At 41.0% G+C, this 284,630-nt stretch overlaps 19 protein-coding genes and 1 long non-coding RNA gene across 32 annotated transcripts in view; 7 read left to right on the forward strand and 13 right to left on the reverse strand.

The window, feature by feature from the left end:
- LOC147225959 (cortexin-1-like) overlaps positions 1–1,731 on the reverse strand; it is a 36,135-nt gene extending 34,404 nt beyond the window's left edge. For both annotated transcript variants that reach the window (XR_015107272.1, XM_086161676.1), the window contains exons 1-2: positions 1,687–1,731; positions 461–1,075 (exon numbers count right to left, since the gene is read on the reverse strand). The gene's annotated coding sequence lies outside the window, so the exon portion shown is untranslated. The remainder of the gene's footprint in view (positions 1–460; positions 1,076–1,686) is intronic.
- Positions 1,732–3,319: 1,588 nt separating this feature from the next.
- timm44 (translocase of inner mitochondrial membrane 44 homolog (yeast)) lies at positions 3,320–10,502 on the reverse strand. Its single transcript, XM_086162187.1, has 13 exons — positions 10,465–10,502; positions 9,992–10,096; positions 9,369–9,572; positions 9,175–9,255; positions 8,926–9,075; positions 8,372–8,508; positions 7,451–7,536; positions 6,712–6,804; positions 6,067–6,191; positions 5,814–5,864; positions 5,546–5,635; positions 5,095–5,205; positions 3,320–4,064 (listed from the first exon to the last, which is right to left on the reverse strand). The coding sequence occupies exons 1-13, from the start codon at positions 10,492–10,494 to the stop codon at positions 3,945–3,947; spliced, it is 1,383 nt and encodes a 460-aa protein (XP_086018313.1). The 5' UTR covers positions 10,495–10,502; the 3' UTR covers positions 3,320–3,944.
- A 259-nt stretch (positions 10,503–10,761) lies between these two features.
- Positions 10,762–14,488, reverse strand: LOC147225961 (heterogeneous nuclear ribonucleoprotein M-like). 2 transcript variants are annotated; one of them, XM_086161685.1, is made up of 13 exons: positions 14,349–14,488; positions 14,132–14,225; positions 13,791–14,039; positions 13,450–13,603; positions 13,285–13,334; positions 13,146–13,203; positions 12,786–12,890; positions 12,667–12,714; positions 12,324–12,392; positions 12,124–12,225; positions 11,436–12,019; positions 11,293–11,344; positions 10,762–11,195 (listed from the first exon to the last, which is right to left on the reverse strand). In XM_086161685.1, exons 2-13 carry the CDS (start codon positions 14,195–14,197, stop codon positions 11,032–11,034), a joined length of 1,701 nt encoding a protein of 566 aa, XP_086017811.1. In that variant the 5' UTR covers positions 14,198–14,225; positions 14,349–14,488; the 3' UTR covers positions 10,762–11,031. The 2 variants fall into 2 exon arrangements, with proteins under 2 accessions (XP_086017811.1, XP_086017812.1); XM_086161686.1 differs by lacking the exon at positions 12,124–12,225.
- Positions 14,489–14,869: 381 nt separating this feature from the next.
- LOC147225962 (heterogeneous nuclear ribonucleoprotein M-like) lies at positions 14,870–17,833 on the reverse strand. Of its 2 annotated transcripts, none has more exons than XM_086161688.1 (3): positions 17,617–17,833; positions 16,659–16,840; positions 14,870–15,088 (listed from the first exon to the last, which is right to left on the reverse strand). In XM_086161688.1, exons 1-3 carry the CDS (start codon positions 17,679–17,681, stop codon positions 15,012–15,014), a joined length of 324 nt encoding a protein of 107 aa, XP_086017814.1. In that variant the 5' UTR covers positions 17,682–17,833; the 3' UTR covers positions 14,870–15,011. The 2 variants fall into 2 exon arrangements, with proteins under 2 accessions (XP_086017814.1, XP_086017813.1); XM_086161687.1 differs by lacking the exon at positions 14,870–15,088 and adding an exon at positions 15,584–15,897 and having other exon boundaries at positions 17,617–17,823.
- Positions 17,834–19,121: 1,288 nt separating this feature from the next.
- dmap1 (DNA methyltransferase 1 associated protein 1) lies at positions 19,122–26,662 on the forward strand. The gene is made up of 10 exons (XM_086161568.1): positions 19,122–19,505; positions 19,710–19,801; positions 20,490–20,685; positions 20,945–21,103; positions 21,230–21,397; positions 21,608–21,793; positions 22,076–22,147; positions 23,059–23,131; positions 23,382–23,719; positions 25,929–26,662. The coding sequence occupies exons 1-10, from the start codon at positions 19,410–19,412 to the stop codon at positions 25,986–25,988; spliced, it is 1,440 nt and encodes a 479-aa protein (XP_086017694.1). The 5' UTR covers positions 19,122–19,409; the 3' UTR covers positions 25,989–26,662.
- Positions 26,663–44,869: 18,207 nt separating this feature from the next.
- Positions 44,870–74,656, forward strand: rnf220b (ring finger protein 220b). The gene is made up of 16 exons (XM_086161748.1): positions 44,870–45,177; positions 46,119–46,727; positions 64,127–64,253; positions 65,107–65,149; positions 65,252–65,344; positions 66,454–66,496; positions 66,793–66,882; positions 68,852–68,895; positions 69,228–69,315; positions 69,850–69,946; positions 70,173–70,232; positions 70,345–70,436; positions 70,602–70,686; positions 72,105–72,213; positions 73,169–73,243; positions 74,540–74,656. Exons 2-16 carry the CDS (start codon positions 46,139–46,141, stop codon positions 74,609–74,611), a joined length of 1,707 nt encoding a protein of 568 aa, XP_086017874.1. The 5' UTR covers positions 44,870–45,177; positions 46,119–46,138; the 3' UTR covers positions 74,612–74,656.
- Positions 74,657–75,942: 1,286 nt separating this feature from the next.
- Positions 75,943–81,208, forward strand: guk1b (guanylate kinase 1b). 2 transcript variants are annotated; one of them, XM_086161752.1, is made up of 9 exons: positions 75,943–76,102; positions 77,372–77,487; positions 77,612–77,653; positions 77,912–78,037; positions 79,401–79,497; positions 80,049–80,187; positions 80,323–80,407; positions 80,478–80,563; positions 80,670–81,208. In XM_086161752.1, the coding sequence occupies exons 2-9, from the start codon at positions 77,376–77,378 to the stop codon at positions 80,700–80,702; spliced, it is 720 nt and encodes a 239-aa protein (XP_086017878.1). In that variant the 5' UTR covers positions 75,943–76,102; positions 77,372–77,375; the 3' UTR covers positions 80,703–81,208. The 2 variants fall into 2 exon arrangements, with proteins under 2 accessions (XP_086017878.1, XP_086017879.1); XM_086161753.1 differs by lacking the exon at positions 77,912–78,037.
- A 120-nt stretch (positions 81,209–81,328) lies between these two features.
- On the reverse strand, positions 81,329–120,599 carry obscna (obscurin, cytoskeletal calmodulin and titin-interacting RhoGEF a). The gene is made up of 79 exons (XM_086161754.1): positions 120,445–120,599; positions 119,535–119,620; positions 119,172–119,438; positions 118,826–118,987; positions 118,606–118,710; positions 118,219–118,485; positions 116,593–116,862; positions 116,167–116,433; positions 115,817–116,080; positions 115,456–115,722; positions 115,083–115,352; positions 114,664–114,930; positions 114,283–114,549; positions 113,722–113,994; positions 113,370–113,633; positions 112,973–113,239; positions 112,089–112,355; positions 111,699–111,968; positions 111,116–111,382; positions 110,669–110,944; positions 110,167–110,433; positions 109,141–109,407; positions 108,129–108,395; positions 107,770–108,036; positions 107,325–107,591; positions 106,969–107,235; positions 106,601–106,867; positions 105,802–106,071; positions 105,371–105,649; positions 105,010–105,267; positions 104,635–104,901; positions 104,170–104,436; positions 103,567–103,833; positions 103,171–103,437; positions 102,273–102,539; positions 101,406–101,672; positions 101,010–101,276; positions 100,626–100,892; positions 100,145–100,411; positions 99,764–100,030; positions 97,593–99,641; positions 97,445–97,517; positions 97,254–97,348; positions 97,056–97,168; positions 96,767–96,967; positions 96,580–96,662; positions 96,246–96,419; positions 95,950–96,109; positions 95,770–95,871; positions 95,340–95,504; positions 95,042–95,200; positions 94,692–94,869; positions 94,477–94,590; positions 94,136–94,303; positions 93,675–93,777; positions 93,462–93,591; positions 93,263–93,368; positions 91,616–91,721; positions 91,367–91,500; positions 91,172–91,284; positions 90,519–90,687; positions 90,292–90,379; positions 90,002–90,202; positions 89,859–89,919; positions 89,381–89,458; positions 89,116–89,288; positions 88,598–88,624; positions 88,331–88,483; positions 87,957–88,002; positions 87,773–87,850; positions 85,809–87,663; positions 85,590–85,712; positions 84,679–84,846; positions 84,472–84,577; positions 83,614–83,853; positions 83,138–83,361; positions 82,771–82,867; positions 82,062–82,199; positions 81,329–81,968 (listed from the first exon to the last, which is right to left on the reverse strand). Exons 2-79 carry the CDS (start codon positions 119,572–119,574, stop codon positions 81,788–81,790), a joined length of 18,675 nt encoding a protein of 6,224 aa, XP_086017880.1. The 5' UTR covers positions 119,575–119,620; positions 120,445–120,599; the 3' UTR covers positions 81,329–81,787.
- Positions 120,600–122,661: 2,062 nt separating this feature from the next.
- Positions 122,662–130,121, reverse strand: LOC147225967 (dynein regulatory complex subunit 11). Its single transcript, XM_086161881.1, has 19 exons — positions 130,102–130,121; positions 127,914–128,241; positions 127,675–127,794; positions 127,359–127,541; positions 127,205–127,276; positions 126,503–126,708; positions 126,323–126,407; positions 126,117–126,239; positions 125,885–125,963; positions 125,564–125,670; positions 125,365–125,448; positions 125,189–125,250; positions 124,980–125,062; positions 124,615–124,722; positions 124,320–124,519; positions 123,524–123,610; positions 123,250–123,427; positions 122,936–123,174; positions 122,662–122,838 (listed from the first exon to the last, which is right to left on the reverse strand). Exons 1-19 carry the CDS (start codon positions 130,110–130,112, stop codon positions 122,728–122,730), a joined length of 2,466 nt encoding a protein of 821 aa, XP_086018007.1. The 5' UTR covers positions 130,113–130,121; the 3' UTR covers positions 122,662–122,727.
- Positions 130,122–135,653: 5,532 nt separating this feature from the next.
- alkal1 (ALK and LTK ligand 1) lies at positions 135,654–146,973 on the forward strand. 2 transcript variants are annotated; one of them, XM_086162368.1, is made up of 6 exons: positions 135,654–136,493; positions 136,829–137,111; positions 141,358–141,411; positions 142,040–142,123; positions 143,248–143,321; positions 146,452–146,973. In XM_086162368.1, exons 2-5 carry the CDS (start codon positions 136,841–136,843, stop codon positions 143,310–143,312), a joined length of 474 nt encoding a protein of 157 aa, XP_086018494.1. In that variant the 5' UTR covers positions 135,654–136,493; positions 136,829–136,840; the 3' UTR covers positions 143,313–143,321; positions 146,452–146,973. The 2 variants fall into 2 exon arrangements, with proteins under 2 accessions (XP_086018494.1, XP_086018495.1); XM_086162369.1 differs by having other exon boundaries at positions 135,657–136,493; positions 142,043–142,123.
- A 6,477-nt stretch (positions 146,974–153,450) lies between these two features.
- On the reverse strand, positions 153,451–161,409 carry mindy4 (MINDY lysine 48 deubiquitinase 4). Of its 2 annotated transcripts, none has more exons than XM_086161301.1 (18): positions 161,195–161,409; positions 160,683–160,802; positions 160,407–160,609; positions 160,069–160,333; positions 159,726–159,979; positions 159,565–159,614; positions 159,365–159,465; positions 159,155–159,271; positions 158,976–159,067; positions 158,680–158,781; positions 158,390–158,453; positions 157,919–157,984; positions 156,583–156,650; positions 156,409–156,472; positions 155,845–156,006; positions 154,409–154,589; positions 154,059–154,134; positions 153,451–153,579 (listed from the first exon to the last, which is right to left on the reverse strand). In XM_086161301.1, the coding sequence occupies exons 1-18, from the start codon at positions 161,252–161,254 to the stop codon at positions 153,531–153,533; spliced, it is 2,094 nt and encodes a 697-aa protein (XP_086017427.1). In that variant the 5' UTR covers positions 161,255–161,409; the 3' UTR covers positions 153,451–153,530. The 2 variants fall into 2 exon arrangements, with proteins under 2 accessions (XP_086017427.1, XP_086017429.1); XM_086161303.1 differs by having other exon boundaries at positions 154,409–154,505; positions 161,195–161,391.
- A 776-nt stretch (positions 161,410–162,185) lies between these two features.
- nexn (nexilin (F actin binding protein)) lies at positions 162,186–175,582 on the reverse strand. Of its 4 annotated transcripts, XM_086161886.1 has the most exons (15): positions 175,413–175,582; positions 173,614–174,030; positions 173,272–173,469; positions 172,262–172,343; positions 172,020–172,168; positions 170,294–170,494; positions 169,961–170,128; positions 168,234–168,422; positions 167,273–167,464; positions 166,778–166,822; positions 166,012–166,206; positions 164,628–164,849; positions 164,327–164,515; positions 163,842–164,205; positions 162,186–163,696 (listed from the first exon to the last, which is right to left on the reverse strand). In XM_086161886.1, the coding sequence occupies exons 2-15, from the start codon at positions 173,983–173,985 to the stop codon at positions 163,683–163,685; spliced, it is 2,580 nt and encodes an 859-aa protein (XP_086018012.1). In that variant the 5' UTR covers positions 173,986–174,030; positions 175,413–175,582; the 3' UTR covers positions 162,186–163,682. The 4 variants fall into 4 exon arrangements, with proteins under 4 accessions (XP_086018012.1, XP_086018014.1, XP_086018011.1 ...); XM_086161888.1 differs by lacking the exon at positions 166,778–166,822; XM_086161885.1 differs by lacking the exon at positions 162,186–163,696 and having other exon boundaries at positions 163,822–164,205.
- Positions 175,583–181,407: 5,825 nt separating this feature from the next.
- Positions 181,408–191,265, forward strand: tab3 (TGF-beta activated kinase 1 (MAP3K7) binding protein 3). Its single transcript, XM_086162103.1, has 7 exons — positions 181,408–181,631; positions 182,335–182,506; positions 183,462–184,710; positions 186,611–186,771; positions 186,915–187,008; positions 189,138–189,221; positions 189,589–191,265. Exons 2-7 carry the CDS (start codon positions 182,405–182,407, stop codon positions 189,732–189,734), a joined length of 1,836 nt encoding a protein of 611 aa, XP_086018229.1. The 5' UTR covers positions 181,408–181,631; positions 182,335–182,404; the 3' UTR covers positions 189,735–191,265.
- A 358-nt stretch (positions 191,266–191,623) lies between these two features.
- Positions 191,624–198,056, reverse strand: tmem47 (transmembrane protein 47). Its single transcript, XM_086161828.1, has 3 exons — positions 197,620–198,056; positions 193,313–193,453; positions 191,624–193,100 (listed from the first exon to the last, which is right to left on the reverse strand). The coding sequence occupies exons 1-3, from the start codon at positions 197,843–197,845 to the stop codon at positions 192,922–192,924; spliced, it is 546 nt and encodes a 181-aa protein (XP_086017954.1). The 5' UTR covers positions 197,846–198,056; the 3' UTR covers positions 191,624–192,921.
- A 5,606-nt stretch (positions 198,057–203,662) lies between these two features.
- On the forward strand, positions 203,663–209,525 carry prrg1 (proline rich Gla (G-carboxyglutamic acid) 1). Its single transcript, XM_086161772.1, has 4 exons — positions 203,663–203,734; positions 204,624–204,664; positions 205,480–205,640; positions 206,776–209,525. The coding sequence occupies exons 2-4, from the start codon at positions 204,655–204,657 to the stop codon at positions 207,238–207,240; spliced, it is 636 nt and encodes a 211-aa protein (XP_086017898.1). The 5' UTR covers positions 203,663–203,734; positions 204,624–204,654; the 3' UTR covers positions 207,241–209,525.
- A 787-nt stretch (positions 209,526–210,312) lies between these two features.
- On the reverse strand, positions 210,313–214,204 carry cpox (coproporphyrinogen oxidase). The gene is made up of 7 exons (XM_086161720.1): positions 213,574–214,204; positions 213,300–213,443; positions 213,016–213,126; positions 212,772–212,913; positions 211,956–212,174; positions 210,863–210,967; positions 210,313–210,765 (listed from the first exon to the last, which is right to left on the reverse strand). Exons 1-7 carry the CDS (start codon positions 214,100–214,102, stop codon positions 210,681–210,683), a joined length of 1,335 nt encoding a protein of 444 aa, XP_086017846.1. The 5' UTR covers positions 214,103–214,204; the 3' UTR covers positions 210,313–210,680.
- Positions 214,205–215,043: 839 nt separating this feature from the next.
- ccdc181 (coiled-coil domain containing 181) lies at positions 215,044–223,210 on the forward strand. Of its 4 annotated transcripts, XM_086161607.1 has the most exons (8): positions 215,044–215,161; positions 216,418–216,546; positions 216,648–216,764; positions 217,887–217,997; positions 219,499–220,500; positions 220,660–220,806; positions 221,593–221,750; positions 222,721–223,210. In XM_086161607.1, the coding sequence occupies exons 4-8, from the start codon at positions 217,896–217,898 to the stop codon at positions 222,890–222,892; spliced, it is 1,581 nt and encodes a 526-aa protein (XP_086017733.1). In that variant the 5' UTR covers positions 215,044–215,161; positions 216,418–216,546; positions 216,648–216,764; positions 217,887–217,895; the 3' UTR covers positions 222,893–223,210. The 4 variants fall into 4 exon arrangements, with proteins under 4 accessions (XP_086017733.1, XP_086017731.1, XP_086017734.1 ...); XM_086161605.1 differs by having other exon boundaries at positions 216,418–216,764; XM_086161608.1 differs by lacking the exon at positions 216,418–216,546 and having other exon boundaries at positions 215,075–215,161.
- Positions 223,211–223,383: 173 nt separating this feature from the next.
- Positions 223,384–276,492, reverse strand: p3h2 (prolyl 3-hydroxylase 2). Its single transcript, XM_086161604.1, has 15 exons — positions 275,655–276,492; positions 240,303–240,455; positions 239,530–239,719; positions 234,074–234,205; positions 231,331–231,458; positions 229,372–229,461; positions 229,018–229,058; positions 228,752–228,843; positions 228,494–228,621; positions 228,109–228,204; positions 227,848–227,998; positions 226,915–227,032; positions 226,702–226,777; positions 225,763–225,903; positions 223,384–225,449 (listed from the first exon to the last, which is right to left on the reverse strand). The coding sequence occupies exons 1-15, from the start codon at positions 276,078–276,080 to the stop codon at positions 225,357–225,359; spliced, it is 2,055 nt and encodes a 684-aa protein (XP_086017730.1). The 5' UTR covers positions 276,081–276,492; the 3' UTR covers positions 223,384–225,356.
- A 3,192-nt stretch (positions 276,493–279,684) lies between these two features.
- On the reverse strand, positions 279,685–281,610 carry LOC147225977 (claudin-1). The gene is made up of 4 exons (XM_086161330.1): positions 281,247–281,610; positions 280,878–281,042; positions 280,521–280,599; positions 279,685–280,398 (listed from the first exon to the last, which is right to left on the reverse strand). Exons 1-4 carry the CDS (start codon positions 281,446–281,448, stop codon positions 280,242–280,244), a joined length of 603 nt encoding a protein of 200 aa, XP_086017456.1. The 5' UTR covers positions 281,449–281,610; the 3' UTR covers positions 279,685–280,241.
- A 1,746-nt stretch (positions 281,611–283,356) lies between these two features.
- LOC147225978 (uncharacterized) overlaps positions 283,357–284,630 on the reverse strand; it is a 3,359-nt gene continuing 2,085 nt past the window's right edge. Inside the window, exon 3 of the long non-coding RNA XR_015107248.1 lies at positions 283,357–283,409. This is a non-coding gene — a long non-coding RNA (uncharacterized LOC147225978). The remainder of the gene's footprint in view (positions 283,410–284,630) is intronic.

Consider the following 284,630-nt stretch of genomic DNA (forward strand, 5'->3'; position numbering starts at 1 on the left):
GAGACCCTCTTGACCTTCACTTACTCTGTTTCCTGACTGGCTGCACGAATGTCAGTGTGTATGTGTATATATGTGTGTGTTTGTGTGTGTGCACATGGAATGACGTTTGGCACAGTGCCTCCTTGCACTGTTGAATTTGGGTCAGAGAGACACAAAACGCCCCTCACTGAAGCTCTCCCCAAAAGACTTTACGTGAATTGAGCACATCGACGGAATCGTTGTGACAGCTGGTGTTCAAACTCCGCATGGTGTCAGAGTGATGTCATGTTGTATTAAATATATCCAAAATATGTGATGGAATATATGCAGATTGGATCTCGCCCTTGGCGGCCACCAGTCAGAGCTGCTGGGTTATATTTTGTGTGATTGTGTTAATCTTTCAAAAACAACTGAAATTTTAAAATATATTCTCTGATCATAAAAAAGATAAGGTCATTTGGACAGACAGAGTAGGACTCACAAGAAGGACAACGCTGGTGAAACTGTCTTTCGGGTGACGAGGTGCCACAGGAACTCAAGGACAGCGAAGGTAATGGGGCGTCACATGGATGAAAGAGAAGAATAGGCAATGTGGACACGATTAAATAACAGGAGAATTGAACAGTGTGAGAGGTTATACTTTGGAGACATACATGAATGGACATAAAAATGTAATATAAAGGACAGTAAGAATAACATGCAAACAATAAGGTCCCCTCAACCTTTGTGTGAAGTGATGCTTTTTGCTGCATTTCAATGACACCCCGCTAAAAACTTGCAAGCTGCGTTTACACCAATCTCAATGCGTGGCCTTTTTGCGAGGGATTTTAATTCTCCCGATCTTGTCACTCACCTTGTTAGTCCTGCCGCAGCTGCCAACCTGGATCCCAGGCCGCAGCACCATGTCAGCACTCAGACGTCAAATGAAAGAGCCTATGTGACACTTCTGCCCTACTGCCATGGGACGCGACCCGGCGCCACCTCGGCGCGTGTCCGGGGAAAGACATAAGCATGGCCCCGGGTTTATCAGCTGCACCGCTTTTACTGATTTGTCTCTCACACAGTGACGCTCGAGTGTCTCGGAGAAGAAACATCCCTGCAAGATTCAATTAAGAGATATACAGCAATGTTCAAACAGGCGCCGCTTGAAGTGTGTGAGTGAGTGTTATGTGCTGACAAAATGTCAACACGAGGAATCCGGTGATACAGAATTTGTAAGAATTGAGATATGGGTGTCTTATGAAGGTATACAATAATTCCAATGTAAACAACACTGAAAAGTACAAACACTGAGGTGTCGTATTTCTTTCTTTTTACACATCGCTACACCTCTGTCTGATAGAGGTCTTGGTGTTCATGTGACCCTTCTAAAGGAAACAGTAACTTTATGTCAGCATTGTGTGTACTTTAACTTGTATTTATGGCAAAGTTTACTGTTGTTGCAGTTGAAAATCACATTCACAGCCTTCAGAGTGAAATTTACTGCTGAGGCAGTAAAGTGTGAGAGAAACACTCGAATCTATACAGGGGAGTCTTATAGAGACAATTCCTCAGTTGCTTTTGAACAACTGAATTTGGATTTAACTTAGAGCTTGTCTGTTAAATACATAAAGAAGTGGCCACGGTGTTTGTTACTATATTATAATTCATACATGATTAGACTGACATTATTTGTATTTTTTTCAACACTTTATTTCATACACGTACCTGAGTGTGAGTGTGTACCTTGCCCTAGGGGCACCTCTTGTTTCTGTAAAGAAAAAACATAATTATCTGGAAATACCAAAACCTAGATAGTGATTTTCAATAAGTTGGAATATCACAAATAACCGCCTTTAAATTTCCTACATGGTATTAATGATGCACCGTGGAACCTCTGTGCATAAAAAAAAAGAAGTAATAAATGTTGCAGTGAATTGACGCGTGTACGGACGTCATGGATATAGCATCCTGCGGACTAAGCTTCATTTATATAACCCTGTTTCCCACAGATGAACGATTGAGATCATTGCCACTTTTTGCCATTTCCAACTGGATGGTTAGACTCCTCCACGTAGCCGTGTGAACTGATTGATGTCCCCCACAACACCAGAAATACTTATATTCCGTAGAGATCTGGCAAAGCCCCCCTGGTGCATTCCCTGCAGGGCCTCCTCTGAATACCAGTGTGTGGAGACAAGTGGCTTGTTTGTGGGGGTGAATTCTGAACGATGAGCTCTACGTGGGGAGATGCAACCTCAGCACAGCTAAGCAACAGTGAGGATTCATCATCCCGGACAACCCCGGTGGAGGTGCGGGTCCACGTGTAGTCGTCATCACGCTTGAACTCCCTCTCTCATACACACATACACCATCACAGCATGCTGGTCTGTTTATAAACCATCCGGAAAAATTTTCATCCAAGGCTGCAGTTATCAATCCTGCCGAATGGGAGCAGGCTGGTGTCAATGGATGCAACGCAGCATGCTGCTCTGTAATCCCCCCATATGTACTGCGCTGTCACGCTGCCACAATGAAGTACCGGGGAGTGATCACACTTGTTCGTTGGCATAATACACCTGAATTCATCAGCGCTGTGTATTCCAAGTACTTGGCCTGAATGTAGAGCAGAGTTGGGATTTAATGGCTGACACAGGCGCCGAGGCAACAAAAGCAAGTTTTAAAGATGTGCAACTGGCATAAAACCCTTAAGCGTTCTTTGCTTATCCTTATGATTAAATTTGTATCCCTATTCGGAGAGTAGGTTCGTACACACATTAGGAGCATGAGATCCAATTGGAAATAGCCTTGAGTGGTAGTGTCTGCTGTTAGAAGGTTAAGAAGAAGAAGAAAAAAAAGAGCTGAGCTGGTGACATTATACACATTGAAAATAAGCAAAATACTGAAAAACAGCCCGGAGCTATAAACTTCCTTTGCAAACCGCATTCACTGACCTTTCATGAACTGTTCTCTGCCGCAAAAGCAGAAGACAAACAGCAAAAAAAAAAAAAAAAAACACAAACAAAATGGTCGTGCATCAACTTGTGCTTAAAGTTGTATTTTCAATAGAATTGAAAGAATGTCATTGAGTTTTGATTAAATTCATTTTGCCTGTACCAAAATGCATACAAGTACTCGTGACTTAAAAGTTTACCCTGCTCTCTATTTTTGGTCATGGGATGTGTCTGAATCCAATGCTGAAAGCAAATTAAATGTTTCAAGTCAACACTAAACAGGAAAGTCACAAAATCAAATTCCTTTGAGATATGAAGGTAGGCCTGACCCCCTGCAGGGAATATTTTAAAAATGCTCCTACAATGGTCAATTTTTTTGTTTTATTTTCAAAAAATGTCTCCTGATGTGCAAATGGGTCATCTTTATTTTTCATAATAAATATAGGGTCTCTCAAGTTCAACAATTTGTGTGGAAGATGATTATGCAAACAAGGATCCTAGACAAAAATGGATGACAACGTCTCAAGGGGTGGGGGCATGGGAGACTGAAAAAAAAAAAGGTTGAAGAGTGAAAAATTAATTTTCTATGTGATCTTTCGTTCATTAAAAGACCTGTACTAAGAGTAATTTCATTCATCCACTAAATAGCCAAAAAGTGGGTGTAATGTGCCATAAAGATATAATAAATGAACAACCACATGGCCATGACAGTCAGGAAAGTGGATGAGTTGCTGGTACTCTACTGCCCCCTGAAGTGAATCACGTGACATAACTGCTAGGCATCTGAGGGAAATGGGGCGATGTCAAATAATGCAAAGCCACTGAAGCAAGTACCATTTAGCGAAAAGCCTCCACAACATTTCTGCGGTGACTTGCAACACTCGGCGTCCCCCTTATCGACCCCGCTCGTGACGCTTCTTCGATCTTCCAAACAAGCTGGAGCGGCTGGTCGGGCGTGAGAAGTTCTCTCCCTGGTTGGTGTGTGTGTGTGTGTGTGTGTGTGTGTGTGTGTGCTGTTTGCGCCTCAGACCCTCAGAGGATCTGTTCAGTGCTAGAGGCAGAAATGTCCAGTAGTCTCCAGGCAGCATAGGGGTTGAGTTCCTCCTGGTCTCGGCAGAGAGCCCAGACATACATCATCCTCAGAACTTTGTCCTGGAGGAAGAAACCAAAAGGGTCTGAGTACTACTAGGTTCACAATCCATTGATTAAAACTGGTAAAAATGCTCTATCTATATAGACGTTACACTTTGAGGCAATTTGTGGGCATTCAGTTATGAACAATGATTCTTTACTTCGATGGCACAGTTCAGGGTCTTAACATCAAATGGGTCGACCGACACAAGACATGGAAAAATATTGGTCCAAGCATAAGAAAAATTATCATGCAACAGAAAAGAATGGCTATTCATCTAAAATTTTTATCAACACAGACTCAGATTCATCAGACTTCCAATCTATTGTAATCTTTAAACCATTTAGCTGCTAAATGGTACATTTAAAACTCAAACTTAAAATGAAACCCTTAGTATAAGAAAACCTACCTTTCTCAGTTTCAGCTTAAAAGGGGAAAAAGCTGTGTAAGATTCAGACCCGCACGGCAGGACAAAAGAGCAGCATGTTATTTGCTGCCTGAGATGTCAGGATTGAGTTGGTAAACGCTGAAAAACAGCATATCTGACATCAAGAAACTAATGGTAACCTTGGTTACCCTGATTTCCTGAGATTCCTGATCGAGCTACATTTGTGGTCATACAGTCTCCTGGATATACCAAAATATACCATTTATAGCCCTTTTATACTGATCTTAAATTTTTTTTTTAAATATAATAATAATTTGATAATTTATCCTTTATTTAATACCTCGTGGGGAAATTTGTTCTCTGCAATTAACCCATGATGGATGAACCATGAGCAGTGGGATGCTGTCCACCAGCGCCAGGGGAGCAGTTAGGGGTTCAGTGTCTTGCTCATCATCGCTTCGACACACCAGGAGGAGCAAGGAATCAAACCAGGAATGTTCGGTTCCAAAGACAATTGCTCTTCCTCCAGCGCCACACCGCCCCCAGATCTTACTTATACTGATCTTACTATCAATTTATAAGCATACATAAGCTATTTATAAGCAATAAAAAAAAGTCCTGAATGCCACTGTATTACAACTTATTGCTTATGTGTCACTTACAGGGTCGCCCTCTACCACCACTCCTTTGGTGTTTCGGATTACCATAACCAGCTGAGCCTGGAAGGTAATAATGAGCACAGGGCCCTGGTCCATCATCTTCCCCATGGCCAACTACAGAAGAGAAGAGATGAGACTGAATTGACATTTTCAATAGCCTTCAAAAACTGTCTTGAAACATGCACAACGTTTAAAGGGTTTGATTATCTGTGACCTTCGACACTAACGCAGATGCTGATATTTTTACGTCTCCATAATCTTTTTAATTGTGCACATTTGCACACCGACTGACAACATGTGCTCTGTTTGAAACTAAAACAGTTGCCAGGTATCAGAAAGTTGCAGCCTAGGATGGTGCTACATTTGTCATTCTGTAGAAAATCACAGTTTTTCACGATGATATCAGGAAATTCTTGAACAATAACCGTGTGTGTTCTAACACCATGTAACTTACGTCGATGCTGTCGATGTCCAGAATTTTAGAGTGGAACTGAAGTCCCATGGATTTGGCTTGTTGGATTGGGTGTGCCAGTTGACTGTATGTCTGGAGTCACAAAATGTAGAAAATAGAAGTGACTTGTTGGAACAAGTTGTTTTATGCAGAGCTCAACATCCAAGGCCTTCCAACTACTTTAATACTAGCAGCAATACCAAAGATAGCCTATGCTATTTCTCTTTTCATGATTTAAGCGTCAGTAGAGTGTGTGGGCAAAAGGTTGTACCGCTTCATAACACCAGTCCTTCAGTATCTCCAGGTCCCCTCTGATCATTGCCTGCATGGAGACAAAAGAGGTGACTTCCGAAACATTTTAACTTCACTCTCTGCAACCGAGTCTTGCATTAGGCAATTTGCAGGGGTGGATGAACTGCCTTAAGTACTTGTGCGGAGTTACTTTCAATTTTTGGGGGATCATTTGATGAAAATTGTTCCACGGCCACAGCAGGTATCTGGGTTTTTTTGACAACCAAACGTACCTCAAGTATATTGGGGATTATATCTCGTTCACACTGCTTGAGGAAAGAATCTTTGTCGAACGATGGGTCCACCTTCAAAATTTCTGTCAGCACCTCAGACATCTCAGTCTTTGAGAACAAGCCGCCTTCATAGTTAGACGAAAGACAAACGAAAAGACCAAAAGTGAAATGGTTAAAATGTTGCAACAAAACTGAAAAATGAAAAGGAGTTTTAATATACGTCATGTAACTGAGCTGTTGAATTGTCTGCATACAGCCCGCACCTACATTTTGTGAGTGTGCTCATTTAAAGCTGTATTCGACTTTAACTTGAACATCTTGCAAATATTTTTGACATTTTTTAATAGTGTTTACATTCCTGTGTGCAGTTTCCCTGCAGTGTTAATTATTTTTGTATTTATCTTCAGCTACCTGTTTTCACTGCTAATGGCAAAATAACAATGTCATTATACAGGGAAACATGTTTCCAGACTGTGCACATGACAATAAACATTTTGAATCTTGGAATATGAATATGTTACAGAAACAGTACATCTTTTATTATGCATTACATAACGTGGTGCAAACTGGTCCACAAAATGTATTGAACAGCTTTAATTAAGCTTTATGTTAAAGATACAAAAAATTGGACTTAAGGGCCCTTACCTATGACGTCAGTCATTTTGTCAGTGACAGCACGAGATGCTCGGATGAAAACATTGTCGCTCTCATCATACTTCATTTTCATTTCAAAGAACCCTGCAAAGGACACAGGGATAGAGATTTTTGTCCTTGGTTTTTGTGAGAATGAAAATACTAAAACCCTAAAGCTAACACTGAGCCAAAAGTCTTCCCCTTTCTAGGGACCATCAAACACAAGCACACATTAATTTGTAGTTTTAAATCAAGCGGAAAATATTTCCCTCTCACCGCATACAATGCTGCACTAAGAAATAGCAATTAGTCTGGCTGCAAGTATCCCACTGCATTCTGCAGCTACACAATTTAAATATACCACTGCAATAAAAGACCTTAGAAGCCATTATGTAAATCATATGGTTGAAAACTACAAGCATAAAAAAGGCTGCACTTTTGTCCCTTACAGCTTTGAACAAAAATGTTACATGCACAGAGTCACTTATTCATTACTTCGCATGGAGCAACAGACAACAATAACATACATCACACCAAACACATTTAGGTACAGAATTCTAACCATAAAATCATTTCTGTCTTTAATAATCTAATCATTCTTTATCAAAAACATTAATTCTCGAACGCTGTAAGCACAAAACCCTGAATGTAGTGAAACTGAACTGTAACCATTTATTTACAATATGAAAAAACTCATATTTAATGCTTCCCCAGCCCAGACAGAAAGACAAAGAGCTCATTCAATCCTTACTGTTGAAGACCACGTTGTTATCTTTGAAGTCCTTCCACTGCTGGTACCATTTTGAATCCTTGTGGAGCACTACACCAATTGCCTCCCTATACCATGCATGAGAGCAGGCACGCACGCATACACACACACACACACACACACACACACACACACACACACACACACACACACACACACACACACACACACACACACAAGGAAAAATCTTAAAAACCACAGCCTGAGGGGGAAAAGGGCATCACATATCAGGGGGGCAGCGAGGCTAGCCATTATGGGGAGGGAAAAAAATTCTGTCATATTACAGAGAGAATGCGTAATTGAAATATTGCTCCAGGGTTCTGTTGTGACAAGTATTTACAGCAAAGTTTCTCTAAAAGTATTTAGAGTACAGTTTGGTTGGAGGCAATAAAATATATGTGGCTTTAGAAAATGCTCAGGTCATACAAAATTTTCTGCTCTCAGGATGCTTCATCTGAATATTATGAGAGGTGGGGACTAAGGCTGGAACTTGCCAAAAATGTAAAACACTATTTTGAAGACACCAGTGTTGATTGTCTGTAAATACAATATGTTCTCCTCTTGACATAAAACACTTTAGAGTGTTGCCCCTCTGCACTCATATTATTACACATATGCATACACAAGTGTGGAAGTGAATTGCAAGCTGCTCATTGGGCATTATTTGGTGGCCTGTCAATTTATTACTCATGGACAATCAGAAACAAGTCTCGGAATCAGGACGGTTCAACGTTCTGAGAACTAAAAATTCACTCCAACAATTCAGCTTATATTGTATAAATGTTTCCAGACAGGCGGGATATATGGTGTGAGGGGTGAGAGGGGCTACTGTATAGAGATTCTCCCCCACGGAGCAGATGTGCCCCATTCACAATCGCTGAAAAAGCAGAACGGCTCACTTACTCGTTGGCCTCAAAGACCTTGCCATCAGACATTGCTCCTTTGGAGGAGAACTCACTCCTCTTCCTGAGTCTAGCAGGAGGTCGGTAGGGCCCGGTGTGGCCCAGATCATCGATCTCTTTCTTTACACTCTCCATTCCCTGAGAACAGGTAAAAAAAAAAAAAAACACCACCATATAGCTACGATCAAATGTAGAATGTTCAGTAGAAGCTTTTTAAACAGGGAGATCGTGATGACAAACCTGCCATATTAATAAGAGAATTTCTCCCCAGTAACTCTGCAATATTTTAGTATATCTTAGTAATGTCATAATTTTTGCATTTTGTTGACACTACTGTGCACACTGCTAATGTGGAAATATCATTGACTATTTCATTTGACAGAATCGTGCGAAATAAGCAATATATAACAAAGAATCATTTTGTTGTATTTCTCAAGAACAAAATAACTGAAATATTTTTTCTTTCGAACCACTTTTGTGTTTAACAACACTTGCTTGTATTCAATGGCTCCATGACAAAAAATAATACCAATAACCAATGCAACAAGACTGTACCTGTGATATTGCTCTGAATGCACCAGTCTTTCCCAGCATCTCTCCGCTCTTTGAGACAGTCTCTGCAGAAGTCTTGGCTGTTTTGGCTGCCTCCTCCATTCCTTCCTTGATTTTCTTCCCAATTTCTGTACGACTGACCTCTTCAAGGCCCTACCCGCATGAGAGGGCACATGTACATTTGAGTGAGGGCATTAGAAGCACATCTATTGTATGATTTTTAAAGGAATGATTTGGTAATGACAGATTTACCTCCTTTACTGTCTCCGAGAAGCTCCCTAATTTCTTCTTGAGAACCTCTGAGGTCTTTACTGTTTCCGATTCAATTGTTTTCTGGCACAAGAAAAGGCAAAGGAATCGCGGGTAAAAATGCATTTGAAATAGCCTTTCATCCAAAATCACATTTGTCAAGATATGTGCTACAGAACAATTGGCCAAATACTAACATATTTCCTCCGAGCTTGTCTCAGCGCGTCTGATTCTTCCAGTTTTTTGGCCTCTTCCCGGAATTTCTTGATGTTTTCCTTCATTTCCTTGTTCTTGTTTAGCTCCTGCTTCAAGTTGTCCAAAAATTCACCAAGAAAACCTTTTCTCCCACCACCTCTCTCTCCAGACAGGAGTCTCACCTGCAGATGGGGTGACTGTTGTACCTTGATGGCATGGATAAGACACCACACAAAATCAGTTTAGAGCCTGAGGATGTTATTCGTCATTTTATAGCTTCAATTATACAGCCAGGATGAGAAACCCACTGAAAAAGAAAGCCAAATATGACATAAAAAGCACGATTTGTATGAAAACCACACAGCACTCATCGGTTAGCTACTTCTGTAGTCAGTGTAAGTGCCATCTTAAGTCATAATTCGTTCCAAACATCTGCTATTCTTTATTTGTCATATTTTTGCAGTGTTCTTTCGAAACAAAAGTTTTCGAAAGAGTGTGTGTGGGTGCAAAATGCAACTAACAACAATCATCGGCACTAAACCTGGCTGTTACTGCCGCCTAGCTAACAAAGTTCAGTATGCGAATGTCCAGGGAGACGTGACAGTGGCTTTCTGGTGTTTCATACCATTGCAGAGCTTTTGAGAAACCCTCGTATTCTGAAGACATTTGGTCTGTTGTGCAGAAGCAAGTATGAGGAGGGGAACGCTACCAAGCCTCTTCTTAGGCATATCTGACGAAAGAAACACAAAGTTAATCTCATTTCTGTAAACTACCCAATAAAGGCGGGTAACTTGTTACGATCGACATGAAAATACCCTACGTCACTGGTGCGGTTAGGTTAAAATGTGAGTTAACAATAATCATTTGTTTTCTAAAAGACGTGGTAAGTCATGATGCAACCAGTTGACATTTAGAATTGAGCCCAAACACCGGCTCGACTTCTGATTGAGCAAGCGTCAATTTAGCTAACCGAAACTAAATTTGTAGCACGACCAAGAAAGTCATTGTAAGTCGGGAGTGATAAAACAAATATTTACTCTGACTCAACATGCCTTGTTTAAACGTAGATATTTAACCCAAAAGCTAAGAAGCACTCACCTGGTAGCATTGACACACGGGGGCCGCCATCTTGTAAATTGAACATGTGACCTTCTTCCGGGGACGACCTTCCATGTTGTCAGAGGAGGAGCTTCACTGGCTATTGGATCAACGATTATCCGCTTAATGTTACGCCTCACTCAAGCCGTAAGTGTGAGACCATGCATGGCCTAAACTTTATCTCTATTTTGAAAAATCCCCTCTGAAACCATTCAGATGGCAAACGCTCCGCAGCATCGAGTCACCGGTGAACATACGTATAGATAAGACAGCATGTACAAATAAAAAAAACAAGGATTTCAGTTGAGATTTATTATCAAAACACCTTGTCAAACAAAAGGCAAGACAAGAGAAGCACGGTGATAAGAATGAAAATTTGGTCTCTAAAAAAGTAAAATGTAACTAAAAATCGCTTCCACTGACAAGTTACAAACTAAAAATCATTCACTGTTACAACTATCTAACAAACCAAGAAAAGTTGAATATAATATGAATACGATGAGGGGCAATTTAGATGATACAGAGTGTATGGGCATTAGGGACTGAGTGACAAGTGCAAAGGGCTACTTATGCATTTCTATCAATCCTAACATCAATCTCTCTTCCACTCAGACGATAGCCATTCATGGTCCTGCAGGCACGCTCAGCGGTTTCGGGGTTGTCAAAACGAACGACACCGCAGCCTTTGGACTTGCCGTTCTCCATCTTAATATCAGCATACTGAACCACACCTGTAGATGATGTACAAGTAAAAATGTTGAATTCTTACATTTGAATGGCCTGAATGCATTTGCACAAGTTCCAGGACAACATCTTCGATAGTCTTACCACATGTATTGAAGGTATCCTTCAACATCTTCCAAGTGAAGTCAAATGGCAGCTGCAAAACAAAATCAATTTCAGTTATTAAAACTGTTCATAAAGTATTTCTTTAACGAATACCTACTCTATGTAAACAAAAAGAAACTTACATTTCGGACAAAGATCTGGCATCCTTTTCTCACATTGCCTCCACCCGTTCCAGGCCCCCCAGCTCCTCCAAATGAATTCCCGCCAAATCCACGATCCATATCAGCAGAACGATCGAACTGACCTCCGATTCCTCCAGATCCCATCCGGTCCATTCCAGAGCCCATGCGGTCGAGACCACCGGACTGGAAGCGGTCGAGACCGCCAGTGGAGCCCATGCGGTCAAAGTTGCTGGTCATCCTGTCGAGCCCAGTGTTGCCCATTCGATCCATTCCCATTGGTGAGCCAAAGTCCAGACTAGCACCCATGCGATCCAAACCAGACGGACCCAAGCGATCAAACCCAGCTTGGCCAAGGCGATCCATACTGGAGCTCATGCGGTCAAGGCCGGGTCCAAGCCTGTCCATACTGGGCCCGAGACGGTCCATTCCTGAGCCCATCCGGTCAAATCCAGAACCAAGCCGGTCCAGGTCAGACACACGGTCCATCCTATCCATACTCATCCGGTCCATTCCCCCCATGCGATCCATGCTGACTCCCAGGCGATCCATGCCAGAACCCATGCGATCCATACCCATGGAGTTTCCTGTAAATAAAAAACAAACCGTTAGACTAACCCTCTTATGAAATCTATTTCCCAAAACAGCTCAACGGAGGGAGAGGGATTAACCAAATCCAAAGAATACTAACCCATTCCTCTTTCAAAAGAGTCTCCAAAATTATTGCGAGACATGCCCATTTCATTTCGACCAAACTCCCTGTCAAAACCACCACCAATCCCACGGTCCATCTCTGAATATGCAAGAGATTAAACCATTAGAAACACCCAGCAAAACGTGAAATCTGTTCCACGTTTGCTTTGGAATGATAAACATGCTGAAATTACTCACCATTCATTCTGCCCATTCCAGATGAGCCAAAACGATCCATGTTGTTCATGCCTCCGAAATTGTCCATTCCTAGAAATTTTACAGAAAAGTCTAATCAAACACAGAGTGCAATCATAGAAGGAAGAAATTGCAATTTGGGTGTGCTTTAGAAGTATACTAAAATCAGTTCACACTTCATGCCTGTTGTGGGATAATTTAAGCTAATACAATGAAATATTCTTTTTACAGATTGCTTAGAATTCTAACTATCGTACTGTAACAACTGGAACTTTCAAAGTGATGCATTCCAATTCTTTCCTTCTTAGGTGCATTTAATTCTGTTGGATCAAATAGTCCTACATACCTCCTCCCATACGGCCGCCCATGCTTCCAAAGTTCATCCCATCCATACCTACACAAGAAATGAGTAACATTAAGCAGCCACTTTAAGAGGTCACATGTTACTAAAGTGTAGCTTCTCACCTCCAGGGCCCATATTTCCCATTCCTCCACCTCCTCTGTTAAGTTGGGTGGCATCAATGGGTTGACCACCAGGTCCCAAACCCAGACCAACACCACTCAGGCCCCCTGAGAAGAAAAGTTGGTACTTTAATGTCAGCTACAAAGGAAATTTTCTGCATTCAAAGAACACGATAAATAGGGTGCAAGTTGGCTACCAGCAGGGTTTGTGTGCCGTAATACAAAGAAATGTGACTGGAATGAGCCACACACAAAAGCCTTGTACACCAGCGGCCCTACAACTACCTGTTTTTTAAAATATGTAGTTCCAATCCAACAGCATGTTTTAAGCATTTTTGTTCATGCGAGATTGTTCAAACTTACGGGGAAGGGCAGCAGCTCTGTCAGGGGGCCCAAAATCTTTTGGCAAGGACTTCTCATCCTGAAAGTGGCATATAAAACCATGAGGGTGAGAACTGTGACTCCAAATGATCCCCTTACGCAATTAATTAGGTGAACTTACCAATTTCACATGCATGACCCTGTTAAATAAGAGCTGCCCATTGAACATGGCTGAGAGAGGGTGGGGTCAAAGAAACTAACGAGACATTGATGAATCCTTCATCTGAAGCTTTTTTTTTAAAAAAACAAAAACAAAACAAAACTGAACCATTTTCAAAAAGGATACAAACAGCTTGGACAGCTTCAATGGGCATGTCAAATGTTACTGTGCCCATGCCTCTGCTCTTTCCATCCTTGTCTTCCAGAATGTCAGTGCGCACCACCATGCCTGCCATGCTAAACACCTCTTTCAGCTTCTTCCAGCCCACTTTGTAATCAAGCTGTGGGTATAAATCCAAATAATGAGATTCCATTCACTCTTTAAACATACATTAAGACATCTGATTTAATCACACATTTAATATTTTCTTGTTGGAAAAAAAAAAATTGAAGATCCAAGTAATAGTGTTCATTTAAGAATATAGTGACTCTTTTGTATCTAATTAAATATGGAAAATAAAGCCTCACATTAGCAACAAAGACAGTGTTGCCAATTCTTCCAGCCTGTAGGCCATGGATAATCTCATTGGGGATGTTGGGGTTATTCATCAGGCTGGGAGGGATATTGACCATGGGGCCATTTGGTCCAGGGCCCATTCTATCCATGTTCATGCGATCCATTCCAACCATGCCACCCATTCCCCCATGGCCCCCTGGAGGGCCTCCGACTCCTTGGGTCTTATTGATTTCTCTTTGGGCAATCACACCATCAGGATCCTGATAAGAAAATAAGAATTATTCAGGTGATAAAGAGCACGTATATTAATCTATTAACAAAACCCAATAAACCTTGGTTTGATGTGCCCTACCTCTTTCACTTTCAGTGGTCGCCCACTGAGGTTGTGCTTGTTAACTTTCTCCACTGCTTTCTTCATAAGCTCCTCAGTTCTAAACTCAACAACACTGAACATATCCAGTGAAAATTAGTCAATCATATTTAAAATTTCAAAGTCATAGGAGAGTTGGAACATTCTGATTCTCCAAAGAAGGAATGGATCAGATAATTGATGAAATAAAGTTACTTACGCACAACCCTTTGTTGATTGCAGACAAAACAGGCCAGACAAGAGGAAAAAAAGGAAGTGAAATTAGTAAGATATACAATTCAATAAAAAAAAGAAAATTTTGAATGATAGAATATTAGACTTTCATGCACAATCCAAAATATCAACATCACAAGATTGCCACGACAACAACTGTGACTCTCCTTGTCAATAATTATATTAAGATATCACATAACTAACAAGATGCAGGCAGAAAACTAATATTTTCCAACATCCGAAAGGAAGAAAATCCACAGTGAAAAAGGATTTCCCACTAAGATATTGGAACTAGCTATAACAGTAAAGGCATTAACATCGAAGGTTTTAAATTTAACAACCATCTTCAACAACCTCTTGCGGACTACACCCTAGTACATGAGGAGAGAATCCAGCAACCAAAAGAGGACATTATAGGCTACAGCAATCCCACAGGATTGACTACAGAGAAAACTGAAGTCCTTTAATGAGCATCAACCCGCGAATGACCAAGTCAAGGCCACAGGCGACACCAAATAGGACACGCCTCCAGCGTGTAACCATCTCACACACACACACACACCTACAGGTTTCTGAATCTGAACAAATGCCCAACAATAGAAAAAGAAACCGAAGCTGACAAACACAGGTTTGTCTAGGATTATTCGTTTTATTTGTATGTATTTGCACTTACCCTCGATTTGCCTTCTGCGTCCATTAAGTGTTCCACGTACGTTACCTCACCCACTACAAATCAGATTCCAGACGACACACACCAAGGGGAGAGAAGCCGAGAGAACAATGGGGGTTTAGAGCAGAAACAAGTAGGGTGGCCGATGACAGTGAGCTCAGACTGTCAGTCCTGAGCCTTCCTTCAGCACCTCCGCAGCAGCACAATTTGGTACAGGTCTACAAAAAGCAAACTTGTCTTTGAACAAAAAAGATTGTACACTTCTTACCCTGTCCTTGTTGGAATTCTCCCAAAACACCAAAACCAATTGACTGAGGACAACAACTTTTCAAATGGCCATGTACCTTTCATGTACCCGTTTGAAAATAATGCAATCCAAACCACATACGTGAAGATAATTGACAAGATTAATTCAAATCGGTAAAGCCTGTTCAACGCCTCAGCCCATTGCATTGAAAACCTATGCTTACTTTTATGCCATTTAATACCTCAGGCTAATGCATCAATACATCGCCCATCAGCTGATCTTTAATGGAAACATACACCTTGGACACTACCCATAGCCTTAATTATAGTAGATGCTGGAGGACAAACAGTTCTCCATCTACAATAACTTGTTCAAAAAAGTGGACCTGTTTCAAAGATGCACAATATCAGAATTTGGTTTCAGTTTCAACCATGCCTACTTTCTCAATGATGTCTGTTCAGGGAATGGACATCAGCGACCACACCACTAGAAACAAGGACAGTGCATAAGAAGTTGCTTCATTTTGTAGACCTGTACCCCAAAGAAATCCCAATGCACATCTGTGTTTGGCATAAAATGGAGATCTGCTGAGAAAACTTTTGCTTGTCAAGGTCACACCTAAAAAAGAAAATGCAATTTAACTCCACAGTCAGTTGTCATAGAACGGATTCCAGGCAGCCCTTATGTAAATGGGCTGTATCCCTCTAAACACATGCTTTTACAAAAACCAAAGTAGTATATTACCGATGATAGACCTAAAAGAAATTCCAAAATCCCCTAAACAACTATCTTCACTGTAAAGTCACATTAAAACCTATGTTGTGTATTGGAGTGGGAACATTAGGCTAATACCTGCTGAATCACAAAATTTTCTTTGACATTCACAAAACAAATATGATGGATACCAAAAATGCTCAGGTTTTGCCTTAAATTGCATACCGCAACTTAGAAACCCATTGACTACAGTAACAACCTGTAAATAGTCTTTCATGCATCTCTTAGGGTGGAAAGGATCGGATTTATGCGCACATTATCCAAAACCATAGATTTTTTCACATTTGTGATCCAGCTTTGCACATATACAGCATCCACTTCACAAGAAACACGAAGGGTTTAGTAATCTCAAATAAGAATAAATGTTCTAACGCCCAGGTTCACAGCGCTTATGCAAATCGGCAAAGTTGACAAGACATAGGAGCCCTCTTCCCAACCTGTACTTCCAAATAATTCCGACAGAAGATCTCACGCAGCATTGGTCACCTTAATTCCAGAGCAAGCTGCAGAAAGCTTTTAAAAGCTTCAGCGGTCACTCAAAATGACCCTGGATGGTTGCATTTTAGGTCAGGCTGACAAGGTCCATCTCTTTCCAGACACCTTACCTTTTTCTTTCATCAGGTCTTTGAGGGCTTGCCATTTCACATCATATGGGATGTTGCTGACAAACACCCGATATCTTTTGTTCACATTTCCATAGGGTTCAAAACGCCCGCCTCCACCTCTCTTCTGCGGCCTCTCCTTTCTGCTGGAGTTGGGCTCATGTTTGGGCTTCCCATTCACCTCCCTACACAAAAACAGTTAAAATGGAACATATTTGGAAACAGTATATTAAAAGGAAATACTCAGCAGCAGAATGTACGCGGATATAAAACGAATCACTCAACAATACTGTGCTGAACTACAGTTACAGTATTCGGAAATAACACTGACTTTTGGTCTGATCCCAAGCATGTTACATGGCGTCGCGATTAGGGCCACTGTCAATACAAAATGGCATTGAATAAAGACGATCGACAAGCTCCAGGCCCGTTATTTTTTTCCCAGACACTTTCACGGCAAAATGGTAATGGGTCTTCTTGTTCTGCTTTCAAACTAATCGTCATTTTAATAAGCAGATACAAATAGCACCTGCGTTTAGTTATGCTACACGACTGCAATGAAGAAGCATGGCAAGGCCGCTTTGACGGACAAAATGCGCCAAAACAACTTACATTACATTAAATGTTGCTGACAGCTGTAACATATAAATGTTCCATCGCTACGCGAACAAATATGGAAGTTGGGACATTATTACAATCAGGGGTTGTCGGTTGATCGCTGTTGCTTTGAAACATAAAATGGCTGCCCAGCACGTTAGGTTTCTCGGTTTCATATAAAGTCAAAAACACGGTTGAATAAAAAGTACGATTGAATAGACAATTCCTCGCACAAATTCCACGCCTAATGCATCATGATAGTTAAACGCAGATTATTAGAAAACCCGAGATGTTGTTACTTGTCTGGCTAGCTGACGACAGCTAACGCTAACAAAGGAGCCTTGATGAATGAAGTTCTCGTTACCCTTGCTGCTGAGGCAGCTGCTGGCCTGTCTTCTCGGCGGTATTTTCTACTTGCTCGGTAGACATGTTCAAAACCGCTTTGCTGTCGATTCACTTGGAATTTACTGCAAAGCTGAAACCTTTAAAATAAGCTACCTAAATGGACACGTTTCAACTGACGAAGCCCTGCTCACGCTCAAGTAAAGTGCGTAAGCACAGAAAAAAAATGGCGATTGATCGGCACTGAGGTAACCGGATGTGGCTTTAAAAAATAACCATGTATCTATATCCGGTTCGCCCCTTTCAAGGTAAAAGTGGATTGTACAATATTAGGTATGGTTTTATGTGTGGAAGCATATTAGTTATGAGCCCTGGCAAAACGACATAGACTGTTTATTTAAACGGAGTTATAAATTGTCGAAAAAATCTCAAAACTAATTCAAATGAATTTGCAAGGTAGTGTGTGGCTGTAATGTCACAATAAAATATTCTTTAATAGGAAATTTAAAAAAAAACACTCTTCGAATTGATGAGATTCTCAATCTATCTGATATAACTTTTTAAATTAAAACAACGGAGCAACTATAAATGGCTTCCAATTGTAACGAGTCTGCAGTACTGTTTGGAGGAATGTCTGGCTACTGCCTTCTGGTTGTGAATGTTTTGGGACGTGTGAGTGACGGGGTGGGGTGTGGAAAAAAGAGAGCGAGTGAAGCGCAGGTTAAGTTGAACCGCCGCTGTTAAACGGTGGCATGATTGTTCTAATTAAAATAAGGTTCGTTATCCAGCAACTCGTCATCGTTGGGCACTCGGACATTATAGTATGTATTTCTTTATTCATAATAAACGGGGACATTCCATGTTAGTTTCAAACATCAGCATTAAATTAAGTAAATGGGTACGATTAAGAAGTGACAGTGGTTGCAAAGTAGCTTTGGGAAGAGACCTGTATAAATAGAATATGTCTTTTTTCTTCTCCTTCTTTTATAATGCAGCAGCAAGTTAGGCTATGCAGTGTGTGTGTGTCTATGTGTGTTTACGTTTGTGTGTCTGTCAAAAAAAAACCAAAAAAAACCTCACCAACCCAAGCTTACTGTTCTGTATATTTCCTGTGCATCGTGTATTTGCAAGTGTATTTGCATTCCCTATGTCCTCTATTGTAAGTCGCTTTGGATAAAAGCGTCTGCCAAATGCAATGTAATGTAATGTAATAATGTTTTTTTTTTAATTTTTTTTATGAAGCTATGTCATATGTATTTATCCCTGTATTATCCAGCTCATTTATCCCTGTCAAATGCACCCCAAAATAAATTTTTTATAAATTGTTTTTTGCACTTGAAAGTAGGGAGTTACAATTCCGCTAGATTAATGTTAACCTTTATTTTTCAAAATGCTCTGCGGCTACAACTTGCTTCAACGTTTGTTCGACACCCCACTCCAGAAGGCGGCGCTAATGATCCATTACGTAGATCAACTTCCGGCAAAAATGTTCTACCAACGGAAGTAATAACAGTCTTTCTGGCTAACGATTTCTCCCGGTTTCAACAATAGAAGAATAGAGCGTTTCTTGTAAGATTTTCCTGTTATGCCATTACACAGTAAAAGCCTACGCGTTAATATTACGAAAAAATCACGAAGGCGCTTCTTGTTCGTTTATGACTCTTGACTAAGGCGCTTAAAATTATTACGTTAGCCTTAGCTGTTAGCAAGGGAGCCACGGCTCATTGGACGGCAAGGGGCAGTGGCCCTTCTTGAGTGAATGTACTGTACTTACATGTTTTTATAATCTTCGGTTACCACGTTACAACCAGAGTCATGGCTACTGGTGCTGATGTGAGGGACATTTTAGAATTGACAGGAGGGGAAAATGACGGTCCCATCAGCAAAAAAGACCTCATCAACTCAGACAAGGTGAGATTTGTTTCACGTATTACACACATTGTAGCTTGTTTTTAACTATATGCAGCACCACTATCAAGTTGAATGTGTCAAAAAAGTTTCATATATACTTGGACAGAAGAACCACGATTTTGCCACAGAAGACTGTCTTTACTTATATCTACATATTTGAGTTTGGCCCAAATTATTTAAAATACCCTAATTAATCTCTTTCAGAAAAAAAGCAAGAAGGCCACAGAAACGCTGACCTTCAAGAGACCAGAGGGGATGCACCGGGAGGTCTATGCTCTCTTGTATTCAGACAAGAAGTAAGGAAATGGTCTTCACCATAATGCGCTTCATCATTATTTAAATACATTTTGGGTTGCGAACCAGTAATTTGTTTTGAATGTAGTTTTTTTTTTCCTGAAACTTGAAATTTAGGATCATAGCAAAAATGAAAGAGCTCTATATGCCTTTGTTAAGAATATTTATTACACAGTTTCTACAGTCTAGTAGTCCTATACAGACAACATTTTTCGGCTGTATATTCTTGAAGTTCTCAGGTAATGGATGAAACATTGTGAAGGGAAGAAAATCAAGTCCAGTTGCTATGAGAAGAAGGTTTTGACAAAGAATTGAACAGGACCTGGTTGACGGAGAACCTCCACAGACATGTTCTTGAAGTGTTTAGAGTAGATTAGACAAGATCCAACTTTATTGTCATTACACATGTAAAGAATCAGACTAACGAAATGTATTTAGCATCTAATCAAAGCAGAAGTGCATATGTACAGAATGTGCAGTATTTATAAGCGCAGTCTTAAAGAATAAATGCAATTTCCTTGTTTTTTAATTTTATTTTTTTATACAGTTAGTGAGAGTACAGGTGGTTCGTCAGAAATGAAAATTGACTGTACAGGCAGTGGTTCACGCATATTATAAATTCATGTATGTGTTTAAAATGATGAGCATTGTTGTTCAATTCATTTTGAAATTATTTTCTTTAATCTGTAGAGATGCACCCCCTTTGCTGCCAAGCGATACCACTCAGGGCTACAGGACAGTCAAAGCAAAGCTGGGCTGTAAAAAAGTGCGCCCCTGGAAATGGATGCCTTTCACAAATCCTGCTCGCAGGGATGGTGCCATATTTCATCACTGGCGACGTGCGGCAGAGGAGGGCAAGGACTATCCTTTTGCCCGCTTTAACAAGGCAAGAAAGTCCGCTCTTTCTTTTGAGTGCACGACACTGAACCCCCTAACCGCTCCCCAGGAGCTGCTCCTTTGGTGCCTTCTGCTCATTGTTCATCCATAATGGGTTAAGCGCAGTGGTTTTTGCTGATGTTGTGCTCTATGTATAACTGAATTTGACAATAATGGTCTTTCTTCTTCTAAATGTTATTCCCTCTCAAAGTGTTTGCTCAGAGACAAAAACATTCAATTTTGAAAAATTTTCTCTTCTTTCATTTTAGACAGTACAGGTACCGGTGTACTCAGAGCAAGAGTATCAGATGCATCTTCACGACGATGGGTGGACTAAAGCAGAGACAGACCACCTGTTTGATCTGTGCAAGCGCTTTGACCTTCGCTTCGTAGTAGTCCATGACCGTTATGACCACCAGCAATACAGGGTAATTACTGAGACACTAACTTCCAGATTTATCTCTGAAAGGATTGCTAAAATCATTAAAATGTATTTTTATAAGAGAGTTTTGGAGGTTGATTTTATTACCATGTTTTTCTACTTATGCTTTCAGAAACGTTCAGTTGAAGACCTGAAAGAACGTTATTACAATATTTGTGGAAAGCTGACTAAAGTTCGTGCAGCTTCAGGGACGGAGCCTAAGATCTATATCTTTGATGCTGGCCATGAAAGGCGCCGTAAAGAGCAACTAGAAAAGCTATTCAATCGCACACCTGAACAGGTGACATTTTCATTTCAGTATGATGTTTGTAGCAAAGTTCTAGAAACACAAATATTGTTTCGCCAGTCGCAATTGAAGCAGTATGAAAAACAATAAGAAACTATGAGACACTTACTTCAGAAACAAATGTAATCGGCAGTAATTCAAGCAAGTCCAGGCCCTCCTGTGTGATGTGATACAAGGGTTGCACTTCTATTGCTTTTCCTATAGGTGGCAGAAGAGGAATATCTAATTCAAGAGCTGAGAAAGATTGAGACCAGGAAGAAAGAGCGAGAAAAGAAGGCTCAGGACCTGCAGAAACTCATTAAAGCTGCAGACACAACCACAGAGCTGAGGCGAGCTGAGAAGAGGGTTTCCAAGAAGAAGCTGCCACAAAAGAGAGAAACAGAAAAACCGGTAAGTGCTCAAGAAACGAAATGTTCAAATGGAGTCCTCTTGAATTTGTTAAGTTAATGTTAGCATCATGGCAGTATTTATTTATAGTAATACTCATATAAAGAAGGAAAATTCGGCCCCGCTTCAATTTATGTATTTCAAATGTTTTTTCTCCTTATCTTTGACTGAAAGAGAGCCTCAAAGAAAATCAGCTTTGATCCTTTAATATGTATCCCATATGTATTGCTGAACGCTTTGGCTTGTTAGGATTTTGTGTCTCTCATCGGTAATTTATTTCTTCAGGCTGTTCCAGAGACAGCTGGCATCAAATTCCCTGATTTCAAATCATCTGGAGTCACACTGCGTAGTCAGAGGGTGAGTATTGCCAATACTATTTAGCTACTTAGGGTATTATCCAAATTTTTCCAGTATGAAACCTCAACTAAGTAATCATCCCAATGGGGATGCTATCTCATCCAAGAATTGTCACATGACTTTCAATCATAGGTCTCTTAATAGAGATTTATCAGTTTAACAGACAAATATTACTTATATTCAAATAAACACAATTATATTTATTCTTCCTCTACCTTGTCTGTAAAAAAATGTAATTTATAGATAAACAACAGCAGCCGATTATATTTACAATATGCTATATTGTAATATTGCAAATGAATGCTTACATGATTTTGCGGGGAGTAGAGCAAAGGTCGAGCTAGGACCAAACGTGGTCGCACAGCAACATATTAAAGTGAGTTTTAAATCCTTTGGTGGAGTGCGAGAAATATATGCTGTCGAGTTTGAGTGCCACTGAGAAAGTCCTACCATTAAACCCAGCTTGCTGTTCACATTTTAGGAAGTCTGATAAATTTTTGTTAAAGTACTGAAAATGTAGGGAAAAAATGGGGATATCAGTTGATGTATCTGAGCAAGCAATGTGTTCAACTGGAGTTTCCCATCTCTCATTAGCAATGTAATGATTTAATCTGTCAGTGACTTGGTAATATTTGTAAAATCCAGCGTGGGTGGGTGGGTTTATTCATCTCCAAGAGTGATGGGGAAGTGCCACTCTATGGAAAACGCATTAGCATGGCTGGAGAGGGGAGTTCCCCCTTTGATCAGTCAGACAGAGCTCAGTGAATAAAGACATTTGGATCTGGTATGCCAAAGTGCATTTCATATGGATTTAAAGCCCAGTAGTGTATCTTTCAATTTCGTATCTCCTATACCTTAAATCGTATCCCTGTGTGTTGGTGTGTTTGCCCCTGTCTTTGCATGTGATTTAGATGAAACTGCCAAGCTCAGTGGGCCAGAAGAAGATCAAGGCCATTGAGCAGATTCTGATAGAGCAAGAAGTCGGTGAGTGTGAAAGACATCAATATGCTAACATTCAGATTTTTTTTACTCCTGTGCTACAGACATAACAAGATCCTAAACCTTTCCAACCTAATACGATTTAAGAGAGAACTTAAAAGTACCATAGTGTTATATATAAAGTGTACTTTCAAGGTGGTTTAAAGAAGTTTTTTTCAATTCCAGTTTTTGTTATTTATCTCAATGAAACTCACATTTTTATCCTTTTTTTTTTTGTGTCCATCTGTGGATGCAGATCTCAACCCGATGCCAACAGAAGAAATTGTACAAATTTTCAATGAGCTGCGGAGTGACCTGGTGTTGCTGTATGAGCTGAAGCAGGCCCATAGCAACTGCGAGTACGAGCAACAGATGCTGCGTCACCGCTACGAGGCCCTTCTGAAGGCTGGAAGCGCTGTTGGATGTGGTGGAATGGCAAGTTCAGCTGCGTTGCAGCAGGGTATGGAAGCCAACAACGCCACAGCAGCCACACCTGGGGGTGAGGCCTCGGTATGGGCTGGTGCAGACGATATCAAGGTTGAAGCCAAGGAGCAGATCATTGACGTGGTCGGAGCACCGCTAACCCCCAACTCTGTGAGTCTGCTCTCTGACTACCATCCTGGTCCATAGCCATTTTCTTAAAATTTAGGGTTCTTGATAATGTTCCAGTGATCCCAACCCTGATGAGGCAGTAGCTGCATTAGGCATGCCCAGTTGACATAACTACCTTGCTTCATCAAGTATGCAAATAATCTCATTATTTGCAGATGTCATTTATCATTTAAATGGGAACAATTATTAGTAGAACACAAATAGACAAATAGAAGTTCTAAACACAGGTCAAAATCTTATTTCCCTCTGTGTCTTCGTCTTGCCAACAGCAGCGTCAGTTTGTTTCATTTAAACTCATCTACAACAATACGATATACAGTTAAGTCTTAATTTAGCAGATCAAGTGTATCGTGAGTTTCTTTTTAATACTTGCATTTAATGGAGGCTGTGTCTGCTCAGCATTTCCATTTTCCACCTATGTTCCTTTCCAAGTATGCATCCACCTTTCTAATGCCACAGGAACAGTAGCACAAGCGACTTCTGATGGAGTATTAAAAAACAGTTGTGTAAATATAAACTTAAGCAAAAACTTAGGAAAAGGTTGAGAGGAAAAGGAAATAAGAAGACTGCTTGGAAATTAGTGCTTTGAACAGTTCAATCCTTTTGTACACTTGTTCTCCATATGGATATCCCTCCCCATCTATTTTTATGACAGGCAGGAAGAGAGGCAAAGATGTGAAAATGTGTTCTTTTTAGGCTACAGCAAATTTATACTCAAGATCATGTACATGCATCAACATGACACTGTTTTCAGTGACCTTGAGGAAATTTACAATTGATGAGGATCTCACAAATATAAGCAGGCTCATAATAACTGCTGCAGGCTGGAGCTATAAAGATGGTGTGAATTATATTGAACAAACATTGTGACAGCAAACTCATAGTTTGAGTCATTCATAGTTTAGAAAGACTTGTGCTTGAGATTTATTTTTAAGCATAGTCTACACCTAGAAATAAAAGATTTTTCTTTTGAGGTCTTAATGCACAAATAGGTCCTTGTTATAGCACCGGTCTCATTGAGGGACAAGTTTAAACCCAGGTCAAATGGCAGAGAGAAACAACAAAAAACAATAAGTTTCCTTTTGAAATCTCCAAATCTATAGTGGGACTTGGCGCTAACAAGAACATCGGTGCACAGCGGAGTGAGAAGAAGAGGAAATACACAAATTAATGCACTTGTCAAGAGATAGTCCACTGCACATCTCCCCTCTTGCCTCGTCAACCATGGGGAGTCTGTCAAACATTGAAAACATTTACTTCCTGGCCAACTCACTCAGCAGTCAGACAGGCGTGCTCTAGAAATACATCTCAAAGTGATTGTGGAAACATAATTTTTAGTGGAAAATCATTTTCAGTTGCAACTCAGTTTTCAGTGACCAAAACCTGCAGGCATGTAAAATTGTATCTCATCAACTTTAAATCCACATCAAGGACAATATTTTTTCATGTATTTATTTTTCATGTCAGCTACAGCTGGTCTACGCCTTACTTTTTTGGATTCAGTAAATCTCATTATGCTTTGGTCTACGTCTGTAGGTAATATGTCCGTTGCCCTAAAGCTCAAAATGCAAACAAGAGTCTGTGGAAAGTTTAAATGATAATTTTGGCAAAAACTTTACCTATAGAAACAAGCAGATGAGATGATTTGCATTCTTGACAGCCTTTTAAGAGGAAGAAGAACAAGAAGGATTTTTGACAAAGGAAACAGGAAAAGAAGCATGTAAACATGGACTGGGCTCCTTGTATGCCACGAATGTTAGTGCCAAATTCTGATAAATTCCTTGGATCTTTTTTTTTGGCTACTTCAAGTGTGTAAACAGTTCACACTCCCAAAGAAATTGCATACACATTCAAACAGTAGTTGCACATTCATAGAGTTTCACAGATTCACCAGAGAACTGCATGAGGTTTTTGGGGCTGACTCACACTGAACATAGTTGTGGACACATAACAGACCCAATCTGTATTTCATTTCGAACAACATGTGGAAGTTTCTTTAAAACAAGAGTTCAAAAGATAATGGTCCCTGTGTTTTGATTTTTGAGCCTAAGAAATCAGATTTTGACCACTTTGACTTTCAAATCTAGCGTAGCCTTTAGTGTGTGTAATGTGCATTCCTCTCATGAACACACACACACACAAACAATGCCAGACCATGTTGACACTTTATTTTCCTTTATTCACTTTACAGAGAAAACGGAGAGAATCGGCATCCAGCTCCTCATCAGTGAAGAAGGTGAAGAAGCCCTGATGTGGACAGGAGCAGTTGATAATCTGCAGGGGACAACAGTGGCTCACTGGAAATACCCACAGGTTTTCTGTTGTGCATCAGACACACAAGGGAGTGGAGAAACATATTGTTGTCATTTAAGTAGCAGGGCCACTCGCCACACATCTCAGCTACTAAAGGGAGCTCTCTCCACCTGACCTGCTTACCATTGTTGTGACAGAGGCAACAATTGACTGACATTTCATTCCATTACTTCAACTCTCCTCCCTCTCACCAGTGCTCAGTCTTAGATGAGGCAAGATAAACTGTAAATTGCCAGGCTGAGCTAATCGGGACATGGGAAAGAAGGCAGGAATCACCAGGTAATTGAAATGAATTGGAATGAAAGGAAGAAAAAAAACAACTCTGGCACAGGGAGGACCTTGAGCCGCAACGCTCATTCGACCCACATGAGGTTTCTGGTGGCCTAATCATGCTGTAGTGTTTACTGGAAATCTGTTTTCGTGTTGACCCGCTGTTCCAGCTCTCACTCTCTCTCACCCTGAGTGATCCTTCCTCTCTTGTGGATACTGCCTCCATCTCTTGACATGTTCTCTGTGGACTAGCAGGGCTGATGTGTGTTGTTTATCCTCAGGTGACCTTGAAGATGATTCAATAAATCTTTTTTTTTTTTTCTCCCCTCTTTTCCTCTCTCACCAAGTGTCCGGTATGTTTATTCCACAGTGGTTTCTTCTACATTTCAAGCATCTGTCACTCTGTCAGATGAGACTATAAATTGTGGAGATTAGTTTTGAATACACATTTGCCAGGGAGATTGTAGGATCATGACTTTCTCGCCTTACATGTCATTTAAGTTAAGTGACAACTAAAGACTTCATTAATATGATAATTTAACTGTGATCATTGTTAGGTTGGCACAGCCATAGAAATATCATTAGTTTGCCCCCGATAATATTGCTAATTGCATGTTGATTATGTAGTTTAGCCCAAGTTGACATTAATTTCTATGCAAATTTTGACTATTTGCCCCTGAACAGGGCAGCATCCTGGGGCATACTCTGCGTGCGTGCGTGCGTGCGTGCGTGCGTGCGTGCGTGCGTGCGTGCGTGCGTGCGTGCGTGCGTGCGTGCGTGCGTGCGTGCGTGCGTGCGTGCGTGCGTGTGTGTGTGTGTGTGTGTGTGTGTGTGTGTGTGTGTGTGTGTGTGTGTGTGTGTGTGTGTGTGTACACTGTTGCCTTCTTAAAATAATCTCTGAAGTTATTTTTTCGAGTTTCTCCAAAACAAAAAAAAATGAGCCATAGGTTGAATGAGTTGATGATTTAGGAAAAAAAAAAAAAAGTCAAAATATTAGGCCAAGTTTTTTGTTATGTCATTTGTAAAAATTGTGCAGAAAATAATCTCAATAAGTTTCTTTCTAGTTGTTTGGTTGAGGGATAGGTCTAATTTTTAACTGACTTTGTAATCAGTAATCACAAGTGTACAGATAGTCTTCCCTGGGAAAATCTCGGGGATTCCAGGCATAGGAGCAAATGCTTTATGTTCCATCTTCACAATCCCAGCCGTATGCATTTTAAGGTCGGAAAAGAGGCGCGAAGATTTCAGGAGCGAACCCGTCCGTGTGCTGTGGGCCAGTTGATGGAGAGAGAGAAACAAAAAGAGTGAGAGAAGGCAAGTAAACATGGGTAAAATGGATTCCTGTGTCTATATTTCATGTTGAAAATTGGCTCATAAATCCAGTGGTTTGATCTATGGTGCCCGTCGTTGCTTGAAAAAACCTCTGTAAATGTGTAATTTCTCCCTTGACAGAACACAGCCGAAAGGCTATCTTTCTTTTGCTTCCTCCTCCCCTCTCTCTCCCCTTTTTTCTCTGTCTTCCACCAGGGCTCCCTCTCTCTGGCGCTGGATTAATTCTCTGCTCTCTTCCCCTCTCTCTTTTCATGCTCCTCTGATATCTTCTTTTCATCGCCGCTCATCCATTTATCAAAACTGGGCTTTCTCTCTCCCTCAATATTTGAACCCGTCTTAAGTTATATGGCAGCTATCTTGTTGGATGGGCTACAAGAAGGTGGAGATTATTAATAAATGCTGGTCTAAATTGAAAATAGGTGTGTGGGGGATGCATCACCGGCCGCGTGTGGATGATAAAGACCCCCCAGAAGCCTCCGTCTTGGGGTCTGCCACGAGCTCCATCTGGGCTCCGGTGTAGCTTCTGCAACACTGATGCGAAAAGCATGAGGCAGAACAGCACAGAGTGTCTTATAATGTGTTTGTGATGGCATTGAGATGGGATCTCTTTATCAAGACCAGGCCGAGGCTTTAATCACAGCCTAAGAGGTGGGCTGGCTATTTATCATAATTGAACTGTATCCAGACTAATCGCTGGCATACGTCACTGTCGGGGGGTCACTCGGCCGCACTGGCAGGCGATGTCGCTGCCGGTGATTGAACACACAGTTAAGAGAAAAGATGTGTACTGAGAGACATAAGGCAGGAAGAGGCAGGTAATAGCAGATGTGATAGAACCCCGTTCAAATGCATCACGCCTTGAGCTAATCGTTGATGTGACAATGATTAGATTGTCAATGCCTCCTTGTAGTGGCACAGTGCTTTATACTTATCATGTCACACACAATCATTGATTGCTACAAGGGACAGAAGCTGAAATGCTGCAATAGGAAGGTAAAGGATGTCTGGATGATGTCCTTCCTCAGCTCAGATTGAGTACTTCCCATATTGGCTATTACATATGTTGAAACAATTTGACCTCCTCGCCCCTCTCTCATCAACATGACTCCCACTTTGACTTTCACCCCGTCTACGATTTGGGTCACCTTGAGAGAGGAAACTTTTAATCATCGTTCCATATCGCGTTCACCTATGCCCTCTGGGATGTAGCGCTGCAACAAAGAGGAGGGACGTTGAAACTGCGGGTTGGAAAATCTCAAGAGCCCACAGGGCTGGATAGTAGAAGTCATTTCCACTGGATTTTTTTGCTAGTGGGGGAAGGCCTGTTCGAACACAATCCCAATCACTGGCGCTGAGCAGTGCTTACAGCGAGGCATTAACCCCACTGTCCACTCTCCACATTCAAGCCCCAGGGAGGCAGAGGAGGAGAGCAATAGAGTGAAGAGACTCAACTAAATCTAGACTTCCTATTCCCTAGCACTGTTCGGCTCGTAGAAATCTCTTCAGTCAGGTGTTGTTGTCGTTTATGTTATCCTACTTTGGCAGTAAAGAACACAGGTTTGATTGTGCAGACAAATATCCTCAACTGTTGTTGTGTAGTTGAAACCATTATTCCCGAACCTTGAGGCGGTCCTTACTTTAGCTTTATTCCTTGTGTACATTGAACAAGAGATGCAATACTTGCATTCATTCATATTACAGTTTTTCTCTTACAACTCTGGGGTGAAATAACGTCGGCTGCGTAATTCTATTCTTTGTTCGACGACAACCTACAAATACAAATCACAATACAAATTATTCATGGCAGCATTTAAGTGTCTTTAAACTGAAAACTATGAGACAGTGATACGCTTGCTAAATCACATTTTAGAGATGAATTTTTTTATCATTTATCATTCTTTCATTGATTTTTTTTTAAACAGTGTAAGTGTTATTGAATAAAATATACCAGGTATGACACATCACTCACTTCGATTTATCTTTGTATGAGACACAGTGATACACAGTGATTCTTCATAACTAAGAGAGAGGCATATTGTAAAAGTATTGAACTCTCCACTATGATATAAAAAGATATATCATTCTGGTTTCTTGTTCTTTAAGTGAAGTAAAAGTATGGTTTCATTCCGTCAATTACGTTTTTTTCTTTGCCTTATTTCACACTGGACTCCTTCCCTGAATTCTTTGTGGGCCGAAAAGCAAAGCCATGCAGTAACCTGTAAAGTGTGCAAACATTTATAATTTTCAGCTTTTTTGTTTTTTGCTTTTCTTTCAAACTGGCTATCAGGCTCTATAGCCCAACTGTGCTCTACCATCAACCCTTACAAACCGACTTGTTTCCTATAATCTGTCAGCGGGAGACTGAGAGGCGTCTGAAGGATGTGTGACAGAGTTACTACAGCAAGCCCGATATCTCCCTCCCTCTCAATGCAAACAAAGAAAAAAAAATCCATTTAACCATGTGAATCCGCTGCTATCAAAGCAGGGGACTTATACATTACCCATAACTCACTGAGAGTGCTGAACAGGTCAGTGAGCAGCAGGGCTGGAAACATCACTCTAGGGTGCAATAACAAAGGATTTTAACCTCTGACTCCTTCACTCAGACTGCTGGCAGAAATCTTCAGCAGCGGCGGCAGCTGTCACAAAGCCGGTGAACAATCTGTTGTCGAGCTGATGACTCAACTTAACTTTGCACACCTTGCGACTTACTGCAAGCACAAACAAGAAGACATGGAGAAATGTCACAATAAATGTAATAATTTACACCCTGCTGGGTCCGGAACAGTTACTTCTGTGATGCTCCATAGGGGGTTGCCGGGACACTGTAGCTTCTAGCGCCCTTGTGTCATCACCCACATAGGCTGACTGCCTGCCTGGCTGGCTGGTCTGCCACCACCAGAGCCTCAATTACCTGACTGACGTTTCATTAGTGTCTGCAGCTGATCCCACTGCTGAGAGGCATTGGGGTGCATAGGAGCATGGAGCGAGAAAGAGCGGGAAGGGGGGAAGAGAAGGAGGCTTCCATGCATTATATTCTCATGCGCTGTCAGTGTCACAGCTCTGAGTACATCCACGCAGACACTCATTACATTGCAGTCATTTAGTACGTGTTCCTATTGAGCTGGAATATTTATACTAAAATAGAACTGGAAGGGTTTTATTTGGCATTACCAGTTCCTGGCTGTCAATGACATACCTACCCGGGACTGCTGGAGCAATTATTGAGTGTTAGATGTTGCCTCTGTGTGTTTGTGTGTGTGTATACAGCGCATTTTGTATGACATGTTTCTATACGTGCTAAAAAAATAGTGACAGCAGTTGAGATTTCGTGTCATGTAAATGTGCAAACTTTATGTGTTTTGTGTATGTGTGTGGCCCTTTCCATCTTTGGGGTTACTTCAGAGATGAGCCAGGGTGGAGCTGAGGGGGCTTAGCGAGACCCCCGGCCTTAGTCACTTCTCAGAACCCACGCTTGACTGGCCTCTCCCTCCCATTTGTCATCCTGGGCCAGTAAGACCCCCAGAGAGATTAGGGCAGAGCAGACACTGGAGGAGTAAAGAATAATAGGATCAGTTAAGCTATAAACACAGACAAGTTTGTGCCTCTCACACACTTTGGAGCATTGACAGTTTGTAATGGATGTCAAAAGTTTGCTTTGTGCCGCGCACCTTCCTCCGAGGGACACCTTTTAGTTCAAATGTGTCTCGCATCGGCACACTCAACAGGTGTAGGGATGCGAATGAACGAATGTCATGAGCGGTAAAAAAGGTGGGCTTGATTTGATCGTTTAAAAAAAAAAAAAAAAAGTGTTGGTACACACAACCTGTGTCGACCGAGCCAATTGATCCACGATCAAGTAGAGGAACCACAATGCAAAGGTTCGCCCGTAATTGGAATTTTGTGTGTCACACAGACCATTAGTCAAATCCCGAGCGCCTCTTCATTACCATATTTTTGAATATTCTACTTAATTATGCACGGGGTATGGTGAGGTACATGTGAAGTTTTAAGAAAGCCTCATAAAGTCCTTATTAAGAGCAGAGGGGATTAATGACAGTTAATATGAGGGCAATCAAACATTTAATGCAAAGGCCCTCCTGCAGGCAAACAGTATTTAAATGAGTCAATTAGACGTTCATTATCTACAAGCCTATAAGTGGAGTCGGAGCCGGATGCGCGCTATCACAGAGAATATCTCCCCTCTAAAAAGGAGCTGATGAAATATTGAAAAAGTTAACAACTTAGAAATGAAAAATGTACAAATATTGATTGCTAGAGGGCTGGAGTACATGTTGTTGTCAAATCAGGGGAGAATGTGGGACATTCACTGGAGATTGTCCCATAAATCATTATAATCAAGTTACCACAATTTCTCTGCCCAATTAGCTGTGTTGCTTTGTCGAAGCAGGATGATAGAGGGTAAAGGGGGGAACCCATCTAATTGTCCGTCATAAAATTACATCAGATCCTATACACGCGTTTGTCTACTGTTCCTGTTACTTCCCGGAATTATTATCATTCAAGTTGTAATAAGACACACAAAAAAACATATAGGAAAAAACATACACTTTGCGGAAGATGACTTGAATAATGTACCAAACTATGCCAATATATCATTGTCAGGACCTCCTCCACCTCCTTTCTTTCCCTCTTGCCATGTCTGAGTCTCCACTCTTGTCAATTGCCCCAGCACACAATTACTGTGTGTGATTGCTATCAGGCGGGACGGTCGGGGAGGCTCCCAAATTAGGGCCTAAATAGGATTTCCTACATGGCGAAGGGCACAGCCCTGGACATGGTAATGAAAGCCTATACATCACAATCAGGCCGACAATCCTATTCATACTGCAACACATTACTCTCACTCCTCATAATTATAGAGGGGTGACAGAAGGGCCTCTGAGGCATGGTGGAGGAGGTGCTGGTGTAACACAGTGGATGGATAGGGAGGGGGTGTCTTACTGGGATTGTGTTGGAGGACTCTTACAGTTAGTTTCAAGTGGCTTCTTTTCTGCACTTCTTTAATCTCTGGGTACCGGGAGTGACCAGCTTAGTTGGAAGCCCAACAGCTTTAATTCCAGTGTGCAGCATTGCCTCTAGATCTGTGTAATTACAGAGAAAGTGTTCTAATTTGAGTGTTTTCGACCAACGGGACCACGTTTTTTTCCATCAGACTGAGTGACAAAAGTCCAAATATGCAGCCGCACACACAAACAGACTCCCTCACACAGAACGATGTGATGAGATGTGAGGGGGGCAGCTTTGCGATCAATACCATGAGCAGGAATCAGTGATGGGGAGAATAAGACAATGGCCTATCAGATTGAGGTTGACTTCTCCTTGTATGTGCGGTAGGCCTGTGACAATAGATTGGCTCAGAAATCCGATGGCACTCACCGTCGGAGTAAAAAAATGGAGACAGATGAAAAGAAAGATTGCTAATGCTCTCCAAGCAGGCATTTTAATCTTTGACAGAGGAGGGATTTGGTGAAAGCCATTATCACACAGTAACCCCCCCCCCTCACCTCCCACCACCCCTTTCTTTTCTGATAAGACAACCTTATCAGACTGCTGGGGGGGTGGGGGGGGGGGGTATGTGTGTATGTGTGCGCGCTCCGACATCTTTGCATGTGTTTGTGTTTCAAAATGGGATATTCTAAATGCAATTCACTGGATCCAACAAAGCCGCTCTCTATTGATGTAAATCACTAAAAGAATTCAGTCAAATGGCAAGTGTGGTAAAGTGGATTCGGATCACAACTGGTCGAGCAAAGTAGCACAAATGACAACGAGGTAACCTCGGGCCCATTGTTACATGTGTTTGCTGCCGAAGCCTGAGGGAAGAAGCCACCTTGACTTTTTATGTGTGTGTGTGTGTGTGTGTGTGTGTGTGTATGTGTGTGTCTGCTGTTCAGCCTATTTCTCACCTGCAGCTGCAGAGGTATCTCTCATCTCATGATCACGTCCCTGCCTTCCAGAGAGATGAAAAGATGATGGTGTCCGCCCACGTGGGTCACATAGTCACCCCTGAATATCTCCGGGCTTCGTGTACCAGACCAGGTGTGGAGGTTGGAAGTATTAGAACACGAGTCAATGTGTCGGAAGTGTGTGTGTGTAGCGACACGGGAGCAGATGTGCTGGAGATGACTGTTCTTGATGTAATAGACTGACAGAGTTTAACTGTGTGTGTAGCAGTGTGAACAATCTGGGATTGCCTGCTCTGCATATCACAGATATTTATATGCACATTTGGAGTTGTGTAAATGTAAATACATGCATATATATGCGTCTGTGATTGTGTATACAAATGTTTGCATTTAAGACAGTGGCCTACACCCTCGCTTGGTGTGCATGTGTCCTGAACATGCTGTCCCTTCTGTGATCGGGACAATCCATCAGGGGCCTTGCTTCTCATTAATCACCAGAAAGACACATAGGCACATGTACGCAGTCAGACGTGCACACACACACACACACACACACACACACACACACACATCTTCAGAATCAGGCTGGGCAGTGATGAACAGTGAGGTTAGTTTAGTTAAGCACTCACATCTACATCCCGATGAGCCGCTCAACACCAGGTGACACAATAAATCGGTAAATCTCCCCCCGTTCATATATTTATTTCATTTTTTTGTATAAAATCCAAAAGACGAAGTCTCAGTAAAGGAAAATTACACATATTTAAAATCTTAGCTGGATTTTTCAGCAGCACTTTTTGTATGTTCTTGTTTGTTTGTTGTCATGAGTAATGTCTGTGGTCCATTTTGGTCGTTTATGCTTTTTATCAGCTTGATTTTTAAAAGTCGTAATAGTTTCCCATTGTTAATTGTAACGGGCAATTGCAGGTCCTGTATGTTAGTATCCCATTTATCCAAGTTTAAACTTTATTAAAATAAGAGATATATGGCCACAGCGTACCCAGAAACAGTAGAGTGGCTGATCTAAGATATTCTTCACTAAATTGATCATTTAAAATCTATGCAAATTTTATTATTATTTTTAGATGACTGATATTCATTCAACACCAAACCTAATTTTAACCCCAAACCGTTGCAGAAAATCAGCCAAATCTGTTGTGCACTTGCCACTCTCAACCATTATTATATTTTAGGGGTTTCGGCCAGCTGCCAGGAAGAGAGTCAGCTCGGAGCAATGCAACGGCTTCTCCTGCTGACAGAGGAGCAGAAGTTGCAGCTGGTCAGCGAACTGAGAGTCCACAGCTTCTTCTGAGGGTGAGCAGAGATTGTATACTTCCTTTTTCTGTTTCCTTAAGTCTGCCTACACCTGCTGAGAGCCCTGGCGCTCCAAGTCCACTGTAAGTGAGGAGACACTGGTTCCTTTTTGGTTTCTAAAGGTAGTTTGCACTAAAATCAGCATTTTTGCTTGAAATCATCACAAAGAAAAGAAATGATTTCATGAATTTTTTTTTTTTTTAGAACTGACTAACATGGATAGATAGGTGCTCTTTTTATTGGTTTCTGAACCGCACATCTGATCTGTAAAAAGATGAGATCATGAAACAGTTTACGAGATGTGTGTTTGCCAGCTGCTGCTGCTGCTTTGAGTCTATCGAGTTTCTTCAGTATTACCAATGTCACCGCCCAACTGCATAGAAATTCTACACTACTGGAAAACCCCTTTAAGCGTGTAAAAGTTGTCAGGCTGTTTGTTTCACTTTGATTTGAGTAGATGTCAGTGACCAAAACACATTGGACGTCGCCGTGGCATCGGTACTCGTCTCGAGTCTCCACTCATGGCCTTTTAATGGATCATCAGATCAGAGCTGAGCAGTCCTCCATAGAACCAGCGTACTGGCTAATTCACTATTGATCCTGGTCCATAGACCAATTTCCACTTGTGTTTGGTTTGGGACTACAGTTTCGGTCACGCTCTGTCACTCCCTCTGGGGCTCGGGGTGGAGGCTCAGCTACTCTCTTATCAGTCAGAGAGCACACCCACAAAGAGTGTGCAGGATAGAGAGAGATGGGAAGTGAAAGGCAGGAGATGAGAGGTACTACCCTGAGAAGAAGGGAGAGGTCATTAGAAGATGGTGATGAGTTCCAGAGCTTGAGAGAAAAGCAAGGAAGCGCCGGCTTTCTCTCGCTCCTCCCTGGTCCCAGATGTCGGGATTGAGGCCAGTTACTCCAGGAGGCCATGGGGGGCGGGTAGGGAGGTCTCGACAGGGAGATTCATTAGGACTGTGTCACTAAGTAAATGTGTGTTGACCTGGGACCCTGACAGACACGCTCCCTTGACGCGACGTTATAAGCCAAGATCCTGTGCATGCGTCCGCACACACACACACACACACACACACACACACACACACACACACAAAGCAAGTAATGCTTCAAAGATCAAATCTTTCCACCTGTCTATCCACTCACCTCTCCCTTTGCACTGCCACATACCCAACATCTCTCCTGCCCCCCCCCCCCCAAACTCACCATCCCTTCTCTTTATCTAACCCATGCTCTCCCTCCATCCATGCCTCCTTCTGCCTCCCTCCCCCGCTCCGGTTCCTCTCCGCCACTCTTTTTCTTTCTCCCAGTAACAACATTCCTGGGACTAATTGCAATTCTGTCAGCAGGTAAATGCTTTGTGACCAGCTGCTGACAGCCACGCCACCCTGCCCCCAGGTTGCCTGTGACAGTCATTGTGTGGCAGACAGGCCAGCCTCGGCAGTGTTGGCAGTCAGTTAGCAGGCAGTGTATATGGATGTGGCCTCTCAGCTGAATAGCAAGTCTCCAGCTGTCTGCCGGTGTGTGACGCTCCCATTACCCTGCCACAGAAAACGCTAGACAGCCACAGAACAGCTGGATAATACACTGTCTGCTGACGAAACTCTCTCTACCTCTCGTGCGCTCGCTTCTCACCTTGAATCCGGGACGATGACACCGCCGCGCCGCCGCCGTCAGAGCTGGAGTCGGCCAGTGTCACATGTCACGCCCGATCTACAGCCTTGAAGAAAATACACACATACTGATCATTAATAATGGAATGGGTTTAAAGATTTTTTTTGAAGAAATCACAGTTGAACTCACCTTTCTCACTAATTTTTTCATTATTATTATATGATTATAATCTAGAATTATTACCCATCATATTTAACTCGGGAAACCTGTACATTTTATCTTGTTATCAAATGCTACCTTTACATCTTAATCTGCTTTAGTGCATCTCCTTGACGACCGGGCCCAGCTAATTAAAGGAGGCTGTTGACAGTTGTGAGTGTGACACCCCCCCCCCCCCCCCTCGCCCTGCGCTCCCCCCCTGGGGAGTGGTCCTGTTAGCATGCTAATGCTAATCCCCAGTGACGGGGGACAGGGCACAGCTGTCCCCTGTAGCCCCCTGATGTTGTGACCACAGGATGTGTCAGAACAGGCACAGTGATGTGCTAACATGAAGATGTCCTCACGTGCATGTCACGAATCTGTAATTAGAAAAGAGGCGAGCGTGGGGAGGGCCGGAGGGGACAGCCGTTGTGGGACCACTTGATCCGTGTTCTCAACGCGGTTAAGAAAAGAGCAGTCGATGCCTAAAACACGCCTATAAAAGAGCAACCGGTTCACAGGCTTTTAATGTGACAATTTGCCTCATGTGAGCTCCGGGTTATGCTTAAGATTTCGTCGCAAATGGATTCCCAGGGAGCACCACGAGGCTTCGCAACAATCGCAACCCTAGTTAACACTACAAGAGAGATGGGGGGAAAAAAAAGGGAACGCTCCCTCACCTGTCTGTCAGACTCTGCCTCACTCTCCTTTCTCCTCTACAAGGGAAGGTCAAGGACACATGCATATTCATGGAGGAGCCTGGCACAGGATCGATGGCTTTTAATTGTTTTCCCTTGGTTGGTGGAGGGACGTGCCAGTGTCTATTGATCTGTTTGAGCAGGGGCCACTCACAGAGCACAACTGCGAGACCTTTACCTGACTGAACACCAATAGACCCGACGGGCAGGGAGCTGTGTGGTGACTGGAATTTTGACACGCAAAACGACATGTTGTGTTAAAAGGCCTACTTTGTAGATGTAGATAGACATACACACACGCGCGCACACATGCGCGCACACATAGGTGATACACCATTGCAGAGGGTGTAAATAAAAAACTGATATTTGTCAAGTGAGTTAATGCAGGTCTGGGTGCACAAGAAGGAGGCACATGTATACACTGCACTATTATTCCAGTTGAGTGTCTTACACTGTAGCTAATATGGCTATGTTGGTCTCTTTACAACTTCAACTTTTATATGAACAAAAAAAAAAATTCACATATTTGTGTCAATATAACAGAAATGTCATATCCTGATATTTAGGCATAGCTACCCGGTGGTGCTGTTAATTTGCATTGGAGGAATTTACACAGTTCAGGAGATATCGGCCCCTTTATGCGCCCTTTCTCGTGAATGCAATGGCACCGCACCCAATCTGTCTTTTACTATTCAAATTACTGCAAAACAGCATTTTAAAAAAATTGAATCGATAAGTCGTTTTCCAGTCATAATGGATTGATTGCTCAAGATAATCCGCAAACTTTCTGGTAATAATTAACAGAATTACACCACTAAATGGTAATATGATACTTGTAAGCATTAAACAATCGAAGGCAAAATCGAAGGCAAAATAAGTTGGGAAATATGGAAAATATGGAAAATTGTACTCTTCCTCGTAAATTTGGGACAGCTTCTAATATATGTCCCTGAAAGTGGCAATGAATTGAATTGACAAGGAACAAGAAATGAAAAATAAAACTTTATTATATGAATTGGTTGAGTTGAAATGTTCAAACCCTGCTTATTTTAAAGCATCATTCTATGGCTGTGTTATAGTTAATACACACTATCACAAGAAACATTTGCACCTGAATGTTGTTATATTTGAATGAAAACAAACTCAAACTCATGAATGTGTTCATCTCGTATCTCAGACCCCCCCCCCCCCCCCCCCCCCCCCCCCCCCCGCTGTAGAGATTATCCCCGTCAAATGTCTCTTCTCTCCCTTTTCATTTGTTCTTTGGTTGCTGCTTGAATTTGTCAATTTGAACAGGCAAAGTTTGGAGATTGATGGGAGTAAAAAAAAAAAAAGGGGGGGGTGCAGTGAAATAGAGGGGGAGAGGCAGGGGGAGAAAGAGGGAGGAAGATAAAAAGATTGTGACAGTCATCCATTTGACCCAGGCTGTTGAGTGAGAGCAGTCTGGCTTGTCAAATCTCTGTGCTAACAGTGAATAGCCATATCTGTGCAGAGCATAGAAGGGTGTCATGCACTATGGTTTCATGGTTCAGGATAAGGCTGGATAAAGCCATTGGCTGGATGACACAGAGAGACACTTTCTCACTAACTCCCTGTCTGTCGCTCTCTCACAGTCTTGACCTCAAAAAGCATAAGCACTTATTTCAATCAAGTCTGCCTGGTTATGTGGAACCGGACTATCAATGAAACATGAATTTCGGCTGCCCTGGCAGGCGGTTTAGGGCCGGCGGATTAAACCTTGCATGTTGATTATTGAACAATGGGAACCCTCCGTCCTGCCCCCCCCCCACCCCCCCACCTTTCCACTACACTGTAATATCCTACTCATCCTCACGCAGCACCTATTACCAGCTCATTAGCCTGAATCACACACAAATTAGACCCCTGTCTGATGACAATAGCTCAAAGAACAGGCTGTTTTTTTCGCTCAGGAGTCAGGGGTTAAGTTACCAATCAAAATAGTGGGGCAAATTTATCGAGACATTTTAATATTGGCCATTGTGGAAGCTCTAAAAAAAAATTTTTAATCTCCTACTGGCACAGCTGCCCCGAGGCAACTCAAATAACGGTCCTCTCTCTGGGAGGGGGGTGGTTTTCGAAGAACCGATGCACCCCGTGGCATCTGTATAATTTTGTCGGAATTGCTGCCACCTTGAACAGTTTTCACGATGAGAGTCCTTTTTTTTTCCATCTTACCTCTTTGCGAACATCTCTTTCCCGCACGCGTTCCTTTTATTACAAGTTTCATCTGAGCCTCTGTCCTTCAAAACCTCCTTATTACAACCCTGCCCAAACAAGGCGACAAATAGCTGTTTATTTATTCCTGGACGAAGTTGGTCAAGCAGTCCTCCTGTGTAACAGCTAGTATGGTAACCAGCAGAGGGGGCTGCTGATGAACAACTGGCCCTCGTGGAAATGTGTCTGCAGCTTAACCAGGCTGTTTTACATGAATTTACAACTGCAAAGCAAATTATTCTGATCTCACCTGTCAAGCCTTCCTTCTTCCAGTTTACCCCCCTCCAACCCCCCAGTCGCATATGGTATGGTCCTCATCATCATCATCCACGCCACCCTCTCATCCACCCCCCTCTCGGTGGTCCTGTCCTCTCCCAGGGTTCAGACTAATGACTAGTGACAGTCCACTGAGGGGAGCGAGCTGTTTGCAGTCAGCAGTGCGTTTGTTGGTAATTATTTTCCAGAGTGTCACATTAGTGTCAGCCTCGTGGCGGTGAAAGGGGAGAGAGGACGAGGGCCCTGGCCGCCTGGCTGCCTGGCTGGCTGAGGTGGAGAGCTAGGGGAGGGATAGGGTGTGAGGCTTGGTGGTGGGCAGTGTCGTGTTTGCGCACGTGTGTGTGTGTGTGTGTGTGTGTGTGTGTGTTCACCGAAGTGCCGGTGGTGCGTCGAGGACGCCGCCCGTCACTGCTCTTTTACTTTTACCTCTCGGCTACATGAGGCCACAGAAATGAATTGATGCGCTGTGGTTCTATAGTTTTCACGCTTTGCAAAGACAACGGCCTCAAATACCCATTTTAAGAGATAATAGTTTCGGTCTTATCCAACTCGGCTTCTTTTGTGTTGTCAAAACTTGACATTTTTTATTCCTCTTACATTAACATCAGTTGTGATTCACTACAAGGTAAAGTGTGCAAATGGTCAAATTTAAAAAGAATTAAATAAGTAAATAAGCCGCTGCCATAAACACACCAACAACATAATAATGTAATGGTTTTATTGCCTACACCAGTTCTCCCCACTTTCTACACATCATTGCCAGCAAATGGTCTGCTAGAGGTGGCGTGCAAATAAGCAGTTCATCTCATTCTCCAGTAATAACCCAGCTGTTGTGCCAATCTGCACTTTGCTTTTTATTTGTACCTGTCATGTTTAAGGTGAGAGCAGCCATGCATCACTTTGTCATCCCCTTTCTCCACAGAGTTGCTCCAGAGTAGGTGAACAAGGGGTTTATTTAAGAAATGAAAACCAAAACAAATTGGTGAGAAGTAATTTTTCAAATGGACCGATAATGGCCAAAAGTAGATCATGAAAGTGTGTGTTTTACAAAGTTTGTTTTGCATCAGGATATTATGAACACTTTTTTAAATACAAAGTGACTTGATCAAGACGCATACAATATGAAGAGGAAGACTAAAACATTGGAACAGCTTTTTCCCACAAAGGAAACACAGTCCTGGCAACACCCCACATACCCTGTCTTGCACCGATAATATCATTTGTACTGGATCATTACTTTGTTTATTATTCTATTTATCTAATTACTTCAATTTTGCTTGACCGCAGTGACCACATTACTCATGTGGATTGCAGCCTTACTACTTAACCAGACACTGTACTTTTTATTGTTTACAATGCACTTGTTCAGTCATTGTTTCTCGCCAACCGGAACCAAATTCCCTGCATGTGTGAACCGAATCGGTCAATGAAGTTCTGATTCTCATTTTAAAGGGACATTTGACTAATTTTGGACCATATCTGCACTTACATTAATCCAATATCAATATCATCTAGCCATTGATATTGTAAAAAGGCAACCAGACTAATAACTACAAGGGATCGGCGTTGCTCATTTGCTCACCATCATTAACGTGTTGCTCGGATCCAGACTTGCGTTCAAACTATGCACTGCTGAAGGCATTTAACTTCACCGGGTGTAGAGACCGAGTTGAGTATCCGCAAACAGTATTGGCCCGCTGACATAGGTGTGCCGTGAATGTGAAAAACGTGGAGGATTCTGCTTTGTGTGTGGTGGTGGCGGGGCGGTCACAAAACCCCCTCGGGAGGAAACGATCAATGATTGAGACCATAATGCACCTCTCTGTATTCCTCCTCACATTCACGCTTACTGGCTGCTTTGGGGAGCTGTCACACACACACACATACACACACACACACACACACATATTTATACTTTCACTCAGACACACACACACACGCATTGTCACATGTACGACAGCTCATCTCTCACACGTTCCCTTCCACTCCATCTTGTAGCTGTCTAGTCGATGGCCTCTCTCTGTCTCACTTCCACTGTTCATAGTGTTCAGTCTTTGGCAGACTGCTGTGCTCTGGCGCTGTCTCTCCCTATGTTAATATAGTATCTAACCTCTCTCTCTCTCCCGTCGCGCTGCTACCAGACAGTCTCCACATTGATATACTGGGGAGAGTGTAGCCCTCTGCACGCGCAACAACTACCCAACTGACTCCGGAGAACTCTTTATCTCCGCTGCTACTGCAGCACCGTCCGACACTTGTCAGCCTTCAGCTTGGCCGGTGAATGGGAAGGGGGGGGGGGGATCGCTTCAAATAAAAAAAAATAAAAAAAACAAACAAAAAAAAAAAAAAGCACCCCACAAGTTTCATTCATTTCGTTTTCTCATATTTGTGCGTTCAGAGATTCAGAGAGTGTTGAATTCTATTCTGCAATAACAGAGGGTTATTAGTTTCGGAGGGGATGGTAATTATCACTAATTGGTCGGTGGGAATGATTGCGGAAGTAACTTAATTTACTTAGAGACACGAAACGCAAAGTGCGAATGAAAGAGGGGCGAAAAGAAAATGCACAGCAATTTACTGCTCACCGGTCCAATTACACATCGAGAAAGTTAAAAGACTCCACCTCTGGCATCATAATCAAACAAGTGAGGAACTCTAATTGTGTCGCTGTAATTTCATTTTCATTTGCACTTGTGCGCAGGAGATCACGGAGGGTAGATTGCAAGAACTTGGAAAAAAAACAGACCTATAAAGAAAACGTCAAAGTAGAGAATCGGTTAAAGACACAAGCTGCACGCAGACAGATGTTACATGCTGTGCGCGCGCGTGTGTGTGTGTGTGCGACACTCAAGAGGACTGCCAAGTGACTCACCTCATGCCAGAAAATGAAGACATACAATTAACATTGCATCCCATCATCCTCAGCTGAGTGGGCAAGCCTGTAATTGGCTGGCTGACCAACCTGCGTGGCTCCGGGTGGCAATTTATTCTGGGAGCCATGCAGTTTACCCGGGGTAGCTAACGGCCCCTGTGCCATAACCTGGCTGAGGCTGCGGAGACATCATTAACACTTCACTGGGCCTGCAGGACACACACCCATCATCCGCTGGGTACACCACCCACAGTCATTTCCACATGGGGGAAATGGGAAGATCGGCAGAGAAAGAGACAGTGATCAAGAGAAAAATTAGGATATTTCTGAAATTCCTTTTTTTTTTTTTTTTTTTTGCTACGTGTGCGTTTGATAAGAGAATTAGCATTTTGACAACTTTAAGACCCCCCCCCCCCCCCCCCCCCCCATCCCCGTCTTCAGATTTGTGTTGTCCCATCTCGCTTTTCACTGTCCGTCCGATGGCGCGTCCGAAGGGGAGAGGGCACTCCCACGGCGGAGTAATGACCTTGCCTTGTCACGGGAGAGACATGTGTTACATGCAGCGGTAAAGGTTCAGGGGGTGGCGGTGGGGTGAGTCAAAGTCAGTCTAGACCCTCGTTTATTGTGCGTTTAAATGGCTGCATCTGCCGTCTGGCCTTCAAGGTGTGACAAGGAGGACTGAGTGGAAAGTTCCGTCACGGAGAAAAAAAAAACCATGTGGAGGTCAAGGGGCGCAACCTATGCGTGCTAATATTGCGTCTTTGTCATAGGTAAATCTAAACAGGAGAAACATTTTTTTAATTCATATATATATAGATTTATATCATGATCTGGTGTGTTTTCGGGAGTTACCACACACTCCCCGTAAGCCCCTTCCTTTTGCCTCCTTCTCGCTTATATTCCCAATTCACTCATTTCCTATCTCAGAACTCTTTCTCACTCTCTGATTACACACACACACACACACATGCGCTCGCATGCACACACACACACACACACACACACACACACACACACACACACACACACACACACACACACACACACACACACACACACACACACACACACACACACACACACTCACAGATATGCAGTCACACAGGCTCACAGCCAAATGGCTGTTCATTAAAGACAGGGACCTGAGGGGAAGCAATCGTCTGAGAGACGGAAATTGCGTGTCACATTAGATTAGCAGTGTAAAGCCTCTGGATTGGCTCTGGGGAATAAAGAATTATTTCAATTACATTATTTCAAAAACTCTTTAAGCAATACCAATACCGATAAAAACAAATTAAGAGTGATTTGGGCCGATTTGTGGCGCTCTGAGCTGTGCTTTCTGACAATATGCTCAAAATCAGATATGAATTATGGAGATATTACACCGCTTGTAATGTGTTGGAGTTGAAAGCAGATTATCTGTGACAAATAACGCAGTTGGTTTGCATTGTGTCTCACATAAGGGGGGGGGGGGGGGGGACACACACCTGGGTGTCATTCAGGGAGGCCGGAGTCGGCACCGGCTCACTGAGCTCCGGAGGAGAGGATGACTCCATCACCTGTCACTCACCGGAACAAAGCGGTGACACCGACTCACACCTGCTTGCAAGTGATGGGTCGCCCGGGTTACCTCATCCGAGGCGCTTGAACCCGGAGCTCCTCCAGGAGGAACATCCCCGTGGGGGGAGGCAAAGAGTGGTGGTGGTGGTGGTGGTGGTGGTGGTGGGGGATGATGAGTCCTGCAGATGTGGAGGTTGATGCTCCTTTATAAGATTGTAATAACCCGCTTTCTGGATTGTTCTCCTCCCTATGCAAGAAAGTTTTTTTTTTTTTTAAATCTTATCCCAAGTTATTTCCACTTTGACTCAATTTCATTCCTACACATATTAAAGGAGGGTAAGAAATTGGAAGGGTGTCCGGCAGGCAGCGCATCTCAAGGGGAAGCAGGGGTGGAGGGGGGGGATCTGGAGGGAGGGGGACGAGGCTACAGGGAAAGGGGGCAGGGAAAGGAGGGGGTGGAAGGGGAAGAAGGAGGGGGGGGGGCTGTCACACACAGGAGGAGGAGGAGGACGAGAGCAGAAGCACCACGACCTGCAGCCGGTACACTCACCGATGATCCCGGCCGGAGAGACCGCCTCGGCTCTGCGACCGCTCCGCGCCCCGACACCCGCAGCGTCCCGGGGAGGAGGAGGAGGAAGAAGAAGAAGAAGAAGAAGAGGAGGAGGAGGACCTGCTCTTGCACTTCCCTTCTCTCCTCTTCGCCAACAGGAGAAAAGTGAGTCGTCCTTGAAATCCCTCAAGTTGAAAGAGAGGAGAAAGAGGGGTGAGAGTTGCTTCGCAAGCGGAGAAAAGATCTCGCTCTGCTCGCGTCTCATCGCGGTAAGTGCCGGCTGATGCCGCGAGATATCGGGCAGGAGGGGGCTTTCACTCGCAACTTCTATTATATATATATATATATTTATATATAATATTTTCTTTTTCTTAACTTTTCTTTTTAATGCACCTTACTCTGCAATGTTAACGCGTTGTGTTATGACACTGTTATTACACTGTTATTACTTGATTTGCGTGTGTGTGTGTGTGTGTGTGGGGGGGGGGGGGGGGTCTGCACAAGTGCAAACTCGTTTTTCAACCCCGTAAATTAACATAAATAATGTAGATTTAAGTGAGAAGAGGAAAGTTTTCGATTCAAAAATAACAAAGTTAGATGAACCAGCAAAAAGTTGCCCCGCGGCCCGTTCAAAAAACAATCAAAGATCAATTTAATGTCGTGATCAGAAGGTGTCATTATTCAGATTGTGTGCAGTTATTCAAGATTTATGTGTTTTATCAAAGAAACTGCGCTTCACTGGAACAAACCTGGCATTTTGTGTTTACCCGTCGACCGTCCGTTTGATAGTTAGAACAAATAGACATCGCGGAAACTCCGCCAAATATTTTGATTTTTTTTTTTATCAAACAGTCTGTACTTCCTCAATTGATTGAAACATTGAACGTTTTCCCCGTTAATCCCAAACATGAAATTCTTTCACGTGAGCTTTGATTTTGCATCTTCCTTTTTTAATGTCAATTTAGTTTTAAAGACATAATAAGTTGCAGGCCGATTGTGAAATTTGTTTACTTCATATCGGTACAAGTCTTACATGTATGTTGTTTTTTTTTTTTTTTTTTTTATTTGAATTTTTCCAAAGTTTTGATAAAATGTGATTGAAATATAATTTATGTGTAAATTCAATGTAAAAAAACTGGAATCTACTCTCTGTTATTTTTTAAAGTCAATTTTACGCTTTTTCTGACCATCATCTGTCCCTTGACCTCAGCGCCACCCACAGCGAGGTGAATGGACCTCCACCGCCCCTTCAAGATGGACAGCCCCTCCTACCTGCCGGCTCCACTGGCCTCACCCGCCCTGATGGTCCTCGCCTCCACGGCCGAGGCCAGCCGAGACGCCTCCGTCCCCTGCCAGGCGCCTCGGCCCTTCGGCGTCCCCGCCTCCATGGAGAAAGACCTCCACCTCCCGTTCCCCTCGGCCTCGTACACCTTCACCTCCATGTACCAACGCCAGGCCCCCATGTCGGGGACTTTTCCTGCCCGAGAGTTCCCGGCCTCCCTTCTCCACCTGCACCCGCAGTTCACCCCGCCGAACCTGGACTGCTCCACCCTGGGCATGCTCAACCACAGCGGGGTGGGAGCCTTCAGACCTTTCTCCTCCCCGCAAGAGGAGAGGGAGTCCGGTTACCACTCGGCTTTCACCCCCGCGAAGAGGCTGAAAGCTTGCTTTTCGGAGGCGGAGGCGAAGGAGTTTGACTTCGGCTCCCCGGGAGGCTCTGTCAAAAACTTGGAAGACTCAGGGAGGAAGCTGTTCTCCATGTCCGGCCTGCTGTCCGACGGCGAGGTCTCGTCGAGCCCGGAGGAGCGCAAGGAGCACGGTGAGTGCGCGGAGCCCCCCACACACCCCCACACACCCCCTCCAAGTCCTCCAAACACCCAGCGATGTGAGCCGGAGTTTGTTTAATCACTGCATCAAACATCCTTTTTCAACCTGACACGATTCAGGCAGGTGAGATTCGCATCCTCTAAAAGTTCCCAGACATCTGAACGGAGGTACCTTCGGCAAAAAGCGGATCTGGAAAAAAAAAAAAAAAAAAAGAAGTCATTTTTACACTCTTTATCTCCCGGTTAAACAAAGTGTTTACAGCAGTCGCCTGTGTCTAACTTTGACACAAATAAATTGAACAGTGTCACTTATTCAGCTCAGTGATCATTAGCCGCATATGACCATTAGGCCTATTGGGAGGCAGATTCTTCTCGGCGGTTGAGGAACACAAATACGTCGGTGCGTATGGAAGGGGTTGACATGGGAGGAGTGAGAGTTGGAACGAATGACATCCTGTCAGAGATAACGAGGTGGCAGCGATAGAGAGCGAGGGATGGAGGAAAAGAAAGAAGGAGAAAAAGAGCGAGAGGAAGAGGGAGAGAGGGAGAGACGCCGCGATGCGCCTCAGCCTCGGCTTTCCAACGACAACCCTCAACTCAATATGGCCGCCCACACCAGCCGTCTGATTTGTTGACAAATGAGTGGGAGAGGTGTCAGTCAGCGCGCCCGTGGTGGAAGAGACGCTCCTCATTACTCCCGGGGATAATTGCCCGACGACGCGGGGGCACAACACTCGCCTCAGAGGGAGAGGCAGGAAGCGGGAGTCGGTGAGGCTACGCAAGGCATGATGGGAAATCAAACCTCCTCAGCGGCGGTCGCCGAGGGGAGCGTGTGACAGATGAAAGGGACCGGAGAAAGTCGGGGAGAGAGAGAGAGGGAGAGGGAGGAAGGAGAGAGAAGGGAGAGAGAGAGCACCCAAAGGCTCGGCAGATCAGAGGGGGGACACCATCAAAAATAATGACAATGGGAAGGGGGGCCGGAGATGTAGAGGGGCGAAGGAGGTGGGGGAGACACAGATATGTGCACTCATACATATCACCTAAAGGAAACTTTCATCCCACACATAAAGGGTGGAAGCAGGGACAAGTTGTCTTAAGAAAAGTTTGGATTGTGTGCCTGTCTGCGTATGTATGTGTGTGTGTCTTTGTTGAAACTTGCTGATTTTGTTAGCGCTCGGTTGCTGAGTGACAAGACCGGGGAGGCGGAGTGGCACCGTGGAATCTCAATATGGAAGAATGAGAGAGGTGTGAGGTGTGTGTGTGTGTGTGTGGAAATGTTTGGGTCTGCGCACTCGTGCATGCGTTGCCCCCCTCACCTCCCGATTTTGGGAATCTCATTTGGGTAAAAGTTGACAAGGACAAAAGATGGGCTGAAATCGAACATGGAGAGGGATCTTTCGGGAAAAAAAAAAAAAAAAGAGTTTGGGGAGGAGAGAAAAAAAAATGGTGCACATTGGAAGCTGCTTTTCCAGCTTTATCCAATTAGACTGGAGCTAAGGCAAACTAAGAGCTTTAATGCAATTGAGCTCCCAGCACTTCTCTAAGTCTGACATACACTTGTTCCTCTTGACTGGGTAACAGACAGTCACTTCAGGACCGAAAGTCTTAAGTGTTAAGCTTGAGATCTCCTTGGTGTGTGTGTGTGTGTGTGTGTGTGTGTGTCTGTGGCTCACACACTGTAGCCGCGACTGCGATGCCGATACTCGCTCATGTACAAACTGGACCATAAAAGTGTATTTTCATTGTTTTCTTCATAAGTAAAATTATCCTTTGTCGCTCGGTTTCATTTTCGTCTCCGTGTCGGTTCGCAGCGAGTTATCCGGTTTAAAAACAAACTTATTTGGATTTTAGGGAAATGAATTTTGATATTGAGCATATGGGAAAAAGAGTTCTTCAAGTTTAATGGCATTTTTTATATGTGTAGAATTGTTTTGGTTTTTGGAAAGTAACTGCACAATGGCACAGGGGCGCGTGTAACAAACTGTCTAGCATGGACGACAAATGCAAACATTTCTTCCGGTGACTGAGGTGACCTCTCAGAGCGCCTTGTCAGTCGCCGAAGTAAAAAAAAAAAAAAAAACAACCGGGACCTCCACCTCTTCAGTCGGTTGGATGTATCGTAGCGGTTTGATATCTCTGTCTATTTAGTGGTTTGCTTCTGCTGATTCTTTTTATTATTCTTTTTCTTCTCCCTTCTAGACTTGCCTCAGTTTTATCAGAGAAGGTCTGAGACACACGGTGTGCTTCTGACAGCTGTTCAAACAGCCTTGCTTGGTTTCAAAGGGCAGATGTCTTCACTGGAGCGAGTCCTGCTTATTTTCCTCGGGGAGACGCTTTCAGCTGCGGGGCTGAGCTGGAACTAAAATGGCTTTTTACCAGAAACATGAGTTCAGAAACTAGAGGGGTGTGTGGGTGGGGTGGGAATCGGGGGGTAGATGGATGGATTGGCAAAATTCACCAAGGCCAGTCACTTGTACTATGGCGTGTGCGTGTGCGTGTGTGTGTGTGTGTGTGTGTGTGTGTAAAAGAGTGCGAATGTACATCTGGATATCATGGTGCCAAAGCTGGTGGAAAGCTGTGATAACAAAATCCAGATGTTGCAGAACTATCGTGTCCTGATACTTTTCGGCCTGAAACGCTCAGATGTAGCGATTTGGGAAAAAACAAAACTCCCCGCACCTGCGCAGAATGCATCCGCCACCTTGAAGTACCTGTCCAGCGCAGACTCGAGAACCCGTTTCACAGATTTGATCCGTCTGTTTGCTGTCTTTTTCTTCCTTCAGGACCAAACTTGGGATGGTTCGATTCGCGGGATTAGTCATGTGCGGATCAAATTGGCGGTACAAAGGTGTGCTGCCAGCCAACTTTGGTTTTGGATCAGTGAAATACAACAACCTGAGTGGGACAAGAAAATAAAATCACATTCAGATATATCTTTGACACCTGTTGTCTCGCTGAAAAAAAACACCCCTATGATAAATGGTTCTGTTTGCAGACTTTTCACATCACTAGTATGCACTAACCTTAGATATCAAACAGTCTGAACTTTTCAGTTAAATGTATTTGCACGCAGCTTTAAAATACAGATGAATCAGTACAAGCTTTTTTCAAAATTCATGGGTTTATCAGAAAAGCAGGCTAATATTGGTCATAAATGTATTGTGATTCTGTACCCTGGTATTGTCTAAACCTGCAGGTACGATCCTCAGATGGCCTTACAGGAAGTTGAAACAAAGACACAAAATGACGCCGTTCACCGTCTTGTATCCGCTGCCGTATATTTCGGCAGGGAAGTTTATTCGGCATTTGGACAAACATGCTCATTGACAGAGGCCTCCTGTACGGTGTGTGTGTGTGTGTGTGTGTGTCTGCCGATGTGATAACAAGGAGGGCGTCTGCACGCCGAGTTTTCTGTCTAGCTGTGGTTGATGGCCGCTCGTATTGAGTGGAGCTTCCTGTTGAAAGACACAGTGTTTACATCCCACTGGCAGACCACAGGAGATCAATAGCAATCAGTCAATGCTCATGCATATACATTTAGTATCTGCTGCATGCTATTGTTCCCTGGGCACATGCTCCTTATCTGGCAGGTCTGCATTTGCGCTCAATGCATCGACACTCACGGTCACCGTATGCTTATTTGGATTTATTTATTTAGGTTCTTACCTTGTTGCGTTTTTTTTTTTTTTTTTTTTTCAGTTTGTTATCCGTCGTTATTAAGCGATGCTGTAACAAATCTAACAAAAATGACGAGCAGGATAAAATAATGTACAACATTCCTATGCGGATATGGAAAAATTACATATTTCTGATAAGCTGATGGGAAAAAGTTTTTTTTTCCTTTGTTTCGGGGGGTAATCTGACATTCAGTAAATGCTGTAAAAAATGAAAAAATAATGGCACGCAGCGTAAAATAATATTCAAATATTCCCATGGGGATCTTAAAAATTTTGGTTTTTCCAAGATGAGCTTATGGGATTTTTTTTTACCCAATTTTCCTATTGTTTGGGATAATTTGTCATTTACGTGATGCCATAACAATGAAAAATTATGTCATGCAGAGTAAAATCATATTCAGATATTCCAACACGGATATGAAAAAATTAGATCCGTCTGAGATGAGCTGATGGGTTAAATGTTTTTTCTGTCCCATTTTTCCCATTTTTTGGGCGGTTAATCTGCCATTTATGAGATGCTGTAAAAAACGTACAATAAAGACAGGCGGAGTAAAATAATATTGAGATATTCCCATGGAGATCTGAAAAAAATAGGTTTTTCTGAGATGACCTGATGGGAATAACATTTTTTTTCCCCCATTTTTCCCATTTTCCCATTTTTTTGGGGGGTATTCTGCCATTTACTCGATGCCATAAAAAACTAACAATAACAACATGCAGAGTAAAATAATATTTAAATATTCCCACGGGGATCCGAAAAAAATTAGGGTTTTCCTAGGATGAGCTGATGGGAAAAACGTTTTTAAAAAGAATCACAGCTGATACGCGGCGTTTGAATCCAAAAACACTAAACCCTCCCTGACACAAATGAAACGTGAAGGTCAAGACGTGGAACTCCATGGTGCGCTGTTTTCTCGAAAGCTCCGATAAAATGACATCTGCCGGCAGCTTCCTCGCTGACCACACTGGCAGTCTTGTTCTGGATTTCAAACGCTCCGAGAGGAAGCATTACAATATTAATGGTTGTTGTGTTTGATGTGAGAGCACACCGCGCTTGACTGTTCCCCCTCCTGTTGTGATGGTAGTTTGTTCTCCTAATGTTCTCCCAAGTAAAAGAGACTTTCATCTTGGCAGGAGGGGGAATTCTTCTATCCCTCATACCTCCTTCTCTCCATCGCATCACGGCTGAGGAGAGGCAATTTTCCTTCTCACATATTAAAATGTCAACTTTCTGGGCATTAATATCAGCAAGTCCCGGGGCTTTAAATCAATTTCACCTCAGTTCCCCTGAACTCTTTATAAAAATCCCTGCCATATGAAAATAATCTCTTAAATGGACCGATTATTAACTGAAAATACTTAATTGAATTGTAGCAGTTGAGCTTTTTTAGGGCCCAACACAATGGAGATCACGTATTTTATGAAATCATTAAAGTTTAAGATATTTTAATAGGCATAATAACAACAGTCTAGTAATAGGAGGGACAGAGGAAACACTACCAGCTAATCCGGTTTTTCTCATGCCCTACGTTGAAAATGGGAGTAGGTTTGAAAAAGAGATATAAGATAATAAACTTGTTAAGGAGAATATTTTAACCTCATGTAAAAATAGAAGGAGGGCATATTTTGTATGTGGGAAATCAACAAATAAAAAAATTAAGTGTTTGGGGGACGGGGATGAGATAATTTGAGAATATATCTCCATGTAAATAAAAATTTTGTTACGGTTTTATTAGTTTTGCATTAAGACTATTGCCTCATCTGATGTACATAGACCCTTATATCTATATCTATATCTATATCTATATCTATATCTATATCTATATTTCACTTTAAGGTTATTTACAGAGAGTGAAACATCAGTAAAATTAATTAAAACCCTAAAACTTATTTCCGCACTCTGGGAAACACTACTTTTATTTGCGTGTGTAAATACTGATACATACTTCTGAAGAAGAATAGTAATGTGTGTGTGTGTGTGTGTGTGTGTGTGTGTGTGTGCGTGTGTGTGCGTGTGTGTGTGCGTGCGTGTGTGTGTGTGTGTGCGCGCGCAAGCGCGTGCGTCTGTTGCCGATGCTGCTCTTTTGCTGACCGGAACGGAGGATCTTCAAAAGTTATTGAATGTCTGCACACATTGCTTTTCCAAGACAGACAGGATTTCTCTCTAGCGATTGGTTTTTACAGTCGCAGCAGGGAAAGGCGCGCGTGCACGCGTGCGCACACGTGCGTGTCTTTTTGTGGTGACCATCAGCTCCTCTTTGAGGATCAACAGAAGGTTCACCTGTAACATGAGTCATAACACGTCTCGCAGCCTCTGCGGCCCTGCTGTGATGGGCCCACAGGATGCGTGGAGATGGAGGCTCCGGCACAATGAGAGATGGAGGAAAACTTAAGGTCATAATGAATCCAAAGCCTGCAGGTCATTAAAACACTGGCCTTGCTTTACCCTGGCTTTCCTTCATTCTTCGCCTCTCTGCTTCCCACCTTTGCACTTCTCTCTGCACACCTGATCCACCCGCATCTCAGCGGCTTGTGATCTCACATCAAAGCTTTAACTATGTTTGTAAATGTGTGTACATTGGGAAAATCGAAGAGAGATTTCTGTAGATTGAATCACATGTTCCTTTAGAAGTGCTGCACACACACACACACACACACACACACACACCCACACACACACACACACACACACACAAGCTCATCATCCATCCCGTCCCTGGAGCCCAACAAATCAGTCAGGCACACAGAGAGAGCAGGAAGGGCAAATGCTGGGGTTAAACATATGCTGCTGTGGAGACAGACATCATGACCACACCAGTCCTGCATGATAACCAAGCCACATGTGTGTGTGTGGGTGTATGCATGTGTGTGTGTGTGTGTGTGTGTGTTGCCATGTGTACTGTAGATGTGTGTTTGCATACTGTCACAGACAGACCTCATTACAGCATGTCACTTGTGCTTGTTACAAGTCTCCCAGCTGTGAAAGAGCTTGACAAAAGCCTGTGTGTCAAAGTCATGCCAGGCTTGATAGCTTTACCTCTCAATGTCTCAGCATCATTTGCAGGATTTTATGCCAATGGGCGCCTGTTCTTTTGGATGTAAATAACAGGAAAACATCGAGGGTGATGGAGATAATTAAAGAGTTGTGAACTTAGCTCATGTGTGTTTGATTTTAACTATAAACAGATAGCCGGCTTGAGTGTGTGATTCTTTTTCTCATGTTCCTTCCAATGCTTTTATGTTTTAATACAATAGATGAATAATATTTATGTGTTTCGTATGGCTCCCCGTGTATTTGTTTTGTTAGTGACACTCAAAACCCTTTGTATTCTTTTGCGATCTGAGGGTCATACTTTTAATGACTTGATAACGGATGCTATTTTTCAGCTTCATCATACATATTGGTGTTTTTTTGCATTCAAGCGCTTTTTTTTTTTTTTCATTCGACCGTCCTGTAACTGTTACGCTCCCCGATTAATGCGACATGAACCTGACAGTTCAAACACATTAAACTGCAAAAAAACATCCCAGATTACTTACACCTGGATTCTAAAGACCCCGTTATAGATTTAGTCACCTCTCATGCTGCTAACTGTTCGCTGATATCCCGGTGTACCCATGACTTAAAGGTCAAAGTTTACCCGGATTGACCCCTCACCCTGCTGTGTAGGGGTGTAAACACTCCTCCGTTTCTCCTCAGAGAATAGCATTGGGTCCAGGTCATAAATCACAGTCTTGATAATTGGTAGGAAAACAGCAGTCCAGCAGTATATAACCTTTTACGTGTCGTCTCAACTCTTTATTATGGTGCTAATGAGTGTCCATGGATCGGGTTTGGGGCTGCGGGGGGAGGGAAGCGGTGGTAGCGGGGAGGTCACTTCAGTAAAACACAGCCTACGTACCACTTACTCAGAAATACGTGAACACAGCAGGTCAGGGTGCACTCCGAGATCCACATAGTGGAGGGCTGACAGATGCTCGGATACGCACAGGAAGTCACATACATACAGCAAAGGATATGCGCGTGTGCAAACATTCCCTCGCAGACACACACATCCATATGCAAACAGACACTTACGCACACACACACACACACAGTCTCAGCAGTGTCCATTACAGGCAGTCATTAGTATGTAGATTGTGCTAATTGTCCCCATAGACCACACAGGCAGCACTCGGTGGGCCCGCTGTGAAGCCGAGAGGCTGAGAAAGAGCGAAGGCTCTGCTTTACACATCCCATTGTCTTTCGCGTGACCCCGTCACTGATACACGGGATCCATGCTGGGACCGTTTCGCTATAATTAACAGTGAGAGTCAGCGCTACTGTAGCTGCAGCTCACCGGGGCAAATCATTACTCTATATTACTCTGTAAAATAACATAATGATTAAAATGAAGTTAATCAATTTATTCTTATTGCACTTCTAAATAATGTTTTTTTTTTTCAGGGGGGGGATGCTTTGTCATTACATATAGCCTATTAAAGGCAGATGAAATCATGATTCAATATTATGTATTGAAGTCAATCCATACCAAATTATCTGCTTAATGTTGTTGCACTAAAGTGATTTTATACACACCATACATTGTTTAAAAAAAGGATTCATGGTATTTTTGCACCTGGATGATTTCAATTATTTGCATCATTCTGTTTAAAAATGATTGTTTTGAAAACTGGAATTTAAAAATTGTTATACCTTTTCTGTGTTGCGAATTTTGTCTTTATGCTGGCTTCATTATTAAGGCTCTGCGGTAAAAGTGTGTGTTTCCCTGAGAGATTCTCGATTTTAGTGTGAAATCCACTTCACAAGTAATGACTGAGTGTGCTAATAGTCCATTTACTGACTGACCTCTGATGTGGAGACTCCTAAACTAATAACACCAAGTGACCTTTGTTGAATTTAATGAGTTTTTCTGGTATTCCGGGTCGAAAGTGCTTTGTGTCTGAGTGAACCGGACATTTGAATACTGGGTGGGCCTGTTTTGGGTCCCGCGGCGGGAGAGGGTCCAGTCTCATTAGCCGTGGCTCAAAGCTCCCGATCTGCCCAGTGGAGGAGATTGAACCGTGAGCGGCTCCTCTGTGACCCCACTAAGTGAAGAAAACACTGGAGAAGATCTATACCCACTGGCGTTGCCACAGGCCCCTTTGTTCCTCTTTGTTTGCTGGCAGATCAGAGGGGTGTATCGACGGGAGCTCAAACTCCGCTGCACTCACCAAGGCTACGTGGTTACACTTTGTGTAAATGATACACTCGCAAACATTTTGTTTTTTTTCTTTCTCACACGCTGGCAACAAAAACACCCGACAGCTTTTGCGATTTCAGCAACAATTTGTCTCGACGAGCTATAAGCGTCTGGCGAGTCGGTTCTGCTGGGATACCCGCACATAGGCTAGGATTTAGGGCTGCTGTCCTGGACGTCTTGTAACCAACCAACGTCAAGAGCGTTATTTATTTATTGTTTGCATTCGACTGAAGTGTAACGCATAGACCAAAAATGAACTTCATACAGGTTACTTGAGATAAGCGCCTCAATTATTTGCCATAGTTGTTTGCTCATCCAGGCAGACACAATAACTTCCCCCCTCGGAAGTGTGACTAACCCAAACATCAGCGAATCGGAGCGCCAGGTGGCCGTGGTTCTTTGGTACCAGCATAAGTGAGCTGTGTGTTTCTGACAGTATCAGATGCTATCTGGTCAAGTGTTGCTAGGAAGCGATCGCTTATCTGTAATGATGTTTCCTGATGAGGCTGAAGTCGAGAAACGTTTCAGGGGATTTAAGATGAGACTCTCAAAATATCAGGTCCCGGCGGGGTGGCCTGCACGCTTTGTAACATTATGTGGGGCTCTTTTGTGGTTACATACCTGTATGGAGCTGGGCTACCTCTTATGTTTTCGATAAACGTATCAGCAGGTTTATTGGTCATTCCTTTTCTCCTTGAAGTGCTGTTTCTTAATATCTAAGCTTTCCACTTTCTGATGTGCGCCCCCATATTAATGCAAGGGGAACGTGGGTCTTGTTATGGTAGAGCAGAACAGTATGTTCACACACACACACACACACACACACACACACACACACACACACACACACACACACACACACCACACACATGGGTGCCTCATTTAGTTTTCCACCAGCCAAAATGAATAAAGTTAATAAAGAAGAGACGGATATATACTAATTTTGTTACAATGGCATTATATGACGTGGCAATAAACAACATTTAGCGCGTTGTGTGAGGTGATATGAGTCATTTGAATGAAAACCACCCTGTCAACAATGTTGCACTCAACTGTCGTGAGCAGCATCTAATCTGGGTTGATACAAACTGCACATGTCTCTGTCTCCAACTGACCAGCAATGTTTTCTGGTCGCTGAGGTTTGAGATTTATTTCTTTCATTACTGGTTGGGTGTCTCCCTCATGGAAAACCTCCCCAGGAATTACTTTTCCCCTCTAAACAGACCGGGGGATTTCCTTCACCCGCTTCTTAATTGCACATATTTTTTTTTACCTGGGAGCTCTATCTCTCCAGACAAAACGTCGCCTTCTCTGCATTTCAAGCAAGTTGCTGTTCTTGCACTCGAAGCCCCAAGAAGTCCATTTAATATGGCTGCTTAGTTTTTTTTCTAGGTAAACTGGACTTGTTGAGTTTTTTTTTTCTTTTATCTGAGAATCTCCTTCTGTTCTGAGCTAAACAGAACAGTTTCAGCTACAAAGTTGACAGAGATTTCCCCAGATACCTCTGCGCCAGCGTTCTGTCGTCTCATCTCATAGCTAGGCATGGAGACAGATCGGTGTGGGTGTATCTGAAAGGTCTTGCTTTATTTTCTTGTTTCATATATTTTTCCATGATAAAAGATTTGAGAAGAAGCAAATTATGATAGGAACAAAAAATACAAATACTTACCTTTACAAATACTTTAAACTCAAACATGTGACCCCAACCACTACTCAGTCAATACAATGGAATCAGACAAAACTGGTTATTTTTCACCTCTGTTCTTCATAAAGCTTCCCCGTCGGGCTTCAATCTTCCTTTTCGCCACCGCTGCAAGTGACATTGAACCCATCGCACCCGGGAATCTCACCTTCTTTTTCACCTCTGTCTGTTTTGTCTCAGAGATCCTTTTTGCAAACCAGCATACCAGAACGGAGACACGATCGACCCGCAGGAAAACACACGATGCTTGGCACGCGCTGAATTTTTTTTTGCTTGGATTTTACACCTGATGAGCTAAAACAGACCATCGTCTGTTTGATGGATTCATGTTTTGCGTTGTGTTTTTTTTTTTTTAAAAGCCATCTCTCAAAACACGTAAAATTCCGTTTCGGAAAGGTAGCGTTTTCCTTTGTGCAGTCATAATGGTCTTATAAAGGCCGGTGTAATTAAACTCTCTTTATCTTGGATTGTTTAGAGAAGTTGAGTTGTTGATGCAAGCAACAGCGTGGCCCTCTCATTTTCTCCTTATTAAGCAGTAATTGAGAGAAAGAGCAAGAGGGGAAGGAAAATGAAAGGAGGGTAATGAGAGGACGATGGAATAATAATAGAAAAAGAGGGGCAGACACAGACAGAAGGAGAGCTGGAGAAAGAGAGAGAGAGCGAGAGAGACAAAAAGAGAGCATTAATGTGAATTAATCAGTGGTCCGGGTAATCGTGATCTGTATTTTTGGAGCCAATCTAATTACCCTTTAATGAGGGATTGTGATCTGTCTATTAGCTCCGTTACATCTCTATCTCGTTCCTCGGGCCCGCTCATGGCGGGAATAATGAGCCGTTATTCTGCCTTAGTGTTTCGTACAAAATGTATGATCGCGAGATGGGAGGCATCGCTCTCCTGCCGCTGAAATGGCAAGGCTTGCGCCGAAATACCTGGCTGTTCGGGATCACCCCTTGAGATATGTCCACATTTTTGAGTGAATTTTTAATTTTTTTGCCAACATCAGAACAGATGTGCGTTTGACTGGATGCACGAGTTTAGAATACAAGAATACCAACAACTTCCATTGTAGTGACAGCGGCTGGAGAACAAAACACCTACCCACGGGCTAAAATGCACAAAAAAACCTTAATATAAATATAAGAATTGATTTTCTGACGGGTGTTTAAACAGTTTCTCCCTGTGACAGTGTCAAATATATGACAGAATTGGAACTTTGTACATTTTTCTCCATTTGGCGAGCGTAGTTCGCCAGCTCGGGGATGAATGACAGGACTCCGGTGAAAGGCTCTATCGCTGTCTGCAGTCACCGGGTTCTTGATTTGACTGTCAGCAAACAGATGTCAAAGGCTGGATTTGGCATTTTGCCGCCCTGAGTAAGAGCTCGATTGCGTCTCAGGTTCTGGATTGAAAATAATAAATCCTGGATTTCATTTCAGCCGGTTGGCCCCATTTCCCCCTCTTTTTTTTCACTCTCAAATCCTTTGCATTAAATTTCCTTTAGTACAACACGGTTTATAGACATACCTTGTCACAAAGCCTGAGCCCAGTTGAGACTGTTATTGGATCTGGCCCTCAGTGAAGCAGTGAAAACACATTTTTCATTGAACTCTTGACAATGAAGTGTCGCATTTTAGTTAAAGTAGGAGGTATTTCGAAAGTCAACATCCCAAATAGATGTGCGGCTACTCTCCTTCTAAGTAGCCTTTTATCACTGTAAATACCCAAGGACAGTTCTAACTTTCCCCCCGACTTCCACACCCACTCCTGAATCTGTAAGTCACTAGCGGAGATCATTGAGCCACGCATCTCAATGAGGGCCAGATTGATTGGCTGGAGCTGAGCCGAGGCAGGGTTCGATCTTTGCCCTCGGGTCTTGAAAAGGGAAATATGGTCACACGGTCGCAGTGACACAGCTACCCGGTCCACTCTCCATCAATGCGATGATTGGACACATACATGCCGAGCCATACCCCCATCTGATGAAACAATTGTAGTGACTAATGGAGAAGATGAGAAAGAGAAAGGGCGAGAGGGCGAGGGCGAGGAATCGGGGGGTTGGTGTGTTGATTGACCCGTGGTCAGCCAGGTTATGTCCATTGATCTGTAGGGCAGAAGAAAAGGGATTTGGCCCGAGGTGCTTCAGAATGAGTCTATTTGGGTTTTAGGATTCCTGTCCATTCCCACCAGGAGCTTTTTCATCATCTGATTCCCCAGGACTTACAGCTGCCATCTCCGGCTGAATTCGGCAGCTCCTCCTAATGTACAGAGCTCTACAGAGGACAAAGGCCAATCAATGTCCTACGAGAGGTTGATACAGATCTTATTAGTCAATGAATGATCATTAGTTGCGTAACGAGGCATTGATTTGCGCCAAGGCCAAAGGTTGCCGTGGTTATGGCGAGTGTCTTTAACACATTAAATACAATTGATTGCCGAGTAGCGGGGATATTTTTGAAGGATGCCGAAATAAGATCGGACAGCCGGAGAGGTCAAGCCAGGAGAGGAGGTGTGCCGCCGCCGCCGAGCGGGGTTAGGACTGAACACGGAGTCTCACAGCAGCGCACTTGTCTTTTATGTAAAACCGATGTAGCAATTCCGCAATTAATAAAAAGCAGATATCTGAGTCGAGAGCAACTGGACTTGCCGTTTCAAAGGCTGGCGCTCGAGCCTTTGAAAACCGAGGAAATGACTGCGCTCATAGCAGATGTGTTACTACAGGCCCTATTATGTTGCTCATTAAATACCCAACCTCTCAATAGGCCATTATTTCCCCAATAAAAAACAACAGCGGCCTGCATACTTTCCCCTCTCCCCCTTCCACTTTAGAGGTTAGCTCTACCTCACAGACGGCTAAAAATCCTGACTAATATCCTGCATGTGATGCTTTTAAATAGGAAGCAGGCCATGGAATAGGGCGGGGTACAGGTGTGGCAGGAGCCAGTGACTTTTATAGCCCTCCATCTCCTCTGATAGTGTGCCAAGGACCTGCCTACATAACCCACCACTGCAGTGTTTGCTGCCAAGCGTTAACTCCCCCCCCCCGCCACCACCACCAAATTTCTACATGCCTACTGGTTATATAGAGTCTGTGCTTGTTATTGCTTTATAGAGGGATTTCTGATGTGCTTAGAGAATTGTTTGATGATTGGGGTAATTATGGCAGTCGGAGTGACTTATCTCAGCACTTTATCAGCAATAATAAAGAGGAAAAACAGACCCAGCTGATGCAAAACAAGCTCCACATCCTCCCCCCGGATGCTCTCGTGAATGTCCCCCTGCCATTCAAATCTGTCCGGCCCTCCTCACGTCAATCAGAATTATACCACATCCACAGGTTTGTCACTGGGGGGATGTTTGTCACCGTGTCTCCCCTGAAGAACAGCCTTTTCATGCCCCGGCATAATGTCAGTGGGTGACATCCAGGCCTGATGTGATGTGGCATTCACTAAAGGTCACGTTAGGCATCTCTGTTCCATCTGCATCAGGAGACCTGGCAGCCGTCATATGGGTGCTGGCATCGGCCATTACCCGGGCCCTCAAGGGGACTTGGTGTTTTTAGGATTTATTAGCGGGACTGTGATCTTTTCGCCGCGGGGCCGAGAACCCTGCGTAGCCGCAGCAGACATCTTGATGCCGAAAAACAACAAAAGTGAATCCGACCAACAATGCAACCGCGGGAGTTATGATATCTAATTTTGTTTGAAAAGGTAAGACATTCCCCTCGCCCGATGCTTTAGATATAATGACGGGAAGGGGGACATTTTTCGGCGCCGTCGTGGGTCACTTACCCCACGGGCGTGTACCTTTAAGTCTTCGGAGATAAGCCACATAATGATTCTGACATTTTTTACTCCCCCCTCCCCAGAAAAAAAAAAAAAAAATCCGACATAAAATTGATTCATTAACCTAAGCCATCTAATTTTAATGTTTTCAAGTTGCACATAACGATTTGGGGAAGCGATTCTGAAAATAGCATAATCAAGTTTGATATGTCTACAGCTTGGATATGAAACCAAGATGTTTCATCCCGCTCCCTATCAGGCTTTACTCGAGCTAAACAAGTAGCTCTCCAAATGGAGAAAGAAGCCGCGTATGGCAGCCGGACAAAAACTAGACAGCCAGAATGGGAGGTCCTGAACCGGCGAGACAGAGAAAAGACAGAAAAACAATCAGTGACACAGAGAGATTGAATCTATTAGGAGATGGACCAAGCCAGTTGCCGTAGTGAGAGAGCAGTTAACAAGCACCACGGGCAAGTTTTACAGCCCCCTGTTGTGTGTCTGGGACCCCCCAGGCTGAAGAGGGCCTGAGTCTGACTGATACTGACAGGGTTTATGTGGGCCAGGGTGGAGGGCGGGAGGAATGGGAATGTGTAAATAGGTGGTCATGAACCAACAACTGTCACTTACGAGAGCGGAGCACAAGCGCTCGCTCAGTCGACGGCAAAAGCATGCAGACCCCAAACCGACAGACGTGCATACCGTCACGTATGATTTTTTTTGTGTGTGGGGCTTGGTGGGAGTAAATATGTATTTGAAAGAGGAGGACAGATTATCCAAAAAGTGGGCCAATAAAACACCTGAAAATCAAATCCCATTGCTCTTATCGCGGCGCCATTGGTAGACGTTATCTATGCAGGTAATGTGGTTATAAATTCAATTTCAGCCTGGAGATTTCATTGTTTACTGATGCCTGCATGTTCCGGATGGCGGAGCGCAGAAAGCCCAGGAACGTTCGATGCATGTCGGGAAAAGTCATTTAAGCTTCCGCGAGGGGACGCAAAAAAAGGTGTGTATGCGCGCGTGCCCGCGTGTATGTGTGTGCGTGTAAGTATATGTGGGTTTGTGGGTGCTTGGGGGGTTGGTGGGCTGTCACTCTCTCAAGGACACCTGACTCCACTTTCTATTTTCCATCCCATGTTTTATTTAGAGTCCATTTGCCCTGTTTGGTGCCTCGTTATGGGGCTCATGGTGTCATTGATGTCAGAGGACGGCAGCCATTTACATCAGATCTTGTTTTGTCCGGCTACTCGGCTCAGCGGATGGACGAAGCCTCGGTTTGATGTTTGAAGAACGTGAAAGCACCGTCAACTGTTAATGCGGGGGGGGGGGGGGGGGGGGCAAAAATAGTCCAAAAAAACAGCAATCCGTTTGATATTGTGTATTTTAAAGGGCGGACAAATAGGCACGCTCATCCGTTTTCCTTGACTGTGAAGAGATGGGAAATTAGGTGCATCTTGCCTACCAGCTCTCCCTCGGTGATTGATGGCTTTCAGGAGTAAATCACCTCATCTACTAGGTAAAATCTTGATATAGTAGAGCTCCTCAGGCTCCCAGCTGGCTGCTTATGGCAGTAATCCATCAGTGGGGCCCAATGGGCCGAGTGGCCCTCCTGGGTAATGTTCCTATTGACAGTCTATGATGTCAACAAGCTGACAGCAAGGGGGAATAGTACTGTGCCTGCATGTCTGTGTTTGTAACCGTATTTTACCCTCCCTATCACTTTCTGTCAATAGTATAATTACATCTAATGAACACACACACACACACACACACACACACACACACACACACACACACACACACACACACACACACACACACACACACACAAAGACATTGGGGCCTCAACTACACAGTGTCTATGTTTACATTTAAGCAACGCTCATTACTATTAAAATGTTCAACAACTTTCAAGTACTTGAGTTTAAAATCCCATTTTATTTTCATATTCATTTCTATTATTAGTTCAATCAAATTTATTGTCAGATTGTGGCTTTATCTTATTTTTTTTCCCAAATATTGCAAAGATGTACGTGGACCCCAGTGAATGGTGAAGGATAGAATCACCTAGTTTTAACAAACAGAATAACTGCATGCAGACATTTACACATGAATTCAAAATGAGTATTTTTTACATTTGTTGGTCTATTTTCTAATATCTCTCTGTTGCTTAATACCAGATACATTTTTTATTTTCCGAAGCTTTCAGTAGTGTTTTCTAAACAAATGCAGTGAACCAAGAGGATCTTCTCGATAGTATCAGGCTAGAATTAAAGTAGATGTGGATTTTTTTAAAATTGTTGCTTAACTGTTTTCACTCTTAAACCTAAACCAAGATATTTCTCTTTATGTATGGGGGCCTCACTAACGATAAAACCTAAGAAAAAAAAACAGTTCGGATGAACTCTGTAGAAAAATGAAAAGACTGTGAAAAAAAAGTAAAGTAGGAAAATAAGATATTTTAAAGACAATCTTACCATCAAATAATATTACTGAGGTTAAGAGTAGTATGAAGTAAGGTGACATATGATATTTATTGTAATAGAAAAGAGTTCATTTTCTCCTATTACGATAAATAGTTCATTCTCCTGGCTATTACGTCGAAGGTTTGTGACAAATCAATATGTGAGAACAAATAAGGAGACATTAGCGGGATTAATATTTTTAAATGCCAATTTTTTAAGATTGTAAACTTTTTTTTTAAAAATTTTCCCTGTGTGACTATAATCATAGCTACACAACCCAATTTTCATACTCATTCCACTGACTTTTCAGCTCCAAATACAAATCCACATTTTGTACTGTTTTGAATTGGGTGACATAATGAAACAGCTCCTCACAGCTATGGGATCTAAAAAAGCTCATTGATCAAGGATAACGTGGAAAAAAGTCTTGCAATTACTCGGAAATGTCAAGTACAACAGACAACTTTAAATGATGAACGCCGTGAAATTACCTCTGACTTTTTTCATCCCTTCACGATTCAGGTAAAGTGCGGGGTCTCTACGACGCTCAGGCCCCTGTGTGTCCAGTCTGCCAGACTGTTTTACGACCGGGTGAACTGCAGGAACACATGGAGCAAGAGTTGGCCAAACTCGGCCAACTACAAATCAGGTATCACATCGTCAGCGTGTACACGACAGAGGAATTGTTGCAGGCACAGAGCATCCTCATTATTAAATAATTCATTATAAAGATTTTTTTTTTTTTGTTAATAGCACAAGACTAGGGTTTTCTAGTGTATTGTTTCCCTCTCCTCAGCATCCCTTTCCATATGACCCTTTCTGTTCAGGTGATAATTCATGTTGACAGATTCTGTAACTATTGAACCTCCTCCCCCTTGGGTTTCTTGAGCTGGTATCTCCCATCTTCTCTGTCACCTGCATGTGATGTTTACAAGCCGCCTCATTGTTCCCTACATATTTCATATTGCAGCCTCCGGCAGCCTGGAGGCAACAAATCATACAGCTGGCAGATAATGTCTCGCTAATAGCTGCTTTGAGCCTCACACGCTTGCATATGCACGGCCTTAAACATTCATACAAAAAAAAAAACAGGCGCATACACACACACACACGCACTTATACAAACACACATTACCTACCTGCTTAGACAAGAAGAATGATTTCTCCAATAAAGACGTTACATTCAAAATCTGCTTAACGACCGCTCCGTGGACAGTAATGGTTTCAAATTGAACTTGGCCAACGGGGACAATGTGTGTGCTTTTGTGAGAGTGTGAGAGTGTGTGTGTGTGTGTGTGTGTGTGAGAGAGAGAGAGAGTGAGAAAGAAGAGAGATACAAATTCAGATAAGATAAAAGCTGGTTATTGACAGAATGACATTTAAAGGGCAATATAGTGCGAGTTAGATAGCAAAGGTGAGTTGTGTCTTCATGTGTATGTGTGTGTTGTGGATACGCCGGATTATTTATTTGTTTATTTATCATTTGCCTCTTTTCTCTAAAGTGCCACTCTAGTGCAGCATGACCACCTCATCAGGACACCAAAGGTAAACACGCTTGACTCACATCCCAAGTTGCGGTGAATCGGCCGCACGTGGTCCCACCTGCGATTCATTTTCTTTGTTTATCTCCGAATGTCTTTTGTCCAGTCTCTCTCGCTCTCCCTGCATATCAAACATGAAGGAGGCGCTCCCGCCTCGCCTCCCCGACCAGCTGAGGACACCCACTCGGACCGCTATCAGGTGAATTAAAAATGTTTTACTATTGTGTGCAGAATTGGTCAAGTCAGTGCCATAAAGATGAAATAAAATCAACAAATTACTAAACAGCCAATTTAAACATGGGCCCACTTACTTGTTGTCCAAATAATGGCATACAGTGACGTCAGTCTTAACACACACAGGATGTTTTAACTGGATTTCCCAGTCATCACGACCAAATGTGAGCCCCAGTGCTGTTTTATTAGAGCACTAAAATGGTTCTGGACAACCAGTTGTTAGCAACATAATAAACATTCTTTTTTTTTTCTTGATATAAAGCCAGCAACTCACCAGGTTTATGGTCTGGAGTTGATAGAATGACAAGTGCTTGGTCCAAAATGCACACACCTCAATCAAGTAAATAAATAAAGAAACAAATAAATAAATTAATATATAAATAAATAAAAGCTTATATTGAAAGTCTGGTGGAGCTGTTTTGTTTTATGTACGGCTTCAAAGTTAATTTATAAATGTATTTATATCCAAAGCACTTTGTCTTGGAGGACCTTAAAAGCAGTAAAACACCAGATACCTAGAATGCACTTTTTAAACAGGAGGAATCTCTGCTATCCGAATGTGTTTTGTATCAAAGTAACGTAACAGACAACATAGAAACTATTCAACAAAACAACAATAATAAAGTAAAAATGAAAAAAGATATACATATCTGATGCCAGTTTACAACATATGATATGAGATTAGCAAGCGAAAGCAGGTGAACCTCATGGCATTACCGAAAAAAGAAATAGGAAGGAGCCAAGGTCATCCTTCCCAATCCTCAATTTTTACACATTAAACCATTGGTACAAGTTTATTTTTCACAGATGTCATTATCATTGTAAAGGCCTCCCATTCTTATTTGTTTAATAAATTGCTTCCATCGTATTATAAAAGTGTTATTATACCGGTGATATTTACGTCAATGAGGTTCATGAAGTTAGAACCAATGTCAACCCCATCTTTATTTGCGCTGTGGAGATAGCAACATTCATGTAATAGCTTTCTGTAACACGAGGTGAATTACATCAGGTCAGGTGTGTTGCAAATTAAGTAAATGACATACTTAGAAGTTTTTCCTCTGTCCCGTGCAGACTTTTCTCCGCGTGCGGGCCAACAGACACACGAGACTCAATGGTATGTAGATGCATGCAGAGCGCTCCGAATACTGTGTTTCATTGCCGCCTTCTCCGTGTGCCATTTCCAGCCCCGCATGGTTGACGCTGTCAGGTTGCCATTTTACAGGTTTTAAATCCAGAGTCAGGAATCTTATTTTTCTCCGGGTTACTTTGTTCAGACTGACCAGATCAGTTGTGTGTTTCGTCCAATCCCCTCTGTCGCCAGTCGTTCCCACACCATTGCCACTGGCCTAGCGCCCACACGAGCAGAGGAGCTATTAACCTTTCAACTTTGACCTCTTGATATGTTAACAGTCGATGACCTCTGCTGGTGCAGGTGCTACGTCAAATCTGCCCCTTTACGCCCCCACAGCGCAGGAGCCCACCTAGACTGCACACAAGCTGGTAAGACACACTGAGAGGCAACTCTTATTCTCACATGAGTATTTTATCCCTCCTGCATTTAACATTAAAAGCCCAATATCTGACATTTTGAGTGACTAAGAGGCATATAAACATGCTGAAAGATTTTAAAAACGAGAAAATAGTTGAACATTCACAATGGAAAAAGTATTTTTTAAAATCCACCTCACAGACAGGGTTTGTATTTTTCGGGGTGTGGAATTTATAACGCCAGCAGCTTTTTGTGATGCGCTGATATTGTATTGATACAGGATCGGTATAAATGGTCCTAATTTGAGATACAGTTAATTCTATGACACTATAAATGGTAAATGATAATGTATGCTGTAAGATGCTACCAAGTGTTACCTATGCTGTAAAAGTCTATTAGGAGCATCAGCTTCTGCTAAATTGTGAAAGTAGCCATAAGCTATTATTTGCTCTGTTTATGTCACTTACTTGTATTTTAAAGTCATTAATTAAGGTGAAACAGTGCAATAATAAATCACCAGCCATTGGACCTTTCACACACTGGAAACTTGAATAACATTTATGTAAATGTCTCTTAATGATCTGTTAAAGCCTAAAATAATTAGTACAGACAACAACAATGTACCATATTGAAATGTGTTCCAATAACAAGATAAAATAAAACAAACTGAGTTTGAACACTGACCTTTTCAAAGTCCTTTAGTTAATGCCACTTTGTTCCGAATAGATCACGTGTTTATCAGTAGATTCTGAGCACGGAAGTGGGTCACATGTCATCTCATCCTTTAAGAAGCACAACACAATATTTTAACGTTTATAGAGCATGTAGCCTGACATTATAACTATAACGTCTTACTTCTGGTATTATGGCTGCTGAGTTTGTCCAAGTCCCATCAAACTGCCAATGCTTTTGAGCTCTGTTAGCCTTTATTGGGCTTTATAACCGGACGGTATAATGAGCTTCTAAATACACGTCTGATGGGGGAAAAGGGAAGGGGGGGTCTCTTATGTTGATTAATCAACCTCTCTCTCTTTTGCCATTTGATGAGCTCTTCCTCATCTATAGCTGTCTCTTTAACCCTCATTATGTTTGCTTGGGATGGTGGAATTCAGGTCAACCTCCAACCCTCCCCCCCAGCACACACCATCACACCCTCACACACACACACGCACAAGCACAGACGCGTGCACGCATGCACACATAGCCGACTGTCATCCAGGAATTAGTGGGCCCTTAAACTTAATGTCCCCTTATGCAATCTGCACTCAGTCTAGTCACAGTGGGAGAGAAGGTGCACTTCATGTTCTGCCATGTTAACTTTTATATCAGGAAGGAAAGTGGGGTTAGTAATGACAGAAGAGTTGCGTGCCTCCTCACTTTTATATGATACATTTTTTCTTCCTCTGAATTTTTACGCAAACGTGGCGGTTTCCATACAAAGCCGATAAAACATTTTTGAAAGGACATCATATCTGTTGCATATCCTGACAAGCTTTGGTGTAACTTTATTTCAAAAAGGTTTTAAACAGCAGTTTATTGTTGATGGTATATGTAGATAACAAATAATTTTCATATTGAAAACTCCTGTCAGGAATGTCAGTCTTTATAGCAATCATGCAATAATTTTTTATTACAGCTTTACAGATGTCAATAAATCAGAGTAGAAGCTAAATGCAAACTCCATATCTGTTGAGTGCAAAGGATCGTTTTGTACGTGCGTGGCTTTCTGATCAGTAAAAAGATGTATATATACATTATATATGCATTTATATAAATACCAGAAACATATTTCTCCTTTTCATGGTACGTGCTGTAAGTATCTCTACTGTAATCTCCCTTTGGGGAGATTACATATGTTTTAATGACATCTCAATATCCAGATTTCTTTTCTTCCCCAAACTGCAAAGAAATGGACTCAGAAAATCAACATGAATTCAATTAAAACTCCATTATTGTTTGTTTTCTTCTGTCTGTCCTCAGTCAGGATTGGCAAGCTGAAAAGGAGGAAACCAGAGGAAGGACAGGTATCTGTGTGTTTTGTTTTTTTAACTGAAACTTAAAGCCTGGTAAAACAATTCGTCTTGTAATCGCAGATGAATATTTATGACTTACAGCAGGTTGACAATGTCATCGGTTCAAAACCACAGAAACCGCATTTGTTCATGCGGCATCAGGATCACTGTCAGTTGAGTGTGTATCCATGTGAAAAGACTATCGGCGTTGGTTCACAGCTATGAAAACATAGAATCAGATACACAGCCGGAGGCAGCGGGAGAACTGTGGACCTTCTGTATTCACCGAGACCGTGACGTCGTGCGTTCTACGTCCGCTCATGTGTGTTTGGTGTGTGTCTCAGGAGAGCTCGGCGGAGTTGATACCGCTGGAGGACGCGTGGAACGAGAGGAGAAAGATCCAGATGATGTCCATAGTGGGAGGGTTTAAAGGTACGCGCATGCATGTCGGTGTGTGTGCGTCCCGTTGAGGTACCCGCGTGTGTGATCCGGTTCAGTGGAGGGTGGATAATGTGACTGAGTGGCACTTGAAAAACCACTGAACTTTTCAGTCCCGATTACAGCGGAAAAAAGTATGCCTCCGAGCTTCTCTGTAATGTAACGGTTCCCTTGAACCAAGAAGGGAACTGACATGCAAACCTGTCACATCCAGAATCAGAGAGGTGGCCCGACTGGCAACCCAACCTTATGCGACGCTTGATATAGCCCTTTTTTCATGTGTCTCCTTGTAATTTTTCCTTTCCGGCTTATTAGTTAAAAAGCACGAAGCAGGACGGGATTTTCTCTGTTAACACTCTACCCACAACACCCCTTATTTTAGGCCTGCTTTTATCATCTATTTTATACATATTTATTCAACTGTGTAAAAACTCTTTTCTGATGTCTCTATCCGGGAGACCCTACAAAATTCCTGTATGCTTGCATAATGGCAATAAAAATATTTGAGTCTTGATAATGTGCCACCAGGTGCCATGTTGGTGAGCACCACTTCTAAGGAATGCCGGGACAGCGACGCAGACCTGGATGTGGACGGAGACGACACTCTGGAATACGGGAGAGCGCAGTATCCTTCCACTTGTGAAGTGCAGGAAAGCAGTAAAAGCTAAATGATTGAGACCTGTGACTTTTGCATGGTATGAAGTGAATTTTATGAAATCGGATGAGTTGATAACAAACCAGCAGTTACTTACTGCCACTGCCGGTAATGAAGCTGATTTTCTTTCACTGCCTTTTAGGCAGAAAATGCCTTGCTGTTAAGTGTGGTATTGCTTCTCCTGAACTGCTGTCAGATACACGGAGACAGATGTGATCCCATGCTCAGGAGAAAACCCTAAGGAGACGACAATTAAGTATGTATATCATCCGGCACTCGCACTCATTTCTAGAAAAGATACTCAAAATATTGAACACACGATATTATCCGTGTGTTTTGTCATGGTTTGGGGTTTTATTCTGAAACAGCAGCAGCAGCAGCAGCAGCAGTAGCGGTGGCGGCGGCAGCGTTTTGCCTGATTCTCTCAGCGCCCGGGAATTCTCCAAATGGCCCAATGAGGGTAAGTCAAACAAATCCTGCATGAATGAAATGATTCAATCTAAAAAAAGGAACAATACTTTGAGCATTGCATAATAGGAATCCCTAAACAGATGTTCCCGGACTGTTGTTTGCACGAGTATTTCAGTTTTTTTTATCAGTTCCTTAATTTAGTTTGTTTACCCAGAGAGTCCGTCCACCAGCAGCGGAGAGAAACCGGACAGCGGCGCAGCAGGCGTCACCAGAACCTGCAGAAACACAGAGATCGAGATGTAAGTTTGTGCTGAGTAAACACCCACACGTGTGTGTGTGTGTTTGTGTGTGTGTCAGTGCCCGAGATAGTGCGGCGTCACGCAGACATTCACATTTCTATATTCTGTCATAGTTAGTATTTATTTATTTATTTGTTTGTTTTTTGGGGGGGTGAGTTGCTGGATGTAAAAATATTTTAGCAAAAAACAATTTTCCAAAATAAAATTGGTGTTAAAGGAGTTTCTTCCGCGCTGCTCGAACTGCCACGACAGACTTTTTAACTTTATAAACTTAATTATCCCTTTGAGTTGCAATTTGTTTTGCTGCCGGCAGAGAAACAAAAAAAAAAAACAGACAACAACAACAACAACAACAACAACAACCCAACACAGCAGCGCATACCACACACATTCAGCAGTATAATAAAGTGCATGTTACATGTTACAGGGGGACTGATTACAATCATCTGTTTATGATGGGATGGAAGGAGAAAATACATTCAGTTTGATTTTTTTTTTTTTCACTACATTTCAGGTTAATCCGAAATCAGCCAGATTGGTCAATGGCAATATTGGTGGGAGACATTGATTTAAGTCGCTTTATTATTGTGGGGTGAAGCGCCACTTAAAATGTTGACAATGTATGAAAAATAAAACATAATCATCGCATATAAAGCTCCTAATATACTCTGTTGAAGCTACACTGCCTTCGAAAAGTCCACTTTGGTAATCACAAACCCTTGTCTCATCACATTTATTATCCTTTTGACTCAAACTGACACCCGTCAAAATCCATTACGTGTCCCCACCTCGTCGTTTTAAGCAAAAACTCCAGCCGATGGCTACAGGTGTGAATTTTTGTGGGCAAACGTTATTATCTCTCTGTCTAGAGAAAAAAAAAAACAAAAGACAAACTGTTCACGCCAGGTCTTATCAGCCAAGACTACCTGGTCCCGCTGCCTCCAGCCTGCAACCTATTATTTTATCACTGTGATTATATCATCAATCAAGGTCGTAGCAGGAGACACGTGCATGTATACACATTTCATCACAGCTAATGCATTGTATCCTGCCCGCCTCACAGTAAACTGTTTGCCCACAGAGTCTAGCCGTTAATTTTGCTCATATGTCTATCTCTGCAAGGACCCCGACGCCTAACCCCCCCCCCCCCCCCCCCCCCCCCAGCCTCCCACCTCCATCCCCCGACTCCTCGCCTATGATAAATGAGACAGCAAATGCAGGCAATGTGATTGCTGCTAAATTTCATGCTCAGTGTCCATGTTGGCCAGCGAATAATTTAATCTGTCTTCGATTTATAAATGACTCTCTAGTGTCTGCCTAACTCGCGCCCTCTCATCTCCCCTCCCGTTTCTGTCTGTCTGTGTGTGTGTGTGTGTGTGTGTGTGTGTGTGTGCGTGCATGCGTGCATGCATCTGCAGGCTCTCTGAGGATTCCACGCTGACTTCTTTGGATGCTCTTAAAGCTCGAATACGGGATTTAGAGAAGCAGTTGTCTAAAGGAGACAGATTTAAATGTCTAATCTGCATGGTGAGTATGACAGCAAATAAAACTGACAGGGCAGGCGGGGAAATGAATCGTGAGGCCAGTGGCATCTGGCTTTTTTCAGGGGAATACAAATATGCTGATGCTGTGAAACCAGATGTCACACATTTCTATTTTTCTACTTGCATTCATCAAGTAAATTGTACACAAAAGTTTTGAGAAACAGTACAATTATTCAATTTTTCGTACTGAACTTTGTAGTTCTCCCTATTTCAAAATGCGCTTGGTCTTTAAAAAAAACAAAAAAACTTTAACACTGTAAAAAAAACCTAAAGAATTAGACTGTACACTATAAGCAAGTGTATTATTTTCTACTTGAATATTCTCCAGAAATAACTGCTGTCCGTCTTCCTCGCCATTTTTTAATACCTTTAAAAAAGTTCATTTTTGATTTTACTGAGCACTTTTTTATGTTTAATCACATCAGAGGCAGGCCAAATTTGCTTATATGGCATCATTCAAAAAAAAGTAAAAAAGCAAACTTTAAATGGTCTCAGCTTATATAGTGTTTTCACACTATTTACAGTAGAAAGTAGTAATCTTTTCACACACTAACACACTGATGGCAGCAGAGCTGCTACCATGCAAAGTGCTAACCGGGCCACTGGAAGCAACCTGGGATCGGCCAAAAGACACTTCGGCGTGCAGATTTGTCGAACAGAGTTGCAGACGCTGTTTTTAAAGTTACATTAGGAATAAAAATAGGACAGACACACAGGTGAAAGTTTAAAACAGCATTCAGCGGTATTTTCGAACTGACTCAGCCTGTTGATCCAACAGCAATTTGATTAGAAAAGGATTCATAACAGAGCAGGGTTGTTTCCAAATTGAGCTAAATGTTGAATTGCAATGGAACAGCTTCAGCTGTAGATCTGTGAGGCCCTCTAGCTGTCTATTCATGTACAGCAGGACAAAAGTTTGTCATGTCTTCCCTCCGCAGGACACCTACACCACCCCACTCACCTCCATCCAGTGCTGGCATGTTCATTGTGAGGAGTGCTGGCTTCGAACATTGGTATATATCACGTTTATTTATGTCTGGTTTGAAATATTTTCAAATTCTTGTCTTTTGAGATCGATCTTCTTTACCTTTACCGACCAGGGGTCGCCAGAAGAATAAGCCTCCTCCATCTAACCCTATTCTCTGTATCCTCCTCTCTCACACCAGATAACTTCATGCCCTCTTTCTCTACATCCATAAATCTTCTCTTTGGTCTTCCTCTAGACCTCCTGCCTGGCAGCTCTAAATCCAGCATCCGTCTACCAATATTTTCCCTATCCCTTCTCTGTATATGACCAAAATCATCTCAGTCTGGCTTCTCTGACCTTCTCTCCAAAACATCTAACATGCGCTGTTCCTCTGATGGACTTATTCCTGATCCTTCCCATCCTGGTCACTCCCAAAAGGAACCTCAACATCTTGATCTGTGCTTCCTCAAGCTCTGCTTCCTGTCTTTTCCTCAATGCCTCTGTCTCATCAGAGTCTCACCACCGTCTCCACCAGGGGTGGGCAATTATTTTGGCACATTTCTTATTTAATTTTTATGCACAGGCCAACTAAGGGAACAAAATGAAAATTGCAATTTAAAAATTGATATTTTTTGGCATTTTATTTCAATTTTAAAATCATTAATAATAATGTAGATGTCCTTTAAAGATGTCCTTAAAAGAAAAATCCAACATGTCAACAAAAAGGAAATATATTACAGCTCACTTTCCTGCTCTCTGATGCTGAAGTTCTTGCTGAAAAATGTGTTGCATTTATTTCTTATGAATCTGTAAGTGCATTTATTATTTTGACATTATTTTAGAAAAAAATTAAAGGAAAAAATAAGTTTCTAAATTAAATATTTATTGAAAATACTTGTTAAAATATTCAAAGAAAATAGTTTGGTGGGTCGAATAACAATGATAAAAGGGGCGGATGTGGCTCGCAAGCCATAAAATGCCCAGGTCTGGTCTAAACCTTTCTGTTCATTCTAGCAGATACTCTTTTACCACACCTGACACTTTTCTTTCCAAACGCTTTTCTTCACCTTTTTTCCGTTCACTCCATTGTTCTTGTCTATTGACCCCAAGTCCATCAAACTCCCCACCTTCTTCATCTCCATTCCCTGTCGCCTCACCGTTCCACTCGGGTCCCTCTCATTCACACACCTTCTCTCCTCCCCTCCATACCACCGCCTCTCTAGAAATCCTCCACATGCTCTCTGCTCTTGCTACATATCACAATGTCATGTCTATTAAGGATGATAAAACAGGTCAGAACAACCCATGCACGTTTGACGAAAGTGTGATCTTCTCTTATTAGGGTGCGAAAAAGTTGTGTCCTCAATGTAACACCATCACCTCGCCCGGAGACCTGAGGCGGGTCTACCTGTGACGCCTGGAAGGGGTTTCTCCAGTATCTCACTTATCAGGGTGGACCTGCGAACAGCTGGCCTGTCATAGACTCCCACCCTTCTCTTCCACCTGGACCTACCTGTCTGTCAGTGTGCTCTTTACCCATTCGAGGAACAGCCTGCTTGACCTTTGACGCCCCCCCCCCCCCCCCCCCCCCCTTCCCTTAGAGCCCTGTACAATATCCATGTTCCTGCTGCATCTTGAATCGGATCGGTGGAAACATCTCAAACCATCTGAGCGCTCAGGCACCGAAACAAATGGGGGGAAAAATTGCTCTGGAATATTTATGGAATTTTGTAATCCTTTTTTGTGTGTTATATGAAAAAAAAAAAAAAAAAAGTTGAATCACATGCAAAGCACATGTACATAATTTTTTTTGTGTATGTTTGGATTGATGTGTGTGAATATGTGTAGCAAAACAGTTGTACAGTTTGACTTTGCATAGATCATCAATGATTTGTCTAGCTCCCCCATGTAGATTCACAGTAACCTTATTATATTCTTGCTTTTTTTTGTCTTTGTCATTGGTGTCTTTCTTTGTAAAGGATCATCAAATCTAATTTTATTAATGTTACCGCAATAAAAACATGCACTCAAAAATGATGTTTCGCAAATTACTCTTTTCGTGGGATTAATGCCATTTTAACGATGAATAACCATTGTGTGTTTATAAGCCCATTGACAGCCCTATTATGATGTGTATGTTTCTTATTTGTCCTTTAAGAAGTAGGTCAATGCAGGATTAGTCAGGCACAGTCCATCCCATAGTTGAGGGACACTAAACCCTGCTGTTCCAAGATGTTACCGTGTTAAAGGCAAAAAGAATACTTTACAATTACAACTATCATCAGTCGCGGTATTTCGCGAAATAAAAAATTAAATCTCACGCAAACTGTGCAAATAAAGCTCACCCAGTCACTCAAGCATGAAAATATCACAAGTTCTTCTAGAAAACACCAGAACGCTTTAGCAAAGCAAGAAAAAAATGAATTTAATAATCACAAAACTGACAAAATGGTTAGATTAAAATTCAACTGACAAAAAGGGAGGATAAATTAAAGATGATGCAAACATGTAATCCTACAGTGTGTTTATATAAGGATACAAGAGCTCATTGTAATAACTGAACTGTGTGTGTGCATTTAGTGTGTGTGTGTGTGTGTGTGTGTTTCTGTGTGTGTAATTACCAAGATGATTTTGAGTGACTCCACACTGGAGCTACTCAGTGTGTTGATGACTGGACAGGACTAGAAATCTGTGAGCGTGTCGCTGCCAGTAAAGTGATTACAGGACTCATCTACCTGCGGTCCGCTGACCTGCTGCGACTACAGACAAACCTAGCTGGTGTGATTGGTCACCGAGCTGAAGGGAGGTGCTGATAATTCAGACTGACAGTGAGCTGCTCCGGTGAATCAGACGCTGCAGCCCTGCGGACGACTCACCTGCCGCTTTAACCTCTCCTGGAGAAAAGGTAAAACAAATCTGATTTATATCAGTCCTAACTGATGAATAAAATAATAATTTACAGCTTCAATTTAAAAAAAATGCTTTTAAGGCTTCAGATCTGTCTGTGTGTGAGATTAGACAACTGAGGGCACGAACGGTGTTTTATCGTGGTAACTTTTCTCCAAAAACACAAGGTAGCCTACTTGATACCATTACAAACGTCAAAAGGAAGCTTGAAAAATTCGTGGAAATAATCATGGCGGGCTAATGTTATCTATTGAATTCTTCTTTTGTAGCCAGTAAATCAAGTGCAGACATTTTGCGCGTCAGAGTCCTTTATTGTTAAATCATTGCGACTATAAATGAATCGATATCACCATCTTTCTGAGCCCTCATTGGTTCTCAGGTAACTGGGTCACCTGTCTTGGACCTTTTTGTGCCGCTGGCCCAGATCCCATTAATCCTGCTGACCAACTTGCCGCTACTTCATTATTAGACATCTCCGACATTAACCTCGGGGGCCCCAGACTGTCTCATGAGTCAACAATGGGGACATTTACATATTTGAGTATTTTTAATTAAGGGAATAGGATGCAGGATTGGCCCAAGAAGTCAATTGACCGCTGCTTTGGATAATCATGTGAGAGCAAAGGTCTACTTTTAACCCTCTGCGTGCGTGTTTTTCTCTGCCGGCGGTCAGGAGAAGCTCGGATCAGAGGATTAGCGTTGCGCCTCCAAGGATGACTTATGGGGATGGAGAGGTTTACATTACATTACATTACATTACATTACAAGTCATTTCACAGATGCTTTTATCCAAAGCGACTTACAAAAAGCGCAATTCAGTCACCGAAGATCCGAAGTACCAGTCGTTGAAAATCAGAAGTGACCACCCTACCAAATAGCCATCTCAAAACCATAAACATACGTACATTCGTTTCTTTTTTTTCTTGTTTTTTTTTTTTTTCCGGGGTTGGGGGCTAAGTGTAGGGTAGTGCTTGGCGAAGAGGTATGTTTTCAGCTCACGGCTAAAGATGACCAAGCGACCCCGCCGTTCCGACCTTTTTCGGGTTTACCTGTGTTGCTATGGAATGCTATGTCAAAGCTTAATAAGGGTAAAATTCGTGATAAGATTTTTATGTTTGGCAAATAATCAAACATTATGATGTCAGTATTCACACCCTGGAAAGATGCCATCTTTAGCTTCGGATTTAAACCGGCACTAAAGATCTGATTGTAATCTTCTCATGACATAAGCCAGGCTCCTGTCTGTCTGTCTGTTTGTTTGTGTCAGAACGATGTCGGGGCCGAGGCCGGTGGTGTTAAGTGGCCCTTCTGGAGCGGGGAAGAGCACGCTGATGAAGCGGCTGGTGAAGGAACACGAGGGCATCTTCGGGTTCAGCGTGTCACGTACGTGAGACAATCCGCTTCTTCGGCCTCCTTCGCCAGATTACGTGCGACAAATACATTCTGGTGAAAGACGGACAGCTTCACTTTAACATCTCACAATCATCTCCGCGCCCTCTTTTCACAGACACAACGAGAAACCCTCGACCGGGAGAGGAGGATGGCAAAGGTAAAGTTGAAATTTGGCTTGTTCGGTGCCGCCGAATGTGATGAAAATGTTTTTACCGCCGTCACATCGCAGCTGGACACCATCGTTTTTGGTTTCATCCCCGAAACCTGCACCACCTTCCCCTTTGTCGTCCTCTGCATCACCCGGGCTAAAAAAAAAACGCAACCCACGCCACTTCTTACTCCCAAGTGAACTGCACAAGTGCCCTTGATATAAAGGGATAAACCTCTCTCTGTGACTGTTTTGTTTTCTCCATAGGCCTGAACAAGCTCCCCATGCTTCTGGGGGCTACTTTACTGCCTGTAGCAGACGTCTTTTCCTCTGAGGACTTAGAAAATTCATCCTCATTTTCGTGCCCAAATGAATCAGAAACCACAGATAAAGGTGACCGCAGTGTGATTCCGAATACGTTTTTTTTTTTTTTTTTTTTTTTAAGGCAGAGGGATGGGGGTTACTTTCATCATCCTGGCATGCTGTCGTTGGATGCGCGGCAATTGTCGTGACAAACAAAAAAAATGAATACATAAATAAAAATAGATAAATAATCGATGTTTTCAGGTATCACAAAAAGACAGTTTACACTTTGGAGTAAAAAGCTTTTGAAAATAGCCCCCTATGATGCCTGAGTAGTGAATACATTTTTTAGTCCAAAAAAAAAAAAAAGAACCCGCCCAATCTCCCGCCAAGCCTTGTAGAGCTTTAGCATGGCCAAAGTGCACCTTTCCTAAAATCCGGCATAAATCTGAGAACTTCCAGGCTTCCATGTCACATAGCTGTAGTTCAGGCTTAGAGAGAGAATATATATCTGACATTACTGGACAATAATTATACGTGTCTTACATCACACTGTATTTCAATCAAGGGTTTTTTGTCATTCCCTGCACTGTATTCAGGATTTAAGTTGGAACAGATCCATTCTGTACTGTTCATAACTGTTTTTTTTTAATCTTCAATCCTCCCCTTCATTTCAGCACATTTTTTCCTATTCTGTGATATTTTTTTTTTCCAGATTGTTGTCTCTAACACATTTTCATATGTTCTTTGCTCTGATAGCCGTGTGTCCATTTGGGATGGACAAATATGGACGACAAAATGTTTTTTTGGAAAAAAACATCAGCTGCACCTTTATGAAAACACTTTTCTCCTCAACAAATAAAGTCTTCCAGACAACGGATGCTTGTATTTGGATTTGCAGTGAAATAAAAGTAAAAAATAAAAAAAGAGAGAAAAAAAGGGCTTTCAAATCAAACACGTGATTTTATCAGCATTTGGTCATATTCTTTGCAACCATACATGAGAAAAGGAGAGTTAGCATGTACAAAAATATGATTTTTGTACATTTGAAAGCCATTCTGAAATCTACTTGTCACTGTTTGGCAATAATTGAACAAAATATCAACACAGTAGTATTACAGATGTGAGCAATATTTGGATATTTACATTGTTCCTCAGGCTCTTTTGGTTTTGGAGATGGACCTGCTCAGAAATGATGATAAATAAAGTAAAAAAAGAGATTTGATATTATCCAGTAGTGGGTCATGGGTCAATGTAGTGATTCTCTCTGCCTGGATGTTGTTCAACTTTGCCTTCTCTTTGGAAGATGTTCACCATTTATTGTGATGAGACTGAGGTTGCCTCTTGACAAACAGCACGGGCCTCCAACACCTCCACCCATACGCTTCCCTTTATCCCCAAGCGCACACAATATAGCGACAGCGAGACTCAATACCGCCCTTCTTTCTCACAGACTACCACTTCACAACAAGAGAGGCCATGCAGGAGGGCATCGATAAGGGGGAATTCATCGAGAACGCTGAGTTTTCCGGCAACATGTATGGAACGAGGTGAGTACACGTCTCTACATAATTGTTTCACCGAGCTTTTTTGTAAATAAAATACCAATTATTCCTGAAATATTCTTTATTCACAAAAAAAAAAAAAAAAAAAAAAAAAAAAATGACAGCCCGTGTTTGAGTAACAATTCAACAAGCTGCAATTTTGTTGTCAACATTGCACAAATTAGCCATGAATCCGTTACTGTGTAGCACAGAATTCCTTGAAGCTGAGCCACCGGGATCAAGAGGATAAAGCGGATATATAATAGTCTTGGGACAGAAGGAGCTTTAACCCCCACTGGTCTAAAAGAGCAAGGCAGCAGCTCAGCAACTTGTGTGTCACATTTAATCTCTTCCTCTTATTTTAAAGATAACATGCCCACTGCAGTGAGAGTGCGAGCAGCTTGAATCGATGCAGCGATCCTCTTAGCTTTGTCACTCACTACATGGGAGAAGCAGAAAAAAACCTGTTTGGCAGACATCAAACCCCATCGGATTCCATTTAAAACCCGACGTGTCCGATATTGTCTCATCTTGCAAACCGTGTATTTCCTCTGCAGTAAGGCTGCCGTAGAGGATGTACAGGCTAAGAACCTGATCTGCATCCTAGATGTGGATATCCAGGGGGTGAAAAGGATTAAAGAGACTGACCTGAACCCCATTTACATCTCAATCCAGCCTCCATCTATGGAGATTCTGGTAAACATTCAGAATTACATGCTCTAACATTTTTTTTTTTCTTGTTCACAATTGATGATATTTGATCAATACTTAAGAATAAACATTTGTACATTTTTTTTTTCCTAATATAAATCATGCTTAATTCCTCACCAGGAAAAGCGCCTGAGGGACAGGCAGACAGAAACGGAGGAGAGTTTGCAGAAGCGGCTGGAGGCTGCGCGCATCGACATGGAGCTCAGTAAGTTTCTGAATTTCTGCTGACATTCAACAGGGTTTAAAAAAAGAGCCTGACAGATGACCGTTCGCAGGTAAGGAGCCCGGAGTGTTCGATGTCGTCATCATAAACGACGACTTGGAAAAGGCCTACGAGGAGCTCAAAGATATCCTCAATGACGTGAGTGAAGACACATAGATTCAAAGTGCATATTTTGCCCCTGTATTTGTTTAAAACCCAGATTCCGATATCAAAATATGTTCTTTCGCCATCTTTCTTGATTCAGGAAATCCAAAAAGTTCAGGAGGCCAAATCGTAAGGAGGGAACCGTAATCGTGCTGCAGGACAGAATAACAGTCGTTTCTGAGTCTGGTCTTTTGGAAAATTGCAAATATGCCTGACATTAAGTCTGTGAAGGAAAATGTTTTTTCCTTTGCCCTCCAAAGTCACACGATCAGAGGTTTACAGAGATTTCTTCAGCACATTGTCGCCTTCAGCGGTCTCAGATGGGAAGGGGGGGCTTGTATTAACCCTCTTATTATGTTAAGGGTCAATTTGACCCATTGGGTCAATGGGTGAAATGGGTCAAATTGACCCTTAACATAATAAGAGGGTTAAGAACTGAAAATCTGGATTTGTGTTAGATTCACTCAGATCTTGTTAAGTCCTATGTGTGATAATACTAACTCACCTTTTCCCTCCAAACTTAGGATTTATCTAGAATAGATTTTTGTTTACTTGTTCCGCTCAATTCTAATTTAGTAACTAATGAACTCATGAGCAGTTTTGTGGTTATTCTAACAAAAAAAGACTGCATTGAAATCAAAAAGTCCCTGTATCTGAGACACAATTGCTGCATGTTGGCAGAATAAATTCAGGTATATTTGAATGTATTTGTGTGCTCCAATAAGACTTAATAAAGAAAGCGAGGACAATTACAGGTCACATTTGTACCTTTTATTTTGTCTTACGTCCACTAGATCATCCGGGTAGGCGGTTTGCCCAATACCAAATCACTACCATCGACCTATATATCCAATCTCATCTATAAATAACAAGCTTCTCGTTTATACATTTGAATTTTTAGGCAGGCAATGTGACATTATAAATAATCCACTGCATGACACTGCAGAAATATAGTTTGGGAAAAAAACTTCCATTCAGTATGTATTTGCAGAAGATGGAAACCAATGGAGACTAATCGACCAATCAAGATTCCTGCGATAGCTTGCAAAGACCAAATATTATCCCTGATATGTAAAAGCACATTCACGAAATCACACAAACTGGTAGCTCTTTGGCAACCGCTTAAGACGCAAAATATTTTCACCTAAATCTGATTTTGGCTATAGTTTAACAGACAAGAGAAGCTGAAGCCAAGCTCACGGTCGAGTCTTTGTTTTGTTACTGGAAAGGGGGACCCTGAAGTTTGCTGCGGACCTGGTCTCGTTTCTCCTCCTTCTGCGCCAGGTACGCTTTCAGCTTGTCGGTGGAGAAACACACCTTGGAGTGTCGAGATTTTTGCGGAGCGCGGTGAGCACGCAGCCATGGGTTCTGGAGACACTCAGTGGCGGTGGGTCTCGCCCTGCATGGATTTTATTTACCTTTATCATCTTGAAATTTTGCATTTAGTTTCCCTGTTTTTTCACGTTTTACGTCTGTGCAAATGCTCACTCACCAGGATTTGTTATTCAGGCTGCTCTTGATGAAGTTTAAGGCCCCCTCAGACAGACCAGGATAACAGTGTCCGAAATGAATCTTCCCTTTCTTGATGCTTCTATCTTCTTCTGTATCAAAGGGACTATCTGCACTCAGCCTGAAAAGAAAGAGAAAAAAAGCTCCTTCTCAAAAACTAACAGCTACTGAACAATAAGTCAGTGCCTCCACTTGGATAAAAGCTAAACAGCTTGATACATAGTGAAATACAGAATCGTTTGTTTGCCAGTAACGCCTAATTTTCTTAAGCCTTTTTTTTTCTTATATTGTTATTAATATTTTGAAATTAGGTTGCTTTCATATTTACATTCATATACAAAATCAACAAACATCTTGTTCTTTCAAGTCAAAATTGTTATGCCAGTAACACCTCATTTTCTTAAGCTTGATTTTTTTCTCTTGTATTGTTATTAATATTTTAGATATATTTGAAATGATGTTGCTTTCATATTTACATTCATATACAATAATTAACAAACATCTCGTCTTTTCCAGTCAAAATTATTATGCCAGTAACACCTCATTTTCTTAAGCCTAATGTTTTTTTCTCTTATATTGTTATTAATATTTTAGATGCATTTGAAATTAGGTTGTTTTCATATTTACATTCATATACAATAATTAACAGACATCTTTTCTTCTCAAGTAAAAATGATTATTTTTGAACTCACATGATGAACAGCAGAATTCCAATTGCCCAGATATCAGTTTCAGGCCCGACGCCTTGACCCTCCAGGATTTCCGGAGCTTTGGGAAGGACAATATAAACTGACAAAACAGACAGACAATGGATATTGTTCATAAATGGTTGTGCTGTTATTGGTGATGCCACTACCACTCACACACAGAAAAAATAATTTAGAATTTAAAAAAAAGGAATCGAGGATAAGCTGAACTGACTAATTTGCTTTCAGTTCATCATTAGGTAAAGACCGTACCCTTGCAGAGTTTAGTTTAGTTTAGTGAAATAAACAACAACCACACAACACAACCACACTTTGTCAAATATTTGAATTGAAACAATGAGCCCATAACAACCTTTGCTCTCCGACAGGCCCTGGATGTGTTCAATATTGAGAGGCTGTCCAGGTGTGAAGGACTGAGCTGAGCCAAAGTCCACGATCTTAATGCGGTTACAGTCGTCTACCAGCATGTTGTCCGATTTGAGGTCCAGGTGTATGATCCGGCGGCTGTGCAGGTAGTCGACCGCGCTCAGAATCTGACCCAGTAGCTCGGCAACATGGGCTTCTGCATACACATCTCTGAGTGGGCATATAAAACAATACACACACACACACACACACACATGCACACACAGACAATTCAGTGAATTTTCTTGCTGAAAGTCATCCAACACATCTGGAGGACAGAAAATGGCTGCTGCTGGTTGTCACTTATCTAGAAAAATTTGTTGTATAGACCTGATGGACGATTTTGCTCCTCCACCAAACGCAAAATAAACATTTGTATAACGCAACTTATTTGGACCTTTGTTACCTGTGTCCTTACGTTACCTTGCTGCAAGACTGTGGAGAAGCTCTTTGCCCGGACAGAGCTCCTCCAGTAAGACCAGGTAGGAGGAGGTGATAAAGGCGCAGTGCAGACGGACCAAGTGGGGGTGATGAAGCCTCTTCAACAGCTGGAATTCCCGAAGAACCAGCTGTCTCTGCTCTGCCTTGTAAGGGGTGATCTTGGCGGCAAACACCTGGCTGGTTTCTGCATCCCTACACAAGGTTATTACGCTGAAACGACCCCTGAAGGTGAGAGAGAGGGAGAGACAGAGAGGAGCAAACCGATGTTGGACAGATCGCAGACTTTATCAATTTTTTCATATGAATGTATACAAAGCTTAACCATGATTTCAATTTCATATTTATTTTTTAAACATTTACAGTGTTTATTTAAAGGAATTAGAATTGTCTTTATTCTTATATCTAGATGCATAGTATGTTGTCCTGCTGATGCCCTTATAATTCCCAAGTTCGATTATCAAAGTACATTCTATTCTATTCTATTCCATTCTATTCTATTCTATTCTATTCTATTCTATTCTATTCTATTCTATTCTATTCTATTGCTGTGACAGAATCTAGTCATTTGTAACTGAAAATAAATGGCGAAGACTTCTTAAGTATGATTATATATTATTATTTATCCAACATTAAAAATCTGAATCTGTTTAAGCAGGAAATTAAGTCTTTTGAAAAATATGGACGGACATGTGAAGTGACAGAGAGTAGCAGCAAAGGTCAGTTCAACTAAGGTTTGACGTAAATGATCACAATTACACTAAAGTAAAGCATTTTCTTTTGATTATCTAAATCTTGATGAATTATGAGAAAAGACAAAAGTTACATCTTTGAATATCGCACCTGTTGATCTCAGAGAGGAAGTTGTAACTCTTCTGTGTTCCATGTCCTTCTGCCACACTAACCTTTGACCCCAGGAAGTTAGTCTGAATAAGAGGAATTTGAGTATCTGTTGGAAAAAGTAATTTAAGATATTGAGTAACACTGTAATGCATAGTATCGTAAATATATAAAATGAATGAACAGTGTGTTCGACGGCATTTTCTTTGCCTTCCGGATGAGTAGCCACGACGACTGGAGCCGAAGCGTCACTGAAGGGTCCGGCTCCTGTCTTGGTTATGGCGCCGACTCGAAACACGTAAGAAGCCCCAATGGGCAAGTCCTTCGCCACGTAACAGCTGTCAGTCACCTCCTCTGAGAGCACGATCCACTCCCCGCCTGGGGAGCAACACCACACTTCTGCATTTGTGATATTTTTTTATTTTTCATGAATCACTATTTGGTCATAAATGTATATACACCAATACCGTATTTAAAATTATTATGATCATTTTCCACCACTTCCTACTATACTATCCATTATTTAAGGAAATCCGGTATCTTTTGCCAGATTTCCAAAATACAGTTAAATTAATATATTTCATTATCGCCATCCAACTAGTGTCGGGGTGGGCAAACTACGGCCCGCGGGCCACATCTGGCCCATTGGTCTTTTTAATCTGGCCCGCAAAAGATCGGTACAGAATTCATACTTGATGTGATCAACTGAATGAATGTTGGAGCTCAAACAGGAGATTATTTCATTTTTGGAGCTACTTGAGAACTACTTGAGAGAATTTTCCTGAGCTGAATGACACAAATTGTCTTTTTGATTTAGCCTTTACTATGGACATCCTGACGCACATGAATGAGCTGCACGTGAAGCTATAAGGTTTGTGCATGAAATGCACGCAAATCTAGGAGCCTTCAAAACCAAGCTAGTTTTATTTTCAAAGCAAATATCAGACAATGTTCAGACAAATGTCAGTCGAGTCTGTTAGGTTAACAAATGCTTTTTTTTTTAAGTATTGTATCTTGTGCTGACCCGGCCTGTCTGTCAACTTTTAAAAGTTAATGCGGCCCCTCGAGCCAAAAAGTTTGCCCACCCCAAACTAGTGTGTTTTTGTGCTGCATGAACGCACCATCTGTGCAGTACTGCACACAGTAAGTAAGAGCTTCATGAGACTGCACGGGCTTCCACACCAGCAGAACTCCACCTCCATCTAGGTGGAGTGCCTCAGGCTTGTTGGGGTGGGCAGGTAAATCTGAAATTTATGGTGAAACGTATTACAGATGACCTTTCAGCAAAACAATGACCACAGGATACTTTGGAATGGACATTGTTGTTGTTAATTTCTAACCTTTCCCCCTTTTGAATGCAGGTATCTTGAAAGATGGCAAGAGTTTGGAAGTTCTCTTTTTTGGACTTGGACTCTCAAGAACCCTACCAGTACGCTCCCTTTCAGGTGTAGTGGGCACTGATGCTTTTACAATTGGACCTCCCCTGCTTACATCTTCCTTACTGGAAGATCTTGAAAACAGCTTAGTCAGGCTGGAGGCTGATGCCCTCATTTTTTTCCGAAGCGACATGGTGGGAGTATCCGGCTTCATGATTTCTCCTAGTGTGGGTCCCAACCCTGCGTTCTCCAGCTGTGAGTAGGAATGACCCGTCCAGGATTGTCTGCGGAAGATCTTCAGAAGTCCCAGCCTGGGTGATTTTCCTGCAGGCAGTTGGACTTCCAGGGCTGGAGCAGATGCGTGCCTCTGAAGGTTATGGCTGTCTTTTTTGTCTCTGGATCTTGGAGGCCTCTCTGGAGCTTGAAGGGAGGAGAGGCTGGGACTTGGACTGGGTGTTAATGGAGCCTGGCCTCCTCTATTTAAACACAAGTTGGGGTTCGAGCGCGTGCGGTTGCGAGGTGGAGCCTGAGGAAATGAGCTCCTGGGCTTAACTTCTTGAAATGAGAGAGGGGACGGAGAAATCAGAGGCTCCCCCTGACTACTGTACCCATCCCTCACTTCTAATCTGTTTCTTCCTCCGAACTGTCCATGACTCACATCTTCAAATGAGCCAAGTCTACTCGAAGACTCTGAGCCTCCATGTTCCAATATAGAGGACTCGGCCAAGGAACCCTGGGAGCCAGAAATGGTGTCTCGCTCCGCCTGCTGAAACAAACTCGGGCTCCTTCTCCGTCTAACAGGAAGGCTTGAAGGAGCGCGGGGACCAAATTTGGGGATCTCTTGTAGACTCGCTTCAGAATCCTGCCTCCTCGGGGGCCGTCGAGGGCCTGGAATTGCCAGCAAATTGTTCCCTCCCACTTCATCATCTGTGAAACTTTCCCTCGGGCTCCGACCTCTTCCCTTCTCCTCCGGCTTTTGGCGCTTTGGTGAGCCGGGAGATCTTCGAGTATACTCATCTAGCGACCTGCTCCTCCTGTGCGGTGGTATGTTGGTCTGGGGAAGAACGACTCCACTGTCAAAGGAACACGACTTGTGCATCGAGGGCTGGACGGATCCTCGTCTCTGGCAACGGTTGGTCTCTATGTCATCTTCAACATACTCTATGAGGGGTTCGTTGAGGCGTCCCGAAAGGCTTCTTCGCAGAGGCTTGCGACCTCTCTCCTGCTTTTTGGCTTGGAACCTGTCCCGTAAAGTCATGTGTCTGGCAGACATCGGGGAGAGCTGATGAGACGTGCTATAGAAATTGCTTCGGATGACACTGCCCCTGGGTATACGACCTCCATCACTTCCTGAGCCCTCGTCTCCGTCAGAGAGGCAAAGGGATGGACTGCTATCTTTGCTGAATCTTCGCTCCCTCTGAGGCGTCTGAGTGTACGACATTTCTGATGAAGTCACCGACTGCCTGCTCACGCTTCTCCTTACGATGAATTCTACATCTCCTTCCTCCTCCAATGTCCCTTCCTCTTCCTCTTCTCCCTGAGAATGAAGTTTGGCAAATGGTTCTGGGATCTGCGCTCTCTCCATCATAGGGTCATAGTCCTCCTCAGTTTCTTCCTCATCCTCCGTTGGGCTGTAGTGATGGAAGAAGTCCCAAGAATCTGCCTCGTCGTAATCGGACGACGAACCACTGCTCACGGAGGTGCTGCTGCATTCTTGAGGTTCGCGAGGCACCGTCACTGCAGTCTCTCTGAGAGGAGCATCCAGGAGCTCAGGGATTGGCCTTAACGTGAGCACCGAACCAACGCAAGTCAAAGAACGCTGAGGAGAGACGGGAGAGATAAAAGATAAGACGATAAACTGAAACATTATCAATATTGGAATGACAGAATCGGGTGATTTTTTTGCTGCAGAAGTTGGGGCAACTTACCTGCCATTTTCTTTTTGAGACAAAGCTTTTCAAATTTCTCATGTCGATTTCTTCAGTGTCCTCTCCTGCATGCTCGTCCTGCAAACAGGAGCAATTATTTGTGGTGATTTGTGTTTTTTTTTTTTATCAAGAAAAGTTCTTAGTGCAGCAAAGCTTATCGCCATTGTGCTTGACAATGACTAACCTGGAACCAGTCATGGCTTAAGCACTCAAAAGCAGTTGGTCGCTTCCTAAAGAATACAGAGAAACATTAAAAAGAATTGTGTGGAGAGCAGTGACGCAGCAACTCAACATTTCCAGGAAATCCAAAAGAAATTTGTTCAAACAATCACAGTGAATTTTGCCTCTTTCACGGTGCTCACCTATAAGTTGAATGATCAGCAAATTGAATATTGAATTCTTTACGACATGAATAAATGTTAAAAGTTGTTAATGAAATCTGGCACCATCTATTTCAGAACCAATGGAACGGGTTTGTTTGTACAAACTTTTCACTTAATGACAACTGTTTTTTTTTTGTTTTTTTTGTAACTGCAATTTCCTTTTTTTCAATCTTACTCCGGATCCAGCTGAAGAAGCATGTGAAGGAATTTTTGCGCCTCGGGGCTCCTACACATGACATCAGGGGCATCCCAGTTCAAAGTCCCTTCGCCCACCATTAGCAGTGTAGCACGATCCGTGTCACCCACAAAAGGGCATCGGCAAACCAAACTGTCAAGAGAAAGAAAAGGATACGCAGCTCAAAGAAGCTCCTCTCTCACGGATTTCAAATATAAAGTATTGCAATGCGTTTGGGGTCCTTTTTAAAACCACTGAGATACATACCACAGATACGCAATTATACCCACAGACCTGTGAGAAATAATGAGAGATATGCTTTTAGTGCCTTTAAATTCTGCTGAAGAATCCAGAAATGATTGTAGGTTACATGCTACGGTACAAAATACATTTTAAAAATCTGTGTTGTCGGTGACATCCAGCAATATTAATGTAAATACACCAACACTAACATTTCTTTAACAGTATTGATGCTGCTGGCAGTCCTCACCAAAATACTTCCTGTTTTTTTTTTTTGCAGTATTTCAACACCTCCAGCTTTACTTACCACTCTTAATTGTGCAATATTTATATTTATATTATATTCATACAATTTCCAGAACTCATCTTATCTTATCTTATCTTATCTTATCTTATCTTATCTTATCTTATCTTATCTTATCTTATCTTATCTTATCTTATCTTATCTTAGATACAATATTTTTAACACATTAAATTGTACACTATTTTTGAGTTTAAATAGAACATCCTTTGTGGTAAAGCAAAATTTTTCTTAGCAAGCTTACCAAATGTCTGTTGCCACAGTGACGGGTTCTTGGTGCACAATTTCAGGTGCGACAAACTCCGGTGTGCCAAACATGCTGTACTGGTGTCTGGATGTGTCTATTTCCTGACAGAATCCAAAGTCACATATCTTGATCTCATCTCTAGGTGGATACACCATCAGGATATTCTCAGGCTGGAGATGGAATAGAGTAAGTGTTGTATTATGAACAGATTAGCACACAACTCTTGTTGATTCATAACAAATACTTTGATCCACAATCTCACTTTAATATCTAGATGGATAATGTTCATGCTGTGAATGTGACCAACTCCTTCAAGAATCTGTTGAATGTATGACTGAGCCTGAAATGAGAATTGCATATTTTTAAAAAACAATCAAATGTCATCATCGATATATATATATATATATATACAGGACTGTCTCAGAAAATTAGAATATTGTGATAAACTTCTTTATTTTCTGTGATACAATTAAAAAAAACAAAAATTACTTTTTCATAGTATTCTAATATTTTGAAATAGGATTTTTGAGTTTTCTTGAGATGTAAGCCATAATCAGCAATATTAAATTAATAAAAGGCTTGCAATATTTCAGTTGATTTGCAATGAATCCAGAATGTATGACATTTTTGTTTTTGTAATTGCATTACAAAAGATAAAGAACTTTATCACAATATCCTAATTTTCTGAGACAGTCCTGTATTAGAAAAGTATGATTTGTGCAGAGGAGCAAATCTTATACTTCTTTTTCCGACACTGATCCTCTCAGTAATAAATGGTCCACAAGTCCATGAGAGCAGCATCTAGAAACCGTGTTAAAGAAGAAACTGAAGCGACTGTGGATAAAAAGAGTCTGTTGCATGTGGACACTTGGAAGGAGGATACATTTCTGTGATTAGCACCAAAGTGCGTCTGGTGCAAAAGAAGTCCAGCAAACAGGCTATTCTTGGATGAGCCAGGCGGGACAGCAAGTCCCTCTCCTGGAAAGCCCTGGTGCGAGTACTATTTCGAAGAGGCAGGAACTTGGCAGCGAAGACTTCCCCTGTCAGTCTATGGACCACGCGTTTGATTACCCCAAAAGTTCCCCTATAACACAAGGAAGAAGACAATAAATCTGTGTTATATCTCCTCAGAAATCAAGGGTTGGTTTGAATAAATACGGAGCATGGGCTCACCTTCCGATTTCCTCATGAACGTCATAAACAGAAAACAGTTTCCTCCTCTTTCCAAGCTCCACCTCTCTCTCCTGAGACTCCATAGGACCTAAACGAAACATTTCGATTTGACAAGGGGTGCTTAAAATGTATTTGGACAACAGAAATGTTCTCTTGATGCATCTGCCACAAGAAGCTACCAACTATTTGTCTATCTTTGCATTAAGTAAGTGACGTAATTGTCATACCTTCCTCCACTGTGAGCTGAGCCTGGCACGTGGCATGTCCTGAGTCATTGTAGGTAAAGCAGGTGTATACGCCAGTGTCGTCAACTTCCGGACACACTATCGTCAAGGTGCAGCGGGCGCCATGACGAACTATTCCCACGCTGTCGTTGGCTGTAAGTTCCTCCATGTCCTGCGGTCAAAGAACACTTTAACAAGACATCTGCTGGTCTCTTCTGCGCACAAAGTTAATCAAATCTTTGGTTCGTCAAGGTTGAAGGTTTGTAGCTAAAACTGATTCAACGTGCTAAAGAAAATAACAAAAACTAAAGGGAAAGTCACAATGACGAGCTAGACAGATTTTGGTTTCAGGCCACCCCGAATGAAAAGAGGACACTGCTATGTACATTGTAATGTACATTCACACTTAATATCAGCACTTGCATGTAAATGGATATCGGTCAAATTAGGCTCAAAACCTCAGTTTCCTTTCGTATAAGAGAGCTATTCCTTGACTGTCACTGCTAGCAGGATGATTAAGTGCCAGGTTGAAATGAATGATGAAATTTTTATTCTTACACATTTCTCAACAGTTGCACAATTACAGAACTGTGAAATTAGCCTGGTGGTGGTGGTGATGGGGTGGTCGCAGAACCACCGATCTACAGCGCTCGTACCTTGTACCACTGTATCTGAGGCGTGGGGCGCCCGGTGATGATGGCGGTAAATGTAACAGGTTGGCCTGGCTGGACACACAGGTCCTCGATGGGAACCTGGATCGAAGGAGGTGCTGCACCAAAAATTAGAGCATTTAGTGTTCAGACAAATTTTGTACCTTTTTCCCATTTTGGGGAGAGTATAGCACAACATACCGTCTTTGATTTCTTGCATTTGTTCTGAGATGTAGATTTCCTCCTCCTCTTCCTCAAGGTAACGCACAGGCTGTTGTGTTACCCGCTCCTCTGATTTAGAGGGAGGAATGAGATCCTCAACATTAAACTCAGCTCTAGAGGCAAAGACAGGAGTGAATAAGTGAATATCTTACAATTATAGTTTTATAACAACTTGTTCCTATAAGGTTGCTCATATATTTTGATTCAAAGGATAGAAAAACTACCCACTGTTCTTGTGCAGGAGGGAAAAGCATTGTTGACATTGAGGAGGGGGTGACATCTGTTTGCAACCATGTCTTCACAAAGGCAGCAGACCAGCCCTCTGAGTCTGAATCTTTAAAAATGAAATACCAGATTAAGAAAATTTCAGGGTTGCAGAATCAAAAATGAGGAAATTTTACCAAATATGAATACAATGAAGTAATAAACTGACCTGGGAATGGCAATTTCTCATAAAAAAGTACATTACCTTACTAACCCTTCCCAGTAAAAATGCATTCCTTACCTGTGGAAGAAACAAACCTGTCCCCCTGACAAGACAGGGGGTTTAAAGGACCACCTGCCCAGCATGTGACCATCTTGCATTTGTAGAAGTGAAGAGTTAGCTGGACATGCACTGGCAGAGTTCATGGTAATTGTTATCATGACAGTGATGACTTACATGGAACAATCCATGTGAGGAACCTCCTGCTTTAGGACTTGCAGAGAGAAGATGGAAAATCATGTAGGTTAAAGACAATGGAAGGACAAAACAATGATTTGGAGTCCAAAAGTCAGAAATATATGAATTATATCGTAATTTGAAATTCATTTATCATATTTCAAACATACAGCTTCAAATATGATCTATCTTCATTGAACCATTTAGCTATCAAGAGTGACCTTTGTAACAGTAGCAGCAGTAAATCAAGTAAATCAACAGATAATTGCAATTTTTGGAAAATAGCACAACAGGTTATTGTGTGTTATTGATAACACTAGTAAATTCAGGCGGGGCCAGCAAATAGCCAATGTTGGTTCAGTGCTTGTGAAACTCTAAACAACACAAAGCCATTTTATCAATTTATTCCTGTGTTTATACCATTACATATCCAAGTAGTTGCTGTGCATAGTGAGAAACGGGACCTGTAACAGTGGCACTATTTACCTTTTCCTTTTAATTATAGCTTTTAATTTATGCCCCTCATTATTTTAACTGACTTTTGGATGCAAAACCCATGCCTTTTGTGAAGAGTGAAATCACGATGAGAAGCAAAAAGAACATTCAATACAATAAATGTACCGATGTCTTTTCTTGGATGAGGATGCCGGCAAGAATAGTGGTGTTTACAATGTGTTAAGAGGAAGCCACTAGATCCAAATGGATTATGGCAGCAGAAGGTGATGAACTGCTGGAAACCAATGGTATGCGTTAAAATGACCTTAGAGATGAGCCGAGCTCATCTGTGCGACAATATACTATACATTTCTCATTGCAAACAGCCTTCTTAGAGGACAGGAAAAAGTGTCTTTCTCGGTTTCGTCTTTGGCGTTCATCTGCACAGTCTTCCCATTATATGCCATGAACCCTGGAGATCTAGCGGCATCTCATCTGAGTTGTAACTACTTGTAATAAATATGACTGTGTGAAATGGGAAAAAGAGAGAACGTGGGTGGGAAGTCTGAGGATGGAACAATCTTGATATAATGGATAAATGGAAATGGTTGAAAGTGAAAGTTGATGCAGACTGTAGATGATGTGATGCAGGGAGGGTGACGTGATCAGAGTGGAGAGGAGGAAAACCAAAGAATGGTTTTGTGTTCACTCCCTGGAACGTCCGAATGAAAGAGCCCTGCGCAAAACATAGTTACCTCAAATACCTTGGATTGTCCTACCTTTTGGGGGTAAGTCCTGTTCTGGGTTACTCTCAATGTCAGCCGGGGGTACATAGACTGGACACAGCCCCGCCTTGCATTTGACACAGCCAAATTCATTCCAGAGCTAAACAAAAACAAACATATTCAGTCATTAGGAAAGCTGATGAACGTTTAGAATGTTGAGTGTAATTATCCATTTTTTACAAGAGTGTCCTACCTCACATTCATATTGTCCTATATCTGCCTTCGATGCATTGTTGACCGTAAGAGTTAAAATTCCACTCCGAGTGTCATTCTTGACAGAATATTTCTGGTCATCGTTCAACTCTTTGCCATCTTTCAACCACCTGCCATTAAAAAAAAACAGTCATTGGCATGGATACCGGCCATAACATGATAACTATAACTAGTTTGTAGCTGTACTCTGCACCTGATTCTGGGTAAAGGAGTAGTGAATGTAGAGCAGGTGAACTGGATACCCTCTCCCTCTATTAGGCAGGCACTCTCCAACCGACAGACAAATCTGGGTGGAGCTGTGCATAAGAAAATACTTCAAAATGTTAATTTGACAACTGTGCCCTGACAGACTGGTCTAGAATTAATGGTCATTGATATAGTGGACTTGATGTATATGATTTTTTTGATATATGTATTGGCAGTGCTACTAGTAAATGTGCAATTATTTAGAAACTGTATTCAAATAGGAAATAGCATAGGAAGTCATTATTCATAGAATGCCATGGTACACTTTCTGAAAACAGCAGAAAACATATTCAATTACTGTATGAATGAAAATGTTATAACGGAATAAGCATCCCTCCGATTGTTTTGTTTATATTTATTTCCACAAGTGCGTCATTCCCCCATTATTCCATGCATCTGAAGACTCACCCTGCACCACAACCTTAGCCAGGGTTCCAGCGTTACCCATGAAACTAGCAGCGTAGCAAGCATACTGTCCAGAGTCCTCTGCAGTAAGACTGTCTAGAATCAGGGTACAAGTGCCCGTCCTGTCGGTAACGATGATGTGTCGGGGGTCATCCTCCAGAGCGAGGCCATCTAATGGGTAATACGAAGCGCAAGATTTTCAATATGTAACCATCATCATTAGTTTGGGTGCTAAAACCATTATAGCATACTAGCATGACATGCTTTTTTGACAAATGGAGGGAAAATCCAAGAAGTTGGAGGAAATATTTCATAATAGCTGAACATTTTTTTAAATACCTGACCTTTGAACCAGCTGATCACCGGTGTGGGTGACCCTGTGACCTTGCAGGTCAATTTGATCGTCTTTCCTATCATTGTTGTGCAATCACACAGCGGTTTGTTAAACACAGGTGGACCTGTTGACAGATGCGCACACAAAACCGTACAAGGAATTGGTAAATGTCATGACCAGACAACTCAATTTCCAAGCCAGCAAACACTTTACAGATGCGCTTACTGTTGGTGAGCACACTGGACCGTTGTTGCAGCTCTTTTAGATCCTTGAGCCAGGAAAGCTTAACCAGCGTGGAGCGACCCTGCAGAGTGTACCTCCTTATGGAGCCTCTGTGCTCGTGCCACAAACCCCAAGACTTTTCATCGCTTCCCAAACTTTCCTTTATGACCACGTCATTCAACTGGGAACATGGAAGAGGGGCAGTAATGAGTGGTGCTGTCAGAGCACAGAGTTGTTTACGATACATCATCACATAGGACGCATCTTAATAAAAAAGGGCATGCTTTAGTTGAAAAAAAACAGACTCTTAGTCTCAGAGATTTTAAGTTAACCACCAGGAGGGGATACTTGACCTTCATTTTATTCTTGAAGGTGTAGATGTCACTGTTCATACTGGTGTCTCTCTTCAGCTTACACAGCACGATGCTGTCCTTGAAGAGAAATACTTGTCTCTGATGCCCTCTGGTGGTAGCCTTTATTTCTGGAGATTCCTCCCACACTGTGAAACTTCCCTGGGGGGGGGGGAAGATGACAAGCGTCGGTTGCGTGTCATGTCCAAGCTCAAAAATCTCCAACCGGTGTGGAAACAAGAGGATCCGTTTGTGTTCACGGTCTAAAGAACACCTAGAAAGTTGTCTGCTGTTGTCTGACCTGTCGGACAGGCTCTCCTAAAGTGGTCAGAGGTGCCGGGTATTTCTCGATGAGCGACACTTGGTGCAGGTTTTGAGCCCTCCAGGGCAAACAGGACACAACAGAGAAGGCGTCCTCCATCAGACAACAGCTCTGGCCGCTCTTGGCCTTGTTCTTGATCAGCTCCTGCCAGCAAAAAAAAAAAAAAAAAAAAAAAAATTGTAATTCACTGCCTAAGTACTGAAATGACACTTTTTTTTTCAATGCTTGAAATAATTCAAAATAAATATTGCACAAAAAATACCAACAGTATGGCGCAAAGAAACAGGCAATATCACAACATTTGTTGGGATGGAATGGACATCATAGTGAGCAAGCGCTAACACCAGTATGCTGATAGTATTGGTCTGGGACTTCACGATTATATTGATGAAAATAAAAGCGTATCCACCTTTAATAACGCCTGGTAGGTTTGAATCCTCTCCACAGGTCCTTGGAGGAAAGTAACAACATCCATGACAGGAGTCTCTGACCCAATAGTATCTGTTAATTCCTGTAACAAGAACAATCTATGAGTTTGATAATATTGTTATTTAGCTACACAACATTCGGAAATCCCAAAAGGGCCTACTTTAAAGTACTGCTGGACAGCCTTTTCGGTGACACAGGCCTCCGCTTGCGTCTGTCCCACCATGTAGTGGAGATACTTTTCAAAGTCTTCTGTGTGCTTAATCAGATGCAGAGCGACATCGTCGTCCGTGGCGCACTCCTTAAGTCCTCGGAGAAAGGACCTGAGACGGCACAAAGAAAAATGACTGGAGTCGAACTGAGAGTGAAGACGAACCGGCATTGATAACATGAAAATGACAGCTGCTGAATTCTGCTGTAAGAGAACCGTGCATTTCCCGATTTGAACGTGTTCATTACCGCTCATGGAGTAAAATGATGTCTTTGATATTCCTAAAAATGATCTCCTTCTGGTTGAGGACGTTGATGGGGACGTGGCGACTCGTGTCAAGGAAGTTCAGGTAAGTGGAGGCAAACCCCTTCATCTCCTTCACAAACTCCTCTTCTCCATCAATTAGGCCTTGGATCAGTTGGCTAAAGATAGGAGTATTTGAACACAGCACAAGTCCGTCTCAATAAGTTGTACCTGTATGAATATCATCTACTTTTTTAAACATCTATGGGACTCCTGATGCACAGTAGGCTGAAGTTCAAGGGATTATAGAAATAACAAACAGATGGCAGGGTGACTGACCTCAGCGCTCTCCGGTACTCCTCTCCTGTAGATCCGATTCCATCCAGATCCTCTTGTGGCGCTATCAACTGTGGGAATATCTCCTGTTAAAACAACATGTCGGAGAAATTTTTTTATCAACTTTCTTTTGGTGATGTAAATAAGTATTTATTCAAGTTTGCATTGAAAAATCCTTCGAAAATATTACCTTTCTTTTCTTTTCCAGGTAGGCTGGACACACCCACCCCTGCCGAGCAGGGTTGGTTTTGGTGGGTTTGGTCCTCACCAGCCATTTATTTGGATGAACGGAGTCCAGGACTTCCACATATTGGCCCTCTTTCAGGATAAAACTCTCCTTATTTCCAGTGCCGGGAACGCAGTCAGCTCGAGCCACAAACATTTCAAATGTCTAAGAAAGGTCAAAGGCAATTTTAACGATAAATTGAATGTGATTATGTGTTATTGATTATTAGTACACAGCATGGATTGAAAAATACTTCTTGACTATCGTGTTCCCCCTCTGACTCTGTTTCCGACATGGTGCTGGTTAGAGGTGTGTGGGCACGATGGTGCTTTGGAGACGGTATCTTCATTTTGCCTTCATGAGCTCCTGAATTATAGAAAAGACAAGTTTGAGTTTAAGAAAACAGAGATTTAATAGTGGAGAAATAAAATATTCGATTAATGTTCCTGACCTTTAACCTTTAATAGGTGTGTGGGTTCTTGTGGAGCGGCTAACTGTTCTGCATCTTCCTTTGGGGGCACTTGTTCTGCCACCCTAGTTATTTCCCTGTTGTAATATCAATATAGATTTTTATATCTCCTTGAGCATCAGATATAAAGCAGCAATGCAATCCATCAAAAAAAAAAGAAAAATCCCTCTAACCTTGGAGCAGCTGGACCTGTTTCGGTCGGCTCCATGACGTCTGGCGCCGTGTCGTAATCAGACGGACTCGACACTGTTGACGGTCGGGTATAATTTATGAAAAGTGTTCGTAAATGCACAAACGCGTGTATAAAGATGGTTTACTCACTGGAGCTGACAGCAATGACCGAGGATCTTCTCATCTCTTCTAGGCTCTCCGGAGCGTCTTGCTCCGTAAGGTTGTAGGCCTCCCACAAAGAGACGCTCACGCTTTCCACATAGTTGGCCGTGTCGTTCGGAGAGGCGTGAACCTGGGCTTGAGCCCGCTGCAGATTCGGCTTCGCTTCGGCCTGCACGTCGGTCTCCCGTGTCGCGAGCTGGAGCGGAGAGACGGCTGCGAGGGGCGGACGTGCAGGCTTCAGGGTGGGCTGCACGCCCTGTCCAACGGCGACGTTCCCGTTATAGGAACTCACGCCAAATTTATTCACCACCTCACAGGTATAAACGCCACTGTCTTTAAGGGTCAGCTTATTGATCACCAGCGCGCATGCACCGTCCTCTGTAGCCTCAGCGTGATAACGGTTGTCATTAGCGATTTGTTGACCATCTTTAAGCCAACGCACTGAGCTGGGCTGTCCTTCTACGACGCACACCAGACTGACTGTACTACCGATTTCCGCTTGCTGGTTCTTAAAGACTTCCTTAAAGACAGGTCGCATGTTTTTTCGGGTTTTGTAGCCTTTGAAGGCAGCCTGGATCTTGACGGCAGCTTCTTGCATCTGCGGTTCGTCTTCAGTGCCGATATCGATCTCCGATGTGACAGCCTTGATGGGCTGAGCCCCCTGAATCCCTCGAGATGGAGGAGGAGTGGAGGAGCTTTGGTCCAATGGTATTTCGGTCCAAGCGTCTGTGAAGGTTTCACCCTCCGAAATATAGAGAAGAGGAATTACCTCCGTCACCTTCACTGTTTGTTGCTCTTCCTCGATTCTCTTCGGTTCCGCCGTTGGCTTCAGTTTTGAGTCGGCTTCGGGTTCCTTTCTCATGGGTTTTACCGGATGCTTGACCGGCTGTTTGCTGACAGGTTGCCTCTCTGCAGTTGTCACATCCTGCTTGACGATCTCGGGGATCTCATTATCCGACGCTGATGATTTTTCACTAAGCTCTCTCTTCTGAGGCCTTACCGCGTGCTTTATCGGCTGAATTTCAGATGTTTTCACAGTTTTTTCTGGGGGCTGTTGTTTGTCTTGGTGCGTTTCGGTCTCCGTTGATGATTGTTTTTCTACTCCCGCCCTTTGTTTGCTTCTTGACCGAACAGGTGGTTTTGGAGGAATATGTTCTGCCTTTCTATCCAGAGGCTTCTCTGGATGTCCTGGAGAAGATCTGTCCAGCTGATTTACAGAAGGTGCTTGTTCCAACAGATTATCAGCTGTCTCTCCCTGCTTCATGTCTCGTGTCACAACATCTCTCTGTTTACTGTCGGTGGTGTTTTGGGGTTGAAGAATGACAACTTCCTTTGAAACATATTTCGACGGTTCGCTTGACCCCTTTTCCTTGACTTTCGATCTCTCTGGTGGTCTCAGAACTTCCTGTTCTGTTTCTGCTCCCTTAATTTCAGACTTTATATCTTGTACCGTGATTGGTTCCCCCCCGATCAACTGTGCCGTCGGTCTCAAAAGCAGCGGCTCATCATTGCTCTTCTCCCCTCCCACTGTTGCCGGATGCTTCCGCTCAACTTTACGAACTTTCTCCAAAGATCGTCCTCGAACTTCAGGCTCTGTTTCTGAACCTTTTAATTGCCATTTCTGTTGTGGAGTCACAATATCCTCTAGATCTTTATCCAGCTGACGTAGTTTGGTGTCAGCCGTCGTTATTTTTTCTATGTTGTTCTCTGCTTGTCTCATATCCAAGTCACCTTTATTTTCCACTCCCAAAGAATTACCTACTTTTTCCGCTTTCTCGATATCCATTTCCATTTCCGCCAGCTTGACAGCTTTCGGGAAAACCTTATCATCTTCCATCCCGTTCCTTTCTAACTGTTTGACTTCAAATATGGGTTCCACATCTTTTCTGGAGAGCGTGATAGATGGTTTTCGCATTGACCTCTTCTTGGGCTCTGGGGCAACAGGACTGGTGACCGGCAGGTCCATCCTGGGAGTTGCTTTGGAAACAGTCTCTACTGTAATAGGAAGATCTTCCTGTGTTGGAGTAGGCTGAAGTGCTGGATAGAAAGAAAGGTATGAAATTGATTCAAGATGAGCAAAAAGATGATTAATTAATGATTAATAATGTTGGTTTGTCCCGTTCACCGTATCTTAAAAGCAAGGAGCCGGATGTACACACTTTTAACTGTGACACTTGCTATGGTCTCCGCACTTCCTGCCTGGCATGTGTAGCTGCCACTGTCCTCAGGACTGAGATCCTTGATGTGGAGCTGGATCGCACAGCCGTCTTGTTTCATATCATACTTTCCGTCGGCTCTCAGCAGCAGCCTGTTCTTCTTCCACTGCACCGGCGCTCCGGCCTTAGAAAGCTCACAGCGTAGGGTGAGCGCACTTCCCTCCTCAGCATCCAAATCCTGCAGTTCTTGTTTGAATGATGGTGGGAGTTCTGGGAAAGGATTTGATGTATTCAGTGCAATATCTTATGTATGGCGGAAATGCTCGAGACACAATGAGATATAGCCATTGTTTGAAAACGCATCAAACTAGGTGTTCGACTCACCTTTCACTGACACAGTCGCAGTGGTCTCTGCACTTCCTGCTTGACATGTGTAGCTGCCGCTGTCCTCGGGACTGAGCTCCTTAATATTGAGCTGGATGAAGCAGCCATCCTGTTTCATCTCACACCTTGTGTTTGGTCTAAGAGGCAGCATGTTCTTCTTCCACTCTGCTGCCACTCCAGGCTTGGACAGCTCACAGTGGAGGTGCAGCGCTTTGCCCTCGTCCACCTCTATACTTTCCAGAGGCTTCTTGAAGAAGTAAGGGAGCTCTGAGAAGAGAGTGGACTAAGCATTTAGAATTTCTTTGATTTGATAGAGTGCAAGACAATAGCGGCCGAGCCATTACTATATAAGAACCAACAAATAATACTGGATCATATATAGAAAAAAATAAATACATTAAAAAAATATATATATATATCGATTTCTTTAGGTACATTTTTTCATTGTATGTTTTTAAATTAAATGTCTTGGTCCATGCACCTTTCACTGATACAGCCGCGGTGGTCTCTGCACTTCCTGCACGACAGGTGTAGCTGCCACTGTCCTCTGGTAAGAGATCCTTGATGTGAAGCTGAATCACACAGCCGTCCTGTTTCATATCATACTTTCTGTTGGCTCTCAGCGGCAGCCTGTTCTTCTTCCACTGCACCGGCGCTCCGGCCTTGGAAAGCTCGCAGCGCAGGGTGAGTGCACTTCCCTCCTCAGCATCCAAATCCTGCAGTTCTTGTTTGAATGATGGTGGGAGTTCTGGGAAAGGATTGATGAATTCAGTGCAATATCTTATGTATGGCGGAAATGAATGCCTGAGACACAATGGGATATAACCATTGTCTGAAAACGCATCAAACGGGTTGTTCTACACACCTTTCACTAATACAGTCGCGGTGGTCTCTGCACCTCCTGCTTGACACGTGTAGCTGCCATTGTCCTCCAGTTTCATGTCCTTAATATTGAGCTGGATGAAGCAGCCATCCTGTCTCATCTCGTACTTGCTGCTACTTCTCAGCGACAACCTGTTCTTCTTCCACTGCACTGCTACTCCAGGTTTGGACAACTCGCAGCACAGGGAGACCGAACCGCCCTCCAGCACCTCCGTACTTTTTAAATCCGCCTTGAAGAACACGGGGAGCTCTGGGGACAATAAAAAAATAAAAAAAACCAACAAGTCAACCTGAGTTCTTGCGAAGTGAAGTATATGCAGTGCCAACCAGATGTACTTAAATGTCAGGAAGTGACATGAAAATCTCTGAATGGGCTCACCTTTCACTGAGAGGACTGAGGTTGTCTCAGCCCTGCCTGCATGGCATGTGTAAATACCCCCATCTTCGGGTTTCAGGTCCTTAATGAGGAGCTGAAGGAGGCAGCCCTCTTGCTTCATTTCATACTTGCTGCTGGCAGTCAGAAGATTCCTGTTCTTCTTCCAGACCGCAGTTACTCCAGGCTTAGACAGCACACAGCGCAGGGACACTGCGCTTCCCTCCTCAGCCTTGGCGTTCTGCAGTTCTTCTTTGAAATACGGTGGAATCTCTGGGAGAGATAGTTAGAAAAGCGTGGAAAAAGGCGGGAATGCATTTTGAGTTTACAGAAGAAATGTCAACTTCCAAAAAAATTTTAAATGCTAATGTTTATCCGACAAATTATACCATCTTTATGCCGTGGTATTTTTCCCCCTGTATTTGAGATTTTAATAATTGAATAAGAAACTTCGCTCTGAGCTTTGTGCGATTATCTTGTGACAATAGGTATTCTAGATCTGACATTGACTGCTTCTTACTCTCATTGAAACGTTGCTAGCAAAATGTCTAATGTTGTTGATGCTTGGCAATGTTTATATGTTTGGTTATTAAGATAGTAAATAGCATGCAATACAAGTAATAATTGTATTGCTTCACCGTTAGTCGTCATCTAACTGTTTGAATACAAAATGATAAAAAATTAGGCATAAAGTGAACTTGGGCAGCTGCTTAAATTAATAAAATTGTTTGTCAAAGTAGGAAAATAAAAGTTTTACAAAATTGAGAGGAGTTGTGAGCACCAGTGAGAAATCCAAAAAGTTTTTTTTGTTTTTTGCCTTGGTTGTCAGTGTTTTAGCATCCATTGAGACTTTGAGATGTACCACGCTCACACCTTTCACTGTCACAGTTGCACTGGTTTCTGCACTTCCTGCTTGACAGGAGTAACATCCACTGTCCTCAGGGTTCAGCTCTCTTATTTGGAGTTGGATCACACAGCCGTCCTGCTTCAACTCGTACTTTCTGTTGGCTCTCAGCGGCAGCCTGTTCTTCTTCCACTGCACCGGCACTCCGGCCTTGGAAAGCTCGCAGCGCAGTGTGAGCGCACTTCCCTCCTCAGCGTCCAAATTCTGCAGTTCTTGTTTGAATGATGGTGGGAGTTCTGAGAAAAGATTTGAAGAATTCAGTTCAATATCTCAAGTGCAGATGGAAATGCTTGAGACACAATGAGATTCAATTTAACATTTTATAGGCATTATCTCAAAACGTATTGGACTAGATCGTGGGTGGGAAAACTACGGCCCGCGGGCCACATCCGGCCCGTTGGTCTTTTTAATCCGGCCCGCCAAAGATTGGTACAGAAGTCATACTTGATGTGAATGATTGAATGATTGGATCAATGAATGTGGGAGCTCAAACAGGGGATTATTTCATTTTTGGAGCGACTTGAGAACACTTAAGAATTTTCCTGAGCGGAATGACACATATGGTCTTTGTGATTTAGTCTTTACGGTTGACATACCGATACACATGAATGAGCTGGATGTGAAGCTACAAGGGAAAAACTGGTTTGTGCATGAAATGCAAGCGAACGTCAGAGCCTTCAAAACCAAGCTGGTTTCATTTTCAAAGCAAATGTCAGACGAGTCTGATGAGTACTGTTAACAAATGCGTTTTTTTTTTCTATATGTATTGCATATAGTGCTGTCCCGGCCCGTCTGTCAAATTTTAAAAGTCACTGCGGCCCCTGAGCCAAAAAGTTTGCCCACCCCTGGACTAGATGATGGACACACCTTTTACTGACACAGTCGCGGTAGTCTCTGCACTTCCTGCTTGACACGTGTAGCTGCCATTGTCCTCCAGTTTCATGTCCTTAATATTGAGCTGGATGAAGCAGCCATCCTGTCTCATCTCGTACTTGCTGCTACTTCTCAGCGACAACCTGTTCTTCTTCCACTGCACCGCTACTCCAGGTTTGGACGATTCGCAGCACAGGGAGACCGAACCGCCCTCCAGCACCTCCGTACTTTTTAAATCCGCCTTGAAGAACACGGGGAGCTCTGGGGACAAAAAAGTATAAAAAGAAAACAATAAGTCAACCTGAGTTTTTGCAAATTGAAGTATATGCAGTGCCAACGAGATGTACTTAAATGTCAGGAAGTGACATGAAAATCTCTGAACGGGCTCACCTTTCACTGAGAGGGCTGAGGTGGTCTCAGCCCTGCCTGCATGGCATGTGTAAATACCCCCATCTTCGGGTTTCAGGTCCTTAATGAGGAGCTGAAGGAGGCAGCCCTCTTGCTTCATTTCATACTTGCTGCTGGCAGTCAGAAGATTCCTGTTCTTCTTCCAGACCACAGTTACTCCAGGCTTAGACAGCACACAGCGCAGGGACACTGCGCTTCCCTCCTCAGCCTTGGCGTTCTGCAGTTCTTCTTTGAAATACGGTGGAATCTCTGCATGAGATATAGTTTAAAAACAAGGAGTAAGGAGCATGCTTTTATTTTCTAGAAAAAGAACTTGACTCCAAGTAAGAGTGCAATACAAAAAAAAGTATGTCTCTAACTTATCGTGGTGTCTTTGATATGATGTATCCATGAGCCTTCTACAAATATACTTATTATCAATCTGTATGCATAGTAGATGTGACATTGATGGCATCTCCCTATTTCACAGGACAGGTGTCCCATGGAAAACTCATGATGACTTGCTGCTCATTTTTATTTTTTTATTCAGAGTAATCGTAAGGTTGCAACGACTCTGACACCATAAAAAATGTTCCACGCTCGTACCTTTCACTGTCACCGTTGCACTGGTCTCTGCATTTCCTGCTTGACAGGAGTAACATCCACTGTCCTCAGGGTTCAGCTCTCTTATGCGGAGCTGCATAACACAGCCGTCCTGCTTCATCTCATACTGTTTGCCGGCTCTCAGCGGCAGCCTGTTCTTCTTCCACTGCACCGGCACTCCGGCCTTGGAAAGCTCACAGTCTAGCGATACAGCTCGTCCCTGGTCAGCTTCAACACTTTTCAATTCTCTCTTGAAGAACGGAGGTAGTTCTGAGGATGTGGTTTGGAAAAATCAAAGTTCTTGTACATTAGATGACCAATTTTTGAGTTCAGTATTACATTTAAATTTTGATGTAGTTTCTTGTGCAATGAATTGACGCTAGTGTAATTTCTTGACCATACAAGGGACTGGCATTGAAACAAATAGATATAGTTGGATTTGTATTGCCCATGACACGGTTCACACACCTTTCACTAACATGGTTGCAGTGGTCTGTGCGCCGCCTGCATGGCAGGAGTAGATACCGCTGTCCTCGGGCTTCAGCTCCTTGATGTGCAGCTGGAGGAAGCAGCCATCTTGTCTCATTTCATATTTCCTGCTCGCTTTAAGCAGCAACTTGTCTTTCTTCCATTGTATCGACACTCCCAGCTTGGAGAGCTCACAGTGGAGGAAGGCTGAACCTCCCTCCTCCGTCTCCAAAGTCTGCAGCTCCTCCTTGAAGAACGGGGGCAAATCTGGGAAAAATCATCGCGAAAAGTATTGGAAATGTTTGGGAAATGCATCTTGTGAGCATCTTGTAATATGAATTAACACAACAATGGGTGATCTATTATTCATTTTACCTGTTACAGTCAGGTTGGCGCTGCTCTGCACGTCTCCTGTATCGCAGGAATACAACCCCGTATCTGAAGGATCCACGTCGTGTATAAGCAGCAAGTTGACTTTTCCCTCCTTGTGAAGCTCATACTTATCACCGTTTCGAAGAGGGATGTGGTCGCGTCTCCAGGTAACAGGGGTTGTGAAGTCAGATGTGGTGCACGACAAACGGGCTGTCTCTCCCTCCCTGACGGTTATGTCTTTAGGCTCCTTCTCAAATATAACTAGAATGTCATCACATTTCAGGTTGTTTACCTTCTCGTTCATCCGGACTCATCTGGGGAAAAAGTGTCTCTATGCTACATATACGTTCAAGTTCAACCTCACCTTTGGGCTTTGGAACCACTGAAAGATGCGCGGAAGTCCTCTCCTCCCCGACCACAAAAGCTACAACACCGGTCTCCTCAGGAGTCGTCATGGTGAGGACGAGTTGATGCCGGCGACCCTGGGATGTCATCTGGTTCATCTCGTTCTTCTGCAGCGGACTCGAGCCCAGCCACCAAACACCATCGCTGACGTTGGCGTGGCTCAGTTCGCACACGAAGACCGCGTCCTCTCCCGCCGTCACCGTAATGTCTTTCAGTTTGGTAACAATTTTCACGCGCTCTGAGGAGAAAGAGGGGGCTAGATACGGCTGTTTTTTTAGTGATGGAAATGGAAGTGGTAATGACATGATTATTATGGAGAATTTTAGTGAAATGAAGGACATGGGCAATGAATTGTTAAAAAGAGGATTAATTTTGAATGTATTGACCTACCCCTCACTATCAATTTCGCAGTGGTCTTCTTGCCCCTGGTGATACAGCAGAATTCACCAGCATCCTCCAAACGCAACTTCTTGATTTCCAGCGTGTGCGTAGCACCTCTCTTATTGATGATATATCGGCCTCCGTCCTCGATCAAATTGTCGTCCTTTTTCCAAGTGACTGGGACTTTGGCGCTGGAGATTTCACATGAAAGTAGTACAGATTTCCCCTCCATCAGTGCTTGGCTCTCCAGCTCCTTCTCAAAGAACACTGACGCCGCCGCTAGGATCAGGAAAATAAAAGGTTATGTTGTTGCTGTTGACTTTACACCTGAATTAAAAAGTGAGAATGTCGAGCATTATTTATTATCATTCCCACAAAGTTAAATCAAGCCTAGCAAAGAGGAAAATGTTACGGTACAAGACACCTTTGCAACCCTATTGCATTTAAGTTTACAAGTGTTGCATGTCTTTATTTTAGCAGCAAACACAATATTGTCGAGGTGTGTTTCAAATTAAGACACGTCAATTGAAAGATGTCGAAAATATTTGCAAAATTTAAAAAAAGAAAGGCCTCTGAGTGGCTTGTGTAATGAACGGGAACGTCCATGGAAGATAAGAATTTTTATAACACTTCCAAATGCATGTGTTTCTATGAACATTCAAGGTTCTTTTAAACAGCAAAGTGATAAAACAGATTTGCAAAGGGAATAAACATTTTTACAGCAGTATTGAGGCTGCAACTAAAATCACGCCTGCCAGTAGGTGTTACATGTGGCTCAAAAAACCCAAAGCCGTTCGATGTTTGATACCTTTCACGTTGACTTCAGCTGTCGTCTTCTGCTCTCCAAAGTTGCAGCTGTATTCCCCGACATCCTCTGGCAGGATGTTTTTGATCTGCATCTCGGCTATCTTTCCCGTCAGAGTCATTTGATATCTTCCCCCGTGACAGAGTCGGTCCTCTCCCTTCCACCACTGGACAGGCACCCCGGCTCTGGACAGCTCACATCGAAGGACTACGTTTCCTCCTTCGGGGGCCTCCTGGTTCTTCAGGCCCATTTTAAAGGTGAGGGGGATGGCTATCGACGTGTAAAAAAACAATCATACATAATCAGACAACATGACCAGCCAAAATAACGCTTATGTGCGGGAAATTTCCATCTATAGCAACTTGATATACCTGTAATTGTGATGTTGGCAGCTGTCCTGGCATTGTTACAGACACAGCTGTAAAGTCCACTGTCTTCCGGCTGTGCGTTTTTGACAGTCAACTCTAAAACAGCGCCTCGATTTCTGATCTGGTATTTGAAATTACTCTTCAGCAGCTCTTCCCCTTTCCTCCACTCCGCGACGACGCCAGGCTTGGATATTTCGCAGCTCAACATGACATCGTTCTCCTCCTCGACCTGCTGGTTCCTGAGCTTGACTTTGAATGTTATGGGAGGAGCTACGAAACATACAAACAAATGAAATGTCCGCTTTATTTTATTTGGGTAAGTAAGGATGAAAATCAAGGCATTGAATCTGGTTTCTTACCTTTGACAGTGAGCTCAGCCGTAGATTGGCTGTCCTTAGTTTTGCAGGTATATTTCCCAGCATCACCTTCTTCTATATTATTGATTATCAACTTTGCAAGATTTCCCACCTGCTTCATTTCATATTTGAGACCGGGTTTCAGGATGACTCTTCCTCTCCTCCAGTCCACCGGTGCGCCAATCTTGGAAAGCTCACAACAAAAAACAGCGCTGTCCCCTTCTTTTACCTCCAGATTCTCTACTTCTTGCTTAAATCTTACAGGAAGTGCTGAAAAGGAGCAGCAAATGAAACTTAACAAGTCCTTGATTTATAATTTTGGATTTTTCAATACAATCTTAATTTAGCGCAGTTGAGGTTCATTGCAATTTTGCATTTGTCCCCTCAAAAACAACAAAAACGGGGACACGACCGTGTCCAAATCATATTCGACTCGAGTGAATTATACCTCTTACTTTGACGTCTGCTGAAGTCACAGCAGTACCAGCCACGCAGCTGAATTCCCCAGCATCCGTCAGGGTTAAATCGGTGATCAGCATCTCACACACCCTGCCCTCCTGTTTCATTTTATACTTTACTCCCTCTTTCAGAAGCTGAGCGTATTTCCTCCACTCAACTTGGACTCCTGGCTTGGAGAGCTCACAGCGCAGCGTCACACAGCTCTCCTCCACCGCTTCCTGGTTCTTCAACTTCTGCTTAAAGGTCACCGGGGTCGCTGAACAGAGATATCCAAGAGATCGACACAGTAAGGAACGTGTCAGTCATAAAAAGTCAAATCGCATTTCCAGAAAGTGTCACGCTTCTCACCCGTGATAACAACGTTGCCGGTGGTTTTTACATCATCACAAATGCAGCTGTAAACCCCGCTGTCCTCAGGCTGGCTTTTTCTGATGAGGAGCTCCAGCGAGCAGCCGCTGTGCTTCATCTGGTATTTTTCTCCATTGGTCAAAACCACGTCTCCCATCGTCCACCGTACGCGGGAGCCCGGTTTGGAGAGCTCGCAGTTGAGCGTCACAGCGTTTCCTTCTTGCATGTGAATATTCTTCAGTCCCTGGATGAACTTGATGGGCCATTCTGGAGAGGACCACAAGAAATGAACAATACTTTAAGCGATCACCGAACCAGGACGGTGAAATTAAGAAGGTCCCGTCACGGAACAATATACTGTCAGCCTATAAAAAAATTGATGACACATAATTTAAGTAACAACATCAGTAATAGAAAAATACAGAAATATACATTTTAACACAATGTGGCCACACAAGAAGGTCAGAAAAAAAAGGTATGGTATATTAACTTTTTAATACTATAACTATATCACAAATGGTTTCTGCAAAATACTCCTGAGATAAAGTGTAACAATAATCTATGTTAAAAAAATGACCAGAGATATAAGATATATTAAGATAATAAGATGCGTTCCAGTGGTAGGGTGTTAAACACACTGTTGAATAGTTCCATTGTCTTACATGTACTAACACATACCTACACACGTATATATGTTACGTATAATTTTACATATGTTTAACTTACGTTTGTATTTATTTATTTTTATCTTTACGGTTTTTTTATTTCATTTTTACAATTCACTGTTTTATTCTTTATTTTTATCTTGAGTTTTATTTTGATTCTTTGTCACTGTACTCTGTAAGCAGGAGCTGCTTTCAAAAAAAAGCAGTTTTCCCCCCTTGGACATAAATAAAGTATCGTGATTCTGACTCTGAGGTAACATCTAGACGCTGGTTCATCCAATAATCTCTTCCCAGATGTGCAGAGTCGGTGCAACAACATGCAACTTGCAGTATTTTTCAGTACTTACCATTCACCATAATCCTGGCTGTTGTCGTTTCTTCTCCACATATACAGGTGTAATCCCCTGTGTCATCTAAACTGACCTCCGTAATCTTCATCTCCAGCTCCAAATCCTTTTTCCTCAACTGATACTTGTCTCCATTCTTCAGTATCTCCCCTCCTCTTCTCCATTCCACCGAGGAAGACGGTTTGTTGAGCTCACAGTGCAGAACCACGCTATTGCCTTCCATCACCTCCTGGTTAACTAACTGCACCTTGAAATATGGTGGTAAACCTTTAAAACAGAAGGTGGTCAAAGAGCATTTAAAAAACATGAGTAATTAAACATTTAATGAGGAAAAAAAAAGAAAAGAAAAACATCAAATGCAGATTGCGCCAGCAGAACAGCTTGCTTACCAAACAACCTATGAATCAAAATGTAGCTGCAGTTTTCAAACACATTTTCTTTATAAACAGAGTTTTACTCCTAAATATATATTGCACAAATGAACCACATGTGAAAGTGGGTCTCTGAATGTTTTCCTACGAAATGCTTACATGCCAAATCATGCTCATAATTATGTGTCACATCATGTGAACACACAAATAGATTGAGTTAATCTAGTACAATTGATATATTTTTCATCTCATGGCAATGAGTGACAGCAAAATATGAGGGCCTTATCTATGTCCAACATGTGATATCGGTTACATGACGAACATGTAACTACCATGTGACAAACCTGAGCATTAATACTTGACTGCTAATGCTCAGGTTCGGTTGAAACCGCCACAAAATCTCAGAGCGTGACACACAAAATAAAGTGTACATTTAACCACAAGCAGGGTGGCTAAATACAAAATGGCAATCTCTAAATAGCTGTGCTATGGTAGAAGCCTTTTTTTTATTTTCTCAGTGGACTATTTTCAAGCTGACCTCTTTCGCGTCTGTGCTGCGTTGGTTCTGTTGAATACATCAGGGAGAAACAATTAAAGATTCACACTGCTAGAAGTTTTCGGTGAAAATCAACGACACAATTCTAGAAAAACCCACCTTGAACCGTGAGTTCAGCTGATGATTGGCTGTCTTTCGTCTTGCAGGTGTATTTCCCCGCATCGCTCTCGTCCGCATTATTGATGCTCATTTTGGCATAGGGTCCGTCCTGTTTCATCTCGTACTTGACTCCAGGCCTCAGGACAACCCGGCCTTTCCTCCACTCCACCGGAGCGCCAGGTTTTGACAGCTCGCAGCAGAAAGTTACGCTGTGCCCTTCCTTCACGGTCAGATGGTTGAGGTCTTGTTTGAATGTGACAGGAAGTGCTGTCAAGGGTGTGGAATAATCGCTTTTAAATGATCGGAAGGGTTTTACTTCTTGTCACTCAAATGGGCTTAAATGCTTCATCGAAAGGTGCTGAAACATGCTGATCTTTTCATGGTTTTACACCTATAAGACATCCCTTTGATAGCCTTTCTGAGCAGCATGATCCAATCAATCCAAAGCAATGGACAAATTCATTGATGACTATGTTCGAATATCATCGAATCACAAACTCACATTTTACTTTGACATCAGCCGTGGTTTTGTCGTCTCCTGTGATGCAGCTGTACTTCCCTGCGTCTTCTGGTTGAGCACTGAGAATGGTCATCCGAGCCGTCTTTCCCTCCAGACCGATCTGATATTTGCCTCTCGGTAGCTCCTCGGACAGCGCTTGACCGTCTCTCTGCCACTGCACCGGGGCGCCTTTCTTGCTCAGCTCACAGAGTAATGTCACATTTTGCCCCTCATCGACATCCTGGCTTTTAAGGCTCATTTTAAATGTGGCAGGAATCGCTGTTAAAACAAAAAGGAAGATATAGCATGAGTGATCATGCAGCTAACAACAATATTTGGGCGTTTACCATTTATATCTTACACATTCATTAAGTTCAATACTCAGGAGGGCTTCACCCAAATGATATGTTGAGGCGCTAGATGAAATTAATGTACACAACAAGGATTTACCGATCACTTTGACCGTGGCCTTGGTCTTCTGCTCTTTACAGATGCAGGTGTAGATGCCGCTGTCCTCGGGTTCAGCATCTTGAATTATCAACTCTAGGACCGTACCCCTCTGTTTCATCTGATACTTCTCTCCGTCCTCCAACGGCTCTCCGGCAAGCCTCCACTCCACAGAGGCGCCAGGCTTAGAGATCTCACAACACAGCGTGATGTTGCGACCTTCCTCTACTTGAAGGTTCTTCAGCTTTTGCTTGAAAGTGATAGGAAGAACTAAAAGGAAGCACAAGAATTTTGCTAGAAGTATTAAATCATTTAAAGAAGCCTTTTCTCCAACTTTTCCAATAGTAACAAGCTATCCCCTACCCTCCCTTCGAGTGCAATAGGGAGCTGGAGATCTACGAGTGGGCACATTGGGCCTATTGTAACACCTGCCTACTTCCACTAAACATCATATATGTTCTCAAATGCCCTTGAGTACTTGGCCCTTTATTAACTGCATGATTAAATATATTTCATCTTGAAAAAATTAAATAATTAAAATATTTTGCCTAAACTGTGCACAGAAAAACCCCCTCTCGTTGTTTACCATTTACAGTGAGGGTTGCAGAAGTCTCAATTGCTCCACAAATGCACGTGTAGATATCACTGTCTTCAAGTGTCACATCGAGGATCCTTAGTTCAATCAGAGCATCTCTGTGGCGCATATGATACTTCTCTCCATTTTTGATGCGTTCACCGCCCCTCTTCAGCCACACCACGGAGTGACCGGGTTTAGAGAGCTCACAGCGCAGCGTCGCAGTGTTTCCTTCCTCAGCGGTCACATTTCGCAGCTTGGTCTTGAAGGTAACTGGGAGAGCTGGAGACCCACAGAAACTTTTTTTGATAAATATTCTGCATTGTTTGTGTTGTAATTGACAATAATGACAATCGCAATGAAATCCAACTTAAAAAGAAAATATTGGTCTATAATAACTACCGGTTATTTTGATGGTGGCAGATGTTGTGTGATCGGCACACATGCAGGTGTAGATTCCGCTGTCTTCAAGCACAGGTTTCCATATTAGCAATTCCAGGGTGGTGTCCCTTCTTCTCATCTGATATTTAACCCCATTTTTTAAAACCTCACTTCCCTTCCTCCATTCTACAGGTATTCCAGATTTGGAAACCTCACAGCGCAATATGACATTGATGCCCTCCTCTGCCTCCATGTTCTTCAACTGCTGCACAAATGTAATAGGGATTGCTGGAAATAAAAAGAAGACAACATTTTTAAAGACAGGTATTGGTGTCCAGGCTGTACTCAGGATTAGCAAAGAAATTCAGTTAAAGCTATGAGGGCCATCAACGTCAGTGAATTTAGCTCCCTGTGACATTACCTAAAATAAAATAAAATGTTTGTTGGTTCTCAAGGTTCTACATTGTAGTTTTTCTCTAAATTTGTAAAGTAAATCGTAAAATGCAGAACTTTTGCATTTTTAAACTATATCAAATTATGGAACGCTCAGACTGAACAATATGCAAATAAGATCTTTTTTTTTTCTGCTGGAAACTAACAGCTATAAGATCTGAAATATACGAGGGTCAGTTTAGTTTTGTTAACTTTTCTGTATTTACATTTAAAAAAAAAATTGAAATAGAGATGGTTCTAAATCGACAATAAACATCAAAATACACTGTACATATTTCAATTTCTATCTCAGCTTTTAGACATTCATTTACGGATAATAATGATCTTGGAAAATGATAATAACCTCATCCGACCAGCATTGCACTGTCCAAGTACAACATCGTTTTTGTCCAAATGGGGATTTAACCTGTAAAAATGAACATAAAAAAAAACATCTAAATCATATATCGTACCATGTACTTTAAGGCTCCCGGTAGTGTGGTGATCTCTGCACTGACAGGTATATTCTCCTGAGTCCTCTGGCTTCAGGGTTTTGATGATAAGAGAATTGATTGTCTTTCTCTGTTTAATCACATACTTGTCTCCAGACCTGAGGCTCACCGAACCTTTTTTCCAGTGTAACTGGACCCCTGGTAGAGAGAACTCACAGGTCAGGGTTGCAGTTTCCCCCTCCTTGGCTTCCATTGATCTGAGAGGCTGGGTGAACTCGGCAATGATCGCTGCAAAGAAACAACCAAAAAAAGGAGGCAATTGCGCAAAAATTAGAAAACAAATTAAAAAAAACAGATGTATCTGTCATTTGTTCACAGCAACGCAAAAGCGGTCAACTACAAAACCAGTTATTGATACCTTTGACTGTCACAACAGCCCTTGTTGTGACAGATCCAGCACTGCACTCATAAACCCCGGCGTCATTATTGGTCACCTCTCGAATGGTCAACCGCGCCTCACAGCCACAGCGACTGGCAAAGTACCTTGAAGAGTTCCACATAAGGCAGCCATCTTTGTACCAGAGAATGTGACAAGGTTTGGAGGTCACGCAAGATAAAACCAACCCTCCCCCTTCAATAGCCTCACAGTCCTCCAGAGCTTTGCAAATTGTCGGACGCCTCTCTGTTGATGTGAAGAGATGTAACGAAATCAAGTCATAATAAAATGCGACCGGTCGTAAACAAATACAATACGCGCAAATGAAACTCACCTCTAACCAACAGCGATGCATACGATCGTTTATCCCCTGCCGCAAATGAGATCGTGCCAGTGTCTTTGCGGGCGAGTTGTCTAAACGTGAGGGTGTGGAAACCCCCAGCAAGTGTTTGGATCTCATTGAGCTGGTTGGTGTACAACAGAGTTTCATCCAGGTACCACTTGACACCTGCATAGTCACTCGGACAGATTCGACACCTGAATGTGACTGTGTCACCCTCCAGGCACTCAACGTCCTCTAGTTCATCCAGGATGAATACCTTCTGACCTGGGGGAATCACAAAAGAAGAAACGATCACAAAAAAATTGTCTGCGGAGGCTCTCAGTCATCCAGGTCATGGTGAAATCTTGTCGAAATCTTCTTGTCGTTGCAACTGGACTTGAATTTCTTAAGACTTTCACCCTCATTCGAGAAGCTTCTTCAGTTCATTGCTTCTCAACACCAAGAAGGTTTTGACAAGAAATCACAAAACATTTTTTTTTATCTGAATGAATGGCAAGTTTTAATGAGATTTAAAAACATGAAATAACATCGCCGTATAGAATTATCCCTCACCTTGCACTATCAGTTGCGCCCGACTCTGCATCGTGCCAACGTCACATGTATAGATATCCGTGTCCGTCGTCTCCACACAGTTGATGGTCAGGGAAAGCACCACCCCCTTCTGCCTCGTCACATACTTCCTACCGGACCTCAGCTCCACCATACCTTTCTGCCAAGTTACTTTCTTTGCTGGCTGCCTGGTCTCACACTCCAGGGTCACTTTACCCTTTTCCTCTGCTTTTGTGTCCTTCAGCTCTCTTGCAAATGTGTGCTGGAGCTCTACAAGACAAAGCGAGTCGGCCATTCCAATTGACAAAATTATTCTTGGATGAAACACGGTGATGAGCAAACATTGATTCTCGTGAACTTTTCTTTGTGAAAGCGTTCACCTACCCCTTATTTCCAGTTTGGCACGAGAGGCGATGCCTTCAGCCTCACAGCAGTACTCTCCGGAGTCTCTGATTGTCGTGTTCCTTATCACCAGTCGTGCGAGGTGCTTCTCCACACTCATTTTATATCTGGCGCTTGGTCGAATTAAATGACCGTTTTTCAGCCAGTGGATGGTAACTTCAGGTTTAGTGATTTCACAGCTCAGCTCTGCGTCTTCACCTGGCACAGCCTTGACATTCAGCAGTTCCCTGAAAATGTAGACTGGGCGTTCTAGTGGAGAGAAAAAAAACGTTTATTTACACGCACTTGCCTTTTTGGCTTTAATATATGTACAAATATACTACGAAAACATAAACAAAACCATACAAAAACAACAGAAAATAATGCTTTTTACAAGGCTCCTGAGTGAGCCAGGTATTCACCTTTGACAAAGAGCATTGTCCTGCAAGTAAGATCTTTAAGTGTGAAAACCACATCTCCTGCGTCGGACAGTGCGGCATCTTTAATGGCCATCTTATACTTGCGGCCATTGCTGATGACCTGGATACGACTATTAGTGCCAGCTGCCTGGCCGTTGATGGTCCAGAATGGGTCTTCATCAAGCTGATGAGAGAGGTGACACTCGAAAATGCAGCTTTCGCCCTCCAGAACGGAGGTTGTCTTCAAACGCTGAACAATAGTGATATGCAAGTCTGTAGATAATAACACAGAAGTAGAATAGGTGTGAAGATTTAGTCACAATTATACGTCTAAATTTGTACTGATGTCATAGATGTATGAATGTATGATACTTACCATGAACAGAAACTCTAGCTTTGGTCTGGCTGGTACCCAGGTCACATGTGTAATGTCCAGCATCATCCTTCCTCAAGGAATGCACAATCAGCGCCACGGACTTCCCGTACTGGCACAGCTCGTGTTTGTCATCGGCCGAAAGGACCGTACCATTCTTGCTCCAAACAGGAACGACTGATTCTTTGGAAATTTCACATTGCAGACACACTCTCCCTTCCTCTTCTCCCACTGCATCCTCCAGAGACTTCAGGAACACGGCTGGACGCTCTGGTGCCATTTTGCAACACAGGAGTATTGTGTTTCTCAGAATTATACAAACGTCAGAGTATTACATATCAGAGAGGATTTCATCATTGCTCACCTTTGACTTTTAAAGTTGTTGTTTCAGAAAGGACGCCTGCTTTGAAGGTGATTATGCTTTCTTGTGGACGCAACTTTTTCAGTGTGAGACTGTGCATTGTGCCCATGTGCTGAATCCTGCTGATGGCGTTGCAATACAGGTGGACATTATTGAGGAACCACTCTGCATTGGCGACCACATAGTTGAGCTCACATGAGAATGTGGCAACACCATCCTCCTCAGTTTCCACAGGTTCAAGGTGTTTGACTAACTTCAACCTCCGCACTAAAAAAAAAAAAAAAGGGATATTTTTGTTGAATACAGAATATCTTCATCATAGAACAGTTTTCAGTAACCCACATTGGACCTACCTTCTACCTTCACGTGGGATTTGCTCTCTGAACCCCCAGCAAAGCAGCGGTACTGGCCTGCATCCATTCCGGTCAAACCATGGATTGTCATCTCAGCACGCTTCCCCTCTCTCTTCATGCTGTACTTGTTCGAGGTCTTCAGAGCCGTGCGACCCTTAAACCAGCGCACCACCCTCGGAGAGGGCGCAAACTCACAACTCAGAGTCACCGAGCTGTTCTCCTTTGCCTCCATGTCATCCAAATGGCGGGCGATTTGGAGAGGTCGCTCTTAAGAGAGAAAAGCGAAACCAGCTGAAAGAACGCTTTTGAAATTTCGAGGATCTGTTCAAAACTGTCCAAAATTGATTAACATGCATTGGATAACGATAGAACTATAAAGTCGCACAAATGTTTACATCCCAAATCTGAAATACCTTGGTAACTCACCTTTCACAGTGAGCTGAGCAGAGGAGCGGCTCTTGCCGGCTACAAACACCACAGGCCCTGACATGGAAGTATCAGTGGAGGTGAGACAGAGACTGTGGAGGGTCCCGTTCCTGTCGATGTTCACCGTTGCACTGGCCTCCAGCACGTCACCGTTGAGCGTCCATCTGGGTGGCCTGCCTGACTTTAGGCTCGTCTCCACCTGGAACAGTGCGGGCTCTGGCTCCATCACCTCCACCGAGCTCATCCCCTTGACTATGCTGATAGCCTGCTCTACAACGGAGTACCACAACACATATTACACTTTCTGATACCAGGCAAGGCAGGGTTATTCATGGAGCACAATACTTTTCACACCATCTTGGCCTTTTCTGACAGAGAAAACTTCAGACCCAATCGGGTACAACGTTGAAAGTCGGATTTTTTTTTTTTCTGTCTTTCTGATCCTAATGGTTAGTTACGTATTGAAAAGCAGCCATTAATAGAAAGAACATTGCTACACTTGATAGAAGGGGTTGACCAATGTCAACATAACTTATTTTTTCTTTAAATAATTTACACCACCACTATGTCTTGCAAATACATCATACATCATTGCATATGTCGCTTACTCTTTTGGACTTGTTAGGTGGTAGCCATTATGTTCCAAAACATAGATAATCTGGGATATAGTATTTACTATTTTTGTTTGTCTTGGCTTCATCAATGTGTTGTAGAGTTAAGTCATAGTGCAAAATGTGTCAGATAGGTAGAATAGTGATTCAGCTTATCCAGCCCACTTAATGCCCAAAATCGCATGTCATCGCCTCTATCGGGTACTTAGATTGTGTACGGTACCTCAGTTAACTTGTATAAATTGTCACTTCAGTTCCTGCGTTCGGGTTTGGCTCCTTAGACACATACAGCCAGTGAAATTGTCTAACTCATTGTGCTGTATTTTTAAGTGCTTCCTCTGGAACTCAGAAGTCTTCTGTCTATCATCCAGAGACTTACTGTGCTCTTGAGATGCAAAATTTACCAAATAAATTAAGACCTACTGTCATGACCATCTTCCTGAGTGTAGTCAACATGTTGTATTCCATGTCAGCCCTTCAGAGCCAATGACTGTGTGAATGAGTCCAATGATCATAAACCTGTCCCACATTACCCCAGGGGTCTGGATGTCTCATATCTTAGATGTAAATCATAGATTAACTTAATGCCTAAAAGAGTCGTAAAATGATTTAAAAAAAAAAAAATCCTTGGATAAATAGCCAGCATGTTCAATTAAGGATTAAGTTACATTTCTCAGTGTAAGTGAAAGCTTATGAAGCAGTATTTTAGATGATTTCCAACTGTCTGGTCAAATTCTTGCAAAACCCACAAATCTTGCATGAAATGAGTCCTGTCAACAGAAATTATCAAGTATAGAAAAATGGTTTCCTATGTCATTTTCACTTAGTTCTTGTAATATTTTAAAATTGGTTATTGGCCGGTTGGGAATCCTTCAGTTGAACTTTCATTGAGGTTCCAAACTATAAAAAGTTTTGTGATGTCAGTTGTGAACGTAAGTACCATGGAGTCACAAAACCTAACCAAAAATATTACTGCATCTATAATTTTAGAGACTATCTAGAGCAAAAACCTCACCCTCTACCAGCAGTTGACAAGTGGTTTTGTCATCTCCCGCGTCACAGGTGTAGGTATCCTCGTCAGAGGAACAGATATCCTCAATGGTCAGCTGTCTGTAGACGTCCTGGGCAATCAGCTGGTACTTCTGACTGCATACAAGCTCCTTCCTGTTCTTGAACCACCTGACCCGAGCATTAGGCCGTGACACCTGACACTCCAGTAGACCTCGGTGGCGATACATGGCTATCTTAACTCTCAGGGGACGCAGTATTTGGACTGGGAGCTCTAAAGATAGAGATAACAGGATTAAAAAATGTAATGTGTGGGATATAATATGGCTGTAAGCTTAAATTCTCCCGTGAATACCTTCAACTGAATTTCGTAGAGGAACACGTGGTGACCCACCTGTTACATTGAGAGTTGCATAAGACGAGACACGTTCTGCAGTGAATGTTATTTCTCCAGCATGTTCTGGCCTTACTGACTTAAAGGACAAGGTGTGAGTTTTCCCTGGAATTAGATTTGGGAAAATAATCATTATTCTGTTTTTCTTGGAATTTGTTGCACCTACTGCCTTCCTTAGTTCATTCTCTTTACTTTTGAAAAAAAAAAAAAAATCTTTTACCCTGATGTCTTATCTTGACATTGTCTCCAGGCCGGATCCTGCAGTTGTCTCTGTACCAGCGACCGTTCACATCAACCTGGTTTACTTCACACAGGAAGTGGACAGGTTGGCGTTCCATCGTATCAACATCCTCCAGCTCTTTTAGTATGCTGATGTCCCTAGCTGGCAGAAATATCAAATAAGCCTACTTCACTATATTTTCATTTGTCTTTCAGTTTCATAATTTAAACAAATATTTCAGCTTTGTCAATTTGCCCCAACAATTATGTTATAACTGAGCATGATTCAGCCATATTTTAAATAAATATGGTCTTGTAACACAGCACAATGTACTTTACCACCTTACCGCTGACACTGAGTCTCCCTGTGGTCTGAATGTCATTCGCCTGAAAAGTAATCAAGCCAGCGTCTCCCAAAGCCACCCTGCTCAGGAGGAGGGAGTGTTTCTTTCCATGTGTGCTGATGCGACAACTTGGCTTAGACTTGAGCCGTATCCCATCCCTGCTCCACACACCCTCGATGTAGGCCAAATTGAGGGTCACCTCAAATGAGCAGCTCTCGCACTCCGACACCTCCACATCCTCCAGACCTTTCACCACCTGCAGACGGTTCTCTGGCAAAAAGTAGAACGTGCACATTTCAAAGCGTCTCCCTCTCACTGAGCGCCCACGCTGCCAGCTGCACAAATGTTTGTGAACAAAGAACTTACTTGCAGCAGCTACTTTCCCTCCGGGTTTATTGTCCCCCATATCTCTTGCTCTTTTCTCTGATTTAATTTGTGAATCTTGCTTCCTGCTTGAGAAATTAAAAAAAGTGCTTCAACTACCATTACTTATATAATGTAATGGCCCAAAACACATTTGCACCTCTCCTACTTGCTTTTGGCCTTGTGGTAACTTTGGGTGCTCACTTCTGCACATGTGATAGATGACGTTTTACCATTGTATGAGCTCATCTGAATGTCAACCAAGCTTAAGCTGGTGTTTAAACCAAAACCACCACTTTATAATGGCATTATCAAACTGAAAACAAGTGATATGACTCTCCTATAGTGGAATGCTAGACCTCCTTAGTAATGACGAGGACTGTCACCGCTGAGATCGGTTCGGGCATAACAGATACAGCCTGAGATTAGAAACCACACTCACGAACATATATGTATATTTATAGCGACAACTAATCATTCTACGGATTGTTGATACGATATTTGATATGATTTTTCCAGAGTTGCCACCTCATATTACCAAAAATCCTATGAGGTTTGCAATGTACTACTGCAGAGGGTCACTCTGTATTGTCTGCCTGTTATTGTGACTGTGAGTTACGGAGACTAGAGTTCATAGAGGGACCAGTTAATCTCCACAGCTGCTTTATTCTGTTTATTCTTTTAATTAATTAATGCAATGGCCACCTTGGAAACCCTTTCTTTGACTTGTGTGAAATATATATTCATTGATGAAAGAGCTGACATTTATACAACACAAATAGTTAACATGCTTCTGTGCAATATATAAGTAAAACATTTGCAAAATAGTGAGAAAGTGAAAGAGAAACTAAAAAATCACCACAAATGGCTAACACCAAAAAGGAACACACCAGATAACCTGCCAATTTCCTACCTTCGGCCGAGATGTTTTCCTAAAAGGAAGGGATCCTCGTACGAGCGGGGATGAAAAAAGCCTGGAAAATTAAAGAAAAAAAACACCCACCATGGTAAAAGTTTTGCCCCAGTCTTTACTTATTTTCAATTTTATTAAATAAGGGGAAAAAATGAAATGAAAAAAAAAAAAACTTTCTAGAGAAAAGGATGCATAATTTGGAAGCTGCGTCCCGCTCCTCAGAGCAGACAGTCAATAGTGGTTTCTCTTTTTTTCCTTCTTTGATGGAGCGTCGTGCTGAACAGCTGACATATCTCTCCCCCCATACTAACCTCCAAAATAGCCTTCTGTCAGTATGAGGGCAAAGATAGTTTTAGCTTTAATGTTGTGCAGCAGATCGTTTCCAGCATCGACAAAACCATTATATTCATATGGCGTACATTGAACAAAATGGACGAAAGTGGTTTCCAGAAGTGTGTAAGGGACCAATTCTTAAAGCATTCAAGTCAAAGACAAATTGCTCTATCAAAGGGACAGAAGTGTGTAAGTCATCTGCATGTTGCGTTTCACTTTTTTTTTCCTCAACATGTGGTCATTAAACTAAAGTTTCCACAAGTAACAAGGATCAGCTTATGACCCAGATGTAGTTTAAAGACTGCTCTGCACAACACTGTGCGGTCTGTGTTCTGAACCTGAGAGACCATGGGAGTTTCCAGCCCTGCAACAACTGACAGGTCAGGAAAAGATGAAGCAATAAGGATCCCTCATTTCACTGGGTCATCGTCACACAGTCCGGCATACATACACGCACATGATCTCACTCCATCAGAATTCATCGGCAAGGTCATTTACCGAGACAAGGGAAAGAGATGAGGTTGTTTAGCTCAGTGCTCCAAAAAGGAGCTCTGATATAGTAACAGTTATCGAAATTAACGTGGCACTGATGGAGTTTTCGATTGTAGATTTTGAAAACAAAATGATACATGCTCCCTCATTTACAACCAGACAGTTCAGCGCAGGTACAATTCAGTATTGTGCTTGCTCTACTTGACAGACAGCCCCATGTGGTGCTGCACTCTCCTAAAGCCAGTGAAACCCTATCGACAGGATCAGCTCTGTGAAGACCTGCCGCAGCACAAAAACAACTTGTAATCACTGTGGAATGGTTGTCCACAGCAGCGAGCCCATTGCACTTTCAATGGACCACCAGGCCATTTTATAATATTTCCCTATTTTGCCCTCAGAGAAACATTTGGGGTAATTCTGTTTCATTGGCAAGTGGAGGAAAGTGGAGAATTAGTTTCAGCTTTTGGCATTTAAACACCTGTATATTTTGAATTTAATGACAAAGGAAACTCATGATGTTTGGGATAAATTAAAAACCTCAAATGTGCGTCTTCACGGCTGTAGCATCCTCACAATGGTACAAGTAAACTAAAAATAAAAAGTCATGTTAAAGGAACCGAGGCTATGTGAGGATGTGCTGAGTGAATTTAGAACTTGACAAAACAGCTGAACACTCCATCTAAGCCGCTGGATCAGTGTTTGGAAACATTCCACATGTGTCACATTTCCTCTGGTACCTCAGCTAGATTTGGCAGTGGTTATACTAAAACTGGAATAATGTTTTTAATATCGCAAAATATTCTACAAATGGTGATTTCTGTAAACACCCTGCGGTCCATAACAATGTGTCAGAGCCAGGTTATAATGCACAACATTAGATGCTTTCGACAGGAACAATAATAGTTCCTTTTTTGTGTCTAATGTCTGGATTGGCTTCGGTCTGACAAATACAGCTTGAATCCCTCTGCTCTATAAATCAACTGTACCACCATTTGATGCACAACACATATTGGTCTGGGATTGGAAGATCATGTGATGTGCATCAAATTGAATACTGATGGATGTAGTAACTGCATGCCTGGACTTCATTAGCGATGAGTAGAAGCAAAATATTTATGTGTTGCCCATCAGACAATGCACGGCAGCCTCAAACCATGAGTTTGTTTGTGACTGGATTACAGAGACAACGCTGTGAGAGCCACAAGGGAAGAAAAGTGCTTTTCAAGTGAAGCCCATTTACCCTGTGGCATGTCTCCAGGACTCCATACTATGAGGTCCACTTCTGCTCTCTGGTGGCTGGAAAAATCACCTACACAAACTGGTAGCCCCTGATTAAAAGCAGCAACACAACGTATAATAAACAAGCTCTTTTTATTTATATTTAATCCTCATTTACATTCTAGCTTCTAAAAACGATTGACAAAATTTAAATTTAACATGACATGTAATGTTATTCATTTATTTCCCTTTTTTCTTTGCATCTTTGCCTTTTGCTGGTGCCTGCTCATCGTCCTTTCCTGAGGCAGCCTTAAGCCGTTTCTTTCCCAAGGGGGTCTTTGCATACCAGCTCTGATGGCAAAAAGCACAAAAGCGTAAAATATAATTAACAATTGAACAAATCCTACCAAAATGTGCTCAAATCATAAAGCAAGGGGTTGAACAGTACTTTAAGAGCCTCCTCCTCATCCTGAAACACCGGGTCAATCTTGGCTAGGGGGGCAACAAACTCGGCCGCAGTCAAACGTCGCTGCTGCTGCTGCTGAATCCGACGCTTGGTGACAACATTCTGGATAACCTGGACCATGTGACCTGGGGTATAGCCATCGGAGACTTTTGCAAGGGAGCTAAGGTCCAAGGCCCTGGTCACATCGCCTCCATGCTTTTTGATCAGTTGCTTCCACAAGACTGAAGTACGCAGGAGGTAAATGATAAGTATATGGAAATATCGAAAGAATCTTTCTGCCATGTGTCTTTTCTTACTGAATCGAGAGCCGTAGTCAGGTCTTGGGATGAGGATGATTTTGCTGTACATTTTACACAGTGCCTTGATGTCTGCACTTGATGGGTCTTTGGTCGTTCCTATAATGAGAATGCGATCTTCCCCTTTGATCGACTTTAGAGTCTTGGGCAAGTCTTTCTTCAAGCGTTTCGGATCTAACTGTGTGCAAATGTGAAAGTTATTCCTTTACAATTTAAAGCGATAAATGAGACACCTTGTAGAATGTCGTTCAACTTCAACATTGTTTGTACACACGTCTTTTTCATCCTTGGGTACTTTCTTGTAGAACATTTTCTCCGTGTCTCCCACCCAAATCACAGATGGCTGCAGCAGTCGAGCCACCTGTGCGATAGTAAAGAGCCACCATTACTTTCAAAATTAAGTCACATTGAAAATAATTAAGGGAGGTTAGGGGAGGCAATTCCAGAAACTGTGATGAGGTTCTACAGATATTACACTGATGATTGAACCTGTTCCCATGCAGCGTTTATATCATTTGCCACATTTGCATTATTTATTTCTCTAGCTGATGTCGACTTTCTCTCATATGGTATACACATTAACAAACAAAAAAATGTGAAAATGTCTATTAACGTTTGGCCTCAGTTTAGTGAATTTGAAAACAAAACCTACAGGTCACAGGTGTTGGAGGATTGTACATTAGTTAGACCCCCCACACACACACACACACAAAAAAAAAAAGTTTGCAGATTAGTTTTCATGTTACGGTTAAAAGTTTGACGGAGTAGTTGCAGTATTTAGCATAGCCATGAACTACTGTACTTCAGAGAATTTAGGAAGTGACCCTTCACCCTTCAATTCACACACTCTCCAGAATTTATGCTTTTAATAGCAAATGCTAAATTGCAAATTTTAAATTTTCACTGCATCTCTTATTGACTTCCTTGTATTCTGCTGCTATGTATTCAATTCTATTATGTCCTTACTTGGCTACCTATGTCTCGTCTATGGTACCAGCACCTCGTCATTCTTTCTCGCTGTGCATATGACAATAAACACTTTGAACTGAATCCTTAGAGCAGTGTCTTACCTTAAAGACCATATGGAGCATCATGGAAAGACCACTCTTGCCAGGGTACTTCCCGGTGGTGTTGAGAGGGGACAGGTCGAATAGGTTGGCTCCTGTCTCCTGGCAGACGGCATGGACCAGCATCTTCTTCCCTACGCCTGCCGGCCCCACCAGCAGAAGAGCTTTTATCAAGGGAGCCTTCTCGTGGACCACCTGGGAACCTTCAAACAATATACGTGATATTTTCTATCAAGAGAAAATAATTGTTTTCTTCTTCCTTTTTTTATTTTCGGTGTAAAATAAAAAGCTTCCATACCTAATGGTAAAACTGCAAACAGGGATAAGATCTGTCGCACATCTGACAACGATGGCATTGGTTCAATGTCATTTTGCCGCAGTGTGGTGCCGAGGTAGCTAAAGTCACCTAGGAAAAGTAAGAAAGGTTTATTTCTGCACAAAAAAAAATGTAAATGAATAATCTGAAAGAAAGTAGTTTAAATGTTAGTAACATTTTTCAATATTCTATCAAACAAACACCAGGGGAGGGCAGCATATCACTTCTAAACAATTTGTAAATACTTGGACAGTTGCATTTCAGAAGGATCTGCAAAAGATCAATGTCTGAGCAACAATAACTTCAATAACCTCCCACCTTTATGAACAACACTCAAACAGTCTTACCCAGATAATCCTTCATCCGAACAGCATTTGCCTTTCTCAGCAGACCCTGTTCCACCAGCTCCTGACACAGAGACTCAAGCGTCCTTATAGACACAGATTGATCATTTAGTTGTGTTTTCTGGCAATTTATAATCATCATTAACATATATGAGCATGGCACGACTGAGTGCAACAGCGGGTGATTGAGAATAGGACGCGGCTGATCTCACCGATCTGCTGTCAGATCTTTTTCCTTTTTCTTCTTCTTTTGAGCTTTTGCCCCCTTTTTTTTCTGCAGTGTAAAATAGGAGTCATGGGAACACACTAGGGGGTAACCATTGATATTTGGGATTCACTCAAGGATTTCCCCATTTTAGATTGATGCATTTGTATTTCATTTCAGTACCTTGGCACCTTTGGCTTTACCGGGCTTCTCTTTGTCCACGGCTAGCTTCCACTCAGCCAGCTCTTGTCTCATCTGCTCGTCAACCTGAGGAAAGCAAAACGGACCATCAGCTTCATCTGCTGGAGCTCCTTGTATTTATTTTGATCGCCACAAACTGAGAATACGGATCGACTTCATCACTGTCAAATCACAGACTCACCTGTACTCGTATCTCTTCCTCCACCTCCTTCCTCTTTTCCTCCTTGATTAGCTCCACATCGTGCCTCTGGCTAAAATTTCTAAACTCATTGCGGTTTTGCCAAAAATCTGAGAATGACAAAAATTAAAAACACATCTCTTTTTAAATATAAACTGTAAATATATACAGTTAATGCCTTATTCTGAATGAGTAACTGTCGCTGAGCTATACATTTCTTGATTAAAAATGGCAAAAAAGAGTTTTCTAGATTTGTCTTCGTAAATGAGATGAATTGTGCTGTATCCTTATTTCGGCCGCCTCAAACACATCAATCGAGCTTACCTACAAAAGTTTTGTTACCCACTTCTAAGTCTGACAAAAAAGCTGATGGTAGCATTTTCAGGCCCAAGTCTTCCTCATCCTGTGGTTCAAAATAAAATTAAAGTATACTGGGTCACCAACAGTACAGCTAAATAACATTTAATTTCTTATTCTACAGCTCAATCTTAAAAAAATATGTTCTAGCTATTACATTTAATCCATAAAGACCATTTAATCCATCAATGAGCCTTGCCTCATCATCTTTTCCCTTGTCTTTCTTCTCCTTGTCTTTCTTGCCCTTTTCCTCCTTTTTGTCCTTCTCTTTTGTTTTCTTGTTGGAATCTTCCTCTTCCTTTGCAGCTAATTCTTCAATTAACTGAAAAAATTTAAATGAAAAAAGATGAAACACAGAAATGACCCGCTGAAGCAGCCATATATTTGTCCGGAGGTGTGTTTTACTTGCTGAGGGTTCTTCTCTGCAAAAATGAGAGCTGAACCTCCGTCCTCTTCCGCCGGGTAGTCCGGGAACGTCCCTAACGTATCGCTGTTTTTAAATAGATGAACACAGAAAAGAAGATTAAATCGGTAAATTCATTATTGTTCTTCTGATACAACAATGCTGGCTCTGTACTCTCTTACCGGCACTCAATAAACCATTGTCTGATTTGTTCTTTCATGGTCGTGCTCAGGTCTTGGCCCTCCACATCTTGAAGCTGGCTTTTGATGGCGGCCACCGCCTTCTGGTAGTCCTCCTCATGCTCCACCTGTTTCACCCGCGTGGCAGCTTCACTGGCTTGAGCTATGATTTCCGCTTCACACAGTTGCTGGTATTTTGGGTCCATGGCCTGACAGGGAAGATACCAAAAGGTTAAGGTTGAAGTTAAACAGACCTCTATTTGTCACACACTGAACCGGTGCAAGGGATCTTTTTATTTTCTTTCATCTACAGCATCCTTGATGAATGGCAGATATTGCTCATCACCGAGGATCGGTACCAGTGCAACTAATGGAAGCACTTTATTCAAATAAAATACTGAATTTGTGACATCGATTATCAGACCAAAATACTTAAAATAAACACACACACTTCTATATGTTTACACCGTCGATGAAAACTAACAATACAATTTTGCAAATGCTACTTTTTTTCAGAAATATAGAATGTTTATATAATCCCCATAAGACAAGACATTCAATGAAATGACTGAAATTATGTATGATATTTGACTTCCAGAATACTTTTATACACCAATATCTTTGTTCACACACTTTATCTATGTTTACGGTGTAAGACTCAGTATTTACGCCAACAGTTGTCAACAAATGGGTCATTTTTCTCACCATTCCTAGGAGAATCATCTCTTCATCACGGGCAGCCTTTGTCCTCTTCCTCTGTATGTAGCCCTTCCACACCTGGACATCACATCCGACACACTCTTTCAGCATGAAAGATGACCGAGCGGAGGCACGTAGTATTGTGTCGGGTACAAAGCACCTTTTGAATGCGGACTGCAGCCAACTCAAAGCCAACTTTCCCCATGTCCTTGGTTCTGTCCATTCTGTTCATATTTCTGCTTTCTTCGTTCAACCTCGCCCTCAGACGTCCCTGACGGGCTCTTTCAGCCATCTGAATTATCTTAATGGCCTCCTCTTGACTTAGGGCTTTCGTCATAACAGGCTATAGTGACCATAAAAACAGGTTGAAAGGACAATGTATTTGTCTTCTATGTGAAAAAAGAAATCATATATTCATAATGAGCAAATCTTTCAAGACAGATGATTCACAAGATATGAACAAAGTTTCAACTCACAACTGGGCTGTCAGTAACCTCCACCATTGTGAGGATATTTGTCAGTATCGCCTTTTCCTTTTGAAGTTCTTTGCTTCCTTCACTAACAAAACAGCGAGGGATGGGGATTTCAAGGTCCTCCTTGTTACAGCAAAGACAAAAAAATATATATGTCCTTAGACTAACTCTTGAACAAAGATTTTTTCCCCCACATATCAAAATACAGCTTTCAGACACTTGCTTTTGAAACTTAAACTTACAGGTGTCAGCTTTAGGTCAAGAATGACATCGTCCATGTAGTGGTATTCGGAAAACTCTTTTTCCACCATTTCATTCTTTAGTTCTAAGATTCTACCTATCACGCCATCAAGAATTGACCGAAGAACTCGTCTCTTCTGGGGATGGACCATCTGGTCATAAACCTGTTCCAGTTGTCTGAAGATTTGTATGTAGCGCACATAGAGCGTGGCCAGGCGTTGGAAGAACACGACTCTGTCTTTTTCTGGAAGGGGAGGTTCAGCAGGAAGTTCCTCTGCTAGTAATTGGCTCAGCTCAAACTGGGCATCGGCCCACATCCGGTTGTATGTCCTTTAACGGTGACGTAACATGAAATAAAATGAGAAGCCAAAAACACAAGTAAATGAACACATGTAATCAATGGCAGGCACTTGTTAGTTAAAGGTTATATTACTTTGCCCCAGTCATGAGCTCTGTGAAAGAAATCCAATGAAAAGAAGGATGAAAGATCTTAAAGACCCCGACCGTTATGCAATAAGGTACTACCATATACTACATTACAGGACTTGGATCTGAAATTCATTTTGTGGCTAAAACATTTGGCTAATTGAAATTGTGAAAATTACAAACAAGTCATTTATCCTCATAAAGTTTCTTTCTACCCATAAATGTGTTTTTCTGTGAGAGTGTGTGTGTGTGTGTGTGTGTGTGTGGGGGGGGGGGGGGGCAAACACCGTAAAAGGTAATGAATTGTACTTGTGGGCTCCACTGAGCGGTATCGTCGACTTTCAGTGTTCTTGTCCAGCAGCAAAATCGAGAACATATGAGGTTAAAAGGGAAACCTTTTATGTGACAGACATTTAGAAGCGGGATATGGGGAAATTAAGAATAGAGTAAAAAGACAGAAGAAGGAAACAAGGGGATTAAATTAGTCTGGCTCTTGGTCCTCAGGCAGCCCAAGGATTGCTTCATCACCCAAATTGGTAATTGCAGAGTTGTCCTTCCAATAGGAGATTCTTATACGGCCATCAAAAGCCAACAAATTTATGTTTTTACATCAACTAAGAAGCATTTCTGAAACTCTGTCACTAGAAGTCCCTCTACATGTGTATTTAATTCCCCATAGTTGACCTTTTTAATTGGTCAAGACTTTCATATAAATGTTCGAAGTTGCAATCTGAAAAAGGTGATTAAGATCATGGCACAAAAAACGCATATGCCGATAACAAAGCAATGCATGTTCAGCTGCAAGACGTAATTTAATAGACCCAAAGTCTTCAAGTGTGTCAAACACGTAGTTGTTTTTATAAGGGGGCATTCATCCAACTGGAAAACCACAACACTCAAATTTCAGAACAAATCATTTGCTTTTTCACATATTATAAGGTCAAGAGTTTTCCCCCAGGTACCTCCAGTCGAATTTGTAAATCTTCATGATTCTCCATTATACTTATGTCTGCGTATTATGGTTAATAAACAAATAAAATTTGCAGTCACATAAATGTAACCCAATGCACATCTAGTAAAATTTGAATTGTAATGATACTCATCAGTGATGATGAGTCATTTGAACATCAACTTCAGGGGCAATAGGGAAAATGTGTTTTCAACGAATTAAACAGAGTTATTGCTAAGAAGGATTCACTTACAGCAAATATTTTGCAGAAAAAAAAAATAATTAAGGTGAGGGAGTCCTTATATTCCTGTGTTGACCTTGTGTTTCAAGAAATTAACAAAAAATGGGTTACAAGTGAGAAAAAGTCTCACTTGTTCCGGTCACAGCTGAGGGTTGCATTCACAGATCAGCTGACAATCAACATACAGAAACATACTGTACACGCGTTCACTATTGCAGACAATTTACAGTCACAATAAAACCAGGGAGGACACGTGAACGCCACAAACACATCAGGAATTGTACTATGCACCTTCCTGCTGTGAAGCAGCATTTTAAGTGACTTCTAGGAAAGACTGTTCCATTTTCTTGCTCACGGCAGTAAAATGTCTCGAATGACTGATGAAGAGAATCGAATATGCTTATTAGCCATACTCGAATTTGTCTATATCGTTGCCATGGGAACATGACTCTCGAGAGCATTTTTTAAAGTCTTTATCCAGTGTTGTTTTACGCTTACACTATCTTTTTCTGTTAGGAAAGAGGGCAAACCCGAGTTGTCAACAAACAAACGCGGCAGGGGATTTTCAAGTTACCTTTGCGACATATCTTCAGGTTGGTCTGCTTCGAGAGTTGCACTGAAAACTCACTTCCGGTGTCGGGGCCAATCATCGATCACCTCCGCTATCAATACCAGAGATGCACACAAAAAAACTCAAAATAAAATCTCGTGAAACGTTTGGTCAGTTCGTTTATGTATTGGATTTAACTTCAATTCGTGAGTCAACAAGTAGAGGTAGTTGACATTAGTTCGCTATTTGACAGTACTTCGCTAGAGGCCTATTTACGGTGACATGAGGCAGTGTAGCGAGTGAGTGACGTCACTTCCTGTTATGTGGGTTATATCGGGTCAATGTGACATCACAGTTAAGTGTAATTTCCCAGTGTAACATCATAGCTCTGCACATATGATATCACCACTTCCCTTGTGAAGGTATGCTCCTGTTCCACACCACAGGAGGTAAAGCTATTATCATAAATATCAAGTATCGCACTGATACACACATTATCTACCCTCCTTATCAGGATGTGCACTCATAATTACATGACTTCACAGCTTACACAGCTGATATCATTATGTACACTGTGCTCTCTATTTACTGACCTCACAGCCATTCTGTTAATAATTCATTTTCGCACTGTACTTAATCTAAACCCTGACTACAGAAATAATGCAGGCCAGTCAGCTTTTTGGGTAATAACTGCTTGGACATCATGTGTATGATAATATAATTTCATGTAAATTATTTTGTCATTTATTAATTCTGTAGGCGCTAACTTTTATGACTGATTTTTTGATAAGCTTTCAAATTGCGTTCAAATTATTTTAATTGTAGGGCACTCACAATTATAGTCTAGTTGGTCAATTCATATATTGTGGTTGACTTAGTTGCAACGATGAAGTGCAGTAGGCATTGCAACACTCTATTTAATGGATGCCATGAAGACCTCCCCAAGTGCAGCATCAGTAGTGTACCATTCCATACAGCCTATTCCACGATTTTACCATTAAAACAAAAGGCATTGAACCCCCCTCTATATGGGGCCTTGTGATCAACTGCTGACTGGCCTGGCGTGATCCCCTCCTCTTGCCCAATGCCAGCTGGATTACGCTCTCCAGCCCCCTCCACAAACTATACTGCAGGATAAGCGGTAGATAATGAATGAATAAATGAACATTTACCTGCTGAAAAAGGTCTGAGGCCATGCAGGTATAAAACTCTGCATTATTAAAGCCCATTATTGGAATAAAGGGTAGCAGATAATGCCTTTCATTCATTTATTCATTGTCTTACTGCCTGTGCGGGGCTGGGTCTTGGTGGCAGCAAACTGATAAGGTCAACCAATATGTTGCTGTTCCTGTCCCCCAGTGGTGCACGAGGCTGTTCTCAGGCCAGACACGATTTAGAAACCCTCACTGTGTTCTGTATCAACACCAGGGTCTCCTACCGGATTAACCATCCTGGAACATTTCTAGTGCGAGATAAGCTGAAAGCATCTTTATCTGATGGTTGGAACACCTCAACTCGCTCCTTTTCAGCTTGCTATATTGCAAGCTCCTCCCTGGGTGTCTGTGGAAGAACCACGTTCTTTCTGCCCTGATGCATACTTCATTGTCCATAGGTGAGACTTGGAACATAAATGAGCGGGTAAATTGAGAATTTGCTTTGCAGCTCAGCTCCTTCTGTTTGACAACAGAACAGCGCAGTGCCTGTATCACTGCTGACTTCACACTGATTTGCGTCTCTAATTTATCCTCATTCATGAGCAAGACCCCAAGACACTTTAGCTCCTTCATTCCTTATGCCACTACTTGGCATCAAGTTTTAGTTTTCTCGTACCATGTACATCACAAACCACCCAGTGGTCAATGATTGTGTTTTTTATGAGCTGTCCATGTCTTGCACGGAAGTCCAATAGCAAGACAACAATAGGAAGTCTCCCAGCATAGCTATGGAGTGAATGGGTGCTGTCCCATTCAACACCTCCTGGAGACTCTTATGGACTGTTCAGCGCAAAAAATGCAATCCTCAGAAAGAGACTCATCCAGCGGGGAAAACTCCAGCACACTGCTGCTCAGCTGGAAACTGGTGAGTATGCCCACACCCGCCTCAAACATTTCACCTTTAGCAACTCCAGAAAAAGAGAGCCAAATCCATTTATGTCAGCTCTGTTCCCGAATTAATGCGCAAAACATCATCCAACTATTTCAAGCTGATACCACTCCACATCTTTCACCAGCTCTGGCACCTTGACTGGGAGACAGGTAGCACTCCAATGCACAAACACTCAATTTGTCATGCCGAGGAGCTGGTACGCTCAGGCGTCCACCTCACTCTGCTGCCCCAAAATGTGCATTGAACCCAGGACTACTATCGTTCTCCACTTATCCTGTGACGAACACCCAGCCACCAGCGAGCTACTCTCCCAAGCCTGGCTCTAGGAAGGTGCACCGGTCTCTCTAATGCAGGTGAGGTGCCTTGCTTCTGAATCATTCTTAGCCAGCATCCTCATCTAGGACCAGGTAAGAGATCGCTGGTGGGGCCACCAAAACGTCCACCATGATAAGGTGACAATTCATCTCTTCCTGAAGGTTGTTTGTGTCCCTAGCTTTCTCAGGGCAGGGAAAACAGTTGAGTCAACCAGGGAGTTGAACATGTTTGAGGTTGAAAACTTTACACCTGTTCTGATTGCACAGAACAGGTCTCTTGTTCCTCTGAAGGAGAAAAAAAGATGCAATTCAGTGCACACACTAGCAAGATTTCAAATTTGGGAGTCATTGGCTCAATCCAAAGTCTGCTAAATCTTTCACGGTTTCTTCTGATAGGCAGGTTATGACCACTGTTTAACAATTTAATGCAAACTTAGCAGATGGGTTCATTTTCTGAAGTTCAGACTTCCATTTCGCAACATCAGTTTCCTGACAGCACAATCAGGTACTTCACTGTTAGATATTTATTCACGATATCTCAGATTCTTTCTGTCACAGCTCAGACAACATGTTGGGAAGCATTTTTTGTGTCTGTGCTGCAATAATTATACATTTCACTATCGGGGTTCGGTGTGTGAGGATAGGAAGTTCCCAAAATCATTACACTGACATACCAGATCTTCTAACAGTGGAAGAAAAACATTTTCAAGTTGCATCTTTATTTTGTTTGCAGAGATATTTTGTTTGGTTTCTGAGTGTAATTAAAGAAATAATGTCTCTAAAAAACATATATATGATTAATCTTAATAATTGCTCTGAAACATGACATATTCTAAATATTCCTGCTCAAATTTTTACACTACTAATATCAGTAATATAATGCTTTTTATTTAAGGTGCCTTATGCAACACTGAAGGACACCATACAGACATATGCATAAATATATATATATATACATACACACACACACAAACACACACACACACACACATACAGGACTGTCTCAGAAAATTAGAATATTGTGATAAAGTCCTTTATCTTCTGTAATGCAATTAAAAAAACAAAAAATACTTTTTGATGATATTCTAATATTTTGAGATAGGATTTTGAGTTTTCTTAAGATGTAAGCCATAATCAGCAATATTGATATAATATGAGGCTTGCAATATTTCAGTTGATTTGTAATGAATCCAGAATGTATGACATTTTTGTTTTTGTAATTGCATTACATAAGATAAGGAACTTTATCACAATATTCTAATTTTCTGAGAAAGTCCTGTACATATACATATACATATACATATACATATACATATACATATACATATACATATACATATACATATACATATATACACAAACTACAGATTGAAAAAACTACGAAAATAAAAAAAAGGTAACAAATAAAAAACAAAAGTTGCAGAGTAGTTGGCGTCATGAAATAAGCAACTTTAAACAGACATGTTGGGAGTTGTAGAATAGAATAGAATAGAATAGAATAGAATAGAATAGAATAGAATAGAATAGAATAGAATATGCCTTTTATTTTTCAATTATAATATAATGTAATATAATATAAGTTTAAATATAATAGAATTTCAATTAATGATAATAATTACACCAATAATACTAATACCACAACAGGTGTCGCCATAGCAAATCAACCTCCTCCATCTAACCCTTATCAGAATCCTGGGTTATTGCACTCTGCCTTCTTCTAAAAACTAAAAAATCTGACGAGAGACTGAAAGGCACGTCCTTCTCAGAGAAAGTCCATGGTTTTAAAAGCAAATGCTATGGGAACTATCATTCAAAATAATAATGATGTTGAGTCTTAATCTTGCCTTAGTTGTTCAACACTTTTTATGATACAGATTATTAAGTAGAAATCACATAAATAGAAGATAAAAACAGCTGTAGAGGAATTCTGTTACCACCTAAAATAAAAGCTGTAATCATCTTCATCTCTGCAACCTCCAGCTCTGCTTCCAGTCATTTCTTCATTGCCTCTGTTTCTAAACCTTAAAGCATCACTGGTCTCACAGCTGTCTTGTCTTTCCGTTCATTCTGGCTGATACTCTTTTACCACACATTACCCCTGACACTTTTCTCCTGTTTCCTGTTCCAACCTGCTTGAATACATTTCTTCACCTCTTTTCCCCACGCTCCATTGTTCTTGTCTGTTGACCTTAGGTACTTAAAATTGTCCACCTACTTTATCTCCACTGCCTGTAGCCTCATCATTCCACTTGGGTCCCTCTCATTCACACACATATATTCTGTCTTGCAGCAACTAACCTTCATTCCTCTCCCCTCCAGAGCATACCCCCACCTTTCTAGATTTTCCTCCATCTGTCCTCTCCCCTCACTACGAACAAAATATCATTTGCAAACATCATGGTCCATGGAGATTCCTGCCTCCCCTGTCAGCCTGTCCACTACCACTGCAAACAAGAAGGTGTTCAAAGCTGATCCCTGATTTAGTCCCACCTCCACCTTCAACTTCTCTGTCACACCTACAGCACACCTCACCACTGTATCATATCTAGCATACATGTCCTGCACCAGTCTAACATGCTTCTCTGCTAATGTAGACTTCCTCATACAATACCAGAGTTCATCTCTTCGCACCCCGTCATAAGGTTTTTCTATGTCTACAAAGGCACAATGCAGCTTCTTCTGACCTTCTCATTCCTAAAGCAAATACTGCATCTGTAGTACTCTTACTAGGCATGAAACCATATTGTGTTCAGTTTCCACTATTCCACCATAACTCCATTGTACGGCTCATCAACTTTATCCCTCTGTATACCAATACAACTACTACCACAACTACTAATACTACTACTAATAATAATAATGATAATAATGGCGATAGTTAGGATACGATTTTTATTTCATTAAACAAGCCTCTTGGAAAAGAAATCATCTGCATTTCTGCCATTCAACTTCTTGCGCAACAGGTGTGGTAACACCAAGACACCCTGTCTCCTCCCTTCGCAGCCACTTGGAAGACGGGGTTGGTTGGTGATGATGTGCGTTCCTCTCTCAGCACAGGGCGATATATAATAATACTAATAATAATGTTACTGCACCCTTATAAATTCTTCCGACAACAAACCACTAGGCTGCTTTTTAAAGGACATATAAACACACAGGCTCCCCACTAACTTTTCTCTCTCTCTCCCCCTCTCTCTCTCTCCTCTCTCTCTCTCTTTCTTCTATTATTTTTTGGCCCGATTTCCACATAAGTCTCGGCTGCGCGCTCAGATCCACCGCGCGTTAAGAGAGCGGATCGGGACCGACAAGTTTCCCCGCATAAATGCCCGAAACAGCCCAATGGAGGCGTATTTTCTGCGGCGCTTAAAGGCGGTCACAAGACTTGGACATGGGTGAACAAAAACACCGACACGCTGACAACTCGGCTAAGCTTACAGCCCCCGCAGATTTCCTCTCTTCCCGACTACATCCGTCATCCAAGTTGGAAAGCTACTTTTTTTTACGCGCTACGCCGCGACTTCGTCTTTTATTCGTTTTCTTTTTTTGGTTGCTTCGATCTTCTTTAAAAAAAAAACCAAAACAACATCCCCGGTGCGGTAGTTGGATGTGAAAGCAACCGGTACTGAATCGTCCCAGAAAAAAAAGTCGGACGTGTGATGGTTTGGTGCGTAAAGGAGGGGCGCATGCCAACGTGAGTGAATGCCACGGGGAAGAAACTGCACTAAAAGATGTCGACCTCGCTTTACCACCCACTCAAAATCGATTGTATTACCTTCAAGAAGGTGGCTCCTCGTATAAATAGGGACGCCTTATTTCAAGAAAGACTGTGGTGAACTCAAATCTGCCGGTTGTTTCTGCTCTCCGAAGACCAAAGACTACGACTGGAGATTTTATTTTATTTTATTTTATTTTATTTTATTTTATTTTATTTTATTTTATTTTGTTTTGTTTTGTTTTGTTTTTGCTGAAGCCAACTGTGTCTACCCTCCAAAACTAGTAAGTGTGTAGTTAAATGATTTGTTTTCCTCTCCGATAGACTCCACTTGATGGAAGGGGGCGGCCGAGGGGGGGTCAACTGAATATGAAATCTACTAAAACACGTCCTCCAGAGGGATGTAGGCATGGGATTTGTAGATTCATTGTGAATGAAGTCAATAAAATTAAGGTTATCCATAATCACAGTCTTATGTGAACCATGGGGTCCAACTTGACAGCTTTGATTTTTTTATTTTTTTTTAACTCTGAAAATGAATAGCATATTTGTGCAACACAGCAAGCCACCTCGGCATAACAAAAAAAAAAAGAAAAACGATTTTGCTTGTGTTTTCCAGGCAAGTGAAGTCATGCAGGTGGAGAGGAAATGGCACATATTGTTGTATATCTTCTTTCTGCTCATCACCTCGGGGCAGTGCTTGGACAGCAAGGATATCAAGCAGAAAGAGAGAAGGACCCTGTTGGATCTAATCTTGCAGGTTATCAGAGAAAGTCAGCAGCGGGACAAGCCTGTCTCCCGACGCTGCAGCAGTGGACTCCGCACTTCAGCTCAAGACATGAAGTTTTCCTCCCGTGAAAAGCCTTTCTATGTTCAGAGGCTGGATAACAGTAGACTCATAGGTAAGCTGATAAGATTTATTCTTAGGTCCTGATGATGAAAGCATAATCCCCATTTACAGTGGGAGACAGCTGTCATTGATCTTGTCTGGGCTGCACAACTAATTTAGCAGCCCTAAATTAGTATGGCTAAATGGAATGATAATTCAAGAAACATGGGAAAGAAAAAAAAAGTCTCGACCGATTTTGCCTGAAAGCAATGCACATCGAGGAGTCGGAGCGCGAGAACCAAAGCAGACTGTCATTTTTTTTCAGTTCCCAAATGTCCATCCCATCTCAAATTCCTCAAATAATGAATGCAATAAAGGTACGCTTGGCTGGTTCGACCTCAGTCCCCGTCTAACCTGTGGTTGACTGATGGGCGAGCAGCTGGACGCTTACGAAGAAGACACCTAGAAGAAGAAGCATCAGCGTGGCTAACTTGTGAATGACTCATTCAGTGTGATTCACTCTGTGAATCTAAAATATGAATGATGAGCCCCCACTACACACACACACACACACACACACACTATCGCATGCCCTCAGACTGTGGCACTCAACACTGTCGCAAGTAACTCCCAGAGAATTACACAGAGCAGAGGATATATTGATCTAGAATTTTCACAGCCACGATCCTGGAAAGCACTTTTTGTCGTGCACTTCAAAAGTAATATATTTGACGTGAACAAATGATAATTAAATTTAATTCACTTATAGTGGTTTTATTTCCACCTGAGCTCTCTGCCAAGAACTTGCTTAATGTTCTGCTCCCTTTTTTCCTCCCTTTTTTCCTTATCAGTTAAACAAAGTTTTTCACAGACTGAAACTAAATCTTTATCTTCTCAGTTGTGAAGTTTTTCAGAAAACCCTTTTATTTCAAGCAACTGTTTTTGATTTCTGCAACAGGCAAAATTATCTTATTAGTCTCAGGTTGGACCCACTCTGGAATGTGTGGTGGGAGTTTATTTGGCGCAGATAATGTGTTGTTTATCTTCAATTTCAGAGCCTCTTTGCCATCATTATCAGGGAGAGCATGGTTTGGAGATGTTGCACAGACATATGGCTTAAAGTCTCGGCACAAGCTTATGCAATTGGAAAAGTACCTTTCTCAGACCACTGACTGGATGGAATTTATCTTTTGAGGATATTAAATACAGCATATTAGCAAATGGTGCGTGTGACACTACCAAAGCTCCGTGGTCACGCAATGATAGTTGTTTTGAACACAACGAGGAAAGAGAAACGCTTGTTAATCCGCCGATACGTTCGACAATGTCATTGTCGTTCCTTTGCCGTCACAATGACGGCGCGGTATATCAAATCCAACGCGCCTTTACTTTATTCCTGTCTTTTTTCATACGTACGGCTAGAGATGGCATGTGATACAGGCATGTATTTTGACCCTGTTCACACACCATAGTCGTAAGTTATAGCGGCTGACTTCGTTCTATAATTTTTAACTCACAACACCTACTTTTTTTATGAATGATGAGAAATGTCTGTTGTAACTCATAAAAATGTTAGTTCATCCTTGAAGTTGGTGTGGGTGGGCTGTTTTATCCAGTTGTATTTCAATGTAGGACTGGAAAATTATTTTGGCCACCAGTAATTGATTCAAAGGTTCCCTTTTTAATAGTGGTTCTGCAGGTACATGCAGTCACAGATAACATACTCCGTGGCCTGGGGCTAATTGAATGTTAGTCCAGAGGCTACTTCCACAGACTTATTGTGATGAGCATTAAACTCACGCCCATACAGTAATCTCTTTAGCCTGTTAGCATGGTCAGTGTGTTATGAGACACCTGCTCAGGCAGGGGTTTCTCGTCTCTACGTTAGCTGCAGATCGACTGCGATTTGAACGTGAACAAAGACAGCCACGCCGGAAATGGAAAATATAATATGCTATTAAATCATGGATCTAATAATTAAAAGATGCTGATCACATATTAATAATTTATTGTTCGTGTAGACATTATTCTACCTTTTTTTTCCCCCTTATTTCAAGGTCGCGAGGTGAGGTCAAAGGTGAATATTTCAACATTAAAGAATGTAATACACTGTGTTACTGAGTGCAGGATGCTTAAATACTTACAATTCCAGATCTAATACCATCAGAAAAATGTGCTCTTTTGAACATCGATGCTTTATCAACTCGCCCTCTTGTTGATGGAAAGTTGGCTGAATTTTTTTTAGTCCAGAGAACACTCCTGTGGTTTCAAAGAAAACATTATTCCACCCTTCAGACTTATTAAAATTAACATTAGCATCGATTGAAACATTTAATAAAAAGAAGCAAAAAAATGATACTCTCCATTCTGCCCCATCAGTGCAACTCGAGTCCCAACTCGAGCTTTTGAAACTGACTTGAAAAGACCCAGTTCGCCATAAACTACCTCTGCGGTATTTCATGTGCTCACTGTCAAAAGATATACCGACTTATCATTTTTGTCTTGTGCAACATGTTAACACACTTCATTTCTTTCAAAGGGGACTTATAGTGTGGCCATGCGTCCAATTGGCTGAATCGAATATAAACAGTGCAGAATTCAGGTTTTGATTTTTTTTTCAAATAAAAATCACAATAATATGAATGAGGTACTAAATTAATGAGGCACCAGGTTTTGACTCATCTCTGTTCTTTTGATTTTCACCATTGCTGTATAGAGTATATACACATACATATATGTATGATACAGAGACTATGGTTAGATGAAGGAGGTTGAAATATGTGTATGTATGAATAGTCAGGTTCGTATATTTTCTTAAGAGATGAGGGTAAATTGATGCTCGAACTTATGGTTCTCAGTTCAATGACATCCAGCTTGTGTTCCTCGGTCTCCTCTAACTCTTAGAGCAGTGGCCACGTAAAGGTGAAGAAACGTGGTTGTTTGCCCGGTGAACTACCCGAGAAAGAGTATTAGCACTTGTCTTTCCCCCTCTCTATCGTTTTTGACCGATGTGCCCTAGAACAAGGCACACTCTCCCTCCCCTTGACATCTTCGTACCCCAAACGATTGCAGTGATTCATTCTGCGACTCTGCTCCGAGCTCTCCGAGGGTGTCTGAGCGTGTCACCCGCAATAGTGAGTCATCACAGTTAGACGGCTCTACGGCCCAGCCGCCCTACAGAGAAGACAATTCAAGTGTCAAACCAAAAAGGGATAGTTTGATGAACCTCACTGGTTCCTAATGCGTACAGAATCTACAGGTGCTTTCGGTTTAACCACCGCTTAAGTTTGGATACACGCTCCTTTACATCCTTGACTGCAACTAAGCACTGTCACCACATAGGCTATGGATGCGTTTGCAATTTCAGCATTAAATTATCATTACAATGTAATGATGGGCCATACTGCCATATTTTTTTTAAGGTTTTGAGTGTGTCTTATATCCTATATATTCATGACTATATTTGACTATTTATGACTATATTTGACTAACTACATACATTGAGGTTAATCTCTTTTACAGCAATCCATTCAAATCTGCTCGTGACTGGTAAAGTGAGAGGTTGAAACCTCTAGGCCGTGATCAAGAATAAACCATTGTGGTTAAAAAAAAAACTGTGCCAGTTGGCACTTAGTGACTTGAACAGCGGGCTACTTTGTTTTCATTTTTATATTATTGGATGCAAAATATTGCGCCTGCTTTTCATTAGAAAGTAAATTTTAAGTTTTATCTTAACAGTTGCTAGTTCGGAGTGTCATAAAGATGAAAGCGTGGCCACAGACTGCCAGCAACTTAAGGACCATTTCTACTTCAAAAACAAAGAGCCTTTCAGAAAACTCATACTTGTCATTCGAAAACAAAGTCATCTTCTTTTATTGAAGATTATCAACGGATGCTGCAGGATAATATGTATCGCCCTGTGGCTCCTAAGTGGCTCCATGTAGCATGTAAAATAAAGATGTGAAGATTTATGCATCATCATCTGCAACAATGTGCGTCACTTGCTAGATGCAGAGAAAATGATACTTATCTGACACTTCCATGAAAAGATTGTGGCAACTTTATATTTTGCTGATTGTACTGTATACTTTGTATTGATTAATGCGATGTGCTACACATTGATTTCTAAAATGTTCAAAAGTCAAAATTGCAATTTTAATTGATTTTATCACAGTTGTCATTACCATGCAGGATCAACAACATTAGCATTTCCTTTTCATATCGAGTATATTATAATATATAATATTTAAAAAGATAGTTTTTGAATGGTCTGATATTTCTGCAACGCTGAACACTGAGGTCTTTCTGTGTGATTTCAGAGATTGTTCCTCGAGATGTAAATATGAAAGGAAAATTCATTCAACACTTCACAGGTAAGACGGCCTCTAAAAGACAGAATCACAAGTGGAAAGTGTCTGATGTACAAATCTATATACATACAGACGTAATACATGTATGCAAAACTTTAAAAAGCGCATGAAACATTACGTGTTGTTTTTATTTCAATGAAATACTTCACTTGAGAATTCTTTTCACTCCTATAAACTGTGATACTGTAAACTTCTTGAAGTCCAGGGCCGCTGCAGGTCAGGAAAGGGTTGTCTGGCTTAGCTGTGTAATGCAGAGAAACAGCACATGGTTTCGAGCTGACAGACTAAAGTTAAAGACAGTGCAAAGTTAAGCTGATTAGCTGGTGAAGGGCCTCGGGGGCCTCCATTACGGGTGTGAAAATCTGGAAGCTTAAATCTTACCACAGAAAGTCTTACTGAACATTAAAGTAAAGCCACTATTCTTCTGTTCACTATGTCCAACACACCATGGTCAATTAACCATGTGTATAAAAGTGCGCTGCTCACTTTTGCTCCTTGTCAAATGATTTCTTAGTGAAACTCATGGTGTGCTTTGGTGTACATATGTTGCCATATTGATGAGAAACAAAAAGAAACAAATTAAACAGCTGGAGACAATTTCATTTTGTTTCATGAAGCCTTTTCTTTTAAGCAGGACCAGTTAAGTTCTCATCAGAATGCCGAACGCACTTCCATCGACTTTATCACAACACAAGGGATTGTTCCAGACCGGCATGTACGTATTTATCTGTCGTCTTCCTCTTTGTACAATGAGCGAATCTGTTTATCGCTTGCTGTCTTTAAATAAGGTTAAATAAGGCTGTTGCATATGAAATATGTCAAATTTGGAAGGAGTTCTTGTATCTCATTTTGTGATTTCTGCTGCTTTCTCCTTTTTCTCTGGTTTATTTTCCTTTTTTCCCTTTTTAAGCTTCACTCTGTTGTTTCAAAGTGGGCGCACCTGGAAATAGTCGGTGTTACGTACAACTGTACTTCACCGCCCATGCCCACGTGTTACATATTACAGCTTTTATTTCAGGTGGTAACAGAGTTCATCTACAGTTGTTTTTTCTTCTATGTACGTGATTTCTGCTTAATTTTCTGTATCATAAAATGCGTTGAACAGCTAAGGCAAGATAAAAACTCAACATCATTATTATTTTGAATGATAGTTCCCATAGCATTTGCTTTTAAAACCGTGGACTTTCTCTGAGAAGGACGTGCATTTCAGTCCCTCGTCAGATTTTTTTAGTTTTTAGAATAAGGCAGAGTGCAATAACCCAGGATTCTGATAAGATTGTTTAAAAAAAAGGGGGAGGGACTGTTTTCATTTAGAAACATCTGTTTATTTATTTAGCAAATGAACTAATCGGCGTTCGGATTTTCACCCTGACACACTTTGGTGGGCTCTAATTCCGCGGTATGGGAACCACATGCAACTGACACCATACTGTTAGTTTGTAAAAAGAAGAAGATTGCGCCTTCATTCTGGGATGTTTACTTTTGGGGGTGAGGAAGACGACTTTAAGGAGCGATCGGAGGGACACGATCACTTGTTACAGATGGATATCTGTTTAGCTAACTGTTTGGGACACAGTTCGCCTTAGAGTTAAGCATTTTTTCTGGCTCATTGTACATTGAGGAAGTGAGCATTACCTTTGTATACTTTTGTATTATATGCAAACATCAGAAATGACACATTTTCTTTTTTTCAATGATTTTGCATTTTCATTTGCCTACAAATTAATGAATAAAGCCTTTTATTACTCTGCAATCTTTAGTTTCAGTAACAATGGAGTCATGTAATTGCCAGATTACTAATGCCTCTGTCCTACTGTGTCTTTTTTTGATTTCTTTCAGATTACAAAAGATGTGCAAGATTGCTGACACGATTAGCAATGAGTCCGCTCTGCACACAAACATAGATAGTGTGTGTGAGTAAAAGAGAATTCATATTCTTTGCCGGGGTTCAGCTGACTGTTATGACATAATTATCCATAAAATCCTTTATGGATAACTATGTACTCTGCACCTCAGTGCTATGTTTAAATTGATAATCTCTACTTTCTGTCATGTCGGATACAACGGGTCTATTCTTCATGACGCAGAAGTCACTATGGTATGAAGGAGCCTCTGAAGCAGTGGCCCTCAGGGAGTAGCAGTGTGAGGGCGTAGAGGAGACGTCCAGTTTGTCTCAGTGATAACAAATTTCTTAGTGACTACCCGAAGCTTATGACCGTCTGCACAAGTGGGAATGTAAATCAGCTCGTAAATTGAGACTTTCGTCATCAGCCACTGTGAGCTTTCTATCATTTCCTGATGTTTTACAATGACAGACACTCCGACTTTCCAATAATATAGATGAGATTGTGAAAGAAGAACGTAAGTCTGGATGTGTTTAGTCACTAAACACATCTGGTAAGGAAACCACTGCCGTTTGGGATAGAGTTAATACTACTTTAATTTAGTTGACTTTCATTGTCATAGTAACAATGATAACACAGTTGGACAATTCAGTGTAGCACTTCAGCACAGGGAAAGCAAAGCAGTCTGAATTGTTTTATTAAAGCATTGGTCAATAATCCCACCCAGCTACATGAAAATTCATCTTAGATTATAAATCATTATAAATGATTATAGATCATTATGAATATTTCCCTAGTTTTTCTATACAAAATCAACATTTAAAAATTCAGAGATCATTAGATCACTTGGGAGTGTTTGTGCCCGGATGCTGTTTGGATCCTCCACTAGATGCGGTTCAATCAATGCGTGCGCGGGACTTGTCCGTGGCAGTAACTAAAATCCCAATGGCGGCTCCTGACAAGGTTACCGTGGATACTACTGTATTTAGACTTTCTCCACTGAAAGAAGAACCTGTATTTGCTTTTTTCCCCGCCTGCTTTAGTGAGACTCTGATTTGCCAACTGGCGGTGATAGACAATGACAGATGGATCATCCAGGAATCTGCCAAGAATTTTTCGAAAGTGCCTTCTATTCTTTCCCTTTACCCCACCAAGAAAATTCTGGTAGATTTTATTATACTTCATAGCTACAAAGTTTTTACAGACATGCTGGCAAAGTCAAAAAGAGAGCAAAGAACATTTCTGAGTGGCACAGGCTGTTGACCCTTGATCAGAATGAATAACCTGAAGGTCAACATGCCCAGATGCCTCGAGGCTTGAGCTGAGCCTGAATGGGGCATTAAATTTAACAACATACGACTTTCTTCCTTATTTCACAACTGGGCAGCTGGGTAATGTGATGGAGTTGCTCCCAGGTGAACGAGGCACTAAAAATCATCTTTGAACACACCATGTTCTGAACGCCGCGTAGTAAGTGACCAGGTGTGAACTCATTTGTCACAAAATGAATAGCATGTAATGGAAACATGGCTACAAACATGAGCAGAGCTAATTACGCAAATACAAACACGTGTCGGACGATGAGGACAGACGGTGACGATGGGCGGATTTGCTGAGAGGAACGAAAGGAATATATCTTGGTTGAACGGAGATTGAATTAACTAAGAGCAAGATGAAAACAATCAACACATGGAAGGTCAAATAACTAATAAAAGCGCAAAAGAGGTGATTTCATTATCAAACTTTGGCAGTACCTGACTGCTTGATTGGTTCATTTGTGATTGCGGTACTGTAAAAGTTTGTGTGATTTGTCAAAGTATTACCATTTAGTGGTTTGAGTTGGTAAAATGCGGGAGAGCACTGATCTTCAATGCATCTGCAGGCTTCCATTCTTTGAATACAGAGAAACCGTATTGTTTTTAATGTAACAATGCGACATATTTTTCTTCTACCGATTACAATAAAACAATAAGGGAAGGTTTTCTTTGTTCCGCTGGATCAGATAAATTTCAATCTGATTATGATGCACAAATTACGAAAACATGCCACAGTGAAATAATCAGAGACGTATTTGATGTGCATCTGTCCAGCATTTGTATGCTCTCTGAATATTTTCTGCTCCCGGACACACTGAAACACTTTCCTACCAGAGAGAGAGAGAGAGAGAGAAAAAGAGAGACCCTTTTACTTTCAGTCCCATTACAGACTTTCTTTAATACCTTTTTCAAGATGTAAATCACATTGATACACTAAATCTGCAATCATCACCACCAGCAGACATCCAGATTACTCTGCTTGATTTGTGTAGCAAACTTAAAACGCTCACTTTGTGATAAAACAGGGCCTCAGACACTGTATTCAATTACATCACACATTCTTGGTATATTTGGTCCTGGTTTCTTGATTTTACAGCTGAAAAATGAATTATCTGCTATTACTAAGCTTAGCGTTGTCACTTGCAAAAATTGTGAGTGTCTTGATATGGAAATATAACCTAATAAATAAAACACGGTCTGCGGAATATGAAATCCGAAACCGAATTTGCAGAACGCGGGTTTTTTTTTCTCAGGGATGATTTGACAGTGTGATAGAAGCAGCAACGTTTGAGGGAAAGCGCAGCATCGTTTCGTACGCAAGCTTGGCAATCTTTTTTCTTCACGTCACCTTTTATGACAGCAGGTCTGACACGTTTCCCGCAGTCAACAAGGGGTTAAAAGCATGTACTCTCAGGGAGGGGCAATTATATCTAGCTGCTAAGTGATTGCTGCAAAAGATTTCATCTGCACATTTCAGATCATTTTAAATTCTCGTGTTTTTTCTTGGAATTCCGGTGATTTGAAAATTGAAGCACCTGACACATTCTTAGGTGTCTGGTGAGTCAGATAATGATAAAGATGATAATGATAATGATAAAGCTTGGCGTTCTGGGAAATGTGACAAATATATATCACAATTGACGGCCGGTCAGACGCGGATTAAGTGATTCATTATTTTATCACTCTAGTCATTTGTGAAGAACCGTAGACATAACATGAAGGATTGCTTTTAATGGTCACTACGTAATGACCGTTTCAATCTGACTCGTGTCTGGACGGAGGAAAAATGACCATTTATTGCAACTGCAGTATTCCACATATCCAAGGCACCGTTTGGAAATTAAAAACGTTTAACTGAAATATTTCTGCTTACTTTACTTCAGGTCCCAAAATAAGAGAAGGATCAACATGCTGCCAAGGAAGTGCCTTCAAATCCACAGGAGTCACACGAACATTGTTGTTTTTCGTCATTTTATTTTTGTTTTTTTTTTTCATAGATTACTGGATAATGCCTGTAGGCATTGCTGGTTGTCTCCAAACAGATTTTTGTTTTATTTGAATTTTCCTGTATGCATCTTTTCAAGGATACATTAATTTAATATTACACATATTTATTTAAATGGGTATGTATATGATACTTCACAAGCATTCAAATTGGATTATTTTGTTTATAAAGTTATATCTCAAGGAAAGAGGTTTTTGCTCCTTATATATGAAGCGCTTCTCCAACAATATGCTGATATGATATTCTTCGAGAGGCCTGCCTTGTCTGAAAGATCTGTCGTGCTTTGTCATTGGCGTCATTACATTTTATTTGGCACTTAACTGATTGTTGACAATGACAAAATATGGAATGACAACAGTTGTGATAATACACTGCAGTATTGAACAATAAAAACCATTGAAGCAGAGTTGAACTCGCTATCATGATTGAAACAGGGCGGGGGGGGGGTTAGATTCATACGTGAGGCTGTTGAATTTCTGTGTAGCTAACAAGATCACGAGGTTTGTCAGTGACAGTCCAAAAGTGAACATTTCCTTTGGTATTCAGCACCTTTATGAGGCCGACATCAGAGCTGAATTCCCCTCTCTTACTTCGGATAGTTGCAAAATTTTGGGTGGAAATTTGTGTTCATTGCACATTAAATCACAGCTGTCAAATATGTTGGACTTAACAGGGATGTTGAGCAATTCGTGTAGAACAGACCAAATATACCGAGCATAAGTCTACAAAGTTTTGCAAACTCCCTAATTAAGCACACATGCGAGGCTTTCAGTTTAATGGAGATTATACCTATTGCTCAGGTTTATGTTAATTGTAAGTAGGTTATGCCTGGTGTAATTTTATGAAACACTTTTTTTGTTCTTTAGAAGGCCTCATAAACAGATTATTATCCAGTTGACACATGAGGTTTGCGATTATCTTGGCCCGTTAACGGAGCACGCCAGGTATCATCTGAAACACAGAGCGAACGAGAAGAAAACCGAAAAAGGAAGAGAACGCGAGTTTCAAATCGGGTCATCTCGATTTCGGACGAACGAAGGGAGAGCTTTCGTTTGTTCGCCTTTAAGGCCTCATAAAATATCCTACGCTCGGCGAGAGACTCTTTAGACGTATTTCGATGAGAATTGCGTCAATCAGTCTTCTTGTGATTTTCTGATACGTAAAAGCATCATAGTTGACATCTGATGAAACTCTTGATGCATTATTGACCGCTTAGCAAGAGACTAAATTAGAGAACGCTGAAAATCCTGACAAAATAAACAGGATCCAACATTCTTCTTCTTGTCATGTTGATTCATCTTGTACTAAGATACGTCCCTGGGGAATAGTTAGAGTGATTGTCTGCTGTTTTTATTTTGGTAGGGAAATAAATATTGAGTCAGGCAAACACGGGGATGCTGATAGAATATGTTCTGAAGAAAACATACACTAAGCCAAAGATTACAGCAGTTGAGTTCTCACGCCAGCATGTTTCGACAGACTCAGCGGGGACAATTTGTTACATTGCATCATCCGCGATTCAACAAAGTCTGGCTAGCGTGGCGATCATTAAAACGTCTCTCAAAACGTGAATGGAGACACACAGAAAGCACGTTTGCTCTCCGTCGAGATCGGGATTTTGAACTCGGCCCATGTTGTGTTTCCTAAGATTTGAGATTTCTGTGTTCTAAAGGGCCATAAAATGAGTGATTGCCTGTCTTTGACAAATTGCACCTTCCTCGAGATGGGAAGCACTCGGTTTAAAAATTGATCCCCCCCCCCCCCCCCCCAACCCCCCCTTGCAAAACAGTTTGGTCACAGCTGAAGAAAAGTAAATACTCAACTGAATCAGTGGCATACTTTATCATGATTACCTTGGACAATTAAACAACAGGGATGATTTTTTTTTTGCTTAAACTATAAAATTAGACACCCAGCTTGCACCTCATGGGGATGGACAAGGCATCCCTTTTCTGTCCAGCTGGGCAGGGCAGGGATGGGGATCTCAATCTGAAGAGGATATCACTTATCTGGAGACAAACAGCACAGATCAGGAGAGGAGACAGAAGACACACAAGAGACAGCATGTGGGAGGGCTTTAACACAATTACACACAAGCACCGAATCCCTCCTCTGATACCGCTGAGAGATGTGAGTGTAATAAATAGTAAATAGAGACCAAAGCCGGGCAATTTCCTTCCTGTCAAACTGCACCCCGCTGCATTGAAGATGAGGAGCACGGAAACAGAAACACCTTCCCGTAAACCTCTTCTAACAGGAAGCTAATCACTTCCAACTGCACCCCTTTTCCGATTTGATAAATAAAAGTGGCTTTATTATCCGGCTCTGGAAAGTTTTTCCATTCAAAGTGACCGAATTGTCACGATCCTTTCCTTTCTTCAGCTTCCAAGTCATGCATTCCGACTCCGGTTGCCCCTTAAGCGCCCGTTTAAGCATAGCGCACATTGATTTTTCGAGCAAGATTATGACTGGGCTATGACCTCAAACCTAAAGATGGCGTATTTTGACGTACTTGTCTTAACATTTTTTAACTCTTTGCGGCAAAAGTAAATACTAATTCAGTCTGGCAAGGGCCCCCAGGCCTTGTTCAGGTGAAACCACCTTATTTATAGTGATTGTATTACCCGTGATGGCTGTAAAAATGTTTTAGAGGGCCCACTGATTCACATCGTGTCTCATTAATAAAACATAGCTCTTCCTGTTTTTGTTGAATGCATAAATCCCAGCATGACTCACATATATTCTGGCAATAAAGCTGCAAATTAGTAATTTGACATAAAATGAATGGATTGACATCATCCCCAGTTAAATCCTCTCCTGCATATGAAATACTCCAAAAATCAGAATGTCATGGATCTGAGTGAAGCGAATGAGAATTTGGAAACAGCTTCTGTCCGTCAATTAGGTCCTGATGTAAACACTTCTCAGACAGGTGAGGACTTAGTCACTCCTCTGCCAAGGTTCTTGACGTCGGCGCGGAAGGTGGACCGATGCAAAGTGAGTCGCTGCAGTTTCTGCCGGAGTGCCAGTTGCAGACACTTTGATCCCATGTGCCGGAGGTGTTGGCATACGTCCCCCTGCCGCCCCCTCCGCGGGTCCCCCACACAGTGCCATGCTAGGAAATTATTTACAGCTAGCTTTGAGAAAAAAAATATATAGGTTATGTTAATTCTTTTTGCAGCATATAGAATGAAAAGGGATTCAAAAAAGCAAATGGTAAATGATGTTTCATGAAAGAAATGCGGCATCACACGCATCTTCTAAGGATCACTCTCAAATTCTTTTATTGGTTTCTTCACAGTAAAAATGAGAACAATATGTTACTCAAAAATGTTAATATACATGATCTTGTTGGCACAGCGGCACATTAGTTAGTGTGGCTGCCCCACAGCAAGAAGGTCCCTGGTTTTGGTTCCCAACAGGGGGGCCTTTCTGTGTGGAGTTCGCATGATCTCCCGTGTCTGCGTGGGTTTCCTCCCACGGCCCAAAAACAAACAGGAGACTCGTCATTGGCCCTAAATGGCCCAGGCGTGTGAATGAGAGAGTGAACGGTTTTCTCTGTATGTGGTCCTGTGATTGATTTGCAACCGGTGAAGGGCGAACCCAGCCTCTCGCCAAATGATGACTTGAGATGGCTCAAGCAAACCTTGCAACCCTGGGTGCAGAATAAGCTGAATAGATCATCATTCAATGAATCTATCATTCAGTGACAGATTCACTGACTGATAGACATCATTGTTCATCATTATTCCTCCCTGTCATCATTTAAATCAACGGCGATGCAGATTTTGCGCCATCGTATATCCAGATACTTCGTAGATCCCGAGTTATGAGAGCCAAAGGCCTCAGAGAATAAACAAATCTGAACCCTTTATCGGGCCACCGACACACAGACAAGTCCAATTTGAATCAAAAGCAAACACAGCACAAGAAACTAATTTGAAGTGAGCGAATGTAAATCATATCCATCGGATATTTAGATATCTCACAAAGGAAGGATGAAACGAGTGGGACACCGCTGAACTCGCGTCAGAATACAACTCACAAAAAACCTTTCCTCCCTAACTAAAACTGGGTTATTTAGTTTTCTCTGGCTTAGTTTTTGCACCTGAATTATCCTTTGTTTAAAATTGTCCTTTATATGAATAGCCAAATATTTTTTACTTCTCAAGTGTAGCAGCTGGCTATAGGACACTGTTGCAACAAAAACAGGGCTTTGCCTTTGAGACGTCAAGTTTAACATCGCACTTGTTTTGGCTAAACGCACAATCTGGACTGGCTCCAAAATCTTTCTTCACAGTGCCCTGTTGTTCCAGCCATATTTACTGGTAAACAGGTTATTACATAAATCTTGACTTTTCCTTTATTTATTCAACTGGGTTCACATTAATCTGTCATGTGCCACACACATGTGGAAACTGAAATGAATGTAATAGTGGTTATGTGACACAAATGTACACTATAATTGTTTCCCTGACAGTTTACTTGATAAATTGAATTGAAATTGAAAATAACATTTCCATTTATTCCAATCAGAATGTTGTGAATGTTTTTGATTTGTTGCAGAACAACACTGTTCTTATTACTATTATTTAAACGTTAAGAAAGCAGCTAATGTCTTTCTGCAAGGGAGTGAATGAACAAAGTACACCTCACTGCCTCCACACTCACAAAGAAATATCAGCCTTCATTATCCAATTTCAGAAAGTCAAAATATACAGAACAAGGAGCGCTATGGGCTTAAAAATCAAAGGTGTGACTCAATGAAAAGCCACCATGTGGAAAAGAACTGCTAATTGTCCAAAAGTGTCAAACCTTGGCCAACCGGTTAGTTTTGTGATCTCCTGATAATAATGGTGTTAGACACTTTCATATGTATATATATGAAAGCGTGTGTTTGTGTGTTTATATATATATATACAAGTGCCATACAAGTATGAAGGCTTTCTTTTTGCTTAAAAATATATGTTCTTGTTCTGCAGTCAAAGTCTTTCCCAACCCTATCATAATGTTGTCCACTCTTTCATGACATCATCCACTGTGTAATGCAATTGTCCACCCTGTCGTCTAAGCTTTTTTTTTAATAGTTAAATAATTATTTCCATGAGTGAGGAAAACATTTTGCTCCTCCACCAAAACAACTTACAAGCAAAATGTTTAAAAGTCTTCCCAGATATCTTTTACTGCTGGACTATAATCAAAAGAGAAGGTGAGCCCACCACAGATTTTATAGGAAACCAAATATTTAGCAATCATTTTAATATTATTAAAATAGTTTTCCCATGAAGTAAAATAAACTGTGAACAAGGAGACCAGATGTCTTTTTAAAACTTAAATTTTTTTTACAACCAGTGTGAAATTTACTGTATTACTACTCTAAATTTGTTGAATAAAAACATAGAGGTGTGTAATAGTAACAAAAATGCATATCTGACAAGTCCTTTTCATACCGTGAATCTTGAGTAATTTTTGGAAATGGAAAAGGTCAGCTTTTTGGATTTTGGAGGGGAAGTAGTTTTGTCTCAAAAGCACTTTACGATGTTGACAGAACATGTGAATTTCTAAATGTGCTGTATCAAATTAAAAACTGTTGAAATATTAATATTCATTTACTGGACAATAGGGACATCATCCTCAGGTATTTTCAAATGTATCATATACAACTAGTACATCATTACACATTTGACCAAGCAAGATCTTCTGCCACCTCAGAGTGATGCATGATATACCAGTCTTGATTCACCATGAGTCTCTCTTAAATTCACTGAGCATTAACCGAGACCTCCATTCGCAGCTGGAATGCATGACAGGCTTCTACAGTGAGAAACATCTGGCGACAATGCTTCTATCCCACGGATGTGACGAGGTGTGATGGAGTTAGAGCAGACCCTGAGTGGTTGGCCCCGTCCTGACTGACATTATTCCAAATTAGGGACTACGGGTAAAGGATGATAGGAGGACACACAGAGAATATATCTGACAGAGAGGGGAATGAGGAAGGGCCGAGGACAAACTCTTTATATGAAATTTCTTGTCTTCTACTTCTTGGCTGTTGTAGTAACCGAAACCTTATTTAGTTTGTTTTCCTGTGGATCAATTATACAGGTGTCTCTGCGTTGTGGGTCCTCTGATACTAAACATTACTCAATGTCACACTTGTACTTTTATATCAAAATCTGAAAAAAATATTCCCAGTACAGGAAACAAATATATGCATATCTGAGTGCTAATTTAGTTTACTGGACTATTTATCATTATTTGCCTTTTACTTTGAAAGTGTGAGTTGAGCTGAAAGTTCACATGAATCAGGGGTCTTATTTGCTATATAAAATCTTAAGGTTTATGTGAAAAGTGGGAAAAACCGGTTTAAGCTTGTCACCTTGGGCTTTTTCCAACAGAAATGAACCTCCACTACAATTTTGTGTAGTGGAGGTTCACACAACATATTTATGTTTCAATGTTTTTTCTAACTAATTTACAAAGACGAAGCAGTGGGACGAGAAAAGTGTGTTGTGATAAACAGCATGAAGAGTAGTACTAGCGACAACTACACCCAGTGATATTAGACTTTTAGGTTAGGATATCCATTTTATCATTCTCTCTTGTTTGTGTATGCGAAGACTTGCAAAGTAAAAATGCAGTTGTATCTTTTACAAATCCCTGTTCTTTTTAGGATCCCTACTGCGGCCTGGTTTGAGGCAAAACATTCCTGGGCTGCAACTGAGTCCCTCTCTAGCCCTGTGAGCCACGGCGTTGTGTAAACTACAGGCACAACAAAGCACTGTCTCAACACTAACGCAATGGAATACATTAATAAACATGAGAATGTCATGTGATGGAGGTTCTGTTAAAAAAAACAACTAAAAAAAATAAAACATTTTCATTGGTGATGTAAAAGTTTATTTTTGATTTCTGATTGTGACAAATATTTAAAATATTGCAAATCGTATTTATCTTTTAAAGAATGGGCTCTGTGTCGTTCCAACTCACGCTTGCGTCTTTCCACCTATAAAAAAAAACAAAAAACAAAAAAAAAAAAGCAGTTTAAGCCAGTTGAAATCCAACTCAGGTCAAAATTTGGTGGTCAATCACCACAGGATATACAGGATATATCAGCCTTTTCAAGTCAACAGCAATTATAAACCCTTTATCAAGTGAGATTGTTACAATTGGGCCCTGGCAGTGATGCAATTTTTGCTAGCGGCATTTTGGCACATGTTGGGGGCAGGCGGGGCAAACATTATTGAGGTCTTGATGGAGTGGGCATTAGCAGCAAGTAAGTACAGACATTTTCATCCAATAGATGTGGACAAGAGTCTCAGTTATGCAATCCTTGCTTTTGTACAAGTGGAGTCAAACAAGTTCTTCACCCCATATTTAGTAATGTCTGCCAATGTCAATAAAATCTGTATGTGATTTCAGAATCTACAGACACTTGGGTGTGTGTGCCTCAATGTTCCTTTTTCGATGAAAAGCGATTCTTACCTTGTGCGAATACAGTTCTCCAAAGGAGGGATCAAATCGGTATCATCTTGACGACTTGAGACATTTTTACCTAGCGCTAAAGATACACAGACTTGGTTATGATTTTAAGCCATTTAGTATAAGAAGTGCAACAACACAGCAAATGAACATTCCCCAAATGTGATGAAAAGTAGGACCAGTTAATTCACAACGACATGAAAAGGAGACACGTCACTAACAAAAACAGAAAATTAAAAAACAGTACGAGTCGTTCACTGGCCGTCGAGGGGCTGATAGAAAAGGCAAAACACAAATGTGGGGCTCAAATTTTTTTTCCAAAAAAAAAAAACAGGTCAACTGGTGCTACGTACAGACAGTGAGGCGGATCTCCTCCTGTTGATTTGCCAGTCCATCATAATAGTAAAGGTCAAAGTCCAGATCTTTATCCTGATTGGTCAACAGCTCCCTCTGCAGGCCAAACAGCACACTGAAGTGACTTTCACTGCACACCACCCAAATGGGAAAGAGGGGTGTCTTCAAATAAACTCCAACCTAATATGGAAGAAACCAGAGGATAACTGATAAGCTGTAATTATTTCAAATATTTTATAAAGATTGGTCATATCATCAAAATAAATTTAATTTGTTCAATAAAGGAAAGCAAAAAATACGAGGTGGGGGGATAACTTTTAAGCTTGGACACAATTATGGCATATTGTAACATCAAGAAGGATAAAGAGTGAAATCGAAACCTTTTTTAAGAAGCCAAAAAGTTCAGTCTGGGTGAATTTTAGTTCCTCTACTCTGGTAAGTTTCATTCTCGCAAGTAGATGATCAAATGCATTTGTAGACAGAATCTGATCCTACAATAGAGTTGCTGTGCAAAGTTAAGTGAAACTGCTCCTGTAACTGTTTTTTGCTTTGGTTAGAATTTCACATATTAAACCACAAACTTTTTCAAAGAGAAAAACCTCCAGGTTTATAAACAAATCATTTGCCTTGTCCAAGGCCAGTCATATAAAAGGGAAAATAACCCATGAAATGGAATTTTTACTCCTGCATGACAACCACTAAAGTCACATCTCTTCAGCCACAAAATAAAAACAAGGTGACCAAACATTCCAAGTACAATTTCCAGTACTTACAATTAACCCTGAAGTTCAAAAAATTCTGTATTTTGTATCTTGAAAGGTATTTCAGTTTGAAATGTTCTTATCTCTTATGTTTTTTTTATCTGGGAGTTGTCTTGAAATAAATCGCATCAAATTACTGGATTCTACATAACATTTTTCAGCCTTGAGAATAGTCTGCAATCCCTCTCTGGATATCAACTCCCACCAAGAAACTTGGCAGCAAACTTGTCTTGAGATCATTAATTACTACTTGCAAAGCTTAATTTTATGCCAGAAATATTCACACATTGATCTGGAGTTTATCAACGAGACAGTAAGATAAAAAATATTTAGCAATTAGACAACATAAATTTAAGATTAGCAACCGAATTTAACCGAAACTGTCAAACTAAGTGCAATCGCGAGGGAAAGAGAAATTGAACATGCTTTCGATCATGAAAACTGCCGTTGTGCCTTTGATTATATAAGTGACCAAGTAATTACACTTCAATTCAATGTCAGGGGCCATACCTCTGATACGTTAATTTTTGCATTTATTCATCAGCACGTCACCATCTCTTCTCTGCTGACAAACCATGTCCATAATTACTTTCAGACTGATCTGGTCGCGCGTGTTTTCATTCAAATATGACTAGTATCAGGGTTGTTAGAGCCAGAGCATCGGTGTCACACACCTTGCAGATGTTATAATGTTCAAACAAGGACAGCAGGCCGACGTTGCAGTGGCCTTTGATTCCTTTAAGCAGGGTTGTGTTGCCGTTGCCGGAGTCAAGCTCCATGTCATTATCGAAAACATTAGAAACTGCTTGGCCGCAGAGCAACAGATTGACAAGCTCCTTGTGAAAACAAACACAGTCCAAGTTAGTACTGGTTAGGGAGTAATCATGACACTCACACATACACACGATCATTCCTTTTTTATCAAATATATACAAATATTTCTATACTCAAGTGCCCCCAAAAATTATTTCTACGTAACCATTTTGAAAGCCGCTTGTTTGGCTGATGCAGCTGACACGACTCTGCAGCAGCTGCTCTCTAACTCCATAAACTGTCAAATTAAATTTGACAGCTGAGAACATTTAGTCAAAGTAAACAGGGCTGTTGTTTGAACTTATAAACTCTCTTTAAAAAGACACAGGCCATAACTGACCCATCCATCCTAAGAAGTCACTTAGCTCATTATACTGAGTCACCTATAGCTCTTATGACACTACACCGCCTCATTTGTGTCAAACCTGAGTGCAATAGCCATGACCTCCGATGAGTGTGGCGGTGGACACATCCATATCTGTCCTCACTCTAAGAGAAATAAAAGAAAGGGGACGTTATGGGTCTTCTTTCCTGTACAGATTAACATGGATTTTGAAATTCTGTTCAGCGGTATTTAACCAAAAAAAGGATCTCTTTACTTTTCAATAGTTCGAGAGAGAACAGCAGATATGGTAAGCAACAGGCATCCCAACAATCCTGTTTCAAACTGTGAAAAGAATACAGGTCATTAAGAGCGGTGGCATGATGGATGAAGTTAAACTGTTTAACGTGGCACTGGTTTTGATTCCTGAATGACCTGGTTGTAAATGAACAGACCCAGATATGGTTATGAACTTACACATAAAAAAACCAAGGATGATTTGTGACCCAATCGTTTGCCTTTCTAGCAAATATTCCCCTGTACAATACTAACTGACAAAGTCACCTTCTGGGCTGGGTTATCGCTCTCTTCAAGTGAATTAGTCACATTTAAGAACGTCGATAGTAATCTTCTTCAGTGGTGTCAAAGTCAATTTAGGAGCTCGCAACATCAGCATTATCAATTATTTTGCTTGTTCTTACATTACATGACTGCCTATCATTCTTACCAAGCATTAGGGATTCAGTGTATGAGCTCTTTCCTTACACAGGACTAAACCCTGCTGTGCAAAAAATTTTATTTTATAGTTTATTTACTAATATCAAGATATGAAGTTTGAACCTTTGACTTTGGCTGATGTGACAAGGATCGTGCACAAACATCCCCTCTTTAGAACTGCCGAGGAGTTCTGCTATTCATTATATTCCTGATCAATGAATTGAAAAATCATGTAAAAGTCTGTGGTTCTTTTTATATAAGAATAATTTTTATCATAGTTTTCAAAATGCACTTATTTATAAAATAACATTACGAGTTCAGTATTCATTTGATCTGCTTCCTAATGGAACATAGTAATGTACTTTGGGTTGCTCTGATGGAAAATTGGAGTCTGCTTTAAAAATGCTTTGGATATCTAGTTTTGCTTTATCTACTTGTTTCCCAAGAGTGGAAGAAAGCATGGAACGTCTCATGGGAACGTCTCGCCTAGAACCCAAGTAGAAATAGACCAAGATTGCTTGGTCCTGAATTCTTCCCTCTTTCGTTTCTGATTAAGGACAGTGCTGGATTTGGTTTTGTTTTCTTTGACACGTAACCACAGTGGTCTCACTATCTCATGTCAAAGGGTAACCGAGTTCACACAAATCCAGATAAGGCCCAACTTGATTCTTTAAAATGTCAGCGATCCAAATGGATGAAAGATACAGGCCATTTTTTTAAACTGCCTGAGAACATCCCTGCTTTGGCTTAAATATATAACAGAATCCACATCCAAAGGCTTGAGGGCGGTCAAGATGCGTTCAGTCAGTTGTCATATTTGGAGCTGTGCATTTCCAATTGAGTCATTCAGGAGTCATGTTCATGACAGCACTGGGATGGGCCACTAAATCTCTCACCTGTTCAATATGCTGCTCCACAAGCAATTGCAGGTCCTTCATTGTATCCACTGTGAAGCATGTAATCTAAATCAAAAGCAGTCTGTTAAACCTGTCTGCTTGACAAAAACATCTATGGTCAACCTTAAATACTGTACATTAGTAACTGTGTGATGATTTACACAGCAAGGTCATTTTTGGGATATTTATGAGATTAGAATGATATAACAACTAGTTAATTATTACACTTGTATTGAATATTTCTAGTTGTTCCAGTGAACAACTTAGTATAAAGATTAGTTTAAAACTGTGTAATGTGCAAATCCAAATACTACAAAGACATGCAATGCATATAAATATCCTACCAATCCAACAGAATAAAAACTATTTCTTTAACTACTGCGGGGGAAAGGTATGTAAGAACAATAAACTGAGGATTTATAATTTCTTACTAGAAATAAATATGGGAGTTTACCACAAAGATAGCTACACCTTTTCAAGCACTCCTTCAGACCTGTAGCGTCCAGCTGGGCTGAAAGCGTTTCTCCCTGTACTTCTGTTGTGAAAAGGGATGTAAAAAAAAAAAATGAAAAAGCAGATTGTTGATTGAGGTAATCGCAGTGAACTGCTCATCTGATAATGTCCATCCTTTCAATCTTCAAAATACTGGTCACTAACATAACTACATGCGAACAGCACAGGAAACGACTGGCTAGGAATTGATGATGAGTGATTAAATGACCAGGCACATGCTGTAAAGTGGGTAAAAGTATGGTTTTTACATCGCAATAGTTGCTTGTTTTTCCTCTCCGGCCCGCCACAGGATATCAGTTGCAGCTAAAACCAGACACTCTCTTCTGGTGGAGTTGGAAGGTCTTAACCTCCTGAAAACAAGGCAGCATTTAAGTAGGAAGTGGGTCAGTTGGGGAAATAGAACCACCAATTAATACCACATAAATAATTTTACTTCTGAGAAAAAAAGTCCTTGATTTTGATTGAGAGGTGTAAAGAGAATTATGGTGACTGTGAGAACAGAAAACTCATCATTACTGTTGAAGAAAACTGCAAATTAACTTACTGAAGGCTTCCATTAGCATATTCAACATTTTCAAACAGCAGCTTTTTCAGGACGAAGGCCTGGACGGATGCCAAAACTCCACAAGGACCACCCTACAGAACAAAAATCAATTATACTTTTAGGATATTTCAGAATATAGAGTCATTGCATACATATTAGGACAGTAAATGTCAGTTAACCTTTTTTTGCACAATTCCATATCTCAGGTCATGTGTTTCTGAAAATGTGAAACCCTGGCTCCTCCATTCAGCACTGAAGCATTTCAAACAAGAACCGAGAAGAACCGTTTTCAATTCCTGGAGGAAGAAAAACAGGTAACAAGAGAAAATCAAAAGCAACCACAGAAAACTACCCCCCCCCCATGATGTATTGATGATTTTAGCATCAACCGAGGCAGTGTGTTGGTCCATGGGACGGCCGCTGTAACTTTCTACCACTATAGTTCTCTGAAAGGACACTTCAGACGGCTCCTGCAGATCATCAATGTCATCTAGAAGGGGTATCAACACATCAACACACCAACAGCTTTACTAGATCAACACTAAAATCAAGATATTTCTCCTCCTATAGCATCACATACCTCACTTACCCAACATCATCTCAGATGTATCCACATCAGGCTGAGCCAAAGACTCAACTCTAAATGAAAGGACACAACACACAATTACATTTTTTTTTTTAGAAAATACTAAAGATCATTTAAAAAAGTCAATTAAGGTTGATGTATCAATGCAGGTTAAAAACATTTACTTTGTTGTCTTGTGTTTAACTTGTCCCACGTTTTCAAAGCTGTTTTCACTCTGTAATCTCTCTGGTAGGCTTTGCAACTCCTGTCTTCCCCCTACGTGGTCAGTTGACCTGATTTCAGTTAGGTATTTTTCTAAGCTTTTTTGATGTAAGTCAGCCACTGGAAGTCCGTCCCTAGATGGCTTGTTTTCTTCTTCTTTTCTAAGCAGCAACTGAGACACACCTACCCTGCGACCCTGCATTTTTTTGTTGGATTCCTGAAAGGAAAAACATCAGAAGAGAAAGCATGAATTACATTGAGTGGATTAATATCTTTAGGATTTGATCACTTTTGACTGACTACTACCTGGGATGTACTGGCTACAGGTCCAGCCATCATACCACGTCTAATTCGACTTGATCTGTTCTTTGTGATGGAGGTCTTTTTTTCTAGTTCACAGCAGGTCAAGCTCTCACTGAATTGGAGGGAAGCCATTGGCATCTGGTGGTTTTGGTCTTTTGCACCATCAGCTGAGGAATTTGTTGGAGTGCAATTGGTGAGTCTGTCAGTGTCAGGCGATACCATCACACTCGTAGGTGGCGGAGGATGACAGAGTTCCTTGACATGTGAGCTGTTAGAGGGATTCAACATAAGTTTGTAGCACTGGAAACAGCAGAACATTGTTCAAAATGCATGCAGAATACCTTGTTTCATTCTGATTGCTGGTGAGAAAGTCTGCTGTGTTATGCTCTGTGTTCAAGTCACTCGTCTCTGCTGGAGATTTGCCAGTTGAACTGATTGAAAAGATAGATGTGCTTTTGCCGCTAGCCAACTTGTATTTTTCGTGCCCCTCAGTATGATGCTTGACAATAATCTCAAGTAATGTTTTTAGAGGGGAACTCTGAACCTGCAACGACAGACAGGCTGGCTAAATAGTCGGTCATGTATGTTTGCAGGAGCACACCCACACCATGACATACCTTGTTTAGTTTATAGAGACCTTCAATGTGTAAAACCTGCCTCAGATGAGACCTGTTGTTAATACTGGAATCAGTGCGTGGGTGCTCCTCATCCATGCACGCAATCGTCCTCTTGAGGCCCTGCACAGCGAGACGCTTTTTTTTCTCAAATCTGAGACAAAGCACCCGAGAAATACAGCCTGAAAACTAATTTAACCGTAAGTATGAACGATTTTCCGTACTGTGGAAAATGCACGTCTATGAGGTGAGTGGGTCTAGGGTTTAGCGAGAACAAACACACTATGATCTAACAACAATGTTCCAGTATATCTTTCCCCAGCGATTTTATGTTTCCAGCTCTTCAGAAGCCAAGTTATTCTCACACTGAAGTGACCACAACCGATTCATTTTAGTCACACCTCATCAAAACGACAGAGCGGAAAACCTCATTTACCGCACGTAGCGGGAGTAAAGCAAACTTAGCAACTTCGGTTAGCTTATAGCACCGTGTCTGCTCACCGGATGTAACGTACCTTTCGACTCAGGTATTCCCGCACAAGGGAAGCGGAGACCTCTTCCACCGAAATCACCATATCTGAGGATAGTATCCCGCCGGTGTTGTCCTCCGTTATTAACCAACAAAAGGCAGGAGACGAACCTTAGCACAGCATCTAGCTAACAGTTCGCCGAGTGACGCGCTGCACCAAGGCGGATGGGAAACACACACTTAGCGCTGGGCTCTGCGTCCACTGCTCATCGGACCGCAGTCGGTCGCCTGACAACAAATGCTTCCCAGCTTCCGGTTTGCGTTTCCATGGCAACGCCGAGAGGAAGTTGATGAGGCTCTCGGACCACACGCGGAGCGGACGAGGCTTCTTGTGGTATAAAGTTCTCACTTTAAACAAGGTTAGTTTGGCCTTTTTGTTCTTAAATGTCAATTTCAACCATATTTCATCGAAAATATGACTACTTGGGTCGAATGGTGTCAGCTGCTTTGGGTTTGTTTCCCGCTAACAAGTCATACATCATTTGACATGTTCGGTCACGTTATACAAGTGTTTTCACGTTGCATTTTCTGAGCAATAAACCCTTCATACAGTCCTTAAATATTCTACAGAATAAGAATATTTTACAGAATAAGGATTCATGACATTCCAACATTGGTAGGGGGAAAGGGTCACAATAGAGTATCGGCCTGAATGAAAGAAATGTTACAACAATAGAGTGGGAAAATGAGGAAAAAAATGAGGAAAAGACAGGAAACAGAGATGAAGCTGTTGAAGCTCTCTCCGGAGCTGAGGAGGATGGACAGGATCAAGAATTAGTCCATCAGAAAACGTAATTGTACTGTTAAATGACATGACATTATATGTATTAAGTATTATGAGGGGTACACTGTCCTATGTCAGTAGGTTAATAGCCTTCAGATTTATAGGAAGAGCCATGGCTAGATTTCAGCCCCTTATAAGCAAAGCAAGTTAATGATTATTCAAGTCTGTATGAAACAAATACATCACAAAAGGCTGCTATTTTTGTTTGTTTTATTAAAACATCTTCATTTATAATATATGACAAATATCTCTACCCTAATTTTCATTGATAAACCATACACCGTTATCTGCTTTCAATCACTACTAAATTACAAATGTGTCAAGAGTATTAAATTCAACTCAAAAAGGGAAGACGTGTGCATGAAAAATCAATATTGTTTTTTTGATGCTGCAATCAAAAACTTTTTCTGTGCTTACAGCAGAGTCAGGGTGCATTCGTGAAATCAAGTCGATGCTTTTTTTCCACAATATGACACTGGCGGAACATTAACATATCCTTTACAATAGATGCTTCTGTTGGATTTTCCATAAAGTGACAGTGAGAATTGATTCTAAAATTAATTTGAGTTTCAAATTACTCTGAATTTAAACGGTGAGGGAATACACACTAAAACTTGATGAATACAAATTTTTGACCAGTAGTCTTATACCTATTTTTAAATATTACTGTTATTGTTGCTATCCTTATCTGTCACATGAGGAAAGATGTCTTACTTTTCACATTTCAGCTGCTCAAACATGTTGCCACAATATAGTGTGATATTTACAATACAGTACTATGACACTTAAAATCACTGGTATCACAAATATGTTATGGCATTCACAGCACCTTCGGGCAGAATGGGACATTCATCAGAAAAAAAATAGGTTGAGTTTACATGTTGGACCTTAAATTGGTGATGATTATTGAACATTTTGCCACCACAACAGACAGTGAGCTTCAAATACAGAATACCGTAGTTTTCATATCCAAACAGTGGCAGTATTTTCCGTAATAAAACACAATGGCATTGTCAGACTGATGATGGCTGCATGTTTTGTATTATAATGAAAGCTATTTAAAGTTGCCATGCTGTCCATAACCGCAAGATTCTTTAGTTAAATATAATTATATTTTAATGTTATTACACATTAGAAATTACATTTTTAAAAAACAAATTGAATGCCTATTGTGGTTTGTTTTTTGCAACAGTGATGAAATACAGCAGAACCAGCAAAAAAAACATTGGTCTGAGTAATATTATTGGGTAACTCTCCTCACATTCCGTTTATGCTTTTATGTTGTGTCACTTTGCACAGTTTCCTTGTGTATTTGTGCTTGGTTGTATTTTTAAATGCACATTCTAACAACAATGAAAATGTTTGTGTCCCGCTCTATATTTGCCATTAGGCCTTGCATTAAAGGTATTATCCAAACATTTGCCACCCTTGGTTGGAGAACAAGAATTACTCTTTTTGTTCTTCTTTTTTGGCACAGGTAATACAATACTCGAATTCAGCAGCAGAGCTTTACATTTGAGAAATAAGTAAACAACATTCTGCATCTTCTTTTGTGTTGTTTATCCCTCCCTTAGGAATGCCAAGCATACTGCTAATATCTTCCCTCTGCTGGTTAAGCGTGCCACAAAGGGCAATGCTTTACAAAAGGAGATTGAGACAACGGGGGAAGTTGCCACAACGTGGAAGGGCATCAGTAGTCGTAAGCTGCAAGAAAGAAACAGAAGAGCTATTATCCACATCTGTCACTCATCCTAAACTCACAAGGAAGAGGAGCATGCTGTCCACTTCACAGAGAGAGGCTGGAATCCAGGTACAAGGCGGGCATGCAATCACACCAATGTGGTCTTACTTTCGATTGTGAGGATGCAGGTACTTGCTGCTGTTCCTCTGCTGTTCACAGCCTTACACATGTATTCTCCCTCATCCTCCGGAAAGGTCTCTGGCAGGTAGAGGCAGTAAGTTTCCCCTCTCTCTATGTACTGATAGTCCTCACAGTCTTGCAGCATCTCTCCTTCAAACCACCAGGTCACCTCCGGCTTGGGCTCCCCAGTTATCTTAACAGTGAACCGCACTGGCTCCGAATCCACCACAGATTGATTTTTGAGAGGTTTTTTAAACCACGGAGCACCCGATCGAGCACGGTCGTCCTCATCCTCATAGGCTGCAGATCCATTGATGAGGTTTCCTTCATCCTCAACGTCATCATTACTCCTCTGCAAAACAAGGGCAAAAATGATCAAATGTGTATCTGAGGCAAAAAAACAGGCTCCCAATATTACTGGCTCTTAGCAAGCAAACATTACAGTTATGTTGTTATGAACATGAAAATGTTACTTTTTGGAGGGCGGCATCAATTTCTTGTTGCTCAAACTGCATTCTCTGTAGCTTCTGCTCCTCTATCCTCCTCCGTTCTTCCTCCTCTCTAGCTTTGGCCATTTGTTCATATCTAGCTCGCATGTCCACTTTGTGTTTGAATGGGGACTCTTCAGCCCTTGCTGGAGTCGCTTCTGTTCCCTCGTCCTCCTGAAAAATTAAGTTGTAATCCCTGTTGTTAGAATATGGTCTAGTTATTAGCCATGACACTGAGATGTCTGGGGAAACCGATTCTGAAATAGAAAAAGCAAATCACAGTTACCTCCTGGAACCGTTCAGCTTCTCTCTCTTTAATTTCATCATCTACTGCCTTCCTTCTTGCTCTTTCCATTTCAATTTTTTTCTGAATTTCTTCTTCGGTCAGTTGCTTGATTTTCTCAAACTTGGATTTGAGGTTCTTGGCCTGGATGGAACCAGTCCTCTTGAGCTTTGTCAACTCTTCGTACTCTTTGCTTACAACATCCGAACTTTCATTCACTTCCTCCTGTGAAGAAGGAGTCAGTACATTTGTTATGATTTAATCAATCCATCCGTTGTCTGCCACTTCTCCACCACTAAGGGTCGCTTCTGATGATGGAGTCTATTCCAGCTGTAATCAGGGTACACCCTGGACTGGTCGCCAGTCAATTGCAGGGCCACATCTACAAAGAATGATTCAATCAGGGCAATTTTTCCCAATTTTCTTCCAATTAACCTGCTGCATGTTTTTGGACTTTGGGAGAAAACACAATAAAAGGAAACCCACGCAGAGAACATGCAAACTCCACACAGATCTCTTGTTGCAATCAAACCAGGGGCCTTCATGCTGTGAGGCTAGAGCGCTAACCACTGCGCCACCATTATGATTTAACGTGAAGCACAATAAACAGTACAGAAATTAATAAACTCTTCATGTCCCTTTGAATATGAAAAAGCAAAACATAATTATGTCATTTTTTCAGGGCTCTTATATGCCACATTGTTGTGAGACATACATGTGAGTCAAAATCAATCTATGGAAATTACAAACAAGTGTCACACAAGCAGTGAAGAAGATGTGTGGCAAATTCAAGGATTTATTTTACATGTCATTGATTGTGTGCTGATTTCTGTCAATTTTCTCATTCCAATGAGTCTCCGCTTGTTCGTTGACATCACCATCAACCATCACTTTCTCACGGCTTATCTGAGACCGGGTCACAGCAGGAGCAGACTGAGTAGGTCAGTTCAAGAGTCCCTAGCAAAACACACCAACTACCTGGGGGACCCCAAGATGTTCCCAGCCCCAGTAAACAACCACACGGCTCCTACCAGGTGCACTTGCCTGGAGCACCTCTCATGGGAAGTATTCCAGACAACCTTAGTTAACTCTTGAACCACCTCAGCTATCTCCTTTTTGTGTGAAGGAACAGCAGCTCTCTTCTGAGCTCCCAGCAGACTCCCAGACTCCTCATCGTACCTTGAATGCTAAGCCCTGCTTGTCTGCAGAAGGAAACCCTTTTTAGCTGGTTGTATCAAAGACTTGATTCTTTCGGTCATGACCCAATGTTCGTGACCGTGAGTGAGAGATGGAATAAAACTGAACCAGTTAATTCAGAGCTTTGTTTTCTGGCTCAGTGCTACAAAAATTTGCTACGCAGATAAATTTGCTTTGACTTAATACTCACCTCGCCCATTTCTTGTCGGAGTTGTTCGAACTCCTGTTTCTCTTGCTCCAGTTTCTTTTTTCGCTCCTCTGCTTTGAGCTTCCTTTCAGTTTCTTCCTTCTCTTTAAGTAGTTCCTCAAAGTTGATTTCCAGTTTTCGAGGGTACAGCGCTTCTTGTGATTCAGTCTTTACCATCTCTCCATCCTCATCTCCAGCCTATAAGATACAAAGTTTCTGTTTGGTATTGTCCAACTTGCACTGGTGTCTCATTTTTGTGTCAGAGGTCAAGTGCTTTTATTTATCATTGTAATAACAATTCAAACCTGACTACTTCCCTCACATTTGATAAAATCACAAAACTTGATGACTTTATGTCTGTCTCACCGAGACAAACATTAATCAAAACTTAAAACAAGGTTTATAAAAATTACTGTTAATAAGTGCTTCATTGATTTATTGCTAATTATGTACTGCGAACAAGGAAATTTTGATCGATAATGTTAACCAATGATCAATGATTCTATAAATGATCTCATTTACTTAATTTGTTTAATGTAAAAAAACGTTGTTAGTTCACTCACCTTTACACACATTACATGTTTTTGTACAATATCAGGTTTTTATTGATCGTGAGCATGAATAACGTCAGTCATAGCAATTATTACAGTTAATTCATTGTTTTTAAAGATTTTACAGAATTTAAAAAAAGCGAAATTCCAGTAGTTATATCACAGTATTCTCTGAGGTGGCGGTCAATTAAGCATGTTTATAGTTGAAAATATCTTACTGTTTCATCTCCATTTGAAGAGTTTTCCAGATCCAGGGCAGGGTTCTTAAAGAAAATGTTTGGACAACGAACAGCAATACAGGTGTGCCCAGCAAAATTTTATGAAATGGATACACGAATGATTCAACCACATCCAATTAGATTTCTTTTACAGATAAAGAAGGGTTAGTTGTCTGTTAAGATAAAGTCAGTGTGAGAGGCTGAAATCTGTTATGGTTTTATTTGACAAGAGTTGCTTTGGCTGTCCAAGCCATGATTAAGTCATAGATGAAGCACATTGTTTGTCAGTTTGTCTGTCCCTCTATTTTTGGAGGCTTGAACATTTTGTCAAAACAAAAGGTTTCTCGCGTTTATTTTACAACGGAAAGATGAGCTGTTCAGCAAATTGAAACCAAACTGATTGAAGAGAACTGCTTGTGTGTGCCAGTGCTGGGCCGAGCGCATTTCTTGCTTTTGGGGAGTAAAGATTGTGGTAACTCAGGAATGATAACTTACCATGCTCTTACGGGCCTCAGCAAAGAGCTTCTTTTCCTCTTCTAGTCTTCTCTTGGCTTCTTCTTCAGCCCTCTTCTGCTCCTCTTCTCTTCTCTGGCGTTCCAGCTCCTCAAAACTGGCACACAGCTTTCCAGGCTCACTGCCCTCCAGGTTAAGCAAGGCCATCAGAACCTCATCATCCTCATCAACAAGCTGAATCAAAGGAGATGGTTTTCATTAGGGTGTGTTCACAATAGAGCTAACTTAAAGGAGCAGTTTGACCTTTTAAAAAACACATAAAACATTTTTTACACACAAAAACAAATCAAAAGACTAATTAAGACAGGGACTAATGAACAGTAGACTTGCTAATTAAAGCTTTCAACCTGCAAAGGTGATATATAAAAAAAAAACATTTGTTTTTTTTGTTCTCTTTACAATTTTAATCTTTAATCTAATATGTTATTTTTACCATCAGCACAACCAGAGGGATGTTGTCACACTATCACTGTTGATGACAAGCATTTGTGATCAAATCCACCTCTGTGACTCACTTCTCAAAACATAATGGCGATATTCAACAATCACGTGATCTGCTCGAAAACAAATATATTTTTTCTGAATGATTTCTGTTTTAATCATAAGATAATAATACAGCTTTGGTAACATACATGCAACCTCAAAAATGATCCATTTTCATTTAACTACTGAAGTTACAAGTCATGGTTCTGTGCATGAACATGGATGAAAGATTTGTTTTCATCACACCCTCCCCTTGAATAAAAAGCCTTGGGACTCAAGGTTAATTCTACAAATGTCAATCCATATGTTTATTAATATGAAGTCTAAGATATCAGTGTAGCAATACTATCTTGAGCTCTGTTTGCAAACTAAGATTTCAAAGTTATGAAAGAAATGTTATTGTCAGCACTGGCTTTGTGAGTGTTGATGAGTTTGGTATTAATTTGGGATAAATAATAACCATGCTCTTCCTGGCTTCAGCAAAAGCTCTTCTCTCCTCCTCCATCCGTCTCTTGGCCTCTTCCTCAGCTTTCTTGCGTACTTCCTCCACCCTTTGTCTCTCCAGCTCCTCAAAACTCAGCCTGAGTTTTCCAGGTCGGAATTCCTCCTTTTCATTTTGAATCGACTGAATGTCATCCTCATCTTCTCCCTGGCAGGACACAAACAAAGCAATATTTAACATAGACAATCTATGGACATGAAAGATCCGCACATTGTGGTGACTGAAGAATTTTTTTTATTATTTCTTTACTATTTTTATATCAGGAATCTTTTCCTACTTACGTTTGTAATTTATAAACTCAGATACTATGTGTTATGGTCTTAACAATTGTCAACTGCAGGAAAAACACATGGCATTAACTTTACTAAGAACTCTTTCATCAAAAGAGAATAAGAAGTCATTATTAAACATGATCAAGGGAGCTTCTAACAAAGAAGTTATCGTTATGCATGACAAAAAACAATATCCTATTGACAGATTCTTACACATTATCCAAAGGATAAGCAATACATCACAGGAAATCTCAGTGGACCAACTAAGCTTCACAAACAAGTGATCAAGAGAAATGTTTTGATTAACACTGAATATATGCGTAGTTTTTTTGCTGGTAACAGGTAACATGGCCTTCAACTTGATGAGTGCAACAGTCACTTTCACTTGGGGTCTCCCGAGGAACAATAAATGGTCAGAGAAATAGAAATTGTTCTGCGGCTCGCTGTAAAACTAATGTGCCGGCCTGCTGAACAATGAAGCAGGTGGAACAACTACAACTTCTGGTTTGATTTGTTGGCAGGAAAGTTAAGTAGTATATTGTTGCACTATGAGTCCAAAAGAGTAGCAAGGTGGAAACAATCAGAGAACGGACTTACTATCCACTTTACAAATCATGTGTCACTTGAGTGACGTCTGTGAATATTACTGAAAGTAAAAGGTTTAAAGAATTGAATGATTTGAAATAGAAACAGTGAAAACAAATTCACCCATTAAGCTTCAGTGGTTTGAAGACTGACATACAATTTTTAACCACAAAGGAGACCCTTTTGTATAAGCGCTCAAACACCTTGACATTGTAGGATCATAATAATGCTGAATTATTCTCCATCCACAGATCTGACTGTACGCAGAAAACTGTCCCCAATGCAATAACCACCTTTATCTCCTATTTGGAAAAAAAACAACCATGGCTAATATTGTAGATTTGCATATTGTGTCAACAAGAATACCCGGTAACACTGGAACAATGGGTCAGATCGCCACAAGGTATTTTGTACACTGAAAACCGAAAACGAGTACCATTCCATCTGTGTGAGGATAACTCCAAAGCTTTTAATGGGAAGCTGATGATGAAAATGAATTTCAGCTTTCAGCGTGACCACCAAAGAATGAGTCAAATCAGCAAATGAAGAGTTTCACTAAAAGATTACCCTGTTTGGAGCTAGAGCCTGCTTAAAAATGAACATGTTGTAAGTTAATAGTCTCTTAAATGAAATACAATTAATGTTATTCTCCTAAAGAATAGCATAAATTGGCTTTGTATAAACTGTACATCCAGTGATGATAAAAGGTACCGTCTCCAAAGTGATTATATACTTTCACGACCAAGATGTAAGTGAGATCAATCTAGTAATAAAAATGTCACACATCAGACAGAAATAGAGATTCATGTTTTGTTTGGAATTGTTTACCAGTTCCACCCTGGCCTCCTCAAAAGCTTTCTTCTCCTCCTGCAGACGCCGCTTGGCCTCCTCCTCAGCCTGCTTCCTTTGGTGCTCTTGCCTTTCCTTCTCTAATTCCTCAAACGTTAGTTTCAGCTTTCCAGGAGTTGCTTTCTCTGCAGACTTTTCTTCTTCATCCTAAATGACAAAAAAAAGAAAGTTGTCGAGACATAAGCACGCGAACTCTGACCACAGTCCAAACAACTTCTTGATTATAATCAAAATTTCTAGATCTAAAAAAGATCTAAATATCAATTATATTGATATTTAGATATTTTTATACCTACTACTTTTTATATTTACCTGTGGAACAAAAGAACGTCGCTTAGCCTCCCTGAAAGAGCGTCTGTTTTCATCATATCGTTTTTTCTTTTCCTCGTCCGCCGCCTTTTTCACTTCCTCCTCTCGACTCCTCTCCAAATCCTCAAAGTCCAACTTGAGTCTGCCCGGAGGTCGTGAGGCCTTGGCTGGAACAACTCGCACCAGGATTGTGTCATCTCCTTCCTTAAAGGTAATTGAAGGATAAGGTTTGAAAAAATACTTGGAAAAATACGCACAACATGGAATGTTAAACAGTTATTAAAATGTGTGTGCGTGGGGGGTGGGGGGTTGGCCTAGTGTCGCCATTTCCAGTAGGTCAGTATGGGTGTCTGTCTAAGATAACAGAGTCTAATTCAGTCACAGTAAGGAGGTCTAATGGCTAATTTAAACCCTGGGAGGTGTGAGGGAACAGTTGCCAGTCATATGCTGTCTGCACCTGGCACCTCTGTTAGTGCTGCTCCAGCTGTTTCTAGGACACCAGATCACTGATTCAGTTCATTTCACTGGGATCCAAAGAAAACAGGACAGTCAAGCTGAAAACTGGTGTGAAGTCTACTGTGGTCTTAAGGTGTAGCGTATACCCCCATATATTCCCTTTCAACTGCTATGATAGATTTTCCTTTAGAAAAAAAAAAACAGTTGTAGTGGAATGCGTTCCTAAAACACACCAAACAAACAATGATTAGGCCACAATGTCAAATTTCTCAGTGGTCCTGGTCGCATGAGATTTTTGTTATTTGTCATATGGGCTCCTTCTACAAAGCTATTAAGACAATTAAAATGTTTTAATAAATAATGTAGTGTAAAGCATAAGTCAGATATAATTACATAAAAATCAATAAATGCCGATTTCTTCGTAAAGTCAAGCAATCCCAAGATATCACTACAAAATCATTTTTTCAGTGTTTTTAGCACAGAAGCTTCAAGTTCTGAAAAATAATGGTATAGCATTGCCTTAAAATATCTCTGATGACAAAAATCAGACTTTTGATTTCAGATTCTCCACAATTATCATTTGACCCAAATGACCTTGATAATTCAGGTGTCTGACATGAAGTAGGCTATGTTTTCAGTGTCAGCTGTTTGAGTGTCTGTTCATCAGCGGGAGTAAACCAAAACCTATCACATCGGTTTCAATGCAGTGGCGAAGAGCTTTATGAACTCAGATACTCATCCAAGTGAAAATCTTGCCTTCACATGGGAGATCGCAGGTCTCTAAGTGACATATTTCTCATTACACACTAAAAACTGTTCTCGGTTAACCAGGGCCAGAATTGGAGCAAACAGGTGATGACCTTTAATTACCTGTCTGGCACAAGAATACTTGCATAACCATTCCCAAGACCAGCCCTGTTTTACGACTTATTAAGACTCACTTCTTGTTACTTTGTCCACACTACACTAAAGCCAGTTTGAATCTTATCATCCATGTGTCATCGTGTCATTTTCAAAACCACCAAAACAACGGTTTGGCATGCACATGTAGTTCACATGCCGATGATGTCAACAATAGACTGATATCAAGCCCGGCAACCGTTTGGATCCCAAATGCCACTCAAAATAACTCCTCCAAGTGGAAGCTAATGATGACCTAAAAGACCGCAGATAATGTCGAGCTATTGTCATCACTGAATCATTTAGACATGATGGCCCAGTTGTTTGTAAACAATGAAACCCCACAAAAAGACATCAGTCTGCATTTACTTACCTCAGCAGCTTTCTTTGCCAACTCTTTCTTTATTTTGTCTTTTTCCATTTTGTCCTGAGCCTCCCTTCGCTTCCTCTCACCTTCCATCCTCTTTTTTTCATCCTCCTGTCTTTGTTTTTCCATCTCGGCAAACTTCCCCTTCACACTACCTGAGGATGCCAAAGCACACAGCATGAGCCTTATTCAGCGGTAATGAGTTTTCTCTTTTACTCAATACGCATCTCAGCAACACAGTGTGTTACCTGTGATTTTGGGGACGTACGATTTTTCCACTTTTGCTGGCTTCACCTCTTCTTCATCACTGGAAGCAAGTAGTTCTTTTATCTGTGTGTATCAGATAAGATGAAGACAGTGTGGTAAGGTTACGGTTTAGCTGGGATCATCTCCTCTATCACCTAAGAGCCATGCTGGTCCCAGCAAGAAAACAGGCCTAATCCCTGCTAATAGCAGTGTCATGTGACCTACGGGTGAGCTTCTGATTGGCCCGTGGTGTTAGAGGTGACCATATGTGTCCGAGTCTGGCCAGCTATTGTGCGGATGTACTCGCAAGGTTGTTCTTCCTCAGTTTCTCTGACAATCTGTTCACATCACACTGTATCATGTTTATTTCACCACAGGTTTTTTGATGAAACAAAGCATGTATCTACCCATGAATCCCACATTTTCTTCCAAAACCCTTTCATTTCAAATTTGACTCCAAGTGTTGGTATAATTTACTGTTGTTTGCTTTGTCTTTTCAAATACGCCATAATGAAATAATAAATAGACACAATGATTTCCCAGGGCAAAATATGTTCAAATTTGTATGTGACTAAATATATTTTACAGATTAAACAATCTCAAAATCACTTGAGGTATAAAAAATATATGTTCAAAATTCATTAAACAGTTTCAAATCCATGATTGGTTTATTCTTATTGATGGCTGTCAGATGTCAATAAGAATTTAAAATTGAATGATCTGAACATTTTTGCCGCCGAGCATGCAGAGAGTGATTCATCCACTAATGAACTGGCCACACAGTAGTCCCTCCGGGTTCCTGTGCACATTAGCGCTATTAGAAAGACATATGTTAAAAAAAGTCAAATGTTCTCTATAAAATGAAGTGGTTATCTGTATAGTATATGACACTGCACAGAGGACAGTGTACGTGACAGTGATTTCTGACAAACTGGTGGCTTGGTCACCTCGTCATGCCCCATCATGCTATGCGGGTCACACTCGGAGGTTAGTGGGGTTATCGGTCTTTGACCTGCTGCTTCCTACGATTCCACTCCCTCTCCTTGACAAATTGCTCCTTTCTTTTCATCTGCTCCTCCTTATTTCTCTGCCTGCTGCGCTCCTCCCTGGCTTTCTGCATGGCCTCGAACTTTCCTGTAACGTCCCCTTTGTCCTTGTTCGTCTTGGGCACATAACTTTTGGCCACCGCCTTTCTGGATCTGAGGAGTCTCTGTGGTTTTAAGTCAAAAGGCAGATAAAGCAGTATTATGGGGGTGTGAGGCGGTAATACAGAGGAACCACGCTGTATGTGTGCGGGGGAGTGTTTGTACGTGGTTCGCTTTCTTTTCTGTATAGAGAGTATTTATTGTCTCACCTCTCTTTTACGTGCCACATCAGAAATATTGTAGTCTTCTTTTTCCTCAGGTTCTGCATCCTCCTTCACCTCTGCATCCTTCGCTTCACCATTAACGGCCTGGAAACGGTCATTCACTTCTTCTCCTGCTGTGTTGTTTTCCTTGCGCTCCACACCATTCATCAGTGTCTTTTCAGTTTCTTTTTCTTCCACATCAGATGTAACTTCACTTTTCATCTCCGCTGCACCATCTTCAGTGACTTCGGCGACATTCTCTTCCTGCGTCACATCGTCTTCTTTGTCATCTACATTGCTCATATCGTGCTCACTTTCATCTGGGACATCTTCCACGTCGTGGGCGACCACAGCCGCAACCTGTGCCACCTCACTCATGTTGGTGCCAAAATGACAAGCTGACAATCAGGCTTTTATTGATTTCTGAAATTAAAGGTGGATGGGTTACAATTTATAAGTTATTGATTGTCAAACTGCTATACAACCCAATAAAAGAATATGAATTTGTTATTGGTCCTGTAAGTTTGTGAACTCTTCATGGAGTCAAAATGGCAGAGACAAGATTTGTTTACTTTTATGAAACGTATTGATCCCATATGCAACCTGCGTTTTCCTTCCTGTATAGTAATTTATTCACTCCAAAAGTGGAGATTTGGTAGCAAAGTCTAGGAAAAGAGAGCCCCTCTGCTGATCTATACTGAGACAGAGCAATGGACTCCTGCTGGTCTGCTATTTATAGCCCATTTGTGGGCCCTGAACATGTGATCATGGCTATTTCTGATGAGTGATAGGCAGTTGGACAGGGCTCAAGTTGGCACCCACATGTCGCCCCACACAGACACTTGACAAAATGGCCAGACTAAGAAGTGGCCAGACTAAGCAGTAGACAACTGGGAGAACAGGAACAATTAGTCATCAAAAATTAAAAGTTGCTCTTCATCGACACCCTAAATACTTTGTCTTTTCAGGTAAAAGGATCAAATGGTATATGATGGTGCCTAACAGTTGTTGGGTATTTTAGTTTTAAACAATACCAGGAGAAAGCCAGAAATAGGTCCTCTAATGTAGCTTCTTTTTTGTCCTCAGTTTTTTTTTTTCCAGATATTTGGCCTGTGTGTGCTGCTAACTTTATAACATATCAAGAACATGGCGTGTGTCAGTGTCAGTCCACACAAGAGGTGGGGGATGAACAACAATATAATCGGTAAAAAGAAGAATCTTGATGATATCTGTTCTATTTTGCACTGAATATGCAGCCACATCTTCCCTCAACACTATGTCTTGCTACTTTGATGGACCCAAAAATTCCATCAGACTAAGTATTGAGTTAATAGACTGGTGGAACGGATCAGGAGGATTGGATTACGAAGAAAATAATTGAAAAATTGCTCTCATAAATCCTCCTCTAGAATAAATATAATTTCTCAATGACATCTGAGAGCCTTCCTACAGAAATTTTCTTAGGGTAGATAAGAGGTGATCCTAATTCAGTTAACAGCCTATACAATTGTCCATGTCAGGGAAAAACACACATGAAGAAATACTTTTAGGTGATCTTTTCATACATGTAGACAACTAGGATAATGGTCCGTATTAGATAAACCACATGTGGCCCATTGGCAAAGACGCTTCACTAACACCAACATGCTGGCGTGTCTTTGCAGAGCAAATAGAGCTTTTCATCTTATTTGCACAGCATAAACAACTTTAATGTGTTTGAATTAATTTGAAGAATAAATAAATAAAGCCTTGTTAAATAGTAATGTTTTACAGGGATTAGTCATTCAAATCAAATCAAAGTTTACCTCTTTATCGCGCCTCCGCCGTCCTGTTTTATATTTTTTGTTGTTTTTTTTTTTCTTTCTTTTTTTTTAAATAATCCTTTGTTGGGATCAGAACAAGGGGAAGAAACAATTCTAACCGAGCGGGACAATCCAAGATGCCCACATTCGGTACACCAGGTCGACTGGCCCCTACTGACGTACCCGTTTCCATAAAAGTACCATTACTTTCTACCGGATACTGCGTTCCACGCGCGTGCCCGCGAGTTCAGCTGTTGCCCCCCGGACGCGTGCACGCGCAGAGCCGGTGCCGCGGCGCAGCTGCTGAAGCCCTTGCAGGCACAGGAGACTGAATTCCAGTCGATGGGCAGGTTTTATATTGAGTGAGGTTATTGAACGTCTGAATATGCATAATCAAGGAAAGAGACCTACAATGTTTGCCTGAAGTAAACACATCTAAGATCGACATCTCATTTCATATCTGCTGTAAAGGTCTTGTTAATTGAGCAGATTTCCATATTTTTCAAGGTTGGGGGTAAATGTATCATTAATAGAAGCTTTTGAGCATGTTTTCTTTTTTTGAAATGGGGGACAATCATCAAAATCATTATTTTTTTTCTGCAGTCAGTGTCCAAATAAACTGTTTTGACATTATAATGCATCGTTGTCTGGTTTGAAAAAAAAAAAGCATTATTCATCCAAGAGTTGGATCAATAAAACTGAAAATCCAAAGAATACCATGTCTCCTGGGCAGCAGCTCGAAACACATTATCTCCATGTTGACCTGCTTTGGTCAAGATTCCTTGCTAATCAGGTCAGAGGGACTCTGGCTTGACCTCAGATTTATCTGCCCATTGTCGTTATTCGGTGACGTGTTGACGGGTTTGCCTGTTGGAAACTCTGCCGTTGACGACGTCAGAAAGTGTACATGTTTATCAACATCATCCTAGTTAGACCCATATAGATTGATGTCAATAAGGCCTGCGCCAGACATGTTTTGTCTGCTTAAATTTCTTCGGGCGCAGCTGCTGACTCACTGATCAAACATTGGCTTCTGGCAGACAATCGGGTTAGTGAAGCTCCTGTTAATGTATATTTAAATAAATATTGTATTTTGTGGAACAAAGAAGCCTCACTTAGCCACCTGATGTTTTATTCTCTTAAAAGTCCAGATAATATGAGATATTCATAAATACATTGTTTGCCGCTCTAATTCATTCCTAATATTTACAAGTTGAGAATAAAGATCAAATAATGTCGGGTTAAAATTCTCATAATCTCACAATCATTCACAACATTCAGGTGGAGTTGTTCCTCCTTAGGGATCCCCTGACAAATAGGCCATAGCTCCAACTCACACTCCTCCTGTGAAATCTGAGACTCACAATAGGATACAACAGTGGCAGAAAAAGAAACCACACAAGGGAATTCTTGGAAGGTCTGTGGTTCCGAAAAAGAGTAATATGTACCTTCTGAGTGAAAAACCGTATATAACATTTTTGGAAATTAATATCCTACAAAATAAGTATCTTGTGTGCAGACAAGGAGATTAACTAAAGATACATGGTCATATTTGATACTATTATATTAAAAAAAATGATTTAAACAACACTGACTATCATAAAGATATATAAAACATAATTTGGAGAGGTTTAAGTTTTTCTCCTGATCAGACTAAAGAGTTCTGGTCTGTTCTGAAAGCCCGTGAGGCAGAGCGACTTCCTCCTCTTCTGTCCTGCATGGTCTTGGGGACAACACAGGGGCAGCTTTAAATAGCACCACAGCTGTGGAAACTAATCAGCGGAGTAAGGACAGCTAACCTGAGTCAAACTGAGCCTTGGTCTCAGCTGCCACAGCACAGCCCTGAAACCCCTTCAATTTTATGATTGGTACGATCTGACCTCCTACTGAAGCCCCAGTGGACTGACTCAGCAGGTTAAACTAAATACTAGTGGATAGAGAAACCGCTGGAATTTATCAACTTAATCTATAAATGGGTATTTCAGAGGAATATGAAATAAAACAAATTTTAAAAAATATATATGTGAGCATTTTGTCATTTGTAAGTGCTGTATATGAGATAGACAGTTAAATGGATCAGACATTATGTACAAGACAAGATGTTTGTCCTTTGAGAAAAGGTTTGTCTTTTCGTAATTAAACCTAACACATACCATGTCTGGGACAAAGTTAATTCAAGGAGTATTGTCATTTTTTTTTTTTTTTTTTCAAAGTCCAGATTTTCACGAGTTTGAGAGTCTACGCTATATACTCTGGGGATTTACCATGCATTTTACAGTGTTTAGCTTTATGGAATGGTTTGGAATAGGACAAAGTAGAAATTTTTTAACATTCTTCTGAAGTTCTGAAGAAATACACATTCAGCTGTTATAATAAGCACCTTTGAATAATTGAAGTTTCATTATATGACTACGCTATTGACTGTGTACATATAGTCAAAAAATAAACGATGAATTATAAATCCTATGCATCCAGAACTTGTAGTAATTTCACAAAGTTATAACTTTGTCTTAGGTTAGAAGCTTAAATTTTATGACACATTTAGTGAATCTCAACTTGTTCTTAAACTAAACCATACCAGAATACCTGTTAATGCAAAATGTCAGGAGTGTATATATCTTGTATGATGAAGTAACACCTGCAAAATGTATCTATAAAATAATTATAATAATAAAAACTGACAATGATCTGACTTTATTGCATGTTTTCTATTTGACCGAGAAAAAAATACTTAAACAGTTGGTGTGAACTGTTCAGCCCTTTTTCTAATTACCCCACAGGCACTGGTACGTATTGCATCATTTATTTCATATAATACTCAATGTTCACCCCCAATGTGTTTGTCAATTCATATTAGATAGCTACAGTGTAGCTACTATTCTGTATTGGTACATGTCTATGCCAGGGCTGTATCATGACGTGTTGCCAATTTCTAAATGATGCACTTATTTTTTTTAATGGTTTGTTTAGCTTTAGAATTTAAAGAATCGTGTCTGCTCTTCAAGCTTTGCAAAAATATCAAATAGAGAATTGACTCCTTGACAATAATCTCTCTGAGTGGACAACAATGGTGATCAGTCTGACAATCTGACGAATGAAGAAATTTGCAAGGCCTAAGGTTTCCATGCTTTCCATACCATTTCTTTTAAAATGAATGAAGGGATTCTGCAATATGTCATCCTGCGTAGCGATGTCGCTCAGCCCAAACTCAGCTGTCATGACAAGGAAAAACAACCCTAGCATACAACAGCTGTGGCCTAAACAGAGAACAGGCCGACTCATGCTTGTTTCAAGACAATTTGTTGCTTCTGAGAGAAGAAAATAGAGTTGGAGCCTTTTAAAACATCACAGTAATTTCAATTGTCTTTCATAAAAATTCAAATATGTAAAGTCGATTGAAATATTTGCTGAAAATAGTCACATATTATTATTTCTTTTTTGTCAGTACTACTTCATTAGAGATGACAAGTGGCCAAATACTTGAATGGTACACGGTTGTGCAGTACTTGTTCAAAAAAACATGCAAGCCATATCAGCTTATATGGCTGGCATGAGCAAGATATAATGCTGCATGTCTGGCCTAATTTTTCTATGATGGCACACTACAGGATCCCTGTCTTGGTTAGTCTCTGAAAGTGCATTTACACTGCCACCTAGTGCCAACAATCAGACCAATATCTGGGACCTTGCAGACTGTATCGTGCATACTCTTACCAAAAGCAAAATGAAGGCAATTATAAATTGATACTTGTAAATGTTTCTCATCAACAGGCTTCCCAATACATTCCATCAGATTGAAAAGCCAAGAGAAGCTTGTTGAAAATAATCTGTAAGTATTACATATCCATCTCCCATTAAATGAAAAATTCCAACATATTACACAAGAAATGCCCTCGATTAAGTCAAGTAAAACGGAATTAATACCTGATGAGCGATCAATCTGGTTATTGTGAACAGACAACACACAAAAACAGCTGAGAGAACCTGCCATAATGATCAGCAGAGAGAGTGCTCATTCTGTCCAAACCTTTGGTCCACCGAATATACTTTATAGCACATTGCATAATCTTGACACAGCAACTGGATTTGTTTAATTTCTGGAAGACATTTCACCTCTCATCCAAATGGCTTCTTGAATCTTAATCAACCATGAAGAGTTTTTCAAAATATATTGAAAAATTTGATTTGGTCCATTAGGGAACATAGGAGACAGGCTGGATTTTCTGGGCTAGAGTTTGAACAGGTTTGTGAGTATAAGGTGAGTAAAGAAATGGCTTTTTTGGCCAACTAGAGAGACCATCACTCAACAGATGACTCTGTCACATACACACTTAACCACAGACTCTTTTGTCTAGTTTAAGTATCTAGAGCATAGCGATATTGTCTATATTATTCAGTTCTTTAAAAATGTTTTGGATTCTCTAGATCATGTGGAATCTCACATTGTTAACAATGTTTGATGTTAGTCCACTAGACGACTAGATAGTCCAGGGCACGCATGCCACCACTCAATACTGCACTAGCTTTAGTGTAACCTGAGACAGCTACTGTCCATATTTATTTATGTAGTGTTTATTTATGTACTATGAAATATCTATTTCAACTGTATTTTTGTATAACATAGCTTTGCATAATTTGTACAACATAGTTTCTCATAACTTACCATCTGTGCATTCTACTTATAAATAATAGCCATAGTTCCTGTCTATAGTCTACCACATTAAATGTGCATATCCATCTGTATAATATGTTCATGGTGTCCTATCAGTAATTCACTTGTAAATTACTGATATCACATACCATGTACATGCGGTTAATTAATCTTTTACATCTGCACCTGGTGCTTCTTTGCACTTCTGGTTCGATGCTAAATGGGATTCAATTGCCCTGTACTCGCACATATCTAATGACAGTAAAGATTAATCTAATCTAATTCATCACATGTTCATAGTCACATAATCAGTTTAAATCGTTAGTTTAGATATTCTTCCTCTCCTCTCACACGAGCTAACTTCATATCCTCTCACTAAACTCCATACATCTCTTCTTGGGTCTTCTTCCAGGCCTCTTCAGCTTCAGGATCCTTCTACTGATGTATTCACCTTCACCATGACATATATTTCCAGGGCATACCTTCCCCTCTCTAGATTTTCCTTCATCTGCTCACACTACAGGTAGCAATGTCATCTGCAAATGCCATAATCAGTTGTGATTCTTGTCTAACCTCATCTGTCAGCCTGTTGATCACCATAGATAACAAGAAAGGGCTCATTTATAGTGTGTATAATACTGTTAATAACTATCCCCAATTTGCATGTACAGTGATGTTTCTGGAAAGTAATAAATATGTAGGGGTGTAAACTGTGAACACATCAATAAACAAATGCAAAAAAAAAAATCATGATGGTGACTGTCGTCTTTAGGATTTAAGTCTGTGCAGGGCTAAGTCAAGTAGACATGTTACGATATGGACATAGACAACTTGTTACAATTTGTAGATACTCATCATTTACAAGTCTGACAAAAAAATTAAAACAGCAAAATTAAATTTGAGAAAATAAACAATTTGAATTTAATTGGGATGCTAAAAATAAACAACACTTAAAATTATGAATGGCATACACAAGTTAAATTATCTAAATGCCTGTGTGTGAGCAGCCGCAGACACAATTTCTACACAAATATTCAGAATACATTTTACAGCGTTTTTCTAACTAACTATTATGTGAACATTTTGCTTATGAGTTTGGTTAACATATAACACAGTGTATATTGTAATGCAACATGTCATCGTGGTACGGTGACATGCGCATCCGTCCTTCAGAAAACAACCGCTGAACAAATATCCACGCAATTCCAATGAACTCCGTTGAAAGCATCGAAGCAGGACAATGCCCAGCCCACGTATTTTTTTTTCAAAGGTTTAACCAAAGTTGTTGTTGTTGTTTCAATTTACTAGTGCGGGAGAGGCAAGGCTTGCAGACATGCGCATTTTGACAGCGTCAATCACGACAATTTGGACAACTTCCTGGTCCGGGAGAATCTGACACTATCGCGATAGACTGCCTACTCGTATGCAATTCAGTGGCGGGGGCCTACTGGAATGTGATACTACAAATTATTTTGCAAAAGAAATAATCGGCGAAGCTCTCTAAATAACTCCAGAGATATCACAGCTCAGCTATGGTCCGACACATGAAAAAGACAGACTCGTAACATAGGGTAAGTCTTATCAGGCTGACAGCCGCCAATTGCTAGCTCACTTTAGCATATAGCAAGCTAGTCTATCAACACCCCTGCTTGTGACAGCTGACCATACAACAAGACCAAGCTAAGCTTAGCATTAGCCATTAGCTAGCAGCCAGTAGACGAATTAAGTTAATCCTATGTTAGCAGGTGACGTGCCTAAGGGGACGTGTGGCTGAATTGTTTATAAGTAACATCACTGAAAATACAGGTAGCAAATGCTAGATCGCAAAGGCACATGGCACACCGGTCTTGTTTGTGTGGCTGATGTGCTGAAGCTATCTGGTGGTAGCCGTTTAGCTAGCGATGGCATGTCGTCGTTGCTTGGTGCTACAGAATAGCTAAACAAACAACAACAGACTGACAAGCACTTTGCCAGCATTCCCGTGTTCATGGTCATTGATTCCAGCAAGGTTGATGCTCTTATTTACTAACTTTCCATTTTTATGGCATGAATCGTGTTTTTGCGGCTGGCTCTTTTTGGAGAATAAGTTGTGCTCTCAACTGAAACGTATGGGGATATTTTCCAAAGCATGTGGAAGATGTAGGTGCATTATTGCTGACACATAGGGGATGCGCCACACATTTGACAGGTCAACAGATGTATAAGCGTATTGCATGCATCTTGGTGATGTCCGACTTTGGTCTTCAGTTGCGTCTGTCACCTTGTCGTCCTTAGGGGATGAGGCGAAATCGGCTATTTCAGCATTTGCAGCTCTGGGCGCGTTGACCCTCTGTGTTGGCTCGGGATGGCGCAGGGAGGCTCTCAGCTTGACTATCACATCCTGCAGGACCTCAAGCAGCGTTTTCCGGAGATCCCAGAAGGCGTAGTGTCACGATGTCTGCTACAGGTAAACACTTGAACACTTGCTGTGTTTTCTTTCTATTCCCTGGATCCTCAGTCATGATAGTGGATGGTGATGCAGCTAAATGAGCACAAAATCAATATGTCCAAAACACAGTAATGGATCAACTTGACTACTTACTCTTGGAAGAGTTTTCATGGGCTCATGAAAGCTTCTTGAATGTAGCTTTTCTGTGATGTACCACACAAGTACAATGAAACATCTTTATCTTCTCATTTGTCCACCTCAAGGTTTTGCTGATATCCATTTAATCAAATTTGCTATTGAACTAACTGAGTTTAGAGTTCTTGGAGTGTTGTTGTAGATGATGACTAATATTAATATTTCTGATGAAAATTCCAATTTACCAATTATTGGTATCCACTTCAAATCACATTTTTTACATGTTAAGAAGTTTGGTCCTACTTCACCACAGTGCATGGTGCCACAGTAGGTTGGCTAGCTTGGAGGAATCATCGCATGGTGTGTTCAGAGCTGTGAAATTTATAGCTCACAAACTAAGCTACAAAACTCCTACATTTAATATTGGTTAGACCAATGTTTGTAAACTTTTTTTTTTATTTTATCTTCTGGTTGCTACCTGGACCTGCTCTATTTCTTTGTGCTATGCGAAATTATGTACAGCTGATATCCAGAAGTTGGAATGTTTTGAACTTGCTCAGTGTCAAACTCTAATTTAAAGTTTTAGCATAGTTCTGTATCACTGCTCTCCCCAGAGGGCAACAGTGACACTTGTCTTGTTCAGTACCTCTAATGAAAGTGATGTTTAGGTGGCTTTAGCTATAAAGCCGCTTGCTTGTACCTAGGTTTAATTGGTGTTCTACAAAAATTCTGTCAGCAGACGTTATACAAGACTAACCACTACCAGGGAAGAAAATCCAGTAGATACATTATCACTGATCAAACTGTTTATTTGTCACCATTTTCCATTGTTTTTCAGAACAACAATAATTTGGATCTCTGCTGCCACCTCTTGGCTCAGGAGAGTAATAGATACCTGTACGGAGAGTTTCATCACAGTCCAGAGGAGGGGCGACTGAGTCGAAACCACATGCTACACATTAGCTTGGGCTACCCAGGCTCAGAGGCAAGCAAACCAAATGGAGGAGCAACAGGAGTAGGACGCTCCCTAGTACATAGCACCAGTGACAGCCACATCGAACCCCAGCGGCCCAGCTATCCAGAGCCGATGTCAGCCCCTGCCACAATGGCTCCTTCCCCCGGTTACAATCCGTTTTTCATGAACGATCAGAGCCGCTCGGCCAGCACTCCAACACCTCCACCCACAATGCAGGGCATGTCTCCCACTTACTCACCTGTCCAGAGATATACTATGAACCCTATTACAGTTACACTTTCTCAAAGTATACCCAATGTACCGCAGGCTCTGCAGATACCTCCCGGGCACTATGGTAACAGCAGCAACACCACACTGATTATTCGACCCTCACCCTCTCAGAGCCCTCAGCCAGCACCATGGTCCTCCTCAGGGACAGCTGTGTATCAGCATCCGCAGTCCCCCTACAATACCCCCACATATGGTTCGCCTTACAGCTCCCCACAGCATCAGGTCCAGTCGCAACCCCAGCAGCAACCTCCGCACCAGCAATATGTCTTCCTTCCAATCAGCTCCCCAACCCTTCCAAACATTCCCTACCATCACCAGCAACAGCCCCAGCAACCAGCTGTATACAGGCCCTACCACACAAAAAGTTCTTTAAAAAACCAGATAGAGATTATCCTCGAAGGTCCTCGACCTCGCAGTAATTCACCTGTCCATACACCGCACCCCCAAGGAGCACTTTACATGGCAAAAAGCCCCTCACCAAGCTCCCCTTCAAGGGGCATTGCTATGAGTGGACCTCCTGGAGGAGCATCCTTCCACCCCGGAATGTACCTGCAGCACCAGGGTTCTGCAAGGCCTCGACCTGCCTCATCTCCTCAGCCGGGCCAGTCGGCCTATACCTTCAAAATCAAAGTGTCGCCCGGTGGCCAGGCCCAAAGGCCACCCAGCTCGCCTCCTGTGGCTGAGGCAGAGTCACTTCTCAACATAGTTGACCAGGGCGAGCATAATGCCGCTCCTCCGCCCATCTTGCCCATCTCTGCTTTACCCGGGAATGTTGCCAGCCAGTTTCCTCAAATGCCCCGACGTTCAAGCTCAGGCTCTGACGACTATGCCTACACACAAGGTAGGGAGTGTGTACTTTACAAAACCCTTTGTGTTTGTATTGTATTTGGAGTTGCTTGAATGTCCCGACTCGGCTTAAGTTATCATACCTGCCTGTTTGTTATGTAAAATATTCTTTGGATAGTGATGTATGTCCTGATTTGTTATCATTTGTTATTATCATATTATACAATATGTTTTACAGTAGATAAGCACATGATGCATTTTCTAGTTTATATATCAATTTAATGTGTATGGTAGCATGCAGTGCGGCTGATTTTCAGAGGTTTTTCCAGAAATGAATGAGGAAGAACTAAAATATACATTGCACCAGCCACCGTCAGTAGTTTCCTCTAACCTTTACGCTTTTTTTTTTTTTTTTTTTTTTTAACTGTGAGAGTAAGTTACAACACTTGTCACACAAAGACAGACTGCTTCAATCCTTTCTGATTCATCGCCTACTTGATATCGTTCTTCTTCAGTAAGGTTTTACAGTAATCAGCACTCTCGAAGAGTCATTACTGACCCTTCCAAATCTTCTACCGGAGTCAGTTAAAGCCCTAGTTTTTCTTCTTGTTTTTTTCATACATTATTTCTATCTTTACCTGCTAATCTCCCACATTCCACAATGCTAGTAAAATCACCTATCAAGTCCAGCCATCACTGTCGCTATGTCACAAAATATTTCCAGCATGTTCTCTTCCACCCAAGTCACCTGACACCACAACATCAAACATTATCGTGCCCCAGTGGGCTCTATCAAAAGGTTTCCATCGGTAATAGAGTTTACCTGTAAATGTCATTTAGCCAATCAGTTGTTTGTTTTTGGTATAAATTTGAATGTCAAATTATATATTTTGGGAGAATACATTTTTTTAATTGCAAATCTAAAAATGATGTTGCACATAATAATTTTACACAGTGCTATAATATATTGTGATTGAAATATATGAATTTTAGTCACAGTCAGAAGTGTCAGAAGTGAGTCAGAAGTGAGTCAGTGAGTCAGAAGTGATATTGTTTCTTAAATGACAAAAGAAAAGTTCAGTACTTTCCCACAGTGAAAAAGTCTGGAAACAGCAAGACTTTTCATACAGTCAATTGGGAATCTCGAACAGTGTTGACATTATAACTCAACAGAAATGTACCACAACATATAGAAGAAAATATAGATTTTCTCTTTTTCCCATTGTTCCCTTTTATTGATGGGTAAAATCCTATTTCATGGTAGAGTTGTAGCATATAGATCCAAGCTGCTTCACAACTTGCCAGCATGTGAAAGTGCAGATCTACTGTCTGAAAGCAGTCTGCTCTATCCCACTGCTCACTAGTTGGAAAACAATTGATTAATGTGATGTATACATATCATATCATATATATCAACGATACTCTCATACCATAAAGTAGTTTTTTAGAGCTCTCAATATGTTGCTTGCTGAAGTTTTTTTTGGGAGTATTTGTGACCTGGTCCAAACATGGCCAATTCATGCAAGGTGGTCTCAGTGGTCAATTCAGTCTGTCTATCCTGTCTGTTGTTGACATTAGAGTCCTGAATGAGGGTCATATTTATCTGTACCCTATCACTATTTAGTAATGTTTGCTATAATGACAAATCAAACCAATATGATGAAAGACTTTCTCATCATTTTGGAGGAAGAATATTCCCAAAGGAATGATTAAAAACATTACCCATTGGCCCAGTAATGACAAAGTATAATTTCCATTTCAGCAGTACTCTCATGTATAACATCTTCAGCTTTCAACATGAAGACTGTATATGTAAAGAGCTTGTCCATGCTGCCCTTCATGAAGAATAAAGATGTTTCCTTTTCCCCAGCAGTTTCCTGCTCCAAAGGAAACTGCCCGGAAGACTGTTTTTTTTTTTTTTATTGTAGTAGTTCATGCTGTGTGCTTCTTTCCAGCACTCCTGCTCCACCAGCGGGCCAGGATGGAGCATTTACGGAAGGAGCTGTTGCTTGAGCGAAAGAAACTAGAGCAGCTGAAATCTGATGTCAACAACATGGAATATGATGTGCTTCAAAGACGCTTTCGAAGAGTCAACTCCACCAGTCCTTTTCCTAGAGTAAGTCTTAAATGAAGCTGTAAAAGTAGACTAATTTTTCCAAATACCTGAATTATGGGGCGCAACTTTGAGGAACAATGAGGAATTTGCTGCTGTCTATATTTATCCAACGTAACTGGGTTGTGTCTTTGCACCTGCTGCAGTCTGAAGAGATGACCCGATTACGGAGTTTGAACAGACAGCTACAGATTGATATCGACTGCACCCTGAAGGAGACAGATTTACTGCAGTCTAGAGGTACACAAACACCAACACACACAACTTTACCGTCTTACAGATGAATTTGCCTCTGTAGTGGGACTCTTTATAAGAGAGGATTTATCTTTAAAGAGCCAAGGCCTGTGACCGAATGAGTTGAGACCAAATTAAGTGATAAACTAAGTCTTCCATGCGGCAAACAGAGGATCTGTAAATCTTAGCAAGACCAGGACCCGGTATGACCAACAAGCTGCTCACGCGCAATGTAGGTCTTTGGTTCCTCCCTGCACGGCTTGTGGCACACCTGTTACTGCTATATATATTTACTCATCTATTGAGGTTTTCCACTTCAAAATAGGAGGCCCTTCTGTTTGACAGGCCTGAATTCACTGTGACATTTTAAAGCTTTAAAGAGCAAAGTTCTTTCTTGCTGTGACCTTTCATACTTTGTGAAAACTCATGCGCAAAACTTTGGCGAAATCCTTATGCCCCAACCCTGCTGCAGCATGCATAGCGGATGCTAAGCATAGGGGGAGTCTGACAGAAGGCACAACAATGCAGTGACCTCACAGTGGCAACAGAATAGAATGAAACCGTCATGTTGGGGGTTGTTTCACAGTGAGTGATGTGAGGATTGAGCTACTGCAGTGAGCTGTGCATTGCTGTGATAGATTTCGTGCCACCACTTTTCTTTGTCTGACCTTTGTGATTTTGTCACAAAGGTATCGCCATCTTTTTTGAGAGACGTGAATGTCTTTCTATGCCTTCATAGTGTTACATAGATTTTTTTTTACTACTTTACCACATTCTTTCATATTAAACTGTCCATCACTGTAAAACATTCAGTACAAGTAAAAAAGCAGGAATGCCACTGCGCTGCATTTCCACATTAACCACTCCCACTTTAAATTTCTGACCAATTGCACGATAGTTCTCAGCCGCCACATGAGAAAACAATGTTCTGCTCAGATGAAACAAACTTAAAACTACGAAGACTGTCAGATGAAAACACATTTCTCAGTTCTCATGGAGTATGCACAGGACTTTAACACGCCATAGCAGTAGATAAGCGTTTAAGTTACTGTTGCTTTGACATTTCAGCCGTTGATTTGTTGCGCGGCTCTTTGTAATGGCGTGATGTGTCTTTTGGGATATTTATGCTGGCTGAGTTGGCCACCCCTGACCTGGGCTAATCCTTGATTCGGCTGGCTGGATCTCTGACCACAGGGGTGGGCGAGCGCAGGAATCTCGATCATTTTCTAACTGATAACAACACTCCCAATCTATTTTGACAGGGTTAGCTATCCCTTTATTCATTTACAAAGAACGTTGAAATCTGAAAGTGCAGCTTTCTAGGCTTTAAAGCAGGCTGACATTCAGTCAGCCCCAGAAACACACAGATCAGGATGCGTGATAATGTAATTTCTCTGCCGAGTAACTACTTTGCTTGTAGCTTCCAAAAGCCTTGCTTTGCCACTCAGTAAAATGCCGGATCATTAATCTTCATACTGGTGATGCTGAGTTTTGTTGATTTAGCGAGATGGTTGAAAGGCACAGTTTGCATCGTCGGACATTGCGGATGTACTTATTCTGCTTTTTTTTTTCCTTCTTTTTTTTAATCGGACAGAGTCACGTTTACATGTATATAGGTTGATTCAGCAGTATTCCATTACATTGCAGTGTTCTCCCTGCCTATTTAACGGTAAGGCGGGTCTGCTTACTGGAAATCGATCATGATACTTTGGCAGGCCAACAGCATGCAACATTTACTGTAAATGTGCACAAACAGTACAAAACATGATCAGCAACATTTACCTTTGCCATTGTTTATCTTAAAAAGGGCCATTTTGATTTTGTGAACACCGGCTTCATATATTTAAGAGTGGGGCAGTCAGTAAAAACACAGTCTTGACAACCAAGGATAAGAATTTTTTCACAATATCTGAAAATTCACCAGTCACTGGATTTACTATGTTTGTTCCTACTGAATTGCATTAAAAATGATTGCTGCATGATTGTTATATTTCCTGTAGTTTTTCTTATATGCATTTTTCATTCATGTTAAATGTCATCAAGGATGATTTCTGAAAGTTGCACCACTGGCCAGAGGCTGTGTGTGTGTGATCACAACACATTATTCTTTTTCTGATTTTGGCTCTTCTCTACAGGGAAGTTTGATCCACAAGCAATGAACAACTTCTATGACAATATTCAGCCTGGTCCAGTTGTGCCACCCAAGCCTGGGAAAAAAGGTCGGAATTGTTCAAAACTCCATGAAACATTTTAACTATGATTATAATAATGTCTTGGACGCTGGTCTGAGATTCAATAAAAGACCTGTGTGGTCCTCCTTACTTCTTTGCTCTGCTTTTCTGAAAGGCCTTGGATTTTTTTGTGCAAAAGGCTCAACTGTTTTGCGAGAGTTGGCCTTAAGAAATGTGTTTGCATGGAAACTAGATGAGAACTCACTCCTGTATTCAGTGGACACACATGTCTGGAAGATTTTGACTTGAATGTTTGATGCTTGAATGCATGTCTCATGTGTCTTTTGAAAGACAGCCAAAGCTAATTACTGCCCCGAGTTAATGACACTTCAATTGTCGTCTCTGTCTCTGTCAGACAGCGACCAGGGCTCCAAGCCAGTACCGGGTCCCCAGAGGGATGAGGACTTTGAAGGCGCTCAGTGGAACTGTGAAAGCTGCACCTTCCTCAACCACCCTGCACTCAACCGCTGTGAACAATGCGAAATGCCGCGCTACACCTGAGCTTAGCGCTGCACTGCATTGCCCGTTCATGCACCACCCCTTACCCATGCTTGGATAATGTATGCCCACTCCGTGTCTAGAGGTCATCCCCTGTCAGCCGATATATAAGCCCCTCTTACCTGCTGAGGAAGAGCCAGCATCCGTCTCTGCCCACTACTACTCCTGTGCACTTTGACACTTGTTTCCATCAATGGATAATAATTATTTTTAGGACCAGTTGGAGACTCCTGTGGCAAAGCTGTAACAAGGACAAAAAAGGAGAAAAAAAAAACTGGCGTGACAGGCCTGAAAGGTCAAAGGGTTGAGGCAGGAGAATTTACCTGCGAACATTCCACCAGAATGAGCGACTGCCTTGTTTACACAACTGCATCCATTCCTGAACCTAGAGTGGACAAGTTGTATCTCCCTCTTTGACAGCGGAAATATGGAAGCAATGAAATCTAAAGTCTGACAAATGCAAAATGTAGACTGTACACTGTATCTGGCTCTTTATTAGAGCTCTTTTCACTGAAAAAAGAACACTATAAACACTTGCATATGAGTATAATCCTGGTACTTGTATGCACATTATGCCTCCCTGTATTACATGATGAGAAGATGTTGAATTCCTGTGCAAATGCCTCAACTTGCTGTACTTAATAAAGGAATTGATTCTATGTGATTTGAAGATGAAACGCTGGCATTTCTCCATTGTAGGTTTGCTTGTCAGCAACTTCAGGATTTCCCCGAGGTTTTTGGGAATGACGCGGTCTCGTCGGCCTCGCAACACCATGACCTCGGGCAAGCCCTTGGGGGAGGTTTTGCACCAGAGTATGAAACAGTTGGTATAGGGGTCAGCACCTCCACCTCTGTGTCCATGGCTCTCTAATGGAAAATGTTTGATATAGAGTTAGGGAGGGAATTGCTGCCACAAGTGAATTTTATCTCAGGGTCTTATTCACAAATGAGGCTAAACTGAAGCCCATGAGGACGCTACAGTGGCTGGGTCTGATGTGGCAAAGAAAGAACTGGGCCGGAAAGCAACACTTTTACTCTTAACAGTCTGTTTACATTCCCACCCTCACATGGAGTTATGAGCTTGGGATTGTGACCAAAAGAATGAGGCATCAGATACTAGCAGCCCAAATTGGTTGCCTCCACAGGGTCCCTGGACTTTGCCTCAGAGATAGTGCGAGGTGCTCTGGAATCCACGAGAAGCTCGAAGCCGTTCACTCATGTCGAGTGAAGTCTGCCGAGCTCTTTGGGGCATCTTGTAAGAATGTGTCCTGTGAGAGGTGTAACTAGCACATCCAAAGGAAAGGAAGCCCTACTGTTGTTCCAGAACATGCTTCAGGGCTTTTGTACTGCGTCTCGACTGGGAAAGCCTTGGGGCCCCCAAGAGAAATGGGGCGCTTCGATTCTTTCTCTGTCACCTGGTTCCAAAGAAGCGATCAACAACTGGTGGAGTTTACTTCTGTTTGAGTTCAATGTGACACAATACAGATATTACTATTTTAATGTATAAATAATTCAATAAAAATCTTGGACATTTTCTCTCCATTGTTTTTAAACATCTAGGTATTTTCATAATTACTGACATTTTTTCTCATGAAACTTAAGCTTATGGTGAAACATTTAAACCCAACTTTGGGGAAATCTTGACGATTCAAATATTATTTTTACTTTTAGGTAGGGTTTGTTAGCTGTTGGTCATCTGTGAGGATTCGCACCATTCAGATCATTCATCATTCAGCCCTGAAGAGGCCTCTCGGAAAAGTGCAGAAATATCAAGATCGGCTGTTGCCAAGTTAAGATCTATCAAGATCTTGTTCATTTTTATGTAATTTACGTTAAAAAATATCCCAAACTGAATATCAGAGTAATTTATTCAAAATATGTACATCAACACATTTCTTCTTTCACTGTACTCCTTTTATTGAATGAGCTGAACACTTATTTTTCCCAGTGTATCTGTCAGAAATGAAATCAAAGGGAATCACACACAGCAGAGAATAATAACCCTTTCCTTCACTATCATCAAAGTATTTGAAATGTTGGTCATTACTTGAGCAGGGGGGTTATGACCTTGCTTTTTTCCAGTTTTAGCTTTACTGAGCCCATCGTCTCAAACCAACTAATGATGGAGCACAACTCACGTTAACCTTTCTTATAGTATTGTACTTGGAATGCAACTACTATGTTTACTGACTTTTCTACAATGAAACCAAAATCTGGAAACATTCTTCATTCTTCCTCTACTCTACTGATGGCATTTGCATTTTCTACTGTGTCGAAAGGGGCTGCACTCACATGGGGTGGTCGGAGCACATGCTGGGTGGTATGATTAACATGCACGCACATCTTCCTATTCACTGATGCGCTTGCTATTCGTATTTATGTGCCTTTTACATACTAACATATAATACACTTTAAAAAAGCATTTTTTTGCAGCAGCAGTAGGTATTCACCATTTACTGCAGGAGTTCCTTTGTTCATCAACCAGTAGATGCTCCTTAACTGATATAACTATGAAAGGTTTTTGTGGTCTCCCCCATCTCTGAACCTGTTATTAGGTTTGTATAAGACATTTGCATCACCACATGATTTCAATGGAAGATCTTTTGTTTTTCTCTGAAGGAAACAAAAGAACTACTCCATGTTGCAAATGCATGTCAAATGTCCCGTTCCCTTAGTTTGACTTGTCCTGGGTTGACCGCGTCATCATCACGTTATCACCTCAATAGCACACTTTTCTCCCCGCAACAGCTAATTCCTGGATTGGCCCGAATCCCTGCTGTTCTTCATATGGTTCCAGTGGCTCCATCTGTTCCCTACAGATTCTATGCCTAAAATCAAGGACCCATTTAAAGGGGCCACAGACATTTAACTGATGGGGACATATCCAAAGTTCAACTTTTTAAAATATTCCAAAATTGATACTTTTTGAATTCCTCTTTACATTGCTTGAAAACTCAAAACCCAGTTGCAGATAAAACAGCATGCACTTTCAGACGAGTGAGCGAGAATACATATTCTTTAAGATTATATGCTCACAGTATCATGTGTAAGATATTTTTTTCTGTCTCTGATGCTAGCAATAAGAATTTGTTTACGCATCCTTAAAGTCTGAGGTTGTGCATTGTGTGACAGAGAGTTCCTGTCTCCTAGAAGACAGCAGGATCCTCTTTTTCATCTCCTCTCCCATATTTTAGTAGTAGTCTTCGTAGTTCTTAGGGTTGAGGCAGTAGAGGATGGCTCCTCCAAAAGAAAAAATGGTGGATCCCCAGGCCAGGCCGTAGCCCCAGTTGAATTCATGGTACACCCTCAGACTGACCGTTTCTATGAATTTGATGGGGAACAAGACCAAACTGCACATCTGAAGCACCACTGCAAAGGAAGAAAATAAAGAGAGGAGATTCTCATGTTATTAGGAATTTGGTTTGTAAAAAAAGTTGAGATCTAAAAGCCACCTGAATTGATTCTCTGAGTTATAAATATATAGAACCATTTGATTGCATCAGCTCATTATCAAATAGAAATCTACAATGAACTTTTCCCTTTTCTTTAATTCTACCAATGCTTTGCCGTCTCTGACGTACCTGCAGAGAAGAGCATGACGGCAACAGGTTTGTAGCAGCGACTCCTGGAGCCAAAGCACAGGGACACCAGAGCCACGAGGAAGGCAAGCAGGGTGAGGGCCGCCCCTCCCACCAGCAGGGCGAGCGTGGCAACCTGCCAGTCTGAGACACACAGGGACGGAGAGGGTGGGATAAGAGAGGAAAGGCATGAAATCACACTGAGATACCGGGTGACACAGGCCACTGACAAGGGCGGGGGGGCAAGCCAAGAAATAAAAAGACTATGGAAAGAACACAGAGGCACTGATCAAAAATCCATTTCCCCTATTTACTTACTAAATGAGTAAACATCCTGAGCATTTACTGTAAACAAAACCAGAAACTTACCCCTAAAATGATAAATTCACCTCAAAAAATCTGATATAAATGATCTAAACTTGCAAGAAATTATTTAAAAATCTTCAATAACTTAAATGTAAAACCAGCAATGAAATATACATTTTGAAACAATAAAAACTAATCCCCTTTACAACACTTTTTTCATCATGAAAGTAGTATCTAAATATTTTTTTGAATTTCAAAAATTATTTATTGACCATCTATTTACTAAAAATAAACAGAAACAGGAAAAATGTCTCATAAAATAACATGCAAATACAGAAAAATCTGTCAATTTTATACATTTAAAAACTTTGTTACTTATTCGTTTGTTAAAACAGGACAACTATTCTTATCTTATCTTATCTTATCTTATCTTATCTTATCTTATCTTATCTTATCTTATCTTATCTTATCTTATCTTATCTTATCTTATCTCATCTTATAGTCAAGTCAAACCAACCCCCTCTTAAATTTGCTAAGCACCTTCTTAGTGAACTTATGTTATTTTTAAAACAAACACATGGGCACTCGAAAGAGCTACTTGGTCATCTGAGAGGGAGAGGGCTTCCCTGGTGAGCCACACTCGCACTGCCATGCTCGGTCTCACACGAGAGAAAAAAAAAAACAAATGACTACAGTATAAGCCAAAACTATTCCTAGTCATCATATGACACACCCGCGGCCGGCGACTGAAGTAGAATGTCATCCGTGAAACTGAGAACACTCAAAACCGTGCGAAACAGTTTGGGCTGGAGAGGCACAAACACTGCAGACTACATCCACGTTTCGGTGGTTCAGCGGTGGATCCTGGGGGGAGAGTTGTTCCAAGAGGTGACTCGGATACGGAGTATTCCTCCCTCTTCGCTGGTGCTGGCTAAGCAGCATTCTCAGCATTTCATTCGAATCCACTAATGAAAAGCTCAACTAGAAAACAACCCTGATTTCGGTCACACCTCCTTGTTGAAGTGGAAACATACCCACACACAAAAAAAGGGAAGAAAGCTTTCATGATATACCTTTTTTGTGGAGAGTAAAAAATAATAAATAATAATAATTATTATTATTATTATTACTCTATTGGCCAGAAAAATAAGCTTCCGGGATTCAGTATATCTTGATTTTCAAACATTTAAAAAAAGAAAACACTACCGAAACTTGACGCTGCACTTGGGAAACAAGGGGCCTGAATGTAAACAGGCAGAGGATATTATGACATTAGATTACACTGCAGGAAGTCATTTAAAATACAGTGGTTATGAAAAAGATAAACAACCTCAAAGCATGGCGGCAATGAGGTTTACATAAGTGATTCAGTATCAGAATGAATGTGGCGGAATATGATTTCAAGCATACATGGTGATGTCAATTATGATGTTTAGGAAACAAAAGAATAAATGTTGGCATGAATACTTGCTCTCTATTGTGGCAAAGAGTCATTAAAACATTCGCCAGCTGAGAGAAAGTGATAGACTGTAAGCTACTTAAAAAAAAAAAAAAAAAACAGAAGGAATACCCACTCTTGTTGGAAGGAAACTTTATTCCAGAGCCTGAGTAGCTCAAATATAAACAAACATCTGCTACTTTTGACCAAATATGGTTCAGGATTTAGTGTTTAAAAATGGGTCCTGTCACCACAGGAAGTTGGCAGGGGCCCACAAAAAGCAGAGCAATCGTTCCCTTCCATTCTCTGACTCGCAAAACATCAGCCCCCCCCCTTAAAGAGGAACCCTTAACTCTCTATCCTGGCTTCTTCTCAGCTGAGGGCTGCAGTGACTTGACCTGCAGGTTTCAGCTCAGCCGCTTGAGAGACTACAACCCCTGAGCGTCAGCCTTATCTGTGAACCCATGAAAGAGCAGGATACAGAAAGTCCTCTCATCTCAGATTTGGAACAGACCAGCTAGAGTTGGAGTGCTCAAAGGCTCAATGCGCAGGAAGCGCCAAACTATTAATCTGAGCCTGCGTGATGACAGATGGAAAACGAGATACAGTGTAGAAGATCCAATCTGAGCATTAATTATAGTCCCATGTGAGCTTGTTGGGGACTGCTGAAGTGTTAATCACAAGAATCCTTCAGGGTCCCATTTTTGTTTCTTTGTCTGAGACAATAGCGTAAGATCTATGTCACAGAAGAGCCTGGAGCACTGATGTCACACACACATCCTCTCTGTCTCAGAGCCATAGGACGGTTATGAAGAACTCTTCAACTGAAAAACTAATTCGGTCCTCTGCTGAACCTCTTGACAGAAATGAACCTGCGCCGTCCCTCTGTAAAACAGAGGACAATTGTCCAAACCCAGGATAAACTGCTTATGTTATTACTTTCCTCCGTCATCTGTGTCTCACGGAGAAGGACTTTCACTCTGACTCCACATTTGTCTGCTCATCTCACACTCCCATGGTATGCACACACTAGTCTTGCATGACCGTTCCACATACCAGGATGTGTTGAGACTTTATCTTTTATACTTGGCTTCTGACCCTTCTGTTTATGCGAAAGAGGTAACCAGAAAGAGACGGACAGTTCATGTGCGTGCTCGCGCAATCGTTTGGAACAATTCATGAGGGTTGTAACCAGCCGGTAACTCATGTCGTCCGTCTCATTTCTGATGCAAGTTACCGTGCTTGACAAAAACACACAGCAGCCGTGTGGAAAAAGCCCGTAACATCTGGGGAGCCAGTCGGTGTTTGAAACTAACAGGATTTATTTAATGCCTGGAGCATGACACTGAGCAAATATTGGGATGGGGGGGGGGGGGGGGGGGTGATAACTTGGATTCAAATCAATAATCCAAGCCAAGCACCAGCCTGAGGAAATGGACAGTTCCTTGTGTGCATTTACTGTGGTATGTTGCTACTGCTGCAGTCACCGAGAGCTGACGTAGGGTCTGCACTACTTAATATGGCACCAAAGTGCATTTTGTCTACAGTGAGTGGAGAACAGCGTGACCCAGCGTTACTCATCCCTGAAACAGAAAGACACGGTTTCATCAGACAAAAACACAATTTACCACCCGGCATGCATGAAGAGGCCAGAGAAAGAAAGTGGGCGCGCGTGCAAACGGCCGGATGTTCGCATCTGCAGAATGTGTTTTAGGGTCAAGATTAGCAATTCTGAGTTGAACTCATGGGGAACTCATATTACAGTTCTGTGATGTTTCCTAAAAATGACCTCGCAAAAAACCGGATACATTGTCAGAGACACAACTTAAATTATTTCCTTCGCAAAACATCGCCCAACCATAATTTGGGCGGATACGGGCTGAAAATATGCACGTTTTCGGAGCAGAAAGGCTTGATTTGGAGACACCATCGAGACATAACCCTGATAGAGAAAAACAGAATTTCTAGAGCGCTTGGCTTGTTTCCCCGGTAACTAATCTCCAGGCATCTGGATCTCGAGGGAGTTCTCTTCTCTGAGTTGCCCTTGCTTCTTGGCCACTGAAGAAACACACACAAAGGCTCATTTTGTCAGTAACAAAGGACCAAATGAAACCCCAGCTGGTCCGCTCCTGGCTAGGCAAAATTCCCACATCACTTAATAGGCGAAAATTTAAAAGTTAACAAACCAAGACTGCTTCTTTCACCATTTTCAGACTGCGGGATAGTTTTTTTTTCTGTATTTCCCACTTGTGCACATCATACTTCACATCACATACGGATAAGTTGTGCAACTTCAATTAACCAGGCAATATCTAATTATATAGTAATTAACATTTAGGACTCTCTTGGGTAATTATAATTTACACCAACTGAACAGATTGGTTTAACTGAGCAGGGACTCTTAGCGTTCCCGAGTGCTTCGAATTTTGACTTAAATTACAATGTCACTTTGTTTCGCGGAGAAAACTTAAAGAAAACTACAAATCCAAAGTGGTTAGAGCAAAAAAAAAAAAAAAAAAAACTAAAAAGTGCGGAGCATCAGCATCATCATGAGTTGTTGCCTCACCGCTGCTCAGCGTGCTGCTGCAGGACCAATCCACGGAGCGGACGGGTTTCCAGCAGGACTCCCACAGGGACAAGTAATACTTGTCATCGGCCGTGACCCACGCAGGGCTCAGCAGGGCCCCCACGTCCAGGCACAGGGCGAGAAACACGCACACAAGACCCACCAACTTCAGCGGGGTCAGCGCCGACACCCGCACCTCCTCTGTCCCGCTCCCGGATGAAGCCATGGATTTAAAGTATCCTAGTCGTTCAAAAAAAAAAAAAAAAGAAAAATAAAGAAAATCAGTTTTTAAGAAAAAGTCCACGGAACGCGTGGGGCTTCCCCGCGCCCTTGTCGTGGGATGGGGAGCCGATCGTTCCGAAGAGAAGAGGCTGCTGCCACCGCGGAGGAGCGCCGGCTCTGCTGACGCCCGGCGGGCCGCCGCCGCCGCCGCTGCCGCCGCACATCACTGGAATAACAGGGCGCTGCACCGGCTGGGTCCTAGTGCCGAGAGCTCTCACACACACACACACCCACACACACACACACCCACATGCACATGCACACACACATGCACTCACAAAGGAAAAAGAGGGCCTACTTTGTTCTTGGTTTTCTTGGTGAAGGTACTCAGGCTGCAACCAAATACTGTTCTTGTTTTTTTTTTTTTTTTTTTATTGTTAATCAATTTCTTATTTATAACCCAAATATATCCACCAGTGAGGGAGTCTGTGATATTTCTTGGGAAAAAAAAAACATTGATTAGTCTCTCCAAAGATAGCTCAAGAATATACTGAAATTATTGAACCTGAGAGTAGTCACATTTGACAAAGTGGTCACAGAATACTGCCTTTTTTTAAAAGATTTTGACTCAAAAAAAAGGAAAAAGGGAAAATTTTGAAAAAAAATGGATCATTCAGATGAATATCTTAACAAATAATTAATTGTTAAAATAACCATTTCAATTATTTCTCTCAGATCTCTTTCAATATATGAATTGGTGGCAAATGCAATGGGCTAATCTAAAGTTCTTACAATTGTCAAGTGATTTTTTTTTTTTTTTTCAGAAGCATTTCTCTTAAATTGAAGAAATATTCAGAAAAATGTCACTTCAGGTATTTTTGTTTAAGCCAAAATAGAAGAACTTACCACCTTACAACCACTTTGCACCAAAACATCTGTTTTCACACAAATGATCAGATCTTCAAATTTTTTAATAGTTCTTTAATAGTTGTCTAGTACTAACTCTTCAGTAACCAATTCGTCTTTTCTTAACATGCCCTTTTCATAGTCATGGAGCGTAAAATTCTGTGTCCTTGGAGAGAAATCTCACAAGGAAGTCACATTGTTCAACACATTTGTGCCGCTGCTTGTGCTCTGACACATGCATGGGAACACACTGGGCCTTTTTTGGAAAAAATAAAAGAAATACTCTTTTCTTTGGAAACTGATCAATGTCTATTTTTATAAATGATTGGATTTAAGCTGCTGTGTCTCACTGTGCTGCTGCCCCCCTCCTCCAAGGATTGTTGAACAAACATGGGTATGTTGAGCCGCCGGCTAATCGGTCAATTGTTCCTGATGGCAAAGACTTTCAGCTTCATCACCGATAATTACAGATCGCTATCAATAGAAAGTCGGTGAAAACAAAGAAGACAACGTGCTGTCACACTCTAATTGTTGATGAATTCCTGAAAGTGTTTAATTAGCTGCTAAAAATATATATTTTTTTTGCTTATCAAGCAAGAAGCATCTGCTGTTAAGGTTTCAGTATATAGAACAATGATTTCAATGTGTTAACGCAATGTTCATTATATTCCCCTGTTAGTAAACTATTTAGCTTTTAACATTTTGTTGTACCTTCTACCATAATTTGACTATTTCTAGCCATCTGCAAACATGTATTAGTCTTTTTTAGACACATAATATTTGCTGTTAAGCTCATGATAGTCTATGTTCCCACCTGATACTTCATGACAGGCTATCTTAATGTTGATAGTAGCATATATTACTTTTTTGTTGGGATTGTATGTGTATGTCTTTACAGTATACCGATACCTATTAACCATGTAGTTATCGTTGTGCTTTTTTGCCCTGTTTTATCTTAAGTATGTTTCCTGAGGAGTCTCACATACTACCCTATTGCCAAGAAATTAAATTTGTGGGAGTCTCTCCTCAGTCGGTTGGAACTGTATAAGTCTCTTGGATGAAAGATTGCCACATCAAGATTTATTAGTGCAGAGTCATGTTTTCCACAGCATCTCTTCTCTTAACTTAGCATAATGAAACCTTTTGGCCGATCTCTTGGCATTTATAGTGTCGATTTGGTTTAACAATCTTCTCTTGCAGTTTGCAGTAACCAGAAATACTATCCAACAGCAAAGAAATAATTCATGGCAATCCCTGAGATACAGCGCCAGAATATAAAGCATGCAAAACTCAATACATGATCTGACAAAGACTAAAGACTAGAGACAAAGACTAGAGTAATAAAAGGAAACCTTAAATAAATCCAAAACAGTATGTCTTTGTACAATGAATAAAGACCGAACTGGCGTCCAATAAATCCAAATCTTGAAACTACCCAGTCCAAACCTAAAATGAACAACAGAGAACATGAGAACTCAAGAGCAATGCAAATGATGATATTATGTAAAAAAACAAAAACAAACTTAAGATAAGATTCAGCAGCAAGTCCCAAAAAAGTATAACTGAATGAAAGGAAATACTAAGAGGAAGAAGTGTGCTTTCTAAAGAAAAAAATCCTCAAACTTTATTTCATTCAACTTAATAAGTGATAGATAAAGTCTTACAGGAGACAAAATATACCACGAAAGGAGCTATAGTGGGGGAAACACCTACAAATTGTAAAAACCTTAAAGAAAGAAACAGAATAACCTTTCAAAAGTGGCATCACACTCTCTAAAGTCTCCACAGCTTTGTAAATTAGGACACTCAAACTGCAAAGAGTTAATACCCAGTAGCACCAGAAGCCATTCATTAAGAATATGAAACTTTACTGATCTCTACAGGGAAATTTGTTCATTAAACCACAATTATAGTTTGAGGAAGCTGGGAATTATTACTTTGCATCATGTTATTGGAGTTCCTTTGAATCATTGGCTGGAGTTTAGAGACTGAAAGAAGTGGAAGGTGAAACTGTCTAATAAAAATTAAATAAGTACGCAACACTCCCACTATATAGGTTTTGTGGAGAAGTTCAAAGTTGCCACTAAAATAGAATAGAACAGAACTTTATTAACCCCAAAGGAAGTTCTTTTGTCAGAGGAATCCAAAATTACAGTACAGTCACAACTGAACATAATATTGATATTATTGTTGTATCCTGTTACCTTCCTGCAGAAAGGGGAGGAAATATGTAAATTGATGGCCACAGGTATGAAAGACCTCTAGTGGTGGTCTATGGTGCTCCTTGGTGGTCTTAGTCTGTGGTTGAAAGTGCTCTTGTAGGACTCCACCATAGAATGCAAGGAGTGAGAGGTGCTGTTCACAATACTGAGCAGCTTCCTCATCATCTCTTTTCAGACATCTGCATTAACAACTCCAGTTCTACTCCCAGGATGAAACCAGCCTTCTCTGATGAGCTGATCAAGTCTGTTAGCGTCAGCTGCCTTCAGCCTACTGCTCCAGCACACTACAGCATAGAAAATGCCACCGCGTGACTGAACACCTACACCAGACTTGGGAATTTTGCGGCCCGCGAGGCACATCTGGCCCATTTTGCTTTTTTATCTGGCCCTCCAAACTATTTTCATTGCATATTTTCATAACTATTTTCAATTAATATTGAATTTAGAAAGTCCTTATTTTTTCCCTTTTGTTTAATTTTGTATGGATGATTACCGGTACATACAAAATAATGTCAATACATTTATATGATCATTAATGATTTCAAATAAAATGTAAAAAAATGTTAATATTTAAATTGCAATTTTCATTTTGTTCAATTTACATGATACCTAGTTGGCCCGTGCATAAAAATTAAATAAGAAATGTGGCCTGCCAGTCAAAATAATTGCCCACCCCTGACCCACACCATAGTTCTGCAGATGTTGAAAGACCCGAGTCTACTGAGAAAAAGCAGGTGGCTTTGACCATTCTTGCATAGTGCATCTGTGTTTTTAGTCAAGTCTAGTTTATTGTCTTTTTGACGCCATTGTACTCATCTACACTTTCAACATCTGTTCCATTGATGGAGGTTCATACAGGTCCTACGTTTCCAATACTCCACCACCAATTCCTTCGCCTTGTAACGTTCAGTTGCAGGTGAGTTAGTCCACACCATTTCACAAACCTGTTCACAAGAGTCCTGTGCCCAGCCTTCTGGCAGCCACTGATAAAGTCCACGATGGCAGAATTGTCTGACAACCTTGCAGGTGGCAGGTGCCCCTATGTTGCTTACAATAGTATCAGACACGATCCTCTGCTGCCTCACACCATGGACAGCCCATGGGTGGTAATCTAGGCCAATAGTGGAGGATCCACCTTCATGCCCAGTAGCTTATTAATGAGTAGGTCAGACTGAATGGTGTAGAAAGCACAGGGAAGGTCAAAGAACATGACTTTCAAAGTGCTCCCCATCTCAGCCAAGAAGATGTAGGCCCTGTGAAACTGTGAGCATCTTCAATTCCAATATGGGGCTGGTAAACAAGCGGCAGGGTGTCCAATGCTGGTTCGATGACAGAACGGAAGTGCCTCAGGATGAGCTTCTCCGGTGACTTTATGGCATGTAATGTCAAAGCCACTGGTCAGTAGCCATTGTGTGTATTTGGGTGTTTTTGGTTTGGCACTGTGACCAAGCCTGAGGTTTTCCATAAGCAAGGGATATCATAATAGAATTAGTGATAACAAGCCAGAAAAGAGAAATAGAAGATTGACTTAAAGCATTATCTGGCATTTTGTGGAAATGTAAAATCATGAAAACAAAACAATAAAAGAGTATTATTTTCCACTACTTTACAAGTGACTACATAGTTGCCAAATATATCCTTTTGTGAAATTGCCTCTTCACTTTCAGTTGTCATTGAGTAAGACCCTGAAACAACAAGCATGCATGACGGATTGCAGGTTCGTCAAAACATAGGAGACAGCACGGGATATGGGTTTCGAACTATTGAGACATGAAAATGTCCGCTTTTCGTTAATTTTCACAGGACCATTAAAAGTAGATTTAAATTGACTGGCGCTTTGCACAAAAATACTATGGTACTTGCGCAGTAGCGCACTGTAATATCGACGCGGTTCAGTGCCAAACAACTTGAAAAACACTTCTTGCATAGTCCTTGTTATTTTTTTTTTGCAATATTTATATTTTCACAATTATGTTGCTAATTATTATTAATATTATTTACAGCGAGTTGATAAAAAGTTGAAATAATTCAGTGAATCTGCCTTTACTTCTTCTACTTCTGATTGGTCAGTTCATGGACACGTGGTTAGCAACGGATAAGTAATGTTGATGAGGAAGCTTGAACGACAAAGTGCATTATTTCTATCTTCATTTAATTACAGAGATGTTTTAGTTTGAATTTCAACATTTTTTGTGATTTGTAAAGGAGATTAAAAAAAATAATGCATGTGAAAAATCGCAGAGTCTTATTTTGTGTCTTTAGCTAAAAAAGACATGGTTTCATAATTTGTATTTTCAACACATACAGAGGAGTCATACTTTAAATATATTGAAGTTATATGGCATTTTGGAGAAATGTACATTCAAATATCTCCAGGCAGAAGAGTGTCCTCATTTTCTGGAAATCAAAATATGGTCACCTTGCCTTTGGCAATTCCCTGTATATCTGCACATTTCTCATAATATCACTAAGAATGCTTGCTTTACCGTGTTTGTGTGTGTGGCGGGGTATTAAATTTCAAAGATAAAAACGTTTAATTTTTATATTCATTGTGATATATCGCTCGACTATACCTGTAACATCGCTTATTTGCTGCCCGGAGGGGACCATGAATATGATGTCACTAAATCCCCAGACTGGGCCTTTAACCCGGATGGATGGGGAAGTCATTGGATGGAGCTACGCGCCTGCGCAGTTGGAAAAAGCAACACAGGGCAGTAGGGCAGCAGAGGGACTGTCTATGCGCATACTGGAGACAGAAAGAGGTAAGCAAAAACATAAATATTTATTTCGGTGCTAACGGGCGATTTGACACATAGAAAACCCGAGAATGGCGATGACTCTTGTCGCTGTCCTCTATTTTGAATACTGTGGTGGTGAGAATGTCGTGAGCTCGTAAAATCGCATCTCAAGCTAATCCCACAAATCATGCCCGGTTGTCAATACACGGGGCGTTAAACAACCCTCTAGCCCGCTTCCCGACGCATTGGGACGGGAAGAGACCTTTAAGCAGCCGCAGTGGAGGTTAGCTAGTTTCAGTTTTAGCTTTTATTCCGGTGTTCCGCTTTTTTGTCTGGGAATTACAGTAACGGGGCGGCGGCGCTTTGTTGTACATGTTTCCTCTGCTGTTGGCGGTCTATTTTGGGTTGCTGTGGTCAGGATTCCAGTATCAGTAATGTGTGCAATTCTGACCAGCAACCGCCATTGGTCACACACTGACACGTTGGTCAAGGATTTCTCATTTCTGCGACACTGCAACGCCCATGAACGTCTCACGATTGACATGAGATTGTCATATTTTTCTTGCATTTATTTTAGCTTTTAAATTTGCTGGAAAACGTTAACATGTGTCTCTCAAGTTGTTAAAAAGTTACGTCTGATGGATTATTAACAAGTGCCATTACTGTTGGCTGATGAAGATGACAGTACGAACTCCAAATTGAGCGTACATAACCTCCCTCCATTCCGTTTGCTCCTTTTTAATTTTAAGGTTATTTGAGGCCCGAACACTAACAAAGCGTCACTTAGCCATTTGTAACATCATAAGACGGGATACAATAGTGCTGTGTTTGGGAAAAAACGTAGTTGATTATTGCTTGACTTCCATCTGGAGCTTCAGAGTGGTTTGTTTATGTTAGATTTTTTTTTCCACAGATAAAAGACCCCGACCCGACTAGCAGGAATCATGGGGAGTGGTAAGTTTACCATTGACGTAGGCTTTATTTAGCCCTAAAGACAGATGTTAAATGGAAACTGCACGTCTGTTATTTTATTAGTAACCTCTTTATCCATTTCATTGTCTCTGTTTTCCTGTTGGCTTGATTTTGTTGTCTTTTTTGGAATGTGACTCCTGGATTTTCTGTGTTCTCAAGCACACAGTTCCTATTCCTTCCTATGGGAGAATCCGGTTTTCCCCCATGTTTTGCTTTTCGAGTCTTATGCTGATCACAGCTCTCAACTTCTCAGTCACATGAATGCCATTACATGTAAATTCAGAAGCACTTCGGGACTTCCTGGGCTTGATATGGCATCTTGTGCGCAGTTTTTGGTGGGACAGTTAATGTTCTTACCTCAGATGTATGAAACAGAGAGCTGCTCTGTCTAATTAAGTTCATTCCTCCAGTTTCACGTATGTGGCCCAGGGATGGGTGCTTAAATCAAAAGAGCTTTTGTTTTTATGCAGAAATGTGGGCACTGGGCAGAGCTGCTCTACTCTAAAGCCTTTGTTTCAGTCTCCAACTCTCCCCCTCTCTATTTCTGTGTTCTGTGTCTATCTGTTTTCTGTGTCTCACTCATCTCCCTTAATATACTCAGTACTTGATTTATTTTCCTTCCTTTACTGATTTACTGACTTTCTCATTTATTCATGTTCACTTGTTGTCATCTGATTTTTTTTTTTTTTTTTTTTTTTTAATCCTCTCCCCAATTTCTCATGTATCTTTATTTCCCCCTCGATGTCTCCCATTTTACTCCTGAACATCCACTTATCCTATCACCTCCCTCCTGCCAGTGTTCCTGCCAGCGAATGCAGCACATTCTGTGCTGCGGCGGCTGCGCAGGGCCAACTTCCTGCTCGAGGAGATGAAGCAGGGTAACATTCAGAGGGAGTGTCGTGAGGAGATCTGTACCTACGAGGAGGCCCGTGAAGCATTCGAGAATGATGAGAAGACGGTGAGAGAACAGGACTCATCACATCTGACTCACATTTCCTCTGTGTCAGGAACATAATTAATCGCACAGGGGTAGAACTGTTGACATTGTGTTTAGCTACACGTGAGAACCAATATCGATTAGAAAAATGGGTTATGGCCCTATTTGGTATGAATACACTAGTTGTTGTACCTGTATGGGGGGCCATGTTTACTGCAGTTTGTTATATTGTCAGAGATAAACTGGGTGTTGGGGAATAAAATAATCATCGCTCAACTTAACAGGTTAATTTTTGATACATATTTATGAACATACAAATTTCATGTATCTTGAATTTGCTGATGTCCTGGGAAAAATAACCTGAAAATAAAATAAATAAATAAATAAATAAATAAATAAATAAACAAACAACTTAAAAATAGGCAAGATATTAGTATGCCGCAGAAAGTACGAAAAAGAAAACTAGCAAAAATAGATGTTTTGAGGAAAAAACATTCTGTGAAAAACACATTTTTCTCAGTTGAAGTTATAGCCTATAAACAAACAGTTTGAAATTGACATCTGATTACAAACACAGTATGATCTCCCTGTTGGCGCTAAAGAACTAATAAGGTCATCAGCAGTCATGGTTTAACTGTTCAAATAGATTGATATCTACAATATAAAATAGACTTATTCTCATATGTAACATGGCAACTCATTGCAGATGGCCAATTGAATAAAATCTCAACACTCCCTATAAAATTGCCATTATGCCGGGTTTGTATGTCCAGTATTGAAATCCAATGCCAAGAATGGCAGCTAGTGGAATGTGGGTGTTTTTTCAGGAAGTGATGATTATCAGCACGAAGAACAGCCGAGTGCATGCTAGGGAGGGAGGTGTATTTGTAAATCCATTGTGGAGGGCTGGAGAGCAGAGTCACACTAATGGACGCGTACAGTCACGTGGCCGCTCTTTTTTGGGGGTTGATTGTCTCTTGTCTTTGTGTTGCAGTAACCCAGATTGAAAGTATTTATGCACAGTGACCGAGGGTTTTGACCACATATTTTGTTTTTATAGCATGGCTGGCAGAAATTAAGTAGAGTGTCACTCAAAAAGAAATACATCCCTTTTGAGTATTTTTTTTGCAAACATTCATGTTGTGATTGGCTACAGAGACGATTCTGGGAAGAATATGTACGGGAGAGCAGTCCATCCGGAGGCTTTGAGACCGTGGTTGGTGGAGTTCACTCACTCTATCTGATCGTGCCATTGGTGCTGGTTCTGCTCATCATTGCTGCCGTGGCTATCACTGTGTGGCGCTGCCACTCCCGCAAACGCTCACAGCGCAGCCCGAGCATAGGACACTCTCATCATGACCATGTCCTATCGGTGGTCTCTATGGATCATTGGGGGAGGGATTACCACCACGGGGAACAATCAGAACTGAGCGTCCACAGCAGCCCGCCCTATCCGCCCTCAGAGCTCACATCAGGAAGAGGAAGTGCCGGTGATCCGCCCCCATCTTATGAGGAGGCTGTGGGCCATGCAGACGTCCACATAGAGACCGAGCCACCTCCACAGTATGAGGACATAGTCAACACCAGCAATACTAGTATCAACAATTGCCATAGGAAATAAACCTCTCAGCACCTACACTGACCACAGCGCTAACTGACACTAAGACCACCTTTCCTTTAAGCATGGCCACTGTTGTGGTATCAACCACACTGTTTTCTCTGGTCTATGGACTAATGCAATTTGCCAGTGTCAGTGGTGTTGAAATTTTGCACTAACCTTTTCGTCATAAGAGGTGAAGTGACCAGCAGGAAAGATGAGATTACACTGCAAACTCAGTAACCACAATCACCTCTACTGGAGCTGTATCTATGCTATTACAGTTGCTAAATGCTGATCCTAGAAGGGGTTTGGAGATCCATGATGAAGGTTCACTGAGTGTGTAAGGGTTCGGCCAACACTTTAAGACCTGTGCCAATACCAATATGAATATTTTTGAAGTTTACCTTTTTTCCATCAAGAATAATGTACATCTATATTTGTTTGGTGAAACATAGTTTTCTAGATTTAAATACGGCATTTGGACCATATATCAAGATTTCCGTGAATGAAAGGAGAAAAAAATATAGTGTGTAATTTGAAATAAGCAGGAGAGGTCATAGATTGACCTTCTTTTTTTTTTTTACATTGCCCCAAATATGTCTACCTGTATTTTCAGCAGACATAGTAACAATAACATTACTGTTGAGTTTCATTTACTTCCACCTAGTAGACATTGTTTGTTTAATCTGTCAAATATTTTCTTGTCAGCCCCAAATATATTTGAAAGATACAAATATTTGGTTCGAGGGCATGCGAGATATAAACTTTTCTTAATTACTCATTTATTTTGTATGTATATTTAGCTTGCCTGAATTTGAAAGCTGTAAATAGAAATGCGGCCATGTTTATTTTTTTCCCCCCTTGGGTTTTTAAGAATATAGTTGACAGTTAATTTGGTCTGCAAGGATGGGTGTTTATCCTTTGCGGGTTCGACTCTCCTCGTGACCCTTTAACATTTAAAGCCAGTAATTCAATTTATAATCGTTTTTCAAAAAACAAACAAAAAAAAAAACAAAAACGAGTAAATTAATTTGCCAAAACAAAACATGGGTCCAACTTCCGCATACATTTGTGAATGTATTTATAGTGAAAAAAGATCAAGATAATTTACAAAGGGGCACTTTGGTGAGTTTTGTGTTTGTGTCTTATGTACCCGATAGTTCATGCAGACTGGACCGAGCACATTAATTTGGACATGGTTATACTGGTTATGTTTGTTGATGGATGTAGCTCACTGGTCCAGGTTCATCTCTGGGCTGCTAACAAGCTTGTAGTAGCTTGGCTGAACTGTGAATGTTGTTCCTGCTCTTTCTCTCTGAAGCTAACTGAACGATAAGTCCTCATATTTGCTTTATCACTTTCACTAAAACTGCATCCAGGATTATTAGGTTTGCAGATACACTGTAAATGTTTGTTCAGTGTCTTGCACAGAATTGCGGGAAAGAAAGGAAAAGTTGGCTTTTTGAAAATAAGTAACCAGCAGTTTTAGGATCTGAGATATGAAGCCACTATGGACAAAGTCCATATTTATGTATATGTATATAATATATATGGTCTGTGTGAAAGTAAGTTACAGTGAGATTGTTTTTATTGCTAATAAATGCAGTGAATGCATTAATCCTAATGCAACTAACATAGGAAAGAAGAAATTAAGGCACTTTGTGTTGAAGCTCAAAATGAGCAGTTTAAAAAGGCTAGTCCGGTTTGACATCTTTAGCATCACTCAACAGTAACATGCTCTCCTTTTTGTTTTTAAATTAATCCCATGTTAGAATTTTTTAAATATACACCTTTTGCATCTTTAGTGTCATTGACTCAGCTTGGGTTTTGCAATGGTTTTAGGAGTGGAGTAAGTAAAATAAACAAAACAAACTAAGATGTTATGTGATGAGTTTTAGTCTCTCACATAGCGATGATTGGGTCAATTATTTTTAACCAGGAAACAGCTGGGTCATGTCACCTCTGGAGTAATTCTGGAACTATATGCAACACAAAACTAAAACCAAATATATCTAATACTCAGATATGTAAACTTATTTTGTATTTACACCTCAAAGAGTGAGCACTGATTATTCTTTTTCGTTCTTGACCTGTGGACCTCAGCACTTGCTATGACCTTTAACTGAGTTGTGCTGGCAGTGGTAGCCATTTTGGTTGGGTCAGGTAATGTACTGTTAACTTACAGACCCTTGTTTTTTATGCCTTATCAGAAACAATGTTGGACAACATTAAATGTAAGGGAAGGTGTTATACATCGTTATTATGTAAAGAAGCTTTGATTAATTTTTAATAAAACACTTAAAAGTCCTTGGTGTTCCCTTCATCTTCATTCAGTGTCTTGAATATGACCTGGTATGCAAATGACTCAGGCATAAGTTGGAACCTGTGTTCTTAAGCATTATTACTCACACACACACGCACACTTGTTCATGCCTTTTTCTCAAGTCACCTGCAACTAAATTGTAGTTTCAGTGCAACACAGAAGCAAGTGTAAGTTAAAGGTGGTCAATGGCAAACTTGATATTGGATTTTGAGCTTACGATTCACAGAAAGTCAGAATATTGTTTGTTCTATCTCGGCCTTTGTTACTGATCTTGGTTCCCAGTGTGACTCTGGCAGTCACTGAAACTCATGAGGTAAGTTGTTTAGTGTAGTTACACAATTCTATGAAAATTATGATTTGCTGAATGTGATCAGTATAAAAGAAGTCACAATACCGAAGTCAGTCCTATTTTTCATTACATCAGTTACCACCTCATCAGACAATGATTGGCTTTAGAACAGGGAAGATAATACAGATTCCTGAAACTGAAGTATTACCCATTATCAGGTGTTCTGTATGCACTCTTTAAGTGACATTTTCAATCACTGTTATCAAACGACAAGTATGCGAAATAAAACTTATCAGCAGGCTCCTGGCACCAACTCACATTTATCCTGTGTGATGCGATCCAAAATTCAAATATTAACTGCTGTTCCAACATGTCAGGAGGCATGAATAGTAAGACATGACCATACAGTTAAGCAGCTCTTTCCTGTTCAATACTGAGCAGAAAATTAAATATGAGTAAATGAATTACTGAGTCACACATAAACAGCCTCTTATTTTATTTTTCACTTTCAGTGCTTTCAATAAAAAGTTGAGTCACAGAAACAAGTAATGTGTTTTGACACGATCACTCTTAAGAGTGCGTGATGACCTCAAAACGGTCGTTTGTGAAGTTACATTATTTGGTTTCACATTTGACATTTTATCAATCACTGACCACCAGCAGTGATGCTGTCCCTAAAATAATGAAGTCACTTGCAATGGTAACCAAGTAAAAGGTTAATGTAACACAGTTTAAAAAAAAAAAAGTAAACGCAAAAACATTTCGGCTCCACCCCATTCTGGGGTACGCAAAAAGGGGGTTCTTGGATGGGTTGTGAACTTTAAAGGTTCCATCAGGTTACAAAGATCGTCACACCCACTCCTTTGGGTTTTTCAGCACCTCCAGCATTTTAGCCTCCCGTGTGCCTTTGGCAGGCTCATGCATGTATTCCCACCTGAGGATGAAGGAAGGGATTGTTACCAAGCAACACAAAATGCTGTTTACTTATATATGTAAGAGATGAGCATTGCGTCAAACCGGTAGCATCTTACCTGGCAGTGAGGGGCAGCGACATGAGGATACTCTCGATTCTGGAGCCCGGTGTGGCTAAGCCAAATTTTACGCCCCTGTCGTACACCAGGTTAAATTCTACATATCTATAATGAGAGCAAGTAGAGGGTCATGTATAATCAGATTTGTCTCAGTACAGAGCCACTTGCCACAATTGTTGGATAACTGATTAAGGATATGAAGAGGAGCGGTTCTTTTTTCTAGGATTTAACAACTGAGCAGTTGGGTGCAAAATCAAATAAAAAGGCAATTCCTGTACAAGAATGACACTTCATGAATCAACTTATAAAAATAACACTACTGCACTAACAAAGTTTTTCTTGTCTCTGCCTCCCAAACAAACAAACCAAACTATGACATTAAAATCAAAGTATGTACCAAACCACAATATGGTATGCAATTTTGAATCCAATCATGGACAGTGCCAAAATACACTACATCCAAACCCTTACCTTATGAAGTCTGACAATCCAAAATTTGAGAAATTCAGTTTCCTAATATGTTTGTCTGTGAAGACATTTGATTCTTTGGACTTCAGTAGGGGAAAACAATAAACCGTATCATATTGATTCTAAATAAGTCATATTGTTTATTACTATCATTATATGTGAGGAAATGGCAGCAGCCACAGAATATTGATTGAACTATTGCAACTGAAGAATATGAATAGGGATTGAAATGTGACATAGGACCGGATAACCACTAGATGGCGTCTCTTCTTCCTCCCGATTCAAACTGCATCCCAATCATTTAATCAACCTGGGTGCCTTTCTCCAAATTTCCACTGATCCTTGAAAACCTGTCTTCTACACAGCATGCTTTTCATCTCCCATTGAATGTCTCAAAACGCCTTGTCTCAGCAAGCAAAGCTTTTCTCTGACTCTAATTCACAAAAGCTTACTAATATTTAGGAAATCATTAAATTGAAACATTTAAACACTTCGAGTAACCGTTTTACTCGAACTGTAAAACTGTTGTGCAAAGGAGAAAAAGTATTAAAATGAACCGCAGTACTTCACTCAAAGGAGCCATATATAAAGAAAGACAACAAACCTGCCATATTGGTTCACTCACCTGCCTCTGCGTACCTGTTGCCAGTCTTTCTCCTCAGCAGTAAATGTGTCATTACAGTGTTTGTGCACTATTGGCAGATAGCAGGGTACCACAGTGCCAGCACAGCTCTTGACGAAGCTGAACACTTCCTCCTGACTAGGCGCATCCAGGTCGTCGAAGAAGATACCTCCAATACCGCGTGTCTCTCCTCTGTGGCGGATGTAGAAGTACCTGTCACACCTAGAGACCAGAAAAACAGGGTTGGAACTCCTGTCAGTCATTATGTTTGATAAATATTGTCAAAGACTTGACGGTGAAAACAGTGGTCTGTACATCAGCATACAACTTCTGGTTGTCTTTGCAGTAAAGATTTTTCTCTACCTGAATTTCTCTCAAAAAATTGTTGGCAGCTCAAACAATATCATATGATAGCTCATGTAGTTTTCCTTGTTGAAAAAGCTAAAATCAAAATCAAGACAAAAAGTAGTAGAAATGAATATTGTGTCTGTGTCCATTATATCTATAGGCCAGTGACATAGGCTAATGACTTATAAAATACTCTGAATTTGTTTTTGTAATTCTCATCCTAAAATTTAATAGTTCCTTTAATTTGAATTAAGTTTAAAAAAAAAAAGTTCCCCAAAAACAAGCTACGCCAGATAAGCCACATCCACCCTATGGTCAGTCACTGGCTTGGTGCAACGGTTTGTCTTGCGACATCAGATTTTAGGCAGGGATGTCATGTTATCATCATTGCGCAGTAAGGACACACCCATCGTGTTCCGCGTGCAGGAATCGGACATTCAGATGCGTACGTGCTTGGAATAGCCAACGCACCATTTCTTGAAGTCGGGGTAGTACTGGGGATGGTGCTTGTCACATGCTTCCTTCAGGGTGTTGTGGAAGTGAAATGCATCTTCTTCATCAATGTAAACCGGAGTCAGATCGGTGCCGCCTCCAAACCACCACTGCTTCGACCCTGGCACACACGCATAACAATGATCGTCATTCATTAGCGGACTTGGTAGCGACAGAGACACCAAGACATGACGCTTAACGTCAAGTGCTAATACACATTCACCATCTTCCTCTTCGATCTCAAAGTATCTGTAGTTGAAGTGCACGGTGGGAATGTGCGGGTTCTTGGGATGGATAACGGAGCTCACGCCCATGGCACAAAACGGCAATTTTCCTGAGGCAGAAAACACACATGGAAACCACAAATGAACAAATATCACAGGTTTGAAATGAAAGAGTGACGCTGTTTTAAAGCAAAATGAAAAGTTAAGAGTTACTCAGGCCGTGCTTGACCCGTGATGGGTGAAGGAGTGAAGTTAGAGTTGTGTTATGTGTAGCAACATTTACCATCTTTCCCTTTGAGGACTTTTCCTCTGCTCCTCATCTGTCTGGCAGCCTCCTCTGTCAGGTGGCCAAACACCACGGACACATTGACCCCAGCCTTCTCAAACAACTTGCCATCCTGCATCACGCAGCTGATTCCACCTCCACCTGGGGTACAAACGCACATTCGACACACACACACAAACACACACTGGGTGAGAATGTGACAGTTTTGCCTAAAGGGTTTTTTTTTTCCACAAACATCCGTGACTTTTGATGCTTCCATGGAGGAGCTCACCTTCCTTCCTGTCCCACCGGTCCACCTTGAAGGTCCCGCCGTCCACCTCCTGCAAGGCTTTGCAAAACTGGGCCTGCGTCTCCATGATCAACATCTCCATCCTCGAACGCATCTCCTCCTTCCTCTCCCGCAGCACCCGCACGTCGGTGACCGGCGGCGACATAAACGCCTTGCACCTCTCCACGACGTTCCCTTCCCGTTCCTCCACCCCCGGCGACTCGGACACTTTCTTAGCCATTTCGGCTCTCTGGAAGTGGGAAGCGTTGGCCAGGAAACCCGCCGCGGCCGCCGCTGCTCCGCTCAGCACCAGGGCTCCCTTCCTGCTCCGCCCGGACGCGGTTCTTCCCGCCGTCCCGTGAGACATGAACCGAACCGAGACCCATCTCGAAAGTAGCACCGGCGGGAGGCTGTTTTTGGAGCAGGAAGACAAACGCGACTCTGCCGAACGAGCGGTAGCTTTTACGGAAGAAACAGAACACCGTCTCGCCGCGGCCGTTCGGCCGAAGGAACAAAAAACTATGCTAGCCATCAGCCTTGTCGGTTGCCGCCGGTTGTTCGGCAGTACTTTCGCCTCACAACATTATCAGAAAGTTGTGCGCGGCTACGTGTTATCAAGCGCGTCCAAGTAAAGTACCCACAATGCTCCGCGCACACAACAAACATCACGCCTCCTGCGCTCCGCCCTGTTAGTCCTGAAGCTGTCACTTTTGCACTTCAATACTTCTTAATACAGTGCAATTGTAAAAAATGTGCATCTGGTAACATTAAATGAACTTCGAGAAAATCATCTATATATTTTAATGCGATGGTGAACAATATATTGTAGCGTTCAACCCCATCATTCGTGACTCGCTACAATATTTCAATCCGTTGATAAACACTGTATTGTAGCGTTTAACCCCCACATTCGTGACTCGCTGCAATATTATAATGCAATGATAAACAATTTCAGATCAATACAGGTCGAGGATTAAAATTATATCAGAATTAGAAATACTTAATTCATTCCCGATTGGAAATTTTGTTCCACACAACGGGTTCAAGATAAAAAAAAATATCAGTATCAATATAAAAAGATATAAAAATCAATGTAAAATATTAAAATATAAATTTATGTACAAGTATATAAAAAAGTGAATATATAGTTCCAGGTTGTTGCACTATATTAACATTTATCCCTCTATTGGTACACAAACAAAATGAGGTATGGCGGTGGTACTGGTTTATTGCGGATAAAAATTATTTTTTAAAAGCTCCTCACCATACGGAAGTTCTTTGAGATGAAAATTTAAAGGAAATATTTAAAGAAAAAAAATTAAGGACTCCATTTTTATTCCAACAGTAGGTATAATCAGGTTTTTGCGTTGCGTCTTGTTTACGCATGCGCACGCAGTGAAGCGTGTTGTTTGTCTCTATGGCGACGAGTCTATTAAACCCTTTAGGGTTGCAGACGGTCTGCAGGCAGATTATGTGCACAGGTGCTGCCCTGACAGACTGTATTTATGTGGGGCTGTTAAATGGTGAAACCCCAATCAAAAACCTGGATATATCTACATTTTTCTCGCCTTGAACTCAGGAACCACCGTTGGTAAGTTGAATAAAAAGCTGCTCTGTTTCACTGCTAAAAGTACTATTGTGGAAATTATTACTGAATGTGATTGTTGTTGTTATCCAGTTAATCACCCTGGCCCTCTGCTCTTCACATACCATGTTTATGATATATATACATACTGTCTGAGGTTTGGGCACAACAATATTTTGGCATATAAAGCAACAATATAGTCTCAGATAAGAGAAGAGTGATCTTTATTTGCAAAATATCTCTAGTTCATAACTGCTAACCCTAAGTTTTGTCCTGTTTGTTTACTACTAAATAACCCAAATATATATACTATGTATATTTAAGACTATACATTAACCCTCATATTATGTTAAGGGTCAATGGGTGAAATGGGTCAAATTGACCCTTAACATAATATGAGGGTTAAAAAAAAGAAGTAAACCTTTATTGAATTAGAAATGGTTTACAAAGATGTAGCATCCAATTTATCAAAACATCATTATCACAATGCATGTGTTGCTTTTAATCATTAAAATAATTACTGATTGGTGTAAGTGAGATGAGTTCTGTTGTCAGAAACTCTTGGACTTGAATTTCTCACTGAAAATTCTCTCACTCCGAGCGCAACAAGTAGAAAAAACAAATGTATTTGGTGTCATAATGACAACAATGTGAGTGTCGGTTGCACAAGCAAAATACAGTATAGAACTTACTACTGTATTCCCTCAGATATCACTGATTCTTTAATTAGATCCACTTATTAGTTTAAGACAAGACTGATCAAACATATTCCCTCATACAGCAGGTATTTCATTTTACTCAGAAAGATTGATTCAGCAGTGTATTATTCATACAATTTTGTTGTTTTACCTATAAACTGAATATTCTTTATAATATATATGATTTTTAACTCACATAGATTTTCATTTCAACTTTTTTGTTTTAAAGAATTAAATACGTATCCTGATCATTTAGAGTATCCTGTAGGCTTATTAACATCATTTATCACCAGGCAAAGGCTTGTCTCGCATGTCACCTTCCATTCTTAAGGCAGCAGACACTGATACTCTCTGTTGGCCATTTTGTTACCAATAACGTAAAAATGTTTCAGTTTCCAACTGGTTCAAGCTCTAGAAGTCCAATAATGATTGGATGATCGAAATAACTACACAGCTATATCAGTTTTGAAATAACATTTTTTATGTTAACACTGAAAACTGTTTATTGTGAGGTAGTACAGTAATCAGCTATGACTTTTTGATTACTTTTCTAATATTCTGTAGGTCTCCCTGTTGCCACGAAAACAGCGTTGACACATCCAGGCATGGACTCCACTAGATCCCTGAGGGTGTGTTGTAGTGTTTGGCACCAAGACGTTAGCAGCTGATCCTTTAAGTCCTGTTAGGTGTAAGGTGGGGCCTCCAAGGATTGGACAATTTTGTAGAGTGCCTGGGTGCCTTATTCTTCTGAAAAGTGTCCTGAAAGGGTGCACTTGGTCTTTTATAATGTGTAGGTAGGTGGTGCGTGTTAAAAGTAAACTGCAAGACCCAAGGTTTCCCAGCACTTCATTACCCAAAGCATCACACTACCTCTGCTGGCCTCTTAGTGTATCCTAGTGCCTAGTCCTCAGGTAAGCCTCACACACACACACACACACACACACACACACACACACACACACACACACACACACACACACACACACACACATTACATTACATTACATGGGGGGAGTGCGATTAGTGGGGTAGTGGGGTGGTGCGCGCGCGCGCACACACACACACACACACACACACACACTCACACACACATTGCTCATTTCTTTAACTGTTTATGTCAGGATGTTATGGATAAGTAGTGTATATTCACAGCTATGTGTGCTAATTTTACAGTGATTGATACTTTTAGCCGCCCTTGGGTATTTAAGAAGTCAACAACTTAGACATTATGTAAATTCCATTTATACCTATGCGAGAAAAGAAGTTCTCAAAGATAGAGGTTAACTTTGTACAGTCATCCAATAGTTGGAGCAAAGTTTCAGCTGAAAGGACAATGTTGGGCTCTGAAATGTGATAACAAAGTCTGACACCGAGTGCATCGGTCACAAGTTATTATGGCACTCCTCTTTGGCCATTTAGTCACATGATGTCTTCTGACAGTGACAGAAGGTTTCACATCACACCTGGTATCAACACTCAATACTGAAGGGGCACAATTTGGGACATTTTACTAAAAGATTATGATATGGTTACATACTACAATTGGTTAAAAGGTGGTTTTATAAGACTATAATAAAAGGTGTGTAACCATCGATAGCTGGTTTGTTTGTTTTTGTTTTTTGTGATAAGATATACCACAAAATGGTGCAAGAATTTATTTGTACAACCTAGTAAAACGGTTTGAACCAGTAATGGAGCTCTAGATTGGAAACAGTAACGTAGTATATTTCTTTTTCCATAGTCAGTTCCAGGTGGGATCTTTACCAGTGCAACCTTCCAGCTTATAAACCTTTCAGAAGCATTGTACATTGATATGCACCAGTGTTTAATCATGCCCGTAAAGTGAAGAAAATGGAACACGGAAAATTAATTCCAAATAATGAACTGTTTATTAGAGTGTTTATCAAATCATATGAAATTATTGGCAAATTAGCACCAATAACAGTTAAAGGTGTAACGATGTTGAGATATCTTGGTTAGGTGCGCAGCCTGTCGGTTCAATATGAACTCAGTGGTCTCTGCTCTTTTCTCAGCGGTAAATAATGAGTGACGGGGTTTGCACAAAGACCAAGGAGGAGTATGATGATGACTTTGAGAAGGATCTGGACTGGCTGATCAGTGAGGGGAGCCAGAGCTTGGACCAGGTGAGACATACCTCGTTGGCTCAATGCAAATTAAAAGAAAAAAAAGACCTCAGGCACCTCCTCTCTCTACTTTATAAAAGAAGTTATTTTTATCTATTAATGTGTGATAAGTGTTGCTTTGAGACCCAAATAAGTTCACGACCCTGTATTGCAGCGGTCAGGAACCTTTTTGACTGGGAGAGCCGTAAAAGCCAAATATTTCTAAATATATTTCATAGAGAGCCATGTAGTATTTTAACATATAATAAATTAGATATGTCTAACTTTTAACGCGACCTCTGGTGCTGCATGGATTTGTTCGAAATACCGCTTTATATTTTTCCGTTTCATTGATGCAATTTTATCATTGCATATTGCATATCATTGCATATATACCACAGCTCCAAATGCAAATTCCTCTGTCCACGCAGCCTGGAATGCACGGTAGTCATCATCATCATCTTTTTCTCTTTTTGCCATCTTTTCTGTTACAAGGGTTAAAGCGGATAAACTAGTTGGCTATCTGATAAAATTAGTTTCTTCACCTTTACAATGACCTGTACATGCTCGGAAGCTCTTGGTTCTCAACCCAACCAACGGGTGACCCCTTTAAATTTATCTTCAAAACTAATTGTTTACTTTAAAATCCTTCTTCTTTCGGCTTTTCCCGTCAGGTGTCGCCACAGCGAATCAACTTTCTCCATCTAACCCTTCTCTCTGTATCCTCCTCTCTCACACCAACTACCTTCATATCTTCTCTCACTACGTCCATAAATCTTCTCTTTGGTCTTCCTTGAGACCTCTTGCCTGGCAGTTCCAATTCCAGCATCCGTCTACCAATATATTCTCTATCCCTCCTCTGTACATGACCGAACCATCTCAGTCTGGTTTCTCTGACCTTCTCTCCAAAACATCTAACATCTGCTGTTCCTCTGATAGACTCATTCCTGATCCTCTCCATCCTGGTCACTCCCAAAGAGAACCTCAACATCTTCATCTCTGCAACCTCTTGTTCTGCCTCCTGTCTTTTTGTCATTGTAACGGTTTCTAGTCCATACATCATCACCTTTCCTTTCATTCTGGCCGATAGTCTTCTATCACATAATACCCCTGACACTTTTCTCCACCCATTCCAACCTGCTTGGACCCGTCTCTTCACCTCTTTTACACTTTAAAATGACACAGTATTATGAAGAAATATCCCAAGTGTTTTAAAGTCAGTTCCAAACGGATTTTTATTTTCAACTCAAAATTGTCTGGGAGCCATATGTCGTCACCGGAAGAGCCATATATGGCTCGTAAGCCCTAAGTTCCCGACCACTGCTGTATTGTGAAACTATGACAGTAAACCAGGTTTAGTTACTAAACCGGCAGTCTTCCCTGTTTACATGTGAAACCTATTATTTCGCTGACATACCTTCCCTGTACCGCTGCTTTTTGCACTATTCATGAACAGAATTACACGTATGCATTCACATCTGCGTACCATTTATCTAATATAGGTGTCTTTTCCACCACACAGGGTCCTGACTATGAGGATATAGAGGCAGACATTGACAAAGAACTGGAGGAGGATGCGAAACATCAACCGATGAAACGAAAGGAGAACAGCTACAAAGTCGAGAAGAGAGAGAACAAAATGAAAGAGCTGGAGGAGGATGAAGAGAGGTGGCCTTCACCCATGGAGCCACTAGAGTACGACTCGGACAGAGACAGATCCGATAAGTCCTCGCCTGAATACCCGCCTCCTCCAGGAATAGATGAGCAGTCAGATGAGGAGAAGAAGTACATTCTTGAGAAGATACAACAAGCCAATCGTGAGCTGCAGGATCAGGAAGCTCCAGATATGACACGGCGCAGACGGCTTCATTTCAAAGAAACGCTGGTGACCCTGGTCGTTCCTCCGTTGCAGTTTGTGAAAGACTGTACATCCGAGAGCGAAGAGGGGAAAGGACTAAATGGTAGCGCGCAAGATATAGAAGCAGAGACTGAAGTGTCAGGGAAGCTTTCAGAGCTCAAACTTTCCCACCAAGTGGAAAGTGAAGGTGGGTCAGGAGGACTGAGCAGAACTGGAGGGAACAATGAAGTAAGAAAGTTTTCGCAGGAGGACAGAGTCCTAGTCGAAAAAGACGGCAAGTTTGAATTGGTCAGCCTGAAAGAGATGGAGAGTCATGGCCTCTTCCCTCCTATAGTCAACAACTGCAGCTCCCAGGAGTGGACTGGAAGCCCAAGTAAGAGCTTCACCTCCGGCTCATCTCGTTCTTACGGTGACCCTTCTCCCTTCCGGTTGGGTATCAATTCGTTACAGACACCCAGACCTCCATCCCAGCCCAGACCCCCGGCCCAGCCCAGAAGTAGACCAAGCTCAGCTGGCCACAACCAGAGAGGCAGCCAAGGGAGGGGCACCAAGCGGCGAGTGCAGTCGGCAACCGGGACGCCCAACCAAGCAACATACACCCTTTCTCCACAGCAGAAAAAACTGTTGCAGAAGATTCAGGAGAGGAGAGAGAAGCTAGCTAGAGAGGTATTTTCCATCAGGATACATTTTAGGATTAAACTGTAACACATTACGCATCAAATCAATAAAACATCCGTTTTAGTCTCAGGAGCTTTGATAATAATCTCAATATTTTTTTCTTCTCTTAAAAAAACAAAAACAAAAAAAAAAACATGACGATGTCAGGAAGAGCAGAGGAAACTTGAAGAGGACGAGCAGAAGAGGCTGGAGAATGAGCTGGCATTCAAAGCCTGGCTGATGAGGAAGAGGGAACAGCTTCAGGAGGAGAGAAGGATCCTACGCGCTCAGGAGATGGAGAGGATGAATTTGAAGGTCTGGCCACATGGAGGCGCAACAGACTGCCCCAAAACTCAAATTGCTAAAACGGCACTTGCTTCAATCTAGGACCAAAAAAAAAAAAACAGATGACTTCTTTCATCTTTTTTTTTTTTTTAGAAATAGCAAATTATCATTACTGGGTTATTACGTTTAAGTGAAGTGGAAACTGCTTTTCAATGGCAAGAGTACATTTAGCAGAGTATAGTAAAAGTCACTGAGCTTCATTTATCCAAAAAGAAATCAACATTGCACCCCTGGTTCAACTGAATATACATGTTGATTTTGAAGTGTATCTCTGCCAAATCACCAAATGTAGAAACAGGCGTAAATTTCTAGTTATACCTGGATCACAAGTGTGATATCCTCATTTGAACAAACAAAAATGTGATGAAAGTACACGTAAAATGTGATGGGCCACCGGGGATTTGTGACTAGTCAAAGCATGAATTTGTTCTGGACAAACGTAAGTATTTGGGCGGCTGATAATATACTGAATCCTGATTTTCTTTTCAAGACGTTTTACACTTTCAGGATGAAGAAAATGATCACAATATAGTCATTGCAATTCTGATCTAATAACACAAGATGGTACCATGGATTTTTCAATTCCGGGAATGAGTTGCATTTTCTGTTTTTCACTAAAGGGCAGGAGAAAGAAACACTAAACCATTTTAATATTGTATTTAATACTGGAATGGATTGCAGACAGGGAGGATTAAACCACTAATAAAACCCGCAGTTGAATTTAACAACACTGTTCTAACCTTGTTATTCATGCAGAAGGATCCCAGTAACCCGGAGGAAGCGTTCAGGTTGTGGCTTCAGAGGAAGCAGGAGCAACATCAGCGAGAGAAGCAGGTGGTGGAACTGAGGAAGATGGAGGAGGACAGTAGTTACCTGTCACACAGCCGCGAGGAGTGTGAACGTGCCTTCAAAATGTGAGTTCACTTAAATCACAGGCGTCAAACTATGGCCCGCGGGCCAAATTTGGCCCGCTCTGTAATTATATTTGGCCCGCAAAGCCAAATGACTATTAGAACTGGCCCGCCAGTATAGTCTGTAGTGCATGTACCGTTAATTCTACAAATACCAGAATTTTCTGCTGGTGTTTTGGCAAGAAAATCACAACAGGACCCATAAACGCCCTCTCTGTGTACAGTAGTCATAGCGACCTTATGCTAATACTGCCACCCTGCTACTTAGTGTGTGCAATATTAAGTTACATATTGCATACCGTAAGTATTAAGCTATGCTTGTTACATATTTACAGGACTGTCTCGGAAAATTAGAATATTGTGATAAAGGTCTTTATCTTCTGTAATGCAATTAAAAAAAAAAAAAAAACTTTTTCATGATATTCTAATATTTTGAGATATGATTTTTGAGTTTTCTTAAGATGTAAGCCATAATCAGCAATATTAGAATAATAAAAGGCTTGCAATATTTCATTTGATTTGTAATAAATCCAGAATGTATGACATTTTTGTTTTTGTAATTGCATTACAGAAGATAGATAACTTTATCACAATATTCTAATTTTCTGAGACAGTCCTGTAGTTTTTAAGCAAAACTTCTTTGGGTCCATATGAAAAGGTTCATTATTATATCTGGAGGAAGATTTTGTTCAATAAATATCAATGTTGGCCCGTGACTTTGGCCCAGTTTTGAATTTTAGCCCACCGTGTATTTGAGTTTGACACCGCTAACTTAAATCATGTTGTACTACTTCTATTCACAACACATGACCGGACCTTGGAGATAACCACTTCTATTACCAATGAGAATATTTACTGAGTGAAACTCGACAGCTTTAAACACACTCCACAAGTTGATGTTACTTGAAAGTACAATTTTAAGAGTCCAAAGTTTTGGAAGCTTCCCCCAACGTCTGAAGCTTTCCTTCTCTAGGTGGCTCACGAGGAAACGTGAACAGAAGCGAGCTGAACATCAAGCGGCTCGAGAACATTCCCGTAAGATGGTCCTGGAGGAGCGGCGTGCGCGGCGCATGAGGGACCTCATGTGCTCAGTCAACGAAACCAAACCCTTCAGATTCACCGACCAGCTGGCCTACCACTTCTGAACTGAACCAAACTGAACCAAACGGTGACACACCCACAGTGACGCCCTGTGTTTTTGCTCCAAACACACAACACGCATGAAGTCAGTTGTCGCCACACACCAAATGGAAAAAATAAGACAGGTTATCATCTGTTGTGACTTTATGTTTGTTTTCCCTCATGATGTTAGAGTATGTTTCTTAAGCGATGTGTAAATATACCCAAATCAACAATTCATCAATAAGTAATATTGTTAATATTGCACACACATATTCAATAAAAGTTGAAAAAAACCCCAGATAACTTCTATTGATGTACCATACCTCAAAACATTTGTATTTATTTGTAAATGTACTTTCTATTTAAGGTTAGATTCAACAAAAATAAGCTTGATATCTAAGTGTGAATGAGAATGGAAATAAAGAAAACGTCTCATACTGATATTGAAAACTGTGTCTTTAATTTATAGGCATGTAAATATATATATATATATATATATATCAATATCTATATTCAAATACATTTTAATGTGACCGCATTAAATATCAGTGAAAACCAGAAAAAGTGGCCAACTTTATGTAAAGGACAGCATTATCTTTCTGGTTAGCAGGTTAAATTTATGTTGAACAACAAAGTTACACTTAATGATTTCTTTCAGTTGGATTTACAGTGCATGACTCTGTTTATTATTGGCTTCATTTACAAAATATAAAGAAATAAAAGACCGTACAAATATGTATTCCTTGAAACAGGAATGATACACATCTTTTATGAAAAAAAGTTCCACATATTAAATGCCGACAGTTGCAACAGCACCTGTCACAAAGACACATAAATAAAAAGTATAACCACACACACACTGCGTCCTTTTGTCAGTGAACAGTATTCTCTGTGTGCCTAGACAGTGGACAAAGGGGTGACAATACATTTGCAGTTACAGAACTGACACACAGAGAAGGACAGAGTGCATGATTATTAAATATTCAGCAATATTCAACACATCTTTCTTTGAAATAGTGCCATTTGATAATAAGAAATCTAAAAAAAAAACAACAACAAAACAAACAAAACAGTGCACCGTGTCTATGTGGAGGACATTATTACTGGCACTAAAGACTTGCTTATAAAGAATTATGCTATTTTGAACTACTCACCACTGATGTGAAAGTACATTATAAAGTACCTTTGCACTGTACATAAGAGTGATTCAATAAAAACCACTGCATGTGTTCTTCAGACAAAAGTAACCAGCACAACTTTGGAGTGCCGTTCTTCTCGAAGGCTTTTTCACAGTTCAGCGAGATTACAGATCTGAGCAGTCTCAAAATATAAACAGCTTTGCCGACTCACCGGGTTCAAAAGAAGCAAGTTAATTGGACTCCTGACTCGGTTTACACCCACCATTATTAGAGTCATCCGATCAAAAGTGTTAAACACAGGGGTAAGAACACCCAAGACGTATTAAGGACATACTGAGATCCATGTCCTTTGACCACATTCACTCTTCTTTCAACAGTGTACCGGCGACGCATACTTGGCCATGATGAAGGAGCATCAGGTCCCCAAATTACCTCTGCAAGGCAGATAGCTTTTCATTTGGACGGCATTTCATTACACAACAGTGGAAGGCAACAGAAGAATGATGCCTGCAACAGTGACTGTAGTAAGAATGGGTTATTTCTCCCCCTGCTTTTAATTTCAATTGGAGGGAAAGACTTACTGGGCACATCAATTTACCTATTCCACTTAGGTGTGTGTGTGAATGTGTGTATGTGTATGTGTGTGTGTGTGTGCGCGCGTAGAACTCTTTCTAACATTACAGGATATTACTCATAACTATCAAATAGATGGATAGTTTATCAAGCACTACCTACTATTTAGATGATGTCCTACTGATTTGCTCTATGTATTGTGTCCATTTGTATGGCATTGAGTATCTCACACACACACACACACACACACACACACACACACACACACACACACACACACACACACACACACACACACACACACACACACACACACACACACACACACAAATATGATGTGGATTTCTATGGAATATGTGTACAATTTTGTTTTGCATTTCATTGTTATCATGTACCTTATGTACACGATAATTTACCCCCCCTCCCCAATTTTTTCTGCCAGCAGCTCTGATGGGATCACTAGGTTTCTCAATGCCGGGTGTAAACAGAGCCTATGTTGGCTTAAGTTGTAGCCTGAGACATTTTTCTTAACTAAAGTTCCTTGATGGATGGTAAAAAAAGGAAACAAGCAAAAACAAATGTAAACTCAAGTACTCCTGCGTAGGAGCGCTAAAAACACTACTGACAACACAAAAATGACAACATTATTAGTCTTGCACTTCAGACAGTACAAAAATAGAAATGTTCTGATTTGAATGTCATTCAATAAATAGTGAAAATAAAAGGAAGGGGAACAGGAAAGGGATGAAATGTGTTTTTTTTTCTTCTTCTGTTTTTACAGTTCATCTTTGGGGTTGATGTGGAGGTCCTGACCCCACACAGACTGTGTGTCCAGAGCTTGGATCACCTCGTCGGCCTGCAGTCTCTCCTGGGAAAACAAACGAGAGGGCAGTGTCGCTGTTAGTAAAGAGATATTCAGATGATATTTAGGTTAAATAGGTTGTTTGTGAGGTTTTTGTGAAGGGAACTATTTGATAATTATGCAACATGGATTAATGAGAAATGCAGTTTTTTGTACTTTGAGTCTTGGTAGAGTCTAATGGATCTAATCACAGTATCGGGACATCAAGATCTTGTTTGAGTAAATGCAATCCAATCATTTATTGGAGTCTTATTTATCCAGAAAGAAAGTTACTAACACAGATGTCTACATGGCTGTTTTGAATCAAACTGAAATGTACCAGCTCTCTGAACAGTGGATCCAGGGTGAACCAGAGGGCTACCGCACACCTCTGCCCACTGGTGACCGCTTTCACTCCATGTGGGTTTTCCCCTCCGGACGAGAAACCCACCATCCTGCCGCACTTGGGCTTCACTGATGCCTGAGGAGGATTAAGCAGGAACAAAGGCGGAATTACATTTATGGTTAGTTACACAAATAATATTCAATCCTTAATTATTTAGCCTCTCAACCTCTTTTTTTAATTCACTTATCAATTTCTTCTGTGATTTTCCTTCATCACCAAGTACTTTGTTATAAATCAGCGAGAGATGTTGCGAAACAAAATGACGAAATAAATACCGAAAAAATAAGAGAGGCATTTATGAGAAAATGGCCATGAAAGTATCTGAATATTTGCAGTAAAACACATGAAAATCTAATTTTCAGATAATTACATTGTTAAATTAAAGTCAATGATGGAAGAGCACCACAGTAAATCCATTTGTTCATGAGTACTAACACATGTTAGAGTGAAAGCACAAATTCCAGCCTCCCAAAATGACAATTGAATGTAGTCATTAAGAATGCTAAAAGAAAATTAAGATCAGGATGGAGGAAGGATTTGCAGCCCTGGGTTTGGAGTTTTTCTGTTCCGGACTAAGGCTGCAAATGCAGTGGGTAACTCAAGCTGGAGGAGATTTATTTCTATTTTTTTTTTCTTATTTATTATTTATTTTGGAGATGTCATTTGTGTTTTTGGGATTTATAAATAAAATTTTGCACTGGGGTTATCAGGATAAACCCTACAAATTGCTGTGTGTGTGCCCATGCATGCACGTGTGATCATTATCTAGATTATAAAATAATTGGCTTCTCAAAGTGACGAAGGTATAAAGCTCACAGGAAGGCTTTAATTTAGAAGTAAATCTTATATTTCTTGGGAGGAGCAGCAGTTTACCGTAACCGTTTTGGCATCCATTTCTGTGAAAATGAACTCTCCTCCATCAAAATCTCCATTTAGATACAACAGCGCACTGAAAAAACAAGAGGACATCAGTTCAGATGTGACATCAAATGCAGCAATGTGATTGAATAGCGAGGATTTTTTTCTGTTTATTCCACATACTACGCCTACATCAAACTAAATTGATTGTAATACAGGTTATCCCACCTGTAGTCTCTGTACGTGTATGCTGGCGGTTCCTTCCAGCACTCGTTGGCTTCAGGGTCAAGCAGACAGTTGTCAGCATGGATGGGATGGCTCAAGTCATTCCTGTGGTCTTGCTGACCTGGAGAACAGACACAGACACAGAAAATCCATAAGAATAAAGTATTGCATTCTGAGCTATGTTATACTTTTAGAGTGCAGGGGGTTTAAAACTCCACCGTGGCACCATAACGTTTATCTTGACCTTGAAATTTGTTTCAACCTCTACTATGCTATGACGCCCAAACGTTCTGCAACTCCAAGGTATCTGGCACTGAACCGAAGTGGAAACTCTTATTAACCTTTCCCATACTCATATATTCACTTCATATACAAGTATGGGAAAGGTTAATAAGAGTTTGGGAAGGTTCATAAAGCTTCAAAACATATATGAATAATACATATGAATAATACACACACACACACACACACACACACACACATATATAAATAAATTAGAGTATATATATATATATATATATATATACATATATATATATATATATATATTTATATATATATATATATATTTATACTCAGCCGCAGGGAATGTTCAAATCTTTGTAGTTAACAGTTAACAGTTAAGACAATTTATATTTCATTGTATTTCTTATTCTTCCTCCTTCCTACTATTTCTATTTTTTTGTTTTTGCTTGAAACTCTGGCACAACAATTTCCTTCGGGATAAATAAAGTTGTTCTCATCTCATCTCATCTCATCTCATCTCATATATATAAATAAAGTATATATATAAGTATATATAAGTAATATATAGATATATAAATAAAGTAAAATATAAGTAAATATTTATTCCATTAATGACAGCTGGTTCTTTAACTTACCCCCTGCCATAAACAAGGGACTACTGTAATCCGAAAATTGTCTGCCCATGACTACCTGTGATGGCTGTCCGGCACACTAGGTGAGTGTAGGAGAAGTGCAGCGTGGAGTTGAGCAGGAAGTAGGATTCGATGATGCGTCTTGCACGTTCACTGGTATCATAGAAGAGGCGGGCACTTCTCATGGGCACCCTTCCCTCGTAGCCATACTGACAGAGGGAACAAAAAAAAAAGAAACATGAGGAAGTATCTCCCTACCCTTTTTTCTTACATCGAAACTGGTTTTCAGCCTCCGCTGTATTTCTACATGTTGGTGCACCTGCAGCGTTTTGAGTACTGTGGCTCCTTCGAACTTCTCGTTGGGTGTGTGTGGAGACATTCTACCCCTGTATCCGTCTCCTGCCAGGGTGACCGACTGAAAACCCAGAGCAGATTCACAGAGTTGTCACCCTCGAATGAGGAATCAAATGTATCGAGTGAAAGAAGCCTACTGAATGACCGTACATTTACTTCTAAAATGAATAACCTCACTAAGTAAAAAAAGCACAGACTGTGGTTTATGGCTTATTTTAAGTATATGGCATACTGTGACAACAAAATCCTTATTTTTGTGAGAAGAAAAGTCCTAGTACATGAAAATTACAGGTCTGGTAAAGATCTCAATAAGTGCTAATGTCTGTCCATGCTAATTTTGTCCGCCTTACATGTGCCAGTTGTCTGAGCTCGGAGCACTCCTCATCAGATATGACACGATCCAGTAGCACCCGCTGGCTCCCGTTCAAGGCCATGGAGTTCTGCACCAGCTGCACGCTGTCGTACAACAGCGGACCACCTACTCCGATCACAGAGCAAGTGTTTGGAAAATCAACACGTTATTTCAGGAGTGGCGGTGAGAAAATATTCAAATCGACTTATCGCGGTCCTTTACTCCTCCTGCAACGTTTCCCCGAATAGAAGCTCACCTTCTTTTGGTTTCTGCGAGCCGGACACAGTGACGTTCTTCTTCTCCGAGATGGGGACGTATTCCATCCAGCCATCTGTGCCAGAAGGAATTCTGCTGACACAGGAAAGCGAAAAGCCATAATTCACTGATGAGTTCTGGACATGATTTTTTTTTTTTTTTAAACGAGTGTTGTAATTCATCAGAAGGAGGGAAGAAATACTATTCTTTGATATTTTATCAAATATGTCTGTACCAAACATGATACAATTCCAGCTGTCACTTCACCTGTTTGAGTTGTCTCTTCCGCCCGTGCTGCTCCAGTAATTCTGCAACAAAACAATGCAAAGAATATATAATTCTGCATTTACGCGTAAAAATTCAGCACCAATGATTAGCAGGACTGATGGCAAAAAGTAAGAAAACTACAATAATGCTGTGTTACAGCAAGGCCAGCAGGTGTCCCTGCAGGCTGAGAGGACAGGTACAATATGCCATTGTCTTTGCCAAGAACCTGCTATACAGAGGGCTGACATATAAGCACCTGTCAAATTACACCGTCTCTTTTCATTTCTAGGGGGATAGTGGTTAAATACTTAGTGCTCTGCCTTTGTGTGAAGAAACATTGTGTTATCTACTCACCCCTTCCGTGAAGTCTACCCCCATGGTGCTGCTGCCTATCAGGAGCAGCTCAAGTTCCTGTTTATGTCTCCTCAAGTAGCGTGCAGCTTCCTGTTAAAAAAAAAAAAAAAAAAAAAAAAAAAAAGACTTAAAACACTTATTCAACAGTGCTATTAAGAATTCCACAGGAAACCGGTGAGGAGTCTTTAGCCTCAAATTTAAGGATTTGGCCATTTTTCCTCAACACCTTCTGTCACAGATAAAACCGAATACATTTGATACCGATGTTTTGTCTCATGTCTGAGATAGAAAAGTGACTGATGCTTTCAAGCATGTGTTTATGCTCAACTCTCTCAGAATAGGACTACTTGCCTGTTCAGTGTGTTTCCTCTGGGAAAGACTTAACCCACACACTGCTGTTTAGCAGAGATTACATGTCTGAATCTTCATGAATCATAAAAATGAGATTTTTTTTCCACTTTAACACACCATTGTCGTTTTCTTTGGATAAGGATCCCCTGAATTTGGCTGTACAATAACTGTGAACATTTTACCTTTGAGATGTAAATTTGAAACATCCTGTTTTCCTTTTTTACTGTGCCTGTGTGAGAGACAGCGACGAACGCTTGGGTATACTGTTCTCGGACAGGAAAAAAAAAACAGCGACGGTGAAACTTGAGCAACCAGTAGCGAGTTCACAAAGTTATTCACAAGCCTTTCCCAGCACTCTTAATTCAAACAGCGCCCAAATTGTTCCAGAAACTTTAGTGGGCACACTGACATGACTCTCCTCCTCCTTCACAGTTCCTGAAAGGCAGGATTCTTTGGCAGGGAGGCAGGTCGGACCTGGCACCGACATCTAGGGCCCTGAAAGTGAGCTCCCGGAGGCTGGCGGGAGAGGGAATCCAGAGGGGAGAAGCGATCTCTGGGCTAATGACTGGACTGTAAACTGATGTGGCTGGAAGGACTTGAGGGAAAGAAAAATGTAAGCTATGAGTAAAAAAAACACAAGCATAAGCAGGAGCTCTTCAGCTCTCCACCTTTTTTTTAGACACACACACACACACACACACACACACACACACACACACGCAAAGTCAACCACACACTTACACATTCACACTACTGGGTGCCTCACTTGCTCTAATGAGTAGCAGGCTTTCTAGGAAAAGAGGTGGTGTAATTTCGCCCCGTATGAGACTTTCTTGGGCTTCAGATTGATTATAGGAGGGACAAATTCACAAGGGCAGGCCAGGTTGATAAGGCGGCGGGGAAAAAGGCTGATAAACTTCTTTCTTAACAAGCGTCTGATTTCACTGAGGGTGAATGGACTGCACAGAAGAAGAGTCACAAACACAAAAGCAAAACCTGCTTTCTACTTCTAACTGGAGGAAGAGCATAGATGCGACTCCCAGTCACAAGTTCCTCCAAAATATACAGCACAAGTCCGACTGCCTTCAAGTCCACACGCTTCCCCTCCACAGTCTTCCTCCCGAAAAAGTCCTCTTTCCTTCACCTTCTACAATGTACTCGATACCCATTCCATTACTACTGTTATGATTTTTCACAAAAATCACAAGCTAAACAAGATTATTCTGTCTTTGCCTATTATATTTTGCCACAACACTTTAGCAGTAATAACATTATCAATTATTATCATTATTATTATCATTATTATTATCATTATTATTATTATTATTATCATTACTGTATTATATTATTATTATTGATGTATATTATTAATATTAATATTAATATTACATTCAGATTATTATTTTTATCATTATTATTATCACTTTCAGATTATTATTATCATTATTACTTTCATAATATTATCATTATTATTATTATTATCATCATTGTTGTTGCTGTTTTTTGTTGTTGTTGTTGTTGTTGTTGTTGTTGTTGTTCCATAAGCCATTATTTGTCAGAAACTGCCACCTTAATGTCTCAAAACCACCCATATGTTTCCAAACGGACCTGTCGTGGTTCCCTGGCGTGTCCCAGCACCTCGGTGAAGTATTCTATGTTCTCTGTCATGAACTCCTCTCCCTCGTGGAACAAGACATACGTCAGCGCACACTGCAGCGCTTCATCCAGCTTGTCAACTGCAGGGACAGGAAAGAGAGAAAAAGCAATTGAGGTACTTTCTATACACGGTTTACACGAAAACATAATAGAAATGTTGGAATGATTCCCGTGTTTTTTTGCAGAAATCTGTTGTTTCTTAACGTGAAATGTGGAAATTTATCCAAGTGTGTTCCAAGACCGTCACAGCAGTTGGGTTAGAGCAAAAGCTCAGTGCCAGGAGTTAAGACGGGTCTGTCACGGATAAAATAACAGTAATAAATCAGGACCGTATTCTTGAGTTTAACTTAAATTCCCATACACCTAAAAATAATATGAATTCAAAGACAAATATGTATTTGTCATCAAACACAGCTTCTGCTCTGCTTTGCTGTGCTGCGCCCGCACATTTTCCCCTTGCATGCGAATGCCCAGGATCAACTGATATCTTCCTGTTCTGGCTGAAGCTGAGACTCCTGTCAGCTGCGTGTTCCCGGGTCAATAAGAGTCTGGAGGGTTCGGCTCAGTCAAACAATAAAAAAAAAAAACGCAGAGTGGAAGACTTATTTCAGAAACTTAAGCTGAGGCGCTATGAGAGGCTGCTGAGTGATGGCCGACCCCTCTCTGCAGCGCCGTGGAGCCACTGGAGGGTGTAAAACAGCCAAAAGAGATTAAAATCGTGCTGTAAGTGGTAGCTGTCTTTGGATCGTCATTCAGACTATAGTCAGACAGTTACACGTTAACACCGACCGTTATTTACATTCGTAATGCCTTCAAAGAAGGCAAGTCATATCTAAAAAAAATGTTTTCAATTTTTTTATATGACAGTAAACATGTTTCAACAAGTACAAAAAAAGAGCTGCAATAGACAATGTAAAATAAATTATTTAAAGAACAAAGTAGTTGAGGACATTTAAGGTTGTAAATCTTTATCAATAAAAAAAAAAAAAGAAAACAAGCATTTCAACCACTTGAAAACCTGTCGGTCCTGCAGACCGCTATTAGAATATATGAACAGGAAGTGCAAAGTCGGAGGTGTGCCCCTGGATCTTGTTTGGAACAGAGTCGGGTTTTTTTACAGGATGCAGCTTTGGGTCAAGGCATTATTACTCATATTTACAAGCTGCTGCCCCTGATGCAAAACACTTCTCTCCAGCTGGCCCGAGAGCACAATCTTAACATCTCTGCGTCTGTCTTTCAGTGGAATGTGATTAAACATGGGCCCTAAGCTCTCTCTTAGCCATCTCTCTTAATATTCTCAACAAAACGTATTTTACACAATCCAGAACTTTCCTAATGAACAATAAACACCAAGATCTACAATGGCGTAAGAACATCCAGCTGTTTGAGAGCTTTCAGTTGATAGCAACAAAACTAGAACCATCATTTTTCAATGCTGATTTTCCGAGTGCTCTGCAGGATTTCGGTGTTATATAACGGTGTTGAGGCCATTATCGGGCCTGCAGAGCTGCATTCTTCAGACAAGAAGACAAAGCATTTTTCAAACAGTTGTGTACAAAAACCAGCTGCTTCTGATGGGAATCTTGACTATCTAAACACGCATCTGCTACTATATGCATATACCTGTATGTTGCATGTGTGTTTATTGCTTTTTTAAAAATTTAATTCCATGGTTATGAACTGCGGTTTACCTGGGACTCGGAGGCTATTTCTTTTCACGTGTGGTTTGTGCTCGGAAACTAACCTTCTCATTTTGATTTTTAAATGCACAGTTGTTCGCTCTTCACTTTTCAAAGCTGCTTTGAGATTGTCCACTCTACTTTATCAGAGCCACATGGTTCCAGGGTCAACAAGTATAATCTAAAGATACCACAGTAACCCAGCAGCAACCAAACCACTGCAAGATGTTGTCAAACCTCTGCCTTTATAAATTCAAAGAGACACAGCGAAAGAGAAAAGACACTTAAAAAACTCACTGGGTACACTTGGTATGTATACTCGCAAACACACACGAAAGTGTCTGTAAGTTTGTGAAAAACACATTTTGGTATCTGCAATCCTTTCTTTTATTTCTACCCAATATGTTTTTTCAAATTCTATGCTTTTATTTTTGCTGATTTTATGTACTGATTTATATCCTGTCCAACTTAGTTCGCGATTAACATTTAAAGGAATCGTTTTTTAATTCTGTTTGATTACAAAAATGCTGTAGGAATAAAAATGTCTAAATTCTTTGACCATTAATTACCTCAAATTCCAAACCATAGAGTGCACCTTTATATAGGCCGCACCTACTAATTTTTAATAGAAAAAAGAAATGTTACATACTGTAAATAAGCAGCACCTGTCTACAAGCCGCAGGTGTCTCCGTTGAAACATGAGATATTAACGCAGTGAGATGTTACAGGAAAACTTTTTTGGAAATCTTTTGATAAAATAAATGACGGAAACATCTCCAACTACCCATAAAGCAAATGCTTTTTTTTTTTTTTTTCAGAACAGATGCCGAAGTTGCCGTGCAGAAGCTCCTTCTTCGACAGCCAGACTGATAGCTATGAATTTGAAACCCGCATTAAAAATGATAATTAAATTGTGACTGTGTGTGTGAGTGCAGACTGTATTCAGTCACGGCAAAGTATAAATCGAAACTGTGACTTCTACTTATTCAAAGTTACGATGACCTTTGTTCGCTCACCCTGGAAGTAGGCAAACTGGAGGTAGTCGTAGTGCAGAGGCAGGTAGTTCTCCATGGGTGACAGACGGCCCGGCCGGGTGGCGAGGTCTCTCACACACTCGTGTTCGCAGTGCAGCACCTGAGTGAAGTGATCTGTAATACACCACATTTGGGTCAGTTTTTGGGGTCATCATCTGCTCTTAGGCGGAGAGTTTCTTACTTGTGTATCACAGCATCTATTAGCTTCGACACAAGCTACAGCTTTACAAACCTAACCTAACAACCCTTTTTGCTTTAATGTAAATAATAAAACCTTTCAATATGATGCAGTCCAGGATCTCACCAGCAGTCCCGATGACCTCGATCCTAAACATTAAGTGAGATTTTTTTAACCTATTTTTGGGTCAACAGCAATTAAAAAAATAAAAGCTTTGTAGAGATAAAATTCATCTAGTATCAAATAAAAGCTTTGTAGAGATAAAATTCATCTAGTATCACTTTGTATCATAGTGTGTGGTGTGACATCATTAAAATGACTAGCAAGAAATAAGATTGCAAAAAGTGGTAATTAGCAAACCTTGGAATAAACATTGGCTTATCCTGCAAAGCCTCACACTGTATTGATGAAAAAATGAACATAACGTTGTTAAATATAAGAATTTACTTAACATTGTAAAACTGCAAAGGACTTTTTCCAGATAATAATAATGATCATGTGTTTATTTTTCGTAACTTTGTAACCGGTACTTGAATTTTATTTGATTCTTATACTTATTATTACCTCATTCAAGTAGCTGTTTTTTCATCCATATGCTTATATTTTCTGTCTAGAACTAAATGTGCTTTAAATAAACAATATATAACACAACAATGCCAATAACATTAAGAACAATGTCAAGAATGGCAGTTAAAAAAAAAAAAAAATTTGAAAATGTATTTCATGATAGATAATATTTATGCATATAGTAGGTACATTGTTGACCCAAAAACTCCAAATTAGATCGGAATCCAGTCAAACTATCTGTAGCCATCAGCTTCCAGGTTTGTATTACAGCAACATATTTGAGCATTTATGCCGGGCCTGTTGATTCAGTCAACACTTGCTGCAGGCTGCTGCTAATTTAACGCACCACTTCAAAATGGCCACTAACACAATATTTACCTCATGCACACAGCAATTTGCTCTGCTGAGATCATCTGGGTGATGTGAGGATAAGCTTTAACAGCAGCTGAGAAAGTATACGGGAGCGTTAATCACTAAAACCAGCCCAGTGGTTATCTAAAGGAGACCAACAGCAGCAAATATTCAGCACCACCAAGGAGAACATTTCACCGATCAAACGCAGTAATTTGCTTTGACACCAGCGGCATGGTGTGGATAAAGATTACGGATTCGTAAGAAAAAACATATAGAAGAGCAGATACAAGTTAATTGGTGAGAAATGACAACACAGGTTGTTCTGTGTTGTTTTAAAGTTATGGTGGAGAATCTGCTCAGTTTTATCTGAATGGATACGAGTGGCCTGATTAACTAAATCCAATCATAGCCGGTCTAATTATATTGGATTTGTTGGTGGAAAGCAGATAATCACCCTCCACTCTTGGCAGTATAGTATTCTCATATCTTTGTAGTTAATGGCGATAAAGCCTTTTTTTTTATTGATCCTTCAGGGAGGAAGGATCTCACAGGGAGCGAAGAATTATTTCCTTACCCCGAGTCCTGAGAGGAAAAGCCAGCAGACAGGAAAATAACATGCTTATGAACGTGCATGTCGCGAGAGTGTAGGCGCTCTGAGATCACTATTGAGCAGCTGCAGCACTAATTTCCTCACTCTTTTGGTCTGTTCAGTGTCTCTGTGGAGCAAGGGGTCTGAATAATTTCCACAGTGTTGTAGGACTGCAACAAGAAGCTTTCCTGCTGATGGATGAATCATGATCTTTTCCAAAAGGGAAAAAAAAATCTTTGCAACCCATCGTTTCGTTCTCAAATCCTCATAAAGGATCACTTTACCCTTAGGAATGTATGCATCCATACTGAACACAAATAAACGTAACCTCATAACCTCAGTCTCCTATACAGAACTAATCTGGAAAATAATCCTATGATTGTAAGTAAAACAAGACTAATTTTTTTGTCATTTTTAGCGCTTGTGAAGCTGGGGTGCACTTATTTCGAGTCAAAACACACTCGTCAGCATTTAAGCGCTGGTCTTATACACACAGGTTACTACAACCTGGAAAAAAAGGACCTGTTGAGTGTCAGCCAAAGCCACAGTATTTATATACAGCACAAAATCACAATGACTTCAAACACTATACGTAGGACCATCAACCAATTACAGCTTAGAGTATGTGGGTTTTTTTTTGTTGTATTTTTTAAATCAACAATAATCTCAACCTTTTAACATCGGATGTTCTTGACCGTCTGCAGGAGGCAAGTTAAATAACTTGTTCAGATGACTTCATGTAAACAAAATGAGTGCTAGTTATTTATAAAATAAGCAAAATGAGAGTAAAAATGAGGATATTCAACTCTATAGAAAGATGCAGACCCGATGCACTTCTATTTGTTGGGTGCAAATGGAACTACTTTCCTTAGGCGGAGTGGAGGAATACAGCAAACGGGGAAAAAAAAAAAAAAGCAGCAGCTCGTACCGTGTTTAATAATAATAACTCACCCATCAGGATGCCAGGCTAAAGGTTTAGCAAAACAAAAGTGTTTTGAATGTGAATCCGTAACGATTTCGCATTTTCGAGACGCGACTGACGAATAAATATTGTTATTCATTGAGAAAAGCCAGCAAAAGCTTTGCATCTACTTAAAATAAATACCGAGTAAGTAGTGAAGCATCTTAGAATAATAAAAATGCGGTTTGAAACAGTTTTAAGGCTACTTATGAGAGAGACAGAAATAATATTCTTATTGTATGAAAAACAATGTGCACGTCTTCTCCTTATGATGGACATGCTGTGCGTGTGTAACATCTGAATGCTTCAGGCCATAAAGTTTTGGGAACCCCTGCAGACCCAGTGCCAACTAACATTCACGCCGAGCCACTGCCAGGCAGGTTTTGATAAGCTAGTGAGCATGAAGAGTGTTGTTTGGCCTTATCTAAGCCTCTCCAGGCAAAACTAAGCCCGGCTCACGATCACTAGCCTGCAGTGCAGCCAGACATGTTGGTCTAGCGGTCACGGAAAGTGACAAAGTGAGTCACGAAATGTTTCAAATACAAAAAGTCCCGCTGCTTGAATGCATTATGGAAATAGACACGGATGTGAAACCCCTCCCGCTATTACAAATTAAACACAAAGTGGCTTTTACGACAGAGGACACAAATCATTTCATTCGCACTTGCCAATAAAGAACCTCTGCAGCCAGCAGCAATGTCACTCTCAACTAAAAATATTAAGAATATCAAAATAGAATGTGGGCATGCCAAATTCTCGAAATCCTTATGTAAAAAGTCATTCAACTGTATCTTTTTGGCATTTTAACTAGACTTTGTATTTGGCGCAGCATTATCCTACAAATTAAAATAAATTGATTCATTATGGTGTGTAATTACAGAATTTCAACATCTTCACGGTTGCCTCGACCCAAAGCTGAGGTACTTTATAAACACCCGTGACTCCAAGTAATAAGCGAGCATGATTAAGACAATGTCAAAATAGGAGACATTTTACAGTTTAAAGCTGTGTTCTCCTGATACCACATCTGTGACTGATATTATGTGACACATTGTTATAAATTCAAATCTAGATGGTCTCCAAGAAACGAGTCAAAGTGAACAAACTTTGAAGAAAAAAATAGGCAAGAGAATAATAAAGTATAAATCCACTCTCTGCGGAGATTAAAATTGGTAATATATTGGTTTGAGAGGTATTACTTCATTCTAATGGTCATTTTGGGGCCTGATTTTTTTGAGTGTTTTTTCAAGTACTGGTTTGGAAGTTCTGGCTACCAGATTAGGGCCTAGATTAAATTTTACAGGATACACTGGAAGGATCAAAATCAAGATTTTTTTAATTGTCATTGTGCAGGCACACTGAAATTTTGCAATGAAAGCTCCAGGCTCGGAATATGTACAGGATAAAAATAAAAACACCGTGAATAGACAGATGTGGGGGTTCTCAGTCATCCAGGCCATGGTGCATGTTTGTTAAAATCTTCTTGTTTTGGCAACCGGACTTGAGTTTCTTCACTTAAAGACATTTCACCCCTCATTCAAGAGGCTTCTTCAGCTCTAATGACCTACGAGGAGTTTCCGAATATAACTGCCAGGGTTTTGGGCGGCTCAAGGTTATGTTGGCTTGCGTAAATGGAAAAGTTGATCTGCAGAAACTAGGTGTAAGGGGGCTGTTATGCTAATGGGGGTGCAACTTTATGAGATTACCTGGATTGGAATGTGAATAGATAACGCTAAGGAAAGGAGTGAAACCTGCTGGATCACATGAACTTAGGCGCATGTGGACGGTAACACGGGCCGGTTCTGGTGGTGGGTCTTTCCTGGTTGCTTGGAGCGTGTAGATGGGCCGGGCCCGGTCTGTGTATGCAAATCTGTCTTGGTATTGATCCCATTATGGCCTTATACGTTTGTGAAAGGTTGACAAATAAACATAGCGCGCAGTCATATACATAGTGCGGATGGCATGAGGGTGAAATGAATTTGAGTGACTCTGCAAGGAGGTGTTGGGTCAGAGATTGTCGGGTGGATGTGAAATTGTCTGTGGGAGTTTGAGGATGGAGCGGTTGTCAGCAGGGGGGCGTTTTGTAAATGTGTGGCTGAACAGGTAGGGGTTCAGGTGTGAGCGCTCCGCTCGGTTGGGGGACAGATTGCTTTTACAGCTCGTGAGTAGAAGCTGTTTTTCGGCCGAGATGTGTGGGTATCGATTGTCCTGTACCGTTTTCCTGATGGGAGCGGCACAAACAGGCTGTTGCCAGGGAGGGAGGGATGCGTTGCCATGTTCTTGGCCTTTTTCTGCATCCCGGCATCATATTGTCCAGGTCTGGGAGAGGGCAGCCTGTGGCATCAGTGACTAATTTGGAGTGAATTACTAACAAGGTATTTATTTGTCAGCTGAAATGATGTAACCCATCATGCACATTGTGAATACTGTATATTTTTATGGAAATATTCATATCTTTAAATAAGTCTTAAGTGTTAGCTATGAATTCTATGTTGCAAATCTAAAATTGCTGCTGCCAGAATGGTCATCTAGTTTAATTAAGGTTGAGCCTGTAAAATGGTAAGTGAGTGTTAATAGCAGCGGAGCAAAATACCACATAACGTTTTTGTGTGAACGTAAGTGACCACTGAAAAAGTCTGCTGCCGTCACAAACGCAAAACACCTCCAAATGTCAAGGCCGACAGATTTCCTCTTCTTGTTATGCTGCATTTTTCAAACCCGTGCATCAGCTATGATATATGAATGACTCAAGCAGGAGTTAACAAATGTTTCCACATCCCAGTCCTTACCTGATATAACTTCATGGAGACTGTAACGGTACTGAAGGTGATCATGACCCTCAAACCTCTGCTGCCCCTGGCATAGAGCCCGACACTCCACATCAGCTTTATAATATTCCACCAGAGCTTCCTCGAAAAGAGCGATGGCTCCCTCGTAGTCGCCTTTATCATATAACTTCACCGCTGATGTGAAGGTGCTCTTTTTTTTTTGAGGAGAGATGAGAGACAATGAGAGCAAAAACAGAGTCAACCAACTTTACATCAGCATGCATAGGTATATCGAGACTACAGATTATTTTATTGGAGAGTCAAGTTTTATCTTGTGTGTAGTTGTTTAGTAGTTGGGTAACAAGTGGAGATTTACTGCGCGTGAGAAATGCGAGGGGCTTAGAAGGTGAAGAATTGTCTTTGAGCGGCACGGCAATGATCCCCGACACTCTGTTGCAACTCACGCTGAAAGTGTTTCCAGTCATTAAACTGCAAGGGCCATAAAAACAAAGGGTCCTTCATACAGTGGCAGCTGTACCCCCCCCCCCCTTTTTTTTTTAGCAAGTAGCAAAACTAAAATTAGTGGCCAAGCTTTCTAGAAGGGGCTAACAAAACACGGGGAACAGGCAATGGATCATGGCTAAATGAAATGTGCTCAGGCAGAAATAAAACAAGGGAGGAAGAAAGGAAATCATGTTGGATGTGGTGGCGGGAGCGCAATAGAAACCATATGAAATAAGACATAGCTGAAAGGACCAAAATGTGTATTTATATACAAAGATTTCCTCTCTTACTTGGTGAGGGCGGGCTTCTCGGTCCACGAAATAGTCCTCGTTGACACCCTGTAGGTCTTTGTACTGCTCCAGGTTCTGTCCCATTTCCACATGTTCGGGATTGGCCTGAAAGTACGTGTGAGCCGCAGCTGCTGCTTTGTCTGGCTGCTTTAACTAGAAAACAAAAGAGCATTGAGAGGAGGAGAGAGATATTACACTCACTTCTATTACAGTGCGCTTCCTGAACTTTTCATACACCTGGCAGCCATAAGGTGAAGTCCAATGTGATTATGAGCAGTTCACTCTATCTCTGCAACTTCTAAATGATCGGCATGACACAACCTTTAAAAATATATAAATCATAAAATAAGAACGAGAGAAATTGGGAAACCCGAGCAAAAACGGTTACTGTTTCCTATGCTTTTTCACAGCGATGGTCTTGTTATTCCTCATTTTCCCCCTTTTCACTAGAAGCCATGAGTTCTTCTCCAAATCGCTGTGGCATGTCTAGTAGCTGTCGATCTGTGATGATTGAGAGAAAGGCCTCAAGACAGCAAGAAAGGGGAAAAAAAAGTTTTGCTCTTCCGAAAAAAAGCGCTTGGGGTTTGTAAAACTGAGGAGTCACTTGATTCTACTGACCAAAATAATGATTTATTTGATGCAATCAAGCGTTCCTACACGTCAACAGTAATTTCTAATAATAAGTCATAACATAAAACTGTGAAAAAGACAGTTCCCATCATATCCTTGCCATTTCTCGTGTCTTGTTTAACTAAATCAAACGAGATGTCTGCATGCAAACTGGATGGATGTTAAGATTAAACGATTGCAGATAGAATCCTGTCCCCTTTCCCTGAAATTGATCAAATACCGAAAAAACACGGCCGCAGAGAAAATCTGCTGAAAAAATGGTTATGAAAATAAATGCTGATGTGTGTTTATGAACTATTCTGACACAGTGCAGCCCACTTCCTGTTTAAACAGCTTCCAGATTCAAGGCAAGAAGATTTGAAGGATAAAGGCCAGCAGCTGTCATATACTTGACTGGCAGCTGTTGAAATGATAGAATCACACATACCCAAAATAACGTGCTGACAAATGAAAGCCCGTTGATAATGTAGATTACACACAGCCTGTCATTCACCCAGATATGTAATTTTTCATTAAAAATATGTCATTGATTGTGGTTTTTAATTTGGAACAGGGATAGCACAAAGGAATGTGAGGAGTTATAGCCTATAGGAAAAGGACATGGTTTTAGATTCTCGGTGATTATGCTCTATTTAGCTGTCTGATGCAAACGTCTGTTTACTTATTGTAATAAATATGATTTAGTGCATTCCAAGTGTCACCAGGTTGTCTGACTGGATCGGGAACTTTGGAAACACACTTAATGATAACAGCTATCTCATTTTGACGCAAAGATTTTATACATGAATACTGTTTTATCTTGAAATATTTTAAAGAAAACTAAATTGTATTTTTTTTTCCACCATGCCCCCCTTAATTTTAGTTACTAACAGTTAAGAAAAATAAGAATAGCTTTTCTTATCTCTGGTAAAAAGTAAGGAGGACATGATTATTTAATATGGAGCATGACAGGATAGGTGAGAGAGAGAGAATAAAATACAGATGCTAAGAAGAAAGAAAGAGACAGAACTGGCTCCCCCTCCTGCTGCAGCGTTCACAGCACCGCCGAGACATGTGACTCTATTTGTCCAGATCCTCGTGTTTCTGACAGGTGCAAACCAAAAGCAGATCCCAGAGTTGCGCTGTTAGGAAGGTCAAACAGGCCCGGTTGCCGCAAAACATCACGTAGTCACATCGCGTCTCACCTCTGGGTCAGGTTTTCAACGTTTAATCAAAGACAAACTATTTCATGTCACAAACAAGCCAGTCAGCTACAACTTAGGGGTCAACAAACACTTGGAAAGTATCATAGAAAATATAATCTGTGCTAAAGTGAACATGCAAGCCAAAATCCACCACCGACCCCCTCCAAAAAAATTACATTCTTGATCCTTTACAAATAACCACTATCTGTTAAAAAAACGATTCCCGTGACAGACACAACTAACACTTTTTCATGTGGGAGACCAGCCTAGCTGGATATGCTTGGTTTACCCTGAAAGGTGAAAAAAAAAAAAAAAACAGGAGATGGTGTTGAATGCATTCCTGGCCAGAAGCTCGACGGAGCTCCTGGGAGACACAGCGGACAAACCACAAGGGGAGGTAGAGAGTTGGAACAGTTGAATCGACTGTAAAGGGAATTTATGTGTTTATTCTCTCGGACATTCAAAACGGTGTTTTTGTACCGATGGATAAATCACATCATGTTCGCTTCATGAATATGACTGTAAAATATGGCTGTGGGAGAACTTTAAAAAAGGAAATAAATGTAAATAAATGAAAACAAAGTAGGATTAAAGAAGTAAACAACCCAATAATAATTCAAATGTTTCGCTGAACTTACAATCGAGGAAGTTTTTAACATCTGACTCAACACAAATGTCGGACTGGAAGGGAAAATGATGGCGATTGCTCAGAAAGGTTGAAGTGAAGTGTAGGAATCTTTGTCCATTAAGAGAAAGCCGAGTACAACGAAAACACCACTGCAATACTTGAGTGCACAGCACAGCCTGGAATACTGACGTTTAATTTTTATCTGGAATGATGATGCAGCCTTGAGTCAGTAACAAGGCATCTTTTGTTGCTGCAAACCTGTTGCCCCTACAGGAGAACAACGTTGTAAGCTTTGCTGACTGGAAATGAAAATCAGCCATTGATAAATTCTAAGCAGATGCCAAAGACACTAAACACAAAAGACCACATAGCCGTCGGAGAAGGGGGTGGCCGCTGCTCGTCAATCATCTGCCTTTCCTTCCTCCTCCTCCTCCTCCTCCTCCTCTTTCAATAACGCCAGATTCCCTCAGCTTCTCGGGATGACTTGCTCAGACCGGAGGGTCAACTGGGGGGGAAGGGTAAAGACTCCAGTACACAAACCCAGCAAAAACACAGCTGTGGCCATCTACTGGCCCCAAGGCAGGACATCCACAGAGCTGACAAACCCTCAACCATGGGTGACTCATTGTATTTTTTTGCTCTTCATAGTCACGCGTTCGAGAAAATTGCTCGACATGCAGTGTATGTACACTTAATATTAGCGACCATTTATTGCTGTTCATAAAGCAAAAGTCTTGGGACGAGAGACAATTCCATTTGGTGCTGGAAATCGGCGCCATAACCAAGGCTGTCAACTTAGTTTACAGAACCCATCTGACCCGAGAACTTACGGGTAAAAGGACTTTTGTAAGCAGGAAATCGAGAGACAAGAGCAACTTTCACACATGGTTTGCAAAACTAAAGCACATGTGAAAGAAAATGTCAGAATAAGTCAATTCTGAGGTTAAAGGGTGTTTGACTAATTGCCTCCGTTGGGAAACGCCTGGAATATTGCAATGCGGTAGTGGGGTACTTGGACAGTAGGGAGCTTTGTGTGGGGGACATTTTCAGAGGTTGTGATGTCACTTTGCAACCGTGGCATCAAGGCTGATTAGCCAGAATGACGGGCCGTCCAGGGGGCCGGCAGGGAAAAAAAAAAGCTCAACACAATGAAACTATTCCTTTTTTGCTTGGGACGAAAGACCCCAGTTGGACCGGGGCACTTAGAACGTGCCTCAACCGAGGGTGAGATTTGGAAGTTAAAAAAAAAAAAAAAAAAGGCTGAAATTCCCACTCCCAAAATGAGTCCCAAATGGTATTTGCCAGCATTTTTCTGATAATAGTGTTTTTTTTTCCTTTTTAACACAGGGGATCATCCGCAGACATAAGAGGCGATGAGATCGCGCCCTGTGTTTTTGCTATTCTATAACACTTTGATTGGATAATAAACAATGTGTAGGACTTGGGTTAGTCCAAGTACTGTATCAAAAATGACAAAAACACGTTTCGGTTTGAAATTGAAAACACATGCTCGTATATCACAGTTACAACTTTGAAATGTTAAATATTCCTCCTCCACATGACAAAGCAGTGAGACAGCCATTTCCCTTTACACTGTAGTGGAAAAAAAAAAAAGACGGCTAGAACAGCGAGGCATGGAAACATAAAAATGACATAGACGGTGAAATGAATAGAAAGAAAAAAAAAACATTTTCTGTGAAAGCCTAATAAAACATTAGATTTTCAGGGGAGTGCAGATGGGAAAGATCAATATTGGACTATAAGTACAAGTTGACATCTGCTGTAGTACGAGTCTATCTTTGATGGTTAAGAAATCGATTCCAGGATCCGATGATGGAACAGATTTCCCACATCACGTCGAGCGGCCCTTCCCTCAGGTTATTTCGCCGTTTTATTTGCTGTTTTACAGGAAAGCTGTGTACTTCCAGGGAGGATTTGACCACGATTTGACCATCCTTGTAAGTTTTTTTATTTTTTTTTTTCATTTATTTTTTGCTCCTTTTAGAAATAATGAGAATAGAATTAAGTTACACAAACTGAACTGCTGTGTTAATATAATCTTTGGCACTCACAGGATTTCGCTGCAAAAATATTTGACTTAAATAATAAAGAAGAACTAAATATTGAATCTGAATCGCATCATTAGGAGAGTTGAAATTTCAAAAATTCCATTTCAACCACCGACAGCTGCCATTAAAAGCAAACAAGTCTTTAAACACATTCAGGAGTGAACATCTTCAGCCTCGCAAGTCCATCTTTCCCTCACATTAATCCGAAAGCAGCACCTGTAGAGGTGAAAGAGGTCCAGTCAGTCTGAGTCCTCGGTTTGCCCTCCTCACTGAAGAGCACCCAGTGTAAAAGCCGTCCGACCACCTTGCCGGTGAGAGGATCGCGTTCTTGATGTGGGCGCAGAGTCGTGCCAAGACAAATTCAAATTTGCACATCTTTCCCCTCTGGGGCTCCTTCTTAAATCAGAGGTATTTAAATGGACCTGGACTGGTGCATATACTAATGCCATAAAACCAAGAGAGTGTTGTATGGATGGACTGTAACAGGAAAGACGGGGTGGAAAAAAAAGAAAATATATATTTATATCTTGACAAAAAAAGATGATCCAAGTCCAGCTTTCGCTGTTGAGCTGAGGGTTTTTTTTGAGAAGCGCAGTCAAGTCTGTCTCTGATTCCCCAGAGGTTAGGAACTACTTATTTAGTAGACAAAGGTCAGCGTTCAGGTTAATAGCAGCGGCCATAAATCCAAAGAACCAGACTTCGACAGACTTTCAAGCCCTCTGAAGCAGCTTCAAACACACTCTAGACTGTAATGCTCACCCATCGGGCTTCAAACCCACTCCTCACGTCATTCCCCATGTTCATCCTCCTATTTGCACGCACATGATTGCAACATCAGTACGGAACAAACTACTGAGCCGCTATTCTGCAACTTGGTTAAATTACTTTCTCTGACAGACAGCTTTTTCCTCAGCCTCAGGACTTGTAGAGATGACATGTAACATGAAACGGTTTCTGATCGGAGCAAAGCCCTAATTGAGATATCTTTTTTGCATTTTAATCCCATATTCCATGACAAATCTGGCAGGTTCTCTATGAAATAAACAAATGCACATTTAATCCTACTATCAAGTCAGTGATGACATGTGTACTGGATAGATTTCTACATTTTCCTGATGGACAAGGGTTTCGATGAGAACCTACCCGGGTCAGCATTAAATGGGACAAAGTTGGGAATTTTTAATTGTCTCACTTGAATCGAGTTTACAGAAGAGTAAACCTGGAGGAAATGACACAAGCAATAAATGAATACCATGAAGGGCTTAGTTCTTGGAAATTATGTCTATGTCTAACATATTGTAAATGCATCATATCTATTCACATTGGCACTTAATATAATACACCCACATCATCCAGAACGTCACTTTGAACCCAGTTGACCTTTGTGCTCCGTTTCTACCGTCTGCAAATTATCATCTTGCCTGCTTTTCTTGGCTGAACTTGTCCCAAAAAAGGTCCATTAACTCATTACTGGCACTATGGTATGGCCCAACACCCCTTGTCACTGAATGTATTATTGCAGAAACATCTGGGAGCAAAGTAATAGTGTCCTTAAGTGGCCGGTAATAGTTTTGAGGTCAGTGAAAGGGAAAATGCGTGTGCTTTCGAAGGTCCCCATGATACAGCTCTTCAGGAATGTTTTGCGGAGGAACCATCACATTAATACAGTTTTTGTTATACAGTAGACGTACAGACACACCAACACACACGGAAGTGTTTGCACACTGTGAGCCATTAACAGCTGGATAATGAAGCTCAAGTCTGGGCTAACCAAAGTACATCACCCTCTGGTGACCTCTACTCTGAAAACACATGAAACATTTCAGCTAATCCTAAGCATTGGAAAGGAAACAGACGGATTAAAAAACAAGGCCTAACCTTAAATCGCCCTGAACAATGGAAACCTTACCTGCGTGACAAAGTAAGATTCTTTTTAGCGCAAACAACTTGTGTGTAAACGCCCCTTTAAAAACAAGCTGACCTTGAACTTCTTACATAACGCAAAGAGAAAGGCGTCGCTACGGCACAGCTGGTCTCTAATCTCTCCGTCCATCGGAGTTCGGAGCAAAGATAATAACTGTACCATTTAGAAAGTGTTAAAATGAGAAGATTCCCCTCAAAACACAGTGCTCACTTTGACAAACACGCTGAGAGTTGCTAAACTCAAATGTATGTATTCCTCACAATATATTTAATGTCAAAAGGGAGGGCAAGCATCATCAAATTGGTCTTTGTGTCTGAAGTGAAGGTAATACGTACAGATGTGCTGGGAGACCAAACATTTTACCTCCTCAGACACAACACCAGGGGAGTTTTAGTTAACCAACTTCATCTTGTTGAGAGACTCCACGTGCTTGCTTTGAAGGACACAAAGATTGTATCACAGGTCTGCCCGGATCAAACCGCCATTTTTTCCACCCACAAAAAAAATTACCAGCAAGATCATCATCAGTTAAGACAAGAAGAAAGGTGACTTTTACTTCCTTCATGAGCCAAAAGGCTGTTCCTGCATAAATAATATTTAATCTAACTGGCAACAAACCTGCGAGCGAACAGAAGTCAGCTTGCTGATATAAAATCGCTGTCATTATTTATTTTTTGGTCTGTTTTCTTTGGATTAAGATATTGCGCAATGAATTGTCGGAAGAAAAACTCTACGAAGTATATCCATCAAAAGATGTAATAAAATTCTGACATGAAAAACATAGCGAGCCTTCTCATTCATACATTAATAATGGAGTCTTCATGATTTTGACCACTGGGGTCTATTTAATCAAAAAGCTTAAATCTCAGCTGTCACTGGAATATAAACATATGGTCGGAAAGTGTTTTTCTAGTCTTGTCATATTTTTCGAGAGTTGTTGGGATTCAATGTGCTTGTTGAGAAAAGATGCCCACTCACTACGTTAAATTATTTCCAGTCATCACGAAGCCTTACTGTAAAAGTTTGTCACTAGGAGGGTAAACAGCACATGGATACAGTAATGATAATTTAAGAAAAACTCAAAGTTTCTAAGAGTATAGGAAACAGCTCATGTCTGTTTCTGAATGTTTACACCACAGAATCCTATAATATCACGGCCTCTTCTAATCAGACTGCTCACACCCAAAGCCAAACAAATACTTAAAATACATATCCACATACAAACACCTAAACACACAGGAGCAAATGGGTGATGTATGTGTGATGCTAATTGAACAAGAAAACATTTCAGGCTCTAAAAATGAATCTTTCCATCATGGTTAAATGGACAAGGAACTGCTTCAGTGCACCCATAATATCATCACTGTAAGGTGAAATTGTGACGCTGTACTTCATGACTTCTTCCAACTAGTTAAATGAACCAGACGGGGGGTTGTTTTTGCGCCGCCTCTAAATCAAAGAAGACATTTTACATGTGATCTGGTGCTAAAACCCTGTTTGTCAGAAAAAAAACAGAAAAAAAAGTGTCTGGGGTGCCTGCGTGACAGCAGATTTTCCTTTCGGTGATGTCATAGGTGAAAGGTGCCCTGTCTACCCTGAAGTCCTCTCTCTCTCTCTCTCTCTTCCTAGTTCCTTCCATCATACAACCGCTTTTCATCTCAGCTGTCCATTCCCGCTGACAGCTCTGCACAGTGGCCTCTTTCTGCGTGTCCCGGCTCCACCCTGGACCAGAGTGTGTTCCTCCTATAAGGTCATGTCAAAGGAATGCAAGAAAAAGCCTTGCTGCAATTGCTGCTAAGAAGCTTCTTTCATTAACTAGCAAAGACATGGGAGACGTGATGAGACGGGATCGGTCCTTCCCTCTCTGGCCGCCTTCTTTTTAATTTTTTTTCCTCTATTAATCTCCGCCAAGTGTCGAGACTGAACTATATAAAGAAAAGCCGGGTAGGGTAATAATGCCACTTTACACAGGAGGAAATGCCAAGAGTCGCTTGCCCAGGTAGAGCACAGGAGTCGTTGCCTTCAAACGGAATATGAGCAAACTTGCGTGATCACGGTGGCCTTAACTCACTGGGAACTGGGTATGTGGAACAGACATTCATGATCCAGAATATTAGTTAACAAAACAAAGTTCATATCCATTATGAGGTAATCTGGATCAGGCAACTTGAATTGAAGTGGTTGTTTGTACATCTGCAGCCATGTCTGCCCTGTAGCTGACATCATTCGGCTGTCAAAGGAAATGACCGCTTCCTTTCCATCTCCAATGACAGCCCAGTAAAAGCTTTGACAGAGTTTTTACACTGAGAGACACAATACTTTACTCTCTATGTGATCCTGAGGTCAACCAATACCACAGCAGCTACTATATCCCTGGTCAACCATCACACTCTTAACCATGTCTGATCTCGCTTCCTGGGGAGGTTCAGGACCCACAAGGCTGGCTTTGTTTGGAAACCTCAAAAACACAAGGTGTGTATGTTTAAAGTAGCGCAGACAGGGTGGAAAATGACCTATAATGTCTTCCTCCTCCTCCTCTCAAAACCCCTTTCACGTTCTTTCATGCCCAAGCACAGACACAAGCTCTTTTCTCTCAAAACCTTCAAAAAAAGAAAAAAAAAAAAAAAAGACCGGTCGGCCGAGATCTTATTTTTATGTTACCATCCACTGATCTCACCATACGGTTTCCATTAATATAAAGGTGCTGTTTTCTCGGGTGGAAAACCTGACTACTCTAAAATGTCCCTAACAGTTGTGTTTTGTCTCATTCACTTTTCCTTGGGGTGGATGTGTTTACCAAAGGTGTATACACAGCCTAACTGGAACCTCACATGCAAAACCATAAACTATTTCTAGCCAGGTGTTCAGTAGCAACGTCTCCTGTGTTGTAATGCCTTGAAGGAACAGTCTGACATCTTTGCAAAAATGTGTATACGATTTACACCACATCCAGCCAGAGGCAGCAAATAATTTCCCCAAATCCCCAAAATACAAAAAAGTTGTCATCATTGGGAGACCGAATACTTAAAATATGTTGGCGACCCTTCAGTCCTTTTTCCCATAAAGTGCCAGAGATGAGGGGGTTTCCTGTCTGAGCGGAACTTTACATTCAAAGGAAGCATTTACAGGCGATCTGTTACGAGATAGAGTTCAAAGGTCACCTTTCACTTAAGCAAGGACACTAAGCTTTTCCGTCATCCCCCGTGAAGCCTTTGGTCTGGAAAAATGAGACAAGGACAGCACGATTTGCTATTTGATTGTTAAATCTAAAGCAGACAAATGCTCAAACGACACAAAACAACCGCCATCAGAAGAAGCACAAAGGAGAATCGTATGTGTGTGTAGGGGTGTTAAGCAGTAAATGTGTGACCCTGCAGACAATGCCAGCATTCATACTCAGTTCCCACTGTGTCTGGGCCCCACGGACCCAAGAGAAAGGTTAAATATATTTCATCATGTTGAAATCTTTCGAGTTTTATTGCATAAAAATCCTCTTAAGGGCAAATGGCATTTAAAAAACAATTCCAAAAGCTGAATTCAACTGAGAATGTGTAAAGTGATCAATGCAATGTTGCTAATCCCTCTAATTTCAATTGGATTAACTGGAACCAAACTTTTGCATTCAAAAGGAACTTCCCATGTCAGTGAAAAATGTTAATCTTTATGCTGAGGATTGAGTCAGCTGCCATGACGCAGATATCAACCCAAGAATCTCTTTATCTGAGATGAGTGTGAAAAGAATGAATTTCAAATGTTAGTCCAACACAGAACAGAGGAAAGTATGGAAACAAAAAACAACTGTATATATAAGACAGAAATCTCGGACAGTGTTATAGATCCATCACTTTTAGAACATTTTATCAGACAATAAGTCTAAAATCAGGCCATCAATCATGCGGCTCCCCCATCTCACCCCCCAAAGCTCTGGAAAGGAAAACCTCCCCGGGCATAATTTAGACAACTGCGTGGAAACAGTTAACAAATGGCCTGAAAAATAAGCGAAAATGGTCAAGTGTGATTTAAGGATTACCCAGAGGTGAAAAGAATGTGGCTACCCTCTAAGCCTGCAGGTAGCATTCAAGCAGAGTGAGGCCTTATGATGTCTGAAATAGCTTGAGGGACAAAATGACATACAGATGGAGCAGAAGTCACCATGAACTAGCGGTGAACTATCAAAATAACAAGATAGGCAGTAAATAAGATGTTACATGAACTGAATCTCATCTATGAGGTTGAAGAAAAGCATGGGCAGATAGCAGAGTTTAGCTTTAAGTGTCCTTCCTTCATTATTTTAAAACCTCCCTGGGAAAGACATAGTCGGGTTCCCCTGCAAAGACCCCCACTGGAGGATGCAACTGGATCCAGGAGGGGGGGTCCCGCAGGGATTCAAAGCGTCATGGTTAGGATGTTTATGGTTGGTATGGGGGAGAGAATCTCAGCGCTTGGGCTAAAAATCTGCCCCGAAGGCAAAACAAACAAGGCGAAGGCAAGAAATACAGACATGTAGAGGTCAAAACTAGGGGGCGGATGAGGCAAAAGGTGGATTTGATTTTATCAAAATATTCTGTGAACAAACAAGTTACATGACAAGTAAGGGAAGGGAAAGTATAAATGCAATGTTTTCTTATTGTGATTCTGATCAATGTGACCTATGACTATGCATGTCTATGACTATGCAGCTTATTTTTTTATACATTTATATTGATTTTTTTTTGGAGGGGGTCAAAGCCATAGCAGCCGAGATCATTTGGCTTGTTTTCTGTTATTACAGAGTCAATGGAACATCTTAATTAAATCCTCCGACGACTTCTCATCGCCACTTGGACAGAGGCCACGTGCCTCGTGTCATTGTCAAGTGAATGAATCATGGGAACCAAAAATACTCCAGACTATGTGTGCAGTAGATTCAGCTAAATTGTAATTAAGATAAAATTTATTAGTTTGCGTCTAAATTCAAGTTAAAAAAAAACTTGAAAACCAACCCGAACATGTGAGCGTGCAAATGAAGCTGTGAAGATGTTGGCATTGCTCATCTATATTTATCCACTGGGACATTGTGACACAGTCAACATTAACTTAGATTTATTGTCCATTTCAACAGACAGTACACCAGGATAATCAGAAAAGTTAAATCTTCGGTGGAAACGTTGTTAGGAAAGCTGTCATTTGAGACCTTTTCTCAGCCCCTCGCCAATTCCCTGTGGGAGGTTGCTTCAAAAAAACCCGACCGCACGGAGGTGTCACGGGGTCAACACTCCAACACACTTCATCTGGGTTTTTGCTCACACTCACTGAAATGCAGTGTGTGTAGGCGCATGTCTGAGAAAATCCCAAACTTGTGAATTTGTTTGCTTGCGAGAGACGCCATGTGTGCCAGCTGGCGTGTGAGCAAGCGGCTATAAATTCGCTGTGTACTCACAAACAGGAGGCAAATTATTTACTGCGGAGCCGCTAATGACGCATTGTATGGTGAGAATGTGGTGAACCTGAACTCATTTTGAAAACCAAATATTTTGAATAAAGAAAAGAATTACCAGAGGTACCCTGAATGAGGGTTTACTCCACTGTGCCGCATTAAGAAATACTGTACTCAACTCTGACATTAAGCCTTACAGGAACCACTGATCATCATGCACAGGGAGGTTTCCATAGCTACAGCACCTACAATGGAACACTATGACAATTAGTTGTATTGCATTGAAATCCCCAAAAAACGCTCCTATCCCATTATCCCATGTTGGTATCAACATATACAGGACTGTCTCAGAAAATTAGAATATTGTGGTTAAGTTCTTTATCTTCTGTAATGCAATTTAAAAAAAACAAAAATTACTTTTTCATGATATTCTAATATTTTGAGACAGGATTTTTGAGTTTTCTTAAGATGTAAGCCATAATCTGCAATATTGAAATAATAAAAGGTGTGCAATATTTCACTTGATTTTTAATGAATCCAGAATGCATGACATTTTTGTTTTTGTAATTGCATTACAGAAGATAAAGAACTTTATCACAATATTCTAATTTTCTGAGACAGTCCTGTAGGGCGCTTTCACACCTCGCGGTTTCAAAGCGCTTTACCCTAGAAAGCATTCGCCCATTGGAACACACAAACACACCAATTATAGCAGAGATGCAACGCAAGGCACTAACCAGGCCACTGGGAGCATAAGGTCTTCCCCAAATATACTTTGACATGCAGACAGGAGGAGCCGGGATTCGAATCACCAATCTTCCGATCGGAGGGGGGCTTGCTCCACCGACTGAGCCACAGCCGGCTTTTTAATTTAACGTTATGAAGTATGAACAGTTCAAAAAATGAGATGTGCTTTACGGAGTTACAATGAACCATTCTCAGTGTGTGTGACCCTCATCCAGGAGTGTAATTAATACCGGGGCAGAGCTGGCTTAGTCTTAATTGCTGATGTCATAATCCGTGCTTCCAGTCTTTTTCGGTGGCCTCAGGAAAAATACGTACTCCTTCACAACCCCCTTGTGTCAATCTTTGCTTATACAGTCTGTACCCATTATTCTACGCTCCTAAAATAATCAACTATCATTCAAATGTCTACGTTTAGAGCAAAACTTCTGCACAAAGTATTACTGCTCCTTCTGTCCGGAAATTAATGACTGTCTGTTTTACATAGCATATTGACATTGTTTAGCCTCGTTTTAGCTTTTTTTTTCTTTGCGTAAGCGCTTGGAGAGCCGAGTATTTGGACACACATTCTTTGTAAAGCGGATCAGGCATAGCTCAGCTAGGGAATACTTATAGTATAAAACTCATTTAATAGCTTATGTCAAAAAAAAAAATCTACCAAATTTGTTCCAATGGTCTCATCTGGTATTGAGTGACATGCCAAGTGAATTATCAGTTTGTTCCCTTTTTGAGATATTTCATTAAACATCAATAGAACTATGAGCTCTGCCTCTTCAAGGGCCTCTTTCAAGCCTTCACAAACAAGGCTTGTTCCTGTTGGTGCTGTCACATTACACAAATCTAGCATTCTTGACACACAGCATGCTGACTGGAATTCAGGTCAAACCCAACACACACCCACAAACAGACACACACCCACACAGATACACAAACAGACACACACACACACACTCACACACACACAACATTGATCACAAGACTCCTTTTCTGTAAATTCTACTGAAAAGCAAGATAGCTGTGAATGAGTGCGTCGCATGGGCAAAACCCCCCACCCACACCTCAAACACAACATTCTCTGACATTCAAACACAAACGCACACACGATAGAAACAATACGACGCAGTGCACATACACACTGATAGGTGTTGTGAGAAACAAAAGTAATTAAGAGTGGTTTTAAAAAAGCAGGCGAGTTCAGGCCTGTATACTGTAGCTCTTGCTGTCAACGGCAGATCTGCCTGCACAGGCAGAGACCACCTCCCAACCCCCTCCGCCACTCTTTGATGTGACTGGCTGCAAGTGACTGGACAGAGCTGAGGTCAGAGGTCACCTGGGTGCCAGGTTGGTGACCCTCTGGTGAGACGTTCCAGAGCCCTGCATGTTTCACATTCTCAAGATGTAACAAGGGAGATTAGATATTTACTTCATTCACCAGAAGTTTTTTTTTCTTCCCTTTTTACATTTTAACACTTTATAGAAGGTCTGCTAGTTGGTGTGAGAGAGGAGGATACAGAGAATGGGGTTAGATGGAGAAGGTTGATTCGCTGTGGTGATCCCTGAAGGGAAAAGCCGAAAGGTGAAGAAGAAGATAGAATAACCTATAGATAGAAATCTATAGAATAACTGTTTGATTGTATGAATGTCATGAAAAACCAGAGTAATAAGGTTCTTTTAAAAGAAATTTATGTTCTTAATACAGGGGGTTATCATAAAGAATCGGTCATCAAAAATAGCGGAATTCCATTTTTCTCAATGAGGAAGGTGCAGTGTTGGCATCAAGCACTACACTGCAGGGGATTTTGATATAAAAAGGAGGGAATGTACTGCAGCCAGACATTTATCCAGACTGAATGGCCACAGCCTGATGTCATTTTACGATACCAAGTCAATTAAACAATAGACTGGAAGACGCCCACTGTTGGAAGAACCTCAGTTACCATGTGGAGAACTGATTTTTCCAGAGTTTTGTGAAGCTTCATTGTTGCAACATACATCATGCATTGTTGCATCGACCCTAAAGTTTTGATTTCAGTTTCAATTGCTTTCCAGTGCTAGCAGCATTCTTGAGCAAAAATGGCAGTCTGTATTACAATATTTGGTGTGTCCTTGTAAAGTAATTTACAGTCATTTCTCTCATTTTGTTTTTGCAAATACAGTTTTTATGATGGGCTGGGAACACCGTGTGACAAACACAGTCCAAGATTCACAATAATCGATAATTTGAATGACCAACGGTCATAAATAAAAAGAACAGTAAAAATAAAACATTGGTTTAAGGAGAAAAGAAAAAGGAGCATAAATAGTGTTTTCTGAAGCATCTTTTAAGATCATGAGAGAGAAGAAGGACTACTTACTTCCACCATCTAAAAATGTAGATGTGCTGTACATAAATAAACCATAGATCATTTAATCCAGTTTGCCCTTTGCTGTTGGAACTGCACAATCATCTGCCACACACATTTACACCAAGGTCAGGAACTTCACAGTGTGAGGATACCGTGGGCAAAATCTTGCCTTTCAAGAAAAATTCACAGTAAATCCATGTAAAACGCTCACCGACATACATACAGACTGGGCAATAATATGACAAAATCCCCCATCCATATGTTTTACTTGAGGCTCTTAATATGGATTGAGCCAGGAATTCCATCATGTGTAATGAAAAGCTGCTTTCACTTTATGCTCGTCTTACATTGTGCTTCGTTACAAAGGTAACGTTCACATGCCACTACTGTTAAAGGGACTGAACAAAAATTAATGTCGCTACAGGCTTATAGTTAACCAATTGAGTCCAGCTGAGTCAAAGCCCGTCCATTTGGTTTTTATTAAAGATAAAAGAAAAAAACTGCCTCCATGATTGGGCCTATTTAGTGAAACTGAGCTTCCATAAGCCATAAAAGCTTAAGTCTCTTTGGTAATTCACCACAGTGTGACAATGTGGGGCTGAGAGAGCAAGGGGCACTAGTGAGAGCAGACTCAAACATCCACAATCTGTTTATAATCATACTCTACTTGCTTGGCTGTTGATAACATAATTTAGATTCTATTTCCTGTTGTAGCAATTCCAGTATGGCCACACACAAAGTCATTCAGAATGCTTATATGTGTCTTTATGAAGGAGGAAAAAAAAAAGAGACATTGAATTCCTGGAATTTAAAACCAAACATGTGGCCTCCCCATCATCTAAACCGTAGGTGTCAAACTCTGGCCCGCGGGCCAAATTTGGCCCCCACTGTAATTATATTTGGGCTGCAAAGCCATACCAAATGACTATTAAAGCTGGCCTGCTGGTATAGTCTACAGTGCATGCATCACTAATTCTACAAATCCCAGAATTTTCTGCTGGTGTTTTGGCATGAAAATCACAACAGGACCCATAAAGGCCCACTCCTCTATGTACAGTAGTCATACAGTAGCGATTTATGCGAATACTGGCACCCTGCTACTTAGGCAGAAAATAGGATTTTGCATGTGTGCAATATTAAGTTTTATATTGTATAGTAGCAAGCTATGCTTGTTCCATTTTTAGTTCTTAAGCAAAACTTGTTAGGGTCCATATAAAAAGGTTCATTGTTACATCTGGAGGAAGATTTTTTTCAATAAATATCACTGTTGGCCCGCGACTTTGTCCCAGTTTGGAATTTCGGCCCACTGTGTATTTGAGTTTGACACCCCTGATCTAGACGCAATAGAAAATGAAAATGTATCAGTAGTGTGGCAGAAAAACACTTACCTATAGTAAGATATTGATTTTTACTTTCTTGGTAACTATGCATTACAAAATTGGGAATATAATCAACACCAGTGTTTGTGGAAAAAATGAAAATTAAATTAAATTTAACAAAAAATTAGTATTTTTTTAATACAATTTGTATTTCTTACTATTTTCATTTATACTAAATTTAAATTAATAATTTCTTTAAGAAGATTTCTGATCTGAAAAAAAATCTTAATTTTGACACATTTCAGCAAATAAAATTCCAGACCAGGTGTAAAAGGTAAAGTTAGATCATGGATTATGTCACAGATATACTGTTCAATGACAAAGAAAGACAGGAGCGAGTGTAAACTCACATGTTTATTTACCTGGCAATGGTTTCTGTGTCGGTCACTCCGGGCCGAAGGCAATAAAAACAACAAACATTCATGTGTCATCAATCCCACAAAGAACTCCTAAGGGGGAAAAAACATGGGCCGAGATAATGTGTTGAGGGTAACCAAAAGCAGCAGACAAGGTGTGTGTGTGGTGGAAAACACGAGTTGAGCCATAGCTTGTTGACGTCTCATTTCCGATGTTTGCTGCACAGCAACACCTGGAGAAAAGGATAGTTTGGGTGTCATGTTCACGCATGAATTTGTGTATTTCTGCATTAAGCCATGCGTGGTTTGATCTACTACAGACCTTGGCATTTTACGGCCCGCGGGCCACATCCGGCCCGTTTTGCTTTTTTTATCCAGCTTTTTTTTATCCCGTTTTGCTTTTTTAATCGCCAAACAATTTTCTTTGAATATTTTAACAAGTATTTTCATTCGATATTGAATTCAGAAACTCCTTATTTTTTCCTTTTGTTTGATTTGTATGGATGATTACATTCAAAATAATATTAGTACATTTTTATGATCATTAATGAGTTTAAAGTTGAAATAAAATGGCAAAAAATTCAAATATTTGAATTGCCATTTCCATTTTATTCAATTTAAATGAACCTAGTTAGCCTGCGCATAAAAATTAAATATGAAATGTGCCCTGCCAGCCAAAATAATTGCCCACCCGTGGTCTACTGCTTGCTCTCAGAGGCTAACAGAATTGGCAGTCTGACTGACAAGGTATGATGATCAGTACAGACCGATTATAAGAAATTCTCCCGTCTTATCCACGACAGAGCAACAACACACGGCAGCCCAGCTCTGGCGTTTCCCTGCCAATCATCACAAGCTAAGAGAGTTTGCTCTTCCAACAATCTCAAACATTAAGGGTTCTGCCAGTTCTGGCACTCCGTTGTGCTCCTCTAAGACCATTACTCTGACAGGATATAATGCCAAGTGCCACTTAAAATTGTCAAGAATAAACATTCGGGACATTCCCAATTTCAAAATAGCTGTGTGAATTCTCAAGATGTTTTGGAGGGGGAGAGAAGGGAGGGAGTAGATGTCATCTGGGGTTAAGACTCAGTTTCTCTGCTGTCAGCGTCTGATCAGGATATAACCCCTTTATCACACCGTGAGGAAGAAGTTTCGCACAGGACACGCAGTAGTACTGAAAACACACATCTGTTCATTAAGCCACATCTGAGGAAACCATCTACTCGCAATGTGCAGACTGAGCAACAGTCCTTTCAATTGTCTGACTTTAATTTACAATAAACAAATGGATCTGGGTAATATCAGAAAGTCAGCCAACCTGACTCGTATAAACTAAAATCAGGACATAAACACCTGCGCTAAATAGCATGGATTCACAACAAAAGCCAACACCAACATGGCTGGATTGGAAGCTCATTAAGGGGAAAATTACTACTCATTTCAAACTTCCTGGAGCAGCACTGGAATCTCCTAATTAGACCTCAAACCATCTGGACACCTTTATATACTGTATCTGAGAATATATTACAAACTACACCAGTCTCTAAAATGCGACAACCACTTCTTTATTTTATTTTAAAGGAATTTTGTTGAACAATCGAGGGACTTTGATCATTTATAAACCAAACTGGAAATTAAAAAAATTCATATTAAGACATGTAATCAACTGGTCTTTTCCTGTTTTCTCTGTTTCTCAGGGTAAAAGCACAGATCCCCTGAATTTGACCTGGATCACACCCCAAGTATGATTGGGTTTGACCTTCACACTATACTTCCATGTATTTTACCTTGATCGGTAGGCGGCTCTCTGGCCAAACATTTATCTTTAGTAGAAATCAAGGTTATAAACTGGTCTCCATGTCTCACTGCTTCAAGTGAGTGGTACATTTAGTTTTGGTGCCTGTGTGCTTTATCGCCATCAAAACCCCATCTTAAATTGCATTCCTTGCGTAACAATGTACAGTATGTGAAAATTCAGAGTGTTTCAAAACTTTTTTTATTTTTTAAACATGATTTAATTAATTATTCTCAATCAATATTCATTTCATCATCATCATGTGTACCGATGTTTTCTACGCCTTTTAAAGATACTGCAAACGTTGAGTTGCTGGCTGATCTCCCCTACTAGTTTTCTTGAAAGGCCAAACATCAGGAGTTTTCCTGCCCAGGAAATCTTTGGTTGTTATAATAAATATCACTCATGTTGGACTTATTTTAGGACCAGAAATAGACCTATAAATACAGTTAGTCTTGGACAGGTACTTCTGAGCAGCAGTTGAAAACTATGGGCCTTGGCTATCGTACAATTTATGGGAGGCGTCAAAACAAAGATAAGATTCACATCAAAGTGGAAGGAAACAAGCCGATTACTGAGTCATTTTTGTTCCCCGCAATTTTCATTTGCTCATCAGTGTTTTGACACACTGGAATTTATGTCATGATCAAAGCTGTACAGAAATATAAATTGAGCTTCTGATGTGATATATATACTCCATTGCATTACAATGTAGCCCGAAGGAGTTTTCTGTTAAAACTGTCATGCAACCTGCTGAGTGATTGAAATTAGAACTGCTCCTTAGTTACTGAATATAGAACCCTTCATAGATAAAATAGTTTAGTCTTCAAGGAGGCGCAATATAAGACCTGGCTTCCCCAGAAGTACCTCCATTGCTACAAAGGTGTATCAGTGCTGATTGTACTTGGTACAAGTTAAGAAGGAGTTAAAACAGGAAAGTGTCTGACACTTAGGTAAGACACAAACTGTAAGCAAGGAGGCCCAGAAACTTGCATTTATGCATGAACTAAGGTTTTTCTGGACAAGAAGAAGAAAAACAAGGTGAAAACAGCTGTAACATTGATGTTGGCTCCAAGATGTGGCAATGCTCTGTTCAGCTCAAATGTAATATTTCCTTTGGTCCACGGTGAAAGCCAAGTTCACGAATCCCGAAGGTGTTGGTGAAACATCATCATAATTTAAGAGCCAAAAATATACAACTTGATCTCTCCCAACCCCTTTTTTTGGTGTAACTACATACCTAGTTGAGCATGAGAGAATGTTTTGGGAGAGGCTCTGTAGGATTGTAGTATTTATGAAAGTAATTCTGGGAAGCAAAACTCAAACTGACATGTAAACCAATGAGTGGGCCAGTGATAGCAGCGTTCACTCCACCTAGATCCTCCTCGCTTCGACTCCACAACAGTTCAACTGTTCTAAATAAATCTCTGAGGATATTGTATATCACAGAGTCATCTCAGCAAAGCGTTTCCAAGACACTGAAACAGGGGACATGCATGTTGCTAAGGTCGCCCCTCTTCATTCACTCAAAGGTGAAACATAGATGGAGACATTTTTTTAATGTGGGTTACTCTGAAAAAGTCTCATCTTTAGCTGTCAGGAGAAATAAACAAATACGTATCCAAGCTGTTTTCACCAGGTATTTACATGTGCCATGGGGAATTTGATCAAAACATCATCACATGATTTATCTTAATACACTTGATAGGTGTCAAGATGCTTCACTATGGAGTGTTATACCAGCAAGCCAACAGACTGACACTAATATGTCTAGTATCAAGTTATCACGCTGACACATTCCTAAGCTTTCACAATGCTGGATTTCAGAGGTCCAGTAGAAGCTACACCAGATCTTGGTAACAAGAAAAATATCCCCGCGGATGTATTGGGATGTAATAATGCTCTATGACAGGGGTGGAGGATCTTTTGCTGTCGAGAGTCATTTTAGGTTTTATGAGATCTTTCTCAGGCCGTGATAAACAATATTTGCTGGTACTACCTCTCTTTGATGAAAGAAAAAATAACTGACAGTGGATTGTTGGGACAATGCTGCTTCTTGCAGCTGGTTGACTAACCTGGTCAATCACTTCTAAGTGAACCTTAGAAGACTTAGTTTAATAGTGAACAGCACAAGATTATCTCATCCAGAGAAGCAAACTGGTTTGGTGATCCTATTTTACATTGCACCTTCTTATTCCATTTATATTTTATCTTTGAATTCTACATAATATTTAATTCTGTTTGTCTTTAAATGGTAAAGCCTATTTTTAAGAAAAATTTACCCATGCTTTAATCACTTCTTTTTAAACTATAGTGCATATTTATGAGGAAACTGGTAGAACATACATACAGCTCATAGAGCTGAGGAAGATGAAGGATAGTCTATGAATTTTTGAGCTCAGCATTTCTTGGCAGCACAGTGATTTTTTGGTGGTGGTTGTCAGGCTCCTCCTAATTATCCTAGTAAATGGGGTTTAAGCAGCTTGAGGGTATTAGCTCATTGATGGTTTGGCAGGGGTAAAAGAAGACATATTTGTCAAACTGGACAAACTCTTGTCCAACAGAAAGGTTGGCCTTCAACAAAAGCCTTCCAGCCACTTAAAATTCAGTTCTTATTTCAGTCCCAAGGCAGGTTAGCAGCAACTTATCCTTAAACTAATGTAACCCTAACAACTTGCATAACGTAGCGGCAGGTCCGACGACTCACAGCTTACCGAAACGAACCGCATTCGAACTCCGTACTCACTCTTTTCGGTTTAAACCCTGAGTTGGTCCAGGAATCATATCTTTATTTACCTGGAGTTCCCCGCGGTTCATCTGAACTAAACGCCACTTGGATGACAGGCGAAACATCTTGAAGAACTTTAGCAAATCCAGTCACCGCGATATGAAATGTCACTTCTGTGCCCTTTGCGACGTACAAATAGCCATCTTTTGAACAACAGCGACACATCGGATTGACATTTCTACATTGACTAAACCACAAACTTGGGATGCTGGGTTCTCTCACTTAAACAACAACAAAAAAAAAAAAACAAAACAGAAATGAAAACAGGATCACTTCAGCTGATATTTACCTCGCTTCACGTCACGATGCATGAACGTGAAGACATACGGCACTGACGTCTATTGGCATATTCACCCTGACGGGAATACATTACATGTGATTCAACTATTTTAAAAAAGTACTGTATTTATTCTGTATTGCCTTTAAGAGCTTGTGAAGTTTTTCAAGGGCTGGTTTGAACTGCCCCTATATAGCTGGGAGGATGGGTCTTCCTCACCACTACTCTATCGACTTTTTTTGTTCCTATAATTACAGGCAAGGAATTGGGAGTCACAGCTGTTACATGAAATCGCTCAAAAGTTTCCACAGGACTTGGCCCATCCTGAAAATTAAAATAGCAAGCACAGTGTTGCGTAGTGGAACTTCTAATATCTAATCTAGCTTGTATGATACTGTGGTCTGCCTGATTGTGAAATAAATATGAATGAAAAAAGACGGATACAGTCACCGGGGTTTATGTTTTCACTGAGTAACAGCTCAGATAACAGGATGTCTGCAGGGTAAGGAAGGAAATCCCCAGCAATCTGAAGGGGAAAACACCATCAGACCTCTGAAAACTGATGTTTATGAAAAATCAATAACTATCGTCATTCAATATTAACCCAGGTAGAAATGCATGACTTGTTTTCATAAAAATGATAATTGATTTGACAAAATCCTCCTGTAGAAATACCTGAAATGGTTCAAATGAGCTGCTAAATGATTTTTGCTGATCTTTGTGTGTATGGGGGGTGGGGTTAGCGTCCCATCACTGTGTCCCTCAAAAAGGACTGATCTCATTTCCTCCCTGCTCATAGTTTCTCATGATGAGACCACAAGGATGAATCTGACCATATTGTGCTATTTTTGCCTCCCTGCCTCTGTTCACAGGGTGCAGGGATGTGACAAGGCATCCAGCCACAGTCACACAGCCACCAGACGCAACCGCTCTTTCCATTATGTTCATTAGCTATTTGACAGCAAACCACAGACTCGATATTCCAATAACAGCTCTTTTGTTGGGGTTTTTATTACCAACTGGAATGTAAAAAAAATGTGATCTAAATAGTATGTGAGGCATAGTGTCATAAGGATGACTTAAGCTGGAAAGAGCCAAACAATGAAATAAATCACCATCATAAGTGGAAAAATGGACTCACATGATGTTTGTCGAAACCTTGGAAAATATCACGGCTTCTCATCTTATGTGTTAGTAATGGTGATCTGCTGACAAAAGGGTTGATTTGCAAAACGGAATAAAATAAAAAAAATTACAACACAGGTTTAAAAGATGTGTCAGAACTTTAACTGAAAAAGCCGCAAAAGTAAGTTACATATTTTTTTAAACAAGCATTTAAATAAACCATAATCAAGGATGATGATATTGTTGTCTTTCTTGGAGTGAAAGCCAAAAAGCTTCCAGAAACACATGAACTTCAGTAAGGAGAATCTTAAAAAGGACAATAAGGTCACTGGCACCACTTGGCCATAGTTTAGTGGTTACTTCCCTTTACTTTGCTGGATGATGCAAAGTGTTCAAACCCGCCTACAATATCTTGTCCATAGTCCCTTCATATTGTGTACAAAATTTGGGTCTAAAACACAGTGGGTTAGTTGATCTCAGTGGACAGAGTTGAGAGTGAATATAAGAATAAGGCGATTTAGACGCTGGAAGTTTGAATATCACCATTCCACCCTCCTAAAATGCTATCATTTTAACCACACTTTGTGATAGCTTTTTTAAACTCCATCTGCGAACACTTGTCCCAGCAATTCTAAATGTTGATTTCTTTATAATTTTGGAATTTTTAACTTAATACTGACAATCACATGGATGGCTTGAGTATCACAAAAGTTTGTTACCAAAAGAGTCCCTCCTTTCACATTTAAATTCTGTCATTGTACGACTAATTCACATGAGATCATCCCGCTCTGGCTATCATATTATGACTGAGGCCTATTCAGAGGCTCTGCCTCCCATTACCAAGCCTCTCACATCCCACACGCACATAGAGGCCTCCTACAGGCCGATAATGGACTAAAACATCCTTGTCTTGACCATAAACCGCAGCCAGAGTGTACAGTAGACTCATGTATTCATGGAAAACTCGAAACAGAGCTGATTGTATGACATACCCGAGTTTTAATGGAAACCACGCAGCACCCTACATATCAGACAAGCAAAGCAGTGTTATTGTTGGCCGTGACTGAGCAGCTGTTACTACACAGGAGTTTCACAGTCGCGAGGCGGAGACGACGATGCCTCGTAAATGTAGTAATTCAGTGAGAGTGAATTACAATGCATAGGGCAATTCAAATTTCTACGGAATATGTGAAAGTTATCTGGTGTGTTGAATTAATGCCAGTAGTGGCAGTTTTTCTGTTCAACATCTGTATGAGGTCATGGGGAAATTGCCGCGCACCACAATGATCCAACTGCACAGCCATATTCCTCTCTTGTCCCATACTGAGTCACGATTAAAGGCTCCCTTGTGGTATTAAAAACTCATTCTCTCAGAATGACAAGACTCAGCATCCTGCCCAAAACCATGTAAAAATTCCTCATTGATGAGAAGACGCTATAAGCAGCGCAATAATCATAGCAGCAACTCTATAATTGTGTGTTTGTGAGCCTGCTGCTAAGATACCAGCCCACAAGGTGAGCTACTACGTGGGCTTTCACTAATAACTATCTTTTTTCCTTGACTGAGCTGTAACCAGGGGGATGAAGAACAGATCTTTAACAGATCTTCAGTCTTGATAGGATGCTGAACACGATGTGTGAGCTGCAATTAAAGTCGGGACTTTGATTTTATAAAAACGCAAGCCGTTCTGCATTTCAGCAGGGCCGAGAAACCAAAAGCATCACGTTCATAAAAAAAACATGTGCTATAAACATGTGAGATAATCTTAAACTGTAGAACTTATAATTAACTAAAACCACTTTAACTACAAGGCACTGAGTTTTATTTAGATCATTAAAAGAAAAATGTGGGGCATTACTTTACAAGAGCTTGGTCTTTGCCAGTTAAGCAACATGAAAGGAAACCTCTGTGTCCTTAAGAGTTTATGATATTTCTTCTTTGTAAGCTAACATGGAAAAATGTACAGTTTTTGGAATCCAACTCACTTTGCCACTGATTCAGTTTTTTTTTTTTGGTGTTTGCAATTTTGGCTTGTAGTCGGATTATGCCTGGGAGCTCTCAATCGCATGATTCAGCCTATAAAATGTTAGTAAACAAACAATGTATTGCTTTCAGTGACACCATTAATACCACAATTCCCCTTATAGTTTTTTTACTCCTGAAATGTGCGGTTACAAAAAAGCATCATCGACTACAGGGAGGATTTATATGAGATACAGCCAGCAGTTCACTGTAAAGCGTAGACAATGAGAGCAGCAGAAGTTTTACCATAAACTGGGAACTTTGATTTTTGTTTTGGTCTTTATTTTTCAAAGTAAAATGGTTTGAAATACAGTGAAATTAGTAGATCAATGTCTCCTGAATTGCAAGTTTTGATTTCTTTCAGGTTTAAGAAGTGTCTTCAAGAACAGTGGAAGCAGTCTAAGGGGTTTACCATTTCAGGGTAGGAGGGTAGGAGACAAAACATTTAAATGCTGTGAATCCATGCCTAAATGAACACACTTTGAAAATTAAAAAAAATAATAAAATGAGAATTTTTGCATATTTCCAGATGGGGAGAGTAATTTAAATTTTCTTTTCCTTTTGATAATTCTGTTTGATTTGTTTAAGGAATTTAAGGAATTCCCTTTTTCCTCCCGCAGATTTCTTACATTACTGTATATGGCAGAGTTCCTCATGATAGGTGTTGGTGAATGTCAAAATAAATCAACATATTTGATAAAAATGTTCATAAAATAGAGAAAATGAGAAGAAAAGTAAGAGACCAGGAGAAAGAAAATACCAAGTGCACCTCAACAAGTGCTTTTCCTTCTCCATTCTTTCCAAGCGCTTTAAACTTCATACTTTACCAAGACTACACAAACATAAGTCAGAGCTTTAGCAAGCAGGAAACGGGAGTGGTACAAACAGCTTCAAGGACAAAACATAGATTATTGCAAACATGCCAGCACACTGTAGAAAGCATGTTTGGGCTTTAGACATTGGATACTTTGTGTAGAGAAAGCAAACGGCCTCTGAGCTTTCTGGAGCACTCTGGCCTTGAATATGTCATAATGTTGATTATTAGAGGAAAATAAAGTATTTATTTGGTGTGGTTCTCCTGTTTCCACATGTCAAAAAGATCAATGTCTTCACTTTATTGTTTACATGTGGGGTAATATACTGTCCTCAAGCTACCGATGAAGTTTTTCTGAAATTTGTTGATAAAGCAAAGGAGTTTACATTCCTTGCAGGGCTCTCCCACAAGCTGACATCATAGAATCCTTCATCCTAAAACAACGAAAACTTCCCAAACTGCATTTTACTGGGTAATTACTCAGTAAATTGGCAAACATCGCTGACCAAAACCTGCTCTCTAACATTTGGCCTGTGGCAGCTGGACCTGGTCAAATGTAGAGTACTCCTTGACATATCACATGAAATGTTTCACTTTGGATAATTTTGCTTTGACAAAAAAAGGTGGGGTTTAAATACACTTGAGAATATAAAATAATAATTCATATTTTGAAATAAATGATGAGAAAGACTTTCTGAAAAAAAAAAAACAATTAAAAAAAAAACATCACCATGAGCACAAAAAGGCCTTGCTGCTGCGTACACGTGTTATAACAAGTTGTCCACATTGTCCTAAAAAAGTACAGAACATTATGATCGCTTCACACCAGAAACTGAAAGATCAAGTAGTGAAGAATACTCATTCCTGGATATATCTGAAAGATTTCTCAAGACAATAATTTGTCGCAGCCATGTTTCCAGTAGATAAGTACAAATTGTAATATGATGCACTCGTTTTGGAATCTAAAAGGTGGCGTACCAAAAACCTGTCATGAATTTTCCATCCTGAACAACTCCTATTTTCTCCATTTACAATCTTTTAATCATTTCAGCAAGTCTTTAAAGCATTATGGGCGGCATGGCGCAGGAGGAAGAGCAATCATCCTTGGAACGGACATTCCCGGTTCAATTCCTGGCTCCTCCTAGTGTCTCAAAGTTGAGCAAAACACCGAATCCCCTAACTTCTCCCCTGGTGCTGATGGATGGCAGCCTTCTGCTCATGGTTCATCCATGATGGGTTAATTGCAGAGACTGAATTTCCTCACGAGGAATTAATGAAGTATAAATTATCTTGGTGCAGGACATGATGCAAATGCTGAACCCCCTTTTTGGTGAAATTTTCCCTTTTTTTTATTTTGCTAGACAGAAAAAGCACTGAATTTATAGCAAAGGTTCTTTAGAGACTTTTGGCACTGGGCCTGTCTGATCATCATTGTTGGAGGCCATAAAGAGATAAGACCCCAAGCGACAGGATGGAATTCAGATACACCCTCAGCTTTTGGGGGGGATTTATTTTAGAAGATTATGAATTGTTTTTCCCCAACTGATAATATCAATTTGGATGTGACAAGCATTATTTGACAAGCATTTCATATAACAAATTAATGAATAGCAGCTGCTTGTTGACAGCAATATCATTAGTGGATCATTACCTAATACATCTTACTTGCAAGAGATAATGTACATGCTACCAAGTAACACAACATAGTTTTACATTTCAAACCTGGTTTCCTCCAGCTCTGTGTCGCTTTGCAGCACTATTTAAATCAGGTAGAGGGGACTGTTCAGCGCCACCATTAGGTGAAATTCACATAAATCAAAACCAGATGTGCAGATGCTGAGAGGTCAAGGTCAGACAGGAGTCAGCTCAACATCTAATACCAATATCCACTCGCTGCTGTCAGCCCAAATAGGTGTAATGCTACCTGTTTCTCTGTAGGAAAAAAAAAAACGCTCCTGGGAAATGAGATGCTGATATATTACGACATAACTATGCTGCTCATAAGAGGTGTGCATGCTAAGATGAATATCTCTGGGGTCGATACCAGCTAGGGGGGAGGGACGGTGTTAAAACATATTAAAAAATGTTCCCCTTTCAAAGCTTGGAAATAGTGTACGGTGGATTCAAAGAACTATGTGTTGTCTTTTCACATTGTGAAATAAACAAATTAACACAAGACTGTAAAACCATACCTGCAGATGGTAGAAATTTCACAAATCCGACATGTCAGTATATTCAGCCGGCCACCTGGACCTTTCACATGTGTAAACATGATACATTTACATAAACTACAAATGGAGACAATTGAATTTTACAGGAAACAGCTGTGGGGTCAAAAGGACAAACAAGCTACCCCCACCACAATATGAAATATTATTACACCTAAAGAGTAAACAGCTTCAGAGCTGTGATTAATTGTTTAAATTATTATTTGAAATTGTGCAACCCTTTCAGCAGAGCTGGTAGATGACCTTTTACATGCTCAAGGGTTACAGCATAACTGTAGTGCTGCATTTGCCAAGATAAATGGAGTTTGTACACTAAACCTGAGACACTTGGCTTGAGTAAAATTTGCCAGGCATTGATTTGAATATTGGCTGTTACCTGCTAATTTTCTTTCCCTTTTACAATTAACTGAGTCCCTTTGTGCTTCACAATCTTAGCCTCCCCTCCCCCCTTCAAAAGCATGATTCTCCCTATTGGGGATGTTATCCCAAATTATGTAACTTATGAAATAAATAAAACTTGACATAACAGGTAGCTATATAGTACTCCTTTTTTTAATAAACTTATAGTTTTCCTCGAAGTGTATTCATTTGACTGAGAGATTGACAGACCAACTGATTATCAGTGTAATACAGTTTGCATCAAGATTAGGGGAAGTTTACTTATTTTGTGCTGTGCGCCAAAGTTAGGGTGTCACATTAGACATAAATGCCTAGTTCACATCCCAGGATTCAAGTGACATACTGCAAGCTATGTGCATGATGAGAGGGAATAAATCTGTGTGCACACAGATATAAGTGTATTGTGTTCTAGAAGAACACAGTACGCAGAACACAGTACACAGGAAAATATCACATAAAAAAGTTGCAAACATGGCTGGTTTTATTATGAGAGATTAAGAGAAAAAAAAAAAATTTATGTGCTTGTCTTGACCAAGCCTATCTTGTTCGCGTTGTTGCGCAATGAGGAAAATGACTAGATAATTGGAAAAAAATCCCTATGCCAGTGATTCAATGTGCAAAACGGGGCCAAAAAACAAAAACAAACACCTGCGCAGGCCGACTGAAACCAACTTGGCATCGCATGTCAAAGACTAAGGCGTCTAACATGTTCACACAATGCTCAGCTCCAGTATTTGATAACCTTTAGGGAGAATGTTGAAACTCCACGCCACTGAAATTGAAAATGGCTGACTGATGTTGGCTTTGCAGTTGGAGCTCCCCAGCTACTGCCGCCGCTGCATTCCACACCCAAATCTCCTGAAGACTTTTACCTGGTTTACCTTCAGAACTTTCCATTCAATAAATAGAATTAACTATCAATCAAATCACTGGACCAACATAATATCAAAATCCAAATAAACGATTCTCCTTTTAGAAAAAAATACCCAGGTTAGCGAATATCTTTCCTACTTTTCCACATGCGGTTTATACATCAGAGCTCAATACTTGGCAAGTATTTGCCGAGGATAGGAGAAACTTCTTTGTCAGCGCAATTCATCACTCTAGCTTACACGGGACATGCTACTAAGTGGATATAGGATACCATGGAAAACCTGAGGAACATTGTACTCTTTGTGTGGCCAAAAAGGCTTGCTTAACTCTGTGCCAACAGTTCAGCCAAATATACATCTGAACAGAAAACACTGTGCTTCTCAGTGAAGGTGCCGATATGCCTGCTGACACAAACATGTTGGAAAAATAGAAAATGAGACATTCAATGTCTTCTAAACCTTCAAATTTTCCCTTTGAAAACAGTCGGGTTGATTATAATTGACACATGCAGGGACATGTCAATTATAATTGTAACAAAAACATTCACGCTCTACCTCAGGAACACTCCGACAAAGCCATATGCGTTTGCTGTGAGAGTACAGCATTTATCCTAAGTGTTCATTCCAAAGTAAGTAGATCTTCAAAAATAGTTAAAAATTAAAGCTGGCTATTTTCTAGTTAAGTCATTCATCAGACTGAGGAGGCATTTCTTTAAACACTTGTCTTTATCACTTTGTGTTATGGTGGGCCCAGCATTTGACATGACATATTAGCCATGAGCTGGAAGAAAAAAAGCCCCCCCAAAAAAACACATTTCCACATGTGTTGACATAAAATAAACAAAACAAGAGTTATTCTGTTTGCCACTGTACAACAGAGTGACTAGAGATGGTTTCACCCGTGACACAGCCATCGCACTGTTCAAATCTCAAGTGAAACTGAACAGATGCCTGGCAACCTCTGTTTTTTCCATCCCAGCCTTCATTTCTCCTCAGACATCCAGGAGTCTTTGGCCAGACTGATAATCATATCTGCAAAATACACACACAATCAGAAATTCACATCTGTGAATGGGCATGCATGCACACACACACACACACACACACACACACACACACACACACACACACACACACACACACACACACACACACACACACACACACACACACACACACACACAAACACACACCTACTGACATGAGAATTCTGTCCACCAGCTGGTTTCATCTAGTAGCGTTTTTTTTTCCTTTTTTTGGAGTTTTATCAAATCCTCCCTTTTGTGACGAGGGGTACTGTAATCTGTCATAAACAAACTGCGGTCAGAATATAGTTTCTGCCACATATCAAGAGTGAATTTAAAGGAAGAAAATGTGCCGATCGCTTTCTGCTCCTGCCTGTTGGCTGTTCCGCATGGACTTAAATGTACTTTCTCAGATGCCAGCACTTGACAAAAATCATCTCAAGACCTCCGCCAGAACCTGCTCTCCCGTCCCAGTTCACACAGCACTGCCTTCTCTTACATTGCGGCTAATAAATCGTTAATGGGGACGAGAACAATATTCGGTTTTGCACCATGGTGCGCGCCCACATTCCTGTGGTGCGTTATCCACTCAAAATTAGTCATGCAGAAGACCTCTGGCATGGCGAAGTGCCACAATGTCTGGCTGTCTGGGCAAAGCACAGCACCACATGCTAGGGGGGCTAGGGAGCAGCATCATGGCACTGCAGGTGTGTTGATAGAAGATTATCTACTATTTTCATTTATTAAGCAAACAGGTAACTGCTGGAAAAACACAACATATTTTTCCATTGTCTTCAGCTCCATCTACACGTCAAGATTATTTTATTATGAGTTGCATAATTGTTGGAGATAGTGTCTCTAATAATGCACAAATTCCAGAATCGGTCTCGTTTTCAGTGAATCGTGATCTTTATACGCCTTCAAGGATGTGTGTAACCAATCTGCTGTGGATTGGCGTTGATTTCGATCAACTTCTGAACTATTTCTGATCCATCCTGTGGGATCCCAGTCACTACTATCAAGGCAACAGCAAAACACCCTCTGAATACATAAATCCAATATGGCAGTGAACCTCTCGTCTGCCAGTGACCGATAGATTAAATACCTGCTCACTGTGGGCCATCCAAAGAGAACATGATGGAGCGGTGAAGACCGTTGTTCCAATGTCTGAACTTTTCTTTACCCTTATTATATGCTAAAGATGATAATAACAACATCTGTTATTCTCATCTAGCACAGAAACACTCTGTTCATAAAAAAACATTGTTTCCATGTATCGCAGTTCCAACATTCCTTGCTGGGGTCCAAGTAGTTGAGGCAAAACTAGAAGTATACTGTGGCGTCTTCTGTTTCGCCATTCAAGACGGGAGATTTTAATTCACGTCTCTCGAACTTGATTCCGCCTCAATAGTGCTCTGGTAGACACGGAGAAGTTCTCAAAAGAGTGACAAAGTGAAACACAGTGACTCATGTTCTCTAATTTTCAAGACAAAGCAAGATGTGAAAAAGCTGGCCTTCTCCTCATTGTCAGCGCAATTACCAACTATTAACATTTTGAATCATGAGTTGCTCCAAAATGTCTTATTTGGCTTAAGAACATGTGTTGAAATGGCAGTGTTGACATCCTTGTTCTGTTCAGCCAGTTAAACACTGGATCAGTAATTCATATCCCATTCTTCTAAACTCATGTTGACAAACTGGATCATTATCAAAATGAGATTTTTCGCTGGCAGTCGTGTAATACGAGCACCATGACTGCCTGGATATATGAGCATACAAGAGATGACAAGCATGATAGCTGCATTTTTCTTTTTTCCGTTTGGTCTCACTTTAGTTAAGGTTCAAAGGGCGGAGGGTGTCAGACCTTGTACGGATCGTAAAACCTGTAAACACAAAATGTGTTTGTGATTTTGAGCAATATAAATTTAAAATTAACGTCAACATGATGTGTAACAAATTGTACCCAAGCCAAAAGCTGTATCATCTACACCAGGGGTGTCAAACTCAAATACACAGTGGGCCAAAATTGAAAACTGGGACAAAGTCACGGGCCAACATTGATATTTATTGAAAAAAAATCTTCCTCCAGATATAACAATGAATCCTTTTCATATGGACCCAAACAAGTTTTGCGTAAAAACTAAATATGGAACAAGCACAGCTTAATACTATACAATATATAACTTAATATTGCACACATGGAAAATCCTGTTTTTTGCCTAAGCAGCGAGGTGCCAGTATTAGCATAAAGTCGCTATGACTACTGTACACAGAGCAGAGGGCATTTATGGGTCCTGTTGGGATTTTCGTGCAAAAACGCCTGCAGAAAATTCGGGGATTTGTAGAATTAGCTATACATGCACTGTAGACTGTACCAGCGAGCCGGCTCTAATAGTCATTTGGTATGGCTCTGTGGGCCAAATATAATTACAATGCGGGCCAAATTTGGCCCGCAGGCCAGAGTTTGACACCCATGATCTACATTGTTTGACTGGACCAGCGCATAGAGGGAGTTGCACAGTTGAAATGATTATGGATAGTAAAGTCAAACCCAAGTCGAGACGTTTAATTTGGTGTTAGAATCACAAGACAAACATTTTCTCTCTTTCCTAAACTTAGTATTTTTACTTAAGAAAATATTTGGTTTCTGTAGTGTTAGCCACAAGGTAAGCCATGCAAACTCGCGTCCTTTTGTTTGTTATTGGCTCCACTAAAACAAAAAGCCCATTGTTGTTTTGGTCTGCTTGTTCTGAACAGCTGCAATGGCTGAAAGTGACACTATTGTGTTGGTAAGTTTTAGGTGAACAATGAGCTGCCATTGGCTCTTAAGTACGCAAGTGGGGATTTTGTCAGTGATAATTGTGCATGGTCATCGTGACCTGTTACACCTCTGGGACTACACGTGGACATCTGATTAAGAAAAAAAAAAAAAAGATCATGAAATGGCTTTTTTTTTAAACAAAGAAAAAAAATATTTGAAATGCGATTTCCTGATATTTGCCCCATTTTTCAAGGCCAAAACAAATACCAGCGATTTCAATGCCAATATTCCTGCTTTGAAAAATAAGTGAGGATATAATGAATGTCACTGATGTTTATTTTTCTTGGAACAGTTGCAGTGTGAAACCCATTAGATTAGGGATACAGCTATGATGTGGAGCAGCGGAGCTCCTTGCCCTGAGGCGCCCCGAGCCCCTTTGATCCCCCTGCAGTTGGTGACTGCAGTGAAAACTGTGGCCAGTGGCAGAGATCACCGGAGTCCGTGAGGATCGAGGCCACTCACAGCAAATGAAATCTCCCTTTGATACCTGCAAAAGGTGGCACGTCTCCACCTTTTTTTTTCTATTTTTTTTTTTTTTTTTTTAGAAAAGCAAATAGACCACAACAGGAAAATAAAATATTTGCGATGGCTAAACGATGGGCGAGCTGGGGATATACGCAGCAACCTGAGCAACAGTTGATGACTGTGGAGGCACTCCGAACAGGCCCAATGGCAGCATTGTGCCACAGGCCGTCAGAAGGAGGGTGTCCAACATTGGAATGTTAAATACTTTAAGGAATGTTATTTATTTTCTCCAGCACCACAAAGTGCCTCAATACTAAGATGCATGTGAGGTTCTCTTGCTCACGTAAACACGCGCAGAAGCCTCAGATACCAGATGCGGTGCTGTGATCAGCTTACTAAGTGTCTGAGTCTGACTCTCGGCTGATATTCAACTCTATATCGCATCCTTCACCTTCGTGGCAAAATCATAATTACTTGCATGAGAGATATTTTTGAAGCTGTTAAATTATCAGCACTTTATAAACCAGCTCGTTCTTTCTCCCGTCTGAGTCAGAAAAGAGGAAGAAAAAAAAAATTGTCTACAGACATGAACAGAGCTTTTTAACATCCCGACAAGTCTGTGCGATGGAAGCTGTGTGTCATCACCCGGAAATTTGGAGCTGGTCAGTCTGCAGACGGTGGAACCTGACGGGGTCTGGATTCATATGAAAAGCTGGTGTGTGTTTCACATCTGAGCCCGCAACCGTTTAACTGATGAAGATATTAACACGCCACCACTGACCCCAAGGTCAGTTTTTTTCCCCCTTATTATCACGCTGCGCTTTTCTTAAAAGGCGATTGTCAGATTTGTGTCTGTGATACAAAACATCAAACTGATGCCAGATGAGCATTTTAAAATGAAGATATCAAAGTGAGCTGCTCCTGTGGGACGGAGAGGATTTACATGATCACAAAGTCTGAAATAGGAATTATTTGTATCCTTTCTCTCTTGTGTTATCTCAGTCTTGGTTTGTTCCCACGCCTGGCCATCAACAACATCCCAGCCAAAATATGGACCTCCTGGGACACACTGTTCTGGAAATTTGTAGGAGTGTAGAGCAAATAAGCTCAATTTCAGATGTGAGGCTGTCAGAGACAAGAGGCTGTTTGGAGCTGTTGCAGCCACGCAGAAAAAAAAAAAACAAGAAAAGAAAAAACACCTGTGCACGAAGACTTTGTTTACTCTTCCTCTCGGTGAGGTCTGTTCCACGCATCATTTAGGAGAAGTCGGAAAGGGCGCAAAACGAAAAAGCAGAGGAAAATGACCGAGGAGACCTTACATTTCTTTGAGCCAGTCGGCAGAAAGAACAATGCAAGTTGGGGAAAAAAATGAAAGTGAGGGTCAATGTGACTCTGTGAGTTGGAAATCTTGAAAGAAATATTCTAAGTGTTTCAAGACTCTGTGTTGCTTTAACTATTCCGGTTTCGAGCAGGACCTTTTTTAATTGACCAGCGAAGCTTAGCTATGTGCTATTTTAATATTACTTGTGGTTTTTTTTTTGTGATGATTTTGTGATGTAACATCAACATTTAGTCCATCATCAAAACAAATAGGCAAAGATGGCACGACTGTACCATTTCTGAAAACAAACAAACAAAGTGTCTGTTATTCAGATCTATTATATTAATGTCTGGACCCATTTTCTGACAAATTGGCAAATAATACCCAGAAACCAGTACTTTTGTCTGTATTCAGATGATTTTGACATCTGCGGACTATATAGGGGAGTATTGAGAATTGTGAAAGGCATAGCATTTACAGATATATTTTCAGACTTTTACATTGAATTAAGGTGTTTAAAAGTGTCTAATGCCAAAATCTACAGGGATATGAGTGGTGTCCGGGGATCATGGTGATCTCTCGCGGATCCATTTATTCTGACACAGGGGGTTTCTGTCCAGCCTCCATCCCATCTGCATCGCGTTGCTGGGCAGCAGCAGCAGCAGCAGCAGCAGCAGCAGCTGGATTTACCACAGATTCGGACAACAACAGAGCTCCATACCTTCTGATAAGCCAGTTGGAGGTAGTTATAAGGGATCCGCCGGTGGAAGTCCTGGACCACATCCTCGCTGACTTTGTGCACGGATTGCGCGCCGAGTTTTTCATCGATGCAGGAGTTCATGCACGCCGCTCTCCGGAGCACCACCTCGAAGAAGAGCAGGTCCGAGAAACTTGCGTGGAAGGGATGCTGGTCCTGGCACATCAACCGGCAGCGGACTCTGGTGCGTCGGGCTTCCCTGCAGCTGCTCAGCGCGCCTTCCATCAGGCGCACCACGCCGCCGTAGTCGCTCTTGTAGAAAGCCTGCACCGCGTCGTCGTACAGAAGGTCGAAGGGCTCCAGGAAGGCGGCGGCGGCGGCTGCGGGGGGTAAAAGGACGCCGAGAAGAGCCGCTGACAAGACGGCGACCGGTGGAAAGTTTGCATCCATCCTCGGCTCCGGGTTGAGAGTGTGAGGAGCAACGAGCTGGTTTGTCAGTCAACACAAGAAGCCCAAGCTCGCCTTCTCCATTTAAAAGCTCCTGGGGCCACAAAGATGCTCGGGACGGCGGAAATAATCTCTCTCTGGTCGGTGACACACATTTTGTTATGACCCCTCGCTTCTGGTTCCGGTGACTCCTCCCCACCCCCCACCCACCCTCCCCAAAGAAGGGACCGGTCAGAGCCGGTCGCGGCTCCCCCGACCGTGTGGGAGTTCCAGCGGCCCTTCAAGGACCCCCCCAGGGGCCCAGTGATCATATTGATGGATCAATTTTATTGACAGTTTAATTCCCCTCACCCACAACATTTGCATAAATGAATTTCAAAAAAAAAAAAAAAAAATGAAAGTATATAAACAAAAACTTATCAGCTGTCACACCCAAGTACACGAACTATCCAAACCACGTCGTTTGAATCGATTTTTTTTTAAAAAGGAATGTTAAACAAGGAAATGTAATTTAAAAACCAAATGTGATATGAAATCATTGAAACATAGAGAAACTCATTATTTCCCCAGAAAACCACAAGTTTCCAAATATAAATGATCGACTTTCTCACCGATAGAAACATTATTTAATGAAGTTGAAAATCTTAAAAGAATCGTATTGATGCTTTAAAAGGGGGTATTTCTGACTGAAATCCCACTGACGAGCAGTTTCCATTTACACGAGAGTGTCTCCATCTAGAGGTAAGTTTTAGTCGGTGACAGCTTGTAACGATTTAGATTTATGGTTTAAAGCCCATATTGACACCGAGGAAGTATTTACTACCTTTACTACTACTAGAAATCGATTGATATTGATGACAACAACAACAACAACAACAACAACAACAACAACAACAACAACAACAAAAATACTGATTCCAATAATAATAATAATAATAATAATATATATATTTTTTTTTTCTAGGCTTGACACAGAAGGGATGGATGTGCTTTTCTATAAATTTGTGCTTGGTAATTTGATGTTTTCATTTTTGTTTCACAGTCTTTTACAAGTGAAGGCCATTTCGCACTATAAGAAATAAATTGAAGCGATCAGCTGTGGTGATCACACCATCAAAACCTCCCCAAAAGGTTACATTGTAAACCAGAACTATGATCTTACATGACATTGTATCACTGCAAAAAAAAAAAAACGTGATTAGTTTGTAAACATGTCTATAATTAGAGACTTTCTACATATACTTCCTAAACATTAATTTGTGTGGATCTTGAGCCTGCTTGTTACTTTTTAAGGTGTAAACAAATGCCATATTGAATTGTTAATGTTGTAACACAACAGCCTCGCCACATCAAACCATATTGAAATAAAAAATATTTGTATTTCTTTGACTCCAGGGTGCTAAATTTGAGGTACAGTTATGTTCACAATGTGTGGTTTGAAAGAAGAAAAAAAAAGAACAATGTTATCGCTAAACATCAACTTCATAAACTCACCAAAAAGACTCACACTGACAGGCTGTATGAGTAAAATTTAATCTGTCCCTCCATGTTTCCATGTTTATATTGATCTTGTAATTCCAGAAAGATAAGCCCAATGTTTTGCAGAGGTTTTGTAGAGCGCTTCCATTACTGTCATGATTATTGAGTTTCATTCTAATTGTCATGACTGACTAAACAAAATCCCATTAAGATCGTCACAAATGTTATCTTTATAGAACATCTGTCACAACCATTACACTCACAGTGGAAGAAAGAAAACAAAGGTTACTTGAGTCCTTCAAAAGAATCCAAACGGGTTTTCCCAAAAGCCATGTTACATGTTTTGAATATTATGTAGAGGTAGTTTTAATCATGAGATATTTCTCCTAAAGAATTATCTGTTAAATATTTGTTGACTTTATTTTGGTAACCATATGCCTGAAAGACAGCAGCTTATCTTTCAGATCACTTCATTCTTTTAAATCAACATGCTACTGCTTTTCACTCCATTGATTCCATTTGCAGTAAAGGATCGGTCTTTTTCGGCAGACATTTTATTTGTCAAAGCGGAAAAAACAAGGACATTCAAATACTAACAGCAGCTCTGTTCCATATACTGTTTAAGCGAGCTGTATACCACCAGACCCTGTGAAGTGAAACCAACCCAAAAAAAAAACCAAATTCCACCCCCTGATTCTTACTTTACTATTATGTTTTTATATTTTTTTACCTCTGAGAATAATATGACTATAAGGACAAATTGACGAAATAAAAACAGAGCTACAATGACCACGAGACGGGGGCGTGAATTTATCAGTCGCTCGGCTTTGGACATGCATTCAAGGCCCTACAATGAAAAAACTCAGTTATCGGAGGTTCAATAAGTAAATCAGATTACAAAAAACATATTTATGTCAACCCCACTATGTTCTAGAGAGAAGGGAAATAAAACATGAAAATGTATGGCAGATTAATTCAATAGGCTCAGAGTTGGCAATTTTCTTTGATCAGAAATCACTCGTGTGTACTCTGTATGGAGATTCCAGTAAACTTCTACTTTACAAGAAATCTCATTAGTTAGGATGTGATGCTTGCAGTATTTTTAATCAGCACTGAGCTAAACATTGCAATCTAATGACCGTGTGTCACTTATCATGATACTTATAAACATTTTCCCATCAATTCGAAATTACAAACCAAAACAAATAGCATTTACTCTAAATACAGAGTGTGAATGGTGAGCTTGATATGACAGGAAGGAAACAGTCTCTGAATCAGGAAAGACCTCATTACTGGAGCATTGCTGATATCCTTACCCGAGAAATCTGCCTCTCTACGGAAAACAGGAATGTTTTACTGTAATTTTTGCTTAAAGAGACAAAATGAAACCAAAATAAAATACAAATACTGAACAAGGAGAACGGTTCATTATATTATTTTATGATTCCCTTGAGCTTGCTTGAATTTGGACACTGTATCAATGAAATGCCTGAAACTGCAATTATACACTTTCACAAATGTACTCGAGAAAATGAGTTCATTATGTGACTAAGCCTTCGTCACGTGGTTCAGTTCTGAGAGCTGAACAAATAGATCAAACACCTCAATATGAAACTGTGGTTACTCAGAGGAAATGGAAACAAACGCACTCAATATCAAGGAAACAATTATGTAACAAAAACAATAAAAGCGGTTTTAAAGTGATGCTTTTGAAAAAATAAATAAATAAATAAAAGAAACCAAAAAAAAAAAAACCCATAAATATAGGGACTTAGATGATCTTTTTCATCCATGCACTTGACAGAGCCGGCAAATCCTATAGAAATAGACAGAAATGCGTACAATACAGCAGCCTGCTGTTAAAATACCACTGTCTAAAACCTTTTGTATACAAAAAAACGTGTCGTCGGAAAATCTGGCGCCTTGTGTTCCCCAAGGGAGTAACACATGCTCACTTCAACCCAAACAAACACATTTTTTGTTGAATTAGCTTACATCCTTAGTCTTGACCATTTTTCCAGATTCTAAGACATTAACTGTGTTTATGGTATGGTTTCCACATTAGTGGTATGATAATAAAAAAAAAAACTCCACAACAACAATTTAGATAGAAAGCAACACTGAGGAAAACAATATACACATTTTTAATATTTCTTTTCAATATTTACAAACCTTCCAAAACATCATATGCTATGGAGAGCTCACAAAAGAAAGCACTCAAACAACTTACAAACATATATACATAAAATGCAAAGTATACAAAAAAGAGACTATTGATATTCTGAATCATAAACCAAATTCTTCGTATGTAAACAATTGAAAATTAACATGCACTTGGAAAAAAAATGTATTCATTTCACTGAAGATAGCCAGCCAGATAAGGGATAATGTATGGAAAGAAGGCACATTTCTTATCAGGAAAATGTAAGGAAAAATTAAATAGCTTGTTCTTTCAATTTTTTCAATTAAATCAATTAAAATATATAAATTACCAATCATAGCTGGATCCCGAGGCACAGTCATGCATATTCAACACCGCCTGGTGCTGAGTGTGATCCTCATCCAGTAATAAGTAAGGTACAGGAAGTGCTTTTTTACAAGTGCAGCAGAAGTTTTTTTTTTATGATCTCAGCAACGCAGCATTGTCCGATTGTCCCCGTTAGCCCCCACGTTCACTCTCCTCCACTAGACATAGTTTTTGGTGTTGGGAATGAGATGGTTGGAGCTTATGGATTGAGATTCTGTTGACCTCGAGCATCTTTGACAACTTAGAAAAGCTCCGCCGGCCATCGTGAGGAGGGCTCCGGCCCCACTGACAAACACCGCCTTTCCGAACTCAAAGCTGTGGAGAAAAATCATTTTTCTCTCAGTATGTTTGAGTCACACACAAGTTATGGAATAATAAAGTAACCTTATGACACCTTTGAGTGTGTGTGTGTGTGTGCGTGCGTGTGTTGAGTGTACCTTTGCAGACGATGGGATTCATTGAAGTTCTGAACAATCGTTTTGACATACCAGGAGATTATGATGAGAGCCAGCAAACCTAGACAAAACAAAAATACCTCTGATTATTTTCCAAGGTGATATACATTTTTCTTTTAAATATCTTAAAAGCAACTTCATGAATGGTAATAGGAGAGTTCCATTTCTGCTTTTTAAGAGCTAGTTTTGTCAACCTCAGCTACTCAGTAGGAATACAGAGAATTTCCATCAAAAGCTTTTAACGGGAATATAATACACTTATCAGTTATATGACGTGTCACACCTTGGTCGATCGGATCCACAATAACATCTTTTGACAATGTGAAAGGCCGAACACACCTGACACCATGAACATCAGCCCTCCGATCATGGCCACGGTGGATTTGTTCCTGTCCTTGCCGTCCATGAAGCGGGTGCACTTCATCCCCACCGTGGAGACCATCAGTGCCACGGAGGAGAGGAAGATGCTGAGCAGCATCACCGCCCTGGTGGCCTGGACCTCAGCTGGAGAGGGCAGCAAAAATGAAGCTATCAGACATGCGATTTCTGAGCGATAATTGCTTAGATCCTGGAAATACTGCACACTCAACAATGGGAACAATTTCTCAGAAAATAATAAATGGATGCAAAGTGAACGGCACTCAGTCAGATGAGGTCCCACTGGGTGAAGAGCAGCTTGAGCTGTTTCTGGAGCTGCGAGAAACTTACACGGTAGTTTGAGCAGAGACTCGTGGAATTCACAGGTGGTCCTCTCGTTGCCGCTGCAGCTCATCCACAAGCCCTCGTAGATCCGGTGCGCCTTGCCCTGAGACAGCCTCTTCCACTCAACCATGAAAGTCGCGGCCACCGTGGCAGCCAGACCCACCAGGGCGAGGAAGAACCCGAGGAGCTGCAGACCGGAGCTGGCCATACCGTCTGCCCAGCCGGAGGACTCACAGGAAAAGACAATCAAAACACTAAAAACGCAAGTTTATAAAAGCTTTGGCAAGCCAAAAAGTATAAAGATGAATTCAATAGAGGTCTGATCTGAATTAAGTTTCCCTGCTGCTGCCTAGTCCAGGGTTCTGGACTTGCGCCCTCTATTTATAGTCGCTTCCCGCTGACGCAGGAGTGAGAGGTCTCTCTCCCTCCACCTGACGAAGAGGATGGGAACGTCATCCCTCCAATATCACTTTTTTTTTTTTTTCCGGGGCAGGATTTCACCTATAATTTCACTGAGGTTTGATGCAATACAAAAAAAATGAAAAATAAAAAATAAAACAAAACAAACAAACAAACAAACAAGCAAATAAATAAATAAAAGAAAACAAAGAAAGAAAAATAGAGGAAAAAAAGAAAAAAAAAGCAACAAAAAAACTCAACAAAACCGAGTATGATAATAACAAATAATCTTAGACATGTGTGTTTTTGCTGATTTGGACGTGGGTAATGAGACATGCATGCAGATGAGCCGGTGAAATGTCTACAAGACGGTGGTGAGATTGGTGATGCTACATGGTTTCGAAACAGTGGCATTGAGGAAAAGACAAGAAGTGGGGTTGGAGCGAGTTAGATGTTCTTGCATCCAAGTCTGACTGAGATGATTTGGACATGTAGAGGAAAGATAGGGAATATATTAGGTGAAGTATGCTGAGGTTAAAACTGCATGGCAGGTGGTCTCAAGAAAGACCAGAGGAGATTTACAGACGGAGTGGAAGACGACATGAAGTTAGTTGGTGTGAGAAGTCCACACTGGGAATGTCATGGATTATGAGAGTAGTTTTGAAGATGAACCAGATTATCAAATGTTTTGATACAGCCACCACATACTATGTTCCCCACTCGTTGCTTTATAACCATAAGTGGGAATAAAGCCTTTATTCTGCAAGTCTGTGGAGGTGATATAAGCTCTTAAAATCATCCTCCAATCAAGAATGTGATGTATATTTTTTCCTTCTTGCTCCAGTTGTTTCATATTTGAACATCTCTGTGTAAACTAATGTGTGAAAGAATCCAAGAAGGAGACTTTAAGAGTCAGTCCTTACTGCAGAATTTGTGACATCAGTTATGCGGTTGGAGCATAAATTTAAGAAGTCCCCAAAAAACTATTGGATACAGTACACATTTTATTTTCATATTCATTATTTTTTGTGCATCTCTGTCACTGAAGATAATAACAGGGTATTATTTTCTTTTACTAACACAAATAGAAATATTTGTTATTTTTCCATTTGCTACATATCACAGTTAGTTACTGAATAAGGAATACAACCTTTCCTATGTGAGGTCTAAATACCACCTGAGATAAACTGAAACAATAAGATAAAAATGAACAAAAATCAGATGAAACAATAACCATTACTTGTTTAGGCAAATTTATCAATCAGTAAGTGACAATATCTACTTTTCCCTGAATTCATCTTAACCTGTGATAAATATTGAAAAGATAGTATCATGTCCCCACTTTCTGTCATTGCACAGTGATGTGCAGCGGAGATACAAGTCACAATACTGAAATTTACTGTTTGTCAGATTGGACAAGATTTACAGACGATTCTACAAGTGTCAATCACAACACAATGTGTCTTTTATACGTAATACAACAATCTTTCAGTGGTAAAGTCAGCAGACGTCTTTAGAAAGCTCTGGATTTTTACGCATGAGCTTGGAAGGTCACATGATTGGTCATGTGATGGATGGTGGGTTTGTCAAGTGAGCTGTGAATCCCTCCCAGCTGCCACCAGAAACAACACTGAAAAAAATATGCATCCATTACCGAAATATATTGAAAAGTTCTCATTGAAATCTTCTTTTCTTGGCAACTGGACTTAAATTTCTTCACCGCTTTCATCCCTTCGCTGTTTCACCTTTCATCCGAGAGGCTTCTTCAGTCTATTGAAAAGTATTTCAAACCAGATTCAAACCAGATTTAACAGACATCAAAAACAACGAAACAGAAATATTCAGCACGTGATAATTTTACAAATGAGCTTGAAGCACTTCATATCAGTCATAACGTGAGATTAAAACACATCTTACATGACTGGAACAGTAAAATAACAATAGAATAATGGAAAAATATCAATTTGTGGGGTCTTTCACCCAAATAAGTAAAGGTTAATATGCTCAATTGTCATTCGGCCCCTGTAATTACTTGTGTTTATGTGAACCCACAGTGTCTTCATTTTACCCAGACAATTACCAAATGATTTGACCATATTTGGTGAGGGGGATGCCAGTTCGTAAACACTCTAAATTTGTCTCTTAGATTGGATCTGTGTCCACCCTTTCCTGCAATAAGCTTAAATGAAAATATTTTGCAGCAATCTAAGTCACAGTTCCCGACTTTGCCCGAAGCGGACGATTTTCTGTCCCTCCATTACTCTTTAATGATGCACATTGTAATGTGTTTGAGTGTGCTACATAGAACACCCCTCCATTGTCTGGTTTCAAATTATAGCTATGACTCAGTTTTTTTCCGAGGAAGTCCTTGCTCTGAGTTTATAGGCCGCAGTGGAGCCAGATGGGCAGTTAACAATATCAGGAAAACCTCAGCTTCACACTTTCTACCCTGCTCAGAAAAAAACATTAAATAATCTAGCTTCAGAGTTTTGTGAATTTATAAGGAAATTTATATTGATGAGATATGCAGAGGTCTGCTCATCATGATATGTTGCATATTACAGAATACTCCCTTTCCAGTCATACTTTTCTGATCTATCTACCATAAGCTGTGAGAAAGAATGAATCATCTGTCCTTCATAGATAGGGGTCAGAGCTATTGTCACATTGTAATTCTAAACATCACACACATACTGATTCTGGTTCATTCATAAGGCGAAAGGTCAGGGGATCAACAGTTTTACTCCTTCAGAGATCATGACAATTTATCATGAAGACAAATCTACACTCCTGATGGTCCGAGTGATTTCTAAATTCACTTTGCAGAGCAAAATTTGGACAGTGAAGAGGCCATATTGAAGGAAATCTATAAAGGCCATGAATAAAGTGTTTTAAAAATGGTCTATGTTTTGGCAAAAGAAGAAATTCTTTATTTGGGTCAATGCTTGGCTCCTCAGAGATGGGAGTACTTGGCCAAGGGTTTGGTCAGAG

Source organism: Fistularia commersonii, chromosome 16 (genome assembly GCF_037954325.1).
Source record: "Fistularia commersonii isolate RoL2024-O1a breed Wild chromosome 16, RoL_Fcom_v1.0, whole genome shotgun sequence".
Taxonomy (NCBI): Eukaryota; Metazoa; Chordata; class Actinopteri; order Syngnathiformes; family Fistulariidae; genus Fistularia; species Fistularia commersonii.

Bases quoted from the DNA above. Each gene is read 5' to 3' on its own strand.
- timm44 (XM_086162187.1), bottom strand. From the start codon at position 10,494: ATGGCGGCCCCCGTGTGTCAATGCTACCAG. The intron at 6,192-6,711 runs GTAAGGGCCCTT...CTAACTATGAAG, and splicing joins CAAAATGACTGACGTCATAG to GCGGCTTGTTCTCAAAGACT. The intron at 5,865-6,066 runs GTACGTTTGGTT...GTCTCCATGCAG, and splicing joins TAATCCCCAATATACTTGAG to GCAATGATCAGAGGGGACCT.
- LOC147225961 (XM_086161685.1), bottom strand. From the start codon at position 14,197: ATGAAGAAAGCAGTGGAGAAAGTTAACAAGCACAACCTCAGTGGGCGA. The intron at 12,891-13,145 runs GTAAGTTTGAAC...TTTTCTTCTCAG, and splicing joins CAGAGCTGCTGCCCTTCCCC to GGGGCCTGAGTGGTGTTGGT. The intron at 11,196-11,292 runs GTAAGACTATCG...CATCATCTACAG, and splicing joins GGATACCTTCAATACATGTG to GTGTGGTTCAGTATGCTGAT.
- LOC147225962 (XM_086161687.1), bottom strand. From the start codon at position 17,681: ATGTCTACCGAGCAAGTAGAAAATACCGCCGAGAAGACAGGCCAGCAG. The intron at 16,841-17,616 runs GTAACGAGAACT...GTTTTTGTGTAG, and splicing joins CAGCTGCCTCAGCAGCAAGG to GGAGGTGAATGGGAAGCCCA. The intron at 15,898-16,658 runs GTAAGGTGTCTG...TTTCTTTTTTAG, and splicing joins AGACCTGATGAAAGAAAAAG to GTGTGACCTTGACAAGCAAA.
- dmap1 (XM_086161568.1), top strand. From the start codon at position 19,410: ATGGCTACTGGTGCTGATGTGAGGGACATTTTAGAATTGACAGGAGGG. The intron at 21,104-21,229 runs GTAATTACTGAG...TTATGCTTTCAG, and splicing joins ATGACCACCAGCAATACAGG to AAACGTTCAGTTGAAGACCT. The intron at 22,148-23,058 runs GTGAGTATTGCC...CATGTGATTTAG, and splicing joins TCACACTGCGTAGTCAGAGG to ATGAAACTGCCAAGCTCAGT.
- rnf220b (XM_086161748.1), top strand. From the start codon at position 46,139: ATGGACCTCCACCGCCCCTTCAAGATGGACAGCCCCTCCTACCTGCCG. The intron at 70,233-70,344 runs GTATGTATATCA...ATTCTGAAACAG, and splicing joins CCTAAGGAGACGACAATTAA to CAGCAGCAGCAGCAGCAGCA. The intron at 70,437-70,601 runs GTAAGTCAAACA...TTGTTTACCCAG, and splicing joins CTCCAAATGGCCCAATGAGG to AGAGTCCGTCCACCAGCAGC.
- guk1b (XM_086161752.1), top strand. From the start codon at position 77,376: ATGTCGGGGCCGAGGCCGGTGGTGTTAAGTGGCCCTTCTGGAGCGGGG. The intron at 77,488-77,611 runs GTACGTGAGACA...CTCTTTTCACAG, and splicing joins CTTCGGGTTCAGCGTGTCAC to ACACAACGAGAAACCCTCGA. The intron at 80,188-80,322 runs GTAAACATTCAG...ATTCCTCACCAG, and splicing joins CTCCATCTATGGAGATTCTG to GAAAAGCGCCTGAGGGACAG.
- obscna (XM_086161754.1), bottom strand. From the start codon at position 119,574: ATGGGGGACAATAAACCCGGAGGGAAAGTAGCTGCTGCAA. The intron at 95,872-95,949 runs GTAGGCCCTTTT...TTCTTGTTACAG, and splicing joins CTGTCCAGCAGTACTTTAAA to GAATTAACAGATACTATTGG. The intron at 93,778-94,135 runs GTGAGTCTTCAG...TCTTATGCACAG, and splicing joins GGCTAAGGTTGTGGTGCAGG to CTCCACCCAGATTTGTCTGT.
- LOC147225967 (XM_086161881.1), bottom strand. The intron at 127,277-127,358 runs GTGCTTTGTACC...TGTGATGTCCAG, and splicing joins CTGCAGTCCGCATTCAAAAG to GTGTGGAAGGGCTACATACA. The intron at 126,408-126,502 runs GTAAGAGAGTAC...ATTTAAAAACAG, and splicing joins CAATGGTTTATTGAGTGCCG to CGATACGTTAGGGACGTTCC.
- alkal1 (XM_086162368.1), top strand. From the start codon at position 136,841: ATGCAGGTGGAGAGGAAATGGCACATATTGTTGTATATCTTCTTTCTG. The intron at 137,112-141,357 runs GTAAGCTGATAA...GTGTGATTTCAG, and splicing joins GGATAACAGTAGACTCATAG to AGATTGTTCCTCGAGATGTA. The intron at 141,412-142,039 runs GTAAGACGGCCT...TTTTCTTTTAAG, and splicing joins ATTCATTCAACACTTCACAG to CAGGACCAGTTAAGTTCTCA.
- mindy4 (XM_086161301.1), bottom strand. From the start codon at position 161,254: ATGGTGATTTCGGTGGAAGAGGTCTCCGCTTCCCTTGTGCGGGAATAC. The intron at 160,610-160,682 runs GTATGTCATGGT...CTGTCGTTGCAG, and splicing joins GTCTCTATAAACTAAACAAG to GTTCAGAGTTCCCCTCTAAA. The intron at 159,068-159,154 runs GTTAACTGACAT...TTTGTTCTGTAG, and splicing joins ATGGAATTGTGCAAAAAAAG to GGTGGTCCTTGTGGAGTTTT.
- nexn (XM_086161885.1), bottom strand. From the start codon at position 173,985: ATGAGTGAGGTGGCACAGGTTGCGGCTGTGGTCGCCCACGACGTGGAA. The intron at 172,344-173,271 runs GTCAAAGACCGA...TGATACACACAG, and splicing joins GGAATCGTAGGAAGCAGCAG to ATAAAAGAACTACTTGCTTC. The intron at 170,495-172,019 runs GTAAGTAAATGC...ATTACCTTTAAG, and splicing joins TGGCAAAGAAAGCTGCTGAG to GAAGGAGATGACACAATCCT.
- tab3 (XM_086162103.1), top strand. From the start codon at position 182,405: ATGGCGCAGGGAGGCTCTCAGCTTGACTATCACATCCTGCAGGACCTC. The intron at 184,711-186,610 runs GTAGGGAGTGTG...GCTTCTTTCCAG, and splicing joins CGACTATGCCTACACACAAG to CACTCCTGCTCCACCAGCGG. The intron at 189,222-189,588 runs GTCGGAATTGTT...TGTCTCTGTCAG, and splicing joins ACCCAAGCCTGGGAAAAAAG to ACAGCGACCAGGGCTCCAAG.
- tmem47 (XM_086161828.1), bottom strand. From the start codon at position 197,845: ATGGCTTCATCCGGGAGCGGGACAGAGGAGGTGCGGGTGTCGGCGCTG. The intron at 193,454-197,619 runs GTGAGGCAACAA...TGTGTGTCTCAG, and splicing joins CAGCAGCACGCTGAGCAGCG to ACTGGCAGGTTGCCACGCTC. The intron at 193,101-193,312 runs GTACGTCAGAGA...CTTCCTTTGCAG, and splicing joins CGTCATGCTCTTCTCTGCAG to TGGTGCTTCAGATGTGCAGT.
- prrg1 (XM_086161772.1), top strand. The intron at 205,641-206,775 runs GTGAGAGAACAG...GATTGGCTACAG, and splicing joins TCGAGAATGATGAGAAGACG to AGACGATTCTGGGAAGAATA.
- cpox (XM_086161720.1), bottom strand. From the start codon at position 214,102: ATGGCTAGCATAGTTTTTTGTTCCTTCGGCCGAACGGCCGCGGCGAGA. The intron at 213,444-213,573 runs GTGAGCTCCTCC...TTTGTACCCCAG, and splicing joins CCGGTGGGACAGGAAGGAAG to GTGGAGGTGGAATCAGCTGC. The intron at 212,175-212,771 runs GTGCGTTGGCTA...TCTGGTCTCTAG, and splicing joins TACCCCGACTTCAAGAAATG to GTGTGACAGGTACTTCTACA.
- ccdc181 (XM_086161605.1), top strand. From the start codon at position 217,896: ATGAGTGACGGGGTTTGCACAAAGACCAAGGAGGAGTATGATGATGAC. The intron at 217,998-219,498 runs GTGAGACATACC...TCCACCACACAG, and splicing joins GGAGCCAGAGCTTGGACCAG to GGTCCTGACTATGAGGATAT. The intron at 221,751-222,720 runs GTGAGTTCACTT...TTCCTTCTCTAG, and splicing joins TGTGAACGTGCCTTCAAAAT to GTGGCTCACGAGGAAACGTG.
- p3h2 (XM_086161604.1), bottom strand. From the start codon at position 276,080: ATGGATGCAAACTTTCCACCGGTCGCCGTCTTGTCAGCGGCTCTTCTC. The intron at 234,206-239,529 runs GTAAGGACTGGG...GGTGTATTACAG, and splicing joins TCTCCATGAAGTTATATCAG to ATCACTTCACTCAGGTGCTG. The intron at 226,778-226,914 runs GTGGGATAACCT...TTGTTTTTTCAG, and splicing joins TACACGTACAGAGACTACAG to TGCGCTGTTGTATCTAAATG.
- LOC147225977 (XM_086161330.1), bottom strand. From the start codon at position 281,448: ATGGCCAGCTCCGGTCTGCAGCTCCTCGGGTTCTTCCTCGCCCTGGTG. The intron at 281,043-281,246 runs GTAAGTTTCTCG...TGCCCTCTCCAG, and splicing joins GTCTCTGCTCAAACTACCGT to CTGAGGTCCAGGCCACCAGG. The intron at 280,600-280,877 runs GTGTGTTCGGCC...TGTTTTGTCTAG, and splicing joins GCTGATGTTCATGGTGTCAG to GTTTGCTGGCTCTCATCATA.